This window comes from Diuraphis noxia, unplaced genomic scaffold (genome assembly GCF_037042655.1).
Source record: "Diuraphis noxia isolate RWA-SAM2 unplaced genomic scaffold, SU_Dnox_SAM2 contig0004, whole genome shotgun sequence".
Lineage (NCBI taxonomy): Eukaryota > Metazoa > Arthropoda > Insecta > Hemiptera > Aphididae > Diuraphis > Diuraphis noxia.
Window position 1 is genome coordinate 27,576,863 of NW_028301714.1, and position 212,578 is coordinate 27,789,440.

Below are 212,578 nucleotides of genomic sequence, written 5' to 3' on the forward strand. Positions count from 1 at the left end.
CAATAATAATGAGTTAATCGACTTATCATGGGGTGTCCCACGGAGATCTGACAAATGAAATAACTTTTGTTCTAATCAATATTTAAAAAAAAATTTTTTTAAATATAATTCATGAACACTTGCGCTACATTTTTTATTTTTATTTTTTAATACTGAAAATATAAGCCAATTTGTAAATATAATTTTCAGAAAAATGTCTATGGAAATAACACTTATTTAAGTCAAATTGCTGATTTTTTACAATTTTTTTAAATATCAATATTTTTGTTTAGTAAATTATAGTTAACCCCTTTCTGCATGATTTTTTATTTTTGACTGGAAAAAATCTACTTCATTAAAATTTTCCCCTGATTATGGGAAAAATAATAAAAAAAATTTAAAGTTAAAAGTTTGGAAGTTATAATGTAAAGTTTATTGTGTACCAAATATGGCGCATCATGCATATAATAGCATGGCTTAAGATAAACAGGTTACGAAACTACCCATTAAAACTATACAACAGAAATGATGCCCAAAGATTCTCTTATATAAACAACTGATGGCCTGTGTGAGAATAGTAGCTAGCGTTCCTGCGGCCAAAAACAATTTTATTTATTATCAATGTTATCTTTAAACATTTACCCGCGAATTTTCATTATTGGATAATGGATATTTGGAATGACAAATTATATATTATTTGTCATGATGTTTGGGATTTAGAATAAAGATTACCATACAATATTCAATAATTTGCTTTTGTAGTGTTGCACCAATTTCCATTTTTCATCGTTTTACTTTTTAGTAGTTTATTTTGTACACTTTACAACTATTTTTCTTTATTCCAATATGGTTTCCAACAAGTGTTGTGTTCCTGGGTGTAGTAAAAGTGCTGCATCTAAATTTGGTGTTCCTAAAAACATGATGAATGTTTGGGAAAATATTATTGGGTGTCCTTTAAACAGGAATTCAAGAGTTTGTGCAAACCACTTTAAACCTAGTGATATTACATCAACATGGGAGTCTGGTAATGGTAGTACCCAAATCTCGGTACGTTCTATTGAAATCACATATTATGATTACCTAATACAATTAGAATTAATGTGAAATTATATTTTGAAAATCAAAAATCAAATAAAATTAATAGAGCCAAAAAGAAACTTTCAAAACTTGTATCCAGTTAGGTTAATAAATGTTTAAAAAATGTGTTACCTAATAAATGTTTTTTATTATCATTTATACGTGTTATATTTATATATTGTAATTGTTTATTTATGTAAAACATAAAAAAAAATCTTAAAATATTGTGTTGTTTACTGGGTAAGTTAAAACTAAAATACATGGCAAAATCAAAAAGTATCATGGAAAATTATAAATAAAGCTAAATAATACCGCATGGAGCGCTGGGTATCATTCTCGCTGGTATCCGAGAATTGACAGACTAGAGCCTCAATAATCACAGCTGCGTTTCGTAACCTGTTTATCTTAAGCCATGTTAAAAACCAATAACCATGAACATATATTTAAAAACTGCCAAAAGACTGAAGATCGATATTTGATTTAACCGAATATTTTTAGTACATTATTCGCGATCCGGTCATTCGACAGATTCGTTCATTTTGATTCATTCAGTCGCAACCATCATTGTAATGGGTTTGTTGGACGTCCATAGGGTGAATTTTTTTTCACCTGAACTATTGTCGATCCAATGCATGGTCGCCGAAAATGACACTCAAAAAGTAGCGGTAGGAAGGTAGGTATATGACAATTTATGTTTTTTCGTCACCAATTGATCTCTGATCATTTTGGTCTACAGGTCTAATGCATCAATTGAAATATGGGACGTCTCCTACAAGCCACACATCGATAGGGTATTGATATGTGACAGTAGTGTCGAGGGTCTCGCATGGTACAACGGTAGGTTGTTCAGCTGTAGTGCAAATGGCACTGTTACGGAACACGACTTGTACAGTCTTTCGCCTTTGGTGGGTGGTAGTAACGCAAATTTACTAATAATTTATTGTCTTGAGATTTTTTCATTTATCATGTTTGTGTTCCAGTATAACAAAACTGTAACATCCGGATCATGTTGGTGTATAGCAATCCATAAAAGTAGTGGACGTTTAGCCGTAAGTTAACATTTTAAATAAAACTTGAATTTTTTTTTTTTTTTTTGATCAATGTATTAATATAGGCTGGAACTCAAGATGGTTATATAAATATATTTGAAATAACATCAGACAGTTTAACTTATGATAGATTAATGGACAAACAAGAAGGTATTAAAATTGTATATTAAAATAACTTGTTTATTTTATGTTAAAAAATATTATTTCATAGGTAAGATAAATTGTATTTCATGGGATTCAAGTGGTGAATGGCTGGTCACAGGTTCCATAAATGCTTTACGTATTTACAGCCGAAGAAGTGGTCATGCTCTACACAAACTTCCAACTGGTCAAACTGAGACAATCGTGTCATCAATAGCAGTCACCAATGATTTCACAATCATAAGTGCTGATTCCCGGTAAAAATAATTTTTAATGGTTTATAAAATTATGTTATTTTTCAGTTTTTTGATCTTAATATTATGTCTTAGTGGTAAATTATGTTTTTGGGATGGAAATAAAGGCACAAACATAGCCAATTACCAAGCACTGAAATCAAAAGCACTTACAGTATGTTTAGATGAATCACAAACCAAAGTTTACTGTAGTGGTTAGTATTTATTTATATAATTTAAAGAGCAGTTTATAGTTTGCACTTATACTACTTAATATCATAAAAATATAATTTATATATTTACTTGTTCAAATGCTGAAAATGAATTGTGTTTTTATAATGATAATAACATGTGAAAATTGTTGTTTTTGATTTAAAATCTATAACTTAATAAAAATTTGTTTTTAAAAATTATTAAAACATCTCATAGCTGTTCAAACTTTCATAGTAGTATACTATTGGCTTCCTAAATAGTTTTTTTCACTATATTCATTTTTATTTTGTAGTAAATTAATAGAAGTTCTTAAATATTTGCAAAAGTTTAAACACTATTTATAACCAATCAAATTTAATGTAAGTAATAGTTATGTAATATTAAGTTTAATTAAATGCTCAAATATAATTTACATATTTATTACTCAGTATGCTACCTATCTGTTCCTATAATTATTAAGAATATTAAATAGTGTTAATTTATAATTCATTGATATAACATTTATTATTTTTAGGTGTTGATCCACTTATTGTTTGTTATGAGCTAATATCTATGAAATCTGATATGAGTGTTGAATGTAACAAATGGGTAAGAAGTGTACAACTAGTGGCACATACAGTAGAAGTACGGTCATTAGTTTATTTTAAAGGAAAATTATTTTCAGGAGGTAATTATTTTATATTAATCTTTATACTACACCTTATTAAGAATAATTTTTATTATTTTATAGGTATTGATGGATACTTATCAGTGAGCAGCTATCCTCCAAAACATATGGTTAAATACCCTCCATTGATGCCTGTTATTATTTTTCTTTAACTAAACAAGTTAAATATATGTGTTGCTTTAAATTAATATAAAATTATTATCTATGTTTCAGTCAACTATATCTCTAGCAACAGAAGCTCGCTATGTTTTGATGTTACATCTGAGTCATTTAGATGTTTGGTATTTGGGGGATAAACATAAATATGAAAACAAATTATCTAAACTGTTAACCATCAAATATTCAAAAAATGACTATGTACGATGTTCAGCAATCTCACCTGATGGCACATGGGTTGTTTATTCAACTGAAGAGAAACTTAAAATATTCAGTTTGATTGTGGTATTTGTGAATCACATATATTATTTTAAGATTAATAACAGTTTCAAGTTCCATTTAATATTTTATTATGTTACTACTTAGGATTCTGTCACCTGTGAACCAATGATTATAAAGACAGGCATTCAACCAGTTGAGTGTGATGTTTCTACTCACTTGGCATTTTCATCTGATAGCAAATACTTATGGTTTGCTACAAAACATGAAAATACCTTGGTTTGTTTAGAGATGTCTCACAAGTTTGATTTATCTACTAAATATTGCATTGATACTACTCCCTGTAAGCAAGATTTTCTCGCTTAAAATTATAATTATATATTATTTATTACTTATTTCCTTATCGTTAACAGATTTCAAAGATTTAATACATTTATTGGAAGTGTCTAAATGGAGTAAATACGTTGTCGCAGCTGATAGAAAAAGCAATATTGTTGTGTTTAGTGAAGGAAAGGTAAGAATAAAATACCCAGCTTAATTATTTGTAGTAAGCTAATTTTTTGGTTCTAGCATTATTGTACTCTACCAAAATATCATTGTTCTCCAACAAGCATGAAGATTCATCCTACGACTGAAAACCTTGTAATAGCTTATGCAAATCGAAATGTAATTAGTTGTACAGTTGGCCATCAAAATAATATAAATGTGATTATACGTCATTTAATTTTTTCAGGTTGTTGAATATAATTTAAGTAAACGAGAATACACTGACTTTTCAGAACAATTATTTTTAAACCCGCCTAAAGAGTTAATAAATAGATCATTTCCAATTAACTGTATTACATTTGATGCTTCAAGAAATGATTCCATTATTTTTACAGATGATAATACTATTTGTGTCTTGACAAAAGATGAAGTAATTATAAAGTTATGCATACATTATTTAAACTATTTTTTTTAACTTTTGTTATTATATTTTTAGAACGATTCAAAAGACCTACAGAAAAAAATTAAGAAATTAGAATCTAAACCCATAAAATTTTCTCTTAAGATAATACAAAATTATGAAGTATGTATAAAAAATAAATATTTTTAAAACTAAATGGTTATATTAGAAGTAACTATTACTTGTACAATTACTTATATTTTAAACCAGTCATTTCTAAAAACTAAAATACACATTTCAAATTTTAAGCTATTGTATAGGTTTTATCACGGACACGGTGTGGTAATCGAAAAAAAAATATTTCATAACAAAAATGTACTGCGGCAGAGCCCTTTATTATTTTTTTACACTGATTGTTTGATGAGATTATTCATTTAATATTATAGTACACAATATACAATGATAGTTATATTCATTTCCTAAACCTAATGATTTAATATTGTTTGGAACACAAAAACTTAGCGAAATATAGGTATAAAAACTTTTCTTTGTTTTACCTTAATTATCATAAACACAATTTTACTATAATTTCACATTTATGATTTAAAATTTAAAAGAATAATATTTCGATATAGATTTGTAGTTACTATCACACTTAACCTAACCTAACCGTATTTATGCTTATGTTTTATTTTAAAATTTATATTTTATTTAAATGAGGAATTTTTTGATTTTTGTGATTTAGCATTTGGTGTTTTTTGACTTTTTAAATCGAGAAGAATTGGTTGCAGTTGAAGTTAATCCATGTTCATTTGTTGAAAAGTTACCAGCTGTTTACAAAAAAAAATTGTTTGGCATGACGTAATTAATTAAATATATACTCGATTAACAGAATTATGTAATAAGCTTTAAATTTTTTTACCTTCAGTTTCACAAACATAAATTATTCACCATAATCTCTGTAACTTTTGGTCTGAATTGTTATCTGGTTTCAATGTTTAAGTTTCAAGTCTATTTTTATTAATAGTCCTGCTAAAGTGCTAAACATATATCATATCCAAATTTAAAATTCATTGTGCAGAATTGATTACAAAAACATTTAAAAATCATATTAAAAAGGAATTAAGAAAGTTATCTGACAGTGTTGAGATAATTTGTATTGGTGATGCTACAAACACACCCCTGGCATTAATGTCAATACAATGTAAAACTTGGTAAAGCAAGCCAACATGATATTTTAGCAGCTTTATTTTAACTGTCAAATTCAATGCAAGTGCCGAGTATAAAGAAAATAATAAAACACAATGCGTAACCAATTTATCATTATCATTACATACATACTAAATTAACCCTCTAAAAGGAAAATTATATGGTATAATTTAATAAAATACAAGTCATTTAAACTGTTTTAATTTTTTTTTTTGACAAATTTGTTAGGAAACGGAATTTAAAGAAAAGATTTTTCTTAATAATATAACAATATAATCATATTTATTATTTTTGAATTATAAGCATGGGAAACTAATTTTTATTTACATCAAAGAAATATCTCATCAAAGCTATCCCAAAAGAGAATTAATGGGGGGAGATGTAGTTTTTTTTTTGTGTGTCTGTCATCACGTTTTGGGGCAGTAAACGTGCTTCAATTTGTGACTTCAGTACCTCGTTCGATCAGAAAGTGAATCTAGTTGGTACTTTGGGGGGTAAAAAGTTAAAAATTCTTAATACTTTACTAAATAATCGAGAAAAACAAACAAAAAATTAAGGGAAAAACGGGAAATTTTACGCACAGATTTCGACAAAATCGATTTTGGTTTTTGATTAAACTTTAAAACAAATGACCATAGATACATGAAATTTTCACCTAATGTTTATATAAGTATATTCTATCCACCATGCAATTTTCAAAAAATTTCGACTTAAGTTGAACTATTCATAGGCATTTCAAATTTTCGATCATTATTAGTTTTTTTAAAATTAATATCGATAATAATTTATTTGTTAGACAGAAAAGCTTGAAAATTTAATACAAGGCTCTTAACATATTGTTACAATAGCAGTTAAAAAATAAAAGTATTTCATAGTCACATTTTTTTTTTTTATAAGCATTCAAAGTGTGAATTTTGACAAAATACGTAAAAATCACAAAAATTCACTAATTCATAAAAAATTTTCTTTTAAAATATAAGATTTGAAAGTTGAATACAAGATTCCTTACAAGTTTTTCAAACTTTATCACAAATAAAAAGTCCACTGAAAATTCAAATTAAATTTTTATGAGCCTTGAAAATTTAATACAAGGCTTTTTACACATTGTAACAATAGCAGTTAAAAAATATTAAAAATACATAGGCACAATTTTTTTTTATTAGCATTTGAAGTTCAAATTGACTTAATACGTAAAAATCACGGCAATGTTCAAATTATCTTTGATGGAAATTCATAAAAGTTTTTCTTTTTAAATCTAAGATTTGAAAATTTAATACAAAGCTCCCAATATATTTTTACCATAGCAGTTGAAAAATAAAAGAAATAGATTGTCGCAATTTTATTTTATGAGCATTTAAAATTCAAATTTTGTTTAAATACGTAAAAATTACGGCAATGTTCAAATTATCTTAGATAGAAATTCATAAAAAAATTGTATTTTAATTCTAAGGTTTGAAAATTTTTAATAATCTATAATATATCCTAGACAGATAAACCGTCTTCGCTCAGAATCGTATGGCGTATACATCGATATAATATCATTAGATTTAAATTTAATTCCATCCATGACTGTAACCCACTTGTAACCTACTGTACAGCAGAGCGACATCCACTTTCCCGCTTTTGTTTGGAAAACTATAACTACTTTATTATAATAGTAAGTAGCTTACCTGCTTCTTATTATTAGTTAAAAATATTAAAATATTAAAAAATTATAATGTTTAGAGCACTCATAATCCATTAACCCAAACTAAATCATTAAAAATTTATCTAAATCATATAATTTAAAATTCCGAATGCGAAAATTTAATAAGAATCTGTTTTTAGAAAAACATTTTTATTTATGCAACTGATAATAATTATTCAGACATACATTATAAATATAAATAATAGTACTAAAAAAAAGCGGGTAAGTGGATGTCGTTCTGCTGTACCTTAGGTGGTGTGGTGGACCTCTGACTAGGGTAGGTTAGATTTGAATGCAACAGGTATCATTGGATATGAAAAACAATTTTGAACGGAGATAATTTGGCAGTCTAGGATATATTTAAATATTGTCATATATTCTATTTTGATACAAATATTTTATTTTTCAATTAGGACGCATTTTGCATAAGGCATGTTTAATCAATTTTTCCAAAAACATTGCATGTAGTTATCATAATTCATAATACCTTATATTAATAATATATTATCATAGATATACAATTATATACATATACCTGATTTCATAAAAATTTAAAATTCAAACGCACCTAAAATTTTTCGTATAATGATGCTTCGTGTTTTCTCTATAGCTACTTGAAGGAATACTTATGGAAAACTTAGTGTTGTATTTTTAATCCTTAGTTATGAACACAACATTTTTTATGATTTTTCAACTTCAAAATAATTTGCAAATATTCATGATCTTAAAGAATTTTTGTCAATATTTGAACTTCAAATGCTAATAAAAAAAAAATTGTGCCTATATGTATTCTTATAATTTTTTGTATAGAAAAATTGAAAATTTCAGTTGTCTATAAATACCTCGAAAAAAGTCAAAACATTTTGAAAATTAAATCATGTAAAGAAAATGCCAATCTAAATAACTGGTAAAATTTTCAAGTATCTACGATTTATACTTTTTGAATAATAACTAATGTTTAAAATCGTTTTAGGATAAATCGTTATCATTACGCTATTTCGTAAAAATTTAAAATTCAAACGCACCTAAAATTTTTCGTATAATGATGCTTCGAGTTTTCTCTATAGCTACTTGAAGGAATACTTATGGAAAACTTAGTGTATTTTTAATCCTTAGTTATAAACACAAAAATTTTTATGATTTTTCAACTTTAAAATTACTTGCAAATTTTCGCGTTTTCGTAAAAATTTAAACTATAAACGCTTATAAAAAAAAATTGTGACTAACGATTTTTATTTTTTTTTAGCTACAATAAGTACAACTCATAACCTTGTATTAAATTTTCAAGTTTTTTTGGTCATCTCAAATTTTTTTACCGACACTTCAAAAAAAAAATTCTCAAAAAAACCGATAATTCCAGTGGTCTATAAATTACTCAAAAAAGTCTAAACATTTGGTGAAAATTTCAAGTATTTACAGTGATTAGTTTTTGAATTACAACCATCTAAAAAAATGGGTTTGGTCGAAAACTGGTTTTGCGTAAAAATTCCCATTTTTTTTTTTGTTTTTCTTAATTTTTTTGAAAACTGTTGGAAAATGTTTACTTTTGACCTCTATAATGCACCAAGGATATTCACTTTTACATCGAAAACCACCCCCAAAGTTTGAAATTGAACCATTATTTCGACTAGTTATGCTGTACACAGACACAAAAAAATCACATCATTGTAAAATCAATACATTCATCACTTCGTTCTAAAATTAAGATTATTGATACAATGATACCTTTAACTAATATTGTTGATACCAGCTGTATGTGTTATCTCCGTCTTACAAGTGTGTGTAATATGGAAAATTTTACGTTCGGCAGATCACGTTTAGTTCTGTCATGAAATGTTAATAAATAATTTTACAAACTAAATAGTAAAAATTATGATAAACATATTTAATCTACTTTTGAGCTATTTATAGCCACACGAAATTAAATTTTTTTAGTATTGATTCAATTATAGTCGATAAATAATTTTCGCTGTATCAAGAGACTGAAATATTTTTAAACCAGATTTCTTATATAAGTAGTTCCTAGTAATCATAAAAATAAATAAGCTATACTTTCTTTGTTATGGATGTTTCTTCTTCAAACTTGGATGAAATTAGTTAATTAAACAGACTAATAATTTTAGTTATTTTGATGTAGATATGTAGATATGTTAAACACATAAATACAATGTTTTTGAATAAAATTAATTCCTTCTATTATATAACAAAAAGTAAAATAAAATACTTTGCTTTGATAACAATATTTTCACGAAGTATACTTCCCATTGGTGGGACAGTGTGTGGTAAAGAGTAAAGACGGATTGGAATTTTAGAGTAAATAACTGTCTTTTTTATTTGTTGGGGGTTTCCAGAAGGCAAGCTTACCATACTTGAAAGGTGGTAATTTTTTTATGAGTGGTAAATATTTATTAACATTTTATGGTGCATTCCACAAAATTGGTTATTCTATAATAATATGCATGTACAGAGGTATGATATCTGTTATTGTTATTGTATGTTAATTTTAGTTTGAAATCATTTGTCCTGGTTTAATTATAATATTTATATGAATTATTATTGATTATAAATAACAGTATAAATAATAGATAGTACTGCTTATAATATACTACAATATTTCTATTTACTCGCATACTAGGAACTATACCCTTATCTGTAACAGTTAGCAATAGATAAAATATTAATAATACAATAAAATATAAAATAAAATAAGATGGGTCAATTCTGATTTCACCAACATGGTATCCAAATAAGTACTACTAGCATTGAAAAAAAAATACTAAAATTCTAAATTTTAATATTTTTAACATATTTATGCAGATATTATCTATAAATATCTATATAGTATCTACATATATATGATTTTTGGCATCAGCTCAAAAGAAACTATTTTCTGGGCATATTACTATTGTTGCATGTTATCAATATTATGTAAGTTCTATTATCTGCATACAATCTCATATATAAAATGCGACAATTCACATTTTTGATACATAGTATAACAATTTACAAACAAATAAAGAAAACCAAAAATGTTGGGAATAGATTTTTTTATTTCTTCCTTTTTTTTATTTATATATATATTTTTTTAATTTCTATTACGAAACATTTTTAAAAATCGGATTTACACTTCATTTGAAAAAAAAAGAAAAACATTCCATAAATTACATATTTTATAGGATTAGTATGTTCTTTCTGATTTAACTGCATGATTTTTCTCTTACAAAATTGAAAATACCTATCATCAAAGATCTATTATTCAAGGGTGGATGAGGGGGGAAATGTATAAAGTAAACAAAGACTTAAAAGTAATAGTTATAAATGAAAATTATAAAAAAAATCTAATATTTAAATTGAATAAATTGAATAAATAAAAAATGTAATCTTAAATTGTTAACATTCTAATAATAACAAGCATACATTTATATCGGCATAATTTTCAAACACAAGTACTCTATTATTATCAATTACAATTAAAAAAAAAAATAATCATTTTGTTCTCGTCCATTTACTGGATGATTATTATATTATAATAATGTATATGAAACCGACAGATTAAAATGTTTTCTTATAAATCGATACTATTAACATTTCGATTACATACATGTTTATATTTTGTACTATTATAAAAAGAAAATGATCAACCCAAATATATAATTGAACATCTACATATTACAAATAGCACATTTTTTTATTTTTAATTATTTAGTTGTTAATTACTATAAATATCCATACATTTTAATAATAATGATAAAAAAAATTGACACAGAAAAAACATGCTTAATACAAATAAAAAGCGTACAAGAACTTTCAAATCACTGTTTGGGATAGATTTCTGACATAAATATTATTATACGTTACTTTATTATTATGGATTTTTTTTTAAACATATATATATATATATATTGTATTATAAATTGATACCTAAAGAACACGACTATTATAAATTAGCGTCTTACATAACATAAACAAGTTCATGATACTTATATGACACTTAATCTCTACACGCATATTTATAAAGTATTACACTCAAAGATTTAACATTATTCATTAGTCGCCAGAGGTTTGTCATCTATACATTCTGTGCTTTGTGGTTTTGAACTACTGTCTATTTTTTCTTCGGCTTTTGAATCAATATTTGCATTAACATTATCAATTTTATTGGGTATAGGCAAGGGTGGTTCAACAATCAAACCTAGAAAATAACACAATACGTCATATAAATAGTACATGGTAATTTCTTTTAAAATTAAGGGTTAGACTACATACCTCCATTAGACACATAATAGTTATTAGAGGATTGACTTTTGTTCATTAAGTGTTGTATTGGTGCACAATTAGGTTGCATTCGTATATTTTGGTGTGGAGGTGGAATACGTTGTAAATATTGGAAATTCGATACAGGCCTTTGAATAGGAGTTGGATATGGAGGTGCAATTTTACCAGCCATTGATCCATTATTGCTGCTGTTCATGTTCATTCTAGGTTGCTGCATCAAGGGCTGAGATAAGAAACAGATGTATACTAATAGAATACACAAAATTATGAATAAAAATTTATTGGATTCTGTAAAATATCTTGTCTGTCTTATTTGCTCTATAATATTCAATACCCACAATTTAGACACATAAGCCACAAACTCTCAATAGACATTGTGTTATTCAATGAAAATTTAAAAAATACACTTACCAACTGATTACTTTGAGTCGCAGAGACTTGATAATTACTATATTTTCCTTGCATAGCCTGATGAGTTTGTTGGTTTGAATTCATCAATGCCTTATTAGCTAAAATATATTTAATAAACATTAACAAATAATTCATCTTTGGAATAAACATGGAAGACTTACTATCAAAGTATTGCTGCTGCTGTCTGAATAAGTTAGAAGAATACATTGGATTTCCTAAATCTTGTTGATTTGTGATTCCAGACTTTTGAAGATCGTTTGTACCATTTCCGCCAGCTATATTTCCCTTTATGTATGGGACTTGTCGATACTAGGTATAAATTTTATAAGTCAATAATTTCAATAATATAAATCATTATTTTAAATTTAAATTCACAACAAGTTTTAATTACAAGAATACCATTATGAAATAACATAATTTAAAAACAAATATTTTCAGGAAACAAAATTCTAGTATTGTAAAAAAAAAAAAAAAAAAAACAGACTAATTTACAAATAGAAAATAATTCATTACTTAATAATAATAATAATTTTGATAAGATTACGATATTTGGAAAAAAATAATAAATACTACCGAATTAAAAAAAATATTCAAATTTTATAAGATTTTTAAATTGGTAATAGCTCTAATTAAGTTAATTTTGAGTTTACTGCACAAGTTGATTCATCAAATGTCTTTATAAAAATCTATCAATCCAAAAATGATATTCAAAATGGAACTATCATTTAAAAATAATAAAGTTCCTTTGCACATGCACAAAATACATAAGTTGAAAATTGTTAAGTCATAGGAATTTATGATTAATTAGTCTAGTTCCAATGTCCTGCAAGTAGAATTGAAAGATATGTACAGGGTAATGATTGATAATTAATGGTTATTTAACTATTTATATTTTTTTTACAGTTATATCATTCTTATATACTACTTTAATATTTATCTAGTTTATATATTATGTCATGTGTTATGTAATGATACATATTCTTGTTATCCTTTATTTTGAAAAAGCCAATAATTGGTCTTAATATATGTAAAACAAATAAATAAAATAATTTGTCCCACTATTGGGATACACATACAGTATATGTAAGCTATAGTACCAAAATCTTTATGTATGAGTTTATGGTAAATCCCAAAATTACCTGTGACGTATAACTTTGCATGTTTGGGGGTGGTGCATTTTGAGAACCAAAGGCAGCTGGAATTCCAAAAGTATTGCCACCAGATGCGCCAGGAACCACTTGTGGTTGAAATGCAGATGGCATATAACTAGGATTTGTAGGTCCTGCTAATTGGTAAAATAAAAATGTGATTATCACTATAAAATGAATAATAAATTATAACTTACTTGCTGAATTAGTAGAATATAGAGACGAGGAAGTTTGCAATGGTGTTGCTCTTGTATTATTCATGGAATTGAATGGTTGGTTGAATATAGGATCAAATGGCACCAAAAACTAAAAATAAAATAATGTAAGGAAAATGGAAAACAAAATAAAAAAAAATTAAATTATTTTACAGGTGAAGGTTGAGGTGTTGAAGCATTATACGTATTTTTGTTTCCGATTGTTCCAATTTGCTGTGAGGACTGTTTTACTTGTGAGGAAGAAGAATTAGTACTGCTTGGTATTAATACTGGGTTTATGTTTGTATTTAATTGCTGACCATTGTTATAAGCCTAAACAATTAGATAATAATAAGTTAAATTTATTATACCCAAAAATAGTTTTCAATTTTTACATACAGGTCCCATTCTGAATGGAGATATAGAAGATTGTAATACTTCTGATCCACCTTGACCAGCTGGTGAACCAGCATGAATAAACATTGATGGATTATATTGATTCATATTTTGGTTCAAACCATTAGATTGAAGACCATATGCAAATTGATTATACTGAGACCGTGCAGCACCACTTATTACCTAAGAAAAGATTTAATCGTGAGAAAAAATTAATTATATTCCTTATTTATAGATGAACCTATGATATAAAATTGATTTTATTTATATTAAATTGTAATAATTATTGTTGAATTCAAAGTTGTTTTATTTTTAATTGACTTACTGTTTGAGAAGGTTCTAATAATGAATAAACTTGTGGGGCAGAAGGTGATGGTGGTGGCATTGTTGTTGTTGAGTAATGTTGTTGAGCTGAATTAAACAAAATAGTTGATGAAGGAGATTGACCAGTGCCAGCAGACACAAACTGTTTCGTCATCATTTCTACACCAGTTTTATTATTGGTATTCAATATTAAATGTGTTTGCTGTTGTTTGGCAATATGTGGACCATACATATCAGGTAGTCCATCGCTATTTTCCATCATTATCTGGAATATAAAAAATTCATAGTAAGTATAAAAATATATTCACAAAAATCTTGCAATGAAGAATAATATGATATACAAACAAGTGCTGTAATATAATGCTAATTTTTTAATTATTTTCATTACTTGTAAATTCATGTGTGTTGCTTGGGTTGGTATAGCATTAGCAAGGGGTGTAGATGATGTGTGTGGTTGAGGTGTTGTAGAGCTGAAAACATGAGTACTAGTTGATGATTGCTGCTGTTGTTGTTGTTGCTGCTGCTGCTGCTGTTGCTGTTGTTGCTGCTGCTGGTGCTGCTGTTGTTGTTGTTGTTGTTGACTCAATGGGGGCGACAATGTACCCTGCGGTTGAGGTTTAACCTTGAGAAATATAAAATTGTTATAAATGACATATTACCTCATTGACAGCCAAGTATTTACCTTGCATACGTTTGTGGTAGCAGCATTTGGATCTTGTTTGAGTTGACCAGCAGCAGCCATGGACACTGGAATGTAAGAGCCAGCAACAGTTGGTAACTGAGGAGCAGAGCTAAAAAATTAAAACATAATAATAATAATCACATGATTGGTCAAATATAACATAACTTCGCATTTATTTATGGGGTTTAAACCATGTGACATGTATTAAAAAGCAGCTATGGACAAATTGTAAACCTACGTGTTAATTACAACAAAATGTGTCACGTACCAAAGTACATACCTGTACACTTGCTGATTGTGAACTCTTTGTTCATCGATAACAGAAATCTCTGATTTATCATGTCCACTACTTGCAGTACTATAAACTGTATTAAAAGCACTATCAGCAATGTTTTGCTGGATTTGTGGATTAGATTCCGGTTTATCATCCCAAACCTTCACCAACATTAAAAAAAATAAATATTGTATTAAATAGGGAAAAAAATTAAATTAATATAGCTCAGTATTTACAAACAATATCATAAAACTTTTATTAACAAATACATATAAAGATTTAAAAATAAGATTGCTTGTATGGTTAGCAGTTCATATTGTGAAAAGTTTAAATAAAGTTAACACTAATTGTATTCACTATTTAGTAGGCTTTATACAATTTTAAATTCAAAAATATTCTTTTAAATATGTAATATTGTTTTATTTATATCTTTTAACTTAAACGGCATCATTAACAAACGTACCAATCATTTTACATCTAAAAGTATTATATCCTATAAAAATTTTATTATATTTGTTTGAATATTGTGTTTTGAATAAAAATATTCGATTTCAAATTATAATGATAAAAATATAGGTTACGGGATTATAATCAAATTGATTATGTAGTTTTATATTCATAATAATAATTAAAGTAATTTATTATAATTGAAAAAAATTTTACAAATTATACTCTGATTGACAACTTTTGTGTCAAAAAAAATATGGATATTAAAACTAATGTAAAATTGTCCTTTCCTTAAAAAACATAACCAACAAGTTATGTAAAAGTTTAATCACTATTGTAAATGTGTTGTTAGATTTAAAAAAATGAATGTTCATTGATTAGAAAACCACTTTTATTTTGCAAATACCTTTTTAGTGCCAGCTATCATAGTTTTTAAGTCACTCGCTGCTAATGACGATGGGCCAGTATGAATTGATCTGGTATGGGCTGCCATTGCCATAACATCTTTGTTTTCGGCAGATAAATGACCAGCTCCACTTTGAGTAAAATCAGACTCAAAATCGCCAAATCCAAGGTTCAACTCAGAACTTTCATCATTCTAAAATAAAAGATATATTAGTAAAAGATATTTAAACATAACTGTTATAATTTATAACATACTTGAAAGGTCATAGACATCTGTACGGCATCATTTAATTTAGAGTCTTTACTATCAGATTTGAATGCTCTAAAGCAAGTTTCTTGAGAATCTTCATTGAAATTACAAGTATCTAAAAATAATTTAATCAAAAATGGGTTTAATTCTACAAATATAATCTTTTATTACCTTTTTCATTGCGCTGCTTGATATTGGAATTATATTTATTTTTGGCTTCTCCACTAGGTTTTGATTTATACGTAGTATTTTCAAATATTATTGTTTCCATTCGTTGCGATGAATCAAGAATACCATTTTCCATTACCTTTAATCAAATATTATAAATAATGAGGGTTAAATAATTATTAAATTCTTGGAACATATATATATATATAAATATACAAACATTGGGTGAAGATTTTTCTTTATTTGAAGGTAACCTTTGAGATGTCTGTCCAGGAATTTCTTTTATTTCAGTTAAACTGGAATAAGATAAAAATTCATGATTATCAGTAATATAATAAATTCAATGTATATTTTACCATTAATTTTTATTCAAGTAAACAATAGAAAAAAATAGAGACTGTTTACTAAAATACAATATATTGTAATAATAATTTTATATTATTATAACTAACAAATGTATAATTGAAATATGGATTCATATAGATAATGGATAGATATTAGACATATTAAAAATTAATAGCTATAATGATAATCAATATGCTATGATACCTATTAGGTCGGTTGTTAGACTGTGGAGTAACTGGCTTATTTACATTAGGTGACTGTGCTCGTAGAACATGAGTTATTGGTTTGTCCCAAGCATTTGTTTGTGGAGGAGGTGGAGGATTGTTGCTAACCATAACTACAGTATCTAAAATAAAAATAAAATCCATTTAATTCACATTATATTTTAGTTTAAATAAACTTAAGTTATAATACGTATTTGATCAAACCTTTAATAATGGGAACATTTGAGTCATCTTGACCAATTTGTGGCTGGCTTTTTTGACGTTCATACCTCTGATTTGTTTGGCCAGGTTTAGTTGCGTTATTACTTTGATTAGCTCTAGATGTAGGTTTAGAAGAATCTTTACGATTACTCTGATTAGTTATACGTTGAATTTTCTGTTGAGAATCATTCAACTTTTTTTGATCATCTTTTTTAATTGATCTTCCATCCTGAGAAGTACTTCCTATAATGATAAATGTATTAAAATATAAATATTTTACTATTATTTCATTTTGATTGAATATAATATTAAATTTACCACTATAACTACTTTTAGGGTCATTAACAGAAGTAGTTGACGTTAACTTTTGATTGGATTTTTCAGTATTTCCAAGTTCTTTAGGCTGATCTTTTTTATCATAAGTGGATCTTTTGTCACCTCTTCAATAAAATATGATTAAATATTTAATTGAAAAACTATTTATAAAAACTATATTAAATTACCTTGATGATGCTAAATATGTACGAGTACTTAGTCGCCGATTACTACTTTTTTGTTGAGCTTCATAATCGCTAGGTTCGCTAACTGAATCCCAATGGTCATCTTGTTTTTGGCTATTGAGAGGTCGATTACTTTGTCTAGAACCAAATCGACTTTCACCACCTCGACGGTTAGTATCTCCAGAAGTTGAAAATGTATCCATTTTAGATTGTGGCTTAGATGATGAATTTTTACTTCTTATAGAACCCGAGTTTGAATTCAATTTGTTTTTTTCAACACTTTCATCGATACTATTTTTTTGACCACTACGTCCATTCAATGTACATGAATCTAAACGTACTCGTCCTCTCTGTTCAGATCTTTGACCATATCCACGTAATGTCGATTTTTCGGAATAACGATCATTTTGTCTTATACTTCCCCTGTTTCGATCATCATTTCTATTTCTATCATCCCCACGATTTCTGTCATCATTTCTATTTCTGTTTTCACCTCGGTTCCTGTCATCGCCTCGATTTCTGTCGTCGCCTCGATTTCTGTCGTCGCCTCGATTTCTGTCGTCGCCACGATTTCTGTCATCACCTCGATTTCTGTCTTCACGTCGAGGACCTCTGGACCGTTGACTTTCTTCATAAGACTCCGGCCAAGCATTTTTTCTATTTGATCCAGACCTGGAAACTGTTCGAGAATTGATACTCTGATGATATGATGAACGTGGTCCAACATAGCGATCAGATCTCATCCCTTTTTGATGAGATAATGAAGAAGTACCAGAATTGTTTTCAAAAGATGATTTTGGTTCTAGAAATATTTTACTTAATTAGTTGTTTCTATTTTGTAGGTTTCTACTTTCTCCAAGTAACAGGAGCACCTTAATCGTTTCCACACCCCCATCCAAAATTGATGTCAATAAACGCGAGATATAACCAAATCATAAATAATAATCTAAATGTTCTGGATTTGATACAAGCCCATACCTATCCTATACTTAAATTTATATGGCAATTTAAAATTGAATAAGAATATTCATTAAATTATGTAGCTAAATAGAAAACAAGTTCATCGCCAGTTTTGTTAGTAAATTTGAAACTTTTGTCAATTAATTTCAAGAATAACTTCTGCGCTCCTGTTTCTTGATATTAATTTTAAAAAAAGTTCAAATATAAAACCTATAATTAAATTTAATTGTAAATACCTGGTAATTTGTCGTCATCATTTTTTTGACCACTTTTACCACTTTTTGTTTCCTGTTCAAGTTTTTGTTCTTGCAATATTTTATTTTTATTATTAGTTGGAGCTAAATCCCAAACAGATTTATCTTTAGAAGATAAATCGTCACCCTAGAATAATATTTAATAAAGCATTAATATATGCATACTAATACAATTAAACACTATTAGAAAAAATTTTACTACAATAAATTCAATAAAATAATATAAAAATGTTTTTTTTTTTGTTTTTCTTTAAATTTCAATAGCAGTTATGAAAAATGAATCACAAAATATAACTAACAATTATAGATGGAAATAATATTAATTTAAAAGTGTGAATCACATATTTTTTAGTGTAGAGAATTTTTTTAATTTTTGTAATAATATGTAAACAAATAAATTTAATTTCCGCACTTACTTGATCATTTTTCTTCATATCTTTTCTTTCACTTTTCACTAATTGATTTAAATTCCGTTTAGGTTCACTGGTCAATTCACAAGCCCCAAGTTTCTCTTGAGTTATGGGGCCAGGTATATATTTTTTACCCTAATAAAAAATTAGTTATAGATTTTATTAATATAAAAAAAAAGAGTTTTGTGTATACATACATATTGGCCTGATGAATTAATTTCATCTTTATAGAAATCTTTACCAAGAGAATTTTGTCTCCAATGATATTCATCATCAACTTGCCTATAAAATACCAATAAACAATAAACACATATTATCGCTCATATTATATAAAACTTACACATTATCTTTTTCAATATCTTCTGGAGTTTCTAAAGAATCTCTAGAATGATATTTTGATACTTTTGTAAATTCTTTTTTGTCAACATCATAATTATCATCAATGGATTTCTTTAAATTACCTCCAGAATCCTATAATAAATAATGTTTGATACATTAAATACAATTAAGTACAACAAAATATTGAAAATACACACATTTCTTTTGAAATCACGCCTGTGATCGTAATTCTTTCTATTGTCATCCCCTCTAGAAGTATAATCACTATGTGCATATTTATCATTTTTGTCTTTAGAATCTGAACGAACCTTTTCTCTTCTGTATCTATTTAAAAATGAGTTACAACCAAATTATCATGTTTTCTTATACAATACTTTTAAATGTTACCATTATTTGTTTTTTTTTTTTCATTAATGATTTTAACACAATATACATAATTTAAACATTATTGTTACTTATTTCAAAAATTCATTAACAACCAAACATTAATGACAAAATTATCATTATAACATACCTATCAAATTCTGTTCGTTTATCTCGTTTCAAAGTTGATGACTTATTTGTATGATCATCTTCAACCCATGAATCACTTCTATACTCGGAATAACCACTACTACTCATATCACTATCAGTACGACAAAGTGTATTAATACTTTCTAAAAAATAACAAACTGTTAAATAAGAAACTCAAAATTGAAATACAATTAATTTACTTGTAGAAGAAACATTTTGAGCTTTATTACTGACGTCATTATTTTGTTCAAATTGTTTTTGCAGTCTTGAAGGTAAATATTTATTATTAATTTCTTTATTGTCATTGCTTTCATCATATTTATCTTTTGATAAATCAGATCTGCATACTGAGGAATCGTCTATGAATTCTTTATCCTGCAACAACAATTAGCCACCATCAAAAAAAAAAAAAAAACTTTATGACTTTATTAATAATATATCATAAGAAAGTAATCCTACATTTTATATAAATACAAATTACCATCACTCAAAATACTACAATCTGTTTTAAGCTTCTGAGTGAAATGATGAATGTACATTTTGCAATGTAAAACACACTTAACTTTTCTGGTTAGAAAGTGTATTTAGTTGGGTCATTGAGGAATTTCAATTTAAAATTTCCCTGTAGTTTTCAAAATACAGGGAAAAACAAAAACAAATTAAGAAAAATAGGAATTTTTACGTAACATCAATTTTAGAGAAATTTGAATGTTGGTATTGGTATAACTAAAAAAAATGCCTTAGACACATAAGATTTTCACTAAATGTTTGTACTGAAATTTTATACACATAATACAATTTTAAAAATATTTTAATTCTTGTGAAGTTATTTATAGACATTTGAAATTTTCGATCTTTTTAGTTTTAGATTCTGAACGGAGTGATGAATGTATTGATTTTACAATGATGTGTGTTTTTTTTGTGTCTGTGTACAGCATAACTAGTCGAAAAAATGCTTGAATTTCAAACTTTGGGGGGTGGTTTCTGATGTAAAAGTGAATATCCTAGGTGCATTATACAGGTCTAAAGTAAACATTTTCCAACAGTATTCAAAAAAATCGAGAAAAACAAAAAAAAAGTGACAGAAATAAGGGAATTTTTACGCATAACCAGTTTTCGACCAAATCAATTTTTTTATATGGTTGTAATTCATAAACTAATCACTGTAAATACATGAAGAAATTGTCACCAAATGTTTATATTAGTGTTATCTATAAATAAATTACTTTTCAAAATATTTTGATTTTTGTTGAGATATTTATAGACAAATTAAATTTTCAATTTTTCTGAAAATTTTTTTTTGAAGTGTCGATAAAATATTTTTGGCCCTATCAAAATACTTGAAAATTTAATACAAAGTTTTTTATAAGTTATCCTTAAAGTGATAAAAAAATTATAAGAATACATAGGCACAATTTTTTTTTATTAACATTTGAAGTTCAAATATTGACTTAATACGTAAAAGTTACGGTAATGTTCAAATTATCTTAGATAGAAATGCATAAAAATTTTCTTTTTAAATCTAAGACTTGAAATTTTTTAATAATTTATATTATATTCTAGACAGATAAACCGTCTCTGCTTAGAATCGTTTTTCGTATACAATGATATAATATCATTGGATTCAAATTCAATTTTATCCATTAGAATAGGTAACCTGTACAGCAGAGCGAAATCCACGACTTTCCCGCTTTATTTCTTATAAGTTACAGTAAAAATGTATTAGTAAAAAAGCTTTTAAATTTAATATAAGGCACCAAATATATTTTTGACGCATACAATTTTAAAAATACATTGTCACAATCTTTTTTAAGAAGAATTTAAAGTTGGAATTTTGACTAAATTTGTAAAAATAACTAAAATTTGAGATTTATTTTGAGTTAGATATTAATAAAAATTAATATTTTTAAATTTAAGATTTGGGAATTACAAAATACAAGATTATTCATGAGTTTGTCTAATTTTATCATACAAAAAAAGTCTACTGGTAAGTCAAGTTAAATTTGTATAAGTATTTGAATTATAACATTGGATATTCACTCAATTTCTCTACTATTTTTTAGTGTTTGTCGGCGTAAATAATTAAATAGTCCTCTAAATGTATGTTTCTACAAATAAGTATAAGGAATAGGATCAACAAATTTAAATATTTTTATAAGGTTGACTTCAATGATGTATGGTAAATTAATTATTCTATAACTAGGGACAAAAAACTTTGGCCGCAATAATCATCTGGCAGAAAACAATTTCATCACTTCAGTTAACATATAAAGATAAATATTTCGTAAAAATGAATATATAATTAGAAAAGTTTACTTTATTATCTTTATTTCCTCCATCCATTTTCTTTAATTTAGTTGCTTCTAATTGTTGTTGCAGTTCATAACGTTTCATCTCTTCTAATTTTCGATCTTTTGCACGTTGTATGACAGTTAGTACTTCTTTATTTACGTCACGTTGTCTCCCTAACTCATCGTCCATATAATCTTCTATTTGCTCATCTTCCTAAAGTTAATATTTAAGGAATTTTGTTAATTACAGACATTTTATAATATTTAAAATTAAAATTAAATCTAACTTGATGAGATGTTGATGGTCCATATGATTGCATGAACTCTGGGTTACAAGACATGCCTCCGTTGGCATTAATGTGCAAGCACTCTCCCTCCTAAAAAAAAAAAATTAAAATTAAAACTTAAAACAAAATATTTGATAAAAGACATTTTTTACCTTTAAATTTTGACTTGTATCATAATTGCCAGTTTTATTACTTAAGTAACCTTTAGCATTATCGGTTCTACTTCTGATATTACTATTCAATGATTGTTTATTTAATTTTTCATTTAATTGGTCTTCGTCATCACTGAAGTCCAATTTTTTACTAATTAAACAAAACAACACAATTAATATTTAAGCCAAGCAATAATAAAATATAACATCTAGTAAAGAAATAAAAACAAGATTATTACTTGTAGTCAATTTCTCCTTGAATAGACCACCCAGTTTCTTTGGAAAGTTCATTCATTCTATTTAAATCTTCTTCACGGATAATTGGAGGAGGTATAAGTTCCTTGATATCAGCAGTAGGTTTACTTAAAACACCATCAGTGGCCATTGATGTTGATGAAATATGGTGAAACATTTTTTCTGATGGATAATTATGTTGTTTGGTATGATATATAATATTATCTGATTGATTTGGAACCATCTAGTTATTAATAAACATATATTTACAAATTTATTATATTTAGTTTTAAAATTAATTTAAAATCATACAAAATTAGGCAGCATATTCCTCATAACTGGATTTTTAGTCATATTATATTGCATCTGATAAGGATTCAGGCCGGCCGGGGCCCCGGCCACCCCATTTTGGGCCGAATTGCTCCGTACGCCATTCACATATTCTGTCCCTTAAAATAAAAGTAAAAATTAATTTCTAAAACAAATAAGAGATTTAGGTTTGATGAATAATAACAGTAAACCAGTGTAAAGTAAGCTCAATTATAGCTTTAATGATTTACCAAATAAAACTGAGTAAGCACAATTATTAAAAATATATACAGTGAAAACTCTCTATAACAAATCTGAAGGGACCATGTGATTTCTTTCGTTATTGAGAGTTTTTGTAATAGAAAGTAATTAATAGGTTTTAAATCAAACCAACCACTATAAGTTAACTTAATGTTATTTACGTAATATAGAGTTTTTCGTTATAAATAGTTTTCACTGTATAATGAAAAAAGTTAGGTATATAAATAATTTAAGAACAAGGGTGTTATTTTTCAATTAAATAATTTATAAAAAAATCATAAATTAAGCATTTTATCATTATTATCACAGAATAAACAAAAGAATTGAAAATCATCTAGATATACAAGTCTAAGGAATGAAATGTGGCCGCTGATGCACACGCTTCTGGTGGTGGAAAATTAAATGGTTTTAAGAGGACGCTACTCGACCATTTAATGTCTCCTACTTACAAATGCATAACATAACACATTTACGCTCAGATTTAGCTAGGATAGATTAAAAAATAAAGTGAATCGATCTATTATGAAACTTGTAGTTAAGATTTATCTGTGTTTGTATGGGTTATTTTTATGATAGTTAAATGTGGTAGCAGGTTATGCGTATATAAAAAAGCGTAAATTTAAGAATGCTAATAACTCATTTAAAAACTATTTTATCGTAAAAAACCCACATACAAACAAAACATACAAATATGTTCTTATTATCAAGTTCCATATAGGTTAATTTATTTAATCTAATTTTTAAAATAACGGAATTAAACGGGATCTACTAGGGGTATATTTGGTATGTTATGCACTTGTAAAATGAAGACAACAAATATGTGGTAGCGTCCTCTTAACTCATAACTCTCACTTCTTAACATAAGGTGTAAGTGCCAAATAGCGGGCAAAAAATTTTGTAAACAATGTTAGTCTTGGATTAAGTAAAATAAAATATAGCAATTTTGCACTGGTGAAGAATAATTTTGCAATCACATAAACATTGTCTTAATTCTAAATTAAGATTAACATTGAGCAAATACTATAAACTAAAAACACTATTTACATACCGGAAGATGTTTGAGAATGAGGTTGACCTGAAACAACTCCAGTAACATTGCCGGCGCCTTGAGGCATTTGGGGTCGACTGCCACCTTGCATCCAACTTGTTTCGGCTAAAAAATCAATATGAGTTTAAGTTATGTAAAATATAACATAATTATAATATTCTTTTTTTACTTTGAGGACGAAGGGAAGGTCTCTGTTCTGTGCTGGCCTGTATAGGTATATTTGTGTTTGTTACATTTTTGTGTTCTCCACTTGAAGTAAGACTTGGAAATTCTTGTTGGAATTGCATAGTACGGTGTGTTAAATAAGGGGGAGTAACTGGAACATCCACAATTTTTTTGGCCCATGTTTTGCCATCGGCATGAGAAGGCTAATAATAATAATACGAACATTAAATTAGTTAAGCTCCATAAAATTAATAAACAATACAAACATACTCTTGTAGTTGTGGTGGTGGCAGTCACTTGAACGGAAGTAGGATGGGACGAAACATGTTGTTGTCCCTGTACAGGCCCACTTTGGGACAGTTGAGATGTCGTTGTGGCAATAGATGTAGGCGGAATCTCTTTGCCCGCAGCCTAAAATGTTAATATATTTTTAAATCTAAAGATTAATAACCTACTTCTTAAAATATTTTAATTTAGGAAAATTTGAAATCTTACCACAAGTGATTTCTCTATGACTGGTTTGTTCCATCCTCCACCACCGATAGGGACTAGATTAATTGTAGACTCATGGCTAGATTCGGACTTCTCACTTGGTAAATTGACAGGGTTACGAACACTGCGGATAACCTTTCCAATAGACTGCAATCCATTTTTACGTGGTACTATGCTTTTATGTTGGTTACTTTCCGTAGACTCACCCTAAAATGAAAACACTGGTTATTTCTTAATTGCATTTAGCTAATAAAATGATAATTATCATACTATAAATTTATAAAAACATTTCTCTTACTTTATATAAACTATTTATTTTCAATGATTGAAATGAATTCTTTCCTTTGCTTTTCTCCCCCTTCAAACTGACCCCTGGCAATGTAGACATACTGTCTGCAAGGCACCATTTAGATTATACACTTGCCCGTAGAACGTACCTTTGATCTACAAAACAAAATGAATTATGTTATTATTAGATATCATTAAACAATTGGTAAGGAAACAGATTTTTTTTTAATATAAGCATACTAATATATAGGACTAGGGATCTTCCATCACATATATATCAGCATTCTTAACTAAATGTGTTAAAATCTATGCACTCATGATATGCAAGCGTAGCTAAGTACTTAAATACCCACATTGTATTTTTACAAGTCACTATCCTCTAACAATATTAATACAATTATTAATAGATACATTAAACACTATATTAAAATATTGTCGATAGATATATATTATTGAATCTTATATATATATTAATGGATTTCTGGCTGTCTTTTATGCATTCCTAAACGGCTTGACTGATGACGACGAAATTTTGTACAGAGATATATTTGAGTATCAGACCTATGGGCAGAAGATAGGCCAAATTAAAAAGTTATGGGCCCAACCCCGGGAGCTACTCAAACAGACATTTTGAGATTTACAATAGAGATTTTTGTTTATTGATGGTTGATTATTTTTTAATTATTATTATTAATCATTATACTAGATGAACTCATGCACTTCTTAATCCAATAAAAATCCTACCTCTTATATATTTCAAACTGTGTGTAAAATTCATGTCCTGTAATTATACTAGCAGTATATTTTTATACATATAAATAGATTATTGTTAAAATATACTAAATAATAATCTTACAACAATGTTAAATATAGTTTTATCATTATGTAATTTTGATATTTATTGATAATAATTTATTATTTTGGCCTATCACTTTTTAACTTAGCCTATCTTCTGCACAAAGATATAATATATCTCAGTACCAAATTTCATTGCAATTTCCCAACTGTTTAGGAATGTATAAAGGAAAAATAGATCTATAATTTTATATAAAAGTATTAAAATCCTAGGTATTTAAGGTATGTTGGGTTCATGTAAAGTTGATATTTCAATAACTTTGCTAAACTGACACTTTAACAGATAAAAAAGGCATAATAATGTAATTGACAAATTGTATAAAAAACAAATTTAATTCCAAATTGTATGGACAATTATTAATATCTAGCTATAGATAAATATTAAAATTATTTACTATTTAAGTACCTTAAGGTACTTCTTTACCAAATAGAAAATAATATATCTTTTTCAGGTAAAAATTCATTTTTGAATTTTGATAATAGTTAAGGTATCATAGTTACACTAGAAGCTAATAAAAATAGAAAGAAAAAAATTCATTTTTGATTTATAATTGATACAACCTAGTATCTACTAACATAATATAAAATTAAACTTTAGAAAACATTATTTCTTATTAATAAATAATATTATGATTACCATAAATTTGTCCAAAGTAGTCGATGATGAATTAAAAAAAATGTTTAAATACATTTTACCTTAAAATGACATAACCTTTATGATCATTTTATATTAAATAATATATAATACACTCAATAAAATTAATAACAGCTCAAAAGAAGCCCCGTGAATGATAGTTTCCAAAAGTCACAACTCACAAACACAATAAATAAGTGATAGCAAGGACATTGTTCACATAAATTTATGAATTCTAGTTCATTTCATCTAATAATCAAGCACACAAAAATAAAGATTCTAAATTTGAATAACAAAAAAAAAATCATTAATAATACTAGTCTAGTAATTGTAGGTAAAACTTATTGATGTATAAATAGTATAAACAATTGTCTTTATGGATAATAATAAATGTATCAACAAGAAAAAAATGAATTGTTTATATTACATACTAAATGTAAATAAATAAAAAAGACCCTTTCATAATGTTATTAACATTTTTCTTGAGACCTTGACCTTAAATTTTTAGCTAAGTGTTTTAAATTAAGTCGATATACTCTGAATTGGGGACCGGTCCAATGTGTGATCTACAGATAAACGGCTATCTGTGAAAAAGCGTTGTAGGTACAACGTGTGATCCACAATAAAAGATACCTATATTCTAACCAAAATATAATCACGATCGCTCACAACGTGATAATTACAACCCACGACTACATGAAGATAGTGAAGAAACTTCAAATTATGAAAATGAAACTCCGGTAGAAAATAACCAACGAAATTATGGAAATAGAATACAGCGACCATGGGTATTTGGTTTGTGGTGTAATAAAGACAACAATACTAAAGGTCGATTTTAAATTGTAGAAAAAAGGAATCGAAAAACGCTTATACTAATAATAGAAAGCGAGGTAGAAATTGGTATAAAGATTTAAAGCGATCAGTAGCGAGCATATAGTTCTCTGAAGAACCACGGATTTATTCATCAAACTGTAGGTATATCATACTGAAAATTTTGTGGATCGAATACTAGAGCTCATACTCAAACAATAGTCGTTGTGAAAGTTAGTCAAGTCCAAGTATAATATAAAAGTAGAAGGCGCATCTCCACTATTATTAGACAGCCAACTTAGAAGAATGGTGGCAATTTACCACCCAATACAAACTAAAATATTTGGTGATTTTTTTTATCAGATTTAAAAAATATTTTTGCAGTATGAATATAACAAGCAAAATTATAGCAAGCTAATTATACATTGGACCAGCCATATTTTATTGGTAGATCACACATTGGACCAGCCGTTTATCGGTCGATCACACATTGGACCGGTCCCCTGAATTGAAACATTAAAAATACAAATAAGGATAAAATATCTTAACCTAGGATATTCAAATATCATTATTATTAATCCTTCATCATTATGAACCAGGCATAATACTTAAAATTTGTTCTAGGTATATACTTTATTTAATGTGCATAGTTATTTTTACTGCTACTGAACACTATAGACTTAACTTTTTTTATAACCTTTTGGAGTACTGATAAAATGATTTCCAATTGACTCTTAAGTCAAATTATAAATTTACAATAGGTATTAGAAAAAATCTTAAAAACCAATTTATTTGTCACAAACTCATGCCTACATATTATGAATTTAAACAGTCTATTTAGGAAACATTAATTAAGCAATATATAATAATCCACTATCCTTAATAAATAAGAGATTGCTTAAATGAAATTACCCGGCTGTTGTGAGTAAGTTGTTTGTAATAGTTTAATATGTATATATATATGGCTATAAAATGTATAAATTATAAAAATAATCAATGTTTTTAAAGGCTAATCATTATATGATGAATAAATAGGTACATCCAAGATATTCAAATAACTGAACCAAAATCAATCATAAATTAGGATAGACAGCAACGATTTACGGTATGAAGAACACAATAACTTAACTCTAAACAAAACAAGTAAACTATGAAATATTATGTAGAGGTGAACAAAAAAATAAAATAATGATGATAAAATAATGCAGGTTTGTGTAAATAGTATTATCAAAAGGACCCTAACAGAATGTTGAATCAATGATAGGTATCAACATATGATGATCTCATCAACTCTGTATTAGTTAAATGAATGTTGTGTATATTGATTCTATGCAATGAAACCTATGCAAATCAAATCATCTAAAAAAAAGCATGAGAATACCAATGATTTACAACAAAGTCAATATTGTGCACATTCAACATGACGGATTCCTAACCACTGAAACAATTCTAAAATATAACTATTGCAAGATATTTGCTTTACAAGATCTTTATTCAGCTGCCAAGGTCCATATGACAAAATTATAGTGGTTAACTATTTGTTGACCAGCAGGACCGATATTTAGTGAGTAAGATTAGGGCGTGCACAAAGAGATATCTCGGGAGTATTGTCTAAAGCCGTAGTTAACCTACCTATCGATAAACACGTCGTAAACTCAAAAGAATTGGCAAGTTTTTTAACTACAAAAAAGAATATTTGGTGGGTCTAACGAGAAGAGGCCTTTCCGACAACAGGCCCAGCGACCGTAGGCAAGTCGGTACCTACTAGACTCACGGGTTTCAGAAGGCTTAAGAATGAAGTTTGGGCCGGTGACACGGAGCCGGCTAATATTTTGTTGTTGTACCTAACATTACGCGGGGGCGGCGGCAGTAACATCAGTAATGACGTCGTGTCGTCGTCCGCCATTGCTGATGTTGCTGCTGCCGTAACCGAAGCCGAATGTTCGCCCCGACGACAATAATAATGTTGGTGTACTCACATAGGTCCGTCCAAATGGGTGCACGCGTGACAATTGAATGATATCACCCGAAAAGAGTGATCAGAGTGCGTCAGAGAGTTGCGATTTCGGAAAAACTAACACGACGCGAAAACCTGAGTCGAAACGATCGTCGATTTATTATCAAACATAACGTTGAAAACACAAAATGGCGTCGTCTTTGGTATTGAAACCTTCATTCAACACATTTTTGCGTTGTGCCGCTTGCCCGCCACGCCTACAATCTCGACCAGTCAGCCACGCGCAGTGCTGGCGCGCCCGGGGATTTCGGCCGGGAATTCTAGCACCGCCGTTACCGCTGCCCGGTATTATTATTATGAATGTTATTATTTTTGTAGTTTGTCCCGCCGACCACCGACCAGACCGTCCGCAGTCTGCACGAGTTTTTGTGTTGGTTTTATATTTTTCACAACAATGATTGTCGGTTGCCTATTGCCAAAATTAATGTCTATTGTCTATCCGTCGGAAAGTTAGTTATCAGACATAATGCGTCTTTTAATGATAGTATGATACGTGCACGCGTGTCTTCAACTCTCCCCTACCGCCCCCTCTCTAGACAACATGCCGTCGCGCGTCGTCTTTGTCTGGATTCTGAAACACTTCGTCGGTACTCGGTTGTCCATTGTTGCAGACTGCAACATAGACAAGTACACGAGTATACAGTATACTGTATACTCATGGTCTCTCATCTCTTAAGCAATAATATTTTGAAATATTTATGTACAATATAATACTTCCTTGGACCGTGCACGAGGTTTTTCCGTAATTTTTCACGCGCGGCGGTTCATTTCCGGTTTGGCTCGGGTAAAAGCCGCCGGAAACGGCGGAAACTGCCGCGATACGAGTGGGTTGTTTAGGTATGTGGGAGGGGGAAGAATTATCAAAGCCAAGAACTTGATTGTGGCAGCGGAAAATCGAACGCGGGTGGTTGAGACTCGTGCGCGCTACAGCAGCTACAGCGGCCGTCGAGGGGTGGTGAAAATGACGTTGACCCGCGGCCGACGTCGACGGCCTCCACAGCGCCCCGCACCACCACACCGCACTCTAAGTCACCAACTATAAGCTGGTGCTATTCACTCCCCAAACACTGCCGCCAGTTGAACGACCTCCGAGAGTTGTACATGTACAAACGCACCGTACCTGGTGACTGGTGTACGATACACTCACGCGTCTACGCACACGCACATGTAATAATATTGTATACAGGGTGATTATTTTAAAACTATGCACACATTTTGTTTGCGCGAAATTCTCTGAAACAATATTTTGTTTGAAGATACTACAGTCGTGAACATTTTTTTTTTTTTTTTTTAATGCATAAACGATAGAAAATTATAATAAAATATAATTTTATTCTCAACACTGTTTTGAAATTACTATAAATGGTGTTGTTATAGGTATATTTTTAAAAACGAGTCAACAACCATACCCAGACCCTCAGCGCGCTCTCCGTATATACGCGTAGGTACACCTCTTGTGGGCCTTCAGTCGTGCACAAGCTGTTTGTATGATAATATTATTATTATTAAACATAAAATTAAAAAAAAACTTCTACCTATATTCTTTATTATGGCCGTAATGTAGCGACGTAAAATGTGTGCCTGTGTGTGGTTCAGAACTCATCACCGCGCGTTTCACATATCGATACAGGCGATACACCGTGCGTAATGTGACTTGCGACGTATGCGTTTCAGCCGAACCCATGGATCCGGCACATTTTGATAGTTAGGCTGAGCTACAGTGGTTCAAATATGGGGGGAGAGTTAAGTAAGATGAGATTTAGGGCGGGACTAAGTGGGTTGCAGCACAGAGATCATAATATGACGTTCCCTTCTTTGACTTTTTATTATCTATAACTTCAAACTTGGTTAACTAAATAAGTAGCAAGTTAAAAATATTAATCAAAAAATGAGCTGCCTCTTTATTTTTTTGGGACATTACCAAAAATTTCACACTTGGGCCTTGGGGCAAATCCTCACAAAAATTCTAGAAGCTCCTTCAAAATATTGAACAGAACATAGGTATTTATATAAATATATCATCTTTACAACGTTTATTTATTTTTAAATAAAATTATCTTCAGCGACTTGAGGCTCCCATAACAATATTTCCTGTCCATGCCACTGCGTTGGCATCCAAATATGTTTAAAGTTTTAGAGACTGGCTTGAAAAATATTCGTACAAATTAAATAAAAATTGTTCCCAGAGTTGAAGGGAGTGCTTTGAATCCTATGACGCCGTTTGTTTTTCATCATTTAATCGTGGAATATAATATATTTTGAAATATTTTACGCACCCAAATTTTCATTAACATATTTTAACAGCCTTTTGTCATAATTACATGCAGCTTGAGAGTGCCAATAGTGACCACTAAGCGTCCTCGCTGCACGAACTATACGAACAGCTACCACAGTAATAACAAATTTCAAATAATTGTATATAGTAGGTACATTACGCTAAAACCATTTCTAATTCCCATACATTTTCAAACTGATAAATAGGGCCCGGAAATATATGGGCTAAAAATCTAGGAAATATGCATGAATATAATATATTGCACTGATTTTCATTCAAATATGCACTTAAAATATGTGAACGAAATTTCATTTTAATTAAATTTATTTAATTTAAAAATGTTTATAATTCATTAAATAATTAATAAGGTATATTAATAACAAAAAAATGTATTAAAAGTCAATTTGATATAATTTAATTGTATTTTGTATGATACTTTTAAATTTCAATAGTATGTTGCATCTTTAATATTCATTCATCTAAATAAAAATGGATAAACAAAAATCAAATAAAACAAATTTATTATATTTTTATAATATTTCAAAATTACACGGAGAATTAATGTTAAATACTAAAGACTTGGGTCTTGGATACATTTTTAAATAAAAATGCACTTCGATTTTCAGGCTAATTTTTTCTTTTCACATCCGCGGGTTTTACATATGACATAGCATTAAGTATTATAGTAATATTAGCATTAATAACATAATAGGTACTATTTTTTCATAAATATGCATTTTATTTTAGAAAAATGCTTTATATGCATAAAAATTCAAAATGTTCCAAATATGCAACCACATACAATTCAAATACACTGCGTATATTTTTTCCAAGAAGACTTATACGTATATTATTACTTTGTGCGCACAAGACAATAAGTATTATTTTAGGTACACAGTGTAAACGGTGCTTTATTAGGTACCTATGCTCAAGCCTCTAATGCGTATAATATGCCTTGTTATTTAGTTGTACGTAGTATGATATTACAGTATGTATATTAGTCGATTAATATAGTACGCCACAGTGTAGCTCTAGCATTAGCACGTTAAATTGATATATTAGATCATTTCGCCACGGCCGTCTACTATTATACATTCTCATTGATAATATTTTTCTATCTATTCAACCATATTAAGTTATGGGTACATTACGCATTACGCTATCCCATAGGAAATTTACCTTATTACTTTGATCACTTACAAATGAAACACAACAATGTAAATTATAATAGCTTCTCTGAGTTCTCTATTATTTACGAACAGGCCTATAAATAATTGTTGTATCAGCTTTTCTTATCTGCTCGTATAATATAACATTGTGCATATTATAGTGAGTAGTGACAGGGAATCCAAATGGCTGCAAGATGGCCGACTTCGTTATCATTATCAGTTATCACAGATTTTACCATCACTTCATGTCTTAAAATAATATATTTCTTTCCCTACCTTATTTCTACCAGAGTTGTATTCTAAGTAGTGTGTTCTAAGTCTAATATAAAAATTCCAAGTTTATTATACTATACTACTATAGTGACAGTAAAGTATCTGATTACTTTATTTTATTTTAAATATTGAACAGGTAAAATAAACTCAGTACTCAGTAGTCAGTACATCAAATACTTCTGAAAATATTTATGTTTGAATGAATGATCATCAAAAATGAATTTTTACTAATTGTTAAAAAACTTGTCTGTTTAATTACATGTATAATACTGTGTAAGTTTATACCACTACTTGAATTTAAGATTTTAAATGTTTTATTCCTCCCTTTTCTTGATGTACCAACTTGGAATATTGTTTTAATTGTTTGTTGTTTATTTTTTTTTTATGGTTTTTGTTAATTATGTTACGGAGGCCTATGGATGTCACTCTCGGGATATATAAATTTTTCTATGTATTATGAGGGTTATAGCTTATTAATAACTAACTGAAATATCATCATTTTTGATAATTATAGATTATTAATAAACCTGGAATTATAAACAATATAATATAATATATACTATTTTTAGAATAAAATTATACCTATTAAAATCTGTGATAACTGATAATGATAACGGAGTCGGCCATCTGCCCATCTTGCGACTTGCAGCCATTTGGATTCCCTGTCACTAGACGCTTGTATTCAGACTTAATCGCTAATTAATGTTTTGAAATGCGTATATTATGAGGACAATGTAATCGATACTTGTTTTCTGAAAACGATGAGGGGGAAGGGAAGTAATGTAACTAGGTGGAATAGTTTTTAAATAAAAGTCTGCCTACAAGACACCAAAATTTTAAGGGATGTTTAATTAATAATTATGCGTATACGTCATCTGTGACCTGTGTACGAACTTGTAATATTTTTGACGTACCTATGTCCTATATAATATATATCATAGTAATTTATTGTCGGGCGTTTATCGTAGGTACTGTTTTAGTTTTTCTGCTTTCTTAACCTACTGTCGTTCACGTCACAGTCAATAGGTAATACAAGTATATTATAATTTATTAGTTACCTAATCGATTTATCATTAATAATGTCTAACTTTTATACGATAATGTATTTTATTTATATTGTTTATTCAGAATTTTCTGAATTGGTGTGTTGTGTTGAGTGATAACGCATTATGTGATTTATTAAACCATAATGGTTTAATATTATAGGATACCGTGTGGGAAAGTTTTTGCTAACGACTGAAGAGTTGTTAAGATTCTGTAATTTTTTAAGCACATTTCAAATTGATCCGGTTTAAGCATACTAACGCTATCAATTTTATTGTTTCGATTTCAAAAGTAAAGGTTTGTAATAAAAATGAATATTCATAAATAAATTTAAGCAATAAAACTGTATATTTTGAAATAAAAATGTTTATGTGTTATAAATATTTTGTTTCGATCATTAGGTAAGAGACAAAGGGTGTATACTTATACAATATTATTAATATTCGATTGGCGTCCACGCTATGTATTTATTATTATTATAGAGCATAGACTATAAAACTCAACAGATAAAAATACTTCGCGGTCACTGCAAGGCATTGTATACAAGTGATACATCACTGTATTTTTGAACTTGGCTTCTGTTTACTCTAAGCAGTCTAGGCCTACCAAATTAGAAATCGTATTGAAAGTCCTATGAGTAGTAACACTAGTAAATACTACAAACCTTGAAAATAAATAATATCTCGAGATCCAATCATTATATAGTGTTAATATAAAATGAATAATATAAATAGTTTTAATACAGTTACATTTAAATCATACAAGCAAAACAGTTATAACTAATTTAAATAAAATATGTATTTAACTGCATACCTACTTCAAAGAAAACGTAAACAATTCCAAAATTACACAGTTCTATGATCGGCATCGGCTATAAACATAAATATCCATGTACCAATATTTATAATTTATAGCAATGCTTTTATATTGATTATAAATAAACAAGTTAATACAAAAAAATTACAATTGCGCTTACCTATACATTTTTTCCGACATTGAAAATTAAAATTATATTCAATTGATTTATTTTATTTTTTTATTTTAGGGGGAACCCGCGGAAACATAACTCATTGGGTGTGGGGTGGTATACGGTAGGTGTTATTTTTGTTTGTAGGTTTTTAAGTTGGTAGGGTTGTAACACGTGTTTTTGTATGTGTTGCAAGGATATATTGGTAAAACTCCTGGGTGGTCACCCCAGGGCCGTAGCTACGGGGAGGGTTTAGGGGGTTCAACCACCCCTTTAGCTTTTAACTAAGTAGAAAATGTAAAAATGTCTAGTTTATTCTAAAATTTAAAATATATATATTTTTTTTAACAGAATAAGTTATTGTAGTAAATTTATAGTACAGTACCCAAGGTGTATTGATAGTGCATGTAGTGCATTGTGATAATTGATAAGAGTTTAAATAATATATCAAAATAGTGACAAATTATTTCCAATCATTGAATGCATTTTACTTTGTGGGATTATTAGGAAATTCTTTAAGAGGCAGTATGAAAGAGATATGGACTCTCCCCATAGAAAAGACCTAGCTACAGCCAAGGGCGTCCGCAGGAATATAGGCGTGCCCGCAATTTTATCTTAACGAATGCATTTTTTTTATATAAATAAAATGTAATCATTGACTTGATAAGTTTAGATTATTTATAAAATTAAATGTTTGTAGCTTCTATAAAATAAATAATAACTACCAAACCATTTGGTAGGTCAACTATTTGTTGAAATCGGTTATTTAAATATTATTAAAACAAATCAATATTATTTTTTTTTAGTAACAACACAAATAATATTATATTATTATATGTATATATATATATATATTTTATTGATCCAATAAACTCGGCAACTATGACCATTAGTTACAGACTTACAGTTATGGTAGGTTAAAAAAATAAAAATAAAAATAAAAATTATTACATTATTATTATCGGAAATAGCACCGCTGCATTGTTCAGTATCGCCGTCGTCATTCGGGAAAACATAATTATTAATTAATACCCACTAAAAATAGCTACTCAAAATTCAAATATACCAATATTGATTAATGATTATAAATACTAGTAGAGATTCTATTAAATATTCACATAATATATGTCAAAACAGTGCATCGAAAACCGATGACAAAGATCCACATAGCATTTGTCGACTAAAATAAATAATTTAATATATAATAAAATAATATAAAATGAAAAAAAAAATTAAATAAGTGTCCAAATATGTAACGTGATTGGTAATGAACAGTTAAATACCTATATTCAGGGAAGAAGTTAGATTCTTTTGAACATATTTAAACCGTAGCTCGGGAGCACCAATGATGATAATGATTTTAAGGTTACAAATAAAAGTAGATTGATCCAAATAGTTGAAATAGTTACTAATGCATACAAGTTTATTACTACTTACCTACAAAGTTTACAGATTACTCATCGTTTCAAAAAATGTTATTCAAAAATATTTATTTTGTGATATTTTATACTACATATTACATAGTGATTATGATAATTAACCCATAAAAAGCCAAGGAACAGATGCCCCTACTTGCCCCCCCTGCGGACGCCCTTGGCTACGGCCCTGGGTCACCCATCCGGGAACTAGTAACTGGAGCAGGTACGTACGCACAGTGCGTTTCCGCAGATTGAGTGTCAATTGACTATTGTTTATACCTTAAGCTTATAGTACTTCGATTTCATTAGAATTGCAAAATTAAGTGATTACTGGATGCTGATAGTTGTGTAAAAACATATAATAATAGCATTATTTGAAATATTATTATTATAATAATAATTCGTACGTTTTCTATTAAACCAAAAAATATTAAAATTCAAAAACGCATAGGGTGTTATTATATTATATTACCTTTTATAGACTTATAGTTGAGTGTGAGTTATTTAGTTGCCATATTATCAAAATTGGAATAATTTTTTTTATCAATATATTTCTTAAATATGGCCTATATTCTACAACAAGGCGGCTATTAACAAATAATTCATTCATTTTATGGTTTAATTACATCGATAGAACGATATGCAACAATATATTTTTATTTTTCTAATTTTTCTGATTGAAAATTTTAATTATATCAAATATTTAATAAATTATGATGGATATGCATGCATATTATTTAATGTAGAAAAAATGCATGAATTTATTAAAATGTTACCTATTTTTTAATATTATAAATTTATAACCTAACTAAAGGTTATGTTAGACATTTATATAATTGAATAACCTTATGTCCTAATAATATCAATATATATATTATCCAAGTATACTAATTACATATTTATAATTTATATTATTTAATTAACTATAACCTGATTCACCACAGAATGTTTATTTCAAACGTCTTAGCTGGAAAGGTAATACCAAATTTAATATAATAACATGCAATATACTTAATCACGTTGATAACAATTATTATCTTATAATATTAGGTAGGTAATGTAAAGACGATGTAATTCACGAGTTGGTTAACCAACTAAACGTTATAGTGTGTATATGTATAATATTATTAAATTATTAAAATATCCATATTGTTTTAAAAATGTATATAGTTTTTGTATAAATATGAATTACGATATATTTTAATGTTATTTTATAGCAATAATCTCGACATTAATCGATTGACTTTTCTTTTATCCTTTTGGCTGCCACCGTCGCGTCAATCTATTTCATGGCGTACTCTATCTGCGCGACACACGAGTTATTATTGCTTACTATATTTTAATAGTTTAATACCATGGTTTTGTGCCTGGGTGTAAAACACTAAAACAGGTTATGCTTGAAAAACACCATTATTTCTTGGTTCACCAAAGGTATTTCAATTTTATTTATGTTACAAATATATAATTTATGAGTCTCTTTTAAGATTTTTGTGTTGCTATACCTATTTTTTATTATACAGATATGAATTATTTTTTGTTATTGAACAAGAATTATTTAAATATGAAACCAGGAGCCCATACCTGGTTTTTGTCCTAGAGGATATTGGGCTGCTCCTGCTATTCTTGGCTGGGGTTTTGCCGTTATGGCGGCCGGTACTTTGTAACTTGAAGGCGCTGCGTATATCCTACGATTATATTGTATATTTTATGTGTACATAAATATATAAATGCGATTTCATAGGATTATATGGGAGATGGGACAGAGGCGCCATTTGGAGTATAATCATGATGTAACGACATCAAGCATCTTGAATAATATTTTTAATTCAGTTGAAGTTAGGTTATAGTTAACTTATAGTATGTTCCGCACACGCTGTTGTAGCTATACGTTAAATTGGCCTAGTTACTTCGTTATACGTGCATCAATGAGCTCCCGAGTCCCGACTTCCGAGCAATAGTTATAATCATTATTGCATAGGCATTCACAGACTAATCGCAAAAACAGCATAATATATAATAAAGCAGACCATCTATTTTTTACAGTTCGGTTGATTTCATTGTGAACAACTAATATGACAAAATTTACTTTTTATTAATTATTAATTAATTACTTATACCGTAATTATATAGGTACATTAGGAGGTATTACGAAATTACGATTTAGCCATTTAGGTACGAACTACGAATCATGATATTATAATTCATTGATTATCATATGTATGTACTCCAAATTAATACTCTAATGTCTCTAATAGTAAATTTGATGTATGATGTTACTGATATAAGTGAATAATATGTATTTGTAGGACGCAGGTATGGTTTGTCTACATAGAACAGAATGAAAATAATTAATTATAAGTTATAATAGAGTTTAAGGTTCTCGCGTTAATAATAAAAAAAAAAAAAAAAAAACATAAATTAGTTCCAAGAAAATAAATTTATTAATAGCTATACAAGTTTGGAACTCACTGTTTCCATGCATAATATTTCGTAAAAAACTGATTCATTCCAAAAAAAAAAACCAATATCCTGCGTTAACATACATCGCATAAATCATAATAATACAGGAAACTATGAAAGTTTATGTTCTATATTGAATTATTTTAAATTAAAAGAGGAATAAATCGAATAATAGTGTTGAATAATTTTGGTTATTGTTTTATAATAGTTTTCTTTGTATCATACCCATTGAACTATATATATATGTATTTATTTATTTAGTTCAGTGATCGCACCTGTGCGGCTGTGAATGATATCTGATATCTTGATGCTGTTCAACTCAAATGATGATTAATATAATAATATGACGACTTTTCTTGTTTTGATTTACATATTTCATGACTTCATGGTACCGGTTGAACTCAGTCGAAGACGAATGCGGATTGGCGATTGCGTACTAAATATTGTCGACGAGTATGTCCGTTGTGTGTAGTGTGTACTGCCGTACTGGTGTGTTTTTGACCGGTCACATTATTGTCAACAGTGAATTAGGTTCATGCGAATGATATTAATGTAGACTGATTAATATTCGAATTTCTTCATAACATGTAGATCACGTTTTGTACACAGTTCATGTTGAAAATTTGTTTCATAGGTATTTAACTTATCATACTCTGAATCAGCCATGGTGGGTAATAAAAAAAATAAATTATTTTGCTCAAAAATAAAAATATGATGGACTACAGGGTAAATAACTGATAAACAACAAATAACAACAATAAAAATACCATACATTGCACTTAAGCTCATGGTAACCCATGATTGAGGATAACTTTACACAATTTTAAATAACCAATATTTTTGAATTTAAGATGGCATTTTGGTATATGATAGCAGGGCGGTAACAACCCAATTATTTAATTTGGTTACCAAATAAGCAAACATTTCTACATTATAATATTATTGTAAATATTATCATGAAACATACATTTTTTTTTATACTACATTTTTAAATATTTGTTCTTCCGGCGTCTACAAACCGTGGTATACAAGACAAAGTTATTGTACGCTACCAACCGAGTTGTACTGCATGGTCACACTGCAGCGTTATACAAATGGGATGTCTATAATTTTGTCGTCCACATTTTAGTGATATACTGATATCTATAGAATTATGATTAATAATTACATTTTCGTTGAATGATAACGGTACGATATATTTTTGATGTTTCATTACCATAAAATTGCAATTTTGTCCTTTTGGTTAACGTCTTAACGATTTCGCTGGAATATTTAAGAGAAATTGAGGACGATTGAATTGTTTCACGATGAATCAAGCGGAAGTTTCACAGTTAATGTCTAAACTGAGAATACGTGTTAGTCCTCGACATAAAAATTTAAAATGTCCCGAAGGACCACAGGGTCGGTTAAATAAGTTGCGTAAAACTGTTAATGCTCTTTTCAAGTATGAACGTTTAGAATTGAATTATACGTTGGCCGACGAGACCAGAGGGTATGCAGAAAGAGTGAGTAATTTTTCTCCACTGTTCCCTGTCGTTAAAACACAACTATACAATTATACATTTGATTACTTTTTCAAGGTATTCTTTTCATACTTTTTTGTTTATGATTTTATGTTAAGTTGATATCTGAAGCCATCAGGCATGGAGATACACACAAACCAACCATGGAGATGGCCGACTATTGGATAGAAGAAAAACAGTTGATACATAAATTGTTTAAAGTACTGGTACCGCGGTTTAATGATTACCAGACTTCATACACAATGTTATACAGGGCGCCAAATGCATACCCAGAAATTGTGTATCCTCGTTCAGTACTAGAACTTAAAGGTTTGGCTTATTAATTAGACAACTTGAGTTATTTCAGGTATAATAATATAATAACAAAAATTTAACATGTCACTTGTAGGTAATCCGTTTCCAGCAATTCTGCCTCAGCGATCAGATCAAAGAAATTTTATACATAATATTCTATTGGATGAAGCAAAAAAAGCGTATAGGGCTGAGAAATATGAGGAGATAACCAAATCTCTTGAAAAACAACAAGAATAAATCTATAAACATATTATATTATTTTGTGTAAATACAGTTATTAGTTAGAAATACTTGATTATAACCATTATATTTTCAGTTTTTTTTTGTAGTTGTCTATTATATATAGAAAACACAAGCTAAATAACTTATCATTTAAAATATAAGTTTTTTTTTTTATTATTGAAAAATATAATTTTAAACATAGATTTAACCACATTATGTTCCTGAATGGAACATATGTATTTTTTGCTCTGAAGTCAACATGTATTTAGCTCTTTGAGTTCCAACAATTGAAGTCAACACGCATGCGTCATAATGCGAGTAGAGTGCTGTAATATTTCGAGTACAGCCATCGTTGTCTATGATTGAATTACAAAGTTCACTGTAGAAGCTGGCAAATGTGGGTAATTGATAAAAAATAATATTTTCAATACCACGAATTTTTGTTCTGTTATAAAAATGATAACGCTCAGAATATAGCAGAATTTGACATTCTCCATGATAAAATAAATCCCTGGCTCTGGCTACTTTACCAGGTTTGGTGTATTCACTAATTTGTACAAAACTGTAATCTTCCGTTTTCAAGTAATTTCTTATACACACAAAATCAAAATAAGATGGAATATAGATCAAGACATGTTTTTCACTTGAGGCTTGAAGTTGTGTAAGTATTTTATTTATAAAATATTCAAATCTTTGTTTAATAGATTCAGTTGGTGTTTTTGAATTGAGTTTATGGTAGAATTGTTTAAGACTACAGACAACATGGCTAATAGTACCAGTTACGATTGGATTTACAACACTAACTGAGCCACCATAACTTATACATCTATTCTTTAATATTGCCATCAAATTAGGTAATTTACATGATGAGAATAATATTGTTTGCCGATAATGTTTAGACAAACCGTTAATTGACCAATTACGCACTCGCTGTAAGTCTGTACCATGTGCTTCCTTTGGTTGAAGGTGAAAATGATTCATGATGTGTAACACATGATCCCAATTTTGCATCAAAAATATTTCAGACTGATCAAACATAAGCACTTCCACAGATGACAAAAAATCATAATCTCTAGATGACTCTCCTTCAGCACCAATTATCATACGTAAGCCAAGTGGTGATGCTATTATTATGTCAGAGTTATAAAAATTCTCATACAGTTTCAAACTACTTTTAGTAACTGCCATACCAATTCTAAATGCATCATCAATGTTTCCAACAAATGTTTTCTCAAAATCTTCTGGTTTAGGATTTTTTCTTGGTAACGTCAATTCACCACCAGTGAATTCTTCTACAAATCTGTTTTTGTGCACTACATTGAAATTTTCTTTGGGAGACAAAAGAGATATCATCATGTTTATTATTCGATATGCTGCATCTTTAAATGGGACTAAAATTAAAACTTTAGGTCTAGTAAGCCCTTGATCACGCAACTCATCTTCATCACCGTCTTGTTTATTGTTATTTTCTACAACAATATCTCGACTTTTAAGAACATGATTAATTGCATGTATACAGTAACAATACCTTAATTCTTCTGCATTTTCAAAACTTCTTTCGGTGTAACTGAAATCATGATACCTAGTAATTATTGACAATAGTTCTAATTGGAATTTACTGACGTTTTTTATATTTGATGTGAGTTGTTTGTGCAAAAACAATTTTTGAACACTGTCAACGGCAACAGGAACATTGGGCAGCTTGGCAAACGGTCGAGTTTCTTCCAACGCCTTGACTCGACGGTCTTCGACTATTGTTAGTTTTGGTTTTTTGAAAATAAGTTTTCCCAACTCGGACCACTCTAAAACAGTTTCCTCTTCGAGTGGAGGTTTGTCATTCAAACAGGTAATTAATTCCGGAGATAAATCGTAAGTGTAACGAGCTAAAAATGGATCTTCTTCCATGTTTTATTTCACCTCCAAAACGCTATAGTTGCGATGGTCGCGACTGAATGTCTGAAAGAATCAAATTTCAAAATGAACGAATCTGTCAAATGTGCGGATCGCGACCGAATGGTGTACTAAAAAAATTCGGTCAAATCAAATATCGCTCTTTAGGTCTTTTGGCGGTTTTTAATGAAACTTTTCTTTCGGTTCTGATACGACTAGTGATGGGTAGTATCACTAGTATCCACGGGGTGGCCAATATTGCACTAACGCAATATTGTATTAATAATTAATTAACTAATAAAAAAATGAATCGTACATTTCTCAGAATTAAGGTTAACCGATTTGGAAATTTTAAATTTGGGAAAAAATAAAAAAGTAAATTTCCAACATGAACACGTGTGGATACTGGTTACTGTTTACTTTAGGGATGGGATATCATTAATCATTTATCACTACACAATTATTGAGATTATTTTAATTCACATTTTGTGTTCCATTATTTTATTTGGTATTCCATGATTTTACATTTTCGTCAATAAAACATGTTCTGTGATAAAACATATAATCACAATTCACAGCCTGCTGCAGCCCATGATAAAGTAGCCTGCAATGCAGCTGCAGCTGGTATCAATAATCAATCGTAATTACTACAACAACCACTAATGTTTATGTTTTGATAATTTTATTTACGATCCAACTTTTATTACTTAGCGGCTCTTTAGCGTTTATCAATTAAGAATTTAATCATTTAATGTACATTCTGCAAATCTGAAATGACTGAAATCATAATTGTCCACTCTCCACTGTCCGTTCTGGCAAGGTAATAATGGTTCTGGCGTTTAATTTTTGTCTCAACTCACTAAAAGTGACATCATAAAAGATTTTTAAATCTACTACTACAACAGTTTTTTTTGATAAGTTTACTGAACAGAAATTATTCAAAAAATATATAATTTAATCATGAAGGAAGAGCCCGATTTTCTATGCGATTCAGTGGTGAGTGTGTATTCAACTTTATTGAAAACATAATATTATCTTATATAATTATTTTTTTAAGAATTTGTTAACGGAAGGATGCCGTCTGTCTGTGAGGATGCATAGCAGTGATGATTGGCGTAAGTAAATCAGCACCTATGATGGTCAGTCATCAAGAATAGTATTGTAGATTTAAAACAATTTTTTTTTCTATTTAGCACTAGCAGAAGTAATAAGTATCAAAGACGTTGGAACGACACGGTATTATTATGTCCATTATATTGATTGTAAGTTAAATTTAATTTAAAATAATTTGTTACTAATATAGATACTGTTCAAACTATATAAATTGTTAATTTAATATTAAAGATAATAAAAGATTAGACGAATGGGTAACAGAAGAACGATTAGATACACGTAAAGTCCAATATCCCAGAAAAGATGGTATGACTACTGGAACATCTGGTACTGGTGCTAGTACCCCAAAAATAAAAGTTGAAAACGTGTCAATACTGTCTCAGAGTCGACCAGCTTCTCCATTAAGTTTACCACCTGCAGTACCAAACAATGATGCTACAGTTTTATCTGCTGCGTTACAAAAGAAAATTTCTAGAAAGAGAAAAATTGCTGATAATGAAGTGAGTTGAAATTTGTGTCTTGTGAGTTAGAATATCTTATGATCTATTGATTCAACAGGATTCTCAAGATTTACCAACACCAACACCACGTCAGACAGGTTCAATGGTTATGCAACATGATGATGTTGTCACCCGGATGAAAAATGTAGAAATGATTGAACTTGGTTTAAATAGAATAAGCCCTTGGTATTTTTCTCCATATCCTCAGGTAAAAATACAACTAAAAAAAAGGGTGTAGACCCTTTTGTTGAATGATTTATGGATGTATTAAATTTGATAAATTATTACATTCAAAAAACAATTTTAAGTAGAGATATCAATTGTGTATCAGCCTCATTTTCTGATGTTATTTTATAATTTATTTATTTTAATATTAATTATACAGTACCTAGGTTGAACTAATTAGTAATTTTTACCAAAAATATCAAGAATAACTAATAAATTATAATATAATTTACCTAGGTATAAAAAATTTATGAGGAATTTAGAATTAAATTTTCAAGCTATTAAAATTAAAATTTTAAGAATTTTTTACTACCAAATAATTATTTGAAAATGTTGCTACTAACTACTTAACTAATTATAAATCATAAAAAACTAGAAAATTTCAAATGTCTGTAACTCATTAAATTTCATAATACGTATATAAAAATGCTTGGTGAAAATTAAAATTATTAAATCCCTGCAGTGGCAAAATTGATTTTTAAAAAAGTACTGAGAACTTATACTGGTACGGAGCCCCCCTCATATGTTTAAATTTAATCCAATTTTCTTTTGATTGCTTTGCATTTTTTGTTAGTTCTAAAAAGTATCTAACAGTGCAAGCGGTACAACTGCACCAGGCCACAAATTATGCAATAAAGAAATATAGATAGTATAAATTAATACATATGGGCTACGAGGTCCACAAAATTCTTCACTGACACTGTCTAAGGACATAAAATATGTATTTTTAAACTATAAATACTTTTAGGGTCGGGCCACACATAGCGGTCAAGCCGCAGCGGTTCAACTGCTCAACAAATTTAAATTGTTTTATTTTAAATGCAACCGCCCAATACGCATTCACACTTACGCGGTTCAGCCGCGGAAATTGCTGCGGTTGAAAAATCGACCGCAAGATGTCGCGGTTGACCCGCGTGCGGTTCGACCGCCCAAATGATCAAAACACATTGTTTTGAATTTGTCCGTTCACACATAGTCGCGGTTCATTTTTTCAGAGATCATTTGCATTAAAAAAAAAGAATTCCAATAGTGGGGCCTAAGGTTTCTAGTAACTTTCATAACCTAAAATTACACTGTTTTTTTATTTGTAAAAAAAAACTGATGTTTTAAAAATATAATTTTAATTTTTTTTATCAAATCTATTATAAAATACATGAAAATCTGGTGTATTTTCTTTTGGAACAGCGTGCATGTCAACAGTAGTATTACGAGCATGTCAACTGTAGTATATGGTACTATTAATTACTAAGTTTTAAAATATAATAATTTTTCAATCACTCAATACTTTGGTATAACCGCACGCGGTTCGACCGCGCATATGTGAACGGTAATCTGGCGGTTGAACCGCTGCGGATCGACCGCTATGTGTGGCCCGACCCTTATAACAGCGCAGAATCTATGACAAATAATTAATATATCATTATATTTCATGATTAATACATTTTATACTGGCAGGAAATGGTCAACTTGGGATGCATATTTATCTGTGAATTTTGTTTAAAATTCAAGAAAAGTAGAACTTCACTTTATCGACACAGTGTAAGTGTTGATTTTTTTCTTAAAATTTCTTTTATTTATTATTAATTTTATAAATAAATTTAGGTAAAATGTAACTTGAGACATCCACCCGGTACAGAAATATATAGAAAAGAATCAATTTCATTTTTTGAGATTGATGGCCGTAAGAATAAGTCTTACTCTCAAAACCTGTGTTTATTGGCAAAACTGTTTCTTGACCACAAGACTTTGTATTATGACACTGATCCGTTCTTATTTTATGTAATGACTGAATATGACTTAAAAGGATTCCATATTGTGGGATACTTTTCCAAAGAAAAAGAATCTACAGAAGACTATAATGTTGCTTGCATTCTTACACTACCGCCTTACCAGAGGAAGGGTTATGGGAAATTATTGATTGAATTTAGTATGTAGAATATACAGTTTTAACAAATTAAACACTCATACAAATACTAATTTGTTCTGTTTGTTTAGGTTACGAATTATCAAAATTTGAAGGCAAAACTGGAACCCCTGAAAAACCTTTGTCAGATTTAGGTTTGTTATCTTATCGTAGTTATTGGAGTCAAACTATTTTAGACATCTTGTTAACCGTGAAACCAATGCCGGATAACGAAAAACCACAAATCACAATCAAGTAAATATATTTTACCTATATACTATGCTATTATTTATTATCTAATATGTAACTTTCTTAAATAATTTTTAGTGAAATTTGTGAGCTGACTAGCATAAAAAAAGAAGATGTTGTTTCAACTTTACAGATACTCAATTTGATTAATTACTATAAAGGACAATATATCATATCAATAAATAAAGATATAATTACTTCACACATTGAATCATTTCAAAAGAGGAAAATTCGAATTGACTCAAAATGTTTACATTGGAATCCTAAAGACTGGTCGAAACGTGCCAAATGGTGAACAGATATGTTTAATTTTGTATCTTTTATTGAATCATACATTTTAATTTGTTACACATTGAAATTAATATACCCTTAAGATGTATATAAATTATGATTTATGAGAAACCTTAATGTTACAATTAATTTATACATTTTAATGTATGTATATTAGAATTTAGATATAAAAAATTATAATAATAAAACTATTAAAACTCCAATTATTTATGAAAACATTATTATTCTAATTTTATATTTAAGGGAATCCATCGTCGTCTTCTTCGGCCATCTCTTTAGCTAGTTCCAAATCTTGTTGTTCACGCTCACGACGTTCTTCAGCAGATTCTAAATCCTTGCCATATGATTTAGGAGGATAACGCATTGCCTTAACACTTTCATTGTGTAAATTTAAACAAAAGGATATACGTTGATGGAAAGCCATCTGTGGTTCAAGTGTGCAGTATATGTCAACTGGTTCTTTGCTCTGCACGTATCCGTGTTCAGGATCAATGGTCGCTTGTATAACACCATCCCTAATAGCTTTAGAAATAATGAATTCGGCATCCTTGGGAGAATCTAACCCAAGTTTTTCAGCAATGTAATCAACTGAAATGCGTGAGTATGACGCACCAATAGCTCTAATGGCGGTTTTAATAACATTATGACGTAAACGTACAATCAACATATAAGTGTGGTCACTGAGAAAATTTTTCTTAAAGTTCTCTAGTGTTTCACTAAACATTGTCAAATCTCCTAAACGGACTGACTGGGTTAGTCTAAAATATGGTATCAATGCCTTACGCAAACTAGCTTGACGGAATATATGCCTTTCGGGAATATCTCCTAGCAATAATTCCACTGTGACGGCTAACTTCTGCACTGTTTGTCTGAAGCCAACGGCTGAATTTTGGGGGGCCTTACGTAAAGCCTGAACTAAATTTTTGTGTGCTACTGAATATTCAAGACGGGCAGCCTTAATACGACCTTGATAATATAAGAAACGAGCACATTCATTATTACTTGCTTGTTCTGGAAATACTGATTTCTGAACCAACTTATCAGCTTGATCGTAAAGATTGTAATGCAAATAATTACGTAAAAGACAGTTAATAAGCACGGCTTGCCCTTCATAATCTTTTTTAAGCGTTGCTGTTCTTAGACGATTATAAAGAAACCCTTTAATTTTGTGTAGTTGATCTGTTAGTTCATAACATCTCATATGATAGAAATATGCTTTAGCAGTAATCAAATCTAGGGTACGTCTATTTTTGTCGATTAATTTTACCATCAGTAAATCAGAAAACTCTACTGCCCTTTTATAATCTTCTTTATCGATCAGTTGAACTAACACTAACAAGCGGATATAGCCATCGATTTCAGGTAGAAGAGCCCCTGTTGCGTTTTTACCTGTGCGCATCTTGATTGCTTCAGGTATGTCAGCCGGTGTAGTGACGTATGACAATAATAGTTCTTTGTCAGAAGCAGAGTGTGTGTAGAAGCCGTTGATGACCGACCACAAGACAACAGCATTGAGCTTGCGCCGGGTAACTGACCACGAACGCAAGACACGTAACATGAAACGCGCTTCTTTCGTTTGAACGGCCTTTTCAATTTGTCGAATATTATCTCTTATTTCTTGTATTACTGCTGCGTCCTTTTTATCTTGGGAATCTGACACATCTGTCATCTCAACATCAGGAATAGCATCAACTGTAGCGACTGTGGTAGCCATGGCTGAAACACAATAAGATAATATAAAAGAAATTTCTACTTTTAATACATCAATGACAAAGATTATATACTGTGAAAATTTGACGAAATCGAGATTCAAAAACAGAATAAACTTTTAAAATAAATGATAAATGAACGAAAAACTTTGACAATGTTGTAGATTCCAATTTCCAAATAGGTATCCAAATAAATAATAATGACGGCCCATGAGAAATTAAAGATAATTGCATGAAGATATGTTCGAGTTTAGGTTAATTATTGATAATTTTAATGGTTCTAACTTCATATATGTCACCTTGTTGTCCACTTGGCTGATAATAATATGATCTAAGAATGGATATAGCTTATCACTTATCAAAACAAAAGATATTTTTTATTATCAAAACTTATTTATTTATTTATTCAACTAAAAACAATAATATGAAATATAATGTTATTATTGTTATTGAATATTGTACTTCTGTCCAACAGGAAGTTTAGTACTCAAATCGTATTTGGATAAGTATTTAGTTTCATAATAGTGTGCAACTCAATGTTAGTTGATTGTTGTGTTTAAAAGTCAAATTAAAATAAATTTCTGTTGTTATAATTAAAATACCACAATGAATCAAATTTGTTTGATAAAGTTAATATAACTTGATATTCCTGTGATTTTATTTGAAAAATTATAATATATAAACCAAAATGAAGATTTTTCGATTAGTCATTCTGACACTCTTTGTCTATTGCACAGCAGATCCTCTTGTAAGGTATCAACCAGAACAGATTCATTTATCATTGGGCGGTAAGTTGAAAGTTTTTCTTACCATAAGTAAGCAATTGAATTGTGTAAATTCTATATGGATTTACTGAATTCACTATAGGAGAAAAATTAAAAGTAATAAGTATTCAAAAACATAAAAATGTACATTTATGTATTTAAACATAATATATATAATACAAATAGGTACCTATAAGCTTTACAAAAAATGATTTTTCCATTTTCAAAATTTTATCTAGTACTATACATCTGAACAACTGTATGATCATGTAATTATTACTATTTTTGTGTTTGTTATTAAATTACAAACTTGTATGATTATTTCGGAATACTTTTAATTATAACTAGATAGTAAAACAAAGTATTCAAATTATAAGTTTAATTTTGAAATTGTTCTAAAAATAATCAGTAGGTTATGCTCCAAATTATATTTTGATAAGCTGATATATCCAACCTTAATATTATTTATCTAATATTCTTCGTACATACTAAAATTATAGATTTTACTAATGACAAAAAGAGTTTTATTGATAAATTAATATCTTAAGCTATTATTTACTTATCTTAAATATGTTTGTTAGAATCTGAAACTGAGTTAGTTGTTACATGGACAACATGGAACAATACAGAAGAATCAGTGGTAAAATATGGAATTAGCGGACCAATTCTTAAGGCTACAGGTATTTCTACATTGTTTGTAGATGGTGGTGAACTTCATCGTACTCAATATATACACCGCGTTAGGCTTTCTGGATTACAACCGTCCAGTAAATATGGTAATTATATTTGAAAAAAAAAACTAGTTTCCAGTAGTAATTATTAACACAATTTTACGTTTATATAGTGTATTACTGTGGAAGTCATCAAGGCTGGTCTCCTCGATTTTGGTTTAAAACTTTTCCTAGTGATACCAATTGGTCACCTAGCCTTGCTTTTTTTGGTGATTTGGGTAATGTAAATGCACAGTCACTTCCTAGATTACAAGAAGAAACTGAACGAGAACTCTATGATATGATACTTCATATTGGTGATTTTGCATATGATATGGATAGCGTAAGTATAACTATCCAAAATAGATAAAAATACTTTTATATCGTATTAACCATTCCCAATAAAAAAAAAACCAAATATGTAACTATATATATATAACTATATATAGTTATGTATAGTAACTATTTAGATATTTATTTTATTCATAGTATATTTTTCATGGTTTTACTTTTAAATTTGTACTCATTATGTAATATAACATGTGTACAATCAATCATTTATTTATTTATTAACTTTAATTTTTTAGTTTTTATTTGAATATAATATTGTATTTTAAATATCTCCCTCCTTGTTTTTTCTATAAACTTATTTTTAAAATTGCATATTTATATAATCAAAAATAACAAACACTTTACCGGTTTCAACTAATTGCTATTTAACATTCCTCTTATATAAGTAAAATATTTTTATTAAATTAATGAATATTTTCTTTTATTACACACTTTGAGTTTAAAGTTTAAAATATTATATTTTTTATTTAATTATTTCATAGCTAAAAAGGCTTTTTTATATGAATATTTTTTTTTAATTAAATAATAAATTAGTATGTTTTAGGCAATTGCTTAATGTTGTTCAAATTGCATATTTATTTTATAAATTTTTATTCTTTTGCTAATTAGAAGTGCAAGAATTAATATAAAGTTGTATAAGAATATTTTTATTTCTGTCATTAGCGTAAATAAATTATTATTATTCATTACTATTGAATAAATATTAATTCACAGGAAAATGCCAAAGTTGGAGATGAATTCATGCGCCAGTTGGAACCTGTAGCTTCATATGTACCATACATGACTTGTCCTGGCAATCACGAGCAAAAATAGTTAGATTTGAACTAAATAATTAAAATACTTTAATAAATACTAAATATTAATGTATAATAATGTGATTTTGCAGTAATTTCAGCAATTATAAAGCTCGTTTCAGTATGCCTGGTGGCTATGAGAACATGATGTATAGTTTTAATTTAGGACCCGCTCATTTTATTAGTATTTCTACAGAATTTTACTATTTCCTTTATTATGGAATTAAACCAGTTGTTCTACAATATGAATGGCTTGTTAATGATCTAAAAGTAAATTTATATGATATTATATATTACCTTCATTCTAAAGTTTGTCATATTATCATCTACTTTTTTATTTTTTTTTTTTAGGAAGCAAATAAACCTGAAAACCGAAAACAAAGACCATGGATAATTGTTTATGGTCATAGACCAATGTATTGTTCTGATGATGATAAAGATGATTGTACATATCATGAAACAATCACTAGAGTTGGTCTCCCTTTACTTCATTGGTGAGTACATTACTAATGATATAAAGTTGTTTAAAAAGTAATAAATAATTATTTTTTTACTTAGGTTTGGGTTAGAAAATCTATTTCATGATAATGGAGTTGACTTGTGCCTTTGGGGCCATGAACATACTTATGAAAGAATGTGGCCTGTGTACAACCATACTGTTTATAATGGCTCTTATTTAGAACCATATAAAAATCCAGGAGCTCCGGTTCATATTACATCTGGTTCTGCTGTCAGAAAAACATTTTATTATCCTATTGTTATTATAATAATTTGCATTGTTATTTTATGAGTAATTTTTGTGGTTTCAGGGTTGCCAAGAAAGAACTGACAATTTTATTCCAAACCCTCCAGATTGGTCAGCAATTAGAAGTAGTGATTATGGTTATGGCCGTATGAAGATTTTTAATAGTACACATTTATATATTGAACAAGTGTCTGATGACAAGGTACTAATATTATTTAACATATTTTATAAATTGTTTACTCATGCATATTGCATATTGTATTAATATGTTATGTATATATTTATGTAATAATACAATTTAATGAAATAATTTTTGATTAGGATGGTGAGGTGATAGATCATATTTGGCTTATCAAGGACCATCATAAACCTTATGAAAAATCAACATCAAAATAATTATTAACTTAATCAAATCCTTTTGAAACTATATCTAAATATTATAATATAAGCTTATAAAATAACTAAGTATTCAATAACTTCTACACACACAGATTAAACATTATTCTTTATAAACTATTATGTTCTTTTGTTAGTAAGTATCAATTAGTTCCAACAATACCTTTTAAAAATGTATGTTATGATAAAAAATATAATCTTTGTATGATATATGTAATTACCTAGTATTTTTTATTTATAATATGTTTTTAATTATAACATTATGGTAGAATACTTAGACTGAATATTTTTAGGTTGCTCATTTGGAATCTGATTGTTTCTTAAAAATAAAAATAATAATATTAATACAAATTATTATTTGAACCAAATGTTCCATATTTTTCATATTTTAACTGTTTTACCTATGTCAATAACTATTGTAAATTAATATCCATAATTAAAATAAATAAAAATAAAAATATTGAAAATTGATTGGAATAGTCACGGATTAGTGTTGGATTTTATTAGAAATCATAACTTATTTCTTATGTAACATTAGTTCATTAAATAAACTAAATAGTAAATACCAATTGTCTGTAAGAAAATTAAACACCAGTAATAACTGGTTCAGCCAGATTCAAACTAATTTTGCATGCTGTTTTAAATTTGAAAACTGTTAGTGACAAAAGAATACCAAAAAGTTGTAGAACAGTGCAACAGCTTTCATCCTAGTCTAGGGTTTTATTGTTCATAGATATAGAATATAGATATAATAGATAAAATACAAAAAAGAAGAATAATTATCCCAAGACAAGGACATGATTGTATGAAAAGGATTATCATTTATGGAGTTTTATTTTAAAAATGTTTGTATACAATATTAGAATGTTATAAATGTTTTTTTGTTAATCCTGGTTAGGCATCTTCTGTAGTCTCGACCTAGTCCCTACAGTATGTTATAATAATTACAATAATTTGGGTCTAATTTTAAACATTTTAGATGAAAAATATACATACATAATATCATATTATTATGTAGGGATATACTTTATAGGCATAAATAATAATAAGGAAGGAAAGTAGGTTTAGTATATTTTAATTGAAACTTTTATTGAACCTAAGCATAACAAGTGGCAGTGTGTGTCTACATTACGTACCTACATCATCGGATTGGCGGCCTTCGATGTCGATCAGTTATTAATAAGTTATAACATACCTACTGTCATACTCACTTCGAAACTGCATTATCATACATTTCATTGGTGATTTTACTGTATCCATTAATTTACAAACCACGGGAGAAGGGAAACTCTTTAATAACTAATAATTTATTTTAATTTTTTTGAAATGTTATAAGTAATACACTAATACATTTGTAGGTCAGATAATTTATTTTTTGTACCTATTATTTCGGGGGGTGTTTAACCCCCCCCCCCTGCTTTCGCCCCTGCTCACTAGTAAACTACAAATCAAGTCATCACTCCTTCTATATATACCTCAATAATCAGGCCGCTGTTAACATATGCCTGCCCTGTTTGGGCGGCAGCCTCACCCACTAAAATTTAAAAAATCCAAACTCTCCAAAACAAATTCCTTAGGATCTCCCTATAAAAGCACCATGGTACGCCCAAATCCATAACGACACTGGAATACCCTTAATAAGTACCTGGATAAAAACCCAATTCCTCAAAAGAAGGGATGAGGTCATTATAACCCGTGCCAGAATAGGACACACTCATCTCACCCACTCATACCTCATCACCAAGGAACCCGCTCCACTATGTGACGCTTGCAACGTGGACCTGTCGATCGACCACATTGTCACTAGATGTCCAAAATACACCGTAGCTCGGAAAATATTCAAAAATTCATCTTCTCTCCGACTTGCCCTCAGCGAAGAAAACACAGAAGCTATATACAAATTTTTTTATTATATACACTTAAACAATAAGTTGTAAACATTTATAATTTTACATTGTTATAACTTTCTGTAGGCAGGTAGGCTAATAACCTAAGCTGTTGAAGCCTTTTCATTAATTAAAAAAAAATAAAAAAAACCCAATTCAAAAACTTCCATGCTAAGTTAAAAGAATCGGACGGCGGCCGTCATTACCAACTACTAATTAGGAAGCAAAACCCAAAATAGGCGGCTAAAACCTCAACTGCCCCAAGACATACCCCCAATGGACAATGAAGAGCTTAGAGCCCTCATCAGAAGATGAAGAATAACCAATACTAGGTATTAATATTAAATTATATGTATCATAATAATTATTATTATTACTATTATTATAACACATTACATAAACTTAAAACTTATTACCATGAACTAATATATTATATCATTACTATCATAAATTTAAATGTATAGATTAAATTATAATCGTAAATATATTTGTAATTGCACCTGGTGTGCTGAAACATTTTTAAAGAATAAATAAATAATAAAAAAAAAGTACAATATTATTATATTAACCCGTTGTAGGTATTTACATAGCATGGTTTATGATTAGGTTTCTTCTTACTCTATGGTTTAGCTATGTTCATCATAATATTCTTCAACTGTGGTACCTATATGACATACCTGTGGTATGTAGGTGTTAATTATTTTCTGTTTTTTTGGTTAGGTCGCAGTTATTATGTTTTTCTAATCATGGAAAAATACATACATTATTATAGAAGGTAAAATATTTGTACAACATTTTTATATTTATAATAATAATCGGAACAATTGCAGTTTAACTCCCAAGCGATTTTTTTGATTATTTTAATTGAAACATATGTATTTTAACGAGTTAAGAAGGATGGTGCAAAAATTAGTTGGTGTAAACCATTATTTTGAAAGTTATAGCCTTTCAAATTCAAAGTATGTGATTTTACGTTTTTTTTATCGCGCGCCGCATGCGTATTACGACGTTTTAATTTTTTTTTTTTTAGGATTATAATTATATTAACTAGGTAGATTCTGTGATGTGTTTCATGAAGTACTCTCGCATTCAAATGATTATATTTAAATTTCAAAGTAAAATCAGAGCTAAGAGTTAAATAACAAAATTATCAAGTAAAGTGGCTACCTCCGCCTACCAGCTTCGGTCGCCATACTCGATGGCCAGTTAGAGACTTAAGACCCTAAGACTTAAGAGTAACATAAGTCAACAGCTGTTGTGTTATATGATAAGCGCGCCGCACGCTGCGATACGTACTATTTGTCATACAACCGCATACTTTGGAAGGCTATAATTTCCAAAATAATGGTTTGCACCAACTAATTTTTGCACCATCGTCCTAAACTCGTTGAAATACATATGTTTCAATAAAAAAAATCGCTTGGGAGCTAAACTGCAATTATACCTAATAATCTAATAATATTGATGGATATAAAATAGGCTAAAAACCTGAATTGTTGAAGCCTTAAACTTAAAAAAAAAAAAAAATTGGATATAATAATATGATGACAAGATGTCAAGACTACAAACGTAAGTACAAAATGTATAACACGTCTATTTTAGTCTTCACGTTTAGTATCCATTCTTGACTTAATGACATAGTTTAAACAACACACGAAGGTGTCCTATTAATTTTGATTTTGAATCATAATTGTTGTGATGACTTTAAAATAGACAAAAGAGTCGACCCAAGTTCAATAACGACAATGAGAGATTGCAGTAAGTCGAATAAAAAAGGCGGAAGTCTGAACGTAGACCCGCGATGAGCCACGAAAACATAGGTATGTAGGTATCGGCAGGGGTGGTATAGATAATTCCATTGTTTCGTAAATTAGGTATTAGTTGTAAATCTATTATCTAAAAGTCAATTTTAGATAAGTCGTAGGTAAATTTTAAGATTTTATATTTGAAATATTTTTAATAAGAGTGCTATTATTATTTAATGCCATATTGTGAAACCCAATAACAGTCGTTATAGATATCTTTAAGCTTCAGATGGTAAAGCTCCTGGGACATAAATGGAATCCTAAACAATTAGGTATAGTCATGCAGATGATACAATGCAGCAGCATGAATTTTGTTTCCCTGACAAAATATTGATAGGTTGGTGGGTTAGGGATGGGTGCTACCTTACCTATTTATCAGTTGTTATTAAATAATTTTTGAGTGTAACTAAATTTCATAATCAGTATTTCAAGTGTAAGTGAATAATTGAAAAAAATATATGATCCCAATATTATAATCATGATGAGGTCATAATATTTTAATATATTATTACCTATGTGGCTATGTTATTATGGATTATGGAGTGTATACCTATAGTAATTAATTTAATATAATATATAGCTGAGCACAAAATCGTCGTTTCTCAAATAAACAAAATAGGGCTGGAACTGTTAAAGAATAATATCATATATTATAAAATATAAATGTTGACAATATCAACATACCTACCTATATTATATTATTGTTAATTTAGATTTTGATGAGCGGAGCAATGAATGTATTGATCTTACAATGTCGTGTGTTTTTTTTTGTGTCTGTGTACACTATGAGTTGTCGAAATAATGCTTCGATTTTTAACTTCAGTAGTTTTTCCGGTTGGAAAGTGAATATAGTTGATGCAATAGGGAGGTAAAACTTTAAAATTCCCAGTGATTTTCAAAAGCACCGAGGAAAACAAAAAATAAAAAATTCGAACATTGGGGTGCCAGAGTAACCCACCTAATTTTTACGCTTCGATTTTAGATATTAATGTAACTCTAAAATAAACTGCCGTAAATACATGACATTTTCACTGAATGTTTATACTAGTAATTTCTATACTTGATACAATTAAAAAAATCTTTTAAATCTTTTTAAGTTATTTATAGACATTTTAAATTTTCCGTTTTTTTTTATATACTCGTATTTTTATTCTATAAATGTCAATAAAATTTTATTCATTGAATCAAAAAATTTGAAAATTTAAAAAAAGATTCCACATATAATATGTCATTTATTCTGAGGCAAAAACATCTAAGAACTATACAAATACATTTTTTTTTAAATAGTTTTTTTAGTTAAAATTTGGATGAAATTACATATTAAATAACCAAGAATAACAATTTTAATTATATTGTTGTAATTTAAAAATATTATTCGTGGTAACTTAATATTTCTAGAGTATACTTTATATTATCCTAATTTTAGTAGTTAATGCCGTTAATGACTTATATTAATAGTTAATACTTTATAATACATTTTAGATACCTATGTCCTATACTATGAATGACTGAGTGAGTTAGGTACATAATTCTATCTACATGTTTTTATTAAAAAAATAAAAAAAAAATAAATTATATTATTATAGTATAAAATATCCTAGACTGACAAACTGTCTCCACTTAGAATCATTTTTCGTAAACAATGATATTATATCATTGAATTCAAATTTAATACCATCTATTAGACTTACCCATTTGTAAACTACTGTAGAGCAGAGTGCAGAGCGACCTACACTTCCCTAATTTTTAGTATGTAACTTAATGCCAACTTTTTCTTTGTTTAGATCAGTATATTTCGGCAAGAGTTTACAGAGCACCTAATTTCTCTCAATTTTTTTTCCGTGATCGTGTGTCATTTTGTATTCCACAAATCAATGCAGTATTTGTTTATATTTCTTTGTATGTTTACAAGCGAGGAAAAGGGAATTATTTCACTGTAGGGAATATTAAATACATTTCTAGTTACTTTATCTTCCTTCTGCAGGTTTCCCTTTATGTTACTATGTTCCGGAGTCCAAATGAATCTAATGTATTTGTTTGATTTGGAAAGAAGGTTACTAATTTTTAGAGCCAATAGCTCTGTTGATATTTTGGATTGCATATTAGTTAAGCCACAGAGTTAGTCGGAACATATATATATTTATGTATCATTAATCTATAGAGTTAATTGGGCTCCTTTATACGGTATTAGGTATTCGGCTATATAAATACCGCTTAAATTATTAAGTTTGAACTGTTTAGTTACATTGGGGTGGACTACTACTACTAACAAGTCCTATTCCCATTTCAGTATTAGATGCATCAGTGTAGATCTGAGTACTAACTACTAATTATTATAAATAATATTTGGTGTTTTTGTTTTTCATGTGATCTCTTAAGCTTATTTCTACTACGTAATTTAGTTGTTTCTAAGAAGATATCTGACTGTTTTTGAGTTGACATATTTCATTAAATATATCATATTATTATATTATAATTTAATTGGTGATTTCACAAATATTTATTGAAATATAAATTTATCATTCATATAGAACATAATTATTTGTATCAGATTAATCCGATTAATCGTCAGTCACAACCGTGGTTATTTATTCAGGCAGTGTGTATAGTAATGGGTAACGGCGGGCATACAGTATTATGTGGCGTAACGAAAAATTAAATCAAACCATTTCATTTCAACGATAAAAAACGAGTTTACAGAACAAAATGATACAAGCATCTAGTGACAGCCGACAGGGAATCCGAATGGCTGCAAGATGGCCGACTTCGTTATCATTATCAGTTATCACAGATTTTACTATCACTTCATGTATTCATGTCACTAGACGCTTGTCAAATTGATCAAGCCTCTTAGAATATAGTAGGATTTTTATAATTTTTGTTAATTTGAAAATAGAAAACTTTCTGGTCACATTGGGCTTAAACTGTTGAATTAACTTAAAACATTTCAAAATACTCAACAATTTAAGTATATTTTGTCTTATAAACGTTTATATTACAACTTCTGAAAATAAAGTTTTTGAATAATAATGTAATAGGTACCAGTCTTCATCTTTAAAATGATAAAATAGTATTGAAATCTAATTATTTCACAAAAAGGCGTGAAAGTTTCTTCTGTAAGCAAGTTTTGTATTAAAAATTCATCGACATTGACAAAAGAGCCCATTGTAAATCAAACCAGGTTTATTATAGATTTTAATAGTTATGATATTGCAATGGAATGTTGATAAAAATGTTTAATGGTCATATATCCCCATTAATCCGATTTGAGTTGTGGTTTATGTTCAGTCATATTTTCCTAATTTTAATACTTTAGATTACTACACATGCAGGATTGGTTTTATACTGTTCAGGGCTATGAGTATTGATCCATTATAATAGTTTATAATATTATATTACCTATTATATAAATCTGATTTCGATAAGTGCAGAAACTGAAAATGTTCTTATTTTTTTAAACTGTAAAGTGTGTTCATACCTACTTCTTAATAATTATTACTTTTTTGTAAGCTGAAATGGGTACTTCAATTGTTTATGTTTAAAAGTGCATAAATGAAAAAAATACGTAGTGCTTATAATATGTTTTATCATATTGTTGGATATTTGTATTAGATATTTAAATATCAGATGTTTAGGTAGGTATAATACGTAAATTTCAACATCTCCCTCATCATATGCAAATTTTGAAATTTTCTTTTGCTAAGCTTTAATGCGTCATTAGTGTGTCTATTTTCAAAATTTGTGCGTTACTGCAGCCTGCAGGTTTTAAGCATAAAATCAAAATTATAAAAAGGGGCTGAATAAATGTTTACTGTTCCCACCATCATTTTGGCCTTTTTTAAATTTGCTTTTTTTATTTTATTTAAATTTTTTCATTCAATTCCATTTTTTTATTCAATTATAGGCCTTTTTAAATCTGTTTCTTTTATTCGATCTGGACTTTTTCATTCAATCTTGATTTATTTATTCAACTATTTTTTTTTTAAATTCTATTTATTCTACGAATAAAATTGTATTCGTCGGTTCAAAAAGTTTCAAAATTTAATACAATATTTCTCACACAGTCACATATTGTTATAATATCAGTTTTATAATACTAAAAATACATAAAATTTAATTTTAAAAGTTTTTGTCAAAAGGAATTCAAATTATTTTGTAGTCTAAAATTTATAAAATGTTCATTATTATAGGTACCTAACGATTGAAAATCCAAAACAAGGTTTTATGTTAGTAGTTCATTCTGTCACCAAAAAATGTTAAAATACGAGTATATCAACACAAGTGTGATAAGTATAATAAACTCAAATTTGAATAATATTTCATATTACAACCAAAAATAACGATTATAGTTATTATGTTGTAATTAAAAATATTATTCGTGATACTTGAAACTTTTGAAATAATTGCTATTAAATTGTATACACCCAATGGCATTTTTTAAGATGTAATTTTTTGACAAAAATGAATCAAACCTACTGAAGTATTAATGCTCCATAGCATAAAATAAAATTACTATAATTATTACAATAATAGTATTAAATGGGATAATAGACTTTATTCCCTCAGTATCGTTTTTCGTATGCAATGATTTAATATCATTGAATTCAAATTTAACATATCCATTACACAATTGCAGTAAATCTCTTTTGAGATTCTAAGTGGAATGATAAATGTACTGATTTGAATGACGTGTATTTTTATTTTTTGTTTTTGTTTTTGTCTGTAATTGCCTTTTGGGGCAGTAAAAATGCTTCGATTTTCTTCAACAGTATCTTTTCTGGGTGGAAAGTGAATCTTTTAGTTTTTTTTTAATTTTATAAATATCAATTCAATTTTATTCGTCACGTAAAAATTTAATACAAGGCTTTTAATTTATTGTCACAGTGACAGTTGAAAAATATTAAAAATATAGAGTCACAATTTTTTTTTATAAACATTTAAAGTTTGAATTTTGACAAAATAGGTAAAAATCACATCAATTTTAAAGTGTTTTGAGTTAGAAATTCATAAAAATGTATCTATTTTAATCTAAGATTCAAAATTCAATACCTGATTTTTGCAAGCTCGTTTACCTTTATCAAGTAAAAATTGTCTACCGGAAAGACAAATTAAATTTTTATAAGCATTTGAATTTCAAACTTTACAACGTTGGATATTTATTCGATTTCTTTGGTACCGATATTTTAATTTTTTCTTTATTAAAAACGAATAACTGTTAGAACTATTTGTTTTTTTTTTAAATTTCTAATTTTGACAATATTTATTAAATTAAAAAATTACAAATTATTTAGTTAAAATACTCTAGACTGACAATGGAATCCGCTCAAAATTATTTTTTTTATATTACGATTTACGAATATTTATTTATAATAAATACATAATATTTTAATTTTTGTTTGTAAGAATTAAACTATTACAAAGTTAAAAATAATTTGAGTATAAAATTCTAGCTGATTTATTTGACAATAATTATACGCTAGGTGTCCTTAAATTCAAATCCAAAAAAGAAATGTATTTAGTAGGTAAATGAAGCGTTAAATCGATAATTATTACTAAATTCTATATTAATTTGCTATTTGTACCTAATTAATATAAAGTTATTTCATACACACGCAACGTGCTTCAAAATTCAAACATTAAGTTCAACTTATATTTATATTTGATTAGGAGATCCTTGCTCTATATTGTATGTATAGTTATTTGCGTAATGGTGGGGCAGGCAGCAGGTAAAAACTATATATTTAATATAACATAGGTGATAATTTATGTGTGAGTCTTCTTATTTGTAAATCTATAGGTTGAAAAATTATCCAACTTCAATAATTGTTAATGTTAAATATGGTTCAAAAGATTCTAAATAAAACAGATTTATTTTTGTATATATATGGTTAAATCTTTTCGATATTAATCCACATATTCTTAAAAATGATTGATCTAATATAAATATATCGATAGGTAATAGGTATATCGTAGGTTATTCATATTAAATAATGCATATATCTTATTGTGTTAATTATAATATTATAAATCAATAATCATAAGGTGGTAATACACTATATTACTGTTTTCACAACAAAAGTAGTAACATTTTGTATATTTTAATAATTGTATTAGTTATTATAATATAGTAGGTACTTACTAAATTACTATACTTATATATTTTATATTTTTCAAGTGTTTTGAGGCTTTTTAATATGTATCTACTTATTGTATAGTTTTTATTAAATGTTTTGTGAATTTTTAATGTCTTAGGTTATAATTATTTAAATTTTAGTGCTCACAATGGTCGGTACGTCGTGTTTGTTTTAAAATCGTAACTGCACGCAAGTATAATGGTATAACTGTTTTTGATACTAGATTTTTAACATTTTGACCGACTAGGTATATTATATTGCTTTAAAATTTTATTTTTCGTCACGCGTCACTATATATATCGAGCGCCGAGGTGAGCCGAAGCGAGACGCGTTGGCCAACACCCGGTCATTACAGTGTCATGAGTGGTATTTTTATTTACATTTTTTTTACTTTCAAACATTTATGGTTGGTTGTATTGCTTAATTCTAAATTGTTATTGGTTTCCACTTCCTGATGTTCCTTTATATTCCTCATATTTTGGTGAATATATTACAATTTTTTTTACCGCAATCACACCTAGCAATACATTATAGTATACATAGTTTAATAGGTTTAAAATAAGCCAGTTGTTTCATGTAATCTAGCTGTCTGGAAAAGATACATACAACCTACTTATATAATATATAATATATAGTCATATATTATAAAATACATTATATAGTATGTAGGTACCAACCATTTTAATTTATATCTTATACATCTATTTGTATTGTAGTTTGATACGTTAGATTACAATACGGACTACGGGGACTAACCGGAAAAGTTATGATTTTTCATTTAGGTATATACGATTACGCAGCAACACTCCCCCAGTAATAATACAATACGTATTTTTTTAGCGGCTTTCTGTGGTTAGTATTCGGTGATTAAAATAACCGAGCACAAAACCATTTCGAAAACTATTGAAAAATTGTCAAAATTTTATATCTTGAAGATTAACTCAATGTAATTTGAACATTTTTTATTGCCTTTATAAGTAGGATGAAATCCATGGAAAACTAACGAACTGACTAACATACAAAAATTCGGACGAATTATTAATATCGATTTTTATTAATTATATTTAATAGACAATTTAAGTTTTGATGGATAAGAGGATTGCTGTTTCCTGAAAAAACGTATGGCACTAATTTAAACTTATAACCACTTTATTAATAGTTAATTCAATACGTGTACAATGTACATACTACATAATGTTATATAAATATATTATATATATAATTGGGATTTTGGGGCTGGATATTTGAAGTTATAAAAAGTCGCAAAAAATGGAAAAATAGATTTAGTTAAAATAAATAATCATCTCATAATCTCTTCTAAATATTCCATTGAAACATAATCATTAATCATATTTCATACTACTTTAAGATGATATTTATTTTGTTTTAAAAAAAGTAATTATTTTATCAGTAAGTACCTACACGGTAAACTAGCATCTCAGATTTTCTACAACACTCGATAGTTTACAGCTTTACGGCAATATCTACAATAGAGAATCTGTGAACTGACATTACTATAATCATTTATCACCTATTAAATTTAACAAAAGTATACGGCTACTAGGCTACTAAATGGTATTTATTCAAATCTTTGTTAGGTAACATATCTTTGTAGGTATTAGATAATGGGTATAATAGTCAGACGTAAAAATGGGAGTTGCCTTTTGGCCGAATGGTTCCCGTTTAAAAAAAAGTATTTTATTAGATAGAGTCGAATTTTTGTGTTTAGGTCAAATAGTTAAAATTTTAAATAATTGGTACATTATATAAATATAAACTATATACTATAAAATATAAAGATGTACTTATGTACTTATGCTCTACTTGAAATATAAAAAATAAAATATAAATTTATTGTTGTATTGCAGTTTTAGCTAATTATCACTGATACCCCGTTCGATTAAGATAACGATTGAGATATACGTAGGTACTTATAAATTTACTACCAACAAGAAAAAATGACCAATACCTAGAGAATTGTATGGCTGAGTATATTGATGAGAAGCTTTCATGAATTGAATTGAATATTTAAACTTTAAAGAACGTTTGTTTTAAATTTAGAATTTACCAATAAACGACTTTAAATTGTAATTACTGTATTTAATTATTTTTATTTTGCCCCCCTATAAAAGTGATGACTAGTTGACTTCACTGATTTTAAATTGTGTGTATTATATATTTTTTTGCACACATTTTTAACCAAACCTACTTTGAAGTTACTTCTGGAAAATGTGCGTAATTAAACGGGAACCAATTCGGATCTACCATACAACCCATTTTTTATATGGGAACCAATTCGGTTAAACTTAATAAAATATACCTTTTTCAAACGCGTACCAATTCGGCATGAGAAATTTAGGCTCGGCCGTTCGAGAACCAATTCGGTACCAGCCGTAAAAATGTAAAATAGTATTATTTGAAGGTACCTAGTAGAGGTAAACCAGTAAATAAACATTAAACTCTATTGATTTTGTATGAATGTATTTTGTACAATAAGACGTAAAAAATATAGTATTATAAATATGCCATATTATAAGTCTTATCGAAAAACTAATTAAAAAAAATATGGTTTTAGGGGGCTTGAGTCCTGTTAGCCCTCCTCCTCACTGATCGCCCCTATATACAGTATAAACGGCTACGTTCGCCATCGACGACAGAATTCGAAACGCGCACCGATCATAGCGACGATGATGACGCGGACGCGTGTTACGCGCTTGCGCTATTGTGTACAATAATAATATTAGGTAATATATCATACGTATGGTAACGTGAAGCGCCTGGTCCACGTGCGCACTTTTCGCGGTTACCGGAACGCGGTCGCTCGCGCGCAACTACCCTCGGCTTCAGCTGGGGTCGTGGGCCACCGTACATCGAGAACGTGTATAATATACGCCACGTCGGCCCCGACGCGGATGCTGCGTGCGGATCGCCCAGCCGCTGCTACAGCTGCCGCCGCCGCCGCTGATCAATAAACGGCAGCAGCGCGCCCCCGAGAGTTCGGACCGCCGGCCACGCTGAGCGACTCTGAGGCGTAGTGCACGCGCACAGCGCGCCGCCCGTAACTCCGCCAAACGAGAATGATGCCTTGCCGAGACCTCCGCGCCGCCACCGCCCCGACCATGTCCCTCCAGCCCGTTATTATGGGCGCTTGCCGCCGCCGCCGTCTCGTAGTCGTCGTCGCCGCCGCGGTCGCCGCCGTCGTCGTTCTCCCGGCAATATCTCTCTGGAGATAATATTTTAGAGGTACGTGTGCGCTCGTGTGTGTATGTGCGTGCGTACGCGCGCTCTCGTATCTGTGTTTTCGGTGAGTGCGCGAGCCGTAGCGTACGGACGGACGGATCTCGTTGACGAATACAATAATAATAATAATAATTATTATTGTTAGGTATATCCAATAATCATACGCCTATGCACACCAATACATAAAATATAACAAAACATAATATTATATTTTAATAATATCATGTGATAATAACGTGGCTTTTTTCATCATTAGACTTAGATTCCATATAGTATACGAAAATAACAATATATCGCTACCAAGACGGTCATCGTAGAGTATAGCTTACGAAACGTTGTAGATTTTGAAAGCGCGTTCGGATATCGGAGTAAAACGTAGCTGTCGTCATATTATTATTATTATATTATTGATATATTATACTTACAATAACATATTTTTATACTAAATTAAATTATACTGTTGGCCGTCGCACTGGGATTCTACGGCTCAAGTAAGTTATATCTACATAACCATGTACACATCAATACATCATAATATTATATGTACTTATCCCGAAGTATTGTGAAGTATACTTTTGTGTTTGGTATTCCAACAATATTTTTAATTTTTCGTTCAATTTATTATCATAATCTCCTTCTTTAATGTTCCTAATGTATTTTATGCAAAATTTAAAATTATTTTTATTTATAACTACTAACTTCCTATGAGGGATATATGTTATAAAAAGTAGTATATTTATTTAGTATTCTACAAATCTTATGAATAGATATTGTATTTTTTTAAATAAATATTTTGAATTTTGCCTCCAAATACTAAAAGCACAATTTTGAATGATGGATTGTTTTCATGATTCGTGAGTACTTAGGACCTATCTGATGTTGTTATAGGTGTTGTTAAGTATCCGTATTATTAAATCTAATTTTCAAATGAAAAAAAATAAAAACAAAACATATTAAAATTACTTATTTAATACATTAATTTTAGAAGAGTCTGTCAAATACCTAAATATGTATATTCTATACATATCTCATTGTGATCATTCTATAATATTTACACAAACATTCTCATTAAAATTATTTTCTTTAATCGTGAATTTATTCATTTTCAGATTTTTGCAATTTTTAAACAGTCAAGTAAAGTTTTTAAAATAACCATTTCATCGACGAAACTAAAAAAAATAAACTAAAAAAAAAAAACTAGAACTAAACATTAGCTTTAACTTATTTCATAATTGATACGTAAGGATTATTGACGGCATACTGTTTTTATAAATTATTCTATACAAAGCAATAACTGTTATAGGTATTTGGAATGAGCTTATAGATGATAATTAGCATCTTTTGACGGAGCTACTTCCCACATACCTTCTAATTGTGGGTTTTAATAATTATTGTATGCATCAAACGAATATTGTTCCTTTTAGGACTATGGATCAAAATGTAATCTATGTCCTCTTTAAAAATACTCACTCTTAATATTTTACAATATTTCTAAAAGTTTTTGTGTCAAGCTGTTGCTTATCCCTTTATCAATTAAAGCTGTTTTTATGTAATAAGTAAGTTTTTGCTTATATTAATTAGTTATAAGTTATTATCATAAAAAAAATAATTTGTGATAATTGCATTTTATATTATAGTTGGTTTTAGTTGTGCAAAGAAATATTTATAAAATTTATTTTACTTTAATTTAATGAATGTAGATTTTAATTTATTATGTTATAAATAATTTCGAAATGTAGGTAATTTATTATTATTTTATAGATACTAATTATAAACTATATATTCTTTAGAAATACTTTCAAAAAGTCAACAATTTATAAAAAAATTAAAAGTCTACACATAAAAGTTCAAATAAAATATACTTTAAAGTGATTTGAGAGTTTCTTGAAATTTGAATAAGTCGCATAAGATAATACTGATGATTCGACAAGTTTTAGAAGTACTGTAATTCAAAATTAATTTATATTAATATCTTGAAGTATAGGATATACCATACTTGATTAAAAATATATACCTATAAGTATGATTAGTTATGATTGTAATTTAGATTGACTATTAATAATTAATCAACTAACTAAAAAAATAAATATACAAATACATTTAAGTTTAAACTATATTATTTAATTTACTATAAATAGGATTATAATAATTAATTATTATCGTACATGACAAAATTAAAATTAAAATTAACAAATCACCTACTTGAATCATTTTAATGAACGATACTATACATCGATGAAAATATTTTTTCCAATAGTTAATAGCAGAAATTAAAATTATGAATTTGTGTATCGAGAACTATAACTTCTTTATAATTTTTAAAATATGCATTATAAAATAAATATACATATGTCATATAGTTGTAAACATGGGGATTTACCGGAATTACTCTCACTTTTTCATTTAATAATGAAATTATTAAAATTCTGATCTTTGGAATTATTAAAGATACTCAAAGAACATAATATTTTATAATTTTTGACATTTTTTGTACAAAAAGTGTCCTGTTTGCGATATAAATTTCTGTTTTTAAAATAAGAATAAAGATGAGAATAAAAAATTGTAAACAGTGGTTCTTAAAAATAGCTTTAAAAAAGATATAAAATAATTAGATATTTGGATGTATACTGTTTATTATATTTGAAACATTTGTAAAAATTAATAATTATAAATGTTGACAAATTAATATAAATTACTAAAATGTTCATCTTCCCATAGCTCTCGTATCTCCAAACCCATTATTACCATAGTCTATTGGTCTTATTATTCTTAGTGCAGAAAGTCAATAAGTTAAAACTTACCCGTTTAAATCTTGATTTTAGTATGTCAAAATGTTCAGAAGAATTTTTCACTAGATAATTTGCAGTAAAAAAAAAGGAGATTCTTATTTAAAAAACAGAAGTTTGTATCTTCATTCTCCACAGGATACTTATTAACAATAACAAAAATCTCAACAATTTGTATTTAAGTATGTTTAAAAATTCCATAAATCAAAATTTGAATAAATTCATTATTAAATAAGAAATGGGGGATAATCATGCTTGGTGAATTACCATGTACATAATTCCACGCCATCTATAAGTTAATTTTTTTGTCCGATACATTTTTAAAGATTTTAAAACATAAGTAACTTATACGCAAAAATAATAACTTTAATTGATATTTATAACAATACAAAAACTACAGTTGTTTTGGAAACACGATGCATTAAATATTTCAATTGTATTTGTATCAACGTGTGTGAGAGAACAGTTATCAAATTAAAGAATCGATATTTGATTATACACCTACATGATTATGAAATTCGTATTTATAGCAATATAACAATAGTGAGAACTCAAAACATTAAATTATAATTATACTATGCATTATTTGTTTTATGATTTATCTTCAATCTGTGTACTTGAATTAATTAAATAATTATATCTTAAATGGAAATGGACAATTCATATTTTTGTTTCAGGAATAATTTAGCAGGCTATGCCCCGAATAGCTGCAATCTACGACCAATATGGCTGAGAATTCTGATTCAGATTGTGAGAGCGACAGCGACAACGAAGAGGAAGAAGAACTTCAATTTATTATAAATTTTTTAGTATCAGGGTTGTGTTTAACACATATTGGCCTGATATTATTATAATTTACACCATGGATCTCAGTGGATACGTACTAATACTCAAAGAAACTGAAGATAATAAAGCCAAGCTTTTAGGTAAGTTAGCCTAGTCTGTTTTATTTTACAAACATTTATTTAATGAGAATGGATTAAAATTAATTGTTTCTAAATGTTTTCTGTGATTCTATAATAAACAAAATATTTTGATGCGTTGCATTTAACTTTACATAAAACTTTTGGATAATTTTCTCTCACTTTACCATCGTAAGATATAATTATTGTTGTAAAATTATTTATTATTTTAAAGTATTTCTAATTTCTTATTCATCATATTCAAATAACGATTTTTAGTGCAAGATACTAGCTGTCAGAGCGGTTTGTCTTTTATTAATTGCTCATATATTTTGTGCATATCAAAATATAAGCAAGAATAATCCATAATAACTAGGGCTCGGATTTCATTGTACTTGTATCTTTTTTTGGAACACCTTATTAAAGCTACTCGTCATGCAATGTTTCAAATACTCCGCGTTTTAACTACAAAATCTTGTTGGGTCATTTTTGATATATTTACCATATGCAATATAATTTATTTTTATTTCGAACTCAACATCCAGTTTTAAATTAGACAAGGCTGAAATTTATTTCACATCATATAATTAGCCAATTTGATTGCATACAACAAACAACGTTTTCTTATCGAGCGATAATATTATATCGGTGATTCGTATGGCTAATTTTCCGACGCTGTAGCCTTATTTTAATTAATAATACATTTATTGATATTTTTTGATATTTTTAGGAAATTTTTTAGAGTTTTAAAGTCATATATTATGTATTTATTGGAAGGACATTTTCCGGTTTATTTAAGGGAATTTATATCCGAGGCTCTAATGGCTCTCATTATAACTATAGTATAATGTAATGTTAATTCCTACTATTATTCATAGTTTATAATTGCCTATAGTTAATATTATCAAAATTATTATAAGCTCTTAAATTATATACCGAAACAAATGCATTTAAATACGATATCTAACTTTTTTCTCAGCAAATAAGTTCTCTAATAAAAATAAATTCAAAAAATATTTTACTTTAGTCAAAAATTGAAACAACTTTTTTTTAACAATATTAGGTACAATACGTAGGTAATATTAATTTATGTTAATTAAAATTAATTGCTTGATTAAGGATCAAAAGTCGACCGCGCAGATTTCGAAACTGGTGATGAAATATTCGCAATTAATGGACAACAAATTGCAGAAATGACTCGCGACGATTTATTATCTTATCTCTACCAGGTGAGTTATTAAACAATTTAAAAACATCGTAGGTGCTAGTGGTACTACACAATAAAAAATTTTTAAATTGTACTGAAATATAAATACGTTGTTACAGTGTATTGTTACAAGAACCATATGCATGAATTTAAAACCTCGAGTAAAAAAAGGTATGTACATTCATATACCTATTTGTATAATATATTCTATACTTGCTGTATTTTATTTATATCTTAAGTATTTGGACACTTTCGTTAGTTTTCTGAAGTATTTAATTGCCCGAACGCATTTTACAGAATGGGTTAAACAGTTAGGCTGACAGGCAGCATAATATATTAATATATGTTTTACCGTTTCTTTGTGCAGGTTACGCTAGTCTATATAAATAAAAAAAAACTGAAAACACTATACCCTTCCTATATAAACTTATATATTATGCTCACTGTTTTCATTATTTATGTTGGGATGTGCACTGCACTATCTATGGTGTAGTATTATTTATTTATCAACATAGTTGACAGTGTAAACGTGTTTATATAATTTTATGAGCAATGGAAAATGTAATAATTTTAAAATGTGGAGCTGGCATGTTATTTATTTCGCTGCCAGATATTTTAAAATAGAGAAATATCATAAGACACCAGCTTTATGGTAAAAATTCTATGTTTTATCAAAGAATTCTTTAGATATCTACACCAGCTTTTCCAATAGTCGCCTATTATGAAACATCATCATAAACTCTTAAATTTCTCCTTTTCACGACTGTACAAAAAAAAAAATTAAAAAATAACATTCGTTGAAAATATATTGACATTCTAAAATGCCCAGTTCTTCTCCAATAAGTCCAATACAATATACTTTCACTCTTGTATAGTAAAATCTCTAATTTCAGTATAAATCTCTAAGAGTAAGTGCAAAAAAATGAATTAACTCACTCGCCACTATACTCATCATCATGATGGTGTTTTTATGGGAATTTCTACATCGTTTGTGGTCGACGATTGTCGTTTCTAGTCGGTTAGCGACCTCGAGTGATCACAACAGGTACGTCAGGTAACACCAATAACAGGTCTATGTTGTTAGTCTACCTAGTTACACCTAGTGTTTTTTACTCGTGCCGCTGACGTTTCGAAGTGCGCGTTTTTTGTTTCGGAGTTTCGTATTATTTAGTGACTGTGTATAGTTTTGTGAAAATTTTTTTTCGAACTGTGTGGATGAAATTTTATACTTTACATTTTCTAATATAAATATATAAAGTAAGAACTACAAGTACAATAAGTACATGGATACATAATTTATATTATTTTGAGTGTAGGTATAATGTTAATGTTAAACGTAAGAGCACTTCACTTATGTGACCCATAGTAATTAAAAAACTCCTAAGTTTCGTTATCACAAGTATTAAATTAAATATGTACGTATAAAGAAAGTACACTTGAGAACCAATTTGGCTTATAGAGTTGGCATAAAAAAGGTCTAACTTGCTTTAATAATAACACACTATTACATTTTTTTTTATGAATAGTAAGTATAGACAAACATATTTTTAATTCTTAAATTTATAGTAATGAATACTAATGCCATTACATTAAGTTGAGTAATTTCGTAATCGCTGAAATTTGATCAACCTTATTTTACAATAGACCAATAAACATATTTTTTGGTATGTTTTATGACTTTATTCATAGAATACTTGTACGTGTATCAGATATTGATGTAATTATTACTTAAATCAAACAAATATTATTGAAAACAATTGTACTTAAAAAATTTTGTTTCAGATAACTAAACAGTTATTATAGTATAATTATATGAATTTGGTTTTATTAAAATAATAAGTTAGATTTACATATCTTCCAAAAAATAATACAAGTCTCTCACTTATTCGTTATTCACATCAAATCACAATGACTATAATAAATGCAATTATTTTTTGTGTAAAAAGTATCATTATATTATATCTTATAATCTATTTAAGCAATATTTATTTATTTCTTAAGGGTAGTAATTTTTTTCTCCATTTTAAACACGTAATAATAATGTTATAGCTTCTCTTCATATTTTCATAATTGTGGTTATAGGTATATTGTTGAAATTTAGATATCATAACATTCATAACAATTATAAATATTAACATATTACAATATGTGTTTTGTTGGAAGATTTTTTAATACTAGCTCTTATTTTTTAGAAAGTTATTAAAAATTATAAATAACTAAAAATAAATATAAATTAAATAGATAGGTACTAATTATATTATTGAAAATTAAAAAAAAAAAAATTAAAACAAGTTTCTTATTAACCACAGAAAATATTATTCTATATTTATTATAACATACAATGATATACTTCAATAAAATTTAAATAATTTAATCACGAGAAACAATGGGTGAAAAACAAAGAAAGGTGTTTTCTATAATACTTTTAATTAGTAAAATTGAGTCTTAAAACATAACATTACCTACAGAACATTAATTATTATCTAGTTTTAAAAATGTTGATAACTTAATTCAAATTTGCCCTTTTTTGGCTTAAATTAAAAATGTACAAAGAGTTCAAAGGTACCTATCAAATTTTCAAATAACAAGTAGGTACATGTACTTCTATTAAATGAACATAGTGTAAAACCTTGGGCTACATCATATGTTATTATTGTGTTTTATATTCTTTCTAAGTTTAGTGCTCAAAAAGTCAAAACATCTACTTATATATACCGGGTTAATTTATTTAGATTTACATTGGTAAAGTATCCATAGTACCTAATACTAAGGTGAAATAATGTTGCCTTGGCCTCGATGACGTCAATACTTTGAAAAGATTCATATGATAGTTATATGTTCTGAAATTAAAATTTGATTAAACTAAAAATTAAATTGGTCTATATTTAACATCGATTTATAAAAAATTAACATAAATCTATAAAGTGTGACATATATATTAGGCACATACTTAAACCAAAATTCTTTATGTCTCTGGTTTCTGTAAGAAATACGAATAGTGCTACACAACTTAGTAATAATTTTTATATTATTTTTTATAATAATTCAAAACAGGAATTTTATTGTTAAAATTAGTCAAGAATCATTATGGGTCATGTTAGAAATAGTTCTAGTTTTAAATTAGTTTGTAGTTTTGAAGATATGTCTTCTGATAAAATAGGGTTTAGAGACAAACGATTTATATTATATTTTTACATGTGATAATTAATTATATACAATTCGTTATTTAAGTTCAATAATCTTCGACATACATAAACATCATTTAATGGTCAGTAAACCACTGACCGCAATAATAGGATAGGAAATTCACCGACACGTGACTGAGAATCTTATATATATTTAGAAGCCGTCCATTTCTAGTTTTTAATAACGCTATTTGGAGGGAGTGGATTTCGGATGTTTTGATTATACCTGGTTGCCAAGGAAATGCCATCGATTCTCCCCACACTTACATTACGAGTGTTCATACGGATATCCGGCTTCCTGCCGGTGTACAACTATATATACTATACTAACGGTGTACTCAATATTTTAATAATATTGTCGAACAGATGATATTCTGCTGAAGTAGGGTATAGCTTCCATATTTTACTTTAATTTCTAAATATTAGAAAAAATGATTATTTACACTATTATCCAACTTTTCATTAACTGTACATAAAAAATATTACATTTAATTATGTGTTTTCTATAATAGTAATTAATATTATAAAGCTAAGTTTAATATTATACTTTTTCTCGTGTAACTTTTGGAATTAACTGTTAAATACTCGTAAAAAGAAAACTAGAATAAAGTTAAAAATAAAATCAGACTAAAATAAATAAAATTAAAAAGACAAAAGGAAGGTAATTGTATTAATATATGTATTTTGAATCATTATTATGAATCTAAATATTCAATTATCATTTTCGTATAATATTTAGGTACTATCTATTCATACAAACGCTACTTATTTCTAAAACAACTACTAATTTACTCTTTTCGTTTTAATATTTTATATATACAAAGGTATACTTTATACCTCAAATAAAATGATTGGTATATACACCATGAATGCTGTTTTAACAAACCATACTAATCGCTTTGGATATATGTATAGCCGTATACATATTATCGTTATTATATGATTCAATAAACGTATATAGTATACATTCAATGGTGGAAACGTTAAAGTTGTTCCGGTCTCAGAGCAAATGTTGTTGTTAAAGCGTTCTGTAGTAGTTTAGTAGTAGTTTTTCATATTTCAAAATGGTATATATGTAATATAAATGTATAATGTATTTATGTATATGATATAAACTGGCAGATATATGTATAAAATGATAGAGAGATGGAGAGAAAAATGAATTTGTGAAACCGGTCATTCGAGTTTGCCTTTGGTGCTGTTGTTAACCTCGAATTTCATACGAACAGTCAACAGTGGTGAACAAAACGAGTTTGCCCCGGGAAAAATTACTCGATGGATGTCCGTACATAAGATTATTCGTATACATTTATTACATTATACCTATAAGTATAGTTTCACTTGTTACTAAAGAAATTTGGGAGTCCTGATATTATAGAAATAACGATTAAGAGTATTTATAGGTGTGTATAAAAAAGCCAATGTAAACAAATTCACAAAGAGTAAAAAGTAAAAACAGAAGACAACAAACCCTAAAGCTCTGAGGCTCCGACTAACTTCCGGATTAAATATAAGTATGATTGTTTATTAAGAAATAATTCCCATGAACAGTAGGAACTATTATCGTTTATCTCATAATATAAATTATAATAATCTAAATACCTAATCAATTTTAGTATCTATCAAAATAATTTTCTAAACTCAAAAGTCTATATTCTGTTTTCTGTATCATTCATAGGATACTATTGGCTACTCCAAGATACACCAACTTTTTGAGGGATTCCAAATAGATAATTTAATAATAATAAAATAATAAAATAAATAAAACACGAAATATTGAGTGAAGTTATAACTTTTAATTTTAATTATATTTAAATTTTAAATACTGATTCAAAGTAATTTACAAGTGATTAGAATACACAATGGTATTGCTATTGGTTATTGCGTAATTACAAAACCGTTTAGAAAAAGTGGTTATTATTATATTATTGTATACGATTAACGATTCTGAGTAGAGATGGTTTGTCAGTCTAGGATATTTTAACTAAATAATTTGTAAGTTTTCAATTTAATAAATTTTGTCAAAATTTGAACTCTACAAAAAAGTGCCTATTTATTTTTAATATTTTCCTGATTTTTCAACTGCTATTATATGAATTTATGGGAAATGTCGTATTAGATTTTCAAGTTTTTTTATGCCACGAATAAAATATTATTGAAATTTATAAAAAAAAAATCTAAAAAAAATTGAAAACTTCGAATTTCTATAAATAATAGAATAAAAAGAGTTGAAATATTTTGAATATTTTATCAAATATAGGAACTGATAAAATAAACATATGGTTTGAAGTTTCTAACAGTTGTTTGTTTTTAACAACGACAAAAAAAAAAAATATCAGTACAAAAGAAATCAAGTGAATATCCAATGTTGTGAAAATTATGAAAGTCAAACACTCATAAAAAATTAATTTGACTTTCCGGTAGATATTTTTTACTTGATAAAGGTAAACAAACTTGCGAAAAATCTTAAATTGAATTTTAAAATATTAGATTTACAAAAAAAAACATTTTTATGAATTTCTATCTCAAAATAATCTGCAAAATATGTTCGTGATTTTTATGTATTTTGTCGAAATTCGAATTTTAAACGCTTATAAAAATAATTGTTACCATGTATTTTTAATATTTTTCAACTACTATTGTAACAATATATTTGAAGCCTTCGTATTAAATTTGTGAGCTTTTAAAAAAAATTAAATATGCTTATTGTAAAAATATTATACACAGATTGTTCAAATTAAAATAAATATGAAAAAAAAATTATCTAGATACCTATATAATGATTTAATTATATATTTTAATTTATAATATGTATTGTATAGATACTATAATACAATCTATTAATTGATTTAAAATTAATTAAATAGCATATTTATATTAAAATATTTATTTTAAAATTAAAATAATGTCAACAAACTTATTAAATTAAAAATTCATATTTTATTTTTGAAAACATAGGTATCTACTATCCTTATAACAATTTTAAATATGTTATGTGTACACATTTATATTTAGTGAAAAATAAAATTATATGTTATAGTCTTGTTTTATGGATAATCAAAGTATAAAATTATTATTATAGTTCTCTATGCTATAAACAAAATTAATTTTTAATATCTTTAGAAAAAATAATGTTGTTATAATTTTAAAAGTTTAAACAACTATAAACTATAATCATACAAACAACCAACTATTATGTTATGGTCGGAAAATAAGTTGGGTCAAAAAGTATTTGTTTTGTGCAGTACTTGAGTCTGTTTTAACTGAACTTAACTATACTTATGAACTATCTTGAATATTTTCTTCTTGTAGTTAAAATTATTATAAATGTTATAATTTTGAATTTACAAATTACAATTAAAATTAGGTACTATCTATGAATTGTCAAATAATATTTAAATTTTGAATTCAGCATATTGTTATAGTTTTGGATGATTCAATTGTATAAAAGCTAAAAAGTATTTACACCAGACTCACAGCGCGTGTTTGATATTTGTATAATGTACTATTTTTTTTTATTTCTATTATTAGTTATTACAAAAAATGAGTATTACCATTTTCTTGCACACATTTTTTGTATATTTAACTAAATGTATAGTATGGATACATTCTCGAAGGAGGAAGGAGACTGAAACTATCATTTACATTTTTAATCGATTTGTTTGTAGTTTTCTTGTATATCTGCATTCTACATGTTATGATCTAATTAAGTTTCTAAACTTGACGTGCTCAAGAATATTTTTGAAGGATAAAAAAAAATAATAATATTTTTCATGTTTAATGTGCACGCAATTTTTTTTTTTTTTTTTGGTAAGTAGGTAGGTATTCTAGGTGGGACCTAGGTAGAATAGGTGTTGTAAAATTTATTAATTTTGTATTAGCAATGTTATTTAGGTTTAGGTAGGTAATAATAAATGTAGGTATTTATTTTTTATCAATAATGTTAATTTTACACATAGTTTGAACATTTAAGTAAAAAGTATAAAGATTGGCAATTCGTTTGGGATCCTATAACCTTTTAATATGATTTATAGTTTTCAAATTCATTTACAGTGGGTACCATTATCCATTGCATTGTCATCAATTCATATTTCATATTCACGATACAATATCAGTAATAAGTAATAACTATATATAAATTTGTATTGATTAATGATGGATATCGTTTTTTTGGTTAATATGAAACGCGTTTAGTTTATTCGTCGATGAATAGTTGAATATGGACTATGGTAGACATTTTATGAGAAAATTAAATTATCCTTCATGTTAATATTCAGCAAACGAATGATTAAAAATTAAATTAAATTGTACATGTTTAAAAGCACGTGATGTATAAATAATAATTATAAGGCGAATTACCAGTCACCCGCAGTGGCAATCTTAATCCCATCCATCATAGGTACTAGAAATAAATTTATTTAAAAATTGTGCGAGTTTGCATGTTGTCAACCGATTCGTTCATCTCTAAAGAAACGCTTGACTGGCATAAACTGTCGACAGTGACTTACTGTACATAGATGATAGATATAAGATAAAATTCGATGGCCTCGACCGAAGCCAATCGCTCGGCTCAATTATCCATTGAAGTATTATTTTTCTTATACTTTTATCGTTTGGAAAAGAATTTTATTATGTTATTGTTATTATTGCAGTTAAATAATTGAGGTGAAAACTGTTGGTGCAGAACTAAAAATGTTTTTATTTTACTAATTAATTCTTAATATTATAATATTGATACAAATATAATAAACTAATAAGTATTAATTATTTAGTCATTTTTCATTCATATATTTGAAAGTATAAATTATCATTAAATTATTAACTCGAGTATTCTCCTGGTCTTAAAATCAACTTATGCTTCATCAATTATGAGTTACTATAAGCTCAATTTGTATAAGAGATTAACCATAACACTTTCATAATAATATACTTATTAGTTTTCAATTTATATATTTATTATACTTATTGGAGTCTTAAAGATTAAAAACAAAAATATTTCAAATTATTTTTTTATGTTAACTTATAAAATATAGATTTATAATAGCAGTTAACAGTTTGTATTTATTTAAACCAAAAACTATCTGATAACTTATTCTTAATAAAATTATTAATACTCATGTAAAAGAAAATATTCAAAATAGTATTATTTTACTTTGTGATATCTATACTTATATGTATATATCTATACTAAATGAGTGCTTTAAAACTACGAATTTGATAGTTTATAGACATTTATAAGACAAAATATAATATTTCTTATTAATTGGTACATCATTATCCGCTATTTCAATTATGTTTCTTAACAACATTCAACAATGATTTAATTTTCTACTGCAAAAATCAAATTATAAATGTTTAAATATATACTTTTTTAAGATATTTTTTTATACATAATATAATTTAGCAATACACTTTCTATTTTTACAGTATTAAATGTTATTTGTATTATTTAAATTATTGTTTTTTTCATAAATAGTTATTGTTCTGGTATTGAATATGTTATACATAATTTTGTACATTCAGTTCTCCTCGGAATCACATTATTAATTTTAAATTATAACTATGAATTGTGTCGTTACTCGTTAAGTAACGCGCAGTTACTAATGTATTACATAGTTTTCCGAATAGTCATCATTACTAGGTATATATGTTCTTTTTTAGAAACACGAGTAGTGTAAACTATAAATCAATCAAATAGTTATTACGCAATTAGTTATTACTACTATTATAATATTTTTTGTGTGAAAAAATTGTAATATATACGCCAAAAGTAATGTTCTTTAAAATAACGATTTTTTATGAAATATTGCGTATGCGGTGTTTATAATGTATACTTACAGCTATTATATAATATATATTATATTGCGGATATTATTGTTATGGTTGTACTAAATATTAGTATAAAGTCATATTAAAATACTAAAGGTATACTTGTAACGATGTATAGCTATTTTTACGATTAGGCATACCCTGCTGTGACTTAATATTTCCGGCGTTTCTATACATATATATATATATATATATATATATATATATATATATATATATATATATATATATATAGGTGTGTTATAATAACCTATGCATATTATGTGAATATTATATACATAATATTATTATACTCGTACACGTCTTTACAATCGTTTTGCCGAACTTAATGTATTTTTAACACCATACTGCCACTTATATCAATGTAAGATTTTCAAAAACATAATATATCACATCATCGAGCTGAACGATGAATTTCATGTATACGAAACAATAAAGAAAAGAAACTTTTGGTTGTAGACGGTTGATACTTAAGTAACGGCGACGATTTCGTATTAAATAGCTTTACCTACTGTGCATATTGGCATCGATGCCTTATAAAATCACCGACTTTGTGCAGCGTAAGACCCTTGACGTATACACTATATGACGGCTATTATTTGGACGTCAGTCAGCAGCGGTTTTACTCCCTCAAATCCCCTTCATCACCACCATTCACATTTTCTTCAGATAAACATACCTTTGAGACCTTGAAAATTCACGCGTTCTCTACAGTAGGTACTACAGGATAGTCATTATAGCTAGTAGTAGCATGATGCTGCGCAGCGGAAATTCAAATCACGAAAGAACAATATATTATACGATCGTGTGTGTCGTGTGTGTAAGTGTGAGTGCGTGCGTATTATGAGTCAAGGAACAATATAATATAATATTATTATTGTTAGAGTCCTGCACGGCGGCAGAGCTCACGTAATGCGATGTTGCCATATTATATTATTATGTATGCGCGCGACCGGTTGCCCTTGACATCGAGCAAAGCGCGTTTTTCGGTCCATCGTGCCGCGTCGTCTTCCTCTGGTCGAGCCGCAACTACGATACGCAAGACGCATCATCCAACTAAGACTATATTATATCTGTACGAGCAATATATTACAAAATTATATAGGTACGATTGTCGGATAGCTGTGTTATTATATTTCCTCGTTGTTATTTCCTGTTGGTATAGGCTACGCAGTACGTAGGCAGTCAGGCAAGTACCAGCTGGGTTGGACAAAATATTTCGTGGACTATAAAGAGTATCTTGGTATATACAATACGATACGAGTTAGGTAGGTACTACTACTATTGTTTTAGTAGGTATCAAGATGCGTGAGACACTTGATACTTCAAGAATTCATAAGAGATATAAGTTACTAGATCACAGATTAAGATAGTATATTAACTAGTACTAGTTGTTCAATATTTTTTATTCCCGCATATTATATATAAACAAGAAAATTTAAAAACGTTTTTCGTAAATGTTTTTAAAATTATAATTTATACTGATTTATAGGATAATAATATACATACAATTATAAATAGCTTCATATTCCTATGTCCTACCTATATGTTTATTCAAACTTACTTTGTAAGTTGTAACACAATTTATTATTATACAATTAAAAAATCATACAAAAGTCAAGTAGTAATATATAGACGGCTTACGATTATAAACGGATACATACACCTCAGCAATCTTTTTTTTTTTTTTATTAAAAAAGAAAATATACAATCTGTAAATATATGTACAATAAGTAATTTTGATGGTTTTTTTTAACAAGGCTTGATGACGTGAGTGAAGAGGGTGCCCAGTGACACTACTTCAGCCTCAGCAATCTTATGATTAATAAATTAAATTGTATTTCCATTTATTAACATTAATATGTTCTTGAGCTAAATACATTTTTCTGACCAATTTTTTGTTTACTATTATTGACAAAAATATATTAATGATTCATATAGTTATTCCTTGTTGAAGAAAAATTTAGGGTAGCATGTTTTTATATTAAAAGGCCAGCCATCCATATTTATGGAAAAGTATCTTGATATATTATACCAATGCATCTGATTCTGATATACTGCACAACTTTGGGATACCTAATGGTCGTCCAATAATTATACACAGGGGCCATTCCGAACTTTTCAAGTCTTTAAAGTAAATTCTATATTTTAAGTGTATTTAGCCCTCTTTATTATACCAAAGCTAGTCGCAGAGGGGCCAGAGAGCTAACTCTAAACTCGGTAATATATCTTAATCTTTATCATGATATTTGTGTTGAGGACTTGAGGTCTTAGCTACTAAAATACATCCATCCACCAGTTACATACATGAAGTAATTGCTTTAAATAGTTCTACATGACTAATATTGACTATTTACATCTAAGTCAATACTGACTGTATAGCTTCATTAGGTTTGCTTTCCTATAGATAATTCTAATTATCATTTCAACACTTCAATATAGGTACGCATTTAGCCTAGGTATATATTTACTAAACGTAAAATAGTGAATTTAATCTATTTTTACTTTTATATAGTTAGGTTACATTAACAACCAATTCGTTTTGACGTTCATACATTTTTTGAATACAATCAAACTACAAAGAAAAAATAATAATTTTATTAATTTTATAAGGTATTTATATTGTTTTGAATAAATGATTTATAGGGATATACACTCTTTTCAATTTTACAGGGATCCCACTCTAACCTATATAATATAATACACCTACCAATTAATGCTTATATTATTATTAAATGCTCATAACTTGGATGTAACGAACTCTTATTTGTTATATATGCTATGTATGATTTATGAATGCTATTGGTATAGATTATATTTTTCTTAACACACCACAATATTATTGACAGAAACAATGTTTATAAAATCAGATTTGGCTCGGCGTGTAAAAATAATTTGGCACTTTTTAATACGCATACCTAATAATATGTATGTATAATTATTGTTAAATTATAAATCAAAAACCTTAATAAAAACATTCATTGGGTTTTAACGTACTATCAACGATAAAAAAAACCTCTATTTACACAGTTTCCGCAGACGTCAATTAAAAATTTTAAACAAACGTGTTCCGGTCGTCGAACATTTAATATTCTCGTGGTCGATGTGAGAGATTGAGATGATTGTGAATGTGTAACATAACGAGTGAAATATTCTGTAAGATTGTAATTCGCAGTGTGCTTAAATGAGTGTGAAATATAGTAGTGTATAACTTAATCGTTTTGAAATGTACCTATAGATACCCGTGAAAAACTTAAACGACCATGGTACACGTCGTATACAATAGATCATGGTGTATTCATTTTTTTTTTAAATCGTAGAGATCTTGTTTCAAAGTCACACGTGTGGTTTTTATTTTAGGTACAAAAAATCTATACTTATCGTTATTGTCGATCTTTTGATTTATTTTATGTTTTAAATTTAATAATCACAAGTTTTTTCTTATTAGTTAGGTATTAGATTTTGGTATACACAATAATAGTGCTTTTTTTTTTTAAGTGTTATAAGAATAATAAATTATACCAGCATTATATAGATTTTCTTCAATATCACAATTGTTTTCAAACCTAATTTCTAACAGTGTGTTGATAATATTTTCTGTAGTATTATTGATTACCAGGTACCTTTGGCATAGTTTTTTTACTTTGATACCCAAGAATAACAGTTATTTATATTCTTAAATGTTGAGTTATAGTTGTTAAATCAATAACAATATAGAATTTATTTTATAAATTCCACTTTACAGCGTACCTGTGTGTAATATATTTTAACGTCAAAAAATGTATTCAATTAATTATATTAATAGGTATGTACAATTTTTCACCTTTAAAATATATATGATTTTTTTTCTGATCCAATTTCCTACATTTAATATCTGAAGTTAAGCCCCTTCAAATCCGACACCCTAGATTATCTGCTTATGAAAACAACAAAACAAAATATGTTAAATGTAGTGTTACAATAAATAGCAAACATTAAATGCAAGTAAGGCAATGTTACCTATACAAGAAATATGTAACTAAGAAAGGACATGATGTACAACATTTTTATAGTGAGTAAAATTAACAAAGAAAAATACATTTATTTAGTATTTACGTAATAATATAATAAGTCTCCTTTAAATATTGGACTTGGATTACCAAAATTAAGGTTATTAAAAGAAAAATTTAGGTTGTTTGGTTTTACTTTTCAATTTCGTACGATAAATGTACAATAGTTGATGATCCTTAATTTAATAACAATTTTATTATAAATATTCAATATTGTATGACTTTTATTCTTAAATCTCAAAGATCCATTGTTATTCACTGTTATATACACACTATACACTTGTAACTCACTTTTATTGGAATATTTTTAAGTTATTTAATATATATTTTTTTTAGTTTTAGTTGAAAAAATTATGTCAACTGAATTTCATTGTTCTCGGGCTAGATATCGATTTATGTTATATTATGTATTATGACAATACACCTACTGCGCGTCGAAAAATTACTATTGACCTATAATAAGCTTTAGAAATTACACCTACATGGCTTTCAATACATTTAATTTTCCATTTCAAGGCTATTTTAAGAGACTGGTTTAGATATACATAACAAAGTATAATGATCATAATAATAACATTATACACTAAGCAGTAAACTGTATTGTAAGCATATAATATTTTATTGATTTGATTTATTGTAATAATTACGCTTGAATTGTCTTTTTTGTTCAATGATTTTTTACCTGCTTATACAAACTCACACAACTTAGATCTTATGCCTATTAAATATTCACACATATTGCAGTATACCGTATAGGTACATACCAGCTGATCAATATTTATGTAATATAATATGGTAAAAAATGGTAAAAATCTAAAGAAATTGTCATTTATCAACTGAAAGTCTGAAACTGATTCATATTTTCTGTGCTTTTGGAACTTGATTGAAATAAATTATATTTAAAATGTTTTACTTTAAAAATTCTGATTATTTGAAAGATAAACTTATTATCTGTTGTAGTTAAATATAATAAGACCATTGCAATAATAGATATTATTATGTAATAAATAATATCCGTTATTTCGTGCTTAGTCGTAAACGAATGTGAGCATAGATTATAATATAAGTAAAGCAGTTTTTATTTAATAGGTTTATGTTTTAAAAAATTATTCAAGTGGTGCCTGCAATAAATATAATATTTTATAAAAAATTGATTAATCTAATGCTTCAATAAAATGTAATGAACAATCGTAGGCCACAAAATCATATTTAAAGGGCCAGTATCTCACTATTGATTCACTTAAATATTAAATGTTAAACAATTTTTATGCAACTCGACATTAGAATTTGAAAACTAAAACACACAATTAGGTACATTTCTATACTGCGTAGGTGGTTTGTAGTCGTTGTAGGTACTAAAATTTACTATTATTATGCATTTATACGTAATGGACTCTTTTATGTTTTTTAAATTGCAATTAAAAATGTTATAATCTGCACAACATGCCATATTTTATTTTTTATGTGCACACATTTTATTATGCATGTCAGTAACTATGTGATATTATGTATGATAACAAAAATGTTTTATACTTATTTAATATTTTTATATCCTTCAAAATTAATGATTACCTAAAATAATACACTATGTGTATACTAATACTGTTGTTACTATATTAAATAGTACTAATACTATGTTGTATACTACATAATTGCAATTAAAAATTAAAAGTTTCATCATTAAATGGCTTAACTTTAATTTTTATTCCATTAACATTTATTTATTATTTGAAAGTGAACGAAATAGCGCAGTAGTTTGGGTACATGACTTAGCTAAAGTAAAGTATACAAAATCATTACGTATAGATAATTATATTATAAGCGTTGGGCAGATTTCTTTACGTTTGTTAAATACAATGCTACACAGAATCTTTTTACCATCATTATTTTAATTATAATGATTGTAAGTTAAGTTGTTAACCATAGGGTTTAAAAAAACTTCATTACTTGTACTTGCACATTTCTATATATCTGTTTTATAATTCCATTGTTTAAGCTATTTTATTAGTCTACACTCTACGTAGATTCTAATTTTAATAAAATTCTGTTTCAAATCTAAGCGCTTTGATTTAGATAAATCAAAAATGCCCAAAAATTTTTGGCTTTTTAAATGTTAAAACTATATGGTATTATTATTGAACAAGAACATAAACACAATTTTCAAATGTAATTATGTTTTTCAATATAATGGTAAATCGTAAAACAAAACCACACATTGCTATTCAAATTTAAATGTGTAGATATTGAATAGTTACCTACTTCTTGCTATCTGAACATAATTTTTGTAAACGATCAAGTATGAGAAAAAATATTAAAAATAATAATATGTGATATTATATATGTTCGTAACTCGTAATTAGTATACATTTTTCTTTTTTTATTAATAAATTATTAAATTATATTTTATTTAACTTTTTTTTTTATTTATTTATATTTAAAATCTAAATATTTAAGTTATTTACATATACCCTAAGCAACATAGGGTATTGGGCTTACAGAGAGGAAATAATGAATTACATATATTTTATACTAAATCTTATTGTTAACTAAATGATTTGAAGATTGGCTTCTGTGATGATGTTTGCTATGGATTGAGGGTGATTGTTTAATATTTCGGGATTAAAATATATTATTATTAGGTTTGGCCTTAATTTAGACGATCTGACGCTGTATTGTTGTCATAAATTAGTACTTGTATTTTGGAACAAAACAATGATGAATAAATGGATTATTTAATCATACATTTCTGTAATTAACAAACAATAAGTTTATCACGTCCTTGAGAGTATTTTTTTTTGTATATTTCAGGATATTTTAAAATGTATTATTATTCGTTCATTGCAATTTAGTATGACGGTTGACCATTGTAAAATTAAGACACACCTAAATATTGTGTAATATCGTTACCATTGAAAAACGACGGAAGTATTTTTACAGGTCTATTTCATATGTATTTAACAGTAGGTAGTAGGTTCTTAAAAATTTCAGTTATATTTTTAGCATCTACTAAAATTTATATATATTTTTCTCAATTAAATTATATTCACACAATATTTTGGCTATTTGGCTGTTTAAAATAAATGTAAATTTAAATCCATATCTACACATGAAGTAAAAAGTAGGTACCTAATACGTATCAACAATTTTTTTTGTATACTGTGTTGAACGAAAATTGTACATACATGTAGTCTGAAATTGAACTCCTATCATTTCTATTTAATTCAGTAAGTTTGAATAGAAATTAATTATTATTCGAGATAGACATTCAACTAATATTTATAAATTTTAATTATTGTCTTGTAATTTAGCAGTGGTGAATTTAGGGTTTTTGAAATGGGTGATGGAATTTTATTTAAATAATATTATGGTGAATACATTATTTTGATTTATTAAGTATTAAGCTAAATCACTGAAAGGGAAACCATCCCGGAATTCCCATCACGATAATTTACCTCTAAAAAAAAAAAAAAAAAAAAAACCACAAATACAATAATTTTAGTTTATTAGTAACAATTATTCTAAAGAAATAGTACGTGTTAGAGAGTAGGTCATAAGGAAACCTAAGTTTCTCCGGGACGATGGCCGGTATCAATTACTTCTCCATGATAGCGGAAACCGGTTTAATTGTAAAGTCACAAAAGTACGGGTTTTGGCAATCAGCATTAAATTAAAAATAACAAGTTTAATTAAATGGATATACAACTTACTGAGCTCGTCAAATATAAATGTTATCATTTTTGTTTGTTTGTTATCATTTAGTCGTTACCACCAGCATAGACTCGGCAGGTTCTGATCTAGGTCAAGTTCATGATGCCTTCTTCATCGGAATTGAAGATGAAGCCAAAGAACGGTTGGAACGGCTGGCGGCTAGCAAACGTATCACACCAGTTGACATTACTAAATTGGCTCATCAGGTATGTTTTTTTATTTTAACATAATACATCATAGTAACTAATAATTAATTAATAATTATTTATTTTATAAAGTCAAAATAAAATTGATTCAATTATCTTCCAAGTGTAGGTATTGATTTAAAAGTATACCGTATACCTTGTAATACTATATAACTGCATAATTTAAAAATTTGTATAATTTTTTTCGTTCAATTCAGATGAATTTCTGCATAATAATTATTATGAGTAACTCTACTTTTATCGTGTAAAATGTTTTACCATGTTTTATGATGAGTCAGGAATTTTGAAAATATTATAATTTAACTTTAATATATTCTATTTAAATTGACAGAAAAATAAATAAACTTACCAGTCACCAGTGTTTAAATATGAATACAAATTATTAAATTTGTTTAGGTAGATGCGCTTACTATTTTTCCGTAAAATAAAACTAGCTCTGTCAGGTGCAATAATAATGTACAGCAATGTAAGATATTTTGTAGTTTATGGTTGTGATGTTGAGATTTCAATATCTATTTGTATTGTATGTATATTGTTTTTAAATGTTTATTATTCACAAACTTTTTTCAACATCTATAATTAACTATTAATTATTATACGATTCATATTATGCTTAAATTGTTATAAATTGTGCATATTGTTAATTGTATACATTTATAGACTTATAGTAAAATACTACGTTTATAATAGTATACGTTCTAAATACAATTATACAGTACGGGTTCTAATTAATTCAATAAACTATTGTAAGTAAAAGTCAAATATTTTACTGGTAATAGGTAATAATAATTTATTATAGCATATTGATAAAAAATAAAATTAAGTGATAAAGAGAGTATTCATTTCTGCTTAATTGTTTCATTGTTAGGCTTTACAGATTTGTATTATTATAATATACAAATTAAGTTGTAAGGATATTGTGAAGTAAATTTAGTGTTTAAGGTAGTTTACTTTGGTGTCATGATCTTTTTGATTAAAACCACTGCAGTCTAGTTTGCTTAGCGACACTCATCCAACAGATCATATCACTCGACAATTACCCTGATCAATGTCTCAAAATTAAGTTTATATAATTATTTTCATATTTATATTTCTAATACAGATTGTATATTAATTAATTTTTATTTTTAATAAAAATAAAAATAGTTTTTACTTTTTACATAAAATTTAATTTGTTTTTGATTACATAATATTGTATGAACTATGTGAATGTTAACTTATGACTAAAATATTATTTTAGAATTGCATCTTTACCAGTCGTTGACTTATATTTTAGTTGAATGTTTGACGCCTTGTCGCATATGCAATTACATATACACAAATAAAAGTTTTGTAGTACTATACGTCTATACCAGGGGTAGAGAATGCATGACTACAAAAAATAGGGTTCTTGGACCAAACAACCTGTGCGGTTCTCTGAACATCATGGATTAGTAAATTTTTAAAAGGAATCGACCTTTTCTACGAAAAGGTTCTTGAATTCTGTACTATGTAGTAGAAATTCATTATGTTGTATAAACTATTATTTTTATAATTATTATGATATATTATGTCAAGGCAAGTAATAAATATCATAATTATTATTTTAAATTGAATTATGCATAGCTTTTTCATGGGAAAAAATTGATTATTTGTCAAATTGTTTGTAAAATATTATTAAAAATATAATTTATATCTAAATATCAACAAAACTTAAATAATAACCAGGTGTTAGAACTTAGTAAGAAAAAAAAGAAGACGAAGCTCTCGATCGTGTACATATACAGAAACCTAAACATTCCCATTTAATACGTTTTAATATTTTGGTATTCTTTATTAAAGGCTGTAGGTCTAATAAATGAATCAAATCGTTACCTAGAATGAGGTATCAATCGATCGAGACAACCATAGGCTATGTGCTTTTATAATTTCCAGTCTAATTTGATGCATTCGATTGGAATCGGTAGAATATTTTTGTAGTCATGAGCAAAAAACTGTGGATATTTTAGTCATCATTTTATATTACTTTCGCCGCCGGCTGCCGTATTAAACGCGTCAAGTTGTCGGGGATGGGTGATGGGGATTCTTGTGACGACGGCGTACCTCGTCCCACTATTAATGCTTACCTCCTCCACTAGACACATACATCACACTAACACATGGACATGGTTCACTATCGGTAATCGATGCATTCCGTATTTTCGTCTCGGGTTCGGCGTTCGAGCTTGTCGTGTTTTGTCTACATTAAAAATGGTAACTAAAATCCAAAAGGCGCGAGCTATGTGGAAAAAAAATATCAGGATTCTACTCAGTCTAAGTACGTGGTTAAAAGTAGTAATAGTACTACTATTAAACCGTGCAGTATTAACACGGTACAGGAAGTAGTAAAAAAATGAACATCATTGTAAAACCTTAAGATTTTTTACTTACATCAAAATCTAAAATTATCTAGCCTTTAAACCTAGGGGGGCACGGGGTAAACAATTACGACAGACGTATTTAATACAATATGTTATTAAATATGATAATTTATAAAAACTTATGATATTCTAACAAAAACACTCTGTCAACTCCGTGTAAAAAAAAGCTTAGTAAAAATAATAAATATAAATGCTATGAAATGTGTGATACAAGGTGAAATTTATGTAAATGGTCTAATGTGTAAAATGTATATACAAGTAATTAATTCAAATTTAATGAAAATTGGTTATTCGTATTAATTTATAATATGAATTATTTTAACTAAAATTTATCCAAATTTAGTTTACTTGGCCGAAAAAAAATTTATTTATTTTCACAGGGTCTGCATTATTTATTAAATCAAGTTAGTACTTGGCTATACATTTTTAGACTAAATCTTCCGGTCAAATAAACTAAATTTGGATCAATTTTATAGTTAAAAAAGTTCATTTCATATATTAATATAAATAACCAATTTTTATTAAATTTGAATCAATTACTCATTTTACACATTTGGCCATTTACTTAGATTCCACCTTATATCACATATTTTATAGCATTTATATTTATTTATTTTTTTACTTAGCCTTTTTTTACACGGAGTTGACGGAGTGTTTTGGTTGGGGTTTTAACTAACATCCATGTCCACAATGCCCCTTTATGTTAAAAATATATAACTTTTACATAGCTTATAATGTGATAGTTAAAACACACAATTTTTATTTTCCTGATATTTCTGGATAAGTTAGTGGAGACAATACTACTAAATTTTACAATTATGTGTATTTCCCCATAAGATTAATTAATAATTTATCTTTTTTATTTAATTTTAATAACATATATAAATTTTAAGAACCAACATATTAAATTATTTACCTAATATTTTTTTTAAATTAATTGCTTATTTTTTTTTAATTACTTATCATAAATGGAATAAAAAGCCAAAAGGACTTTGTACATACTTGAAAGATACTTTTGTTGTCAAAATTATCAACTAAATGAAACTATATTAAAATATTAAAATAGTTGATAATTTATTTGAAAAAGTGCCTAATATTACGAGGTAGATTAATACTATAATATTGTAAAAATCAAATGGACAATAATATGCAGTTTTAATTTCACAGTCCATTTTAAAGCATGTCTATCATATTAAATATAGTATGTAGGAATATAAAACTAAATTTCTAGAATTAGTTAATCTGTACAATTTCAACGTGTAATATTTGACCATTTGAGTGGTGTATTTTAATGTGAAATAATTTCTGACTGTGAAATACGAGCGCTGGTCAAAAACTTCAATTTGAAATCTGATACCACACTGTGCGACGTGCGGTCCACATGAAAAACAAATTTGGGCCATTTTATGTCGTCAAGATTTATGAACCAGTTAATTAGACACGTTTCTATTACAGACCTGTAAAAAGGTTCAACTGTATGGCGCCGAAACGTTTCCTTTGACTACCTATATGAAAACCTTATGTTTGGTATACAGTATTCTACGACTTGTCCTTAAAACGTTTTTAATATGTGTTTAATCACCGTACATAGTTTTATACTGCGTATATTGAATACACATTACTCATTAGTAGATAATTCAGATTAGTTGGCACTATTTATGTTATGCGCAATTAAGTGAGAATTTCGTTCCTAATTTTCAACAATATTCAATGCTCATCATTAGATTCTAACATTTCTAACCATGCAAGTACCTACAAAATAAATAGTAAAATTTAATGTTTAAAATGTATAACATAAAAAACTATGTATGAACCATTAGTTATAAGCTTATAAATTTGTTAAAAGCAATAACACATGTATTTTGTCGTTATGGCTTATTAAATTAAAACACTTATATTTAGGCGGGTTCATTTTTAGAATAGTTGTTAACATATACCAACATCGTTTTAATGCCAGGCAATTTATTTATTTTTTTTTGTAAAATAATTTTTACAATTTGTTTTTATTTGTATTTAGTTGATGCGTCAATTGCACCCAACAGCCGAACTCAACGACTTTTTAGACAACAAGGTACACAGTGGTCGTGTCGGTTCTTCATGTCCACCGGACAACGGAAATAAATTAACCGAACAATCCGATCCCAAATTATCTAGGAGACCTAGTTCACCATTCAATAATGGTCTTACCGAGGTTCTTATCTGCAAAGATGTCCCCGATAGCAATAATAGACTGAAAGCTGTCGACGAGACCAACGAAACTCAAAACAGGTGAGCTGCTGTGATACCTTATAAAATAATGATAACGATTTTTAATCTAATTGATCGAAAAAAAAAAATAATATTATGTTTTTAAAGAATAATATATGTCCATCTATGAATAGGGCGTAGGTATTATTATATATTTTTTTTAATTGTATGCTAAATATCAAAGCCGATTGTAAAATTGTGAATATCATAAACGGCATGTACCTATTTTATGGGGAAAAATAATTTTCATTCGTAAATACGGATATTATATATTTATTTAATTAATAAATTGAATTATTATATAATTTATATTTAAAGCGTGATTGTTACTTACGTTTTTAACATGCATTTAAATATTTATTTTAATTTTTCAATTAACAACGTGTTGTGTTAACGACTTTGTATTTATCGGTTAAGTTTTTTTTTTTATACTTATACAGACGTACGCTAATTTTAACAGTAAATTATTAATAGTTGAATTTAACTTAATATTATTTTATTTTGAATACACCTTTATACAATATAATACTCAATTGTAATAAGTTTGAAAATGTTTATGAAGTTGGGTCCCAATGATATTCCCTTCATATTTTTTCACCCAATTTAGACAGTTGATCGTTTGCCTTTTCTTTAAATCCTTAATATTATGTTCAAACTGCCCAGTTCTAAAATATAATATGAAAAAAAAAACATTTACTTAAAATTTAGATATTATTTATCGTTTTCCATGACATACGACATTCATTAATAATACTATAGAAAGTTTTATATTATTATGCTGGTTAGTATTTTTAATAATTGTGAGTTGAAGTGTGTTTGTAGTGATGGGCATAATAAGTAATTGATTTCTAAATTCGTGTAATAGGTATAGAACTATAGACGTATAGTAATCGGAATTTTATAACAATCATACCAAATATATTATAATTTATAATATATATATATAATAAAATATATATACATATAATAATTGTTTTGAGATCATATATCTAAAACTATATTCTAATACACTATACCGTATTACTGCATTCATTTCCACAGCTATGTTTAAAAAAAGTATTAAATTCCAAGATTGAGCTAACGATGTAGGACTCGTAGGTATATATTAAACGATAATAAGATGTATTATTATTGAATTATTATGAATCGGTTATTTTACAAACACTGTTTGCGTTCATAAATAAAATTATATCTATAATTTAACAGTTTGTCTGGCTTTGATAAAAAAAAAAAAAAAAAACACTGGATTCCAGTGAAGGTAAAATGTATGTATTTCATTTTTATCATTATTTTACACAGTTTTTCGTCTCACAGTTGATTTTATTGTGTAAATCATCTGAAACAGCTATCGATACTAATTTTGTCGTCAGTACTTTTAAAATAAAAATTACAAACGTAGTATATATTAATTTCAAATACATCATTATATAAACGTTAAAAAAAAAAAAAAATACAAAACGTGACAATCTCACGAAGAAAAAACCACTTATAATTTTTTTAAACGCAATTTGAGCACGGTATTCATATAAAAATAAAATACTACCTACTCGATAATATTTTTATTGCATCCTACTATAATAGGGTTGTTGCAATGTCATTTATTACTAAGTAGCATGCCGTGGGGTTTTATGAAATGAATAAAAATTACGTCAAAAATGTATTTAAATGGTAATTGTATAAGAATAATTCTTCGTTTTCCAGCTGAATCTCTGTGGTTTGTTTAAAAAAAAAGAAAACGTAAGATTTTACTATTATAGTCTTCCTATAGTTATTTTCGTATAGGAAATGCTAAATTATTTTAATTTTGACAAATAATGATTGTTATAATTGACGAATAAATAATAATAATAATATTGGTTTAAAAAATTTTACAATTAATGAGTTTTATTTGTCACAGGAGGCAGATATCGTATTTTATTGTATCTTCATTACTGTGCACACAATATTACTATCACACACGCATAAATTATTATACTTATACAGTTCTTGTATACTGTAGAGCATGATTCCGCCCACTAAAGTTTAAAAGACGACTATTAACCGGCAATGTAGACAATGATTATAATGAAGAGTTATGCGAGACCATGAACGTTTTAAGGTTTTCCCCTTCCAAAACGATGGGATTTCGAAGGGGGCTGTTTTTTTACATTTTTTTTACGGTCCACCTGTCTTTAATTCACCACGGTAACGTGCACAATACAAAGGGAGTTTTTTTAACCTGCTACGTTTTGATTTTAGTATATTCCAACCTAGTAGTACCTACAATCTATATCCTACGCGTCGACATCATATAATATAAGATTATAGTGTTTTGTAGCTAATTAAAATAAAATCGTAGGTACGCATTGCAAGTTATTTTATAAGCAATAAATTCTATTCGAATAATAGAAAAATAGATACGATTCAAAATCGGTAGTACAAAATTTACTTTTTTTTTTATTGCGTCCTTCGCTCGGTTTCAAATTTCAATATGGAATGGTGTTGTATAATACACTATATTAAAACTGAAAATTACATATAAATTATTCGCATTATTATTACTTTAAAACCGTTGCTATACCTTTTATGTACTGGACGGTTTATTTGTGACAGAGATTATAAGAGTTAATCGTTTTTTTTTTTGTGAATATCAACCGCCACCGTATTATATTTCGGTTTTCATATTTTGACAGATTTCTAAAGTGCAAAAACTGGACAGTGATCTGTTCTTCTGCAAGTACCTATATATTTCATGTAGTGACAGATTTTTTTTTATGACATTTTTATTTGATAATAGTAAACAGAGAGGAAAATTATTATAATAAACTCACCTCTTTCCTTATTCTTTCTATTGTCACACAACAATTTGTCAACAGAAATACTCACACACACACACGTGACATAACCAGTTAATAATTATAAAACCAGAACCATATCATATACATATATTATTATTATTATTTTACGTATGAGTTTGTGTTTGTATACATGGATAACTATAAACGACTACATACTCGAATTGTCAAACTAACTTATAATATTGTGTTATTATGTCTCTCCAAGTCGTTAGATATAAGTAGCCAAGTAGGTAGGTATATAACAAATTTATTGCGTATAAAATATACATATTAATGATCGTAGTAAGTTGCTAAAAATAAATATTTAGATTGATAAAATAATAATATATGGCTGTATAGTGTATATATATAAGGGTTTAGTGAATACCTAAATTTAAGACAATTTTAGTGAACACATATAATATCGTAAAAAATATTACGATATTTTTACTGGAGGGATTCATTTTAAGCCAAGTGGGTTTATTATTTATTATATATTTAGTTTAAAATGGTTAAAGAACAAAGGTGCGCAACGCAATTAAATAATATAAAATTATTTTGTATGAGTAATTTGTGAGGTATAAAAATGATCATTGAGTGTATAGGTATTTAAATTTTTTATCACTACGTTATGAACTTACTATACTGAATTGCAATTCGTTAGGTAGTTTTTTCTAAACAAACTATAAATTAAATACTATCACAGTGAAATACATTTATTGTCCCAAACAATATTACTAAATGTACCTATACCTACGTGTATTATATTATATGATGTGTATTGTGTATAAAATGTTTGCCACGATGGTTAAACTTTCGGCATTTTCAACAGTATATACTCTAAATAAACGCGATCAAAATGTAATTCCAACTGACCAATTCGTTGTTTTTCGTTTCAGTTCTGGAACAAGATAGTAGAAAGTAGATAGCACGCATCCTATAATCGACGTAGATAAATAATATTATAATATTATAATCGCATAACATTTTAATTTATATTTTATTATTATTATAAGTTCGTGGCTGAATAGGTAATATAATCATATATACACTACATGCATGCATTTTTTTAAGTTTTAACATATATATTAATATATGGTAAAAGGCAATTTTTTTATAAAATACCAATTTTTAAAATAATATACAATATTTATTTTATTTCTATTATATCTTATATAATATGTATGAAATATGCTGGGGATTTTTTTTCCGCAATTCTTTTGTTACATATGGTAATATCATTGAATTACTAAATTACTAAATTACTAAATTACTGATATATATTTTCAACGGTGATACTTAAATAATTAAAAATGTACTAAGAAAATATTTGTGTACCTAACGAATGTTTTAAATAAATGGTTCATTATGAATCTTTATTCTAGGTTTTTATCTGTCTAGAAAGTTTTTACCATTATTTTCTAACCGTAATAAGATTTTCAAAATATTTAGACTTATTTTTAACTATTTTTTTTTACCATGATTGTCCACTAGCCTATTCACATAACTCTACGGTAGTGCGGTATCGTAAGTATCTATACATAAAATATACATAATAAGTTTATAGGAAATACAACTAATATTAACTATATTATAAATTAATAATAAATAGAGGCGGGTCAGGATCGCGTTTCGTGTATATCAATTAAAGTTACCGCCAATAAATAAACAAAAAAGTCGGAATCATATTATAGATAATACCGTAGTTTTAACGGTGACATGTAAACGTATTGAATGTACTGTGTGGCTAATGTTTCGAGTTTGATAATATTGTTACCAACTATACAGTATACGAGTATACAACCCAGGTCTGAAAAGGGAAGGTATAAATCGTCATACGAAAGGGAAGGTATATATTATCGTCGTATTTATACTACGTATAGTATACACCTATATATTTAATGAATAACAACGCAAGGGAGAAAAAGCGATGCGTCTCACTTCAAAGCAGACGATTTATTTTGTAACCATTGCCATTACTAAAGCGTTGTGGCAGGGTAGCGCGGCAGCTCCTACACTCGTGTGCACACAACAACAATTACAGCAGCAGCAATAATAATAAAATGTAGTATTTTATTCAGACGCGTAGTACCCGATTCAGGTATATTATAGCCGTTATTGGTACACCATACACCAACACATACAATATATTCCGTGTGTGACTTGTCACAACCAACTACCAAGGGTCAGGAATTCCACGGAATTCCACGGCAGGCAGGTACCTGCGTCGTGTGTGCCGCCGCCGCTGCAGCAGGTACAGCCGGCTGTACAGGTACCTCGACCCCACCCCTAAGCCAACCAAGTCCCATTGTGTGTCGTGGGGTGGTGTATACGGTATACATTGAAACGCGGGCGAGCGCGCACGCACGCACCCACACACATATCCACGGACACACACACGCACACACGCGCACACGCACACTCGCACACACAAACACAAACAAACGAACGCGGGACGGACGGACTGCGACGACGCTATCCCCCGGCGTCGCAGTTCGGTGGAAGAAAATGCGCCGTACAGGTATAATAATAATAATAATAATAATAATATATAAGAATATTGTAAGAATAATGGTAATAATATAATGGACGCACCGATCCCCGGCCACCCCTCCACTATCCCACTGTTATCGGTCCGGTTCTCTTACCCGGTGTGGTGCCCGTTCCCGGCGTACATATTATATATTATTATTATTATTACCTACGAACAATTGACGCGCCGCGCGCCAGTTCGGTATCCGCGTCGTTTGCGTACGGTCTGCGTTATGCTCGTTATTGCGGTTGGCTCGCGCGTCTCCAGTCGTAAAAGTGAGTGCTGTTCGCGAGTTTCGCTCATCGACGTCTCCGCCGCACGGCACCCACCTGTTGGATTCCCACTGGAGCATAATATTTTAATAAGATAAAAGTTATAATTCGTTCGCAATGAAACTATTACCGTACTATTGGCACACGTGGTGAGTGATTTATTAATTCAATATAATATAAACAATAATAATTAACTCGTACATTATTATTATTATTATTATTATTATTATTATTACCCCGTAAACGCCGGCTAGGTCATAGCTTACCGTGACAAAATATTTAAATATACCTACTTGCAGCTACAGTGTATCGTTTCGTCTTCGGTGGTTTGGTGAGCTAGGGAAATCTCTTACTCGCGTATGATCATAACAATTATAATTTTACAGACGTGCGGAGTTGTACTTGCAGACATTAATAAACTGTGAAATTATTATTGAAAACGTTTTCGACTGTATCGTCATGCTGTCGGTATTTTAAAAGCGATACCTATATTTTATAAAAGGTATACACGATACATCTTTAGCGAATACTACACTAACTGCTACCAACACCTATATTTTCTGTATTAGCTAAACAATTGTAAACAATGCTGAGAATGCTAGAACATTTTGAACGGTATTAGTCTAACAACATGTTCATTACTAACCGATTCACAAATACGACATAAAACCATGAACGTTTGTTTTAATACATCTATAATATTATTATTATCGTCATTATTGTGGTAGGCAGTTAAATTTTTACAAAATAATTCTGTACTTTAATAGATATTATTATGAAACTAGATAGGTGCATATGTGTAGAGGTTCCTATTCCATTTTTGTTCGAATATGATATAACGTTTTAAAAAATATCTCTATATAAATAATTTATTGGAAATACGGTATTTTATTGTTATGTATTAGGTGTATTATTATTATTTAATATATATTACTGATACGTTTTTGACGATTATTTTTTGATGGCACAGCATCGCATAAGAGTACAGACCGTTAACGCAGTCTAACGTGTTCGCTGTCTTTTTATAAGCCTCCTCAGTGCGTATACATGTAGCCGTATAGCTATATATAATCTAATCATACGCGCAAACAGACAAAAGAACATTTTTGCATGTAGAAACTGTAATTTGTTTCGCTTCTTCAACAACAAAAATCGGTCATATATTGTCTTGCAAATTACAAAGAAGGGGTCAAAGTACCGGAAAATGTATATTTAAAGCAACACATTTGACGTTTTGGTGTGGCGATATAATTTTTGAATTTTTTAAAAATCGGTTTATTATTCGCAAAAAACAAATAAATATTAACAAGTAGTGATTTCATTGATTCATAAAATCGTGATACGAGTTTATAGGTATCTCAAGATTGTTAGTAAAGTTATCATAATAACATTGGATACCTACTAAAACAAATTACGTATATTAAATAGTATCAAATATTCACCCTAAAATGTATGTATCGAGTATATGATAATTTGTCATTTGATTCTTAATCTTATGTACCTATGCTTAACAAGTTTATTGCGTAACTATTGTACCTATAAGGTTATCGAGTTTAATAACTATTACGAAAGTAATCTAATTTATCACTAGTCATACATGCGTATTGTTGTAGTTATTGATAATACTTATTATTATTTTCGTTAAAGTTAAAGGCTGATGAGTGAAGTCCCGTAAGCATGATCCCGATTGCACTAAGTAATACTCGAGGCTGTTGGACTTCTTAATTATGACTTTTAGTTTCTATATGTTTGGGTAAGAAGTCTGGTTTTAAGTAGCCATAAACCATAATGGTATGGTCACGTAACAATTGGTTTCAGAGGCGAGTATCAAAAAAAAAATTGGTGTTGCTCAAATAATTTTAGGTGACCTACCCCATATACTTTTGTTATACCTAGTACCTACCGATAAAATGTCGCTAAATTGTATTCTTATTATTTAATGTAGGTACTAATTTAATTTAGTAAATTACATTTTTGCACTAGTTGTGCATCGGTTTTGAAAAAAATATATATAAATAAATAAAATAATAATATTGTCCTTCTAGCAATACCCACCCACCCACCGATATTTAAGGTGTAGCTTGAGCAACACTTGGACCCTAGGTAATACACCACTGATGGGTTTAATATATTACGTATCATTATATATACTTATTCGCAAAGGGCGAGACTACCGCTGAAAATTAGATATTAAAAATATAATAAATATATTATACATTTGTTCATATTTACATGTAAATTTAAAATTCATTTCAATGTCAGATTTCAAGACGTGTAATTAATATTAAGTTGAAATACACCGGCAAGCAATATCTTAATTTTATTGTGTAATATTTTTATAGTTAGATATTTAGTACACATCGAATGTTTTGTATGCAGTATGGTTATACGCATGTTAAATTATTGAGAAACTGCATGCATTTCTGTGCAAATCGTGTTCTCCATAATCATCACTAAAAAAAATACCGCAGTAAAGTGTCTGAAACGATAGTAGCAAATTTAGGTATGTATGTAATCAGATTAAATATCCATAAACAACCGTTACCCCTGATTTGTGTTAATTTATTGTTCTGGTCAAATTTGGCTCCCTAATGCTCCTTAGGAACAAAAGTTCATACTATTCTGTATCTGCAGTGAACACAATAAACTAAAATCATGTAAAAATTCAACGAATGTTCTACCTATAACCTAATGGTTTAATATTATCCGTACTAAGCAATTCTTAATCACTTTACAGTATGGATTTGTTTCCAATGCAGCTTATGCGTATTTTATTAATGCTACATTAATGTGACTATAGGTATAGTTGTAATTGTTGTTATTATTATTATTTTTTAGCAACGAGAAATTATTTAACTTATTTATAGAAATATTTTTTTAATAATTATTGTTATAAAATTCTGAAACATGAGCTTTCCAACGTTTTGAATATTTTGCTACTTTCCTGAAGTTTAGTAGATTTCATACAGGTTTAGTAATAAAATCGTGAACTCGTACTGCGTATTTATGTTCAAAATATGTCTGATGCGTTTAAATCTATATCAATAATGTTTGAAATATTATTATACATTACTTTATTACAGTTTTATACAATTTTTTATGTAACACACTTTTTATTAGGTACCTATTATATGTTTTGATTATTAACAATTATTAATTATATCGAACGGTGTTTTGAATGGTCGCGATGTGGTTTATTTATTCTTCTATTGGCTTATATTATACAGTGATTGATTGATATTTTTCGTTCGATTCCATGTATGGTTTCTGCAGGATGGATTTAAGCGACATATTATAGCGCCTTTTTGCTTCGTTGCTAAACCATTGAACATTTATCGTTGTTGTTGATGTTATTATTATTCTATTATACTTTCGTCGCATACAGGCACATGCATTAGCGTAACTAAAACGATAAAATCTCAAAATTTCGTAGCTAAATATTATAATGTAGTCGGTCGGTTGTATAGTTGCACTGGTCATGTTGCGCTTGTTGTGTCCGTATATAAACTGTCGTTGTTTATTATTATTTTTCAAATTTACCGACACGCCCAATTATTTTTTTACCGAGTTCAAGGAAAAATGTATTTTTTTTTTTGTTCACGATTACCTTGTCTAAAACAATAATTGGTTTGTCATGCGCCCAGAACAGCGGATGTGTAGGCAACCAAAATTGCCAACGACTCTTCCGCAGAGATGGACAGGTCTGTTAATAATGCGTATATTATTACAGCAGTAACACATCAAAATATTATTATGTCCAAATATGTTGTAAATTATACATTATACTTTAATATTTTAATGTATCTTAAAGAATAAGTTTTACCGTATACCATTTTATCCCGAGACTATTTGCTTAATTTCTGTTTTTCTCACAATATTCTCGCATTATATAAATGGGTAGTCTAAAGTCTTATAATATTATAATAAAACGTTTCCGTTAGTAACTGTGTATACACCGCAGTACAATAATTAGGTTATAATAATGTTTCATTTCACTCATTATAAATGCGACTTCTTGTAATACTATTAAGTACCTATTAACTATTAAGTTTAATAATATAATATTAGAACGTACGAAAATATTCCGCATCATGTACCTATTCGTCGCATTTTGAAAAAGTTGATGTTTGTGAAGGTTGCATTTTTATGCACACACCTCTTGCACATGATCAACTGCTGTGATATCATCTAACGTTCTATAACTGTAAACGTGGAATATTGTAATAAGAAGCTAATATTTAATATTAACAATTTTTAAAAGAAAATTCATTAAAACAGTGATTATTTCATGTAAAGTAAAATAAATTTAAGGCGGTGAATGATAGAAAAACCAAAAATTTCACAAGCTATAATAATATTTTATTGAATTATCCTTACTAATGAGAGAAAATAATATTTTTATAGTCTGCAACCGCTAACGTTCGAGGCCCCTACCGGTAAGCACTTAGCTGTGTGGCAGTTGTCGGCAGACTGCGAATTATCTCCGACCTCGTAATCATAATTTATTAGGGTTTTATTATTTTCTCGACGATGAATTTCGTTTTTATCGGATTCGTTCAAATTCCAACATTTTCTCATTAAGTTCCTATAATATTTAGTTTTGCATATTGACGTTAGACTGCATCTATCGTTTTTACCATGTTGACATATTTCATACGTTCCTACGTTGTGGCGTACCTGAGTACAATTTTTGCAGGGCACAATGAATATAAGCAAGAGAAAATAAAAATCCAAAAAATGTGTTTGTTTTTACTCATTATTTCTAACTAAACGGACACTAATAAAATGCTTTCAAATTTTATTATTAGGTAGGTATACATCATGCAGCGTGAGCGTATGCAGGTACTTAAATAATTATTATAAATTGCCAATTAATAGCTTTACCTGATCATCAGAATATAATAATATTTGAATTGAAAAAATTATGCATATTATATAATAATATATGTATACGTTAACGTAAAGTCAATAAATATAGGTACAAAATCGTTTCGTAGTGGGAAAATGCCCCTAGCTATCGCTTCATCACAGTAGGTACATGCCAATAAATGCACCTACTATGGAGGAGAACAAATAAAAAAAAAATTATGCTACAATACATATGTATAAACTATAATGTCACTTAATATCATTTAAAACATCGCATTTTGGTTAGGGAATGAATGCAGTAGGTCAAGTAGGAAAATTTCAACTGTGTTATACATATATCAAAGTATGAATTTATAATTAAAAATGTATTTTTTTTAACTTCTTAACTTACCAGTTAACTACTTATTTAGCAAATTTCCTAATTAACCTAATAGCTTAACTGTTTAAAGAATCTTTTGAAACATTTGAGCTTTTTTCAGTTACCTACTCGGAAAAACAATAAATCTGTAAAAATATCTGAATATATTGTTATACATAACTATACAAGTGACCCATAATTAACTTTATAGTTTAAACTAATTGATATATATTTTGTTAATTCACAATATATATTCAATGACTTTAAATATAAATAAACAAATAAAATATTCTCATATGTGGTGATTCCTATATCCGATCTCTTTTTGATGTTACAATTATTTAGTTGACACAAACGTGTGATTTTCTTAACAATCAAATCTAGTGAGGAGGAATAAAAATCGTATATTGTTATAACTTAGCGAACTGAACTCAAGCTAATTTTTCTCATTTTACCGTTTAGCCCACCATTGTCTAGTAAATATTATAATAATATAATATATAATTAATATTATTCTTCTAAATTGTGCGTTTTTGGTTCGCAGGTCTCGTCGTAGAAGTGGCGGGGGGTTGGTTCGTGTGGGTAGCGAAGTCGGTACGCTGGAAAAAAAGCGAGCTGTCGACGACGTGACAGGCGAGACGCTGGACGACATGATGATTATGATGAGCGCGTTGGACAACGGGCCACATCGCGAGAGGGCCGTCGACGTTCCGGATTCGTTTATCGCCCGCAACAAGACACCACCGAGGTACCCACCTCCGTCCAGGGCGAACCGCACACCCGGTACACAACAGGTTAGCATATTTATTTATTATTGTCTGACCAACCATTTAGGCTTTTAGCCACTTCCAACACTAGATTTCTCCAACTTTCCCGATCATGAGTATCTTCAATTTCTAAGCTTCCCAGATCTTTTTTAATCTATTAAACCAACGCTGGAGGTAGACTCCCAGCGTCTACCTCTTAGACTTTTTTCGCTGTGGTTTTTTGATTTAAATGTTATGCTTTATTTGCCATAATATGTGATCTGTTCACTCTAGTCTTTTAGCTTTTAGCTTTCAGACACTTAAATGATTAATTTATTGAAAATGTTTTTAATCTCTTCATGTTTCCTTCTCTTATAACTTACTGGTTTTAGTGTATAGGACAGGGGTGACGAACCTTTTTTAGGTCTAGTGCCCTATTTTTGCAATCAAAAGTTTGACAATTTTTCACGTGCCCGAAGATTGTTAACACTAAATAGAACATAATAAATATAGTAACATAATCAAATTTACATAGAAATATTATAATTTTTAAAATGTTTATAGTTTGTTTCTTTGAAATTTTTAGAATCAAAGTCTTACGAATATCATAATTTTTTACAATTTTAATTATTTGTGTATCATTGAAATTTTATAAACGTGCCACTTTTGGCACGCGTGCCGCGGATATAGGACCAATAATTATTTTTAACAATTTTCTTTCAAATATTAGGAGTTTTGATTCAATGCCTTTAATTGTTACCCAGGTTTCGTAGGTATACATATAACAATACAACTCAGATAGGTTATAAAAAGCTTCGTTTTGGTTTCTTTTGATGTAAATTTACTTGTTATTGTATGATACCCTTCCATTTCCTGAAGAAATTATCAGTATTATTTCGTTATGCATATTACTTCTTTGGGTTTATATTGACCACCAAAATATTTGAAATCTTAAATTTTTTCAAACAAGTCCGACTATGAGGTTTTGCATATAATACCTATAATTGTATGCTTTTTCGTAATAACCATGTATTTTGTTTTATTCTCGTTAATTTTAAGTACCATTTTTTTTACATTATAGTGTTTAACAGTTTAAGCGTGTTTGCTGTTAGATCTGTTTTGCATTATCCAAGGATGACGATGTAATCCGCGTAAGCTAACAAAATATTGTTTCTGATCACGACCATTTTCTTGTTGTTTTTTGCGTTTCTCTTTTATTTTTACTCTTTATAATGCTAAATTGAAAAGTGTGGGAGACAGCGCAATTCCTTGCCTTAGTCAGGGTACCTACATATAGACATATTAATCAGATACCTACGATATATTTCTAACTACTACCTATATCTCTAATAATTATTATTATTCGAAATTGTTTTTATTATCCGTTCGCTACAGTTAATATTGTACAGTTGGCCTAGGCGTCAGGACGAAAGTCACATTTTCACGCTGTAATAGTAGCAGCTGGCTGGTCACACGCTAGATTTCGGTCTAAAATGAAATTCATCAGCTTGGAGGTGGTGATTGGTTAGGTTCGGTCTTAGACCGCTCAAATAATTCCCAAGTCTCCAAAATAGTTTCACATTTGAAAGTTATTGTTATTTTATGGCATACTGGAACGATAATTAATAATGATTGAACTTAAACATATTATTATTGCTAGTTATTTAGCTAAATCTTTACTGTTATTATATGATATTAATACAATTAAAAAATTTGAAGCTAATAATCACAATTTATTTCACTTAGTTCTCAGTACGCAATATTCTTCACTGTAATAAACGCATTAAGCTAGTATTTTTCCTAATGCGTTCACTACCTACACTGACAGTGCAAATAGGTGTGACGTATATTTTATGGAAAATTAATGTAAATTTAAATACTGTCTTTTTAATTCAATGAAATAGTAAGTAAAATATAATGAGACATGTTTAAATCTCACACCTTTTATTCTTATTAAATGTATTTTAAATATTAAATTATTACATTGTATTGTTTAAAATAATTTAAAATATTCAAACAACGCTTACTTATACAGTAGCACTAACGAGATGCGTTTACGAACTGCATTATATTTAAAGAAATACACTTATTATAGTAAGTTATTATCTTTACTTAATAATTTATTTTTCTATTTTAGACATTCAAACAATACCTATATAAAAGCTTAATAAACAAATTGAAATAGTGTATCGATTTACCTCCTGTATTTAGTTTATTGCGGCAGATTAATGTAAAAATATTTCAATTTATTATTTTTACGCAATATCTTAAACTATTCTCTTATACAACATTATTTGATTGTTTTAAAATAAATATATCATAATTAATTTTTTCATTACTGTTACATTACACTGATAAATTTATAAAGTACGTATATTTGATTTTGAGGACAATGTTACTACTAGGTAAACATGTTTTGAAATACTTGGTATAGGTACATTTTAGTCAACCATTTTGCAGTATTGGCGTATTAAATTGCTTAGTAGATTTAGGTGTTTCAATTACCCACTTAATTTAATAATTATTGATGTTTATCTGTGCTATTAAATTCGAGTGTACAGGTGAATATAATATATTATTATGTTTTAAATCGATATTTGTGTAAATTAATTTTTTCATTAAGTACTCGAAAATAAATGAATATTCTTAAGTTATTATGTGGTAGGTATAAAATATTTTTTTCATTTGTTAAGCCATATTTCTGTAATTAAAAAAATGCAAAGTATGTGATTTCAAGTTGTTATATAGCTCATTATGGTATGTTGATCACGTTCTAGAACATTTCTTTTTGTGGAAAGAGTTTTTTTTAAATTTTTAAATATTTAATAAATGCAATCAGTTCGATCATATATTATATTTATAGTCTATCATTATATGAGTAGGTACATGAGATTAATTTTTGTAATTATTTAAATCAAGATTTGTTACTATTCATTAATAAAATACATAAATTGTGGTTTGGTGTGGCCAAATGTCTACACTCAGTTGCGTACGAATTCTGTATCTTAACTTGTCCCCACGGCCCACTTACATAATATTATTATATATTGTTTATAGGTACATATTAAATATTTTATAGTATTAATTTTTCAAATTTGAGGCAAGTATTTAGGAACTGAAAAAAATGTTAAAAGATACTTAACAAGTTATTTTAATGATCATGAACATAAAACATTTCCATCTTGATAGTATTTTTATTTTAGTGGTTATTTTAATTCTATCTGTTTAAATTGTGTCTGTATTTTACTAGCTATACATTATTCGAAGATATCACATAAATGATTCAGTATTATATTCTCAAATAAAATTTGTAGACATTTGATGTTTATTATATATTGTTTTTATTTGTGTAAAAACAAGAAACTCAGTACAATAAAATTGTTGTTAATTTTATTTTACTCGAGTATCACGTAATGAACATTAATATTATAAAGTTACATCAAATTAATTCAGTAACATACAACGATATAACGATAAATATATGCATATAAAAACTGCTGTATTAATTGTGTAAGCGAATTCTTGGAAACGGTATGATAAGTTCGTTGTCTTAATCGTTCCAATATCGTATTTCGAATTGGATCAGTTAATAATGTTGATATCATCGAGTGAAAAAATTTCGGATTTTCATTTGCTCGTTTTATTAGCTTATTATTAATAATTATTTAGACAACCGTATAATAGGTTTGATGCAAGACGTATATTATGGTTTATTGTACCAACGACGCCACAAAGTATCTCGTAAGTCATGCCTTTCTCCAGATCGATTCCTACAGGTCAAACCCCATAGGTTACTGCAATGACTAATGTTCATATAATAATATAATATAATGCATTAATGCATTCAGAGTATTCAACCGAATTCACTTTCTCGACTCTCCGGCGTTTTCATTTTATTTTCTGTCATTTTTGCTCGATGTAAGTAACTTTTCCCCTCTAATAGTCTTATGTTATATAATATTATGTTCTATATATATGTACACATTTATGACAAATTTAATTCACGAAACATGTAAAATTATTATTATATATTATTGTACTATACTCATATTTTTAGAACGGTTCTGCGGTACCAGAGAGACATGTGGCTCCGCCGCCTCCACCGCCCCGGTCCGACGTGATCAAACAGCAGCTTCAGCAGGCCAGCATCAACAACAACACGATCGTTACCATATCGTCCACTGAGCCCACTAAGGAGCAGTTGGAGAGCATCAAGAAATATCAGGTAAATGTTATGACTTTATGAGATAACCACTTGTGTACGATACGACCCACTTGAATATATTATTATACGATTTACTTATCGTATACGTAAACGAGGCGATGACATGTATTAACGGCGACACCCTATGACCTATGTGTCTATATTATGAACTACACCCCTCTCCTCTTCCCCTATCCATATTTTTACCGATCGGATAAAAGTTCGACTCGAAACGGTCCTGTTTCAATTTCAGACAAACTATTTTTAAATCACAATATACGGATTATATAATATATTATACTTAATCGTATTAGTTATTACATTAAAATATAATAGTCGTGTACCTATGATAAAAAATTTTTTGTAACAAAATATTGGCATCGAGTCCTAAACTATAGAATTAATATTACCGTATGCCCAATGCCCCAATTATTTTGTAGTTATTATTCGGGGTTAAAATCAACGACTCTTTAAATTTATTAGATCACGCGTTTTCAGTTTGCTGGTGTTTGGCAATAGCCATGATTGATATAAGACAGTCTGATTAAATTTAACTATGGGGGAGCGATTTAAATATTGTTTTAATTATCATAATTCATCGTCGTCATTTCAAGTTTTATTCGACGATGGCGAAGTATTGACCAGCCCTAGAATTTATTTTCTCACCGATTAGTTCATGTTCAACAACACATGTTTCACACTATATTTAAATTATACCTATATCTATATCATTTAGTATAAGTACCTAGTGTTTTGTACATATTTTAGGAATATTCATTGTATTTCTCGACCTACAGATCTGCTGTACGCATATTCTGCATTTCAATCATTTATGATTGTTGACCGTATAGCTCATATTCAAAAATGTTTTTCTTTGATTTCATTTTAAATTCTTGATCCCCTGCTAAGTTGATTAAATATTTAGGATGTCCGATGCGTATATGCAGCTACAGCGTTACATTTCTACACCAATACTTATTGTTTATGCAAAAATAAAATCTAGAAAAATCAATACTGCTAATAGTGCTAATAGTTAGACGCCATGACTAACACAAAACTATAAACGTAAGTAGTGAAACCTTAGTTCATAATAATGTATAGTAAAAAATACATTCGTTTATCGATAATCATTAAACGAGGAGGGCACACGTCTTTAATACCGCTATATATATATAAGTGCGGATGTTATATAATGTTGTTATATATGAACAGAAAAACATTAAACAATTTACCATCGTTTGACGGTCTATAGAATCTTTCAAACTTATACATTGCAGGACCTCAACATTTTAGGTGTCAAGTGCGCCCTACCCCTTAAAAAAATAAAAAAATAAATTATGACATTTTCAATACAAAACAGTAATTTGATAAATTTCTTAGACGAAATTCAAAAATGAAAATAATAAACATCTTCATTTTCACCTTAATAATATTTCATTAATAGATGTCAGAGATTTTCACTTTTCAACGTCATATCAAATTTTTATACTCAGTTAACATTACTGCGATATCTATTACTTCCGGCGGCGATCCGTTATCAATATTATAATATTAAGTTTGTTATTTATTACCTATATGTTTTTTATGCGTTTTTCTTACGGTTTTGAGTGTTACTCCGTTGACAATGATATTACATTATTACCACTACTCTTCTATAACTGTGTATTATCCTCTATTCCTCGCCTCCCTCGAAGCCCCGCAATTTCATTTAATTCGCACCGGTTAATTTATTGTTCCGGAACGATACAAATGACACGGGCAGATTGATTATAATATTATATTGTTTTTTTCGGGAACACTGTAGGTACAGTACCTACACACAACTACTGGCATTGTGCACCGTGTATATTATACCTACACGACAGTGCGTGTATGCTGCAGGTATCTCTCGTAGCATGACCTTCGCATTCCACCGTATATCTACACCGATCCGTTACCGGTGGGGGAGGGAGATATATAATAAACGATACCTTTACACACACACACACATATGTACATATATATATATACCTACTGCAGCTTGATGATCCCATATATACGTACATTCGACCCGAACATTCTTCAGCACCTTTATATATATAAATATATGTGTGTGTGTGTGTAAGACGGTTTGATAGTTACCTAGATTATATAAAATTGTACTTATTTTCCTGAAAATTTATGGATACTTATCTTTTTTTTGTCATCAAATAATAATAATATGTCTATAATGACTTTAAAATAATATTTTGTTATATTATACAATAATAATAATCGTTGCTGCGTACACCGCGTGTCGACAAGTCTTATGTACCATTGAAAATCGTCTCGATATTTCGTGCAAAAAATAAAATATAATATTTATTCAAGGGCAAGAACGTGTGTGCCTTCCTACGATATACCTATATATTACACGACGTTTATTCCTTCGTGAATACTGGATTAAGCATGATGAATACAATATTATACTTTGGCACACGGGTAGTATTCATTCATTTTTTTTTTCGAAACTTTTAACAATAATAATATAATATTACGTTCCGAGTAAAACATTTTATTAATGTGCGTCTAGAACGAAAAAAAAAATACGAACACGATTCGACAATGCGCATCTCATAAAATAATACGATCCGATGAAAATTACGACTGTCACTATGCGCGACAACAACCATTTGAAAATAACGAAAAATATTTGTTTATAATTCCCCATAATATTATTATGTAATAAGTATCCGCAGGGTAGTGCGATGACACAATACTCAAATAATATATTATGTCAGTTGATAATTCTATATTCTATATAATGCGTTTAGTATACAGGTTTTACAACGTAACTTATCAATTTTTTTTTTTCACAAGCATTCTGACACGGCGATTTTAGTTATCTACACATAGTAGAGTCAATGATGATGTTTTATATTATATACTGACGCATAATATTCAGTTTTCCCGTAAACGACGGCGACGTCGGCGCATGAAGTAGTAAATGAAAGTCATCTTTTGAGTTCAAAAAAAATGCTTAACGCTGTTACCTAAATAATACCCATATATATTATCAATGACAAACGAGTCTCACGAATTTCTGGAACGTGGGAAAAAAATCGCGATCTGTACTAGCATAACAATATTATTTTGGTGGTCGGTCGGTGGTCCACGGTAATCACAATAATAATAATAATAGTTATAAGTTGGCGTTCCTGTATATACTTTACCTGCCGCATAGTCTTAGGATCGTAGTAAGTTGTGATGGCGTTATAATATGCGCGAGCCAACGAACCATACTTATTTACAAGTCTATACGATTGTTCATAATATTAGGTGGCATAAATAGTTTGGAAAACCTTCCTCATCCATGATCGAACCAATCCCGACGACGATCGCTGACTCGTGGGTACAGGCCACAGGGTGATCTATTAACGTAATGGCTTATAATTGATCGTTTATCACTATACCTATGGTGGTTTTTTACAAGGTTATTTTAATTACAAGCTTTGATTTCATAAAAAAATTATTTATTTTTGTTTTGGAAATATGTCGTGTAACTACTTCAAAATTACGGTTTTGATAATTTTTTTTAGATTTTTGAAAAAGTATACTTAAAATTAGTGTATCTTTGTAAACGGATCACCCTGTATAATATAATAATATTTTACATTGTATTTAACTTATGTATGGCTATATAAAATGGTGTATTTGACTGATCGGATTTCTTCGCGGGAAAAATATTACGCTACTTCATAGTATAATATTTAGTCATATTTATCGTTATCGTCGTCCGTTTTCTCAATAATTTTTTTCTCGTCGTATTTTACGATTCACGCAGAAATAAACATCTCAGGTGAAACATTAGATGCTTTCCGAATGATTCACTACGAGGAAAAAACATTTTCCTCTTTTCCGTCTCTCTCGTTCACCCTATCTCTTTCTCTCCGTGTCGATTTGCGGTACTGCATCATACGCGCATTTTTCTTGTTGTTGTATAAGCGCTTGTGTATATTTGCGAGTGTTGCAAAATATTTGATTTAGAAGATTATGTTATGTATTTTTTTTTCAGTAGTGAAAAAAATTTCTATACGCTGTTGTTTAGATCGAAGTGTAATATTTTATGCATACACACACTAAACAGACGCAGTCGCCGCGATGATATAATTTCACAGACAACTTATAAATTGTCAAATACAATGTTATATGGGAGGTAATATATGTAAATATACAGGGTAATTCACCAACCGGCAACCTTGTTCACATCTATTTTTTTTAAATAATTAATGCATTCAAATTCTGATCAATGAAATTCTTACGTGTATGCGTTTAAGGACCACATTATAGTCATACAATACATACCATTTGATAAGTGTTCTGCAGTGGTGATGTGCAAAATTTTCTTACATTAAATAACAAAGAAAATGTTTGTTTTTTTGTTGATAGTGTTAAGGTATTGATTGGAGATTTTACTATAAGGATAATAGGAATCGGAAGGTTTGGAGGGTATGATGATTTGAAATTTATACTTATTATTATTTATTAAATGGTCTGTAAATAGTTCATTATTTGCGAACATTTTCAGAATACAATAAGTACTAGCTATTAAGAATTACATTTATTTTGTATATTGTGTAAAATTATTATTAAGGGATATTTTCCTTTGTAAAATATTCATTCAAATAGCTTGGAAACTAATCGTCTGGATTTTGATTAACCAAATGATACATCAGAATTTTCAAAAAAAAAAAAAAAAACGTCTGCGTAATGACACACAGTAAAAAAGGAACAATCGCATTATATAAGGATACAAAAAGCACACTAGATGAATCGCCCCGTAGATCGTCATTTTTATTGTTATAAAAAGAAAAAAAATGTTATTACACATACTGCAGGGTCTTGTGTCTGAGGAGCAGGTGCAGTTATTATAATAATATATGGATTATACCAAAATATGTAGGTAAGCGTACCGATATTTTTTCACACGAGAATATCGAATATAGGTACATTTATACAGGTGTCCATCATCATGGGATGATGTTACATAACAGGTGGCTCGCATATTTTTCATCGTTGCATAACTCCGGGTGGCGAAAATAGTAATAATAATAATAATAATAAAATGCGAAATATCATCCCAAGGCCATAACAGACATCATCCAATTCATCACAACAGCAAACCTTCAATCCAAAATCTAGAATTAAGTTCTCCCTTGTACGTTTCTTACTGTAAATATTTAATTTAAGCTATTCATATTTTGTAAGCCCAATGGCCTATGCTGCCGAGGGCTCTTTCCTAATAAAAAAAAAAAAAAAAATGCGAAATAATATTACATTTTCAAAATATATATTATATGATTTTTGCCGTGACAATAAACGAATAATAATATTATTTTGTGCAATGCTGCAGTGATTAGTATACGCGCAGCTCATATATAATATAATATTAAACACTTTATTGTGACAACCGTTGGAATAGTGGTGGTGTGTTTTTGAAACTCCGAGGCATATTAAATGTGTTATATTGACCATCTATCTGTAATAGTAGTCGTCATGTCAAAACAAAAAACACGAAATGTGTGTTGTAGTATACGTATATAAGTATTATGGTCGTGTGTACAAAACATTGGCCCGTATATATATGTGCTTTATGCGCACTGTATAGTTTTCGAACTATTATATTATTATGCATACACATTTCATTTCGCCAGTACTCGAGATTACGTGCGTTGTCGAAGAGATAAAAATTAAAAAAAAATTAACGTTTTTATGGGCTTTCGCTCATTACGGGTTTTGTCGTACGTCCAAACGATTGTGCACCGCAGTGCGTGCACGCCTACCTTTAGCTGTGCGATGGCTCGTATTGGATTGGTAATTATTACTATGGTTTTTTTCTTTATAATATTAGGTACATTTTGGATTTAAAATTAATGTTTTTAAGAAAATATACGGTTTCATATTTCCGTAATCAATGTAGTGACCTCGAATTTTCATTAATCGTATATATTTGTATGGCTTAATAGCCTATATCATTATACCTAGACATATTATGCGAGTTAAAAATGCATTACTTAATTATTATTATTGATAAATTAGTTAATGTAGAATGCATATATGCACACGATGGGTACCTAACATTAACTTGACGTTCACAAATCCTGTATTATAAAAGACAAAAAACATGAACTGCTGAATTGATTTTTGTGCACGGGCTGTTAGTACATATAGGTTGTTTACTGCTGTTATCAACTCAGAAGATAATTTTCAATAATTTATCTTCAATTTTATATGAAGAGTTCGCCCTGATCTCGGCAGTATATTAATTTACCTTAATTATTGTTATAACTGCATAAATATATAAAATATTTAATAGAATTAAAAAAAAAAAAAAAAAAAAACGCTGCTGAAAGAGTAGAAAACAATTTCATTTTTCAATAAAACTCAATACCTATATAACACAATGTTGGTTTAGTGAATTTAATTATATGGAAGGAACTGTGTGATTCAATTTGAACAATAAAATATACAATAATTATTATAATACTTAGGAAATATAATTTGTTTTCGTAGTGCTGTTAATATCATTGTTAAAATGAATTTGTCGCAAGGTATACAAAAACAAATACATTTCTTTATTTTATCATGTACCAAAAATGTAAGGTACCTACCTCCTGGTTTTGGCATGATTACAATTTGTAGGTTTTCATGTGTTTAAAAAGACTACAATGAAATTTTTATATTGTATTTATAATATTAAATCGCAATGGTTTTATTTACATTTTTAACTGAAACCTAGTTTTAGTTAAGTGTAATAAAAAAATTATTAAACAATTTTAACCTTACCAAAGACCACTATAGTCTGGCACTTCCTGCCTTTCTGTCCTAAAACCTTGAAAATATATCTAGGAACTGAAATTTTAGATTGTAACGCGGTATAGGAACACAAGAAACGAACATGAAATATCTAAATTTTACCCGTTAAGAAACTTGTATATAATTTATCCGACATCCACCATCTTTTATGTCTGTGTGACTGTTTATAGGAACTTTCAATTTATTAAATATAAATAATAAATATTTATTTATTCTTTATTTTATATTATTTATATGCCTAGCATGAAAATAACGAACCCGGTTTGTTAGATTTTTAATCCGCTTTTATGTCGACACATTCGATTCGAATTTTATATGTTGATCTGACGAATTTTTATATTATATTATTACATTATATAATAAAGTGTATTCTTATACCTACTTAAGAAATGGTATAGAATCTTTCCATATGCATATATTTCCATGTAGGTGTGTGGTAGAACAATGATTTCTATACAATTCAGAGTCGACCTGATTGAATCATATTGTTTCGTGCTTATAATAATGTCGACAGAACAAGAGAATACTTCATTAATTTTAATCTTATCTGCTGTGGCAGTGACGTGTATTGTGAGGTAACAAACCGAGAAAATGTATACATTGTGCAATAATAATAATAATAATAGTGTTAAAGAGTTATTTGCAGCTTTATTCAAATAATTTAATTTTAAGATTGCCCTCCCCAATTTGAGCGACTGAAACATATTATTATAATTTATAAGAACCTTAGAAATGTATAACATTTTAGGTAGGTAGACCGTCTGTGCAGGTATCGATTTGATGTCGTAATAATAAAATAAGTCTCGTCGTATCTCGGATATAATATTATCGTTATACACATCGTCGGGAGTGAGACCTGCAGCACAAACGAAACATGAATAATAATAATATAATATACTACGATAATATTTATCAATAAACCTCTAAGCCGAGAACAAACACGATGAGTGTGTCTGTCTTCGTGTAAGGTATATAATATTTTTATGAAAATTACGTGCAACTCGATGCAAACATATAATATATGCTTAAGAATTGTTAAAGACACTATATGTATATTATTGCTTTTATATTATCATAACGGCATACAATGACCGACTAAATGCAATGGTATGATAAAAAAACGTATTTTTGTTTTTCTTAGAGAATTCGTGCTGATTTCTTTCGGCCGACGACGACGATGATGACCTCTGTCGTAAACTCGTAAATAGGTATATTGTTTCTCGAGTAAACTATCGAGAGTTTCTATATAGGTACCAAGCCACCAAGGTCGTGTAATAATGACTTTGTCGTTGTTTCGTACATCCCGACGGCAATAATGTATTTTGTGGTTGTCCGATAATAATCGTAGGAAACAAAAACAAACGAAAAACCTATACCTAGGTATACTCACCAATAATACAATATATCCTTTTCGAAGCTATACGCCGCGCGTGCATTACTCCTCCCAATCGGATGTACCGTAGGTATACGCGGCAGCAGCTTTATCCGGTCGTCCTCCGGACCGTAAACATAATAACAAAATAATACCTAATAATAATACTATAACGTCGGGATTTATGCGTAACTTTAACGTACGTCAGACTACCTCGTACGCACGTCCGAGTGACACGCGGGTGGCTATATCAAATGTGTGCGATGGTGTTCAATAATATTATAATATTCATACATTCGTAATTATTTGAACAACAGTCGATGTTATCATGATAATTACGCGTACTCCGGTGATGGAACTTACCCACCGTCGGACAACGATTCCGAAATCAGCGGTACCTACCACCTGGCTACTTATTTAATATTATAATACAATTACAATACGGCGCATACTTGATTCTCACGCAACACCGCAAAGCATTTCTATGGAGGATTTTTGTTAATCATCCACAGAAATCAAATTTACTTTTAAACGTCAATAACTATAATTTCACATAACTATATAATATAACGTACGATGACACAATATGTTATTATAATAACAACGATTGTTTTGTGCATTTATAGGATGCGCTGCGGAAGCGAAAAGAAGATGAGGACAGGGTCGCTCAACAAAACGAATTTCTCAATCGGTCGATGAGAGGGTCGAAAAAACTTCGGGAACTCGAACATGAACCGCCGGAAACGGGAATTGTCAACGATGGGTTTTCCTCGGAACAGGACGAGGACAACAACCGCACCACTATCGGTGCGGTGGATGACGCCGAAGAAGAATCGCAAGATCCATACGAGCCGATATACAGGGTTGTAGGTGAGTGATACCATTTTGGCTTTTTCATTTTTCTTCCGCATTCATATTGTTTAGTCGCCCGAAAACGGACGCAGGTCTTGTGAAGTATTTCGAGGAAAGCTTATAAGTTATAATGTTACTTAGACAAAGTAAGGTGCAACACGAAGCAATAACAGGGTTCTAAATATGTCTAAATACAAGACGAATTAATACGGCGAATACCAGAGTGGCGCCACCCGTTGGCATACGTTTGTTCGCTTCCTCTCACCACACCCGAGGGGGGGGGGGAATTGCATTCTACTTCTGACGACTCTTGTATAGGTAGATACCTAAAGTATAAAAATATAAAGTAAATAATACGGCTTAAAGATTAAATACCTAGTCTACATATTTAAAGTTGGTAATAAATTATACTTATCAGTGTGATTTTCTCCCAGTTTTCGATATAATAACATAATATAATATCTGAATATTAAACACGCGCTCGGTAGGTACATTAAAGTTAATTTATCTAAAAACAAATGATTTACCATAAGCGAACTGACTAAAATATAATAGGTACATTTAGAGGCACCGATGTCTTTTAAAATGTCTACTATATAATTATTTTTAAAACTTAGTAACCCACTCACGATCCACCCACGCATGAATATTAACAAAACTAGTTCTCCAACTGTTGATTTATCTGTCAATGACATTTTTTTTTATCATAGGTGAAACAAACTTTTGACGCCTCTGATAATATTTATTCATTATACTGGTAACAACTGAAATTTATATGTAAATTTCAATAAACATAAACTTAACATTAAATATATTTATTATATTAAACATGTAATTATCTTGAGAGGTGTATTGAAGTGACGCCTATCCAAATGTTCATAAAAACTAAAATATCTCGGGAAAATGTATTTGTCGCCCTTTTTAAAATACAGATCTGTTACCAAACACTAAACCGTATAGTCTATACGCTAAACTTCAAAAACTCTCTTCCACACGCAATTTTGTTTTTTCTTAATCTTCTCAAGATGTGCCACTGGTCGGACTCAGTCTCCTTTTTAGCACGAGACGCGATTCTTGTACGTCGAGTACAATTGGAAAAAATACAAGTTAGGTTTCTATGATGAAAGAGAAGGGGGAAACTACGAGGGGTATCCTCATTGTGTTCCGGTCGGAAACACCGTAATGGAATCCTATATATGATGTTATGACGTCAGGCATTCAGGTCACGTCGTTCTATAGTATTCCACTACATAGGTACTTGCAGTCGGCCACCACGAGCACGCCCTGTGCATAACAACCTGTCACCAACACTCGTGATGACAATTTTATTATTATTATTATACAGCATGTGTGCAACTGCGTGGCGTATATTGTAGTATTGTACCGTGGTATATACATATACTAACCTACCTACGTGTGTACGTACATAATAATATTATTATAATAGGTACTACAATAAATTCAAACTTTTCGTCAGTCGCGTTGCCGCACGATGCGTGCAGGTTGTTAGACGTTTTCATCATAGTCGTCGTCGTTGTTATTTTACAGGGTACGGTGAACTGATAGCTGCGCTCCAGAGGATACACTTACAGCTGAAAAAGAACGGGATCTATATCAATAGCAAGTCAGATCCAGACGTGGCCGTGATCCAATGCCTGTTGCTGAACCCGGAATTCGTCCGCGTGCTGTCCGTGCACAACAAGGTGCAGCAATTGTGGCCTCCCACCACGACCAAAAGGCCGGTGACTCCAGAAGCTCAAAATTTGGTTCGAGACGTAAGTTCATATTGTTATGTTTTTACTTTGAATCTTTGACTTTATGTTTTCACCAAGAGTGCCGTTTTAAATTTTTTTTTTTGTTAAAACAGTGTCTCGAGAGTATTCAAAATATTGACTTACCTGAAGCATCGGAACTCGCTAAACTATTGTCTCAGTACGAAATCGAAGGCGTTCTTTGGGCCCATGACACTATAGCTCAGGACGTGTTACCGCAAGACGACGAGGCCACTACTGAGGTAACGGTCACGTTGCCCGTGAACGATTCATCCATGTACAACACGGACCAACATCCTCCCAACATCACAATTATCAATATTGAAAAAACCAACGAACCATTGGTGCGTTATTTTGATATTTTTTTTTCACGAATTTGTTTAACAAAAACTTATGACGTGCATATTGTGTATATAGGGTGCTACTGTTCGAAACGACGGTGACGCGGTGATAATCGGTAGAATTGTCAGAGGTGGTGCTGCCGAAAAAAGTGGACTGCTCCACGAGGGCGATGAAGTGTTGGAGGTGAATGGTGTAGAAATGCGTGGAAAGTCCATAAATGATGTCTGTGATATCCTGTCCGTGATGACTGGACCTCTAACGTTCATGATTGTACCGAGTGCTAATCGGGTTACATACCAGAACACAAATGGGAACAGAGAAAATTTCATTGTGAGTTAAAAAATAAAAATATATTTTATCATATATAGTTAAATGTTTTTCTTGGTATTTTATTGGCACTATTAAACTGGGTAGTTATTTTAATTAGAACGCGAAAGTTAGGAATAATTGTATTTTAATAAAATATATCCTAGAATAGTATGAAATGTAAGTTTTTCTATGATATAGTGAAATGATTATATTATAGAATACATTTAAAAAAAATGTAATAATTACTTACTATGAGTCTATACAATAATTGTTTGCATGTTTTAATACAATATGTTATTTGTCATTATTAATATCACCAATTGTTCTATTAAAGATGCATATGAAAGCTCACTTCGATTATGATCCTGAAGACGATGGGTACATCCCATGCAGAGAGCTTGGTATTAGTTTCCAAAAGGGTGAAATCTTACATGTTATATCTCAAGAAGATGCCAACTGGTGGCAGGCGTTCAGAGAGGGTGAAGAAGATCAAACACTGGCCGGTCTTATACCAAGCAAATCTTTTCAACATCAACGTGAAGCATTAAAACAAACCATAACTGGCGACAAGCCTAGCAAAGATAAACCCAAAAAACAAAACACACTTCTCTGTGGCAAAAAGAACCTGAAAAAAAGGAAAAAGAAGTCACTGTATCAAGACGGAGGTTACCCTATTTATTCTTCCAATTCTGATGGTAATTTTTTTTAAATTCTTTAACAATATTTATAACTATTTTATTAAAATGAATTTCCATAACATATCACAATATTATTATCATATATAGAATATGAAGCCGAAGAGATACTGACTTATGAAGAGGTGGCCTTGTATTATCCACGAGCAAACCATAAAAGACCAATTGTGTTGATTGGCCCACCTAACATTGGCCGACACGAGCTCAGACAAAGATTAATGGAAGATCGAGATAGGTTTGCTGCTGCTATTCCCCGTAAGTGTTAATCATACTTTCGTAATTTTTTAAATTATTAAATACACTGCTCATTAATAGCGGGATTAATTGTTCTGAAGTTTTATATAGACTTTTCAACTTAAGTAAAAAATTTTTTTTTTAATTTTCTTTTTAGATACTAGCCGAGCAAAAAAAGACGGTGAAATAGATGGTCAAGATTATCACTTTATCACCAGGGTTCAGTTTGAATCGGATATTCTTTCGAGGAAGTTTGTTGAACACGGCGAATACGAGAAGGCTTATTATGGTAATATATTCTATATAAAAAAGAAATATTAATTTGTATAAGATACATAATATAGAGGTACTATTAAGTAAAAATCATAAATTTACAGGCACGTCACTGGACGCCATCCGATCGGTGGTAAACTACAGTAAGATATGCGTGTTAAACCTACACCCGCAGTCGTTGAAAATCCTCCGGAGTTCTGATTTGAAGCCTTTTGTCGTGTTCGTAGCTCCACCATCTTTGGAAAAACTACGTCAAAAGAGACTAAAGAACGGCGAACCTTACAAAGTATGCATTGCTACATCTTAATAAACTAAACGTTACTTATACGCTCCCTTCATGCGGGGCCTCTGGTCCCTGTAAATTGTAATAGAAAAAATACTTCGATTTATTATTATTTTCTCATTATTTTTCACGTAAAATGACAACAGTAAAAAAACGTAGCAGAACTTAATAAAACAAATTATAAAAAATAAGTGGAATAATATTTTATGTTTGATATTAATTTATTCAAGAAAGTTAACATAGAACTATGTTTTAGCAGTTTGATGGGACGGTTTTCTATTTTTGTCGTACGAGCAAATCTACTATTCTTGACAAACTTAAAATTTACTTATTTCCTACAATAATTATACGAATATTTTCGTGTGAAAGATCTTTAGCATGGAAGTCTATAAATAATATTTTTACCCCACACCGATTTTCACAGCGACTAAATTCTCGGTAATTGTGCCTAACCTAAATAATAAATAATATTTATGTACAATACATATATACATATATATACGAGTGGTCGATAGCCGCGCCAACGTCTTTAATTATTATTATACGGATATAATTTATACATATCATTTTATCAACCAACGGGATTTACAGTCCAAGTGGCCACATATCTCCTATTTTTAAAGTGGTGCATTTTTTCGGACAATCGGACACATAGCTCTAAAGGGAGACTGTGCTCACCATAATGAGATTTAGAGCATTAGATTTAATTGATCAATTATACTGTATTAGACCTTTATCGATCATATATTCACGTGAATTATGAACAACATTTTTTTGCAGGAAGAAGAGCTGAAAGAGATCATTGAAAAGGCGAGAGAAATGGAAGACAAGTTCGGCCATTACTTCGACATGATCATCATTAATAATGATACCGAGAGAGCGTATCACCAGTTATTAAGTGAAATAAATAGTCTAGAAAGAGAACCGCAATGGGTGCCAGCTACTTGGGTAAAAACCGCGTCATAGCGGTAGACGATAGATATTATTATTAGCATTATTATTATTATTATTATTGTATAACTATTATCATTGTTACGTTGTAAAAAGTTCATGATGACTGATGAACAGAAAAAAAAACGGTGCTTGCCGATCAAGTCAAATGGCTGCGTCAGGTATTCGGTGTAGACATACACAAAACTGTACTTAACTTAAAGTAATACTATTATGTACTATGTTTGTACAGATTAAAAAATGGAAAAAAGTAATGTGATATATTACCTTAAATATAGTTTAGTAGGTATAATGTTATATGTAAATGATGACCAATGAAAAGCCATCAACTTTGCCATTTTAGTATGTATAACTTTATTTATAATATTATTACGACCCTCGAATGAATGTTTTCCGTTGATTCCCCGTCAAAAAGAGTTGATGACTATTATAAAATATTATTATACAACACACAAAATATTCGGAAACTTCTCGTAAATTTTTATAAAACGACTGAGCCCCACTCTTGTACGAACCCCTAATGTATTAAAAATGATATGTAAATATCCAATAATATTGTATTGTCAATACTTGTTCAATTATTTTTGTGATTGTGAATGTTTAGAATTATTATTATATTATTGTTTTATCGTTTTTCTGTGTACAAGGTGTGTACACAAATCATAATAATATTACATTAAATTACAATAATGACTATCGACGAACCGTATTTGAAATATAACCCATCACTCACACGGTGTAGGTATATAAAATAAAATAAAATGATTGTTTAAAATATTGAATTTATTGAATAAATTACCGTACAGTGTAATATGCAGCCGATTAGTGAATGAGTAGATGACATCGGATATGTATAGGATATTAAATAAAACTATTTTTAAATCCTGAATTCGCACGCCTTATGTGTGCCTATATAGATGACTACTCAGGCGAGTATTATACTTAACTTTTTATTTTTTTTATTAAAATTTTGATTTTTAAACATGACTTTTTCACTGTGTCGACCGCGGTTCAGCATTTTTTGTGTGCACAAAAGTAAAACTATACATATATATAATACTTATATATTGTATCATTATTATTATTATTATTTTTTACTGTACAAATCTAACTCGCCCGTGCAACATTATTTTATTTATTTTTATTTCGTTGTTTTTTTTTTTTTTAATATTGACCTAAATACATATTAGGTATGTGCCTATAAACATTATATATACCTACATATATATATAAATTAATGTAAATTGTTCTTTATTTGTACACATGATTATTATTATTATTATTATTATTATTTTAGAATCTATTAATAAATTCAGCTCAATATTAGACGAAATATTTTACTTGAAAGACTTACACATTACATTCCTCTTTGTAATGACTTTCTCCTAACAGACGATTTTGATGATATTATATACATGTAGAATTATTGAAGATATAATGCGTGGCTCCGTCATAAAAAATGTAAACGGCATCAGACACACGCCTGTCATCTATATGTCAATATTTTTATGAAATAATTGATTGGACGTATTGAAGTGCAGTAAGACTTATACCTAAATGTCATTCTTGTGATTGCCGGAAAACATTATTCTAAGTATGTAAGTTGCAACAAATTTAGATCTTAGATATTATTATGGTTGACGACGACTTTCAAGGATTTTATACTATCAGGTTATCATGAAATGAATATGGGATGTCTTTTTTCGCTGAATGTCAAAAATCGACCATTGCAAATAATATTGACGTTGTAACGTTAATACATGAGGAGGGAGGCGAGGGTGTCATATTATGTAATATTTATTATAAATCAATAATATTGTAATAATTATTGATAGGTTTGAACTTTGAGGTACATTTGATGATTTCATCACTTCAACAAGATAACTGCAGCTATTCAAGGATAAGAAGACCTTTTAAAATAAACCACACGTTTAATTTTTATTGAATATAATATATCTGTAAAACAATAATATATTATCATAATTTTAAGACACCATATATATTATTTTTAAACACAATATGCAATACACATTTAAGATCAGTAATTTTGTTTAAAGTTCAATACAGTGACGTCTTACAACGTTTGACCGTAAAGTATTTAACATGTCAATGCGACTCTTCGTAGTCAATAATATTTGGACTGTTATTGAATATGACTAAGGTCGTGAGTTCATAAATTCTTTTATGGCCTACCGTGGTTGATCAAAATGTGGTCCTTTTAATTTCAGTGTTCTATGCCTTATCGTGGTCCTGGAATATGCAATTATGCGTTACCGATATAATTATGTTACAATAACAACAATAATATTGGAAAACATTATAAAATATAGATTGCCCTCCAACATCTAAAAAATCCTCGTAAGTCAATGTAATTTAATATTTTATTATAATACAGTGAATAAGTATAATAAGACCAATGAAGTAGGTACTAAATTCTACGTAAAATATGTACATTGTACAGTGGCCATCACTCTCACGGGTGAACATCCGTCTCGCCCGTGTGGACTATGATTATAATATTGTGTGGTTCGAAATGCTTTCTCATTGAAAATAGTAACGATATTGTATTTTGTATTATACAGGGTAATGCACCAAGCACGCCCATTGCTTATTCCCATTTTTAGTTAAATTCAAGAGCTACATTTCCAAATACTTAAATTTAGAAGTTTAGGGTGTTATAGTTCTCAGAAGTAATGCGCGAATTCTTTTTCATTCAAACGAGAAACACTTTTTTTTGCCGTACGTTATTAGCTGAAATTTTTTTTGAAAGTTTTTATCTTAAAAAATCCAAAATTTTGAGAGCTAGATATTGATATTTTTGTACTAGGTCCATAGTTTATGATAATAGGATAAGTATCTATATTCTATTATATATTTTAAATTTTACCTATTTAAAACGATTATTAAGGATTATAATTATTAATTATTATACTAATTACAATTAATACTTAGTACAAACTACAAATATTTTAATAAAATAAAAGGAAAGGGGGGGGCTAGAAGCATGTTTTGCTAAATATCCTGTATATTATATAGCTTATTACTTATTTTATTAGACTTTATGGGTATCAAGTGTTACTGTCGACAGTGTAGAATCATATTTACTCAAAACACAATAATATTATTGTTATTGTTCACTGATATTTTATTTTATATAACCGGTGGTATTCAAATCGTATATAATATTGTATGATGGTGGTTCATGTTAATAAAAAAATAATATCAACGTGGTGGATCATTGTTGATAAATAATGCAGTGTAATATTATGAAAAGACTAGGTACCTATATAATATTACAATTTACAGTTATCTATTTTATTATATAGGTATTATAATACCTACCAAATGTCTTGTTAATATCTGTGATATAACGTTTTCAGTAGTTCACTTCCTTATATCGTTCATAAAAATATCTCATGGTTGTTTCAGAGTTCAGACTAAAATATTTGGCATGACGTATCATTAAGTACATAACTCTATTTTATTATTTTATTATTTCATTTAAACATTCAATACAATAATGAGTATAGGCACTATACCTAGGAACCTAGTTTTATCATTACATTTTTTTTTTATATAATAATATTATTGTTCGTTTATTTATCTATTTTCATATTTACGGGCGAGCTCTTTTCACAAACATGAAAAAACACCTAGTGACAGTTATAAACATTAGTGATAAGTATAGAACTAGGAAGTTGTTGTATCTGCATGTGTTTTTTGAGCTATTAAAGGTATATTGGTAAGTTTGAAATAATTACCACGACACTACCAACAATTTAATGTTTTGTTACGTTTAAAGATCATATTTGATGATTGATGATGAACATATTCTGTTTTTAATAATAAATACTTAGTAAAAATTATAAAATTTAAAAATACTTATATTTGTGAAAAGTGTGTTGAGTAAAAAATAAAGTGAATATTTTAAAGCATATTGGTACTTTTTTTAGCGTACAAATGTGTATCATTTAGTAAATTTTAACTTTTAAGTTTTAAGTGAATTAAGTTCCGAATCCTAGTGATACGATACAGATAATAATTATTTTAAAAAGGAGGTTTCTAAATTGGCTAATAATTACATAAATCTACGGATTGGTTCAATTTTGTTTCAGAAAAACAAAAATAGTAAAATATTGATTCCATGAGGATAGATTAATAAAGAGGATAGAACTAAATTAAGTACCTAATCTACCATTTTTATCAGGTGCCTAATTTTTTAAGAAATATCATTTGAATCGAGTAAAAAGGTATAAATACTATAATATAGGTATGTCATATTATTTAAAAAGTGATAAATTGACCGTTTCACTGATTCGTGGATTAAAAATATTTATTTAATTATTTAAAGAATCTTTCAAAAATCTTAACTCTTTATACTCTTACTTTCTAAAATATATATTAGGTGCCTATTAGGCCAGTACGATTTTTCATTTGTAATGACATTTCGGAATTTTATAATAAAATACAGGTACCTATATATATATTGATCTATTAATATATTTTAATCTTTTTAAACATTAAAACGATCATAATATTTGGGTATCATATTTTCCAAAGTTATTGGAATAAATAGCTAGGTTGGTACTCGATTTTTTATGAAAATTAGTATTCCAAATACTTTTAAAAAAGGCATTTATCCATTATCATAAAATGTACAAGAAACGTACTCTAAATATAGAAAATTCAAATTTAAAATTTCATTTTTAAGTTGTTTGATTGACACACTGCAATTTCAGGATTATTTGCAGAAAAAAAATTTACATTTAAATCCAAACCTTATTGATTTCGAGGATGATAAATTATTATTTTTTTATTGATATATTATGGATTATCATAAACGAATTTCAACGGGTAAAATAATAATATACATATACTGTCGGAATAGCGATAGTAAGTATACAGTGGCATAATATTAAATAATATTTACACCAGGGTATTAAAGTGAAAAATATGTATATAATACTATATTAGCGAACGGGCGTCAACCATGGGAGGTACATGATAAGTAATAGTTATCCACATTGCCTTCTTTGCTTCGCACATCAAATCAACTAAAATTCGTTCATGGATTAAATTATATATCAACTATTTACTTTTACGTAATAACAAATATTATATTATACACAGTGTGCAAACGAATTATTGATACTATTTTTTAGGCCAATTAACATAACGAGTCGTAGCTGGTATGTTCACTAATCGCATGCTGCAATCGGATAAAAAGATAGAATTATCTACAATTAATAATTATATATTATCGATTGATAAAATATCCATCTAATCAAAATGTTGTTGGTGTCAGCAACTCACTAAGAGCAAGTTGCTCTTTTAAGAGTACTTTTTTTTTTTTGAATTCTCAAACAAATAACGGTTGAGATACTTGATATTTTCACCATACTATGTTTGTATGATAATTTCTACTTATATTATAAATTATATATTTTGACTGTTTTTAAGCCATGCATAGATATTATATAGACTTTTTTCTATAAATGTCGATAAAAATTGTTCGCGTGATCAAAGACCTTGAAAATGTAATACAACAATACAATATTCCTCGTAAATAGTGTTATACCTACCTATTATATCTATTACCTAAAAATCTAATTAATATATTATTATTTTTATAGACATTCTAAACGAAATAAATTCCGAAAAACTTAGATAATATTAAACGAAGAATATTGATTTGTGTAGATACCTGATAATATTTTGTTGTAATTTAAAAAATATCTTTTGCGGATACTTGAAACTTTTTTAACGTATATATTAATAAATTTTTTATGTCATCGCACGTCTGAATGGTTTTCAGTATGACTTGATTTATAATGCATTTTCGTAAATTCACGATCTGAACAAATTTCGCTATCTGGATGCGACATGTATATATATTATATATACAAACGTAGGTACATTTAATTTTATACAAATTGATACATATAAATAAATAGAAGATAAATAATTACTCTTCAAAAATATTAAATTATATCATCACTTACTTTACATAAAACATTTAAGTTTTTCATGCTCAGTTATTCACTGGATAATATGTACTGCTATACTAATATCCTATTCGGCTATTCGTGACTCAAATTATACCAGCCCCGTTGGTCATTCACCTATTCATAATTATTGATAATAACCTGTGTAGCAATCTTGTATATAGCATTATAGTGTTATCTGGATCGAAAAGACTGCTACATTGATACCAATCAATCCATTTTGGTAGGTTTAAAGAAACAAAACTATCGAATGATGATATGACTACTCATCACGGACCACGGCGGTGTGTGTAAATAGAATGTATATAGAGTATGGATAATGAGTGATAACATTTTCGGTTTAATTTTGACACGAAAATTTTTTTTCTACAGTTCTTGTATCGTTTGGATAATAGGTATTTTGTCAAGGATTTATCTACAACTGTGTTCAAATGCCATAAAGTATAAGTTTTAATAATATGTTCTGTACCCTTACTGACAAAACCTATACTTTATTATTCTTTACATTAAATACAATAATTAATTGCGCAGTAATATAGGTAGATAATTCAAAAATCCTTACAAATAATAATGCTATTGTCCACGACTAGGTTATACGAAAACTTGAAAATCTTAAAACGGTCTATTATTTTTTTTTTTTGTTAGATCCAGGAAAATTATTATAATGAATTAACTGATTTACTGATTAAATAAATTTAATTCAAGGACATAATAAACTGTGGATAATTACTGCAGTATTAAATTTTTATCATTGGGTAATTATAAATAAAATCACTATACCGTAGAAATATAATGAAATTTACATATTAAAACTAACCATCAAACAACCTTCTAATAATTTATAGTGCTGCGAGACATTCTCCAGCGATTTTCGTCGTTATAATAAAGTTACATCGGATGTTTCTAATTTATAAAATATTGTGTAAATTATAAATTTTTTTTTTGAAACCTAATTTTTTCGCGGCTCGAACAGCCACGCTATATATTTTTAATTGTTAAATACAAATATGTTTTGAAAATTAATTTAAATTATTTCATATTATTATAATCATTCTTTACTTCCCGTCGAAAAACTATTAGTCTTTAATCAATTTAATCTGCTGTAGGTATCGATTCGAATTTAATCATGACTAAATATTGCTGTAGAAAGTGCAGGTATTCATAATTAAACTAAAGTGTTTGTAGATTCTCATTAAAGAAAGAATAATAATTATCATGGGTTTTCTTTTGGCACCTTCGATTAATGGAGAATAGTAAGTTCCTACACATGAGTGGCAGGTAAACAATTACATACGTTAATTCCTACGCGGTGGAAAAAGGTGTAAATATGACGTATATACGAATTTTCACAAATAAATAAAAATCACATAACGCATTTTTACAAAAAAATATAAAATTATCTTAAATTTGTTATATTAAATTTAATATAAACTTTATACGGTTTATCGATTATTTAATAGAAAATTATACATCAAATGAATCAATCTTTCGTCTGAGAATGTGGGCGCAGCGATGTTCTGATAGCATCCATACGACAAATGTATGTGAAAGTTAGTAATAATGACATACCTATAGTCAGTTGGATACATAATGAATCTGATTTGATTAATTTGGAATTTATTTTATAGGTGAATGTATTGATTTTACAATGATGTGTTTTTTTTTTTTTTTTTGTGTCTGTGTATAGCATAACTAGTCGAAATAATGCTTCAATTTAAAACTTTGGGGGTGGTTTCCGATGTAAAAGTGAATATCCTTGGTGCATTATAGAGGTCAAAAGTAAACATTTTCCAATAGTTTTCAAAAAAAATGACAGAAAAACGGGAATTTTTACGCAAAACCAGTTTTCGACCAAATCGATATTTTTATATGGTTGTAATTCAAAAACTAATGACTGTAAATACTTGAAATTTTTACCAAATGTTAATGTAAGTGATATCTATATACAGTTTAATTTTCAAAAATTTTCGAGTTTTTTTGAGTTATTTATAGACCACTGAAATTTTCGATTTTTTTGAGAATTTTTTTTTGAAGTGTCGATAAAAAATGTTGGACGACCAAAAAAACTTGAAAATTTAATACAAGGTTCCTTATGAGTTGTTCTAACTGTAGATGAAAAAAATTAAAAATCGATTGTCACAATTTTTTTTATAGCGTTTATAGTTCAAATTTTTACGAAATCTGTCGAAAACGCGAATATTTGCAAGTAATTTTGAAGTTGAAAAATCATAAAATTTTTTGTGTTTATAATTAAGGATTAAAAATATAACACTTAGTTTTCCATAAGTTTTCCTTCAAATAGCTATAGAGAAAACTCGAAGCGTCGTTATAGGAAAAATTTTAAGTGCGTTTGAATTTTAAATTTTTACGAAATAGCGTAACGATAACGATTTATCCTGAAAGGATTTTAAACATTTGTTATTTTTCAAAAAGTATAAGTCGTAGATACTTGAAAATTTTACCAGTTATTTAGATTGGCATTTTCTTTACATAATTTAATTTTCAAAATATTTTGACTTTTTTGAGGTATTTATAGACAACTGAAATTTTCAATTTTTCTGAAAATTTTTTTTTGAAGTGTCGATAAAATTTGTATGGCCCTATCAAAATACTTGAAAATTTAATACAAAGTTCCTCATAAGTTATTCTTATAGTGTTTAAAAAATTATAAAAATACATAGGCACGATTTTTTTTTATTAGCATTTGAAGTTCAAATATTGACTTAATACGTAAAAATTACGGCAGTTTTCAAATTATCTTAGATCGAAATTCATAAAAATTTTTCTTTTTATACCTAAGATTTGAAAATTTAATACAAGATTCCTTACAAATTTGTCAATCTTTATCACAAAAAAAATGTCCACCGGAAATTCAAATTAAATTTTTATTAACATTTGAATTTCAAATATTGACAAAAATTCGTCAAAACCATGAATATTTGCAAATTATTTTGTAGTTCAAAATTAATAATATTGTTTGTATTTATATCTAAGGTTATAAAATTTAACACCAAGTTTTCCATAAGTTTTGCTTAAAATAGCTATAGAGAAAATTTGAAGCGTCATTATAGGAAAAACGTTTTGAGCGTTTGAGTTTTAAATTTTTATGAAATCCCGTAATGATAACGATTTATCCTCAGACCAGGTATTCGTATATCTATGATAATATAAGGTATTATGAATTATGATAACTACATGATAACTACACTAATTGATTAACCATGCCTTATGCAAAATGCGACTTAATTGAAAAATAAAATATTTGTTTCAAAATAGAATATATGACAATATTTACGTATATATAATATATCCTAGACTGACAAATCATCTCCGTTCAGAATCGTTTTTCGTATACAATGATACCTATCATTGCATTCAAATTTAATCCCATCTACGACTTACCCGCTTTTTTTTTTAGAATAATAACAATATAATTAATATACCTCTTATAAAATATTCTAAACTTACAAACCGTCTTCGCTCAGAATCGTTTTTTGCATGCAATGATATTATTGAATTTAAGTTTAATATTATTTTTCACACTTTCACAGTAACCCACTTGTAACCTACTGTACAGCAGATCGACATCCACTTATTCGTTTTTTTTTTTACCAGCTACTCTCATGTAGGAACTAGGAACTTTTCATTCACCTTGGATAACAGATCTGCCACTAATTGGTATTAAATATATTTTATGCATAATACAAGTACCTACTTTAATATTTAAATTCAAATTTATAATTTAAATTGTATTGTTGAACAACCAATATTATATATTTATACTACTAGGTATATATTTTAAGATATAAGAAAAAAAATATTTTTTTACAAATTAAATATTTATACAGTCTTTTACAATATCGTAAGAGAAATAATTAGATTTAGATATAATTTATCCATCGTCCTTTAAAAACATAATTTTTACACAAACATCGGTTTAATGGCGGAAATTACGATTTGTACAAACAACAATATAATGCGTGGACTTAAACATACTATAATGTTTCATAATATACCTACCATGTGAACGGATATTCTATTTACGAATTCTTCGCAGAGGTCGAAGACGAATTGACTAAATATTGAACTCACTAATGACTATATTAACTATCAGAAATTTATAACATACACAATTTTATTATATTTTCGTCAACTCATACGTCAATCGCTTAAAATTATTTATTTATAAGTACTTATTTAAATATCGGAAAACTTTTGTATCGCAACGATGATCACCTTGCAAGCGCAATATAGTATTACTAATTGGTCATTATATTCACATTATCCGAATTAATTACACAACAAAAGTACGCTAAATATAGGTATCCAGCTATTTACCATTGATTAAAGTCTAGTTTTTATAACCAATGTCTATACTTACGAATAATATATTATGAGGTCGTTATAATAGTAAGTATTACCTATATTAGAAAAACAGTGTTTACAATAATTTAATTTAAGACTATATCGTTGTGAAACTATATATAAACACCACATTTAGTTGTACCATCATCCGACTTTAATAGTCAGGTCTTCAAGGATATATTTTATACATACGACGGTGACCAAATGATAATGGGTACACAATAATAATGTCATATCATTGTTCATATTGGACAAATTAATAGGAGGAGAAATCTTGAAAACAAATAGTATATGTACCTCAAAGTGATTGAGCTCAACCTATTAATTTTTTATTATAATTAATATATTCGTATCAGTATAATTGCTATACCTACAAATTATATAAAAGATTAAAAAAATAATATTGAACAAGAGTACTCAAGAGTAGTTTTTTAATTCATAAAAAAATTTGTATTATTATTATTATCAGGTAGGTATATTTATTGCCTGTTAATTTTAAATTTTGAAGTATTACAATTTATTAAAATTCTGCGGTTTTTGTACAGTGCCCTAATACATAGTTGGATGTAATAACAACTCATCAAATTGAATTTGAATATATTTTTCGAGAAAATGATTGAAATCAAATTTACAAAAATGATGTTTAAACTGTGCCGCAGTGCCGTAACTAGGCATTGGCAAGGTGGGCGGTGGCCAAGGGTGCAGTTTAAAATGATCGCGCTAGGGGCGCAATTTTTATTTCATATAAATACTTAAAATGCATTATTAATTTATAACATTGGTTGCCAAGGGTGCACATAAAGCTATAAGTTACGGCACTGATGTGCCATTCCCCTGTTGCTCCTACAAATTCAAGCACTTTTGCAGTTATATACTGTTCGTTATTACTCAAATACATTTTATGGAAAAAACATAATATTATAATATGTTAATTATTACTTGCTGTGTGTAGATCGGGAAATGGTTGTGCAACTACACGCCACACTACACACTCAGTAATAAAATAAAGTATTGTCTGTATTAATTTCGATGTGATTCAGGTTAATGATTCTTAAAAACTTACTCATTCGTATGAATCACTACTGTATAGTATTAAGCACGACTGCGCTGCAATGCAAATGGCATGGATTTTATCGAACCTGTGCCAGCAGAAAATCTTGGGTGACAATTTAGTGGCGCGATGATGTTTCTTAATATTATTAAAGCATTGACAATTCTGTATGAATAATGAATATACCACTTAGGTATTCACTTATCATCACCCTTATTATTATTTAGTAGTTTTTAGTTAATATAGTTATAATATAATACATCGATTAAAACAAAGGTTAAAAGGGAGCCAATACTTTTTAGGAACGTCCGAGTAATTTCTTTAATAATCATTGAAATTAACTTCCAACTCACATATTAGATTTTTATTGTCACTACTTTTGTAGTTCACCAATATATTGTCATGAGATATAATGACTATTAGTTGAATAAAGTTCGAGATATATGATGAACTCCCATTGGTGTTACTCCAATTAAAATAATCGACAAACTAATGGTCCAAAAAATCATTAGTTAATATGAATCTGCAATAATTTATGTCACCGAATGACGAAAATATTTTCGAAATGAGAATTATTTATTATTATACATAATATACTGAGGTCAAACCACCAAATAAACTCCAACACAAACAAATCTCCAATAACATGCAAAAATGCAAAAAAAATATTGCTTTCATCCACGTTGACATATGGTTCTAAAAAACAATTTTGCTGAGCTATCGTGATTATCGAGAAATTAATACACATGAAGTAAAGTAAAAATAATAGGGTACCTGTTAAAAATTAATTGAAATAAAATATCCACCTACCTATTTTTTATCAAATCTTAAATTTAAAACCATTTCAGTTTTTTGCAAAACCATTGAAAATAAATCAGACATGAACCCGAATCTTCATGCAAAAGTATCTATTCCGAACGCTATTAAATTTACTTTTCCATATTACACAACTTATAAAACTAAAAAAGAGAAACCTATTATGATATCGTCACATGCAGACATTTACATCCCTAACTAACACCGATCGATTCCATATAGAAGAGTACCTATATATTACTATAGGCCAAAAAGTTTTTCGGCCAGAACTATTATTATAAACGTCTCGTATTATTATACAATTAAACTAACATCTCACCGTCTATAGTTTACGTATATGTCACGGCCTTGGGCAATAAATCATAATTAAAGCATACTGACGATTAAATTCGCTATACGAAGAGTGCTAAGCCTTCAAAATAGAGATCCACCCTCTCCCTTTTATCACTGATGCAAGATCTGACTGGATTATTACGGAGATAAAAAATCCCATACTGATAAAGCAATCTACGCTGCGGGGATTTTCATGGTTCAAAGTGTTCAGATTTTCTTGTCCAAAGTTTTTTTTCTTTATCCATACTCTGTTTTTTGGAATTTTATGTGTACTTAATGACGATGTTTTTGACTACTATTTCATTTAACTTTCAGAGATTAGATAGATGATTATAGCTAATCATTTTCACGGTGTTTCCCGAGACAAATTAAATGCTCGTGGATTTACACAATCTAAAAATCCGTTAAATGTAAGCCGCATACATTTTCAACGCATGCAGTTCTTAAAAGTTTTGACTTGCAAATATAAAATATATAGACATATAACAATTGTTATATCAAACTTTAGAAACTATTTTATTTTTTGTAAACCAAAAGCAGCCCATATATAGGTACAAATAGAGAAGTATTAACTTCTCATGAATATACCTACCAAAGAATACCTGCGTGTATAGTGACTGCAGTGTACCTCTTTAAAATGCGAATTATGGAAAATCCTGTGAACCCTCACATCGTGGAACGAAGATACCATGAACATGTTTAGTCTCTAACTGTTGTGATATTGGTAGTAGTTGATAAGTCAGTCTGGACATCTTTTATTTATTCTGTGGATTTAAAGAGCGTTCTATGGCTATAATATACTATATATTACCTACAGTCTGCATACTATGTAAGTACTACCTATAGGTACTAGCTGTACCTAATACCTATTTCTGATGATTTTTGTTGCAATTTAAATTACCTTGAAATAATTATATTACCATTACAATAAAATCCAATATTTTAAACTTTTTTCCGTTTCCTACGAGTTTCGACATACTGAGACATACTGTAATATTACTATATGTATACTGTCTCGTATTTATTACTCGGACAATTTTTCGAAATTGTATGTTAATACAATAGCAGCAATAACATTTACTAACATATTCAATTTATCATATTATAGCATCGATATCTTCGAAGCTTGTAATTCTGGGCAGTCATTTATCTGAAAAGTTAGAACAAAAAAATTAATAAACTTTAGTATAGTATCCATTATCCACACAGGACACTTATTAATATTGCAGGCATGAAAATATCTAAGTAGTTATATATATTGTTTTTAAATTCCTGTGGTTAAAAATTCCAAGACTCAGAATACATTATTATGGATAAAAAGCGGATAGCTTTGTGAATCACTCTGTATGTTTTCAAATATGGCATCATACAATATGTAAAAAGTTTCTTAAAAAATAAACCTAGTGTTTAAGAGAAAGAATTTTACGACTTCTAAACCAGTATAGGCACGTTATGAAAGCTATATAAAGTTAGCTAATATTGACTTTATTATGCTATTTATTTACTATTTTTACCACAGTTAGAATTATTTAATGTAGCAGGTATACGCAAATTATTACCATAGCGAAGGCTTTAAAACAATCACGAGGCCTTGATGATAAACATATTATAACTACTATATACATGTTATTATAAATGCTTATAAAGTTATAAGTGGAGATGGCATGTCGATGACCTAAAAAAGTATCAACAAATTCAGAAATCTTTATTAAAATGATTAAAAAAGAATTAATTATTTAAAAAAATTAACTCACCGATACAATATAATATAAATATAATATTTGATAAGTCTATATATGTACCTATTTCTGCATGTGGTAAATGTAATCGTGAAATTAAAACCATCAATAATAATACACAAATATTTCAAAAAATATAAATACTTTTATTTTGTAATCTAAAACTTAAAAAAAAATCAATCCATAAAAAGACAAAAGATAAGATAAATGTTGTTAAATTTCAATTAACGACGCAATATAAATTTACACAGAATATGTATGCTAATTAATTTTGCATGTAAAAGTAAGTAAATTTGTCACAAATATTAAGATAATTATTATTCACACACATTTCTGTATAAATTTCAACTAAAAGTGTTGTATAAAATATACAAAGGTTTTCAAAATAAATTTATTTTATGTGTAAAATGTTAGTAAATTTATCACAAGTACTATTCAATTTTGTTTTGTATGCATTTTTGTGCACATTTCAACAACGAGTTTCTTTCAATTGTACATTAAAACATTGCTGAATTTGTCATTAGGTGGGGGTGGGGGGGGGGGGTAGTGTACGTTTGCACCAACATTTTTTAAAAACGACTTCTTTGTTCTGCCAACAATAAATATAAGCGCGCTGATATACGTAAATGTTATATTTAAATATATTACATATATATTTTATATTTTTTCAGTGTTTGAAAAAAAATGTATGATAGGTAATAATGTGTTTTATTTCCAGAAATAATCGTTGTGGTAGTTTGGTTATATTATCATAGACATAATATATAAAATAACTAGCTGTCCCGACACGGCGTTGCCTTTGTATTAGTTTCTTTTCTGGCGTTTTCATAGGCCTTATGTTGGTGTTTACTGTTATATTAAAGACATATTGAAATTCGAAAGTGTGTATTATAATCATAAAATACATAGGTATTACTGTCAATTTATATGAATTATTATCCGAGCAGTATATTTTCAGGTAGGCAATCCACCTGTGATGGATTGCGAACCCAGCGAGGTGTGTACGTAAGCGTATAGTTTCTAACCCCTGAGTTTCAAAGTTATATCAATTTTTTTACTACGGTGGAGATAAAATACAATAATGTGTCATCTCGTGGTTTTTATATTGTTTGCTGTTGGTAAAACAACATAACTTTGTACAACTTGTTATGTTAATCTATATTGCTGTGATTATGAGATTTACGGTGGACATGACCGATTTTGCTAATTCTTATTTTTGTTGTTATGTTTCTGATAAAATATAGAAACAGGTCTACAACTATTATATTCAATCATAACCAAAAACCAATAGCGACCTTACAATAAACCAAAATATAGTTTATTTTCTTGCTGGACAGTGACGTTATTGTTGTTGTTTTTTTACATCCAGATTCCGTACTTTTATGATGGATTTTCCTAAAATTGTATTATTTAAGATCTTTCTCCAGACAATTACGAACACAAAAAAAAATTAGCGAAATCGGTCCAGCTGTTGTTCACGCGTGATGCGATGACCAAGAGAAACAAGGATCCATTTTTATATTTTATATATAGAGATAAAGCTGAAGAGTTCATTTGTACACACTAATCTCAGGAACTATACTGGTTCGAATTGAAAAATTATTTGTGTGTCGGATAGTCCATTTGTCCAAAGTTTAAGCTATATAACATTATACGCTGCGACCAATAAAACTTAGGTGCGAATAATCAGTGAAAAATGTTGCAAAAATGTGGAAAATAAATAATAATAATAAAAAGCTCTGTTACCATGGTTACCGAAAACAAAATAACGTTTTTTCATTTTTTCATACATTTTGCTGTTGTTTTTGGCCATGTCGCCAGGTGTGCACTTAAGAGGCCATAACTCAGGAATCACTTATCGCACAGCGTAACAACTTCACAGAGACTATTTAAATATCGATCTTAATATGCCCTGAAATTTTTATCGAAATCGGTTAAGTGGATCTTAAGTTATAAAATTTATTCAAAATGTACACTTATTAATATACCTACACTAATTAATAATATATATTATATATAGGTATAGGTATAGTTATAGGTATAGGTGTATAGCAAGGTGGATTTATAAATAAATTTATAAATTTATAAATCCACCTTGGTGTATAGATATAGGTATATGTATATAGATAATAATATAAATAATATTATATGTGTAATGCCAAATGAAAAAATAGTTCTAAAAAATATTATAAAGTAATAAACTAATAACTAATTAGTTGACATTAACAAATGAGAGCCTTTTTAAATTTAAATTTGAACCATAACTACAAAATACCATCAATAATTTTTACTTGAAAAAAATGAAAGCTTACGCCATCAGCTGTATCTATAAACACATTATTTAATTATTTTTATTTCGCAAGTACTAAAGTAGGTACCTATATGGCTATATAATAGCTATAGGATAATTATGTACCTAATGCATAAATGTTAATCTCAATAAAATGTATTTTTCGGTTAATAGAATCAAAATGATTTGCACAAATGGGATTACTGCATAATTGAGCGGAACTCCCACCGTTAACGATTTGTGTCCATCACGACACGTCTTGTAATTAAATTTTTGCAAATAGTAAAAAGAAAAACTAAAAACGGGACGGTGACCTTCATGGAATGAAAATGACGAAGATGAAGAGGATGAGAAGACCAAGAAGAAGCACGACTAGAAAAGTCAATCCATGTGTAAATTTTTAGTCAATTATCAAAATAATAATACATTGTTTTATTTTAGAGGCGGTCTCAGTGTAGTTGTTATTATTATTATTGTTATGACTGTCGTTACGAGAAGACGGACGACGGCCGTGGAGTACAATAATAATAATAATAATAATAATAATAATATACGATAAAATTAATATATATTATAGACGTACCGGTCAGAACCACGGCGCGCTCAGACGAGACGGTAAGAAAATAAAAATTTAAAACATTGCCACCTTCGTTCACTTTCACTCAGACCGCGCTCGTGCGACTTCTGCAAGCGACTGCAGTCGACACTTCGACAGTCGTTCAGTTACCCGCTTGTCGAGTGCGTCTCAGCTGCTGTGGTGGTCACGTCGAAGATAGACGACACGCTTTACAGACACGATATCAGAAATTCGCACGTGAGTACACTTACACTTATCTATGAACACGCCGTTGTTGTCGTAGTATGATTTATTATCGATCGGGATATCCACAATAAATCATAATAATATACGGACGTGACTTGCATAATATTATTTTATACCGTTTTGGCGCGTGAAATTCTTTTTACCCGCTAGAATGATATGTACTCTAATGGCGGGTATGTGATTTTTGTATAATTTTTTACTATATTATCACTGATTTATTTTTTATTAATTTTATTATTATTATTTTTTCTTCTAACACTTTATAGGATTGGTAATTACTAATTATATATGTACTGTCATTTTCCTATAAAAGTATAAACCTATACCCACATTTATTCACCCAAACGGTGTAGAACTATATCACTCCAAAGACCATCTTTGGTCGAATCTCCCAAATAGCCCACGCTAAACGGACCCGCAGAGTCGAGCAATGCTTATAAGTAGACTTATACTTAGGTATTGCATTCGTAATGGGCGTAGTTCTTTTTTTTTTTTGATATTGAGTCTGGAAACTATGGCTATTAGCTATTCTAGGGGAGATGGTTGGTTTGGTCTTTGGTACACATGTATGTGTGGCAAGGATTTGTCATTAAGAACGCGGGTTAGGTCACATATCCTGGAATCAGTGGCACCGACCGGTGCTGGCACTCGGAGTACATTTTTGTCTGAAGCCAGACACCTCGCCATACCAAGCAACGTAGGCGTAATTCATTTGGATGCAAACGACACAAAATTCGCAGGATTTATAAAAATATGTCAAATTAATAACCGATTGTTTAGATCAATTTACATAATATTTAATATAATGTCAGCACACTATTTGTATATCTTCCCTAAGGCTTTGACCCGCGTGAAAAATATATTATATTGAATATAAAGAAATTTAGGTTCAAAGGACTCAATTTAATGTTGTCAGCTTTAATATTACAGTGAAATATTTTCCTATAATCGAACATCAAAAGCAAGAATTGTGCTTGTTTACTATATATTTGGCTTTTTTTAAAAAATATTTACTACACATCACATTAACACTATTATATTATATTTTTAACCATACCATACATACCACTATACCAGTTAAAATTAACTGCAGAGAAAGTCCTAAACCTCTCTATTTAGTAGGTTTATATAAATTTCAACTAAATGAAATAAGATATTATAAAGTCCCCCAAATAATATGTGATTTTAGGAACTTTGCCAAAATGAAAACCGTTCATCATACCGTCGTTTTCGCAAATATAGTGACATAGGGATACAAGGTGAACTAGGAACACCGGATAAATAAAAAATAAAATATATTACAGTTAAACGTATGAAAAAAATTATAATTATATTGATAATAAATCATTTAAGAAGTACCTATACTTATCATTTGATAAACAAACTTGTAATATAGTCATTTATTATTAATTAATAATTTCGAAAATTAAAACGTGAAAATTCATTTGAGATTTTTGCACCATATCAATCAGGAATTTAAAAATATATTTTGTGCTCAGAGCTTGTAAATTCACTGTAATTTTAACATAAAAAATATGCAAATGATTTTAAACTTTTATTTTTAAGCGTATACCTGTATACAGGATGTAAAAGGAAGACCTGAAAAAAAAATGCTACACTTATATGTATTATAATTATGAAAATATTATAGTTAATTAATAATTTAAATAATATAATCATGCCAGGAAATTCCCCAAATAAATGTTTTGAAAAAGTTAAGTTCGTTTTAAATTAATTTACTTGAAAAAATATTGGCATTTTGAAAAATTCTATAAAGTAAACTATTTGACTTAGGTAAGTGTTTTTACCATCAAAATTATTCTTATAATTAGATTTAGAAATTAGACACGTTAAATTTTTCCAAAAAATTAAAAATTTTTATTTATCTTAAACATATAGGTAGTACAAGTGACAATAATATTATAATATAAAAAAATGTAAATATTGATCAGAACAAAAGTAATTTCAGCTGTCAGTTCTTTCTATAACGTTCTGTATGATATATATAAAATAACGTCATACGTGCAAAAATTGTACCTAATTTAAATATATTTCCATTTAATTCAAAAATATTTTGTTGTTATTATAATTGCAGAAAAATGTAGGCGTCACAAGAAAATATAAAACATCTATTTTAAACAATCTGAAATGAAATCCTTCATACGCTTATGTGTATATAATTTCTTTTCTATGTACTTTGTACAATATCGATTTAAAGGTGTTAATATTTAATTATAATAAATTTTTATAAAATAAATATAATATAAATAATAGGATGTATAATAAGAAACAATTACAACGCCAATTAAATCTCTCTATCACAATTTTAATACTTAATAATCAATTATATTTATGTTTAATAATAACGTATTAAATGCGTAAAAGTATCTTTAACTAAATTCGTATCTGATTTGTCTTATAAGGGCACTATATTCAAAAGTATTAGTGACACAGAACAATTATTTTTGTCAAATAAAAGTCATGTATGTGTGACGTCCTATACATCGTTTGATCAATACCATCATCAGAACGGCGGCCTCTAGTGTATCCTACAATCTGTTGATAAATTAAACATTTTTTTGATAACATCTAAAATTACATTATTTATGTACATTATATTATCACTGTTATTAGGTACTTGTAAACTTATATATTGTGTTTACGTTGATAATTTTTACAATAAATGTGTGGAAATTTGGAATACAGAAATACATTAATCTCACTGGATTTGTAAAATCAAAATTCCAACAGCGCCGCAAATATAGATTATATGTATAAAATAATAGCGTATTTTATTTTTTATTAATTCTTGTTAAATGTGTATTATATAGGTACATTGTGTAAATTATACAGAGATTATTACACCTAATCGATTCTTTTTCTCAAACAAAATTCATATTGTGGAGTCCTCTTAAAAATAAAATATATTTTAATCAAAATCGTTAGAACGGCTCTCTAGTATCCTACCACTTGTTTAACTACTTAAAAATGTCTCTGATAACAGTGACAATATAAAATATAATTTTATCAGGTACATTATTAGTTTTTATTATATATTGTCACTGTTATTAATTATACTTACAATTACAGGTGCCTTAATTATTGCACTCATGATAATATTATTTTAATAAATGTAGGTTTATCTTATATTCATATAATAAATTTGGACGAATGTTTTAATTAACACAAAAGTACTTTTAACAGCGTCAGTGCTATTACAAATTACAATAGATCAATGATATATGTTTAATATTATTATTACGACGATGGCGTTACGTAATACAATACTATAATAATATTATTATGCAAAATAAACGTCTTCAATAAGTACCTACTAAAGTTTCACTTGCAGCGGCGTCGAGATCGCAATACGATAAATATATATTAGTCTTCCGTAAAAACGAATTAATTTTCGTGAGATTAGTAAAAACTGCAAATAATAATGGATAATGTGCAATTATAATGTGAGATTACGTCATACTCATAATATATACGTATATTAATAATAGTTAATTTATAGACACTCATTTGATTTCAGGATCGATTTTCTTGGTTAATGTTTCTGTTTTTATTTATCTTAAATTACAACTCCGGCTACTATATATAGGATGTAACAGACCTGAATTATACGTGACAAACAATAAATAAAAATCTATGCTATATAGTATTAAGTGTATCACAAAAATTAAGGAAATTATATGGATAATAAATAATTTAAGGAATATAATATATACTTACCTATGTTAGGAAATCCGAAATTCTCAAAAAGATAATTTTGCCAAAAGTGATTGCATTTCAAATCATTAATCTAATAAAAAAAATAAATAAATTGATACTTAAAAAATTATATAGATAAACTACTTGATTTCAATAAACGTTTTTAACGTCTAAAAACTAGATTTACGAATTGGTCATTCATCTTGAATTTTTCCAAACAAATTTAAATAGAATCTTACTTATTTTTGGCGATAACAAGTAAAAATATTATACATTCCATCTTCTAAATGTATTAAACGTGTGAGTATAAATACCATGATTGATTAAATTACACATACAAGTATATGAATTATTTTTGAAAAAAAAATTAGAGTAAAATAATAAATACATGCCAAGGTCTCTGTATTTTTTACAAATTCATTGTAAATTGTTCATTTATGCCATTTGATAATATTTATATCTTACCCAGATGAATGTCTTTGTCTATACACAAACATTTTTTTTTACTTAAGTATTCTCACTTCAGATTTAAATTTGAATTGCTATAATCATGACTACCTATATTTCTTTTTAAAATAAAAACGTGGAATGATTGAAGCTATACAGAATATTTTTAATTAAGTTTGAAGAATTATATAATATCAAGATTGATCGTATCACATTATAATGATATTAGGTATTATGGTATAATATTTAATCCCACTAATAAGCAATGAATTTCAAACTTAAAAAATTAAATCCTGAAATATTTGTGTTTTATCCCTATAATAAGTTTAACTGCCTTTATAACACCTTTAGGAAGTAGTATACCTACGTAATTTATTATTACTAATTGGTGCTTATATGAAATTCCAAAACTAATCACATTTCTTGTTACTACATTAAACTGGATTCGAAGGTTGAGGCGTTCTTTTCATCGAACCAATAATATTATATTATCACGTATCGAATATACATATATAGGGTGTAATAGAAAGATTTGCAGGCAAATAAAAATAACCAATTGAGATTAGGTAAAATGGTATGACAAAAATTATGAAAATTATATGTGCAATAAATAATTTGAGAAACATAATAAACTTGTCAAAAAAAGTATATTTTCAAACAATTTATTATACGTTTAAAGTTCTCCAAAAAAATTTAAAAAATAAACTGCTTGAATTACATAAACATTTTTACCGTCAACATTTACCTATTTAAAAATTATACTTAAAATTTTCCAAAAACAATTTAGTTAAATTTAAAATTTTCAGTGTTAAAAATTCAAAAAAAAAATTTTTATAATTTACTTACTTGTAATGTATAGAGTCAAAAATTTAACACAAATTTTGAACCGCATGTATTTGGTATTTTTAACAAGTTACGAAGTGGACAGGATCAGCTAGTATATCTGTATAAAAAATGTTTAAATATTGAAAAGTCATTTTATTTGCCAGATCATCCTGTAGCACTCTGTATACTTCACCCCGTGTCTATTATAATGTGTATTGCATTATTTACAAGGTCGTTGCAGCAGCTTTAAACGCCCGTCGGAAACATATATTATACCTACATGCGCAATGTCATTATCTTTCCGTTGCGGTCGAGCTAATTATTATTATTGTATTTTATGGTCCAGTTAAATTAGCTAAGTAGCTACGAATCACGATAATAATAATAGGTAGGTTAGTATATATGTGTATATATTAGGCATCTACCTATATTACAATAATATGTGTTTGTTATCGCCGCGGTTACTCGAAGACGGATCGACTCTTGGCTCTGGATTGATCTTCACCGTCTACCGCGATGTGAATCAGCAACATTTTTCAGCAATAATCTCGAAATCGTAATGAAGAAACGCTAACGTAAAACCTGCAACCTTGACCCGGTTGTACGCCCGGGTTTCTGCAATTACATCACTGCAGTGGGCCGGTTACCGCGGTATAATACCTAATACCGGTTGGACAGTGGAACATACTCGAGCACGGCCACAGTAATAATATGACGTGTGTGCGCACTTATTATTGCTGCAGCAAATTATCATAATATAGGTACTTATCTAATATACGCGTTGTGCGAGTGATCGAGGGTTACAATTTATTAGACTTTCCAAAAACAAACGAACTTATCGCGACGAAAAGAGTATACATTAAAGTAGGTACTATATGCTACCTTGAACCCGATATAATATTATGTTACGAGTAGTATGGAATACCGGGTACATTTAAATCTGAAAATCTATGAAATTTCGTTCTGCCTGGGAAATTTGAACTGCGAATACAAAAAATTTTTTTTTTTATTCAATTCATCATTATACTAATTATATAAAATTATGTAATTAATTAATTAATTATAATTAATATATTATTAAATATAATCTGTTTATTTTAGAAAATTGATGATTGATTTTTTTTAATGATCTTATATTGTGAATATTTTAAAGCAATTATAAGAAATAACAATGATAATTATATATCTATTAGGTATTGATGTATCATCGATGCACTTGAACGTAGTTAACGCAGTCACAAATCAAATAAATGCAAGTGCAGGAAAGCAGACAGGCTTTGAAATTCATAATGCAATTATAGTAAATCGTGTACAAAAAATAGTCAATGTTAAAATTCTAAATAAACTTAATATAGAAATAAATAATAATTTATATTTTATCAATTTCGTAAGGCGTTGTGCCACCAATATTAGGTAGATAATTACAATTATTATTAAATTTGTTTTAAAATATTCAGAATATAATAAATAGGAGATGGTAAAATTATAATTACTAATAATAGAATATTGTTATAATACAAAATATTAAATAATGAACAAAAAATAATTTATTCGTATTCGCGATTTAAATTTCCTGGGCAGGGCCAAATTGCCGTTTCATATAATAATGACAATTTATTGCGAAGTTCACGGATAAACTGCATTTGCATACGCCGATGATTGTCTCACGAGCTTTCGCGCTTGGAACGTGAACAATAAGCGCATTGATATTTAATTTGAATTTAAAAAAAAAAATTAAAATTAATAGATACATCGGAAATGTGATTTAGAAATGGTTAATATCATAGTTTTAAAAGTTTTTGAATTTTATATTATAGTATATAATATTCTGACCTCTAATTTGTTTTGGTTTAAATTAAAAGTATGATTTTACTATCATTTTATAACTAACGGAAAATGTCTAAATAATTTAATATGAATTAGTCTATCAATCATCATATTACAATATTGCGTTTATAATATAACGAAATACGATCGCGAATTTATTGCACTTAGTCTTAAATTTTGATTATTTTTAATATAAAATAATAATATTATTCCTACTATTTATTTTTTGTTTATAGGTGTACAGATTCAAAGGTATATGTTACAGTGTATAGGTAACCTATACCAAGTTGGTGCATTCATTAACATTACTAAAAAATTGAATGTTGATTAAATGTTTTTGCAATCTGAATTTTAAGTAAAATTCTTAATGACTCGTATAATATGAGCTTTCTAAAAATACGACCTCGGCAATCAACGTTATTTTTATGTAGTACCGATTGGAATTGGGTAAATAATTATCGACTATCGTCATACGCGTAGAAAAAAAATTAAAACTTTGTCGACAGCATCATATTAAATTAATACGTAACGATAGCATAAAGCAGTGGTTCTCAACCAGTATGTCACACTGTCTTGATTACCAAGCTGTGAATCTAAAAAAAATTATTCATTTATATTGTACATTGCAACTGTTCAAAGTTTAATTAATATATGAAATTGTTATGGAGTTATGACGTGATGGTAAAAGCAACAGATAAGAAAAACAATTTATTATGAAGATAGTCTTATTTTCCATTTACATAGGTACTTATAACGGTATTAGTCTTTAGATTCAAAATTGTTAAGCTTTTTCATAAATCTATTGGTTGTTTAAGTGTGCTGTTATTTTTAAGGACCTTCATATTATACGAGCCATAAAAAATATTGAGAAGCACTGGTATAAATAGAATAATATTGAAATAACGCCCGAGACAATATATTTTGTAAATCATTTTAATTCACGGATCAATTAATATTACTACAATTAATATTACGTTGTCTTTTTTTATTTTACAGAATGATCTGACACCAAGCATGAACATGAAAGAGCCATGGCCGGCCATACAATCACGAATTACCAAACATTACTATACCTGTTCACGTTCGTCACAATTGGTACGTGCGTGCTGTCGTTCTGGTCGACTGCGGTGTTAATAGACTTAATCATACATGATATCATTGATATCACTAATTATATAATTCAAATATGATACATTTAAGTTTGAATAGTGCTTATAACTGCAGCAGTGCAACTGTATAATAGTTGTGCGCACGACTATCATATTAGAGGCAACGATGTTAAAATGAGTATTCAATATAAATTAGCTTTGGCGGGAGTGATGATATAAGTATATATAAGTCAGTAAAATGGAGGGCAGGGTACGTCTCAAAAATAGAAATCGAAAAAATGCATAATATTTTGTTAAAACTTTGGACTGTTTATTTCTGTTTCGATAAATTTATTCTTTACAAATCAGAGTGTTCGATGACAAATATCAATATGCAATAAAGACGCTGCAGCGCTTTCTTTTCTTGAGACGATAAGATTATCTTTTCAAGGCCTTGGATAGCAGCTATTGGGTGCAAAAATACCACAAATATAAAAAGATTTTAACATACTGAGTTATGTAATAGTATAATATATAATAATATAATAATTTAATATAATATGCTTATTAAAATGCCCTATAAAACGTTAAAATATCGTGTGAAATATCAAATAAATAAATTAAGTTGCACTATTATATGTTTAAATAATTCAAATAAAAAATGATTTATTATAATATAATAGAATTAAGCTTTTTATTTTTATCACTCTTATCATTAAAATGATTGTATAGCCAAGACCACAGTATAACCAAAAGATACTTTTTGAGTTTAACATGGGTTCTTTTGGGGAACAGATTTGTAACACATGTTGAAAAGCTGCCGGCTGAAATATGATTCTCATTATTCTATGTTTCTAGCGAGATTGTATTTCCGAACATACTGAACAAATTTTTAAGTTCTCAGCGAGTGTCTCTTTTGGTTATTCTGTGCTTCAGCTATTATAGCTGGTAATGGTGTAAAAATTAGTGTTTGATCTATTTTAGTGTTGATCAATAAGATAAAGAGGATAGACTGTATCAAAAATAAAATCAACCAAGCTCTTAGGCAATAACCAGCCCCATCTGACTTTTGCAATTCTTTTTGCGCCAATAATTAGTACTCGATTTGTGTGAATTCCTGACCAGCTTTTATAATTTCTACTTTAACAGTATTTTCCTCCGAGTAGGGTCGGAGTAATGCAATTCCTGTGAATTGAGTACTAATTATTGGTGCAAAAAGAATTAATAAAGTCAGATTGTGGGGAGTGGTGGGGTAATGTACGTCAATCACATCACTTCTTTAAATGTTCGAACAAAAAATTTTTACCAAGTGACAATGGAAAAATTGATGTCTTTTGTTAGAATTTAAAACTTATAATATTATGTTTTCTAGACCTTGCCACCTTGGATAAAATATTAAACAATGCAATAATTATAAATTGTATAAAATATGCTCTTTTTTTATTACTGTTGATTTAAGCGAAACCAAAAACAATTTTTATTTTGAAATTATTGTAAAATATTATGTTTAGTTTTACTTGCCTACTCTAAAGGGTTCCATGTTAAATATCACGAAAAAAACTGAATATTTTATTTATTGAATATGCACTAATGAGAAAGACATATTATTATAATGCCTTTAAAGTAAAATAGTCAAAAACATTCAAACACATATTATTAATCATGCAAAATATACAAGGTGATTTTTAATCATTGTCCACTCCCTCATTTTTTACTTTAAATAAAAACATTTATTCAAATTCTGTATTTGGAATTTTTAAGTATACTAAAAGACAAAAGTTCATATTTTCAAATTCCTGATATTTTTTTTACCATTTAAGGAGTGTCCTACAATGATAAAAACTTATATTTTTCAAATAAGTTTCTCCCTTTTTACTTAAAATTATTTAGCAGATGATTCCCTTAAAAATGGTACTGTACCTATCTAAATTACAATTCTAATGCGTAGTTTCGAAAGTGTTAAAATGTTTATTCTTACAATAATAATTTTTAAAAATAATTTTATAAAAAAATAACTTTATGTATTAGATTTAGCATTTATTATACTTGAACCATTTTTTAAAAATATTTGTATTGATAGAACAATAATATTTAATTACTAATTACTAATATTTGTAAATCATCTAAGCCTCACATCTACTTAATCCGTTACCATACACATATTATTATCCTAATAGTACCTACATGCAGTTATATAATTCTAAAACTACTGATTTAGATATAGGCACGTCAACATTCTTAAATATATATGTGTCGACCGAAAAATTAATAGTAAAGGAGGGTGGTTACTATTTGAAGTTTGTATTGTCACAGGAGTATCCTTAAGTGGTGCAAAAGAATATCCAGTATTCGAAAATACACGTCTTCAAGCGTATTTAAAGATATTCAAAGTCAGAATATCAATATGATATAATATGATTAATTAAGGAAAACAAGCATGCTTGATATATCACATCGTATACTATTATATTGTGTTACTTTAGTATAGTAAAAGTTACAAAACACATTTCTATCCTTCAATTCAATTTTTACCACTACCAAGGTATATTAAAGGATGTACAAATTGTACAATTAATGTGGTCAAATGCATTTAATGAACATTCGCCTTAAATAAATACTCCGCAGGTACGTATAACCTAACGTTTCCGCTTTTCCGCGTTTCAGGCGAAATATTGTGTCAGGGTAATAGAGACGTTCCTGCGTCGAGACTGCAGACGCCACTGCCGAAGGGACGCGCCATACCTGTAGCCTCCGCCAATGGAGGCCCTGCAGCGAACGCTATCGGCCGCCCGACCAAACAACAGCAGCAAGACGCCATTCAGAAACAAACAACGCCGACTCCGCCGGTCTCGGTCAAAGAGCTGTTCAACTCTTCGTCGTGCGTCGAACCTCCGTTCACGTGCCCTCATCCGAGGATTCAGTTTTACTTGTACACCAGGTACTACCTAAATAATAATAATAATAACAATATGCACAGATTGTAACGAGGAAGAACTGACAACGGAATATGTAATATCACTTCTAACAAACTGTGTAGGAACAAAAAAAGTTAATTCTTGGATAAAAAAAATGATACGATTATGTCGAGATAACGTTAGTATAATTATTAATTACTAATTACATACTTAATTATTTCTTCTGAGTGTATGTGAATTATTTTTATGTGCAAAACCAAACGGTGCATTTCTATGCTGATGCTATAATGTTTTAACTTTACGCCATGTACCCATTTCCCCCCATGCTTCCTGTACTCATTTATACTCACGGAATACCGAATAAACACCGTCTGAAGTAAAATTAAGAACCACCAGTATTAAAATTTGAGTTTTATTATGATGGTCATTGGTCGTCGTGCGATGGCGACTGCATACATATATATAGCGTAGGACGTAGGTCGCATTATGATAATATATTATATACTTTCTCTCGTTTCGTGACTTTCGTTTACACGCCGAAATAACCGTAATAATATTAAATATATGTTTGTATATAGTATACCTCGTTGTTTCAGGCTCACGCAGAACAATCCCGACTTGTTGGACGTGACCGACCCGGAATCGCTGTACACGTCACATTTCAACCCCAAACATCCGGTCAAGATTATCATACATGGTTTCCAAGGTGGTCGAAATCTGTCGCCGAGTACCGATCTCCGGAACGGTAAGTCAATAATAACAGCGCAATATAACGTTATAGGCGATCGTAAGCTCTCTGTTAGAAGTTTTAAAAATTGGAAGATTTTACCACTGCTCGACGTTGTATGAGTATCCTACCATGTTATGCCACATTCAATTGACGATTCGAAATTCCGTTTTCAATTTAAAATTGATTCATTTTATTATTTTTATTATTTTTATTTCAATACTTAAGAATGATAATTAAGATAGTGATATGTTAAAAATTAAATTGAATAAATACGATTCAACTAGGTATACAAAACCTAGTTATAGTGAAATTAATATTATAATAATAATATACTCGCCTTATTTTTATTTTATGTCGACAGTAAAATATATTTTTTTATTGATTATAATAATTATAATTAAATATTGAGAAATCGAACGAGTAAATTTATTAGAACTTATAAATTTGAAACTAAGGTATTATACAGAGATATTCGCTAAGAATTAAACCATTATTTTTTTCCACCGTTTTTTCTTTAGTAATTAGTATTCATATATTAAAATTCTTGTTTAATGGCATTATACTCGAGGACCACATTTTAGAATGCTTAAATTTAAAAATTGACCTGTGTCAACAGTATTGCAGTTTTATTCAAATGAGATCTACCCTTTTTACTGCTTATATTTTTAGTTGAATTTTTTTATTGTTAGTGAATAATGAATATAATATAAGTACTTACTTAAATCAAAATTTAAACTTTTAATCTCTAAATAGTTAAACTTTATGTGTGGACAACTCGGATTACTAAGTGAAAATATTTTTACAACAGTCTATTGTAATGAATTAAAACTTATAGTGACTACTGGCTATGATTATTTGAAAATCTTCGTAATTTATATTAATAAATAGTGCATAAATTGTCTAAATATAACAAGTTGTTAGTAAAATAGTAACTACTAGCATGTATATTACGTCTATATTAAAGTAAAGCTAATATCGAGGATTATTATTCTTAACACATCAAGTTTAATAAATTACGATTAAATTTTCATTTAAATGCATCAACATTTTCAAAAAGTCGCGTGTATTTATAGTAATTTACAGTAAAAAAAGGTAGTAGGTACTCATTTGACATTTTTAAACTCATCACAAAAGTTGAAGAACTTTCATAAATATTAAATAATAAATATATATATTAAGTTAAGCTGTAAAATCCTTATACCTCTATTTTAATAATGTGTATGACTTTGCCTTCGTCGCTTGTTATTTTTTTTTTTAACTTTGTGCGTGTTTATGTGTTCTGCAGCTTATTTCACTCGAGGAAACTATAATATTATCATTGTGGACTATTCAAGTTTGGCACAAATACCTTGTCTGAACCAAGTGGAATGGGCGCCCAGATTTTGTGCAATGTGCATCGCTCAACTGGCCAACTACCTGGCCGACCATCCCCGAGGAGTTCCACCCGATAAGCTACACATGATGGGGTAACGTATAGTTTGCTGTAGCCTATTAATAGTTATAAAATAGTGTTCAGTACTTATGGGTAGCATATCGTTTACCGAGTATTACTTTTTTTCTGAGTTTTCATGTGTGTGAAAAATCACGGCAACTGATTTTCTTTATCGGTAGTGGTTTTACTAGGGAGAGGACCAAGCGTTGAGGCTCCCTTCACTTCTCTTGGCCTGAGTATAATATGTGTCAATATATTATTATGTAGATACTCTATACCAGTGGACTACGAAGGTATTCTGTGTGGCTCGTTAAACATTTTATAAATGAAACAAAATATTCTAAAAAAAGTAAAATTATATTTACTTATCTTATAATAGTAATGATGACAATATAGTAAAATAAAATAAAATATATATTTGGTGGCCCACTCAAAGATAATTACTTACCAAAGTGGCACGCTGAACAAAAAAGGTTGGGCATCACTGCTCTATCCTAATTGTCTATACAATGTATCCCGATTCCTGGGGAAAGTGACCAACCGGTGTATTAATTATGTGGAAAAAATAGCTTTAGAAATAATGTGTAGGTATCATGCGTCAATTCGATGATAACCCCTCTGAGCGCAATTTAAAAATTTACCTGACAATAGTTAACAGATTTGGGTGTATTTATGAAAACACTTTTGGGCATAAAACTGTAACTAGTTATCAAAACATCCAAATCATCAAAATGTTATAATCGTATTAATCGAAATTCGAACGGAGACAAATTTAAATATCAACTGCAGCATTGAAAGAAAAATAACTAATAAATTTAAAAAAAAAAACTGAAGAAAAACAAAAGTTCGTAAAAATTCTGGGAAACTTTTGTAGTTGAAAAAAATATATTGAATTACATAAAAAAAGTTATAACCACACTTTGCGGGAAAACAAATTAATTAATCATATAAAATATATAATAATATTAATATATAATATAAATAAATAATAAAATTAAGACTTAAAAAAAAATGTTTTTAATTATTTTGGAAGACTATTGAGCAAACCTCCTCACGGTGTTTTCTAGTTAACGCTAATAGGCTCAGATTTAGTATATCATATTAATGTATGCAAAGAAATAAATGCGTCCCATCGTACTATTGTGAAGGTAAATATTACGTCTAAACTTTGTACGGATTTTATGGCCTAAAGTGTTCAGTTTTGGGTAAATGCACCCAAACGTATTTCCTCCGTTATAATTTACATTGTGTATTACATTTTCCACAGATAATTTAAGATGAAAATCCCGTTTTGTATTTATTTGTAAAACCTACATGAACATAATTCGTTCACAAGTAATAGGTAGTCGAAATGTATATATTTCGGTTTTCGAAATGATATATTTCGATAGTCAAAATCTATTTAATTAGGCATTCCCTTTCACTGGCACACTGTCCAAAATTGTGTTGTATTCGAAAACAGGAACATAGGATTAGGTTTTTAAATAGAATCACTGTCCGCTGGCCATTTCGCGGTAGGGGTTTTGCAGTTGTAATGTATTAAAAAATGAAACAAAAAATATTTTAAATTAAAATTAGAATATTATAATGAACAATAACAGATTGTCGTATCAAAATGGATAATTATTCATCTAAAGTGCACATTGTTTTGTACATGCTCAAGTGACAAAGTGACAACTATAGTCGTAAATAATAATCATCCTCAGTTTCTTGCACGTAAAATCTTTCGGCATAAAGAGTAAAACCACGTGAATTTAATATTATTACTATTTTGCTAAACAACAAACCACGTTTAAAATCACATTTGTATAATACCAAAATATTGGTGTTGAAAAATTGTTATTTTCGTTCTAACAATAATCAATATGGAACAACGATTATTGTATATTATACACTATTGCACTAACCTAACAAATGCATGTTGACCTGATTTTAAATGTTCATTTTATACTTCCTTTTATGTTATATTACAATATTTATAATTTATAAGTATAGGTATTATAAGTTTTATAAGTTATAAGAGCTTTATGAAAGTTGAAAATACATAAATTTCTTGTAATCAAAATAATAATTTATTAATGACTAACATTACTATAAAGGCCAAAGGGACTAGTTAAGAGTTAACGACTAACGTTGTTGAAAACCATTATTTTGTGTCAAGCCATATTATCGCCTAAATATTTATCACGATCATAAAACTATTACGTATATTGTAGGCATGCGTTCGGTAACACAATATATTCTCTTAATTATCTAATCACTGCAAAAGCTATTTGCAATACTAGGCAAAACTTCTAAAGGTCTGTAAGCTAACCTAACCTACATATATAGGAGACACGGGCAGCAAGTAGTTTACTCAATTTAGGGGACGATAAATTTATATTGATATATTATTATTGTGTACTATAATATTGTATCAAAAAAAATATATATATACATATACAATATATGGATGTGTATTGTATTTTAATCATTTATTAAAACTAATTATTATTACAACATAACAAATAACAATCTGTAGGTAGGTATTGTTCTTAAAAATTTATTGGAAAATAGGATTAATATTTACTAATTTGGTATCAGAATTGGAGTCTTAAAAAACGAAAGTCTGAATATAACTTGATGATTTTGTAAAAATATTTTTCTGTTTTCATAATATAACACAATATTAAATTAATGAAAATTATAATATAATTTGCTTATAAATTATAATACTCCATCTATTAACTATTTCTTAAAACTCTATAAAACCAATATTAAATAAACAAATTTTAGTTTTCATAAAAAAAGAATAAGCAAAACAAAATCAAAAACGACAATTTTTGTATAATCGTTCAAGTTTTTTTCTTGATTTTAAAAATTGTCATTGAAAAGATTGAGTAATTAGGATTACATATAAGATACTTGTCATTAAATGTTATATAATTTTATGTTATCAAAATAAAATATTAACTGAAAAACAAATGTACTGTTTATTATTATTGCATTTTCACTTAATCTAGATGTATCTACATTTATAACTTTCTCCTAGATGAGAGATTTATAAATAAAATTACCATTTCTTAAAAATATATTTACTTATTCTGATTCAGTCGTCCATAATTCCAACGCAGAACATCTTTCTTAGCTCATAGTTGTTGACCTTACAGAAGGTTACAATAATAATAATAATTAATATGTACTCGTATAATGTATATATATATATATATGTATATATTATACAATAAATTAATAAACAAAAACATGTCAATATAAATTTACCATTCCTTAAATGGTCTGAACAATTTGCCACCCTGGACAAAAAAGTACATTCCCCCCCCCCCTAGATATATGAATGGATTCCAATCATTTTAGTGGATATGGACAAGCCTGCAGCATGTGATCGTCACACAAGGCTTGAATATTGTTTTCACGTTTATACTTTTACACTTATCTATACGACGTGCTATGCGGTGACTTGTTTTGAAATGAAAAACTATTTATTTTTTTTTATTATTATTATACGTTTATTCTATTCGAAAACAAGTTTTACATAAAGAACGCATAGTTAGATTAATTTTAAAGCAATTTGTTATCTATTTTATAAAAACTCGACCTTTCTCTGAATTTAGTTTTAGTTACTATAAAAGTTAAAAAGTTATATATTGCATTTAATGAATTCAACTTCACGTCTATAATTTTTCGTATTATATATTATATAGGTAATAATAATATTTCATGTGGCGATGCGCACCACGAATGGATTCTATTTTAATCCTGAAAATTCAATAATTTCACAAATAATGTAGGCACAGAGTGAACAGTGTTGAATTCAGATAGCAAAAATAACATCTAGATAAATATTAGATTACTAGGTAAATCAATATCTAGATTAATATGAAGATAGAATATTCAATTTTTATCTAGATAAATATGTAAATAAAATTTTTTCATCTAGATTTATATTTTACAATAGTTAATTTGTATTAATGCTTGCCATGCTATTAGATTCTTGGTTGAGTAATCGATTAAGGGAGGCAAACCAGGAAGGCTCGTTTCGTGTCAAAAATATATTACCTAATGAAAAACATATAAAATAAATAAATTTACATATAAAATATTTAAATACCTCTACATTATATTTATCATACAGTAGGTACCAATTTCAACGTATAACAAAATATCAAATAACCAAAATCATGGTTAATTACCAATTATTGTAATTAACATATATATTTTCCGGTTTAAAAACTAGTTTATATTTTTTATATTACATTCAAACTGCAAATTAAAATATAAATACTAACAATATTTTAATTGTTAAACAAATAAATTATAATGATATGTCATGCTTGTTTAGTTCTTTGACTTGCAACATAGTAGCATCTCAAACGTTTTGTCTCCTAGACGATTTCTCCTGTGTGTTAATACTTGGATTGCTCCACTGAAAAGTCGTCCTCCACTGGAGCTGAAGACGGAATAGTTGTGTTGTATTTTAAGAACACTTGTTTAACTATGCGATAATCTTCTAAAACACTAAATTCTTTTTTGGGAGAGTTTAAGAACGTCAAAGCCTGTACACAAGAAAAGATCTAGATATTTATGTAGATTTCCATAACTTAAATCTTAGATACTTACCAATTAGATATTATATAATTTATTCATCCAGATAAGATAAAGGTACTTAATTTTCATCTAGATACAACTCAACACTGAGAGTGAATCAGAAGCACAATAAATATTATTTATGATTATGTTTTAATAATACTTTTTTTATAAAGGTCAAATCATATAACATGTATTTTCAATACATTTCTTTTTTAGTAACATATATTAAAAAATATAATATAATTTAATATATAAATTATGATTAGGTACTCACAATATTAATAATTATTATTCATTAATTAATTTGTAAAATTAATAAAAAGTTTATTTAGAATTTTTTATTACCTAACAAAGTATTACACATTACACTTATTATATGGGAAGGAGTAGGTACACCCCGTACTCCTTCCTTTTTTTGGTGTGGTATACTGAGGCGCTTATTTTAAAGAGTAAGATCATTTTCTCGGAGAGTTTAAATAGTTTTGAAAATATTTCTTTTAGATAATTTCTTTTAAATCATTACGAAATATCATTCTTGAAAAAAATATTTAATTTTTTTTAAGATATCTACTTTTTTAAACTTTCAATAAGTATACATATACTTAATTATATACCAGAAGTTAATTATTTATAAGTAATATTTAAGACGTATAAAGTAACGGGCCAGCATTTTATTGCATTATAGTTTCATATTATAGATATAGGCTGGTATACTGATATATATTGCTTTTCAAAAATGTGTGTTATTTTGTAATGACTTAAAGTTATATAGAAAAAAAAAACATATTTTAAGAATCGCGAGTCTGGATGAAAAAAACGGAAATTTTAAGCGTTAAAAATATGTGGACCTAACTATATACGTCGATAGTGTTCTATTTGAGACTACGCATAATGATGAACAAAAACAAAAAAAATTTACAGGTACAGCGTGGGCGCTCACATCGCAGGGCTGGCGTCCAACTTCATCAACTCGGGAAAAATCGGTCGTATCACTGGCTTGGACCCGACGATCATATTCTACATGAGCAACAACAGATCCAGGGACCTCGATCCCACGGACGCCCATTTCGTGGACATCATACATACGGCGGCGGGCATTCTGGGTCAGTGGGGCCCTAGCGGACACGCCGATTTTTATGTCAACGGAGGCACTTCTCAGCCCGGTTGCGCCAGCGACAGTATCATACGTGAGTGATATAATTGCGTAAATTCCCATGACCGGGAACTTATCAAGAGTATTATTTTAAATACTTTTTAAATATAATCTTATTTAGGTATATTTAATAAAACGTTAGGCGTATAGGTAGTAGGTACCATTATACTGTAAGGGAAGGCTAGAAAATTCGACGATTCTTTTTTTCCACATTGGTAAAAGTTATTTCATACATTATTTAACTTTATTATAAGTCAAAATAATTAATGGATAAAAAAAATTAGCCCAACTTAGTAATGAAATACATACGATTTGACCTTTTTTAATTCCAGCGTGGCATTCCTATAAATGGCTGTAAGTTCTATAAAATAATTTCAATATTTTTCTGAGCTTGGGCTTGTGTGTAGGTGGCAAAGCCAATATACGGAGCCTTAGGCCCCCAGAAAGAATCTTTAATCGATATTCGTGTAGGTATGTTATATAATGTATCATAAATATTATATGGAAATAATTTTATACTTACCCAAATTATGCATTTTATACATACAGCAGAGGTCGTCGTATTATGTTCTAAATAATGTAGTATTTACTTCTATACTATGTGTATTTTGCAGTAAACGGTCTAATATAACTTATTGATCAACAGGTGACGAGGACAACACATAATATTTAGAACAATACGGCTACTGTATTCAAAATGCATAATTTACATAATTATAAAATTATATCCTTATATTTATGATATATTATACAGTATGTATAAATGAACGTCAATAGAATATTCTACTGAAACTCCAAGAATTTACTCAAAGATATAAGTTCGTAAGAAAAACGTAATTTTTTTTTAATACGAGTAATATAGTCTATATTATAATATTGAACATGACTAGATTTCTAAGACTAGCCCTCGAAAATATTAGCTATACTTCTGCAGCTAACCAGTTAAATATAAATAATAAATTAACTTGCCCAGCCTTGTCCAAAGGACACGATTATATAAATTATAACTCGGCGATAGGCGACTTATTGGTCGTTGTCGTCCTTCTCCAACGTTTCCGCTATGCATAATATTCGACTAAACACTTGTCCGACACGATTCCATACAATATTACCATTAATTTGAATGATTTAAACTCAAACACACTTATAGATAAAATATAATAAATAATAATAATAATAATAATAATAAAAACTAAATCACGCAAATGTTAAAAAATCGATTTTCATTAAAAACAGTCGACAATGAAAGCCGATCGACTAGGTTTATTAAATTTAATGTAAAATACATCAATAATTCAGTACCTATTATAACTCGGGATCAATTAATATTATATATATTATAATATAATTGATCAAACTACTGATTTATTACCTATACCATACGGAATATATGTATAATGTATATTTCCTGTTTATAATTTAAGTAAAACGTGTTTTTAAAATTATCTGTTGAATAATATATAACACAATTTAACAATTTTAGAAATCGATAGTAATAACTACAATACTAGTTGTATAAATGTAATTATTATGATAGTTAAAACAACCACTATTGAATCATTCAATTAAATTCATCTAATTTGAATAGTCTACTCATACTTTTTATGATAGCTGATATATGTATGGTATTTAGGAACAAGGTATACAATATACATAATATACTTTTTATACTTAAAATGAAAACTATAGTTAATTAATCATTTGACTATCGTTTTACAAAGAGAAAATGACTGTCCAAATAACTCCCGTTTTTCGACAATTTAATTTGCTTTGCACTTCATAGTTCATGATGTATACTTAAAGAATAACTGTCTCGAAAAAGGCGTTGTTAAAAATGTGATTATGGTTTTTTTTTAATTTTACATTCAAAGTAAATTATAAAAATTATTTTAAATAAAAAATGATATTACTTAATATTAATGGAAAATGGGTCTAGTTGTTTTCAAATTGCATAATATTACGCAAAATAAATATTGTATATATATATATATATAAAAATTATTATATTGAATTGTTGTCGTCGAATAATACCGGAACCGTTTGAGAATAACATTTACGTATTCGTAAAATATTTAAAACATTTAAACATCGACAATCATGGTTGGAAGTCATTTCGGTGGCACACTGACACCGAAAATTATACTTTATACAATAATTATATATCTACCTACGTAATAATATTACAATATATTATCGAAATATATTATCCTTATTATAGAATTGCTTGGTAGTAACTGATTTTTCAGTTTGATAGACAAAAATATACAGGGCTATCTATTTTCCGTTTTGAGGAGATTCCGTCTTATAGGTGGTTTGTCATAAGAAGGTTTTCCTGCGTTTCTAATGTATTTATGCTTACCCATGATACTAAACGAGTTACGTAATTTACAGAGACGTTGTCGTGCGATCACACCAAAGTGACACCGTACTTCATCGAATCAATCAATTCCAACGTCGGGTTCTGGTCAATACCGTGTTCCAATCGATTTTACTTCAACTTGGGCCTTTGTAATCCTCCGGAGTCTGAGTACGTTTTGATGGGTGAACACGTGACACACAAGTAAGAGCATTTTAAATAGGAATTTTAAAAGGTGATTTAAACATTTAAAGGTAAAAAAATCGTGTTTTTCTCAAAAATTACATTAATACTTGGAAATAATATTTTAGTTTAGGTACACAACTCACGTTATCATTGTACAATACCAAATTTTTCAAATAAAAAATATTTTACTATTTTATATACCATTATTTTAGTTACAAATCAATTTTGTTGAAAAAAATGACATCTTTAATGTCATATATATTTCAAAGCAAAATATTTTTTTGGGAATTCCAACGAGTTTTAATCAATTATTCAGCTAGGTAAAAACTTGATAAAATATGATAATGAACGATAATAGTAAGAAATAACTATAATATTTTTCAAAAAATCTCTTTTTGTACAAATTTGAAATTATGCATGACAAATATTTCCAAAAACATTAATACTTTTAACTAAAATAAGTAGTTTACCTTCTAAATAACCTGTACCTTATATTATAATGTATACATAATAGGTGAATACACAAACACCTATGCCTGAATATCACAACGAACGAAAATTTTTATTTTTACAATCGTACCCTTTTACTGCACGAATATTTTCGAGTTCGCAAATATAGAGTTATAGGTATTTTTGAATTTTTTAAATATATACTTAAAGACTATTTTTTCAAATTCTTGAGATTTTTTCAATGATAAAAGATTTGTGTCATGTTGCAAAATAAACTTATATATTTCAATTAATGAGAATTATCCTTTTTTCTGAAATTATTTAATCAACCGTTTTTTTTTTAATTTTGATGAACTTAGTTTAAAATTTGAACGAGTAATTTTGACGATAGTTATTAAAATAATAAAATGTATAGGTACATGGTGTAACAGGAAGTCTTGACAAATTAAATAACTTTTTTTAACCGATATTTGTTTATTTTCAGCATTGAAATATATAAATGAAAAATGTTATAATATTACACATGTGACGTAAATGCCATTATATTATACACGAAAAAATTTAAAAATATGAATTAAAATAAAATTTGATTCATTTGTCAGGTCTTCTTATTATACCCTGTATATTAAGGAATAAGAATAATATTCCTTAAAAATGGCTTTAAAAATACATGTGTACAAAATTTAGTATTTATTAATATATAGTATTTGAGTATAAACAATATTTAAAAATTCAAAAATTCAGAACTATATTGAAGTTGATCTGCGTTATTGAAGTAAAAAAGAGGAGCGAGCATGATAGTTGGTAAATCACACTCAGGGGGCGAGTGAAAGTTAAGCACGACATGCGAAGCTCGAGACACCAGCATGGAATTGAAAAGTTTATGTATACTATTTGTTTAAAAAAACTAAATTTACTAAGTAAAGGGTGTGTAGGTACCAATACTTATACTACAAATAATAGTGCCGGCTCTGACGACGCTACAGCTTGTATTTTAGTTCGTCCATACGCATAATTTCGATATTTTTTAATACGTTCTTATTTATATTTTTACAGAGCTCGTGGAATTTATTACTTACATACGAACGCGAAAAAACCTTACGCAAGAGGCTTCCCCAAAAAGACGTGATCGTCAGTGTCGACGTTCAGCGCACGGATACCTTTGCAACAATACACTCAATTATAATAAAATATACAAAAAAAAAGGCCTAGTCAAATAATAATATAATTATTATTATTATAATATCGTTTTTTGCGATACGCGCATTTATAGATATTTTTATTTATTCTGTGCTGTTATCATCCACATATATATATATATATATATATATAAGACCTTAGATCATAATAATAATATATACAATGAAAAGAGCAACTGCATACTATCACGTGTTTGAATACATCATAATCGAGGAATGACTTCTATTGCGCATGCTTATCAGTACATGTCTATATATAAATCACTTAACACTAGTGGTGATATAAATTGCGTGGGTGCATGTAATCTCCGCTACAAGAATCTGTTTTTACTGTAAACTCCGCCACATGAATCTTTTTTTTAGTATAAATTCTGCCAGAAAAAAAAACCAGTCAAAAAACACGTATTTTAAGTAGGTACTGCATAGAATATTTTTTCTCATAATTATTAGTGATTAAAAGTTGTTGGCCATATTATTTCGTTCAACACAGACGAAAAAACATTACGAATGAGTTCGTCAAAGTATAGGTAACTCATCTATTGACAATAGCATCATTGGGAATACTGTTTTCTAATATTATGAAAATGAAATTATTTTTAAATACTAATAATGAACCGATCTAACCTTAACAATTCAAAAATTTTTGACGCAGTGGCGTAATCATGGGGGGGGGGGGGTATATCTTCCAGAGCCTTTTTTTTAAAAAGCCATAAATTAATTCCCATTAGCACTTGACTTTAAAAGATTTTAAGATTTTAAAATAAGAAATGAGAATTCGTGGAAATTATAAAAGCTTAGAATTTTATTTTATTTTACTAATTTAAAAATCGATACCTCAACAATTATAATATATGATAACAAAATTGTACGGCTCACGATTAAAACATAACTTTGAAAACTATTATCAAACCATTTACCTCATTTATATACCTCTATAAAATGTAATGATCAAGAGTGGGTGTGGGGGGCATACTCTCTCTACTAGGATGATAGTATAAAATTATATCTCACCCCAGAACCAATTCCAAATTATGTCACTGTTTCTACGTATGTCATTTCAAATTGCAACGGACGTCAATGTATTTAATGTGATAAGGCCTTAACACTATACATCCATATACATATATATATTTGTTTCTATCATAATTCTTATACTGGTAGTTGGAAAAAAAATCCCCAGTAGTATTATATTATTTTATGAATTTATTATATTATATGAAAAATGAAATAAATATTGTATATATTATGTTAAAAATCGTTATTTTATAAAAACTGTCTTATACCCTAAAAAAACAATATTACTACATTTATACATGTATTGTATTATATGTATATAAAATGTTTGCCGCGATGGTTAAACTTTCAGCATTTTCAACAGTATACTCCAATAATAAACGCGATCAAGATGTAATTCCAACTCATCAATTAGTTGTTATTTGTTTCAGTTCCGGTACGAGATAGTAGATAGTAGATACTACGCATCCTATAATCGTCGCAGATAAATAATATTAAAATATTATAATCACATTACATTTTAATTTATATTTAATTATTATCATGACTAAAAGTTCGTGGCTGACTAGGTAATATAATCATATATACATATATACTACATGCATGCATTTTTTTTACATATTATAATATAGGGTAAAAGGCAATTTTTTATAAAATAACATACAATATTAATTTTATTTCTATTATATCTTATGTATAAAATATGCTGGGGATTTTTTTTTCTAGTGCGGAGATTTTTTTCCCGCAATTCCCTTATACTAGTATACACAAACATCTATTACAGATACCAAAATAAATTAAGCAGAGTTCACGTACATAAATTACATGTATAAAAATAAAACTGGTGGAGTTTATATTAAATCTTTTCATTACCTTTTTATCTACCAATATTCTGGCGGAGTATACAATCGCCCTAATTGGGCATGAGCAATCATCCCAATTCTACTTGTAATGTTGGCCTCAACATTTAAGGCAATATAGCTCTGTCCACTATAGTACTATACAGTGTAATAGTATAAGACACATAATTATTATAGTTTGATAATATTATGTCGTATTTGTATATTACCCGTGTGCTTATAATCTAAATACCTAATACGCGTATATATTATATTGCTTTTATATGTATATATTTATCCGGACGGTGAATGTTTCAAGTTTTTTGTGATCATAGGTTATATTTTGTAAATAATTATTTTCTGTGTATAAAATAGATAAAAAGTTACTGTATTGTTGTAGTTTAATTTATTCGTACAACTAGTACAACCAATGTATATTGTAATAAAGTTGTAACGAAAACGCTAATTATAGATTATATAAATGTATACCAGGATGACTAGGAATGTGCCCCAATAATATAGATACGTATATAGGTATTAGTACGCAATTTCCTATAATGGCATCATAATCAAAAATTTTATGTTATTTTCATATATTATAACATTATTGTCATTACAATTATTGAAAATAAAATGTTTATTGTAACCGAGTCATATCTTTTGTTCGTACATAATACGGTACTTGACATAAATACGTCCACGAGGAGGGGGGAGAGGATATTTTAATTTTCTAGTTTTTGTTCAGCATCCGATTAGTTGAAGTATTTTTGTGATATGTTTTCTTTCATAATATATACAATAAGGAATGTAAAAGTTAATGTATCTGAAGATTCTCGGACGTAGAAAGGTTTCGGTGCACATCCGGAGATTCTGTTCATTTCTCAATGTGCTTTAATAGTGACTCTAGAGTTTTACTCAATGACTTCGGCGTTTGTATTGTTACATCCTGGGTTATATTGGATATTAAACTGATATTCTTCTAATATTTAAGTCTCCATTGATTTAGTCATGAAGCAGAGTCCTTGACATTAAAAAGTCAACTTGATACTCAGTGATCGATGATAATGTAAAATTCCTGACCCAATAAATAGGGTTTTGTTCAGCTTTATTTAATGTTCGTAAAGCATAGGCAATTTGAAAATCCTTCCCAACTAGCCTATGTGATAACACGCCCCCTATCATATGTAAGGTTGAACGTTTTATATTGAAGTCTGAGAATTGCAAATGAGATTTATTATAGCTATTTTTAAATCCTCAAAAGGTGTTGACATAAATTTGACCAGTTAAACTCAACGTTCTTCTTCAATAAGGAAGTGAGTAGTCTTGCGATCTTTCCATAATCAGGTATAAATCTTCTGTAGTATTCTGATAAACCAATGGAGGATTTTATTTCCCTTCTGTTTTTTTAGAATTGGGTAGTCCATTACACATTGAACTTTCTGTGGATCAGATCATCATCCCTGATCCGTAACTGGTAACCAGTTTAATACTCGACGATACAGTCAAATTCAAAATGACTGAAAACCTAAATTCGAATCAACCGATGGTACAACAGTTGACCGCACGAATAGAAACCCACTTGGTCAGTGAGAACACAAGTGGCGTGGGTAGTGCGATTGGTGAGTTTTGAATCGTTCCAGATCTTAACAAAACTGTTAAAGAATTCTCCGGACGAGAAACAGCGTACAAAGCGCCCAAAGCGGATAATTGAAACGAGTTCGTTGGCGCGATTAAACAAGTGGCCTGTCAACTACAGGTTGCAGTTCATACGCTCGTGCTTGGTCAGAGCGGCCTGAAATTGGTTTCTTGGAAGTGAATTCAACGACTGGGATGATTTCTCAACAAAGTTTAAGTCCACATTCTTGCGAAGATTGCGTACCACCGACAGATAGAATCAAATGCAGAAACACGCATGATCGTAGCGAGGGTGGGGCTGGCGCGCACTTGCCCACCCCTGCGCCTCAAATTGAATTTTCGAAAACAATTTTTTTTTTTTAATTAAAATATTTAAGTTTTACATTAAAATCGAAATATTAAATGCGATATAACAATATTTAAGTCTATTAATAGTTTAATGGGACCGAGTGTAATCATTTTATATTTTATCAGACATGGCTTCTCAGGATGAACTTATTGTATGGACCTAAATTTTAAATATGTGTTTTTTATAAAAAATTTATTATACTGAACATTTTTAAATGATATACATGTTTCAGCTTTGATTTTTTTAAGAACTTCTTCGTTTAAATATTTTATTTATATTCAATGTCACCTATCGAAATATAACCATGTCAAAACACAATAAATAGGAGAAGTTTTTGTATATGTTTATACTTGTCCTTATTAATTTATGGTTAATCATATAAATCATTGAATCTTGAATTAAAGTAATCTAATGGCTTAAATAAACTATATTATACATCACATGCATATTATAATAACTTCTAGACTGGTTGTGGCTGACTGTAATCATTCATTGCAACTAAAAATATTTGTTATTATAATATTATAAGATAATATCTTTTAAAATCTTCTTGTTTTACATAAGTGTCAAATCTTTATACAATTTTAAAAAAGTGCAATGGTTTTATTTTCTCATCCTGTCCTGTCCTCAGATTGATTGTAATGAGCAATAATTAGGTAGCTTTGATAATAAATAAACAAAAATTAACAATAATACATTAAAGAAAAAATGGGTGCAACATGCTCAGTGAATCACCCTGTATATGTATTAATAATGATTAATGATTAATTAATTTATTCAAATTCTAATTTTTGGAATTTTTAAATATACTCAAAGACTATATTTTTAAATTCTAGATATTTTTTAAGCTAGAATATAGTTTTAAAAAAATATGCTGTACAAAGTATACCTACCCAGGTTGCATTTTAAATACAAAAAATTAAATATAGGACACAATTTACAGCAACTCATATATAGAAATAGAGTTGTTCGATATCTTAAGTATTTATCATCAACAAAATTTTATGACATATTCAGGCAATTTATCTACCTTTATTGTATAATTATATTTTATATTTTTATATTAAATATTTTTTTGTGTTGCGCCGGGAGGTACCGACAAAAAACGAAAATAGTTTTCAAACGATTTTATTATAATATAAAACGTAGTATTAAATAATGTGCATAGTATTCATATTTATAATTATTATAATGCATAATTTAATTATATTGTTATATACATGGTAAATCCATTGGCGCAATTAGGGAGAGTGCTTTGGGTCTTTAGCACCCTTTAGGCCTTTAGTCAAAATTAGCATCTTTAAAATTGTTTAAAATGTTAGGTCCCATTAAGTCACAAAAACCCTTCAGCTTAAGCACCGCCTTGTTGAAATTTCTAGTTGCGCCGATGGATAAATCATTATACATTATTGTAACTCTCAACTATATTTTGTTGATTTTCTTCCTCCGGTTCATCTGCTGCCCATGGTTGTAGTTCTACCGAAGTAAAATTGGCGTACAACACAGCTACCGTAAAACATATTATCATCATCAGGATAGCAGACTCAATTTTGCTAAGCATCTATATACAAATATAATTGCGATAATTACTTAATTTAATATAAATTAGAACATTAAAATGTTTTTCTATTATTACTTCAGAACTCAATATTCTATTTACGGCATCAACCCACAAATGGATGGAAATATAATGTATGCTTAGCAGTAAACTATTCAATAAACTAGCATATTTTGGTGCGATGTCTAAAATATTTATGTAGAATCCTACACGAAACAAACATCATGAAAATTAGTTTTAAATATTGTATATCAATTTATGTTTCACATGCCTTTAAAATATATATTTACTTACCGAAATTATAAAGATAATGCATTTCTTTAAAATAATATTTTAACATTTTATTTGTATTCACAGTATTGCCTAAAATGGCCTCCAGAACAAAAAATATACCCATTGAACCGAAATATGAGCAACTCCAAAACTTTCTGACGTTGGAGGTAGAAAAAGGTACGGTGATTTCTGGAACTAATTCGACCAAGACGACGAAGAGTGTTAATAAGATGATCGTGTAATTTCTCGTGGTCCATTCGAATACGTACTGTTTTGTCAACAATTTTTTCAATAACAGCAATATATATATAAAACAAATATAATAGATTAATAGCACTTCTTAATTTATTAAAATAACACGTACGTCACCGTATAAAGCACTACCGTAATATGAATCTAAAATTAGAGTATCACACACGTATAATAAGGCAATCGCAAGAACTGGCTTAGAAGTACTAATCGATTTCCATGGAATGTCCGATACGATTGATCGGGTTAATGATACACCATTTGTTCCAAAAGAATATCGCGAGGTGTTCACACCCCCAAACAAAATAAAATCGCTGTTTAGGCTCCGAAATGAATATTTTCCATTAATCACATACAACCATAAAACGTACCACGCCAATCCAATTACACCTATAACAAAATACATAATACACCGTATGTAATTATATTATCCTAATATTCAATAGCTCGGTATGGCGATGTAATTGCTAGTATACCAATAAATAGAGTTAAAAGATAAGACGAATGTGTATCGTGGAATTTATTAAAAGTGTCATGGAGATATCCACCATTAAATATCGACATGGACAATACTATTGGAAAGTGACGTATTGACTGTTTATCTTGTGGGACCCAATACGTCCAAACTCTGTAAAGTGACACATCCACAACGGCCTATAGGATAATAATGTACAAAACTCATTAATATTCACTAATTTGTATACTATGAAATCGAACTTCACATAAATAAAGAATCTTATTTTTACCATTGTCATTCCGACAAAAAATTGTAAAAAACAATGTGTGTGAGTGTTTAAGTAACTTATACTTATGACTGAAATTAACTGACCAATCGACGATATGGTGACGAAAATTCCTAAGATACTGAAAACATAATCATAAAACTTAATTGAATTATGATAACTTCTTGGTGAAGTAGGGCTAGGATTAATACACATTAATTTATTAATCGTTCTATTACTTAGCAGTCGTGAGTTGGAATTTGGTTATACAAGATAATGAGAATCACGTAATATTATTTTATAAAAAACTAATTAAGTATTTTTGTTTGCATGTTTTTTCATTAAGAATTCGAGTACCTTAGAATATTTTTGTCAGATTTCAGGAGTTAATTGTAAATTTTTTTGGTTTTAAATTTTAAATTTCTATATTCAAAGACTCATATGAGACTCGATCACAGCACACCAGGTGTGGACACATGGTGTCAGAGTTACTAAAAAAAAACGCGTGAATAAGGTGGGGAATTTAAATTCAATTTAAATTTAATGATATGAATTCAAAAATATCACGCGAATCTTATTTTCCAGCCTAATTTATTAACCACTGATTTGAGTAGTAACCGTCACCTGGAGCATTATGATCGAGTCACAATTGATTTGAAACACATTATAATAATTAAATTGTTTTGCATTTGCACTAATAATGCAGGTATTGAAATATATTTGTTTCATAACTTAGAAGTAACTGTGAATTTTTATATTTTAAATTTAAAATGATTGAATTAAATTTTTCGGATATTTCCAAACAAAATATTGGCTAAATAATTTACAGTAAAAAAGAAGAATTTCCATTTAATAAAAAGAAGATTATATCCCAAATCTCAAAAAGTTTGAAAAATGTATCTGGAATAATCAGTATTCAAATAAATGTATCATTGAATAAAAAGCTGAAGTAAGCGTGCTTGAATAATCACCCAGTATAATTTGTATATCAGCATTTTTTATTAAAAAAATTCACATATTACGCATGCCTTTATTTTATATTGTAATATTGAATAATATAAACCTTAGCCCTATGTTACAATTAAGTATTGCTCGATTACTTGTGAGCCGGATAAACAGTGGCTAAAACACCACCAGGTATTAAACCGATATAATATCCATCCATATTGTAAGATAAGCAACCAAAATGAGTATAATCAATCTGTAATTATATTATAATATTATTTAAATAAATAATTAATTTACTTGTAAGTATACCGGTTAGGTATTATATAAAAATTAATTATTTGATATAATAAGCACTCACTTTATTTTGTTGTTCCATAAACTCAATAAATCTATAATATGTACTAAATTGAAGTGACGTGATACATAAACCTATTTAAAAATAAGTATATTATACATACATGTATAAATAAGTATATATTATAGGTTAAAGTAATGAGAGTTCCAGTGAAATTATCAAAGTCGTCTCAAAGAGAAAGAGTTGATTATAAAACGTAGAGTTAATATATTGCAGGAAACATGCTATTTAATTAAGAAGTATGTCTACATCTTAAAATATCTTTCCACCTAAACTGAAATATTTGAATGCTATTAGACAGTTGACGGTTGGAAGACCACTTATTAGCGTTGACGGAAATCGGCGGCCAACACAATGCTATATTTTGCAAATTATTATTCCATTTAACATGCAAATCGTCAGTGGGATAAATTGACTACATACTACGATTTACCTACAATTCCGAGCAAAACTATAGCGTATCCTTTGTTCCAATATGTAATTTTCAAACGGATAAACCTGTTGGTGAATCTGGGCGACGGTTGTTCTGGTAATTGTATGTGGGTTGGAGAATCCCATCTACTGGTTGCGTTTTCCTCAAGACTCATCTCTATTTTTTTTAATGAATCAACTCTCGGACCGGTTCAGTTGTGGATTTTTTTGTAAGTCAAAACTTGATATGATTAAAAATTATAATATTCTTTACTCTATAGAATACATATTTTTATTATTAAGCACCAAAAATACGAAAACATTCCTTTAAAATCGTTATTATAAATAAATTATTTATTATTATCTACCCATCACATATTTGTTTTTACACCATTCGTTTTTTTATACGTTTAGTCGTTTAGATATATAATTTAAAAATGTCTTTGAAAACAATGTGTTCAATAAATGTTGTAGTTAGACTAATAATTCGTAATGTTGGCAGTTTTTGCCGTAAACTTATTGACGTAGTTTTATAAGAAATGTTTAATTAACGCATATTGTATAGTTAGAATGTAAAATTCTCCTATTGTAATAAAAACATATATTTTGACGTAATGATTCCATTCTTTATACTTTATACAACATCGAACATCATAAATCGTAATCATATAATAAGCAGTATGTATACTTAACTATCATATTATATCATATTTTAATATTTAATATTCTAACAACATTGTCACTATAACTATATATACATAATAATATGTATAATAATTTAGGTAGGTATGGCACTTACATACGATACTGGTTCGGGTGGCAGTATTGTGCTAAACAGTTCCCACCCGTTCCCGGTTTCAAGAAAAAAAAAAAAAAAGGTATGGCACTTACATTAATAGTTTCTTGATCTTTTCAAATGTATAAAAACGATGATCCGGTCATGTATCTTGCATGCTTACTGTGGTGTGAGCAAAGAATAATTTCAATATACCTAGGTACTAGCAATTACATAGTATAAATTATACATAAACCATATGGTGCAAATAACTCTATGTTTAATGTTTATATAATATGATTATATTTATCTGTAATATTTAACGCATCCCTATTGAAATTGTCAATGTAATATTATTATGTTTTATGTCTATAATATGTGCCAACATAACTTTATAATAATAATTTTAATTATATTTTACAGTTAAAAAAAATAAAAAGTAAAGCAAAATAAATAAATTACCATCATGATTTATTACTGACTATTGATTATAGAATACTTACGAGTACCTATGTTGTTCTTATCACAGTAAAATTTTATTTTACATGAATAATATATACATTATATTAATATGTATTGATAATTGTAATTTTATTTTTTAAATAAAGTTTAATCATCGATGAATATTGAGTTATTTTTTCAATGTTGAAAATACGACTAATATTACAAGTTATATTAAAATTTTGTTTTACCAGTAAACCATTATTTCAAAAATATATTTATTAAGAATAGTTAAAAAGAACATTTATTAAATAGAACAATTCTACAATATGTATAATAAATACCATAAATTATAGGTATGTCATGTCAAAATATTCTTTTTTCTTGGTAGCTAAATATATAATATACCTTTTGTAACAGTTTGTTATCTACATAATATATTATTTATGAAATTCGTATACCAATGCTATAAATTTGTGCAAATCTCGTGCTACATTTTGGCATAAAAGTTTTTTTATCCTATAATAAATTTCTCAAGTTAGGTGTCTCTTTAATAAGTACCACTCATACATCATTTCTATCATGCAAATGTACATCTTGTCCTTTAAATTTCGGTAAATAGTCGAGACAATTTATGATAATTGCATGCTAACTGTAAAAAAAAAAATGGAAAATTTTGTGCCATCGAAATAGGTACGTGGAAACAGTAAAATTTAATAAAGTAGTTGCTATACTCATTATACCGGGCTATACGAAAATAGTCCACCCAAAACCATTTTAGAAGAGCGAAATTTATAATATTATATGATATATAATTTTTGTTTTGAGAATATTTAACTCACTATTTCCATTTACTTCTTCAACGATTTTTTTTTATCAATATCTAGCACTCCATTTACATGAATTTGCAAGACATGATACATTCTCATTACTTATGATATATTCTCATATATTTTCACCGATCATCAGTCATCAGCCCGAATACTCAATAGCAGTCATTTATGATTTAAATTTAAAAAAATACTAATATTTCTTATAATACCTACTAATAATCTGTAAGATATAATCTATGACATTAATTTATAAACATTTATACATATACTCGATTTCTACCGTAAATTTAAAAATCCTTTCTTTACATTTATAAACAATAAAAAAATTTATAGAAATATGCCAAAAAAATTTTCCCAATTTTTCTTTCCGTAAAATCTTCACAAGATATAATTATTGTAATCTTTTTTAATTTAATTTTAATGAGCCAAATAAATCTAACAGTTCTTAAGTGATGCGACTACCAACGGACAGCATTTTATTTTTTATTATATATACTATATAGATTAATATTATAATGTATAATTTTTATTTAAATTGTAAATGCAAATAAATCATTATAATTTATTGTCGTTCTCAACTATATTTTGTTGAAATTCTTCTTCCGGTTCATCTGCTGCCCATGGTTCTAGTTCTGCGGAAGCGAAAATGGCATACAATACAGCCACCAAAAAACATATTATAGCTATCAGTATATCACTTTCGACTTTGGTAAGTATCTATGTTAAAATTTAATTACGACTTCGTTTATAACTTCGTTTAATACACATAAGAAATTAAGAACATTTAAAATGTTTTTATATGTTATTACCATAGAGCTCAATATTATATTTACGACATTGGCCCACACAAAGTTGAAAATAAAATGTATGCTCAGCAGTAAACCATACATTAAACTAGCATATTTTGGTGCGATATCTAAAATATTTACGTAGAATCCTGAACAAAACCAAAATATTTTGGATTATAAGCATTGTATAAGATAGTTTTCAATGTTGTATATTTCACATGCCTTTACACTTACCGAAATAATAAAGATATTGCATTCCTCTCATCATATAATGGTATATTTTATCGGCTCTTAAAGCATTACCTAAAATGGCCTCCAGAACAAATAATATACCCACTGAACCAAAATACGAGCAACTCCAAAACTTTCTGACACTTGAGGTGGAAATGGATTCAGTGATTTCTGGAATTAATTCGACCAGGACGACGAAGAATAGCAATAAGATGATAGTGTAATTTTTCATGGTCCATTCGAATACGTCCGCCTTTGTCAACAATTTGTTTAAAGACAACAATAGATCATAAAATAGATAACTCGCTAAAACAAAAATATAATAATCTACACTTTTTAATGTATTAAAAAAACATTTACGTTATTGTATAAATCACTGTCATTTAATTCACTAAGTCGAGCATCACAAATGTATAATAAGACAATCGCAAGGAATGGTTTAGATGTAAAAATCGATTTCCATGGAATGTCCGATACGATTGATCGGGTTAACGAAACGTCAAATACCTCGGATGAATATCGAGTATTGTTTGAATCTCCAAACAAAATAAAATCACGGTTCAAGTTCCAAAATGAATAATTTCCATTGATCACGTACAACCATAAAACGTACCACACCAATCCAATCACATCTATAATAAAGTATATAATAAATATGTTAGAGACCTATTGAAAGTCAATTTTCAATTATTATCCTGCATGCAGTGGCGTAGCCAGGGAAGGGCTAAGAGAGCTATAGCCCCCCCATTGACTGTGTTTATTTTAGCCATTGTAGGCTATAGCCAAGAAGGATGCAGTTGAAAGATTGGAGCCTGTAGGCATAATAAATAAATAAAAATGTTTATACATGTATACAATTTAAAAAAAAAAAAACGTAAAGAAAAGAAATATGTTATTTGTATTTTTTGAATTTTTTGTGAGACTTAGCCCCCACCATACAAAATTCCTGGCTACGCCACTGCCTGCATAACATTCAAGTGCTCAGCTGTATCACAATTGCATTGTAAGTATACCTATAAATAGAGTTAAGGGATAAGACGAATGTGTATCGTGGAATTTATTAAAAGTGTCATGGAGATATCCACCATTAAATATCGACATGGACAATACTATTGGAAAGTGACGTATTGACTGTTTATCTTGTGGGACCCAATACGTCCAAACTCTGTAAAGTGACACATCCACAACGGCCTATAGGATAATAATGTACAAAACTCATTAATATTTACTAATTTGTATACTATGAAATCGAACTTCACATAAATAAAGAATCTTATTTTTACCATTGTCATTCCGACAAAAAATTGTAAAAAACAATGTGTGTGAGTGTTTAAGTAACTTATACTTATGACTGAAATTAACTGACCAATCGACGATATGGTGACGAAAATTCCTAAGATACTGAAAACATAATCATAAAACTTAATTGAATTATGATAACTTCTTGGTGAAGTAGGGCTAGGATTAATACACATTAATTTATTAATCGTTCTATTACTTAGCAGTCGTGAGTTGGAATTTGGTTATACAAGATAATGAGAATCGCGTAATATTGTTTTATAAAAAACTAATTAAGTATTTTTGTTTGCATGTTTTTTCATTAAGAATTCGAGTACCTACCTTAGAATATTTTTGTCAGATTTCAGGATTTAATTGTAAATTTTTTTGGTTTTAAATTTAAAATTGCTATATTCAAAGACTCAAAGCAGACATTTAATGTTGTACTCTTGGTACACTGATGTAGACGGTGATTCGTTAGGAGTGCTGTAACATTTAATGTTTTAAGGAGTAATATTTAGGCAATTTAAGTGACATTTACATTTGCCTGTTTCAATGTGTGAGATGTGACTAGTATAATCATAATATGTACATTTGGATTTGTAATTTGGTATCACAGTTTTAGCTTTTTAATGCACATACACATACCTTACACCAGCTTAATAGTTATTAACTTTATAGTCTATATCAAATATTTTTATTATAAATATATAATATATTTCAAATATCAAAATTTTAATTAATTTATATCCTATATATTCTAATATTGTATATAAACTTTAAATCCTAGCCCTAAATTAAATTTAAATGATTATTCTTTGAATTATCACTTAGTTACTTGTGAGCCGGATAAACTGTTGCTAAAACACCACCTAGTATTACACCGGTATAATATCCATGCATGGTGTAAGACATGCAATAATAATAGGAATAGTCAATCTGTAATAATAAATTAGAATATAACATTAGTTAAATAAATAAATCAATAAGTAGGTTATTATTGAAAACTATTAATGGTATAACAGACACTCACTTGATTTTGTAGTGCCATAAACCAAATAAACTTAAAATATGAACTCAATTGAAGCGACGTAATGAAAAAACCTATAAAAAAATCAGTTACGATAAAAGTATGAATATTGGTGAAATTTATAAGTGAATTTTAGATTTCACGTTTCACCGGCTGTTGTCATGTTAACATTCTATTGTAAGAGATAATTTTTAAAAGTCTGTATACGAATATACGAATTTCTTCTTAGATATGATATTGTAAGATTTTCTATTTGACTATATTATACTAATTTCGACCCAAGCAGTACAAACAAATTCAAGAATTTGTTTTTTTTAATTTCTTCAAGTACATTAAAAAAATTATAAAAATTATAAAATTTGAACAAGTTCATTACCTATTAAATGAAAAAAATAAGGATAAGCGTGGTTGTTGAATCACCTTGTATCAAAAATCGTATGTTTAAGTTCAAACTATTTTGTGTGTCATAGGTTTTACCTTAATCAAATTTTACCGTTAAATTACCGACATCAGTCTAAACTCTAAAGTCAATGAAACCTATAAGATTGAACGAGATCTAACTCCTATGTTTCATTGGTATTTATACTTTTACCGTATTATAAACATTTAGTGGACATTATAATATGTTTACATCTCAGACAGCCGACTGGTTTAATTAAAAAAAGAGAACCACGGTGATAAATAATAAATAACGATTATTGACAACAAAAGAACTCGGCTAAATAAATACAAAATAATTGTTACTAATATTACATTTCAAAACAATTGTAAATAATGATAGATAGTATAGTATTAATGTAAATTAGAGTTAAATCAACATCGGGCGTTAGTATTCGCAAATCTTTAAAATGTATTTTAATTTTTAATAATACATAAAATAACAACATAAACCTGTAAATCGGATACCTAATAGGCTAACAATGAATAAAAAACAGTCTGGGTAATAAACCCACAGTAATTATTGGTATACCGTTTGATTGGCATTTTTCGGTTTGTTTATTGGTTTTTAAACTACCAATATTATGTGATAAACACTTGTTAGGCTATATTTATGATACATTTTTTCTGAGAACCGTAAAATTATTAATGCGATATATTTATTATTATTACTGATTTATTTGTTGATTTTATTTACATGGATAGCGACGAGAAAAACCTGAGTGGCAGGGCTATAAAGTTTCTACACGTCTAGGCGATAATATAATAAACCACTAACAAGTACCGGACCATATTAAGCACGGTTTACTATTAAACATTTTTAAAATACTAATCGCTATTACTCTATTAGACTTTAGATGGTTGACGACAACTATGCGTTACTGGAATATCGGCAATTAACACATAACTATATATTTTATGAAGTATTAAATTTTACATTTGAAGGTATACATTCAACAATTTACCTATAAGTCCAAGCAAAACCACTGCGTATCCTTTGTTCCAATATGTAGTTCTCAAACGGATAAATCTGTCAATGAATTTGGTAGACGGTTGTTCTGGTAATTGGAAGTGAGGCGTAGAGTTCCATCTACTTATTCTACTGGTCGTACTTTCCCCAAGATCCATCATTCACTTTTTGTAATAAATCAACAAGTGGACGGATTCAGCTGTATATTTATTTGGAACAAATCCACTTTACCAACGCCACTCACTAAAATCAAAACATTTTTATAGAAAACCATAATTAAAGAAATTATGACAAAAAAACTTCAAACCCGTATGTTTGGCGCTCACTTGGAAAAATAATCCTCAATTCACTATGAAAAACAAAATCAATTGAACTCGAAAAATAACTTTTAAAAAATGTCACAAAAAAGCACAATGTTGGGAATCCTCATTTTCCGAATGCACCAATCACCATGAGTATTTTTATCATAATTTCTTTAATAACGGTTTCATCAATCAATCAAACTAGGTATGTAAAAATCAGCGTTGAAAAACATGTCTTGAAATAGTTATAATATTATTTGATAAAGAACTTATTTTTGAGCATTAAAAATACAATACATTATATCTTTAAAATCGTTATTGTGAGTTATTTATATTTTTAAATTAGTAATTTTTTTTTATATTTGTAGGAAGTAGATATAACATGGAAATATCGTTGGCCGTAGAGAATAGATAATCGTGGTGGGGCCTATCTTCAATAACATTTTCAATATTTTTAACAGTAAAAATAAAGTTTTTAATCATGGTCAATTTTCTTCATGTAGAAAGTACATTTCTTTCTGCACCTATCTGTTTTTTCAAAGACATTTGGATGGAAAAGTATACCAAAAACAAAAGTTATAGGTTATAATATTATGATATATAAAATAATAACTATGATAAATATTATCGTAAATATATTAATATTATGTTATAATACATCGTACTTATTCTTCTATTAATATTATTACTAGCTATTTATACAATTAATACATGACACTTACATCAATAGTTTTCCCAACGTTTCAAATATCATGTATATAAACGATGATTCGGTAAATGTATCTTGCTGTTTAAGTGTGGTATGACTGATATGAGCAATGCATAACTCACACTGAAATTATACATAAACGATAAACCGTGTATGGTATAGCGTTGTGCAAAATAACTCTACGATTAAATAAAGCAGTATAATAAAATAATAATGTAATAACTCTATGTTTATATAATATATTAAAATGATTATATTTATCTTTAATGCTAAACGCATCCGCATTGAATTAGTCAATATATTTTTACGTATCATATTGTTTGTCTATAATACGCGTCGAAATAACATTAAAATTATAATTTAAAATATATATATTTATAGTCAGTATAAAATACAGCTAAATAAATAAATTATGTAACGTGATGACCACTACTGACTTTATAGGTAGTATACTTCTGTTGTTCTTATAAGAAAAGATAGAACACAACATTTTAAAATTTAAAGTGAATTTCGTTTTGGGTTTTTTAATTTAATAATTCAAAAAAATTATTGTGAATTCAAAAAGTAAAAAATCCTTTTTCTAAACTTAAATTTCTGTTTTTGAAAGCTGTAAATTAAAAAAACCGAAACAAGATAAATTGTTGTATTTTATATTTTTATAGTAGGTATCTTAACACTAAAATCACTTAATGGACCTGTTATAACTATTATGCGGAAATATGTTTTTTTTTCGTTAGCATTGATTGTTCATCCGCAAATCACCGTGAAAATTTGTCACGCGTAGTCGGTATGTGTTATGCAACGTTGTCACATCCGACATTCACATTGTAATTTATTATTTTCACGTATTATCACACCAATAAAAATAATACTAAAATACTAAACTCGAGCAGTGAGCCAAACTTAGCTTAATCGACAATGTTAATGATTAATAAATTATAGATGTATATAATTTTTAATATTGTCAGTAGAAACAATATAATTCGCTATTAAATTAATAAAAAAATAACAATAAGTACCTTGCTGATGTTTAAAACAAGTATTATAATACCAAATATCTATATCTATATAAACAGGATAGTCCATTAACACTTATTATTTCGAAAAGTTTAAATTATTTTTTTTGAAATATTGAAATTTAATGAAATCTACCAATGAAAAATAATTAATATTCCTAAAATTATCACATTTTTTGTTATATGACCATTATGAATCAACTTTGAATTTTTAAATGATAATATCAACAAATTATAAAACTATTTTTGTTTATGAACTTTTGCGTTTAAATTTTTATTTCGATTCAAAAGATTTTGAAATATATAGCCAATTCAAACAACGATATAGGAGAAGCTTTTTGTGTTTGTTTACACTTGTCTTTATTAAGTTTTGGTCAATCATACAAATCAATCGTCTTTGAGTCAGAGTAATCAGAACGGCTTATAAACATAAATATAATATAATTTTTTTTTTTTATTATTATTATTAAAGCCGCAACAACTAAGGTTATTGACATATTGTACAATGTAAACATTAAATTAGGTGATAGATAACATTATGAATATTAAGTACAATGTAGAATATTTATAAAGGTATAACGTTAAAATATAGAAGTACAGCATTGGAAGTGAGAGAAAGATAAAAAGAAAAAAAAGTACAAAATAGATACAAATACAAATGTCAGATAAGGTTATACAATTTGGTTATTTGAAGAAACTTTATGATTTTAATAGTGTTTTCATGATCGGGTACAAGTGCCTCAGGTATACTTAAGGCTGTTCTGGTGTCTGCGTAGTTTCGACAGTATAGGAGGATATGTTTGACAGTTAAAGCTTCCCCACAAGTTGTACATATAGGTCTGGGTCTTCTCGTCTCATGAGATGACGATGTGTAAGCCAGGTATGTCCAATTCTTAGTCTATTGATTACTACTTCATGACGTCTTTTGGTAAGGTAAGTTTGCCATGGGTTAATGGAGAGTTTAATTTCATTGAGTTTAGTTTGTGAAGAAGCCCAACGATGTTGCCACTTTTCCAGTGTCAGGGCCTGTATGCCGCCCTTGATGTCACTCAGAGAACATGTTTGGACAGAGATGGCATCAGAAGTTATAACTCTTTTGGCATAGATGTCTGCTGTCTCGTTGCCTGGTATTCCAACGTGGCTGGGGATCCATAGCAGCGTAATGATTTGATTATTAATATTTAGTAGAGAGATCTGATTTTGAATTATTCTGAATATGGTGTTGGGTTGTTTTATATTTAAGATGCTGTTTAAAGCGCTAAGAGAGTCACTTAGTATTAATGCTTGGTCTGTCTTTTGTTGTTTAACTATCTCAAGTGCGTGTGAGATCGCAAGAGCTTCAGCTGTGAAAATGGAGCAGAAATCAGGGAGTTAATAATATAATTTGTTATGAACTGTATAGTGTAATACCTACATACCTAGTTTTATAATAATTGTATTTAACAGTACCAATTTTGTTCAAATATATTAGGTATATTTCTTAAGACTTAAATAGCATAAGTTTTTTAAATATTATTTATTTAAAGCAGTTGTTATCGAAGTTAAGGGTATTTAATAAAAAGTCTGGAGCATACCGTATACACTACAATATTATATCTGTATTTCTGAGTTGGAAATATAGATAATTCTTTGAATCATGTCTGCTATACTAACATTTGTTTAATACATTTTTGTTTTAAATACTTTAAATTGATCATTTTTTCGAGTGAAGTAATTTCCTAACTCAGTATAAGGTATAATAATATTATGCTCATGACAGTAATGTAGCTGAATTGCCTATATAAAGTTCCGTGTTATCGTTATAAAATTTTATAAAATATCTGCATATGGGTACCTAATAATAAATGTTATCTATCGAATGTCACCGATTATGTTATATAATTACAAAGGATAATAACGAATACATAATATAAATGTGAAAACAAATCACAAAAATCTAGCAGCGTACAACACTACAAATCAGGGTCAAAGCCGCTTAAGTCAAAAATTTAGCTGAAAACATTTTGCAGAAAATGGAGGAGAACCTCATAACTCTAAATATTTGTACATTATTTAATGCAATTTTAAATGCATTTTAATTACTTGGTTTTGTAACCTTAAACGACAATTATTGTGGTTGATTATTAAAATTTATTGATACAATAATATAGTTGTTCCTAAATTAGGAATCCTAATACGCGCGGTACGTGTTTTTGATCGATACAAATATTATATTTTACATTATTATAATTCATAATATACATTATAAATGTGGGTATAAAAAGCGTATTATTGACTTGAGTAACTATATAGATATCTGGCTGTTCATTTAGTTTCCATGGTATAACTATAATTATTAATTTGTATTTTGTTTAAATAAATATTCGAATAATTATTGATATGTGTAGAAAATACAAGACTTAGATTTTTTTGTACTACTCATTTATTCTCGTTTATTTTTCATAGACAAAACTGTATATTTAACCGTATATATTAAATACTATATTATAATTTATAATCTATCGTATATTTTCATTAATGCTGCTATTGCAACTCTATACTATTATGTTGAGTAACTGTAACCGTGCGAATCTCGGACAATATCCGATGTTCTTGTTTTTGATGGCTATCCTATCACTGCAGTTAATTTACACAAGCACCGGAAGTCAGGACAGACAAGGCATAGCTGTTATGTTAAATCTGGAGAAGGTCGTCTCGGGGACGACTTGGATAAATTCTGAATGGCTTGAAGTGCTGTATCGGACGACGGTCTACGACGTTCCCGAAGAAGTCCAAATATATTTCAATTTGATTTTAGATTGGTCTAAAAAAATGTTTCCTTTAGTCATCAAGAGCTTGATGATCGCCATCGCAAGGGCCCTAGAAGGCAAAGTCATATATGCCAAACTGTTGCCGCATATCACAGGGCTATATTGCGATGGCCGTGCAACATTTTCAACATTAAAATTTGTTCACGACATTGAAATGATCACCAAGTGAGTGTTTTTTTTTTCATAATCGGTTTTTAAGTTAGTTTTTAGAAAACTTTAAATATTTACTCAGTACTATAAGTGCTTGCAAGAGATCGAGTGGTCTGCACATCATTATAGGTTACTCTGAAGACAGGACGCCGTATATATATATATATATACTTTATACATACTTTTTTTAAAATATCTTGTAATTTAATTATTGCTATAGTCTCCTATTTCTCTCTTAGTTCTTACACATGTCCACGAATAGCTATATAGCCTATGCCGTAAGATTTAAGGACTTCGTATGTTGGTTTATAACTATATACTTACACTGAGTCCGTACAAATACAGCGATAAAAAAAAAAAATTATGAAATAGATGAAATATGTGCTAAAAATTACATCTCAACAAAAATTAGAGATTATATTAGGTAGGAAAGATAGGTTATATACTTATATGACTTTACGGATTATCATAATACCTAATTATATTATCCATATCGCTGTGTATTTATTCGTAAACAAAAGAACTGTTGTTCTTATTCTGACTATAATTGCAAAATAATAATAATTTGTGTTATTTTAATACCCACAGGCAGATATTGAAGGACACCGGCCGAGTTTGGAGCAATCCGGCAGGAAGCAGACTTCATCGTTCCACCGTGGACGTGGCACCTGTGGTGCGGCCAGCAGACAAACAGGCGTCAAAGTCGACCAGTTATGACGATAATAACGTCGTTCTATTTGTCTACAGCGATACCCGTCCGCATTTATTGATAATAACATGGCGACCCGAGTGGCCTTTCCAGACACCAGCGATTGGCACCCCACGCAGTTTAATTATTTTGCGACATTCACAGCAGCTGGCACGGTTGGATGAGATAATGTTGCCGCTCGTAATAGCTACTGAAAAATCTCTAAAAAAGCAGTGGACGATGACGGTCAGTAGTGTGTTTTGGATGCTTCTATATAACCCTCAAAACCGGAAAATCTGGACACCCCACCCAGCCTATGGTTCGAGCTATGCTATCGCGTACGTACCCGGCCTTACCCCTTACCCTACTATCCGAGTATAGCTGACATGGTTGGAGTTGACTCGATCACATCCATCACGTAATCCTAACCTTCCATCGGTTTTCGTACAATACCATGAGCACTCATTCCATACCATCAGTGGCTTACCGTGAGTTATCACCCCCCCCCCCTATATCATCTTCACTAAGCACACCTCGAAAATTATACTCTATACTACTATACCTCTATATACATAGCTAAGAATACATACTTTTGGGTGTTGACCAGTTGCCCCCCACGGCTGTTATCGGGATTTTTAAAATATATCAGTTGCCCTCGACCAAATGTACCACTTGCCCTCAACAAAATGTACCACTTGCCCTCAACAAAATGTACCAGTTTCCCTCACATGTTAATATATACACGATTACAATATATAGCCTGTAAAATAGGGAAGGTAAATATACAAATAATAAATATAATTATTTATAAAAATAATGTAAAATAGTATAAAACGATAGAAATAAAAAATTCATAATAAATAATATACCTAGTTATAATGATAAGAGTCATATTAAAATATGTGATAATTTGTATAAAATTATAGAAAATATTCATATGCTTATAATAATTACCAACAAAATAATATGAAAAAGTCAATGAAATAATAATATTATAATTATGTGGCATAATTTGTCAAAAAAAAAAAAAAAAAATTAGATATAATAATTATGTAAATCGGCTATCCACTTAGACGAGTTTAAATTTACGCGTTTTTGTAAAATCCTGGCTTTGCACCTAGTAGTAAGCTATTATTATTAATACAATTTTCATTTTATCCATACTATTTGTATAATAAATTATATTTATTATTTATTACAAAATACAATATCATATATAATTGCAAATATCAAAATTTGATTTTATCATTTTATACTATTTTACATTATTTTTATAAATAATTTTATTTATTATTTGTATATTTACCTCCCCTATTTTACAGGCTATATATTTTAATCGTGTATATATTAACATGTGAGGGTAACTGGTACATTTTGTTCTAGGTAGTTTGGGGGGAATTGGTATAAAAAAAGGTACTTTTGGGGGCAACTGGTACATGCCCATACTTTTAAACATATATATATGTATATTATATGAGATAAATATACCTAAGTAATTACTAGCGATATTCCATCATCTTCTTTCGATGTGAAAAATGAAAACAAAAGTGTATAATATGTTATTTTGATGACTATTAACAGTTAAATGATTTAAATTTTATAAAAGTGTACAGTACATTAATTATGGTAGGTGGTAAATGAATGGTATATAAGATACTCCGATTACATTCAATCAATTTTTATAAACGTCCGAGTTTCCACTAAACGGTGAAAACCTCGCCTCATAACCCACTTTTAAGTTCAATAAAAATTATGGTCAAGTGAGTGCTCATACCCACCACTATGGTTCACGTAACTAACCATTCCAAGTTAACTCGATCTATATCAGCCTCCGTTTACCCACAAAGACTATAAAACCATAAGAACCATGACTTATCTAACTTCGTTCCAATCCTATATTTATGGTATGTATAATATGTAGCCACTTCGTGAAATCGATCTTTTCATGAAAAGATGACCATTTCATGAAATGGAAACACGTTTTTTACACTTTGTGAAATTTAAAAATATTTCACGAAATGGCCACTTTTTTATGAAATGGTCACTCAAATTTAACATTGTGTAATTTTTTTCATAAAGTGGTCGTTCACTTTGTGTACTAAAATACAACATTTAACAACTTATTCTACCCTTATAGATTTAACTTAAATAATTATGTATAGTAATAATAAGCATATTTATATCATATTAATTTTGGTTTGACAAGCACTTTTACACAATACGGTTAACAAATTAATATGATAGGTAGATATAAATAAACTTAATTACTATGCATAATTATTTAAGTTAAATCTATATGGGTAGGGTAAGTTTTTAAATTTTGTATTTCAGTACACAAAGTGAGCGACCACTTTGTGAAAAAAATGACATGATGTTAAAATTAAATGACCATCATTTCGTGAAATATTTTTGAATTTTACAAAGTGTAAACCGACTGTTTTTAAACTACTTCGGCGCCACTGAGTATACATAACACATGAAAACCTCCTCAAGAGGACGCCACACGCCGCATGTGTTGTCTCCGTCGTACAAGTGCGTAGCATAGCAAATTTTACGCTCAGCAGATCACGTTTATCTCCTTCAATTTAAAATTTAGATTGAATTGACCTGTTATGAAAATTAAAGGCAAAATTATTACCGAGGGCATCTCATAGGCTTTTTATTATAATTTAATTTTAAAGCGAGTAATGAGTATTTTAAAATTGTAAATTATTTTTATATCTAAAAATACTCATTACTCGCTTTAAAATTAAATTATAATAAAAAGCCTATGAGATGCCCTCGGTAATAATCTTGCCTTTAATTTTCATAATAGGTCAATTCACTCTAAATTTTAAATTGAAGGAGATAAAAGAGATTTGCTGAACGTAAAATTTGCTATGCTACGCACTTGTACGATGAAGACAATAACACATGCGGGTGTGGCGTCCTCTTAACAACTATTATAATATAGAGGACGATTATAAGACTCACAGATATAAGGTTCAGTCACTTATTAGACTAAAAATCGTCTGAAACGGTCATCATAATATTATGTTACACATTTTCATTTTTCACATCGAAAGAAGATAATGGTCCATTATCAATGGAATATCGCTAGTAATTACTTAGGTATTTGTAGACGACGATAACGTAACAACACGACGTGAATATATAATTATAATAACAATAAGGGACTAGGGACTTATGAGTTAATATGAACAGCGAGACGTGTCTCATAGCATATAGTTATAGTAAACCCCACCTGTACCCGAGCGCCCATAACGTTTCTTTAAATACAGTACCACAGTACCATATTTGGAATGACACTCATCGCAAGCTCGTACGCATGGTCGTGTCACGAGCATCTAATATATTTTAAGAATAATTCGACAACTGTTAAACGAAAAGTTGATTTACAAAAAATAATATTGAAACATACATCATATTTGTAATATAAATGACGTTTAAATTTTTAAATATTTTATAAAACAAAATTATATGTCCCGTGTTCTAATTTCTAATTGGGAAGACTTTGTCACAGATTTTGCAACTGATGGGTCGGTTATTATTTATATAATTGGACATAAAAAATTTAATTTTAAAATAATAACAATAATCTACAAATAAAAAATGAGTGATAATAATAATAAATATAGCGTAGGTACTGTAATAAACTAATAACCTTTCAAAAGTTGAACGCTTTTTGGGTCGTTTCTACCAACAATAACGCGAGATGTCGCGTGAGGGTAGCTTATATATTACCCTTGATATTTACTTTTCACAATTTAATATATATATATATAGTAGCTGCCGGGAATCTTGGTTATTATTAAAATTACTAGAAGTAAGTTACTTATTTGCTACTGTAGCATCCTACCATTTGGAAAAAATTATATTTGTTTATTACCTAAGTAGTAAGTAGCTTTTGTGGAAAATATGTTTTAACCTTTATGCGTCACTGGTTATTTCAATGATATTTTTATTTTGAATTTTGTCACAGGTCTATCGTCGCGAATTTGTTTCAGTGCAGTCTTTCTGATTACTGTCAAGGCGTCAAACGTGCGACGTGACAGTTAAGACTCACGTGATCAGTCCGACTACGTCATTATAGCACCGGTCACTCGGTCACATATCCGTTGGCCTGCGTGTTTGTTAGTGTGCCGTGGTAATCAGCTGTGTTTGTTATCGCCGTATTTCGACTTTCAGCCCGTTGTCTCTTGTCTGCCATCCATCTCATGAAAGCGCTTGACGTTGTGCCGCCCTTCAACGTCTAGTGCAGTGGCCGCTGCAACGTATCCGCGAGGTATCGTCGTTCTGGTTGGTCTGGTGACATTTAACATGGTTATGGTTTACGAGCTTGTGGGCCGGTAATTCGTCCTGTGCGTAAAATGCCGTCCGTGTGTCCTCAAGTCGTCACCCATCAATGATGGATGGCATGGCTACCCCATTGTAAACCTGAAGTGGAAAAGTAATTGAGGAGTTCCCTGACAACGATAAATCATAAAAAACTGTTGTTAAAAATGAAATCAAGGATGAAATTAAATACATTTATAAGCCATGAAAAGTCAAGTATTTTGGTTAAGCTTTAGACAAAATAAAATAATAAGCTGAAGAAAGTTTTAAATAAATTTCATTACCTATAGGTAGTATGAACCACCGTTAATTATATTAACGTCCAAGGTGGTTGCGACACTGTGATTGGACTAAGTGATCGCACCCGACGTAAATACAAAATACTATAAATATTGAATGCGGCAATATCGTACCGGAAGTAGCGTCCATGTTCGTTTTCAAATGTAGGTACCTACGTCGCAACCGTCGCGACGTCCAGTCCGCTTATGAATACTGACTTGATGCTTTTCTTGAGATCGTGTAGGTAACCCAGTGGTCCTCAACCTGTATTTGTTTCATGTCACCCTTAGGTTTTAGCTGCTAGTATCTAACATCCAACATTTCAACAATGTGTCAGTTGTATCCCCTAAACATCAAAATATCAAACAATTTAAGCTGTAAACTTTAAAAGAAAAAAATGAGTGACTTTCAATTTTATTAAAAAAAATAAAGAACATAGACGCGTAAAAAAATAATAATTGTCATTTTATTTGAGTTTAGACTCATAGTGTTCAACAAATATAGACACATTAAATCGTCAAATTTATTTAAAAAATATAGGTAAGAATATTTAAAATTTTTAATGAATTTTATAGTTTTATGTTAATAATATCATTATATTATCATTGTACTGTTCCGACCTCGGTGGTGATAATACGATTCTTTGTGCCTTGACCAATTGAACGGCTAAGTAGAAAAAGGATAATATTCCAAAAATATACTGAGATAGCTGTTTTGTAGTTGAATGTAGAATTTATTCGTTTTGTTCATATAGGTAGTGCCTTGACCAATTCGTATTGTTCATATAGTGCCACTTTTTCAACTATACAGTCTACAATCGCAAATACCATTTTTGACAGCAATATTCATGGAGGAAGTGCTTAATAACTAGCCCAAATAGGGCTAGTTGTACCGTCTCTGATTAAAGTTAACCGGAGTTTAATCGGCCACATTTGCACGGTTAAATATCTGTTATCAGCTGATTAAGCATAATCGAAGTTTAACCGTAGACGGTACAACTATGTATATTATGTATATTATATTATGAGAGCTATAGGTATGAGATTTATAGGTAATTAAAAAATATTTTATCATATCTAAATTTCTGGAGAAATTAAAATCAAAAAATTTAAATTTAGGTATATCGACCTCAAGTAGACTTGAAAAAAAATCAAAATCTGCTTTCAGTAATCTTATCAATTCACTATATAAATCAGTACGTTTATCAATAAGACCACGGCTAAAATAGTAAAATCCTATATCATGCGTGTGTTGGACAAAGACAGAAATCACAGTAACAAATCCTCTATATACACTGAATATAATTTGTAATTAGCTAGATACAGTTACACTAACACACCTGCTATGAAATACAGCAACATAAAACTTGGCAACAAAATATAAATACTTAACAAAATTTTAACATGTAAAAATGAAAAACCAACAAACTGAGAAACACAAAATTACTCGTCAAGAAATTAAACTATCCTCCCGGCACAAAAAGAAAAGAGGAAGTAACCGTCATTCGAACCAAAATAGGCCACTCTTACTTAACCCATGTACATCTCATCAAAAAAGAATCAGCACCCATATGTGATGCTTGCAACGTAACTCTATATCAATTGAACATATCGTAATCACCTGCCCCAAATACACTGAAGCTCGCGCAAGATACTCCAAAATCCTGCATCACTCTATCAAGCCTTCAAAGACAGCTGCAATCAGTACATTTTTCCATAATATAAACACTAAATACCCATTGTAAACAATAAATAACTATTATAATAATGTAGTAAAATGTTTTCTAAAATTTAATATACCTATTACCTACACATATATATATTTTCGTTTCTTTTTCTTGTATACATTTTGATTAAAGTAGGCTAAAAACCTGTGTTGTTTAAGCCTTAATAAACTATTTAAAAAAAAAAAAAAGCGGGAAAGTGGATGTCGCTCTGCTGTACAGTAGGTTACAAGTGGGGGACTGTAATGGATGGAATTAAATTTGAATCCAATGATATTATATCTCATTGTGTACGACAAACGATTCTGAGCGAAGACGGTTTATCTGTCTAGGATATATTATAGATTATTAATAATTTTCAAATCTTAGATTTAAAATACATTTTTTTTATGAATTTCTAGCTTAAAATAATTTGCGAATTTTCTTGATGTTTACGTATGTTGTCAAAATTAAAATTTGAATGATTGTGAAAAAAAATTGTGCCTGAAAATAATTATTCTAGGATATTTTAGAATTAATATTTCCACACTTATTTATTTAGGTGATATTTAGACATGATACATAAATAAGTATGTTGTGTATTTTGTCACATGTAATGAATTGATGATTGGAATTTATTAATAATTAATAACACATTTAATTCTTATTTAAGTTGTAAGTTTATTTAGTTATTAGGCAGTTATTTTAACGTATAAATTGCTCAAATTGTTGTCCGCCGTGAAAATAACATGATTCAGCTCGCCGCATAAATTCTTTACTTGTTGCAGCTGTAATTTGTTCTTCAGTCAGTTGATTGCATGCTGCTGTTATTTTATCTTTTAAATTTCGAAGATTTATAGGAGGGTCTGCATACACTATTGTTTTTAAGTGACCCAATAAAAAAAAATCTAGTGGTGTAAGATCAGGTGAACGTGATGGAGGCCACTGAATGGGTCCGTAAGTTCCTAGCCATCGATTTTGAAACTTTGCATTTAAATAGTCGCGAATTATTAGAGAATTGTGAGCTGGAGCACCGTCATGTTGAAAAATAATATTTTCTCTTAGAGCTAAAGGAATATCATCCAGCATCATCGGTAATTCATTTAATAAAAAATTATAATATCGTCTACCATTAAGTGTTCCATCATAAAAAAATGGACCGAGCAATTTATTTCCAATTAAACCTCACCAAACGTTTGTTCCCCAAACAGTTTGATTATTGGTTTCAAATGTCCAATGTGGATTTTGATCGTCCCAATAACGGTTATTTTGTTTATTTATAACACCATTATTTGTAAATTTAGATTCATCTGTCCATCGTATTGAATTTAAAATTAATGGATTTTCGTCTAAACTTGCCATAATGCCATGAACCACACAACAAAAGAAAGTCTACGATCTGCATCACCCTGACGCAAATGCTGAACTAAATCAGGTCGATATGGGTGCATTTTGTATTTTTTTTAAATCTTACAAACTGCAGTATGCGATATTCCAAGCTCTTTGCCGACGTGCCGTGTAGAAACTCTGGGATTTACTCTAACATAGGCTAATATTTGTTCTTCGATCTCCTCGCCTAAAGCATCACCTCGTCTTTGTTGTTGGTTGTTTACCCTCTTAGAAAATGACCCATGGGTTCTAAGATTAGTTTCTAAGTTATGAAAAAAACTATGGGCAGGGTGTTCTCTATCTGAAGTTATCAATACAAACAACAAAACTAACTTAGAAAATTGTCTAAATAAAATTAGTAAGCATACCTGGATAACGCTGAGCATAAATTTGTGCTGCACGACGGGAATTTTTTTGACACTCCCAAATTGGGGAGTCCCAATAAACAAATAACATATCGACTTTTCCTGAATGATTCATATTTGTCACGGAGTAACGTATGAAGTACGTATGTAATAAACGATGAAAAATATCGAAATGTTCAGTAATATCATTAATTTTGGTAGAATTGTCATACAGTTTAATTTTTACAGTATTAACTATTAGATAAGGACATAAGGTTTCTATTCCAACTTAAAATAGCATAGGTTATTATTTATTAATTTAGATAATTCTAATAGGTTCTTTTCTAACGAAATAAATAACATACTTATTTAGTTGTTTACGTTTGTTCTGCTATAAGTTTTTCATAGTTCACAACTTAAAGTGAAAATTAAAATACCTAACGTTTAAATATCGTCTAAATAAATAAGAGTGAAAATGTAAATCCTAAAAAATTTTAGAATTATTATTTTCAGAGTTACAGTAAAAAAAAACTGAAAATTGCACGCATTTTGCAGTATTTTTGTTGTTTGGCTGTAACTTGGTCAATTTTGGACTTAGGAAGTTGGTTCAACTACCAAAATTCATTTAAAAATTAGGCAAAAAAATATCAGTGGTTAAAATAGGTGGTTGTCATTTAAGAAAAAAAAGTTTTATTGAGCATGCGCAAGTCTAATTAAGTTTAAAAAGTTCATAGGCCATTAAAATGTGTATTTTTATGTCATAACAACCAATTAGAAAACAGGATTCAAATTGCAGGACCCTACTCAAAGATATTGAGTGTTCTCAATATTTATAGATATGTATTTTATTATAAAGAGGAAGTTTGGATTTTAGCATAGGCGTGATATACCATAATAATTTCCTTTTAGCTTTCAAACAAGGATCCCAGGTTTATCTTTTATCAAAAATATAACCAAAATATTAAACTTGAGTTATGGAAGGGATAGGAACTATTTGGAAAAAGACAGTTAAAAATTTATAAAATATCAATAAATGGTTTATTATAAATCACACAAAATTATGCATTTCTTACTATATATGATACATTTTGTGTATAATCTATACATAAACAATGGAGTCACATATACTCATTAATTATAAAATTTGGTTACTAATTCCTTATCAACGATTACTCCACCAACAATTTCACCCATACTTTTTGACATTTCTTCAATGGACCAAGTATTGGTGTTGGGGTTGTAAATTTCTATAGATTCTATCTGAACCTCACCATTTTTTCCACCCACAACATACAACAAACCATCTAATGCAAATACACCTAGATGAAAAATGCATTTTAATTTAATACAATTTTATAAAGATATAATTCAATATAGTTTTGATTTTAATTACTAGAACCGCATCGGCTAAAATGCATATCAGCAATAGAAGTCCAAATTCCAGAACTTGGTTTATATACTTCTACACTTTTAAGACATTCTTCATCTTCATTTTCACCACCAACAGCATATATTACACCATCCATTACTCCTACACTGGGATCAAAACGACTTGTTGACATTTCCGCAAGCTGTGTCCATGTGTCAAGTCTGGGATCATAACATTCGACAGATTTCAATATTAAAGAATTATCATCATCATAACTACTCCCTCCTACCTACATAAATGAATAATATACAATTTATTACACATTTATTATTAATATAAATAATAAATATTTATTTACCACATATAAAAGATTATTGAGAACTCCAAAACCAAAATAACTTCTCTTAGTGAACATTCTAGACGACATCATTCGCCATTCTTGAATACTCATATCAAAAACCTCCACACTGCTCAAAATAAATCCGTTAATACTGCTTCCGCCAACCTAACATTTTACATCATAATATATATTTAAATTTTAAAATATAGAATAAGTTTATCACAATATGAAAAACTTACTACATATAAAAAATCATCAAATATAGCTAATCCGAATGACTCTCTAAAAACTAATGTTTCAACCATAGATATCCAACTTGGTGGTTTTATAGATAAATCAAGAATTTTTAGAAATGACTTAGATTTTCCAGTACCCATAACAACAACATAATGCTCTTTGAATAAGGTCAGCTTTTCTACAATTTCTTTACCACTTTTCAATCTGATTTCTGGTAAAAACTGCCATAAGTTAGTTGTTGGATCATACGAGTGGATTTTCAAAGCATTACTGAATACTAGAATAACCTGATAATATTAAGCTAATTAATTATATTGCTAAGTTAAAATAATCAAATCAGAATAGGTAATACTTTTTGTCCAGACTTTCTAGGTGTATTTCGAATAGTTTGTGGAATAGTGCTTAATTGTTTTGTTTTAAGCACATGCAATTGAAAAGCTTCAATTATAAAATCTTTACCTAAAAATATTTTAATTATATATTATTAAAATTATAATAAATTCATATTTATAAAATAACCTACACAAATGACTACTTTTAAGAAGTTCCTCAACTACATTAATTGATATGTAATTTATGTTCAACAGTGGCAAACGTACATGTTCCATTAATTTAGGCAAACTATCATATCTATCATCTAATTTATGGTATACCCAATTAATAACACATTCATATACCTAAAACAAACAAATTAGATTAAATATAGTGTTCAATATCAATAGCTCAATGTTTATTTACAAAAATTACACGTGTTTATTATATTAACTAAAAAAATTTTAGATGAAAGTTGAATTTTATAAGTTATTAACTATACTCTGCTCTAAAAATGAATAAACTAGGCAGTGACCAGCTTTTATACCAATAATAGCATGTAACCAAACTCTTGTTGGATGAGTATTAAATTACATGACGAATAAAGGTTATTTGATTTTTTTCAATTGTGCAATTTTTATTATTTAATATTGATTAGGGTGTTCATCTATTTTCGACATGTTACAACAACCAACACATTTTTTTTTTTGTAAAATGTGAAATAAAATTTTTTTTCAATGAAGCCAATCCTGAATAGATTATATATATATATATATATATATATGTGAGTAAATAAATGTATTCCTCATTCAGTATAATAAACTATTAAAAACAACCATACTATTATGAACTTAGGTGTATTAAAAGAAAATAAAAAGCAGGAAAGTGGAATAGTGGATATCTCTCTGTTGTTCAGTAGGTTACAAGTGGGTTACCGTAATGGATGAAATTAAATTTATTATGATATTGATATCACATGATATCCAATGATATTACATCTTTGTATATGAAAAACGATTCTGAGCGGAGACGGTTTTCAGTATGGTTAAGATAACTTTAAATGCTTATGAAAAAAAATTGTGCCTATGTATTTTAAATGTTTTTTAACTGCTACTGTAACAATATGTTAGGAGCCTTGTATTACATTTTCAAGCTTTTCTACCCAACAAATAAATTTGTATCAATATTTATAAAAAAAAAACTAAAAAAAGTTGAAAAATTAAAATGTCAGTAAACAGCTCAAAACAAATCTAAATATTTTGAAAATCTTATCAAATATAGAAAATGCCTATATAAACATTCAGTGAAAATTTTCAAGTATCTGCGATCATTTGTTTTAGAGTTACACCAAAATAAGAAAATCGCTAAACGAGAAATCTAGAGAAAATCCAATGTTTAAAAATTTAAATTTCAACTGCTCATAAAAACTTAATTTGACTTTCTTGTGGATATTTATTGTATGATAAAGGTTGACAAACTTGTAAGAAATCTTGTATTAAAATCAAAGCTTTGAAAAGAAATATTTTTTTATGAATTTCTAGCTTAAAATAATTAGCAAATTTTTGTGATTTTTACGTTTTTTTGTCAAAATTCAAACTTTGAATGCTTATAAAAATAAAAACCGGTCAAGTACGAGTTGGACTCGCGCACCGAGGGTTCCGTACAAACCTGTAGGTATATAAGTAAAAGTTCACCAATCACGACAATCAAGTCATAGTTATGGTATTTTTATTGCAAAATGAAATTTATAACATCAAAATATGGAAAGCTGGAGGATCATAAATACGCGTTCATGAGGAAAAGGATTAGAAGTTTAAAATTATTTGAAAAAAAAAAAATATGTGATCTAACTAAAAATTTAAGGTTTTCGGAATTTTTCTGTTATATGTGCGATAAAACATTGCTTCATGCCGAATTTCGAGATTCTAAATCGACTTGAAGTACCCTATAGGTTTTGATTCCCTCGCAAGTAATCGTGAGTTTGAAAATATGCGGTTTAAATTGTTATTATTTCTTTCGATTGCGTTAACATAAAAGTTTGATTTTGTTACAGTTTAAAGGTATTATAGACTTAAGTATTTAATATGAATTTTAATTTAATACCTCAACGCGTTCATGAGATAAGGAGTAATAACTTTGAAATTTTCAAAATTGTCAAAAATATTTTTTTTTTATATGATGAAACTAAAAATTTACGGTTTTCGTAATTTTTCCTATATCTGTACTAAAAGACGTGACTTCGTACTAAATTTCTAGATTCTAAGTTCACGGGAAGTACCCTGTAGGTTTTGATTGTCGTGTGAGTTTCGAAAATTTGAGGAAATTTGCGGCCTAAATGGCTGTATCTTTTTATTACGTTGGCTTAGAAGGTTGATTTTTCTACAGCTTCCAGGGACAGTAGACCTGAGTATCATATAGAAATTTCAGTTTGATACCTCCACGCGTTCCTGAGAAAAACGGTCTTGACAGACGGACAACAAAGTGATCCTATAAGGGTTCAGTTTTTTAATAAGTAATAACATTGTATACCTAATGATAAAATTTCATATTTTTCTTCTAACCATGACCACCCACCCACCCATATTTAAGGTGTTGCCTGAACAACACTTGAACCTTTACACACCACTGGTTTACATACTTTTTCTTCAGATGGGACGTTAAGCACATCACTAGAAATCAGCTTAATCACTTCTTCAGTAGACAAAGATAGAAATTCATCACCTTTAACCACATCTCTGAAATTAATAATAATTCATCTTTTTATTTTATACAATTTAGTGACAAAACTATAATTTTTATTTTATTTATCATACAGAAACTTTTTTCTAATGTATGCTTCAGAACTTGTTGTTAATTCCAAACAGTTATGTAAGTCGGCGAATGCCCTAATACCAAGACAATTTGAAGGATCCAGTTGTGTTAGTAAAAACTTAACACATGCATCTTTTACATAGTCTAACTGTAAGAGATTTGCAGCCGGTAACAAATCCTTGAAAATCAACAATCATAGATTTATTAAATAATTTTGATGAATGTCCAAAACATATTTAATATTTATTTATACCTGTACATTTTCTTTGCTGATCATGATCTTCCCAGTATAAATAAAATCTATCATTAGTTTCAAAACCGTAGAATTTAATTCGTTTATATTAACAAGATTTTTTTGGCTTTCATTAAAATTTGTAAACATAGCACGAAAATATTGACTAGCGGACATTAATACAACTTTATGTCCAAATACTATTGTACCATCATCTGTTTTTAATCCAATATCACAAAAAACTTCATCTCTAAAACAAATATTTAATATTAACATTCATTCTACTACCATTTTATGTCCACAAGCCACAACATACTGGCGTAAAGATTGTAGGGCTTCAAATACATTAACAATGTGAGAGAAATATGAATAGTTTATTGGTGATTCACATTCACTTGATCCCATAATATCCATTTGTTCACTTCCATAATATGATGAACTGTGTATGGAATCCATCTATTTTATGGACATAAAACCATTTAAAAATATGATAAAATTAGAGCATTTATAATTTATGTATGTATATAAATATTTAATGAAAATACTAAATATAAGAGAGGAGTTAAGACGAGTAAAATAATTCCTGTAAATTAAGCTAAAATAAGTAAAAAATGTTACACCTTTATAAAAGTTATTTTGTATCATAATCATAACAAAAAATAATGTCACAATCACAATATTATTTGGATAATACCAAGTGAATTAGTTCCATAGTACCTAATATATTATATAAGTTAACTAAATTAAATTTTAAAGGTTTCCGTACAGAGCAATGGGAAGATTGTGTTTGCACTTACTTAAAAAAACTCAATTGCGCTTAATAAAATAAAAAAATGTTAAAATACTTGTTCTCACCAAGTAACATTAAAAACTAACACACACATTTGGTAACATTGCAGTAAACCATAAATTTGTATTTTTTCATACTTTGAACTATCTAAGAATAAAAAGTGGACAAAAGTGGGTGTTGTAAGTATGTGCGGATGAAGTGAAACATCTTTACCGAGAGAATGAGACACAAGCACGCTTCTTGATATTATAGAAAATATATTAATCATGAATATTGGGTTTTTATTAATAAATTAACATAACAATAAAAAAATTATTTCTCATTATTATAATACAAATATTTATATTATTATTTATTACCATAACTGGTGACTAGTAACAGACTCGACGGCCAATATTTTATTTTTATTTTTTTAGATACTGAGCGGAGCGATGGATTTATAAATTTAACAATGATGTGTGTTTTTATATTTATTTCTTATTTTTTTTTTAATGTCCAACTGTGTGTACACAATAAGTTGTCAAAATAATGCTTCGACTTTCAACTTCAATAGCTTATCTGGTTGAAAAATGTATCTAGTAGGAGAAGTTTTCAAAAGTGCCGGGAAAACAAAAAAATCAAGGAAAAGATGGAATTTTTACTCAAAATCAGTTTTTGAGAAAATCGATTTAAGATATTGGTGCAACTCTAAAAAAATTACCATAAATACATGAAATTTTCACTGATTGTTTATATTGGCATTTTCAATACTTAATACATAAATGTTCAAAATATTTCAAATAATTTTAGGTTATTAATAGACATTGGAAATTTTCAATTTTTTTCGTTTATTTTCTATAAATGTCAATAAAATTTTATTTGTTGAGTATAGTTTCAAAATTTAATATAAACTAGGTTTCAAAAAAAAGAGAAATTCGTGTTGTTGCTAAACTATTTTAAATTAGTCTATTATTTCAAAACTAATAATTTCCAACACTTTATTTTTGCACTATTGTTTTAAATTTGTTAAAACACAAAGGTTTCCAAAAAAAAAAATTTAAAAATGTGTGTGGCCACTAAACTAGATTTGCTCCAAAAATTCAATACAAGATTTTTCATGTTTGTCTACTTTTATCTAATAAAAAATGTCTACCAGAAAGTCAAATTACATTTTTATGAGCATTCAGCATTTGAATTTTAAATTTTTACTACATTGGATATTCACTCAATTTCTCTTGTACAATATTCTTATTTTGTAATTATTCAAAAACGAATAATTGTAGAAACTTGAAATTTACATAATATGTTCATTTTATAATTTCTTTTACTTGATAATGTTTTTAAAATATTTCAACTTTTTTTAAAAGTAATTTAAAGTTCAAAGTTTTACAACATTTATTAACTTGAAAATTTAAAAATTATTTAGTTATTAAAAATGTCTAAAACTGTTATAGCTAAGGATTGAAAATTCAAAACAAGGTTTCACATAAGTAGTTAATTCTGCAACAAAAAATCTAAAATCTAAACAAAGTTTATAGAAGTAAAACTTCTTTCTTGAAGTGTGAATGGAAAAAAAATCGAAATAAAAAATGAAACGGAACAATTGTTGTTATAGTGACGGTTGTTATACCACTGTTTTTATAGAAATCTACACACACACACACCTATATATATAATTTTATTATATAAATATATAATATTTATGTATATAATTTATAATTCACTTATAATTTCAAGGGCCCCAATACTTATGAAATAAATTTTACTTCCCCACAATATAACAGTGGACTCACACACTCTAATGTAAGTTTTTTTTAGTTATTTTGAGTTCAAATTTAAACAAATATACATATTAAATAACAAAGAATAACAATTTTGGTTATAATGTTGTAATTTAAAATTATTATTCATAGGTACTTGAAATTTAGAGTATACTTGTTAGCAGCAGTTCTCAAACTTTTTTCTCACATACCACTTGAGTATATTATCAGTTGGCGTATCACCATTTAGTCTTTTAGGTATCACTGTTTAACAACTGCTACTTAATAGTGTATTGTATTATATATTTGTAAATACTATGAAACAATGAATGAGTCGAGTACATAATGAATCCGATTTGATTAATTTGGAATTTATTTTATAGGCAACTGAATTTTTATTTTAAATACTTAAAATATAATTTAAATACAATAATACTGTAATATTATAATATATCCTAGACTGACAAACCATCTTTACTCAGAATCATTTTTCGTATATTATGATATTATATCATTAAATTTAAATTTATTACATTTCAGTAGCCCACTTGTAACCTACTAAACAGCAGAGAGACATCCACTTACACGCTTTTTGTTACTTTAACTTTATTATTCTATTTTTATAAAATTAATTGATAGCATATTTCAATATGAAAATTATAATCTGATAAAAGTAGGAATTAAGAGGATGTCAGCGCATTATTTGTTTTCTCTCTCTAGCTAACCTGCAACATAGACAAAACACATTCACGGAGATTTTTTATTAAGTAATATAAAATAAAATCAACCATTGCAAAAAAGATAAAAATAATATTTTTGAGGGATTATCATATTAATATCATATTTTATTGTTTTTTAATTTTATATTTCAAAATAAACAAAACAATGTTGTAAATTTAAATTGTTTTGGAATATTAAGACAAATCAATATTTTTCCTAAAAATTATTCTTTACCTTTTTTTAATGGGTGATTTTACCCTAAGATTTGTTAGAAACATAGGAAAAATGATTCTGCTTAAATATGTTTGAGTGTGGGCCAGAGAGAAAACAAATAGTGCGATGACACCCTGTTAAGAATTTAAGTTTTACTATGGATGCAAAATTTATTGATTTTAATTTTTAATATTACTAGACGTAAACTAGTATTTACTATTTTAACATTATTTTATTTTATCAAGCACAAACATCTCTGTTTGGACGAAACACTGGTGGTAAAATTCTAATGCCACAATGGTTCTGATATATTATGTCTGGCATCATTTTACCACCAATATTGTGTGTGGGGAACTATGGATCATAGGCACAAATAGTGTTAGCGATTTGGGTAGGCAAACACCTACTTTATTAATATTGAATAAGCTTAAAACAATGCTTAAGAGGATCTTAATGAATTTAGCTTTTTTCCTACCTTTAGTTTCTGTTGGAGTTAATTTCAAACCAGGAATTGTCTAAGACGTTAGACCTGATTAGTGATTATTCTGGTTTAATTGATTTACCTAAAAAATCAAGCATTGATAATTATTTGGTTTGTACAATTAATAACACAATTTAAGTAATAAAATATTTTTATGAAGTATGACTTTTAGGATTAATGTCGATTTACGTGTTCAGACCCGGGAAGATAAATTATATGACTGATGAACGATGATTGATACATGAATTTAATATCAGTACGCTTACAGATTCCACAGTAAAAATATAAGTTAGGTTCCTACTCAGAGGAAAATATTGTGAAATAAATATGAAGTAAATAGTAAGGTATGTTTAGTCGATATTAATGACTAATTATAAGCCTACATAAATAAAAATATTTTCTCATAAAATTAAACATGTTTTAAATTCATCTATCAGATTGACAAACTATATCGGTTTTTATAAGATGATAGGATGATTTACAGTGTATGGGGGAGGAGGCTTTAAATGTCTATTTGTAAATATCGGAAACGAAAATATTATACTGTAATTTAGTAGTCGTGAGACAAAAAAACAAAAAAACTTTCAAACAATAACGTAAGTAAAATATAAAACATCAAACGACAATACTCACCGAAAGGTTATTAAAAAAGTACCATGTGGTACCTAGGTGTACTGTAATGCTATTAATGATTCAGTATTGAGTTCTGATGTATGAATCCAAATTCTAAATACAAATCACAAGCTGAATCAATAAAATAGAATGTCGCATTGAAGAATCGTAGTCTATAGTATTATATACTTATAAATTAAAATATTAAATACTGCGCTATTCAATATCCAAGTATAAGTACAAACACTATAAACCGTAAACTGCAAATGCTACTGAATGTCGATGTCGAATGAGGTTAGGTCTTGGGTTTGGGTTATACTGTTATAGAACACATATTATTATTGTTCTGTGGTCACTTCGTTAAGGGTTATGTATAATAAGGTAAGACTATAAAAATAATGAGCATGATAAAATTATATACGATATGTACGTCAGCAATATACAAGTCTTCAAATAAACACGCATCCACCCTCCGCCAGCCGAGTACTGTGATGGAAAACATTTAGCAGTTTTTCATTGGTCCACCACCGCCACAGTCGCATAACCGACGCCGGTGACTCGACCACTACTCCGCTGCTCGGTTACCCGGTTGGCGAAATGCTTACGTCACACCACGATTTTAAATAGTATGGTCACAGAATTCTGTTGTATGGTTGCCTACTTGCTTAACGAGCTATGAGAAAACGTCGTGGAATATCAATCCCAATGTTGGTACTAGCGCTTCTATTGGACTATTATTTTTACAGTCTGTACTATATAACTATAAAAAAAACACGGACTATCATGGAAATACAGGACTAGAAACGAATGAGTCGGCAGAGTGCTGGATTTACACTATTAAACGATTAGACCAAATTTTGGTTAGGTACATTTTAAATGTACAGCGCTTCCTCGCAGAATAGATACAATGGCTTCCTATTGTGACGCCGGTACGACGACGACAGCGACTACTGTGCCATCTATTGGCAAATGCTATAAGCCTATAAATAATTAAATGTGATATTTATTTTACAATAATATTCAACATTGCAACTGTATAGACGACTACAGACAATAATTCAATTTAGACTTGTTATATATATTTATATATTTTATATACATGGGTGTCATTACGGGGTAGCAATTGCTACACCACCATTTGTATAGGAGTAGCAATTTAATAGTTATGCTACCCTACGAACCAGTACCAAATATGAGTAATTTAGGAAAAAAAAATACAATTTTCTTGTTTTTTTTTTCATTACAAAATCACTACAAGTATAATATTTTTATATTACTACTATTTAGAAAAATCTATTTCTACTACAGAAAAAAATCTTAATGAATAATTCATTTGATTAATTAGGTAGTTTAATGTTGAAAAGTTTTTTTTTAAGATTTCACATGGTCAATGTTGGGAGGGCTATAGCTAAGTAGCTCTTCCCTCTCAGGGTTTCCACTGTTGCTACCCCATGACTTAACTTCAAATGACGCCCCTGTATATATATATATATAATATATATATCTTGTATCTAAACATCTAATTTCATTTCCTGAAATTATATGTACCTATACGATATATTTTATAGGTACTAAATAACTCAGTCTAAGATATATTGTAATTTGTATGCATATATGTTATACACAGAAATCAATTAGTTTCATGGAGGCCATGATTATGCACAATTAAAACGGACTTTTGGGGGGACTAAGCCCCTGTAAACCACCTCACACAATATTTTCCTATTAAGCAGGATTGACTATATGTCTATATATTACTATTAATATATAAATGATTATCTTAGTCTATTCTGAGGATTAAAATTCTTCAACTTTAAACATTATCAGTATTTACTATTATATTATATATTTATATATTATTTTTTTATGATGGTCATATATTTTATATTTTTTTGTTACCAATTTAGAGGAAAACTAATAAACCCAAATGAACATTTTCATAATATTATATCAGCAATAGAAAATTCTGTCTCTGAGTATTGTACTATGCCTATTGTATTTTAGGATACAATTGATGATTTTTAGAAAATAATACCAGTTTCCTAACATTTTTGTGTGATGAACATAAAAATGAAATCATAATGTTCATATCATCAGGTATTACATTACAAAAAGGATGAGACAGTTTTCAAACATAGAATATCAAAAAATGAATTTGAAAAAGAAAAAATTGCCAAATTAGTAATTACTAGAGTAATATAATATATTATATCTTTAATTCTTGTTTTTATAAATTGAACTTATTGTTGTTTTTATATTATTATTTATGCATAATACCTAGGCAGGGGTTTGGGAGATCAGCTGACCCACAGTTTTTTCCTCAGTAAAACGTGGCACCTTAAAATGAAAAACTACATAGCATTTTTAATATTTAAAAAATATGCACAATAATCATTAATAAACTATAATAGGTAGTAAATAGGTAATAATAATTTACAAAATTTACTCAGACTCAATAATGTTTCTATAAAAATATAGGTAGTTAGTATGTATACAAGGTGATTTTTTAAGTATGCTCACCCCCATTTTTCTTTCAAATAGTACGCATTTATTCAAATTCTGATTTTTAGAATTTTTAAGTAAACTTAAAGACCATATTTTTAAATTTCTGATATTTTTTGTATTACTTAAGGTTAGGTTAAGGTAAGTTCCTGTGGCGATACCCAACTTCTATTTTCCAATTGAGAACCACCTTTCTTTTACCTACTGAAATTTATTAAGCGGATATTTTTGTAAATTTTGATGTATCTAAATCAAAATTCTACTGAGTAGTTTCTGAGTTGATAAAATAATCCTTAAAAATGGTTTTATAAAACTAAAAACTTTAAGAAATGTTAGATATAGTATTTATTATACTTAAATCAGTTTTACAAAATATTTATAGGTATTGATAAATCAATAGTAATTGCTAACTTTTTCAAATCGTCTAAACTCCCTATCTACTTAATTCGCCATCTACGCCATCACTGGAGCGTTGTATACATTTTAAGTTTGGCATGCAGGCGCCTTAACGGGTTTGTCATACTATAATTATTAGTTATTACATGATTACATCAATAACGTAAAATACTAAATTGCTCAATACCGTCAATACTAAATATTAACTCTATCTATTCTGGGCTGCTTATAAGATGAAAGTTGTATTGCAATTTACTTAAAATTTTAATATATCTTTATTAGCGCTTAGTGCAAGTATTATTTCGGAACCCTTTACCCTCTTTTTAAAACTTTAAACATAAACAGACAACCGCGCGCCGTTTCCCTTATTTTGGAGCCCTGTGCCGTCGCACTCGTCGATCGTATCTAAAGACGGCTCTGTGTCTCAATCTCAAACCAATTGTCAACTATAAGATACCTTTTATCGTATATTGCTAAGTTAACTGTTTAAATATATTTTATATCTCTGTTCTTAAGTCTTACCTTAATATTATAATAATGAATAAATTTTTTTTTAAATTTAAATAAATAATTCTTGGCGTCTATGGCCATTGGCATACAAGGAGTTTAAGGTTTACAATGTTTAAAGATACAGTATTTACATACTATATAAACAAGGACAGATCATAAACTATTTATAAGATTGGTTTCATTTTAAAAAGTCATCATATGACTTATGGTATCTGGATGGAGAACTTCCGATATGATATTTGATACCCCAGCTTCTCGTTTGTCTGTTTCATAGAAACGGCATTTGGATATAACTTGTTTGATTGATATAGGATAGGAGTGTATCGCAACTGGCGTATATGGATGGGTCTTTTTGCTTCATCAAGTACTGGTATGTTAGCGACCTGTGTCCTATACACATTCTATGTATTGCAGTTTCCATATTTCTTGAGAAGTCCGGTGGAGAAGGCCATGTGTGGATGGTATTTTTGTTTTCATTTAGTTTTGAGGTACCTTGTTTCCATAGCCTTAGCTATATATATTGTTTGGGATTATTTTTGATATAGATTTAGCGTCGTGAAGAGTGAAACTATTTATTAGCCTAATAGTATCAGAGAATTACCTTTGACGAGCTTTTTGGTCAGCTTTTTCATTTACCGAGATTTGGTTGTGGCTAGGAATCCAAATTAAGGTGACTAAATAGCTAGATCGAGTAAGGACGTTGAGTTGATTATATATTTTCCTGGTGATCTCGTTTGGGTTGGAAAAGTTTTCAATACTCCTCGTTGATAGGATTATTGATTTTGTATACGTTTTGTTTTCATGAGGTTCAAGGCAAAGACAATTGCTACTGCTTAGCTGTGTATATGGAGCTAAAATTAGGTAGTCTCAGGACCCTCAGCATGGTGACATGATCTTGAAATACTACCACTGCTCCGACACCGTTTTTCATTTTGGAGCCGTCGGTGAGTATTTTTGTATAATCGTGGAAATCGAAGATGATTGAAGTAAGTTGTTGACTGTTAGTTATAGGTAAGGTGTTTTTCTTCGAAAATTTACTTATTCGCTCTTTATGTAGTTTTTTAATAATCAAGCTGCAGGCGTCTGTATAATTTCGTTTTTTATAACGTCCATATGTGGGAATAGAATGTCCTTTAAGGTGTCTGCGGTCTGTTTCGATACCTTGAGGCTATTTTGGAAGTGTCTGGTTGTGAGTAGCATGGAGCTATGAAGTCTCCTGATGGGGGGCTACGTCGGCTGTATTAAGCACGCTGGGAATAGGACTGGAGCGAAAGACTCCGGTGACAAGCCTTAGTCCTGTGTTGTGCTCAGTATTGATTGTTTTAAATGCTGATGTCTTAGTATCTATAAATAGGAAAGAATTAAATTGGAGTTTAGTAAGAATCAGAGCTTTTTATTTATGTAATAGACTAGAAGAGTCACTTTCCCAGACATTCAAGGATATTAATCATTATCCGCGAATCTTTTTGAATAGTCTTGAGATGAGATATCCACGTTTTTCTAGAATTGAACAGTATGCCTAATATTTTAATGGAGTTTTTCGGGCATGTACCAGTTGCCCCCCAAAAGTACCTTTTTTATACCAATTCCCTCCAAAATCCAAATTACCTAGAACAAAATGTACCAGTTGCCCTCAATCAAATGTACCAGTTACCCTCACATGTTAATATATACACGATTGCAATATATAGCCTGTAAAATAGGGGAGATAAATATACAAATAATAAATAAAATTATTTATAAAAATAATGTAAAATAGTATAAAATGATAAAATCAAATTTTGATATTTGCAATTATATATGATATTGTATTTTGTAATAAATAATAAATATAATTTATTATGAAAATAGTATGGATAAAATGAAAATTGTATTAATAATAATAGCTTACTACTAGGTGCAAAGCCAGGATTTTACAAAAACGTGTAAATTTAAACGCATCTAAGTGGATTTACATAATTATTATATGTATCTAATTTTTTTTTTTTTTACAAATTATGCCACTGGTCAACACCTAGTTTTTCTTTGGAATAGGGATATTTTTCATTGTCACGGTGATATTACCAATATTCTTTTATTGGTGAAAAAGGTACATTAAGATTTTTCAACTGAAAAGGAGAAACCTGAGACCCATGTCCAGGCTTGTAGTGCTAATATTGCTTCCTACGGGTAGTTTATGGTTCTATTTGGATTGAAGTTCCTACAAAAAATATTGAAGTCATCGGCGAATAGTGTACACTTAATAGGAGATTGTAAAACTTGAGGTATATCGTTAATCGCTAGTAAAAATAACGAAACCGATAGTGTAGATCTTTGTGGTACTCCGTTAGATTATTGTACATATATTTTTGACAGTTTGACATTACATTTCACTTGAAAGGTTCTGTCAGTAAGGAAGTTTTTTATAAAGCCAAATAAATTACCATTGCAATTTGCAGATGATATTTGACAATATATTTATCATTTTTTGATAAAGCTATTTATATTCCACTGTATTATAGTTAGGTTATTAATTATAAGGTACTTTATGCAATGATTGTAATATTTGTGAATTATAGTTATTGTCTTATTGAGTTTAGGAAAGGTCGGCGGAGTTGGCCAAGAGTCACATCGAGAAGTTGGTTAGCCTCGTGAGTCTATTCTTGATGCATAGGCTTTTAATTTTCGGACGGAGGGGTTTTGCTCGGTAAGTGAGTTTTCTATATTAGTGAGTATTAACTAGTTAACTATATTTAAGTTGGTTGAAGTTAGTTTTTAAGTTTGGTATGTTTTCAAAAGCAATTTTTGCAGGTAGTACCTAATGTTTCATCTAGCTTAATTATTATTTGTTCAATAGAGTTTGAGCGTCATGGTTTTTTGTGTGGAGGATGTGAAGTTTTGGCTGAGTCTTTTAATTTGTTTGCAAGTGTACCGATAACATAGAGTAATATTATAATATTACTCTATGACCGATAATTGTTCATGTATTTATCAATCTACCTTGCTTATAAAAATTTGTTTGATAACAATTATTAGTAGGTAATGATAAGTCAAAATGGTTACCTATTGGTTACTATAAATAGTAACAATGGTATAGATGGAACATAATACTGAAACTTCGGGAACGCTGCTCCATGGGTGTTTAGTACAGGGATGGCCTATCCATTATATATTATCTATGCCTTTCGCCCTTTCCAGTCATGTATAGAGTTACTCTAAGATATACATGCGCTGATTACGAAATGTGGAAATTAATTTCACAACATAGCTGTGATTGTGTGATGTTAATATCACGTTGTATTGACATTGATTTGCCTATAAAAAAGTTTAAATAACATTTTTATTTTATTTTTTACATCTATTTAAAAAAAAAAAAAAAACTTACCGTTAAATTGACTGCGTCCAAAAAAATGTCATCTGAGGCAATTGCACTCCTTGGCCCAGTCTTGTAAAACATACTTTTACAGATAATTCATCCATTCAAAAAGTATTTAAAATACATTTAAAATATTTTTAAGAAAAAGTATCTAAGATACAAATACAAATACTTGGAATGTATTTAAATGCTTTTTTTATTTTACTTTTCTATTAGTCAGTTCGTCAAATTAATATTATTTATTTAATTAATTAATATTTTAATTTTGTAATTACTAATTTAAAATTTTTTTGTTACTTTCAATTAGGTATTATTAGAAATAGTTGTACTATTTTTTTTAATGTACACTGAAAAATTTAAATAAATAAAACTTGTTACATTAAATAGTGAGAAATGATAATATTCCACGGTGTTTCTCTCTCATGTAGGAATATCACAAAAATGTCTGTGTTAGAGAAAATATTAGGTATATCTACTATAATTTATATAGTAACTTTGAGGAGAGAGAGATGTAGAATGATATTTACTTTTTAATAATGATTACTGATTATAACAACTATTCGGTTGAAAGTGAGTATATTATATACTCGTATATATTATACATTGATTAAATATTATTATATAGTATAATATTATTAGTATATTTAATCAATATATAATATATTATAATATAATAATATATTATATTATATATTAATTATATATTATATTGATATTTTGTAATATAATCACATTCAACATTTATGAACAAAAAAATACTATAACAATTTGCAAAAAAAAAAGCGGGTAAGTCGTGGATGTCGCCCTGCTGTACAGTAGGTTACTAGTAGGTTACTGTAATGGATGGAATTAAATTTGAATCCAATGATATTATATCATTGTATACGAAAAACGATTCTGAGCGAAGACGGTTTATCTGCCTAAGATATATTATAGATTATTAAAAATTTTCAAATCTTAGATTTAAAAAGAAAATTTTTTAATAATTTCTAGTTTAAAATAATTTCCGAATTTTCGTGATTTTCGTAATTTTTACATATGTTGTTAAAATTCAAACTTTGAATGCTTGTAAAAAAAAATTGTGCCAATATATTTCTTTTATATTTCACCTGCTATTGTAAAAATATGTTAGGAGCCTTATATAAAATTTAAAATTCTTAGCTATAAAAGGAACATTTTTTTATGAATTTCTAGCATAAAATAATTTGTGAATTTTCGTAATTTTTACGTATGTTGTCAAAATTCAAACTTTGAATGCTTGTTAAAAAAAATTCAGTCAAAATTTCAAGTATCTGTGGTTATTTGTTTTAGAGTTACACCAAAATAAGGAAATCGCTAAAAGTGTAAATCCAATGTTGTAAAAATTTAAATTTCAAATGCTCATAAAATTTAATTTGAATTTCCGGTGGACTTTTTATTTATGATAAAGATTGAAAAACTTTTAAGGAATCTTGTATTAAATTTTCAAATCTTAGATTTAAAAAGAAAATTTTTTATGAATTTCTAGCTTAAAATAATTTGTGAATTTTCGTGATTTTTACGTATTTTGTCAAAATTCAAACTTTGAATGCTTATAAAAAAAAAACGTGACTATGAATTTCTTTTATTTTTCAACTGCTATTGTAAAAATATGTTAAGAGCCTTGTATTAAATTTTCAAGCTTTTCTGCTTAACAAATACATTTTTATTGATATTAATTTTAAAAAAAACTAATAATGTTCGAAAATTTCAAATGCCTATGAATAGTTCAACTTCAGTCGAAAATTTTTGAAAATTGCGTGGTAATTATAATATACTTATATAAACATTAGGTGAAAATTTCATGTATCTATGGTCATTTGTTTTAAAGTTACATCAAAAACCAAAATCGATGTTGTCGAAAAATGAGTGTGCGTAAAAATTCCCGTTTTTTCCTTAATTTTTAGTTTGTTTATCCCGATTATTTAGAAAAGTGTTAAGAATTTTTCACTTTTGACCCCCCAAAGTACCAACTTGATTCACTTTCTGATCGAACGAGGTACTGAAGTCAAAAATCGAAGCACTTTTACTGCCCCAAAACGTGATGACAGATACAAAAAAAAAAAAAAAATAATAATAAAAATAAAAACACACATAATGGTAAAATCAATACATTCATCGCTCCGCCCAGAATTTAAAATATGTGACAACTGACAAATAATTTGTGTTTGAATTTTCAAAAATGTTAGTATAAAAGTATTTGATTTTCAAATACAAATACGTCCAAGACAGTATCTAAAATAATTTCCAAATACTTAAACCAAAAAGTATTTAAACAGTATTCTAAATACTATAAAAGTATACAAATACATTTACTCAAATACTTTACAACACTGCCTTGACCCCTCCAAAATACACCACTGACGTAGGTATGCGTAGGCGATTAATTTCAATATTAATATTTATAAATTATAATATATTATTACTTATGTAATATTTTCAATACCCTCAGATACTATATTCTATATTAATTTAATAATTAATATTAAAAATATTAAAAACTCAATATCGATTGCTTGTTAGGTAAGAGCGAGGATTATAAGTTATAACTAATTGAGGGATAGTACGCCAGTCGCCAATATACCGTTAACGTCAAACTTCCAACGGCTTTAACTAGTTTAACTTCGAAACTATAAGTCCGACCGCCAAATTGTGACTTCACCACTGTTTTAAATAAAACTAACTAGTTAAAAAAAAATGTTGTCCTTTACGTAACAAAATACCATTGTTATTATTTTCTTGATATGCATAATAATTATATTTTATTTATTCGGTACACATGCCGTATGCTATCTATATTAATAAAGTTATCTATACATTTTCCCATTCTATTTTTAATACATTTACATCAAACAAAGAAATATCACAATTTTCATCACTAAACTGTTAACCAGAGAACTTTATAAGCCCGCAAAGAAGTGCTCAAACAGTTAAACACAAACAATTGAGTGTTTATGCCTTATGGAGACACGAAAAAGCAAAATATAATTTAAGATCACGTGGAGTAGGTAACCAACTTATTCGAAAGGCAACTACAGGAAAAATGGTGGCGTTCAGTTAATTCAACATCCAACTAATGTGTTTGAAAGTTTTTTAGAAACATAAAAGACGTTTGCATACAATTCTAATGACGACTGTGATTGATGCTACTACCTAATTTATAAAAATTCCAGTTAAGTTCATATTCAGTAAAATCAGGGGCGCCATTTGGGGTAGCGCATAGGCTCCCCTATTTTTTTCTGTGTCTTATTGGCCTGAATTACAATTTATTATGCGCCGACAGGGTTCAATCGTTTTTTTTTAAACACTATCTTCCAGTGAGTGCTGTATCAAATGATAGGTTTTTTCTTCACTCAAAAGAGTAAAAACTTATCTTAGATCTTCAATGGGTGACGAACGATTAAGCGATTTAATAATCATAGCTGAAGAAAAAGAAGATGCTAACAAAGTAAACTTAGATGAAGCAGTTGATAGATTTTCTAAACTAATAAGTAAAAGGTAAAGGTAGAATAGCATAATTATATTTTTAAAAACAATACCTAATGTATACCGTATAGAATATTGTATTCTTATTTATTATAATATATTAATTTTATTTGGAACAAATTGCAATAGTATAGGTTACTGTACCAAAATGCAAACAAATTTATTAATGAATAATTTGAATTTTGAATTCATTTAATTATATCCTTTAAGAGTTTAACTCCACACAAGCGACTTACACATAAACAATATCTGTATTTACTATTTTGAAGAAAAAGTGGCCTGACGAAAAAAAATTTGGCCTGCTTAAATTTAATCAAGATTAATCTTGGAAATCCTATTAAAAAACTGAAATTGCGCCACTGAGTACAACTGTCAACTTGGTATGTCAAATTTTAAAAAAATGAGATATTTTAATTAAAAAATAATGATTGAAATTCCCCATTTTGTTATAGATACAATTATAATTAAAAAAAACAGTTTCGTATATTATTATTTGCTAAATACATTGAATCTATAAGCAAAAAAAAATTAGTACATAGGTGAGTAAGTATCTATTACTCTATAAATCTATGCATAATGAATATATCATATTAATATA

At 28.5% G+C, this 212,578-nt stretch overlaps 14 protein-coding genes and 1 long non-coding RNA gene across 27 annotated transcripts; 6 read left to right on the forward strand and 9 right to left on the reverse strand.

Annotated features, from left to right (window-relative positions):
- Nucleotides 1–1,428: 1,428 nt before the first annotated feature.
- On the forward strand, nucleotides 1,429–5,514 carry l(3)72Dn (UTP4 small subunit processome component l(3)72Dn). The gene is made up of 15 exons (XM_015521400.2): nucleotides 1,429–1,729; nucleotides 1,793–1,961; nucleotides 2,037–2,105; nucleotides 2,171–2,255; nucleotides 2,317–2,503; nucleotides 2,576–2,694; nucleotides 3,207–3,359; nucleotides 3,423–3,493; nucleotides 3,573–3,800; nucleotides 3,882–4,077; nucleotides 4,148–4,248; nucleotides 4,305–4,400; nucleotides 4,468–4,650; nucleotides 4,717–4,803; nucleotides 5,366–5,514. The coding sequence occupies exons 1-15, from the start codon at nucleotides 1,626–1,628 to the stop codon at nucleotides 5,483–5,485; spliced, it is 1,968 nt and encodes a 655-aa protein (XP_015376886.2). The 5' UTR covers nucleotides 1,429–1,625; the 3' UTR covers nucleotides 5,486–5,514.
- A 5,032-nt stretch (nucleotides 5,515–10,546) lies between these two features.
- On the reverse strand, nucleotides 10,547–30,249 carry LOC107171164 (uncharacterized). Of its 9 annotated transcripts, none has more exons than XM_089225386.1 (38): nucleotides 30,042–30,249; nucleotides 25,774–25,919; nucleotides 25,479–25,682; nucleotides 25,254–25,394; nucleotides 24,988–25,186; nucleotides 24,819–24,923; nucleotides 23,513–23,649; nucleotides 23,206–23,444; nucleotides 22,967–23,117; nucleotides 22,815–22,904; nucleotides 22,553–22,741; nucleotides 20,437–20,611; nucleotides 20,238–20,379; nucleotides 19,921–20,047; nucleotides 19,725–19,855; nucleotides 19,582–19,666; nucleotides 19,391–19,519; nucleotides 18,957–19,101; nucleotides 17,764–18,439; nucleotides 17,579–17,700; nucleotides 17,264–17,503; nucleotides 17,040–17,181; nucleotides 16,711–16,786; nucleotides 16,494–16,629; nucleotides 16,328–16,437; nucleotides 16,074–16,265; nucleotides 15,215–15,381; nucleotides 14,947–15,055; nucleotides 14,653–14,886; nucleotides 14,266–14,529; nucleotides 13,944–14,123; nucleotides 13,719–13,877; nucleotides 13,548–13,656; nucleotides 13,342–13,487; nucleotides 12,364–12,511; nucleotides 12,203–12,300; nucleotides 11,783–12,014; nucleotides 10,547–11,708 (listed from the first exon to the last, which is right to left on the reverse strand). In XM_089225386.1, exons 2-38 carry the CDS (start codon nucleotides 25,861–25,863, stop codon nucleotides 11,557–11,559), a joined length of 6,171 nt encoding a protein of 2,056 aa, XP_089081512.1. In that variant the 5' UTR covers nucleotides 25,864–25,919; nucleotides 30,042–30,249; the 3' UTR covers nucleotides 10,547–11,556. The 9 variants fall into 9 exon arrangements, with proteins under 9 accessions (XP_089081512.1, XP_089081509.1, XP_089081511.1 ...); XM_089225383.1 differs by having other exon boundaries at nucleotides 17,591–17,700; nucleotides 17,764–18,562; XM_089225385.1 differs by having other exon boundaries at nucleotides 14,653–14,868; nucleotides 15,227–15,381; nucleotides 17,764–18,562.
- A 10,601-nt stretch (nucleotides 30,250–40,850) lies between these two features.
- Nucleotides 40,851–41,809, forward strand: mRpL17 (mitochondrial ribosomal protein L17). Its single transcript, XM_015516938.2, has 3 exons — nucleotides 40,851–41,190; nucleotides 41,307–41,517; nucleotides 41,597–41,809. Exons 1-3 carry the CDS (start codon nucleotides 40,993–40,995, stop codon nucleotides 41,737–41,739), a joined length of 552 nt encoding a protein of 183 aa, XP_015372424.1. The 5' UTR covers nucleotides 40,851–40,992; the 3' UTR covers nucleotides 41,740–41,809.
- Nucleotides 41,810–41,873: 64 nt separating this feature from the next.
- On the reverse strand, nucleotides 41,874–44,034 carry LOC107167755 (U3 small nucleolar RNA-associated protein 25 homolog). Its single transcript, XM_015516937.2, has one exon. It carries the CDS (start codon nucleotides 43,627–43,629, stop codon nucleotides 41,938–41,940), a length of 1,692 nt encoding a protein of 563 aa, XP_015372423.1. The 5' UTR covers nucleotides 43,630–44,034; the 3' UTR covers nucleotides 41,874–41,937.
- A 220-nt stretch (nucleotides 44,035–44,254) lies between these two features.
- Tip60 (Histone acetyltransferase Tip60) lies at nucleotides 44,255–48,111 on the forward strand. The gene is made up of 9 exons (XM_015516936.2): nucleotides 44,255–44,610; nucleotides 44,672–44,729; nucleotides 44,808–44,876; nucleotides 44,959–45,227; nucleotides 45,286–45,435; nucleotides 46,908–46,991; nucleotides 47,055–47,379; nucleotides 47,448–47,610; nucleotides 47,683–48,111. The coding sequence occupies exons 1-9, from the start codon at nucleotides 44,575–44,577 to the stop codon at nucleotides 47,897–47,899; spliced, it is 1,371 nt and encodes a 456-aa protein (XP_015372422.1). The 5' UTR covers nucleotides 44,255–44,574; the 3' UTR covers nucleotides 47,900–48,111.
- Nucleotides 47,909–49,835, reverse strand: Rpn3 (regulatory particle non-ATPase 3). Its single transcript, XM_015516935.2, has 2 exons — nucleotides 49,680–49,835; nucleotides 47,909–49,611 (listed from the first exon to the last, which is right to left on the reverse strand). Exon 2 carries the CDS (start codon nucleotides 49,607–49,609, stop codon nucleotides 48,134–48,136), a length of 1,476 nt encoding a protein of 491 aa, XP_015372421.1. The 5' UTR covers nucleotides 49,610–49,611; nucleotides 49,680–49,835; the 3' UTR covers nucleotides 47,909–48,133.
- Nucleotides 49,836–50,023: 188 nt separating this feature from the next.
- On the forward strand, nucleotides 50,024–53,581 carry LOC107167740 (acid phosphatase type 7). The gene is made up of 9 exons (XM_089225147.1): nucleotides 50,024–50,392; nucleotides 50,950–51,144; nucleotides 51,213–51,421; nucleotides 52,144–52,241; nucleotides 52,316–52,493; nucleotides 52,575–52,717; nucleotides 52,782–52,953; nucleotides 53,033–53,170; nucleotides 53,290–53,581. The coding sequence occupies exons 1-9, from the start codon at nucleotides 50,293–50,295 to the stop codon at nucleotides 53,362–53,364; spliced, it is 1,308 nt and encodes a 435-aa protein (XP_089081273.1). The 5' UTR covers nucleotides 50,024–50,292; the 3' UTR covers nucleotides 53,365–53,581.
- Nucleotides 53,582–66,485: 12,904 nt separating this feature from the next.
- sdt (MAGUK p55 family member stardust) lies at nucleotides 66,486–123,995 on the forward strand. Of its 4 annotated transcripts, XM_015516930.2 has the most exons (17): nucleotides 66,486–66,920; nucleotides 69,893–70,141; nucleotides 71,237–71,346; nucleotides 71,444–71,495; nucleotides 88,147–88,301; nucleotides 92,718–92,968; nucleotides 104,340–104,589; nucleotides 108,599–108,766; nucleotides 117,578–117,821; nucleotides 119,352–119,578; nucleotides 119,671–119,919; nucleotides 119,993–120,247; nucleotides 120,561–120,921; nucleotides 121,012–121,176; nucleotides 121,313–121,444; nucleotides 121,533–121,714; nucleotides 122,492–123,995. In XM_015516930.2, the coding sequence occupies exons 2-17, from the start codon at nucleotides 70,078–70,080 to the stop codon at nucleotides 122,675–122,677; spliced, it is 3,051 nt and encodes a 1,016-aa protein (XP_015372416.1). In that variant the 5' UTR covers nucleotides 66,486–66,920; nucleotides 69,893–70,077; the 3' UTR covers nucleotides 122,678–123,995. The 4 variants fall into 4 exon arrangements, with proteins under 4 accessions (XP_015372416.1, XP_015372419.1, XP_089081536.1 ...); XM_015516933.2 differs by lacking the exons at nucleotides 66,486–66,920; nucleotides 69,893–70,141; nucleotides 71,237–71,346; nucleotides 71,444–71,495 and adding an exon at nucleotides 72,412–72,581; XM_089225410.1 differs by lacking the exons at nucleotides 66,486–66,920; nucleotides 69,893–70,141; nucleotides 71,237–71,346; nucleotides 71,444–71,495 and adding an exon at nucleotides 72,622–72,636.
- A 15,928-nt stretch (nucleotides 123,996–139,923) lies between these two features.
- LOC107167746 (inactive pancreatic lipase-related protein 1-like) lies at nucleotides 139,924–165,503 on the forward strand. Its single transcript, XM_015516922.2, has 8 exons — nucleotides 139,924–140,075; nucleotides 147,897–147,995; nucleotides 150,653–150,926; nucleotides 151,500–151,648; nucleotides 152,919–153,099; nucleotides 158,574–158,839; nucleotides 161,197–161,365; nucleotides 162,854–165,503. Exons 2-8 carry the CDS (start codon nucleotides 147,932–147,934, stop codon nucleotides 162,924–162,926), a joined length of 1,176 nt encoding a protein of 391 aa, XP_015372408.1. The 5' UTR covers nucleotides 139,924–140,075; nucleotides 147,897–147,931; the 3' UTR covers nucleotides 162,927–165,503.
- A 2,442-nt stretch (nucleotides 165,504–167,945) lies between these two features.
- Nucleotides 167,946–172,392, reverse strand: LOC107167751 (putative vesicular glutamate transporter eat-4). Of its 2 annotated transcripts, none has more exons than XM_089227333.1 (10): nucleotides 172,241–172,392; nucleotides 171,372–171,624; nucleotides 170,942–171,012; nucleotides 170,736–170,836; nucleotides 169,660–169,777; nucleotides 169,390–169,567; nucleotides 169,029–169,303; nucleotides 168,686–168,932; nucleotides 168,470–168,597; nucleotides 167,946–168,394 (listed from the first exon to the last, which is right to left on the reverse strand). In XM_089227333.1, exons 2-10 carry the CDS (start codon nucleotides 171,523–171,525, stop codon nucleotides 168,233–168,235), a joined length of 1,434 nt encoding a protein of 477 aa, XP_089083459.1. In that variant the 5' UTR covers nucleotides 171,526–171,624; nucleotides 172,241–172,392; the 3' UTR covers nucleotides 167,946–168,232. The 2 variants fall into 2 exon arrangements, with proteins under 2 accessions (XP_089083459.1, XP_089083458.1); XM_089227332.1 differs by having other exon boundaries at nucleotides 171,372–171,590; nucleotides 172,241–172,372.
- Nucleotides 172,393–173,137: 745 nt separating this feature from the next.
- On the reverse strand, nucleotides 173,138–179,316 carry LOC107167742 (putative vesicular glutamate transporter eat-4). Its single transcript, XM_089227334.1, has 11 exons — nucleotides 179,158–179,316; nucleotides 178,460–178,636; nucleotides 178,129–178,376; nucleotides 176,729–176,799; nucleotides 176,534–176,634; nucleotides 175,701–175,818; nucleotides 175,431–175,608; nucleotides 174,778–175,049; nucleotides 174,421–174,670; nucleotides 174,208–174,335; nucleotides 173,138–174,115 (listed from the first exon to the last, which is right to left on the reverse strand). The coding sequence occupies exons 3-11, from the start codon at nucleotides 178,292–178,294 to the stop codon at nucleotides 173,954–173,956; spliced, it is 1,446 nt and encodes a 481-aa protein (XP_089083460.1). The 5' UTR covers nucleotides 178,295–178,376; nucleotides 178,460–178,636; nucleotides 179,158–179,316; the 3' UTR covers nucleotides 173,138–173,953.
- A 1,651-nt stretch (nucleotides 179,317–180,967) lies between these two features.
- On the reverse strand, nucleotides 180,968–182,823 carry LOC149055906 (uncharacterized). The gene is made up of 2 exons (XM_089226973.1): nucleotides 182,817–182,823; nucleotides 180,968–181,503 (listed from the first exon to the last, which is right to left on the reverse strand). The coding sequence occupies exons 1-2, from the start codon at nucleotides 182,821–182,823 to the stop codon at nucleotides 180,968–180,970; spliced, it is 543 nt and encodes a 180-aa protein (XP_089083099.1).
- A 4,509-nt stretch (nucleotides 182,824–187,332) lies between these two features.
- LOC149055907 (uncharacterized) lies at nucleotides 187,333–189,261 on the reverse strand. Its single transcript, XR_016191589.1, has 3 exons — nucleotides 189,043–189,261; nucleotides 188,428–188,768; nucleotides 187,333–188,274 (listed from the first exon to the last, which is right to left on the reverse strand). It is a non-coding gene; the product is annotated as an uncharacterized LOC149055907 (long non-coding RNA).
- A 1,568-nt stretch (nucleotides 189,262–190,829) lies between these two features.
- LOC149055908 (uncharacterized) lies at nucleotides 190,830–191,993 on the reverse strand. The gene is made up of 3 exons (XM_089227550.1): nucleotides 191,882–191,993; nucleotides 191,713–191,814; nucleotides 190,830–191,191 (listed from the first exon to the last, which is right to left on the reverse strand). Exons 1-3 carry the CDS (start codon nucleotides 191,991–191,993, stop codon nucleotides 190,830–190,832), a joined length of 576 nt encoding a protein of 191 aa, XP_089083676.1.
- Nucleotides 191,994–192,872: 879 nt separating this feature from the next.
- Nucleotides 192,873–202,036, reverse strand: LOC107167745 (kelch-like protein 12). The gene is made up of 12 exons (XM_015516921.2): nucleotides 201,735–202,036; nucleotides 201,096–201,183; nucleotides 197,475–197,614; nucleotides 197,180–197,408; nucleotides 196,929–197,104; nucleotides 196,754–196,850; nucleotides 194,327–194,480; nucleotides 194,156–194,262; nucleotides 193,806–194,090; nucleotides 193,585–193,731; nucleotides 193,251–193,515; nucleotides 192,873–193,176 (listed from the first exon to the last, which is right to left on the reverse strand). Exons 3-12 carry the CDS (start codon nucleotides 197,612–197,614, stop codon nucleotides 192,989–192,991), a joined length of 1,788 nt encoding a protein of 595 aa, XP_015372407.1. The 5' UTR covers nucleotides 201,096–201,183; nucleotides 201,735–202,036; the 3' UTR covers nucleotides 192,873–192,988.
- Nucleotides 202,037–212,578: the final 10,542 nt, after the last annotated feature.

Coding starts and splice junctions, on each gene's coding strand:
- LOC107171164 (XM_089225379.1), bottom strand. CDS start 25,863: ATGTCTACATTGCCAGGGGTCAGTTTGAAGGGGGAGAAAAGCAAAGGA. Junction 17,701..17,763: donor ACATATTTAGCATCATCAAG/GTAATTTAATAT, acceptor ATTTTATTGAAG/AGGTGACAAAAGATCCACTT. Junction 12,301..12,363: donor GCAGCAGCAATACTTTGATA/GTAAGTCTTCCA, acceptor AATATATTTTAG/CTAATAAGGCATTGATGAAT.
- mRpL17 (XM_015516938.2), top strand. CDS start 40,993: ATGAATCAAGCGGAAGTTTCACAGTTAATGTCTAAACTGAGAATACGT. Junction 41,191..41,306: donor CCAGAGGGTATGCAGAAAGA/GTGAGTAATTTT, acceptor TTTTATGTTAAG/TTGATATCTGAAGCCATCAG. Junction 41,518..41,596: donor TTCAGTACTAGAACTTAAAG/GTTTGGCTTATT, acceptor TGTCACTTGTAG/GTAATCCGTTTCCAGCAATT.
- LOC107167755 (XM_015516937.2), bottom strand. CDS start 43,629: ATGGAAGAAGATCCATTTTTAGCTCGTTACACTTACGATTTATCTCCG.
- Tip60 (XM_015516936.2), top strand. CDS start 44,575: ATGAAGGAAGAGCCCGATTTTCTATGCGATTCAGTG. Junction 44,611..44,671: donor ATTTTCTATGCGATTCAGTG/GTGAGTGTGTAT, acceptor TATTTTTTTAAG/AATTTGTTAACGGAAGGATG. Junction 44,877..44,958: donor TTATGTCCATTATATTGATT/GTAAGTTAAATT, acceptor TTAATATTAAAG/ATAATAAAAGATTAGACGAA.
- Rpn3 (XM_015516935.2), bottom strand. CDS start 49,609: ATGGCTACCACAGTCGCTACAGTTGATGCTATTCCTGATGTTGAGATG.
- LOC107167740 (XM_089225147.1), top strand. CDS start 50,293: ATGAAGATTTTTCGATTAGTCATTCTGACACTCTTTGTCTATTGCACA. Junction 50,393..50,949: donor GATTCATTTATCATTGGGCG/GTAAGTTGAAAG, acceptor TATGTTTGTTAG/AATCTGAAACTGAGTTAGTT. Junction 52,718..52,781: donor GGTCTCCCTTTACTTCATTG/GTGAGTACATTA, acceptor TTTTTTACTTAG/GTTTGGGTTAGAAAATCTAT.
- sdt (XM_015516930.2), top strand. CDS start 70,078: ATGGATCTCAGTGGATACGTACTAATACTCAAAGAAACTGAAGATAAT. Junction 119,579..119,670: donor CTCAAAATTTGGTTCGAGAC/GTAAGTTCATAT, acceptor TTGTTAAAACAG/TGTCTCGAGAGTATTCAAAA. Junction 119,920..119,992: donor AAAAAACCAACGAACCATTG/GTGCGTTATTTT, acceptor TTGTGTATATAG/GGTGCTACTGTTCGAAACGA.
- LOC107167746 (XM_015516922.2), top strand. CDS start 147,932: ATGGCCGGCCATACAATCACGAATTACCAAACATTACTATACCTGTTC. Junction 147,996..150,652: donor GTTCACGTTCGTCACAATTG/GTACGTGCGTGC, acceptor TCCGCGTTTCAG/GCGAAATATTGTGTCAGGGT. Junction 158,840..161,196: donor CGCCAGCGACAGTATCATAC/GTGAGTGATATA, acceptor CGTAATTTACAG/AGACGTTGTCGTGCGATCAC.
- LOC107167751 (XM_089227333.1), bottom strand. CDS start 171,525: ATGAGTCTTGAGGAAAACGCAACCAGTAGATGGGATTCTCCAACCCAC. Junction 169,778..170,735: donor ACTGTTTATCCGGCTCACAA/GTAATCGAGCAA, acceptor TTATGTTTTCAG/TATCTTAGGAATTTTCGTCA. Junction 169,568..169,659: donor TTTTTGTCGGAATGACAATG/GTAAAAATAAGA, acceptor ATTATCCTATAG/GCCGTTGTGGATGTGTCACT.
- LOC107167742 (XM_089227334.1), bottom strand. CDS start 178,294: ATGATGGATCTTGGGGAAAGTACGACCAGTAGAATAAGTAGATGGAAC. Junction 176,800..178,128: donor GGTTTTGCTTGGACTTATAG/GTAAATTGTTGA, acceptor ATTTTTTTATAG/GTTTTTTCATTACGTCGCTT. Junction 174,116..174,207: donor ATATAATATTGAGCTCTATG/GTAATAACATAT, acceptor ATTTTAACATAG/ATACTTACCAAAGTCGAAAG.
- LOC149055908 (XM_089227550.1), bottom strand. CDS start 191,993: ATGAATCATTCAGGAAAAGTCGATATGTTATTTGTTTATTGGGACTCC. Junction 191,815..191,881: donor TTATGCTCAGCGTTATCCAG/GTATGCTTACTA, acceptor TGATAACTTCAG/ATAGAGAACACCCTGCCCAT. Junction 191,192..191,712: donor CAACCAACAACAAAGACGAG/GTGATGCTTTAG, acceptor ATATTCCTTTAG/CTCTAAGAGAAAATATTATT.
- LOC107167745 (XM_015516921.2), bottom strand. CDS start 197,614: ATGGATTCCATACACAGTTCATCATATTATGGAAGTGAACAAATGGAT. Junction 194,263..194,326: donor TCTTAAAAGTAGTCATTTGT/GTAGGTTATTTT, acceptor AAATATTTTTAG/GTAAAGATTTTATAATTGAA. Junction 193,177..193,250: donor TTTTAGCCGATGCGGTTCTA/GTAATTAAAATC, acceptor TTTTTCATCTAG/GTGTATTTGCATTAGATGGT.